This window comes from Sturnira hondurensis, unplaced genomic scaffold (genome assembly GCF_014824575.4).
Source record: "Sturnira hondurensis isolate 20B ecotype Veracruz unplaced genomic scaffold, ASM1482457v3 Scaffold0007208, whole genome shotgun sequence".
Lineage (NCBI taxonomy): Eukaryota > Metazoa > Chordata > Mammalia > Chiroptera > Phyllostomidae > Sturnira > Sturnira hondurensis.
Genome location: NW_028079839.1, coordinates 1,139,778 through 1,409,395, shown reverse-complemented (window position 1 = coordinate 1,409,395; position 269,618 = coordinate 1,139,778). Strand labels below are relative to the sequence as shown.

Sequence of the window (269,618 nt, the reverse complement as noted above, 5' to 3'; positions counted from 1 at the left end):
TAGCAGATTCCGGGGTGAGAAGTCAGCCTGCGAGTCACACGTCTCCTTGGTGACTACTTGCAGAGTCGGCTTCATTTTTCTCAGTTTCACACACCAATGTTTATGATGTTGTTTGTGATAACCTAATTCTTATATATTTTTACAATGTCTTTTTTTTTACCTTTGGGGCCGTGTGTGTATACTTCTAACCTGTATTACGTGTGTGTATATCTATGATGAAAAGCCGTGGAGTTATATGCCAATTGTATCGCAGTAAAATAAAGGATTTAAAAAAAAATAAAAGCTCTTTTCTGTTTCCGATTTAGAGATGGTTACCTTTCTGTAAATTGTAAGTTTAAGGCAAAGAATAAATGACAGCAGTGGAAAAAATACTGCCAGATGAATTCCCAGAGCCCAAGTTTTAAAGAAAATGTTTTCTGGGGATGTGTTTTGTATATTTGACTTTTGTGAATATGACCAAAGAGTCGGTCATTTGGCTGCTTGCTAAAACCCCATGAGGATGTCAAATTTGTCCAGCGGGAGAACTTGGTTTTTCCCAGTGGGATGTTGCCTTGCATTTTTCATACTTCAAATTTTATTTCAGGAATTTAAAAGATCATAAAGGACAGCAACTTTTTAAAGTGGTAAAGCTTTTTAAACAGCATCCATTGGAGGACCATAGCACTGTCAAGGGGCATTCAGCAGCTGTGTTGGACACCTCAACTTCCACGGGCTGACTGTGTTGCTCAATTTAATTAGATTTTTAAAACTTGCATGGAGACTTCATTCAGGAAAACTATTGGTAGCATCATTCCCACTCTCTCTTTGTGTAACGGTGGCACGGGTGAGTATACGGCCTCCCTGTGGGCACTGAAGAATAGTGCCTTCTCTAGCTTCCCCTTACCAACCACCTCTTTCGTGACCACTGGTGGACTGTATCCTCACAGCCATTCCTGGGACAGACATTCAGTAATCCCCAGCTTCCCAGGGCAGCATTACTGACTCAAGGACTCCCCCAAAAATCGAGTTTAAATGGCAAAGGTCATTTGCCTTTAAAATGTAGTATATGCTCTCAAACACGTGAGTGACACCATTGCAGACGACACACCACGTGATTACGTAAGAACAGTGGTTCGGCCAACAAGTCACTGAAAACATTTTGAAAGCTGCCGGCCACCTCAGCTTCCCCTTCCTGAACCTCTGCCATAAAGCATCTCACCGACAAGCGAGCAAGAATCACAGAGTTTGGCGTTTTCATCTGGTGTGAGTCGCAGTCGATTTTGCAAAGGGAAGGGGCTCCCTAACTCTTCACTCACTTTAACACCCCTAATATCAGAATCACATGCTGAAGAGCAAGAAGTGTACAAAGATGAGTAAGGCTTTGTGTTTGAGGAACCTGCAGCGTAGCACAGATGGCAAGACAACAGTAGCCATCGTTATAATCTGAGCTGGAAGGTGCTTACGTACATTCCAATGAAAATTATCTTGTGATTGGGAGAAACAGCAAACCCCAAAATGACTTTGTTAAAGCTGAGAAGACATTCGATGTCGGTCCAGTGGTCCTCAGCCCTGGCTGTACATTAGAATTATCTGAAGAGCTTTTAAAATATATATATATATATATCTGGACCCCACCCCAGACCTACCAGCACACTCCCGGGAGGAGAACCTGGGTCTGGCTCTGTTGACACGCACTGCCCAGGTGACTGGGGCCTGCAGCCAGCTACTGCCAGAGCCCCGCCCCACCCCCTGTGGGCAGATGTGACACCATTGCGAATGCCTAGAGACTTTAAGTGGCTTACCAAAAGCCAGGCCATCTAGGTCTGGAATTAGAAAATAAAGCTCTTGATTTCCTCATCCAACCCTCCTTCCGTTACACCAGGCTTGAGAAAAACATGTGTCTGCAAGGGCAGCAGATAGCGTCGTCACAGTTAAGGAGCTGATTCATGCTCTTTGGCACAGAGAGTAAATTATCCTCCTTAAGTTTCTGTCTGAGAAATATTTCTGAGTTCTGAGACATATTTCCTTGGGGAAAACTGCTCACTGGTTTGTTTGTTTTTTTTAAGCTCTTTTTCTTAGAGCCCTTGGGCTAAATTGTAGAGACAGTATAGTTTTATGGACAATTTGGTTGGTTTTTTTTACTTTTATTTCAGGTGTTTTCCCAACTACTTGCAGAAGATAAATGCCGTTTTACTTTTTCGGCCTTACTGGGAAGGTCTTGAATGCCAGATTGTGGGTCTGTCTGTTTAACTCCATTACTAGCAGAAAACCATAGAAAGGTTTTGAGCACCAGAGCTATAGCTGACCCTGGAATGTCTGTGGGACAAGTGAGGGTAGAATGAGAAATAGGGACAGAGAAACCAGCTAAAGAGACAAGGACCTAAAACCAAAGTAGCTGTGGGAATGGAAAGGAGAGGACAGACGTGAAACAGGGTGGCAGTGGGATGTTCAGTTTGCTGGTGTCAGAATCTGGGCGGGGGAAGAAAGACTCCAAAGTCAGGGCGCTTCGAATGACAGTGGTGCAATGAACCACCGGACCCGCAGGAGAGGAGCTAGGTAAGGGGAGCCGGTGGCTATTGATCGGGCGTGTGGATGCCCACACGGAACCCTCGGGAGGCCGTGTGCAGCCAGCCGGGGGAGTGCTGCTCTGGAATCTGATCACCCAGGGCTGGGTGCATCTGGATGATGGCATTAGTTCTTCAGGGAGTTAGTTCTCTGTGTGGAAGTTACCACCTGACACCACAGGACTGGTCAAGAAGACAGCACGTGAGAAGGGTGCTCTGGAAGCCCGGGGGGACAGGGAGCCTCAAGTCCATGGCAATAAACAGTGTCAGATTCTCCAGCCTCAGGAATTAGAACGGAGAAAAGGTCACTACATTTGACAAACAAGAGACTTAGTGACCTTCTAGAGAACAGTTTCCAGTAGGATGGCGGGGAGAGAAGCCAGATTTCAAAAGCGGAAGGCTCGTGGGGGCACTAAGGCAGTGATGGTAGACTACCGGTCTAAAACGTCTGGCGAGGAGAGGAAGACAGGAGATACAACAACACACACAGGGCTGTGGTTTGTGTGGCTCCGAGGACAGTGCCATAAAGGTCAGCAGTTCGATTCCCGGTCAGGGCACATGCCTGCCTTGCAGACCAGGTCCCCAGCCTAGGGCACGAGAGAAGCAGCTGATCCATGATTGACGCTTCTCCTACACACTGGTGTCTCTCTCCCTCTCTTCCTCCCTCCTTTCCCCTCTCTCTAAAAAATAAAAAAAATACTTTTTAATGAAAGAAAAGAAACTTGTTCCTCTTTCTGTGCTGATAAAGTAGCACCTTCACATGCACGGTCTCTCTCTCACGCTAGAAAAGACATACTGATCTAGAAGTTAGTACTTTATTACATATCTTATTACATAATGCTCATGGAATTGAAAATGCTCTGTTGTTTTGCCAAATACTAAAATGATAAGCTATCTAAAAATTTAGGAATGCTACAATATTTTTTATTCCTTTCCTTACGATTGTTTCAGAGACCACATGGTTGAAAACTATTTCAAAACATTTGATGCCCTGGCTGGTGTGACTGACTAGATTGAGCACTGGCCTGTGAACCGAAAGGTCACCAGTTTGACTCCCAGTCAGGGCACATGCCTGGGTTGTGGGCCAGGTCCTGGGAGAAGTCTCTTCCTACCTGTCTTTCCATCTCTCTAAAAATAAATTAAAATAAAATCTTAAAAAAAAACATGTAACAGTATTCATGTCATTCGAATAGCTCTTTTTTGTCTTTTTTTAAATTTAATTCTTGTTCAAGTACAGTTTTCTGTCTTATATTCCCAGTCCTGAGAATAGCTCTTAAATTAACAAGTGGTTCATGCAAATGACTGTTCTATTCAAAACCAATAGGAAACTCAAACCGTGAACCGAAGAGAATGTCCTGTGTGTCAGCTTCAGAGCTGGGACGAAACCCCAGAGTTCACAATATTTTGTTCTTTTCAGTGTGAGGGTTTACAGTCACTACAGATTTAAAATACACATGCTAAATGTTTTTTTAAAAAGTCCAATCAGACATAAAAAAATGCGTGTGAAAAAATTACTTCTTCCTATAACACACAAAGCCCAGTGAGGCCCTCTTTCACGGGACTACTTCCCTACACCATCCCAAAGTAGGCGACTGGGCAGGAGACAGAAGCAACATATACAAAAACAGAAAAGAAGACAGAGTCCAACTCCATTCCCCACTGGAGCTTCTTGTCTGACTTTGTAAAAAACTGCTCTCTCAATGAGAGCATTTAAAACTGCAGTTTCTCACGGTCCGAGGAGCTAGGCAGCATTTATTTCCCTGAGATGTATAGACTTCATAAACTTAAAAAGAAAATGAGGCTGGTGACTATGGCAACCTTGCTAGAAATGCTTCCCAACATCTATTCTCCTTTCTCTTCCAAGCAACACCTTATTGGCTTGTAACTTTTTGTGTGTGTATGTGTGCTCTATTAAATGCCTTTACTGTGTCTCCAAGTCCATTACAGGTAGGTATGGCAAGGTGAGTAAGTTCTGGCCCATAATGCACTTATAGGAGCTAAAAAGGTGAAAGTGTTTGAGGGGTTTTATGCAAATTCTCCTTAAAAGGGAGAGAACAGACCGTTCTGGTCACCCTATCTTCCTTCCCGGAGTATGGGTGTGATGGCTGGAGCTGTCATGGCCATCCTGAACCATGAGGGCATTTCGAGGATGGTAGAGAGGAAGTGCAGGCCACAGTCTGGACTGCCCTCCCCAGACATCGTTCACCTGGGAAAGACGCATCTGTCTTGCTAAGCCACTATTATCTGGGGATTTCCTTTGTCCACTAGCCTGATAAAGTAAAAGTCCACTCCTGACGTGGAAGAACTGCTCTTTCTTTTTCCTTTTCCTGCAGCTTTACATTTTTTATTATTTAACACTCTGCTGTGCTTTTGTGGGAAGAAACCGCACTGAGTCACTAAAAGAGTGAGTGGGAAAAATCACTGCGGAAAGTGTTGAACCCTCAGAAGATGTGAGATATGACTTTCTCAAGCCTCTAAAAATACGACAACAGATGACGTGTCTGCTTCAAAGGGAAATGAACTTACAAACATTCCAGTAAAAAGGGAGGCATTCTAACCAGTGTGTTTTTTATATGACATCTGTAACGCCTAAAATAATGTAACTAAAGTGGAACGTTATGCAAGCAAATTCTCACTAACCAAGTTTCTTCTAGCTCACGGTCCTCACAAAGCCCTAGGATTCTGAGAGCCCCTTAGGCAGTATTTACATGGAAGGTGACACAGAGTGGAGGACTGAAGGCGGGGTCCTGTGTCGCCCGCCCTCACCGCAGGTTCTTGCTCAAATGTGACTTTCCCAAACCCCAGCGTCTCATATTTTAGCTCCCCGCCCGTCCCCTGTCAGCCCTACCCCAGTGACACCTTATCTCTCCCATAATTTCAGGTTTCTCCAGTGTCCAACATGCCACATATATAGATTTTTTTGGTTATGTATCTCATTCATTGCCTATGTCCTGTACCCGAAGGAGGCTCCCTGCTAAAAGGAGGTTTGTGAAAACAAACCCACTTTCTGACTGGACAGGCACAGCCGTGGTGGGTAAGGTGTCCAGCTTCGCAGAGCTGGAGCCCAGGGCTGCCCGGCCCCGGGGTTGCTCCAGGGCATGCAGCTGATGGGGAGTGACATAGAGCACCTGTGGGGTCTCATGAGCCACAGTTGCTTGTTGTCTTGAATGTCAAAAATGTTATGTTTAAGTCTGTGTTTTGTATGGGAAGCTCAGTGTGTCAGTGGAGTATGGGCCAAGGAATCAAAGCCCAGTTCCCCCGCAGGGTCCTGGACAGGGTCCTGCATGTGGGTTCAGGTGGGTCACACATGCCCTGTGTGCCAAGTCACTGGGCAAGACCCCGGGAGACTGGAGCCTTGCAATCACCCGACAAATATCCCCATTCCCTGAGAGACTATGGCCTTCAATAGCAAAAAGCCACTGTGAGTGGTGAAAGGAAAGATCACAGAGAGATAAGGAAGAGGTTCCCTTGCTGCTTTTGCACAAGGAGCCCCACATGTTCTTTTCACGGGCAGTGAGATGATGTAGCTGGGCACAGCTGGCACAGAAGTGAAAGGGGCCAAGGAATAGACTCTGCCCCAGGACCTATGCGCAAACCTACCTGCTCCTGCTGCAGGAGCTCTCGGGGGAGGAGAGAGTCCTAGGTATTCTCAACTCCCCGCCCCTCTGATAGCCACCAGCTGCTGCCCAGCAGAGGCAGCATGGAGCAGCTAAGCCCCTTCTTGCCCCAGTCAGCCAGTCAAGGGCCCCAGGCCTCAAGTTCACCTTGAAGCTCTTCTGAGCCAAGCCATGCCTGGATGTCAATGCTGGGGGACAATGGTGTGCTAGAACGTGGTTAACGACCAGCTCTCTGATTTGCAGGGTCTGCTGATTGCCATGGTGTAAATATTGCCACCACAGCCAATTTTGAGCTACAATAGTTCATAAGTTAGCAAAAATCTTAGAAATTTGACAATTGGCTCTCTTACTAGCAAAAACGCAGGCAGCCTGTGGGGCTGTGCCACTTGAAGGGAAAAGGAAAGAGAGCTCACTGGGATTCCATCGGTAATCTGGAAGAATACAAACAGATAATTCACAAAAAGACAGCCTGAAGAACCAGCAAATGCAACACTTGATCAAAGTGATCAGGATAATACAAACAGAAACAAAGAGGAAGTCTACTGCTTTCTAACAATCACACTGATAGAAATGTGAATTTGTGCAGACTTGGAGAACAATTTGACAGTGCCCAGTAAATTTTAGAATGGACGTAGACCCTGTAGTTTCCCTTCTGGGTTAGTGTGGGGATGTTCCCTTGTGTGTACAAGGATGTTCACTGCAGTATTAGAGTTATAAGAAGCTCAATGTCCTGCCCTGGTTGGTGTGGCTCAGGGGATTGAGCACCAACCTGCAAACCAAAGGCTCGTCAGTTTGATTCCCAGTCAGGGCACACGCCTGGGTTGTGGGCCAGGTCCCTGGTGTGGGGTGAGCAGGAGAGGCAACCACACATTGGTGTTTCTCTCCCTCTCTTTTTCCCTCCCTTCCCCTCTGTCTAAAAATAAACAAAATCTTAAAAGAAGAAGAAACCCCATGTCCCATCACCCAACTTCCACAATTACCACTCCTGGCCAGTCTCGTTTCAGTTTTATTCCCATCTGCTTTTCTACTTTTCATATCATTTTGAAATAAACCTCAGACAGCATATCATTTCATACCTAAATATTTCCATATCTCTGAAAGTAAACGAACAGAACAGGTAGGCTTTTGTTGGGTGTCGGGGAGAGAAACCCCAGCAGAGTAATCAGGGGAGGGCAGATTAAAGGCCAAGGCACCTCTATGAGTGCTCCGGAGTTGGCTGCTTCAGAAGTGGTGTCTCGGCGTCCCCAGGGATGTTCCTGTCCCCTACCAGACACAGCAGGCTGAAGAACGGCCTTCTGGTGCTTGGCAGATTTTGAGGTCAAATCAAATCTGTGCTAGGTAATCAGCTTAGCGGATAATAAACTAAGAGCTGACATTTGCACAGTGCTTATGAAATTCCAATGCGGGGGTTCGCTCATCTCTCCATAATGTCTCCCTTGAACATTACACTTTATCACCATCATTTTAAAAGATGTGCCCACTAAACAAAAATGCTAAATGTCCAAATCACCATGAGAGGTCTTTAAAGTTACAGTGGCCTTTGCTTGTTAAATTCCCTTCCAGCTCTAAAATTTAGTCTCAATGTAATATTTCGTATTGAAAAAATGTACGTTAATAGCATCCAATTTTTCCAGATTGTCTATCAACATGAATCAAGATAATTCCCTTTCCAAAATTTCTGCTTTGCTCTGTGCTTTGTGGAAGGAGCTTTAGAATTTTGTTCTGATCTGAAAATAAATCGGCCAGAGGTTGAAAAGTGGGACAGGAAGAATATGAGGCACTTTCACGTTTCAGGACGATGCATCAAAACCTCAGAAATCTGCTCCAAATTTAGTGTCCAATCTGGAAAACTGCCAGAACACAACACAGAACCTTATCTCCACATGGAACATGGCTTCATAATTCCTACAGCCTACCCATCATTCCTCAATGCTGTTTCCTTGCACACTTTTGCTCAGAAAAAAACCCTTACTGACTCACTAGGTTTTTATTTTTTTTCAATTGTATTTATTTATCTTTAGAGGGGAAGGGAAGAAGAGAGGAAGAGAAACATCAATGTATGGTTGCTTCTCGAGCATCCCCTACTGGGAACTGGCCCTTGCCGGGAACTGGCCTGCAACCCAGGAATGTGCCCTGACTGGGAATCGAACCGCGATCGTCTGGTTCGAAGGCCCTCGCTCAATCCACTGAGCTACACCAGCCAGGGCTGACTCACTAGGTTTTAAGCAGCAAGCTGCAGTGGGCAGTGGGGAAGAAAGAAAATGCAAGAGGACTGTAGGTGATTGAAAACATTTTTTTTTTCTGAATTCTGACTGAGATAGCCTGAAAGCACAAGGCCCAGGCGACTTCTTCAGTGGAAAGTGAGCACCTTACCTAGAGGGGCCAAAGCAAACAACAGGTTCTCAGGGGAAACAGCCTTCCACAGGAGGAAGATGCCATCCGGGACTGCCAAAACGAGCAAGCAAGGAGGTGCCCGCGCCTGGCGTCCAAGGACAGGCCGACTCTCCTGTTAGGGCCCAGGGCAGCTGGTCACTTGACATTCAAGCCGATGCTCCTTTTGTTACCATTCCCAAAACACGAGGGCTGTTAAGAAGGATGCTGAATCTCCTCTGCCTGTACTCTATAAATGGGACAACTGAGCCTGAGTGACGGCATGACTGCTTGCAGCATGTGTACTGGGTATGTTTTTCTCAGGATTTTACCTATTTATTTATTTTCAGAGAGAGGAGAAGGGAAGGAGAAAGAGACGGAGAGAAATGTCAATGTGTGGTTGCCTTTTGTGCACCCCCTACTGGGGACCTGGCCCACAACCCAAGCATGTGCCCTGACTGGGACTCGAACAAGTGACTCTTTGGTTCAAAGGCTGGTACTCAGTCCACTGAACCACAGCAGCCAGGGCCACTGTTGAGACCTACAGCTCAGGAAAAAAGATTCCTTTTAAAACATTACCGGTAGGAAGAGGCAAGGAGGTATACTCCCTTAAAGCCTTCAGAGCACACATGGCCCTGCCTGTGCCTGATGTCCAACTTGCAGCCTCCAGAACTGTGAAAGACTACATTTCTGAAGCTTTAAGCCACTGAGATTGTGGGAACTTGTTACAGAAGCTTAGGGAACAAACACATCCTGCAAAGTGTGCGTGTGTGTACACGCACATGTGCATACAGCATGCATGTAGGTTTGCTTGTTTTTATTTCTTTTTCTTCATTCACTGGGAAGGAGGAAGGAGCTCACGCTGTCTCAGAGACCAGCTCACAGAATTCCCACAGTGCCCTCAGTCAGCGCCCACGCACAGGTCAGGAATCTGAGCACAGGGAGGCTAAGCAGGGGCCTGACCATTAGATCCTGACAAGGAGGAAGTCATGGATCTTGAAAGGAACATTCTAGGTAACCTCAAAGTCAGTCTTCTGTCCCATCAAAAGAAATGGTTAGTGCGCTCTCCCTCCCGGGAGCACGCCCACACCTTCCCCTGCCCCTTCCCCCACAGGCGTGCATCTCCTAAACTCTAAGGACCCCACGAGACTTGCAACCAGGGGAGCAATGGGCAGCAGCAGCTCGTCCTGGGCTAACCCTGTGGACTGTTCCATGGCCCCCTTTTTTCTGACCCTCCAGGGAGCTGACAGCGGTCCCATCTCGCCTCACCTTCTTCCCATGGCGTTTGCAGTGAGGCAAAGCAGCCCCGCCTCGGTTCTCCTGTTGCTCCTTCCTTGTTACACTGGCTCCAGCTTTTTAAAAAAGATTTTATTTATTTATTTATTTTTAGAGAGAGGGGACAGGAGGGAGAAAAAGAGGGAGAGAAACATCAGTGTGTGGTTGCTTCTCATGTGTCCTCTACTGGGGACCTGGCCTGCAACCCAGGCATGAGCCCTGACTGGGAATTGAACCAGTGACCTTTTGGTTCACAGGCCAGTGCTCAGGCCACTAAGCCACACCAGCCAGGGCCACTGTCTCCAGCTTTAATAGAAGTACTCTCACTATGGAAAAAAAGCAGGGGGAATGGTGTCACAGATAGTTTTTTAAATTTGCTTTGTTGAATGCTCTGAAATGGGAAAAAATGGTCAAAACAGAAGAGCAGATCAAAGCTCCAGAAATAATACAACTAAGCAACCAAGAGATGCAACCTATCAGATGCACAGCTCAAAGCACTGGTGATTAGGATGCTCACAGAATTTGTGAATTTGGTCCCAATTAGATGAAAAAATGAAGGCTACACTAAGTGAAATAAAGGAAAATGCACAGGGAACCAATAGTGATGGGAAGGAAACTGGTACTCAAGTCAATGGAGTGGACCAGAAGGAATTAAAAAGCAACCAAACAGAAAACAATGAAGAAACAAGAATTCAAAAAAAAAATGAAGAGAGGCTTAGGAACCTCTAGGACATCTTTAAATGTTCCAACATCCAAATTATAGGGGTACCAGAAGGGGAAGAGGAAGAGCAACAAGTGGAAAACTTATTTGAACAAATAATAAAGGAGAACTTCCCCATTCTGGCAAAAGAAATAGACTTCCCGGAAGTCCAGGAAGCTCAGAGAATCCCAAAGAAGTTGGACCCAAGGAGGAACACACCAAGGCACATCATAATGACATTAGCCAAGATGAAAATGAAGAAGAGAATCTTAGAAGTAGCAGGAGACAAGGAGACAGTTACCTACAAAGGACTTCCCATCAGACTGTCAACTTGATACAGGGTGCAGCCAAGGGGGGGGAGGGGCAAAAAAGATTTGGAATGGTGTCCAGAACTCAAAGTGTATAAGAATATTGGAGAAAATATTATTAAGATGTCCTGGTGGGGGCGGGCCAGGTGTCAGTTGGGGGATGGGACACGTGGAGCAGGGCCATTGAGAGATGTTTTGCATAGCAACAGTTTTGCAGCTAACCTCTGGAATGGTCATTTAACATATCTATAACATATAACTGGTTTCATAGATATGTTAAATAGCTGTGGCCAAGTTTTGGGCCAGGGAGAAGTGAGTGGCTGCTACCCAGGATGGAACTGGGGGCTGCTTCTCTGAGAGAGTGCCTGTGGGAGAGGCATGTGGCTTTAGCAGAGTGAGGACCCCCTCTTGGCCAGGTGAGGGGGAGAGCCACGCTGTTCTGGAAAGATGTAGACCCCTGTAGCCATTAGGAGAGAGAGCCACACGGTTTCAGCAGAGTGCAGACCCCCTCTTGGCCAGGTGAAAGGGAAGACCACGCAGCTTTGCCAGAATGGAGATCCCTGCAGCCAGGTGAAGAAGAAAGACGCGCTTTGGGTGGAGTGCGGCTTTGGTAGAAGAGGCCCACGCGGCTTTGGGGAGCTCCTTTTGGACGAGTGGCCTGGAAAGCGGGAGAGACTTTGACTGGAACTTGGTACAAAGAACTCTTGCCAGTGGAAGGTGCCGCATGACTTTGGATTACTTGGAGATCCTGCCTGGACAGGCGACACAGCTCACGTGCCAGCAACCTGAAAAACAGACGTGTGCTCTTTTCCTGATTTATGGTACCCGGATTTGGGACAGTGGGAGAAGGGAGTGCTGTGTGTGGGTGTGTGTAGGTGTATACCCTTAAAGACTTTGATATTTTAATGAAGGCACTAGGCCTGAATAGCATTAAATAAACATTTTGTTTCCTTTTCACAAATCTCTGGTGTTGAGAGATGTCTTTCCAATTGGCGGTGGACAGAAGAACCCAATAGATATTAGTATACTGTCCTTGGGAGGGGCCCCTGTTTTCTGAAGCAGTTTTTGGCATCCCTCGGTGGGCCAAGTATTGCCCCCCCTCGGACCCTTGTTCGGTAACAAACTGATTTCTCAAAAGAGACCTTACAGGCAAGAAGGAGCTGGAAAGAAGTATTCTAAGTCATGAAAGACAAGGACCTACCTCCAAGATTGCTCTACCCAGCAAAGCTATCATTTAGAATGGAAGGGCAGATAAAGCACTTCTCAGATAAAGTCACATTAAAGGATTTCATCATCACCAAGCCCTTTTTTTATGAAATGCTAAAGGTACTTATCTAAGAAAGAGAAGATAAAAGACAGCTATAGTAAAATGACAGCAAACTCACAATTACTAACAACCACACCTAAAAGAAAAACAAAGTAAGCAAACAACTGGAACAGGAACAGAGCCACAGAAATGAAGATCACATGGAGGGTTAGCAACAGGGGAGTGGGAGGAGGAGAAGGAGGGAGAAGGTACAGAGAATAAGTAGCATAGACGGTGGGGAGAGAATAGACAGGGGGAGGGCAAGACTAGTGTGGGAAATATAGAAGCTAAAGAACTTGTGACACATGGACATGAACTAAAGCGGGGATGTGGGTGGGAGGGGGTGTGCAGGGTGGAGGGGAATGAAGGGGGAAAATGGGACGACTGTAACAGCATAATCAACAAAATATATTAAAAAGAAATGGACTTTCAGGGACAACCCTCTGCCTCCCTGCCCCAGAGGGCTCAGGGAAGAGTGAAGAGTCTGGGCATTAATTCCGACAGAATTAAACCATCCTTGGAGCTACACTTGGGGTTCTGGGAGAAGGTCAAGAGGTAAAACAGCCCCAGGGCTCTCTTCCCAGCAAGGTCCCAGGAGCCTCAGGTGTCCCTGAAGCTAGCTCTTCTGCTCAGTCAGCTACTGCTGTCCAGTCTGGACTAGCCGTCTCAGGGCGGAGTGCTTGGAATTTGTTACTATTTGCAAGTGGTTGCTTTTCAAGGAAGGGAAGGTGGGAGGGGTGGGGGAGGGAGCAAGGGCTTAGCCCAGGATATGGAACCCAGCAAGTGCCACCCTGGTATGTCACTACGGTCCCCATAGGAAGCAGAGCTGTTTTAATGTCACAACAAGAGGGGTCTTTCCCAGTTAGTACCACCTTTACACCAGACACAAGAGGCCCCTTTCACACACCTGACAGTGTCATACCTGACGACCGCACACACAGAGCCTGTGGGCGCTTGGCCACCGGGGAGCGGTGCGGGCGCTGGCACGTTGCCAGCTGTGAGTGCGAACACCCAGACCAGGACAAACACTTGCCACGCCTGGGGAAAGGTTTCTCCACAGTTCTCGGCCTCTGCCCTTGTGGAGAAGGTGGCTGGGTGTGATTGCCCTGGAGACCTGTGGCTGCTTGCTGGTGACACTGGAGACAGACACTCGGAAGGCCGGGAAGACTTGGCCAGGGAAGATCTTAGGAAAGAGAAGGACAGATGGACCACTTTGTCCAACCCTCGCGTAGCGTGAATACAGCAGACAATCGCACAGAGAGGCAGCGTTTCCCAGCAGCCCCGGGGGCCTTTCTTTCTCCTCGTCCTGTTCTAATCCAGGACTGGGAGGTATTCACCAATTACTAGCATTCACAACAGGCCCGAGTGGTAGTGGACAGAGTTTGGGAATGGACTGGAAAAGCCCTCAGTTCCACTAACCTTCCGCCTCTGACCTGCTCCCGTCCATTCTGAAGTCTCCATTTCCTAGCACATCATGCTGGCACATTCTTAACTGTATTTACAATAAACAATGAGTTATGCAGCCATGGGTGCCCCTGCACTTCTCAAACGAAACACCAGTCAGAGCAGTGCTTGCTCTTCTGGCCGATGGCCTCGGACGGGTGGAAGGGCTTCCTGCTTCAGTCCCGGCTATTTCGCTGGCATCGTAAAAACCTGCCGTTAGAAACGGGTATAGAAGCCGCCTTGCCATCTGAGTTCTTACTCTACAGAGAATTCTCTCTGCAAATGCAGTTGTAAAGGTTTTCCTTCAGACAAAATGTGAGACAACTGCCATTTTAGGGGAACTTATCTCCCAATGGCCCTGCCACGCTCTCCTCTTTATTAAAGTAACTGACATCCGTGAGCAGCACCCCCAGCCCTTTGCTCCTGCGGAGTGAGGCCCTGGGGGTCCATCTGGATGAACTGTTCTGCAGAGCAAACGAGTGTCATGCGAGAGGTGGCCCGGGGGCGTGCAGGCCTGGTCCAGGAAGGCTCCTCAAAGGGGCTGGAGGCCCTTCGGCACCTTCTTTGTCTCACCATATGTGTAACCCGTTTCTCGAGCAGGGCTTGCTGCTGCCAGGACCCAGCGGTGACTTCCCCCCTCAGTGCCTTGCAACTCTCCCCTGCAGGTCCTTCCCTCCTGGATGACATTTCCCATGAGGCCACACCATCTCAGTACCTCCCAGGTATGACTCCACAGTCTGCATTTTCGGTCCTCGTAAAGAGCTTACATATGTCAAAACCTCCACTTTGCCCTTGCCGGTGTAGCTCAGTGGATTGAGTGTGGGCTGTGAACCAGGGGGTTGCCGGTTCGATTCCCAGTCAGGGCACATGCGTTATGGGCTGTGGGCCAGGTCCCCAGTGGGGGCCACATGAGAGGCAACCACACACTGATGTTTCTCTCCCTCTCTTTCTTCCTCTCTTCCCCTCTCTAAAAATAAAGATAAATCTTAAAAAAAAAAACAAACCTCCATTTCACTTCCAGTTCAAAGATGCTGCCTTCTCCCGCAGTGAGCCTGGAGAGGGCTCTGTCTTTTGCATCCCATCCCCTCCCTGTCCCTTCTGGGCCTCACCTCACTGACTGCTGCCTGCGGCCCCTGCAGACTCAGAGCAGGGAGAAGTGGGGGGGCAGGGAAGGAACGAAAACACATTTCTACTTAGCTTGTTATTCTCTCGGGGCTGTTGAATGTCCTCTATCCTGATAGATGTCTAAATGCTGACTCCTTCTCTCTTGGACTACACCGGGGGTGGGCGTTAGGGATCTGCCCACACCTTCGGCACTCCCCCCCCACCCGTCCCCATCACACAGGCCCCGGGTGCAGGGGAGGCACTGCCAGGCTGGCCTCTGCCCCACTCCTCCAGGGCGGCAGATGGCTCATTGTAACACCCCTGAGAGCTTTTCTAAGTTTATCACTAGTGCCACAGCTGAGGGGTCTCTGAGCTTCTGCAGGCAGCAGGCGAGGCTGAGCTGGCAGTCTCCCTTCTGGCAAGCGCCTCACTGCCCAGGGAGCCCTAACAGCTCCCCCTCCCCTGGCCTGAAGCGGGAGGGGTGGAGAGGCCCACCACGCTCCTGCCACCCCATCCTCACGTGGCTGGGCGGCTGGGTGGCGGCAGGCCAAGCCTGCAGAACCAGTTTGGCCCTCTCTCTCCCAACTGCTGCTGTGATGCGTCCCGTTGCTTTCTCTAGAAGGTAGAGACACGTGTCATTTCCGGACCTCTCTGCCTAGACAAAAGAAAGTTACATAAGTAAACGAGGCTACACTTCAATCAACTGCAGAGAATCATCCCACTGGTTCACTGCAGGAAGAGGTGTTTTGCTGTCTCATTCTGAGGTTGTTTCAATAACCGCGTAAATAAAACACTGAGGACGGTCACCTGAAGTGGACAGTGTACCTAGGTTCCTATGACTGTGTGGTCACCAGCCCCGGGGCTCTGTTCTCAGCAGCAAGGGAGTGGAAGGAGCCCGGTGGGCTGAGCTGAGCAGGACCCCTGGACCCAGGGCCAGCCGGTGGGCAGGAAGTGGCCAGCGAGCTCTGTGCCAGGCCTTTCCGCAGGCGGGACCTGGGAGGCCCTGCTGTGCCTGTCCCAGGGTTGAGGGGCAGGGGGACATACTCCGTCTGCACAGAGGCCTCAGCAAACAGTACTGGTCAGTTGGGGCTGGCCCGCAGGGGAGGCTCAGGAGCACCACAGGGGCGCCAAGGCGCAGATCCGAGAGGTCCGCACTACAGGCTGCTTCCCGGAGATCTTAGACGATCACTGCAAAGACAAGGCAAGACTTCCCCCAACACACCCTTAACGTGAATTTTGGAGCGAGACCATGAGAAATTCAATAATGTTGGGAAGAGTGTTTTAGAGCTCAAAGAGGTTAACTTTATATTTTAAAATGTGCTAGATTTGCCATCTAAAAATTAGCACATAATTTTATTTAGTTCTCTATTGGGCAAGTGAGATATGAGGCGGAATTTTGGGTTGAAACGGTAGATTGAACACATACATCTGACTTCGCTTCCTCCTGAAACCCCACTTGACACTACAATAACGTGATTAAACAAACAAAACCAGAAACAGAAACCAAGGTGGACAGAAAGGAGAACAGCAACAGTTTGGGGACTGGAGGTCAAATGAGAGACCCACAACAGCTCGCCACAGCCCAGCAATGAGGAAGGCTGAGGGTCGCTGGTCTGCGCCTCAGGACCCTGGAGGGGCCGGGTACTGCTGATGGAGAGGGGTCCCGGGACAGCGGGTGAAGGAGCATGGGCTGCAGTGAGGCAGGCGGGTGGGAGCTATCTAGTAACCACTGGGATTCCTAGATGTGCCCCCTACTCTATGCAGCTGTGGAACAGCCCCACCCCAGCCGGCCTCGGTAAAGCAGGGTATTTAACGGGGCGGGGGGACCCCTACCCAGTACCCGCGAGCGTCGGACACCATCCCTTCTCCTGTACCTCCTAGAAGGCTGGCAGCCAGGCTGTTACTCTCCAGACAGAAGGGAAAACTCTGCCCTGCGGAACCTGGCTTGCCCTGGGGATGTACGTACATCATGGGATAGGAATTCACCCCCATAAGTGGTCCCCCTGGTCGTCCTACGGAGGAGCCTGAAGTCAACAAGTCCCATCACGTACACAGAGGGTCCAATAAGTTTCCGAGCCCCCATTTCATAGTCATGAGTAGACAGCCAGGGATTATTGAACCCCGGAGAAAACAGATCAGAGGAAACCAGAAAAAACAGAAAAGCAAAAACCCAATTTGGTAGAAGCAAAGGCCATGTAGAGAAAAGAAAACTAAATTTCATAAAAATATATTATTGAGAAGTAAGAGAAGATATGTCATCCATGAAACAAGAATAGGATGCTATAAAAAAGTTACATCCAAAGAACAAAATCTCTTGAAAACAGGGGTGTAGAAATAAAAAACTCAGAGTCCACCCTGGCTAGTGTCGCTCAGTGGATTGAGCATGGGCCTGTGAAGCAAAGAGTTGCCGGTTCGATTCCCAGTCAGGGCACATGCCTGGGTTGCAGGCCAAGTCCCTAGTAGGGGACACATGAGAGACAACCCCACATTGATGTTTCTCTCCCACTCTTTCTCCTTCCCGTCCCCTCTCTCTAAAAATACATAAATAAAAGATTTTTTTAAAAAGACTCAGAGTCTTAGCAGTGCATTAAGGTAAAAGAAATAAATAGAAGGCATAAAGATCAGAAAGAAAGAAATAAAACTGTATTTGCAGCTAGGACTACATACATAGAAAATCGTAAGGAATAGATTTATAAGACTATATGAATGAACTTAGGAATACATGGTCAGTACACAAGAATAATGTGTTTCTACATATTAGCAACAAATGAGTATATTCTCTTTAAATATAAAAAAAATTAAAAAGGCACAAAGATCTGAATTGACACCTCACCAAGGAAGATACGCTGATGGCAAGCAAGCACATGAAAAGATGCTCCACATCACACCTCATCTTGTTGCAAATTAAAGCAACGAGATACCACCGTGCATCTCTCATAACGGCCAAAACCCAGAACACTGCCCACTCCAAATGCTGACAAGAATGCGGAGTAACAGGAGCTCTCAGTCACTGCTGACAGGAGTGCAAAGGTGCAGCCAGCCCCTCCCTCCACATTTATAATGTGTCCTCATTCTAGGTACACATTATAAATCTTGACTTTGCACTTGACTTCCCTTCTTGGGGATCACTTGCAATGGCGGCACTGAAAGACCTGCCTCATTATAACCACCACGTGACGCGGCCTTATGGGACAGCTCATAACGATCACACTCAACCAGTCCCCCAGTGGCTGACAGCGATGCCGTCTCCAGTCGTGTGACATTACAAGCAATGTTGCCAATACCATCATCCTTGCACGCTCATCATTCCCCATGTGAGAGTACCTATATCTCTAGGAAAAAATCCCAGACGTTAAATTGCTCAGTCTGAGGATCATTGCACCGCAGTCTTCATCGGTATTGCTAAGCTGCCCTCCATACCGGGGGTACGGCCCACAGTGCCACCTCGACACGATCCTTTCTTTCCCTTGCTCTTTCTAGTACATGGCATTATTTCTAGCACTTTGATCCTCGTCAATCTAACTGGTGGAAAGCACTACATATCATTGTATCTTTATTTCAATTTCTCAAAGAAGTGAATTTGAAGTTTTTAAAAGTGTTTAATATTTGGAAACATGAATAACAAAATAAATAATATTGGACTACAACCCAAAGAATGAAATGAATACCCGTAAGTCCATGCTGATATAAATTATTAACTGAAATAAGTAATACATGGGAGAGAAGTGACAGCTCTTCTCCCAGAGAAATTCCATTTAATTCATGCAGAGGAAATGGGGACCTAGTCCTCAATCACCATGACAACATCAACATCATGTCCTCCCAAAGACGCCCCGAGCTGGGCGCCTCGCCCCATGCTTCCTTGCCAGTGACGCACGACCTCCACCTCACCAGGAGAAAACACCAGACAAACCCACATTGAGGGGCGTGCTTCAAAATGGCTGATCTGGACCCTTTGAAAGTGTCCAAGACACAAGAGACAAGGGCAGACCAAGGAACTGGCATGTTGCCTCAGTGGTCCGCCCAGGGGGCTTGAGCATACAGCAGGTGCCAACCTGCTCCGAAAGGGTCCAGGGACAGGAGAGCCATAGCCTTTCTAGCTGGAATTCCCTCTCGGGCTTGGTGGTTTGTGGTCGCGGAGCGGGAATGTTCCCTTTGCAGGCAAGGTCCACATTCCATCACCATCTTCACAGCTTCACCCTTCACAGGGTGTCAGTGATCAACGCTGGAAGACACGGTCTTCCATCTTTTCTCCACCTCCCGCCACTGCGTAGTTGACAGAGTCACTAGCCAGCTAATCGTACCACTTTGGTTTCACCTGCTAGTAGTCCTAAGGAAATGTTCTCATGGTCCTTGGCTTTTATTCAGTCACCTTTGAAAGCTTCATTTATCAAAGTGACATACTTATTATAACAAATAAAGAGAAATACCAAGAAGAATGTAGAAGTTATCCAAAATTCCACATCTAGAGATAACCTCAATGATTATCTTGGTGGATATCTTTGGTTTGCACAAAGCCTGTCATTTTTAATTGATTTTATATTTTTCATGACTTAATTTTTGAATTGGTTATGTATTCACACGATTCAAAAATCAAACTTCAAAATGTGCGAAACCAGTGTGTCTTCCTGAACAACGTCTCTTGCTACAGACTGGTAGGTCAATGTGTCGAGGTGCCCAGTTCTGTAAAGGCAGAACCGCATCCTCGGTGTGGGCGGCCCACGATTTGTTCAGTGCCTCCTGGCTGAAGGACACTCGTGGAGACAGACTCCCGTGCACACGTCCCATGAGGACAAGCAACCCCTCTGAAATACACCACCGGAGGCCTTGGTATTTAAACTGGCCTCAAGGTGAATGTGTTTCCTGTCTGCTTCCAGCCTCCTCTGCTTTGTCAGGCCCAGCTGCACGCACTCCAGTGAAACGCTGTCTTTTGCAGAACTTCCATATCTGCTTTCCAATTCAGCGCTACATTGAGAAATAAGTTGGCAAGGAAGAAAAGGCTCGTTGTGTACACACATCAAAGGTTGTTCTTTCTCAATGTCCTGCCTTCCTGTGAGGTCAAGGCCCTTTTAACGAAAGCCCAGTGAGCAACACCTTTGCATTTTGCAACTTCATGACAAAGGGGATGGGGCTAAAACAGCCAGTTGGGGCTGGGTGTGCCTGAAATTGTTCAAACATCTAGCACATTAGTAACCATCTTTTTTGAAATGTTGGCTCCTCTTCTTCAAAAGAGCAGACACTGACATGCGATGTTGTGGAATTTTTGCCTTTTCTTGTTTCTCAAGCTGATCCCCCAGCAGCACCAGCACCACCCACCACCCACCCAGACACGGCAACGTGGAGTGTTTCCGCGGCTGAGTTTTGCTTCCTCTCTTCCTCAGGGCACACGTGCCTACACACATTTTTACCTGGGGGCACTCCTATGCTCGGGCTGGATTAATTGGAAAGATCAATTGAGAAAAATAATTATAATGTGTCCATCAAAGACTCCCTGAACTGCCTTGGCTGGTGTGGCTCGGTGGGTTGAATGCCGGCCTGCGAACCAAACAGTCACCGGTTTGATTCTCAGTCACAGCACATGCCTGGGTTGTGGGCCAGGTCACCAGCAGGGGGTGTGTGAGAGCCAAACACATTGATGTTTCTTTTCCTCTCTTGCTCCATCTCCTCCCCTCTCTCTAAAAGTAAAGAAATGAAATTTAAAAAAAGATTCCTTGAACTTTCTAGAGCTAAAAGAACTAAGGGGCCTTGGCCACCAGCTGAAGTCACCTGTGTGGCTGGCAGAGGACAGGTGCCTTGCCAAGCCCATGTGCAGGACCAAGGGCAGGGATGTAGCTGAGCGACAACTGCCTAGCCAAGACATCAGGAAATGACAGCCTCGCGTCCACGTCTGACAACACTTGGGATGTGCCCAAGCGTCCGTCCCTCATCTCCTGTTCACGCAGCAGGTGTTCCCCAGAGCAACCTCTTGCAGGGTCATGGAGAGCGGGACAGAACGCGGGGACTGACTCATTCAGAAGGAACTGGAGGTGCAGGGACTCGGTCACTGCTGTTCAGTTGCAGATGAAAGGGGTCCCCCCGCACCCCTTTCAGGAGGGCAGTAGCACATTCTGGTCAGGGACGCCCGGACTCTGGGAGGGGAGAGCGAGCTGCTTTGGGGAGGGCCACCTTCTGGCTGCATTCACTTTGCTTCTCTCGGGGTGCCCCCCCGACTTTGAATGATGGAGTATAGCTTGGAGCCAAGCTGATAGACCTCTCCTCCTGGCTCCGCCACTTTCAAGTCCAATACCCTAAATTCTTGCCAGTTACTTCATCACGTGGTTTCCTTAACCATACACTAAGGCTAATAACAGTAGCTGCCTCCTAGTCTGCGCTGAGGGTTCAATGAGAAAACCACGACCAGCACATTCCTGACCCTCGGCAAGGCCTTGACAGATGTTAGCCACAGTCATTATGCTGAGCATACCACCCACGGACTAGCCAGACCTGCAGTGACTACCACATACAGGGACTGATGTGGGCAAGACTCACAGGTTAGGCGTGCGGCGCGGCCAAGGGTTCTGCTGTTCTGCTCCAGACCCAGAAGGTCGGCGCTGGAGGGCTGGCAGGCAGCTGGAGCTCCCAAATCTGGCAGCGCTTCAGAAGGGACCAACGAGCTTAAAAAGTCAACAGGCCAAAAAGCAGTCCAGGTGACCCTGATGGGTGGCCAGGAGGAAATGAGCAGGGAAGCTGCCTGCCTATCCGAGGTCCTGGGGTCAGCAGGGGGCCAAGCTGGGGCTCACATCTGCAGTCTGATGCTCAGGGCCCCGCGGTTCCTCCTTGCCCACAGGGGCTCCCTGCAGCCATGAGGCCATATAGCAGAATCAAGGAGGACGCTTTACATCCTTTGAAGCATTATTTTAAACCTCAAAGGTGGGAGAATGCATTTCCTGCCAATACAGTTAAATGTTTCCCTTTAGACAAGGAAGCAAACGTCATGATGCCCAGACTTTGAGGAGTCGGGCTGGGAGCCTTACCCATCCTTGAGGACAGAGAACCAACCCACTGGCTGCCGGGCGGGGCTGGGCCATTTTTAGTGGACAGGATCATTGTCCTGCCAATAAGGGAGGTGTGTTCTCAGCTGTCTGCTTTAGAAGTCGCTCTTTCCAGGAGGGTAAACATCAGTCTGTCATTTTGAAAGGGACCATATGGGCATCAAACGACCATCGTTTCCTTTTAATGGCAGACATGTGTTAATGAATATGTAAATGGCCAGAGGTCAGGCTGCTAAAGCTTGGCAGGATTTCGTCCTCTTTTTCTTTTTTCGTTTTGCATGGAGGACGGATGGCATTTGGGCTGCAGGAGACCCAGACTCGGGAGCAGCTCTTTGCTCCTCCCTCCTCACCTTCCTAGACCCGCCCAGGAAGGGGCAGTGAGCTGACTTCCCAGGGCGGGAGGACTAAGGGGACATATATAGGCTCCCAGGCCGAGAAGAAATCTCCCATGTGGCCTCGGCCAAGTGAGCCTCAACTTCATCACCACAGAATGTCCATGATGCCACCTGGGTGGCACGTGTTCAGTGGCAAGCAGTGGGCGTGCCATGCGAGTCAGCAGTGACGGTCACCCAGCCCTGGACTCTGCCCACAGGCCTGACCCGGTTTGGGGCCGAGAGGCTGGCAAACTGCCACTGCCACTGCCACGCTGTGCTCTAAAAAGGGGACGTCAGGTCAGGCTACAGCCGCAGTGGCCAGTGAAGGAAGTAGAGCCTGTGTGTCGCAGTGGCCAGTGAAGGAAGTAGAGCCTGTGTGTCGCTGGCCCAAGCGCTCCTCCCAGCCTTAGCGTCCCCATGTGATGAGGCCTGGGCAGGGGTGCGCGGGCCCCTCCTGCCTCACCAGCCACACACTGGGAGGACTGTGCAGACGGAGACTGGCCATCTCACCCCGCTGCTCACTGCACTCACCCGGCGACTTCTGACCCCGGAGCAGGGCCCCAGGCCCACTCTGCACCAGGTAGATGACAGCCCAGCCGCGGCTCTGGGTGTTAGTGTGTTGCTAACGCCCCCAAGGATCACAGAGTGCAGCCAGAATAGGAAGTTACGCTGAGAAACATCCTGTCATGGAGTTGATGGTTCAGCCTCACAAATCCGAGGCCAGTGGCTCCCGAGGCGAACTCAGCACAGCAGAGCCAAAGGGTCGCCATCAGCTAGTCCGATCCCTCCCATGGGGCCGAGCTGCAGGCTCTTCCACAAAGGCAGGGCCTGCTCCACTAGCTGGTGTAGGACTTGTGCCCTGGAATCTGTTGGGGTCAGAGGTCAAGCCTCATCTGTTCTGTGGTCCTGGTGAGGTTGCCTTGCATGTGCCCACAGGCCGTGCCGAGAGAGCCCTGGTCCAATGGCACATCCCCTGATGGCTGGGGTGGCACCAGCCTCCTTCCAACAGCGGAGCCAGCCAGGCAGCAGCCTCTCACCTCTTCCAGGTCCTTGGTGTCCTACAATACGCTAAGGGCTGAGGACCAGTGACTTAAAGAACTTCTCTACAATCCGTTTCTTCCAAGCCACCTCAGTGTCCGGCCAGTGCTACCTATTTCATGTGTGTTAGCCAATTCCAACTCCTACTGCCTGGAGCAGTAGGAGGGAAGGTGCCCATTTCAGGGATAAAGAAATAAGCTTCGTAAACAGCTCAGGATCTTACCAAGAGTGAAATGGCGAAGCCAGAATTCACTTCCTAGTCTGACGGGTCCAACTGTCCCTGATCCTTCTGTCAAAGCACCCTGCCCCCTGCTCCACATGTGAGCCCGAGACTGGGTGTGAGCCCACTGCCCAGACTTGCGTCTGCTCAGTGCACATGAACCTGAGGTTCAGGCTCTTCACATCTCATCTTTCAGCCATGACACTCCTGCAGCGACACTCAGTTCAGGAGACTACCAGGGAATTCTGCTTCCAGCTCTGACGCAGTGCCTTCAAAAAGACCAATTTTCTCATTGAAAACAACTAGAAAAACTGGGTACAAAACACACACACACTCCAGGTACATTTGGCTTCACCAGAGAATTCTTTCGAAAACTTTAGGAAGAAATAACTCCAATCTTGCACAGACTCTTCCAGAAGGTAGGAACAATAAAACATCACCCACCTCATCTTGTAAAACCAACATAACCTGGTCCCCAGATCTGAGGAGAACACGACAAGAAAGGAAATTACCATTGACTCTCTTTCATAAACACTGATGTGAAATCCCTTAGCAAAACACCAGCAATAAACCCAGCGACATTTGAAAACGATAACATCTCCTGAGAAAGTTAGTTGGTTCTACAAATAAAAGGTTGTTTCAACATTTTAAAAAAATCAATCAATATAGCTTACCACATTTAACCAAATAAAGCGGTAAACCATATGCATTTAGTAAAATTCAATATTCATTTATAGTCATAAAAAGAAACTCTCAGAAAACTAGGAACCGAAGGCTAAGGAAAGGTAAGCAGACGCCCTCGGCCTGGTAGAACATCTGTGAAAGGCCTATCGCCAGCACCTCACTGAATGGGAAATACAGAAATCTTTCTCCCTGACCTGGCTGGTGTCACTCAGTGGGTTGAGCATGGGCCTGGGAAGCAAAGGGTCGCTGGTTCAATTCCCAGTCAGGGCACATGCCTGGCCTGCAACCCAGGCCCCCAGCAGGGGACACATGAGAGGCAACCACACATTCATGTTTCTCTCCCACTCTTTCTCCTTCCCATTCCCTCTCTCTAAAAATAAATTTAAAAATATTTTTAAAAAATAGTTAGTAAAAAAAAAAGAGAGAAATCTCCCTGAAGTCAGGGATGAGATAAGGATGTGACCTACTCATACGTTTATTTAATATCATACAGAGGCGTAAGCAAGAGCAAAGAGGTAAAAAGAGAAGTAAAAGGTATAAAAAATGGAAAAGAAATAAGACTGCCATTGCTCACAGGAAGTGTGATTGTATGCACAGAAGGTGAGAAACTCTGCAGACAAACCTTTAAGGTTAATAAGTGACTTTGGCAAGGTTGATGAACACAAGGTCAACAGCAACAAAACTTGATTGCACCTCCATATACCTATGAACAAGTAGAAAATAAAAATGTGAAATATTATTGCTTATAATATTGCGGCACACCTGTGCATCTATGCGCATACGTGCGCACACACAAATGCCTTGGAACAAAGCCAAGGAAAGATATGTGAGATCTCTACACACAAGTCAGTGTTGCAGGAAATTAGTACAGACCCAAATACATGGGCAGATATGACTGGTTCGTGGATTCGAAGACTTAATGTGGTCAGGGTGTCCATTTGTCCCAATGGTCCTGTACGGTCAATGTAATCAAACCCCCAGCAGGACTATCTGGGGGCTGAGGCAGTTGACAAGCTGATCGTAACATTTCTGCAGAAATGCAAAGAGCCGAGACTGTCTAAGGAGAACCAGGCTGGAGCATTTATGCTACCAGACATCGACACTTACTGGAAACCTGCATTACAAATAAATAGGCCATGAGAACAAGAGTCCAGACACAGACCTGCACTTGGTTTATGACCAACATGGCAATGGGGTGCTGAGTCCACTGGATATTTAATAGAGAGAAATAGATTTGACCCTTAGATTACGTATACAGAAAAATGCTGACCTTACTTCATACCATATGCAAAAATCAAAATACAAAAAGTAAAACAATAAAGCTTTTAGGGAAAAAAAACTCAGCAGAAAATTTTGATGACCTTGGAATAGTTAAAGATTTCTTAAATAAAATGCAAGAACACTTAACCATAAAGAAAAATAGTTGGTAAATTGGGTTAGATTATAATTTAAGTTTTCTGTTTAGCAAAAAACACCATTATTTATTTATTTATTTTAAAGATTTTATTTATTTATCTTTAGAGGGGAAAGGAGAGAGGGAGAGAAACATCAATGTATGGTTGCCTTTGGTGTGTCCCCTGCTGGGAGTTGGCCTGCAGGGAACCGGCCTGCAACCCAAGCATGTGCCCTGACTGGGAACCGAACCGCGATCCTCTGGTTTGCAGGCCTGTGCTCAATCCACTGAGCTACACCAGCCAGGGCAAAAAACACCTTTAAAAGACTAAAAATATTAGACATTGCATGGGAAAAGAAGGATATTTGGTGTATGCATAGGTGTATATTCACACATACATATTGCTACAACTCATGTCTGAATGAATACATATGTGTGTATACATGTATTATTTTTTAAATATATAATCTTTATTATATTTTGCCCAGTACCATTTAGTCCCCTTACACTCCCTACCCCCAGTATCACCACACTGTGGTCCTGGCCCATGAGTCCTTTTCCCTTTTCACTCGACCCCTCCACCCCCCAACCTCTCTCCATCTACGAGTCTGTTTGTTTTGCCTGTTCGTTCAGTTTGCTCGTTAGATTCCACATCTGCACAAATAAATTCTTACAAACCAGCAAGAAGAAGGCAGAGAAGATACAGGCGCACCTCAACAGTATCAAGGGTCTGGTTCCAGGCAACCGCATCGCAACAGTCGGGATCTTTTTGCTGCTGGAGGGTCTTGCCCGCAACTGGTGGAAAACACGATGTCTGTGAAGCACAATAAAATGAGGTGTGGCTGTAACAGAGAACTGGGCTCCTGTGGGAACTCGACAAAACCAGTTATTCAGCCAATAAACACACAGAAAGGTGCTTGACCTCACTATTTCCATAGCAGGGTAACTTCACATTGCAGTGACCACCGCTCACACAACCGCAACTCGGTGATCTGTTAAACTGACCACACCAAGCACTCTCATCCTCTGGGGCTGGGAGGTGGTCTCACACCAGTGGGACACTGGGCATCTGGGAAAGTGGAGCACTTGCATGTCCTGTGACCAGTGATTCACTCTCAAAATAGGCGTTGGCCAAAAAGTCCATGTAGTTTTTTCCATAAAATAAAAGATACATTTTCCATTTTCACCATATGTTGGCTATCTCCTGCTATTGGCTTCAGTGGGCAGAGGCCGGGGAGCTGCTAAATGTCTTCCAGTGCAGAAGACGGCCCACGGCAGAGAGTTGTTTGGCCAGAACGTTAATAGTGCTAAGAATCTTTGCGAATCACTTTGACACGTTCAATCAGTCATAGCACCTTCTCCACACATGGCACAAATCTTCTTCTGCATTTCAGTTGTGTTCTTACCTTGCTTGAAATATAAAGCATAATATGCCAAAATGTTGTATATCTTCTTCCGCCTTCAATATTAAAATGGCTGCCCCCCAATTCACCAGTTTTGATAAGTTTTTTAAAACTGCACGCTGATATGACAGCTGTCACAATACAATCTCACAAAATTGTTTCAAATGAAGTTGAAGACAACTAAGAACCACCACAGCCATCGTATGGGGGAAAAAAGACGAAGCGAACTTTTTGGCCAACCCAATATATACCCAAAGAAACACCAACCTATGGTGATTGTTGACTGAAATACGGGACGAGAACGTTCTAGCTTCCACTCTCTCTCTGCACCCCTCTCCCAGAAAGGCCTCAAACGTCCATCCACAGTTGAACAGCTGCTGTGCTCAAAAACCTGGATGAATGTCGCAAGCATAATGTTCAGTGAAAGAAGCAAGTTTATAAACAGACAAGATTCATTTACAGGGAGTGTCTCAGTCAGCCTGGGCTGCTGAAACGGGACACCATGGACTGGGTCACTGATAAACGACAGAAATGCGCTTCTCACGGTCTGGGGGCTGGGAGCCGAGGTCAGTGAGCCAGCGCGGTCTGGCTCTAGAGCCACCTTGCGGGTTTGTGAATGGCCGCCCTCCCGCCTGGCCCTCTCTGGGCGGAGAGCAGATAGGCAGCAAGCTCCGGGGTCTCCTTTTATAAAGGTTCTAATCCCATCACCAGGCCTCCACCCTCCAGACCTAATCTAACTTAATTACCTATCAAAGGTCCCTTCCAAATACCACAATCTCGGGGGTGGGGGTGGGGGCGGGGCTGGGGATTCAGAATGAAATGTGGAGAGGACACAAGCAGCCAGTGCCCCCCAGCGAGAGGTCTGGACAGTGTGTGATGACCTAGAGGGAACAGGGAGGGGCATTCAAGGGCGCAGGTATGTTCCACTCATTATTTTTGCGCTGGTTTCATGGTATGTCTTGTGAAAATTTGACAAACCACAAACGTATGACTTGTTTCCTTTTCTGCATGTGTTACACTGTGATACAAGTTTACTCAAACCAAGGAGAAGGGAAGGGGAAAGACGGAGGGGATAGGAACAGGAAAAGAGGGAGAGAGGGAGGGAGGGAAATGCCACATCCCCCAGCTGGGGAAATGGGCTGACAATTGGTCTCACCAGGTCTCCAGGGGCCCGGAGCAAGATTTCCCAGCATCAGTTGCGGGGAAGCGCACTCCTGCTGGGACTTGGTTGGGCACAGATGGACAGAGAAAGGTGCCAGAGATCTCTCCTGCCATCCCCCTTCTCCTGAGGGCTTGGACGTCACTCAGCCTTACTCGGCACTCTGTGCCCACTCTCCCTGGGTGGGTGGAAGGTTGAGTGCCAGCCTCCGGAAAAAGAGTGGGGATTAATTTGATCCTCCACCTGGGTACCTCCGAGTGGGCAGGCCTAGGGAGTGAGCAGGTGGAACCTGTTCACAGGCTGCAGAGACCTGGCTGACCTCCACCCAGGCCCCAGCAGGAAGGTGGGGAGGAGCGGGCTAGTCAGCAAAGGGGCCGCTGAGACTGCAGCTGCCCAGGCGAGGTTCTCTGGTGCCTGCCCAGCTTGGGCCGAACTGCATCAGTGGTGCCGGGACCACAGGAAGGGCAGGGCAGGCTGAGCCGAGGATAGACAGGCTTCCTGAGCCGGGTGCCAAGCCCTGGAGTCGGGGGCGGGGCTTGGGAGCCAGTGCCCCAGCCTGCTCTTGGCTTCAGTGGCTCTTGACAAATGGTGCCCGAGGTGGGCTAGCATCCTCTGCACTCAAAGTGGCCTGGAGCAGACGCAGCTGAAACAGGAGGCCTTGTGACCCGGGCCACACCCCAGTGCAGCCCAGGCCTTAGTTCCCTCTTTGGGACACAGGGCTTAGCCATTGGCCGTGTGGTGTGTGGCTCCTCACATCCAGAGCCAAATTAGCTAAAACTGAATGAAATTTAAGACTCAGTTTCCCAATCATGCTAGCCCACGGTTTCAGCGCTCAGTGGCCACACGTGGCCAGTGGCTACTCTACTGGACAGTGCAGACGGGGGACATTTCCACCGTCACAGGAAGTTCTACCGAGCAGGGCTGGCTCGACACAGTCCACGGATGAAACGAGGCAGAGGGGACCCAAGCTCCCAGGGACCTGCATTGCCCCACAGCAGCCCCGGGCTCCTCCGTGGGGCCTAGTCTGTGGAGCAGCTGCCCTCCACCAGTGGCTTCAGACCCATTTTTCTAGAAAATTGTGAGTTGGGATGGAGGCCAATTTGGAGACAGCAGTAGCCACAAGCTGCCATGTGTGCTTTCTCCCAGGCTTCGTTTCTGGGCCGGCAGGGTCTCCACGTCACTTAATGCTCCCAACAGCCTACCTGGGGAGAGAAGGGGTGGCCGTCCTTCTCAGGGAGGAGTCCTCACTTGCCCCAGGGCACACGGTCAGGGAGCCAAACCCCAGGCAACTCTGATTCCAAAGGCTGCTCCCTAGAGTTGCGTGAGGCTACTCCCTAGGCCCAGGAGAGGTGGCCAGGTGGCCAGGAGGCCCACTCCACAGGGATGGTCCCCGTCCCCATCTCCACTGAACGGGGGTTGGGGGGGGGGGAGTCTGTGCAGCTGGCCTGTTTCAGCCTGCAGTTGCTGAAGCAGGAAGAGGGTGGGACTGTCAGCCGCCAAGCAGAGGGACTGGCTTGGGAATGGGAGGCCCTGTGTCTTTGGTGGCAGAAAACCCTTGCTCTGCTCCCATCCTGAGAGACTCCGGGAAATGTGCACTGCCCTCAGGGGACACAGTGACTCAGGCAGACTGAGTCACCACCAGAGTGGAAGACATCCATCTCTCTCTCCTCTGGAAAGGAACCTGCTGCGGGTTTTGACCAAAAGAAACATGAACCGGCGTAGCCTTCACCTAACTCACCAGAGGAGACCAGAGTGTGTGTGGCGGTGTGTGGGGGGAGAGGAGGGGCTTATTGGGTGATGGATCCTTCTGGGCTATGAGCAGAACAATTCCCAGAGCCCTTCCTCAGGTCTCCTCAGGTCATGTCACCGAGACCCCGTGATATAGGGGACGTTGAGTGTCATTAGCATCAGGACACTGCAAGGGTGAGTAAACCGAGGCCCAGAGGCTGCACAGCTGAGTGGTGAAACCCATACCCAGCGACGTGGTCCACGTGTGGTCTCAGGCCGGGCCTCCGCAAACCAGGACGCAATCCCACACGGCTCCCTCAAACTGCAGACCCCTCTGCAGGCTCCCTGCACCTACCAGACGAGGACCAGTCTCCATGTCCTGAGGGGAGGCTCCCCTGTTCTAGCAACAGTGGGCCTTGCCCACCTCGATTTCCTCCCTTGCACACTGTCACAAAGCTACTGGTCACCATGGATAACACATCCATAAAAAAGGAATATTATACAGGCCCTGAAAGGTGTGGCTCAGTCGGTTGGACAATGTCCCACAAAGCAAAAGGTTGCAAGTTCGATTCCCGGTCAGGGCACATTCCTGGGTTGGGGGTTTGGTCCCTGGTTGGGGCACATACGAGAAATACCAGACTGATGTTTCTTTGCCTCTCTTCCCCTCAAACAAATAAGTTAATAAGTTATTATTCAGCACTAAAAAGAAATGAGCTACTGGTGGGTGGAGGTGAAAGAGAGTGTAAGGGAGATAAATGATAATAGGAAAAATGCAATGAAAGAAGACTTATAAATAAATAAATAGAAAGAAATGAACTATCAAGTCATGAGACGTGGACACGACTAAGGGAAAGAATCCAATCTGAGATGCTATGTACTGTGTGATCGCAACTGCAGTCACATGCCTGGAAGGGAGGGTGTTCTGGTCCCCCACAGACAGCACGTGTGACTGTGGGCCCCTAAGATTAGCCTGGAGCTGAGCATCCCACCTAGTGACGTCACAGCCAGCACAGCCCGGCAGTGCAACACTGCGCCCACACGTTTGTGGGGGGGTCACTGTAAACAAACTTCTTGTCAGTCCTGTAAAAGTTGGCACAGCCCTGGCTGGGTGGCTTGGTGGGCTGGAGCACCGTCCCGCCTGCCAAAGGGTTGCAGGTTCCATTCCCAGTCAGGGCACCCGCCTGGGTTGTCGGTTTGAGCCCTGGCTGGGGTGCATATGGGAGGCAACCAATTGATGCTTCTCTCTCACATTGATGTTTCTCTCTTTCCCTCCCTCTCTCTCCCCATTCCTCCCTCCCTGGAATTAATAATAAAAATATGTTTGGGTCAGGATTAAAGAAAAGGAAGGCACACACAATAGTGTACAGTCCACAATACCTTGAGAATGATAACAAAGGGCTATGTTGCAGCTCGCGCACTTGCTGCCTACCCTTCTGCCGTCATTTGAGAGCTCTCTCTGTCTTCTACCTTGAAAAAGCACCCGCTGCAGGTCAGTATGCTGTTACATGCATGGCCGTGCCCACATACATGACTGTTACATGTATGGCTCTGTTGCATGTATCTGTGCTGGCAGCAGCCTCACAGACCCCGTGCGCACTACGTCTGTTCAAGGTATCGTGTTCACTTGGCCTTGCTTTAATCTCACGTCATTCTGTTAGGGGACACGCCGTACAGGTTCTTACCCGGGAGCAGCGGGCTGTGCCATCCAGGTTTGTGTCAGCGCACTGACGGTGTTCACACAACGCCTTCCTCAGGGCTCCACTTCTCAGAAGGCACCCCGTCACTAAGGGGTCCGTGACTGTGCAGTCATCCCCCCCATCCAAGGGAGATGCACTCCGAGACCCCCAATGGATGTCCGAAAGCGCACAGAGTGTCCAATCTTCTCTACACTACGTTTTCCTATACATGCACGCCCATGATAAAGTTTGGTTTATACATTAGGTATAGTAAGAGATTAGCAACAACGACTAATGGTAAAACAGAACAATTTTAACCATACTCTGTAATAACAGCTATGTGAGTATGGTCCCTCTCTCTGGTTCCTGATCTGATAACTGAGATGGCGACCGAGTGACAGAGTGACCAACGAGGAGCACCACACCCACGTGGGCACACTGGACGAATGGCTGACCTAGTTCTACGAGAAAGAAATGTTTGGGCCCTTGAAGCCGCTAAAAGAATGAAACTGATCGAACATATAAGACTGGTAAAGAAAACCATGAAAAGGAGCGCAAGGCACTAACAACAACAAAGAAATACAGTATGCCTTTAAAAAAATCCTCATCCAAGGACATTTTTTTATCACTTTTTAGAGAGAGAGAAAGGGAGAGAAGGAAACATTAATGTGAGAGAGTGAGAGAGAGAGAGAGAGAGACAGTGACTGGCTGCCTCCCATATGCACCTAGGCCGGCGATCAAATCCACAACCCAGGCATGTGCCCTGACTGGGAATCGAACTGTGATCCTTTGGTTCACAGGCCAGTGCTCAATCCACTGAGCTACACCAGCCAGGGCTCCATGTTAATTTATATTCCATACCAGTCATTGACTATTTTTAATGTCATCCCGCCTATGAAATAGTGGAATGGGAATTATCAGCCCTACTTTCTTTTTACTTTTGCCCAACTTTACGTTCTGCGGATGTGGAACCACGCCAAGGAGGAGGAGGACGGGCATGGCAAAGGCTCCCGGCCGGCACCCGGATGCAGCCCCGCTCCACGTGGGCCCTGCTGTCCTTCCCTGTGCAGGTGGCACCTGAGCCACCCACACGTGAGCTGCAGGCATCCTCTTTGGCCACAGACACATCGCATGTATTTCCGAAACCTCAGGAGATGCTCTCATGTGACTGGAAGGTCGTTTTTGTGCCTAAGAAAACTCAGTAATTTCCTAATATTGGGTAACCCAGTCCCTATTCCAATCTCCCCAAATGTATAGTTTTCCCAAAGTCGAAGCCAGCCAAGGCTGCTGTGTCTTCTGCCATCTCTTTCAGTCACAGTGGTCCCTCCACCTCCGTGTCCCTTTGATTGCCCAACACTGAAAACTTTGAAGAAATTAGGCCAGGTATCTCATAGAATGGCCAAAGTTCTGGATGCGTCTGGGCATTTCCTCACAACAGAGTCTAACTTGGATTTCCTGCAAACTGGAAGTTGGGCCTGAAGACTTGACTGGACTCGGGTAAGAAAGGCAGTGAGACCATGTCGCAGGTGAAGTGCACGCATAATCCTGTTGCATCAGGAGGCCTGCGACATCATTCTGTGTTCCTGTTCATGTGGCTAAGACTGATCACTTGATGAAGCGTGATGGCAAGATTGTCCCACTGCGAACAGAGATGTTCAGAACTATGGACAAGGAACAGGACAGAGTACATATTAGGGCACTACTAATTCATCAGGGATAATCACGGTGACTGTGTGAGAAAATGTCCTGTTTTTTAGATCTATCCAGGAAGGACTGAGGAGCCAGCAGATGAACGGAGCGGGTGTTGGGAGTGTGTTTTAAAGGAACAGAACAATGAATCACGCTCAAAAGAATGAGTGCAGGATTTGGAGACGGTGTCGTCAAGCATAGCTAAACCCTGAATGCGGACTGGTAGCCAGTTCAAACCCAAATGCCATAGATGACTGTGACCTTGGTCATGGCTAAAGCACTGTCCTGCTCTCACGGCGCACCAAGTGAAAGCCAGTGCAGGCAGCTTTGTGGGACATCGGAGTACTCTCACAACTTCTTTAAAGGGTCAGAGACCTTGTGCCAGTCTTATTAACCTTCTACGGTTCACTCACACTTGTCTGCCCAAGTTAAAGTCCCACGTAACTTTCCAGAAAGGCCAAAGGATGAAGTCTGAAACAACAGCTGTCTGTAAAAGGTAGGTTCTGTGGAGTGACGGTCCATTTCCCTCACGCGAGTTTCCCAGCCTGCTGCAGGCGGAAGTTCTGGGGGCCACACCAGGCCTTGGGTTCAGACATGGCTGGCAGAAGCCCCTCCTGGCCTCGGAGGGAAACCCAATCACGGAAAGAAACGATACTCACAGGCCTGCCCTCCAGGCTCTTCCAGGTTCCTCCGGCGGCCTGTGCAGAACTCTCTCTGTAGATGACGGCCCTGGCTTCTCAGGGCTCTCGACCTAGGAAGACATTTAAACGAAACCTGGCCGGATGTCAGGCAATGGCTTCTGCGGTGCTTTCCAGATTACAGAGGTATTTTCACGTGTGACTCTCCCACGTGTGTCTTGCCTCTGCACTGGGCCGAGTTCACACCGGCCCTTGCGAACTGTAGGGTGACCTCTACAGGCCTGGGGAAGGACTTGTTCACCAAGGTTTTCAGCACAAGGGCAGTTCAGAGAAGTCAAACTCCTTCCTGGTAACCTCTCCAGCTGATGGTCTTTTATTGCCCGATTCCTCACAAACCAGTGTATCTACAGGGTAGTTTTATCTGGGTCCCCGCTTCACTCGCCATTCATGCAGCAAGTAAGGTACGGCCCCCCACTCCGTGCCGAGCCTGTGCTGGAGCTGGGAACTGGGACACGCCTCCGTCCTTCACCTGCCCCGAGGGTGTCACATCCCACTGAGGAGCCAGACATACGAACTCTAACTCTGCTTCCTGTGCTGGTGCTCAGGCGACATGTGCAAGTTGCCAGACAGGTTTGAGCAAGGGACTCGGGCTGCACGATCCTCCCAGGTGAGTCAGAAAGGTGTCCTACGGGTGACATTTAGGCTAGACTTGAAACAATGAGTAGGAAGGATTGTGACAGACTGAGTGGATGGAGAACTTTTTAAGAATTCAAGTTGCATAAAATCTCTCTTCCGCCCTGGCTGGTGTGGCTCAGTGGATTGGGTACTGGCCTGCAAACTGAAAGGTCACCGGTTTGAGTCCCAGTCAGGGCAAACGCCTGGGTTGCGGGCCAGGTCCCGGGTTGAGGAGTGCAAGAGGTAAGATCCAGGTATCTCTCACACATCCATGTTTCTCTCCCTCTCTCTCTCCCTAAAAAAAAACAAGTAAATAGTTTTTTTAAAAAAAACGCTCTTTTCCCATCTCATGTGTACCAGGGATCTACCCTGGCTTCATTATTCCTAGAGTACTTAATTGTGTCCTCAGATTCCTCCCACATTTCTGCAGCCTGAAACGGTCTGAAGGGTCTTCCGGATGCACCGCATTTTATTACAGCTAAACCTCATCTCTTTCTAATCAGTCAAGGTTAATAATTAATGGTGCCCAGCTCTACCAAGCAGTGCCCACAACTGGCTGGCCACCGCAAACATTCCAAGCAAGCATGTATTTGCTTTGAAATCAAATACCTCCCAGGCTAGCGTGTGGATTGGACTCTCAGCGGTCTACACTGCCTAATACTTACCACAACCGAAGGTTCCTCAAGCAGGAAGGGCACCATCCTAGACCATCAGCAAGCAGGACACACAAATCTTGCAGAGTTATCTGCAAGGAAATCATTCTTAGAGTTCCAGATGATTCCAAAAGTCCATTTTGTAGTAGGTACTTTTGCCTGAGAAGAGTGTCATAAATAATTGCTCCAGTTTTGAATCACTTTCAATCTCAGAAGGCATTTCTGAAGTGCTTCTTGGGAATTTAGGAAATGGATTCTGAGCTAAGAAAAACTGACTTGTCTCTAGATTGGGGGAAAAAAATCTGTCAATGCAAAACAAACTCTAAGTACATAATTTCATTTGAAAATGAGATAAAAGTTAATGCAGTGAAATTAGCACCATCCACTAAGCTGGTTGGTGCTGCAAATCTAAATAACTGAAGTGTGGTGGGGAGAGAGGCCCAGGGAACGAGGAATGTTTCCAGACCCTTTTCTGAGGCGGCGTGCATGGAAGAACTCCTGTAGCCAATGGCCTGCTGGTTCTTAAGTTTTTCATTATACAAACATGTTGCAGAAGTTAGTTAGAAAGTGCAAATAAATGAAGGACGAAATAAACATCATCCCCAATGCGTGACTAAGGGACAACGCTGTTAACACCTTGCTGAACATCCTTCCACCCTGTTTTTTCTTTTTCTTTTTAATTTATTTATCTTTAGAGGGGGAGGGAAGGAGAGAGGGAGAGAATATCAGTGTGTGGTTGCTTCTCACATGGCCCCCACTGGGGACCAGGCCTGCAACCCAGGCATGTGCCCTGACTGGGAATCAAACCATGATCCTCTGGTTCGCAGGCCTGGGCTCAATCCACTGAGCCACACCTGCCAGGGCCCACCCTGTTTTTTTATCAAGAGCAAAATTACATAAAATTTTCCCCAACAAAAATCAGATACCTTACATACTATTTGGAAACCTGGATTTTTCTTCCTTCCTTTCCTTCTTTTTTAAGATTTTATGTATTTACCCTTTCAGAGATGGGGGAAAGGAGAAAGAAAGAAAAGGAGAGAAACATCAACCTGTGAGAGATAACGCAGTTACCTTTTGCTTGGCCCACAATACAGGCATATGCCTCGACTGGGAATTGAACCGGCAACCCCCCAGGTCACATGCCAGTGCTCTATCCACTGAGCCACACCAGCCAGGGTGGACACCTGGCTTTCTCCATTTGTCATCTAGCCATCATTCCTGCATGGCAAGAGACCATTCTGCCTCAGTGTTTTAGAAGCAGATTACGGCTTCTGCGGACGCACCGCAATGTGACTGTTCCATCACTAGCACTCATTTCCAGTGTTTTGCTGTTAGAACGATGCTGTCGTGAGCTTTCTTCTGCTGAGCCTGCACAAATAGAAGGCCACTTCTAAGCACCACATGCTGGACCACGGGCAGCACGTGGCACTGAAGAGGACACTTCCCTGTGGACCGGCCAAGGGCCCCCTTCTAAAAGCTGCCTCTTCTCCAGTCTCCAGGCATCAGAGCCACCAATCGGAATGTGCTCTCTGTCCCGACTCTCCGCCTTATTTCAGGAATCACAAAGATCACCATTAAAGGGAGACAGTTAAGCTGAATCCCAGGACTTTCCCCCAGTTTGTTTGCCATCAGGTTGAGAAGTCAACATTCTCCGTGACTTGTGAGCACCACACTCGCAGAGCCTGCAGACTTCAGGCTCCCTGTCTTGCAGAACCAAGGTTTCCTGTGGGGAAAGGATGACCAGAGCCAACCATGCACAAGAGTGAAGACCTTTGAGTAACTGAAATGAAACCTACAGTCAAGGCAAACCAGACCCAGAACGCGGTTAATGACAACGACTGTGATCATATTTTCGTTGTACGCTCCCTGAGACTTTACCTCCTTAAAGTATGGATTCGCAAGATGGTCATCGTCAATCTTGTGATTAGAGCAGTTATCGTCACTGCCCCGCCCCCCCCAAAACACACACACACACACTGTGCCTGGAATTTTAAAACATATATCCCTAGGGTCTGAATGTTGGGGGATAAGATCTCCTTTTTTAATGTTTTGATTCTTCCCCCCAGAAGTCAATTACAACGTGGAATTACACATTTCCGGACGCCTAAGTTAAAAGAATCTGGTCTTCTCTTCGCCAGTCACAGATGTAGAGCAGAACCTTGAAAGGCTACAATCCACATTTTAAAATCCTGCTGAAAACAATCGCCTTGGATTTTGGAAGAGACACACCCCTCACCTGGAAGGAGCCCCACAGCCCCCGTGACGTACCTTAGCCAGCGGGGCCTCGCTCTCAGGCCGAGTTCCTGGGACGCCCGCTCCTGGAGCGCCGCGTCCTGCACCACCTCAATCGTCGGGCAGTCCTGGCTGAGAAGTCTCTTCAAACAACAAGGTCAGTGCTTATGTGAAAGGTTCCTTTTTGGAACTTCACAACATCCAATCTTATTCTCTACTGACATCCAGCTCTCTTGGTAACTTGATACTAAACACATTCTCTTTGAAATCAACAGAAACATTTTAGTAAGCCGGGTTCTTGGATTTTGGTTGAAACCGGTCTCACAGAAAAAAGGAGAAAAAGTCCACGTGGAGATGTGTTTTCAGGCCCTTTAAAAAACCACTAAGTTTCCTAAGAACTGCGAGAGTGAGCAGACAGAGGCAAGACCTCGCCGGGTGCCGAAACAGGCATTGGAACAATGGTACCGTGATTAAATAAGCTTTTATTGTCACAGTTAACTGCTTCGTCAGATACACATTGTAGACTTCGGTATGGCATAAAATAAAAACATATTCCTGAATGTCAAAAGAGGAACAGGGCAGATGGCAATGGCACTTTAAAGGAAACGAAACTCACACCGGGGTGGAAGCCCTAGCAGGTGCTGACCAAAGGGAGCACGTTTGCAGGTGGGTGGGTGGGACATTTCCAACCAAACGGCAGTGGTGTAAGGCCAACAGAACAGGAGACTAGAAAACACAGACTGCGCAGACGGGCGTCAAAAGAATGGCAGTTTCGGCGTCTTGTTCCCAGTGCGTGTCGTCTGGCGGAGCACGGGGACCGGCTCAGCGAGGAAACCATTCTTCTGCAAAACGAAGCTGCTCTCTCGGAACTTGGATCAGGAGCCTCTCTGACAACGTCCCTATTTTCCCAGGTTTTAACTAGTCCAAAGGCAAGGCAGTCACGCTCCAAAGCATTCACTTCGGGGGCTGACCTCGCCATAAACGGTGGGTCTTGTCGCCCCCAAACCAGGAGCCTAAAATGCTCATGAATGTCTGCAGTGGCATCACACATTCTGGGCAAAACTAGAAAACAAGCACTAATTAAATAAAAATATAAGTGCATCCCAACAGGAAGTCTCAACACGTTCCACAATGATCCTCCAAACGGCAGCTTTAAAAAAAGTGTGGTTATTCAGATTGGAAACGAGTATCTATTCACCGAGATTCTCAGACAGCTTACAAAATGTCTTTCCTCCACAAGCAAAACCAACACTAGGGTTTGTCGGAAGGTCTAAATGAGTTACACCCTTTATGTATGAACTCAGCTAAACCCACTGTGTCTGGAGTCTGTTTATCACACACCTCAGGTCGGGACCATGACCCCTTTCTGGGACTCACTGCTGAGTGCCCTTCGCCCAAGACTCCAGAACAGAGACTGTAAATGTGGCTGGTGCAACACAGCAGTCACTGTAATTCCACAAAAGAAAAATAAGTAATTTATTTTATGACATACTTATTTGGATGATTACTTACTGGTAATTAGTATTTCTACATGTTTTTAAAGGCAACCATTTTAAGTGACAATACATATCAGGCCAGTAGAAAAAGTGAAAACAAAGCCTTCTCTTTTGATCTCGGAGTCATGCAGACGAGAGAAGCTACATCCGACTGGTTCCAACCAGGCTCCTTAGAAGGACCAAACTCTCTTCTCCGGCAAAGAGGAGTTTGGCTCATCAGAGAAAGGAGGGTCTTTGAAGGCCGCTGCCCAACTCGTTTCCCTTTGAAAAAGCAAATTTCAAGGCATGATAGTGCAAGAGGTAAGTTTTTGATTTATAGAACATTTATAGACTAATTGTGCTTAGTCTCTAATTACCAATTTATTTTAAAGAACAGAAACTACGGAGATAAGTTTCTCTTTGCCTAAATTTACCAGTACATCCATGAATCGCACCAGAATTAGGACAATTTGATTATCTTAATGATTCTGTCATGACACCTGACACGGCGTCTGCAGGTGAGGCCCTTTGGAGGTGAGGCCCCTCCCAGTTCTGTGCCCTGACTCTCTGGGAGCCCAGGGGTCTGAGAAAGCAGTTCTCCCTCCAGATTGCGTCCTCCAAACCCTCTCTGAGTAAGTGATGAAGAGAGCAGTGCTAAGGGGAGAGTTCCTCTGTTCAGTTAAATCTGGGATGTCTGAGTGTTCCTGGAGCCCCCGTCGGGATGTGTCGTGGGTCGAGAATCCCTCGCATGTGAGTATTCGCTATTAGGGGGCTCCGCAGGGTCCATCAAATTTTCGTAGTCGCTGTCGTCTGATTCCTCCACACTGTCTCCAGCTGCTCCCTGGGAAGGCGGAAGCTCTGCTCCAGCTCCCGAATACTTCAGTCCGGCGCTGCTGGGAGTGTAACTGGAAGAGCCCACGGCTTGAGGTCGAGGCATGAAGACACTCGTCTCCATGCGAGAGTGGCTCAAAGTACTTTCTTGATTGTTTGGGTGGAAATCAGAGTAAGGGGGAGGGGGATCAGAGGCCTCTGCGTCTGCCAGTGTACTTCTACCTTCAGTTGCAAACCCCGTGCAGGGCGTCCGCGGGCTGAGTGCCAGCTCAGAACTTTCAGACGGCATCTGTCTGCTCATCATCACCTGCTGCAACCCTGGGTGGAAAGAGGAAGACACTGTAACTCAGTCTGTCGTTTCCCAGCTGTGCACCTCAACGCACTCAACCGCCAACCCGAATGTTCCGGAAAGCAGTGACACTGATTATTACTGCTGTTTTACATTTGCACAATACTTCATAATTTACAAAGTATTTCTCTATAATTTACAAACTATTTCTCTATACATTAATTCATTTAAGCTTCATAACATCAGTAATGCCATCAGTACTGATGTCATTGTTTCCTTTGACAGGCGAAAAAGTGGAGTGTGAGAGGGAACGTGACCTCACAAAGGGAACAGCTACAGTGGGCCTGACCCTCCGGGCGCCAGTCCCTTAACCCAGCTCCATCGCCCACCTGCTGCGGACTGTGACCAGACTGTGACCAGACGGTGCGGACAGAGGAGGAAGAACACAGTCCCCACCACCCTTGGCAATCATTGGAATGAGTGTTTTCCTTGACAAACCAGGTATCAAAACCACTTCTTGACAACCACCTGTCCTGACACATGCCCAGACCTCTTTCCCCTTAAAACCTGAACGGCCCTCTGTTAGGTGGCCAGTTTTTCCAGGTACTAGGCCATAATTTTACCACATTTTCATGGATGCTCTGAAAGCCCCATATCTGAGTCTACAACCTTGAAGTTTTTTAAAGTATATTTTTAAAAAGGTTCTATTTAGTCCTAGGTGGTATGGCTCAGTGGATTGAGCACCAGCCCGCAAACCAAAGGTTGCCGGTTTGATCCCCAGTCAGGGCACATGCCTGGGTTGCAGGCCAGGTCCCCAGATGGTGGTGCGAAAGAGGCAACTGATATAGCTGTTTCTCTCCTTCATTTGCTCCTCTCTCTAAAAATAAAAAAAAATAGACTTCTGGCCAAGATGGAGGCCTAGGTAGACACACTGTGACTCCTTCAACAACCAAAATAAGGACAACATCAATTCAGAGACAAAGTAACAACCAAAACTGAAAGAAAACTGAGCTGTATGGAAGTCCGACAACCAAGGAGTTAAAATAGACACATTCATCCAGACAGGTAGGAGGGGCAGAGTTGGGTGGCTGAGCAGAGACGGGTCGTGGTACAGGAAGCGGTGACACCGGGCACACAAAGTACCCCGCACAAAGCACCCCGAACGCACAAGGTGGCACCAGGCGCGCATGGCATACTGGGCAGACCCCGGGCATGAGGTGGCAATGGGCAGACCCAGCAAGGTGGCACCGATTGAGAAGTGGGGCACTGTGTGCAAGGTGGCTGGCTGACCGACTGGGCAGCGGTCCCACATTCACAGGCAGATAACTGGGGAGCGAGACAGATCGTGCAACCCAGGGTCCCAGCGCCAGGAAATAAAGCCTCAGAACACCGATTGAAAACACCTGTGGGGGTTGAAGCACAAGGAGAGACTCCAACCCTCACAGGAAAGTTCGTTGGAGAGATCTACAGTGTCCTAGAACGCACACAAGCCCACCCACACGAGAATCAGCACCAGAAAGGCCCAGTTTGCTTGGGGGAAGCAGCGGAAGGGACTGAGGTGCAACAGAGAGCACAGCAAAGCACCATTTTCCCCCTCTCAGACCCTGCCCCCACAAACAGCGTCACAACCAGCGACTTGGGGTGCCCTGCCCTGGTGAACACCTAAGGCTCCGCCCCTCACACGTAACAGGTGCGAACAGACCAAAACATTATGGCTCAAGCAGAAAAACAGCTCAATGCCCCAGAGCCAATACTTCTAAGCGACAAAAAGACAGCCAACCTATCAGATGCACAGTTCAAAATATCGGTGATCAGGATGCTCACAGAACTGGTTGATTTTAGTCACAAATTAGAGGAACAAATGAAGGCTAAACTAAGTGAAATAAAGCAAAATGCACAGGGAACCAATAGCAATGGGAAGAAAACTGGGACCCAAATCAATGGAGTGGACCAGAAGGAAGAAACATTCAACCAGAACAGAATAAAGAAACAAGAATTCAAAAAAATGAGGAAAGGCTTAGGAACCTCCAGGACACCTTTAAACATTCCAACACCCAAATTATAGGGGTACCAGAAGGGGAAGAGGAAGAGCAACAAGTGGAAAACTTGTTTGAACAAATAAGAAAAGAGAACTTCCCCAATTTGGCAAAGGAAACAGACTTCCAGGAAGTCCAGGAATCTCAGAGAGTCCCAAATAAGTTGGACCCAAAGAGAGTCCAAGCTCAGAGAGTCCCAAATAAGTTATGACAACAAGGCACATCATAATTACATTACCCAAGATCAAAATTAAGGAGAGAATCCTAGAAGCAGCAAGAGATAAGGGAACTCACCTACAAAGGAGTTCCCATCAAACTGTCAGCTGATTTCTCAAAAGAGACCTTACAGGCAAGAAGGGGCTGGAAAGAAGTATTCCAAGTCATGAAAGGCACGGACCTACATCCAAGATTGCTCTATCCAGCAAAGCTTTCATTTAGAATGGAAGGACAGATAAAGTGCTTCTCAGATAAGGTCAAATTCAAGGAGTTCATCATCACTAAACCCTTATTATATGAAATGTTAAAGGGACTCATCTAAGAAAAAGAAGGTAAAAAATATGTATACTAAAATGACAGCAAACTCACAGTTATTAACAACCACACCTAAAATAAAAACAAACTAAGGAAACAACTAGAACAGGAATAGAACCACAGAAATGGAGTTCACATGGAGGGTTAGCAACAGGGGAGTGGGAGGAGAAGGTACAGAGAATAAGTAGCATAGATGGCAGGCAGAAAATAGACAGGGGGAGGGCAAGAACAGTATGGGAAATGTAAAAGCTAAAGAACTTAAGACACATGGACATGAACTAAAGGGGGGCAATGTGGGAGAAAGAGGGCATGCAGGGTGGAGGGGAATGAAGGGGGGAAATGGGACAACTGTAATAACATAATCAATAAAATATATTAAAAAAATAAAATCTTTTTAAAAAAGATTTAAAATCTTTAAAAAAATATTTTATTAGTTTTTTTAGAGAGAGGGAAGGGGAAGGAGAAAGAAAAAGAAACATCAATCGGTTGCCTCTCTCACACACCCCAAATGCAGACAGAACTTACAACCCAGGCATGTGCCCTGACCAGGAATCAAAATGTTAAGCTTTCACTTAGTGGGACAATGCCCAATCAACTGAGCCACACCGGTCAGGGCTAAAGTACATTTTTAATATAAAAATGATACATACTTTTACAAAATTTAGAAAAGAACAAAGAAAAATTGCCTACAATTCTGTCACCCAGATAACACTTAAGATTTTGGTAAAGAGATCACAAGATAAAATGTACACTTTAGGTGTAAGGCCCCATTTATTTCCTAAACTCCACTTTTTGCATCCAGCCTGTGCATGTTTCACATATATGTATGTATACTTTAAACACAGCTAAGATCATGTTGACCATTTTATATCCTAGTGTTTTGCTTAAGAGTATATGTTATAATCAAAAACTCACTTAAACTGCTGTACAATACTCCACTATATAAACATACCAAAATTTATTCAACTGTAATACTACTGTTGTTAGTTCAACTATTTTAATAGGTTGTTTCCAAGATTTTAGAATTAGAAAGTTGTGATTAACATTCTTGTGCATAAATCCCTATCTGCACTTCTGATTATTTCTAGAGAATTGTAACAGTAGAAATGAACCAGTCATCATTTATTTAGAAATATAAATTATATTTTAATTGGTTTGCAAATATTACATTTTTAAACATTTTGTTTATTTCAGAGCAAGGGGAGGAGAGGAAGAAAAAGGAGAGAAGCATCGGTGTGAAAGAGAAACATCAATCGGCTGCCTCTCTTATGCGCCCCGTCCGGGCGAAACCTGCAACCCAGGTGCGTGCTGAGTGGGAATCAAACCAGCGACCTTTCGCTTTTTGGACAGTGCCCAACCAACAGAGCCACATGGGCCAGGGTGGTTTACGAATATTCTTATTAAATTACAAATGGTTAGCTACACCCTTCTCTCTTTTACACTTGATATTATTTGTCATATGTTTTATAAATTTTACTCACAAATATTACATCTGGTGGCATTATAGCAAACATGCCTGTTGCCAAGCTGGAATTAATAGATTTTGGGGCCTAATTTTCATTCAACCAGCTGGTTCTTTAGCTTAATGGTACCCACCGCCCACAGCTACCAGTCAACAGACATTTAAAGCCTTTGCCGTGATACTCACTGCCTATGAGCCAAATATAAAGGTAAAAGAGTTCGCAGCGGAGCCTTTAAGTGGCCGTAGCGAGCCCAGGCCACAGAGAGCCCAGGCCGCAGCTCCTGCTGGGCGCGCCAGGGTTGCTGGCAGGGAAGGTCACCCCACTGTGCACAGGTCACAGGGGTCAACATGGGCACGAGTCTGCACTAGTCACTTCTCAGGGCTCTGACTGGCTTCAGCCCTTCCACCTGGGTCTTCTTTTCCTTCCGGTCAGAGACTTGAGGAGCGCAGGTGAAACCTACCACTTCCTTCTGAAAACGCTGGAAGAAAAGTGGGCGCTGCCCCGACAGAGCCTGACTTGGGGCTTGAGGAGCAGAGAGGTTTACGGGATTTACTGTACAATCTGAGGGTTAAAACCAGACTCTTCCCTCTTACTGAATGGTAAAATTAACAGGAAACTCACTTCTTTCTTGTTCCTTTTCATCTTTCCTCTGAGTTATTTGTCTTCTTAATTTGTTCACTTCTGCTTGGTAAGATTCAACTACTCGCTCACTCTTTTCTACATCTGCACACACTGCCTGAGGGAAAATGACAACAAGAACAATTAGTGTAAATCCACTCGTGAGGCCTCCTGTAAATAGAGCATCCCTCGCAGACCTAGGAGGAGCCCGGGCGCTTCGCGGGGGCGAAAGCCAGAAACGTCATGTGGAACCAGCCCACTGAGGGCCTCCAGACCAGCACTCTTCTTATTCGCAGACTTGCTTTCTTAATTTTAAGATGATTATGCTGTTAGTGTGTAAATTCTTGAAAAATACGGGTAAGTGGGAAAAACATATATTTTTCCTGGATTATTCATTTTATTGAAATGGGAAGCCAACTTTTGATACTGGTCCAGCATACAAAGGACACAAAAAAGGTAAGACAGGAATTAGATGCTTTTAACTTTTATTTATAACCAATAATTACAAATAAGATGACATTTAAAAGATTTAACAGAAAATATTTATAATTAGGGAGAGCTGAAAAAGGAACTATCACAGCCAAGATTTATTTACTTATTTTAAAGATTTTATTTACTTATTTTTAGAAAGGAGAAGGGTGGGACAAATAGAGAAAGAGAAACATCAATGTGTGGTTGGCTCTCGCACGCCCCCTACTGGGGACCTGGCCTGCAACCCAGGCATGTGCCCTGACTGGGAATCGAACTGGCAACCTTTTGGTTTACAGGCCTGCACTCAGTCCACTGAGCCACACCAACTAGGGCTCACAGTCAAGACTTAATAAAATGCCCTGCCTGGTAGCTCAGTTAGTTGTAGACTTATCCCCAATACACCAAGGTTGTGGGCTCAATCCCCGGTCAGGGCACGTACAAGAGTCAACCAATGGCTCTGGCTGGTGTGGCTCAGTGGATTGAGCAACAGCTTGCAAACCGAAAGGTCACCAGTTTGATTTCCAGTCAGGGCACATGCCTGGGTTGATGGCTGGGTCCCCAGGTGGGGGTGTGTGAGAGGCAACCATGTATCTCTCTCTCACACACTGATGTTTCTCTCCCTCTCTTTCTCCCTCCCTTCCCCTCTTTCTAAAAAGGTAAATAATCTGGAAAAAAAAAGAATCAACCAATGAATGAATAACTAAGTGGAACAACAATTTGATGTTTCTCTTCTTTCCTCTCTTGCTTTAAAATCAGTAAGTAAAAAATATTTAAGAAAAAGACTTAATGAAAGATAACTACTTGAGATTATATCTATGTAATTTAACCATTCATGCCAGTGCACCCTATGCATGATACTGGTGTTTCCAGAGCAGGCCTTATGCAAGCAGCAACAAACTGTATAACAGCAACCCTGAAGTCTGCTGGTCGATGCTGAGTCTAAAAACGGCATGGTCATGAATTCAGGACAAAAGGCTATTTTTCACTGCTCATTCTGTCCATAGCAGAAATACCAGAAACTGCCTGAAAGTAGGCCGGTCACCAGTGAGCCAGCATGAAGTTTCCAATACTGCTAGGTGTACTTGACCCTGACTTGGAACACGGACCCTGGACACTGCCTATGGGATGCTTTCTTCTTTGGCCCCAGGGTGATCTCAGCCTACTTCCCCCTCCTCAGTGGCTGCTTTCCTTCCTCACTCTAGTCCTGGGGCCTTCTTCCCCAAAGGGAGGCTTTCTCCAGGCCTGGGGGGGCTTCTTCAGCTCCACCCTCTTCCTCCTGGTCCTCAAAGCCTCTTTTTTAATTTGGGTTTTAGAGAAAATTACCACTGAGACAGCATCAGGGGCTAAAGAAGTGGGACAGTGCTGTTAGCACCTAGCTCAGTATTTGGCTTGTAGGAGTTGTTTCCATGACCACTTGTTGCATCAGTGGGCAGGAATGAACAGCTCCACCGTGGTCCTCCCACACAGTGGAGGCGCTGGGCAAAGTGAGTGAACGAAGGCACGGATGCTGCGCCGCTCTGAGTCTGGGGCGGTCTCTGCTCAGTTACAGCTGACAAGACAGCCGTGTTCTCAGCAACCCTGCTGCAAACTCGGGTCCATTTTCCTGGAAACAACACTGTTACAAATGGGCCACAGGACTGAAAACAGTAACATTGCCGCTGCGCCCCAGAGTGCCTACTGCGGGCACAGAAGGGGAGACGGGCCTCTGCAGGCTGGCACAGTGCCTGCTGGATGCGTCTGACGCTGCTCTGAGAGGGGGCATCCTTGCTTGTTGACCACAATTCCTTTGTCAGTTGGGGGATTATAAAAAATGAAAGATTAAAAGCATTTGGGCAATACAAATAAGATAAAAACTAGGAAATAAATCAGTTACCTGCACTTTCTCCTGAAGTGCGTTATAAACCTGATAAATCGCCCTGATGTCCTTCATTACTCCATCCTTGTCAAAGAAGTCAGTACTGGAAGACAGACAGAAACAGATGTCACGGAAGTTACGGAAACTGCTATGAGCCTGGATGGTATTTTCCTATCCTTCCCACCTTCATCCAGTACCTAAATGCTGACTCTACAAGCCGACAATGTATCAGAAATAATATCCATACTACTAGAATTATAAAAGAGAAATATAAAATAACCCATGTGATGAATACAATTTAAAAAATAATAAAAAGTCCTGGCTGGTATAGCTCAGTGGATTGAGTGCGGGCCTGCAAACTGGACAATTGTGGTTCGATTCCCAGTCAGGGCACATGCCTGGGTTGCAGGCCAGTTCCCAGCAGAGGATGCATGAGAGGCAACCATACATTGATATTTCTCTCCTGTCCTTCCCTTCCCCTCTAAAGATAAATAAAACTAAAACAAATAATAATAATAAAAAGCTATCCATTTTTTAGTGACTGCAGTTATCTTTCAGGGTCTCAGAATTATACACAGTCTAGACAAACTTTTATATCAATTATGAAAAAAATTGTGGCAAATGATTTAAAAAAGTAATGGTAAAAGTAAACAATCTTCTCATAATAAGAATAAAATTTTTAAAAATATGTATTTATTAAATATCAATGTATGGTTGCTTCTCATGAGTCCCCTGCAGGGAACTGGCCTGCAACCCAGGCATGTGCCCTGACTGGGAATCAAACCGCGATCATGTGGTTCGCAGGCCTGCGCTCAATCCACTGAACTATACCATCCAGGGCTCAATAAGAATAAAATTTTGATTGATATATAGTGGTAATGGCAGAGAATCACCTCACCCCATTTTTCAGTTTCAAATGTATCAAACTTGATTTCACATTTTTCCATAAACCTTTGACATCTTAACAAAAGAAAAGAAAGAACTTTCCGTTTACCTTTCCACTTACCCATGTTCTTTAATAACTTTGGCATAACTCTGAGAAGTATTTGGCACTGAGGACACTTTATACTCCTGCTGGCTGGTGTTGCCTAGGTTGGGAATAGCCAGGGATATCCTCTGATTGTACCTGGGGGCAGAGTCAAGGGCACCCTGTGAACAGCACAGCCCTGGGTGAAGAGTGGGTCAGGGCAGTGGAGTGTGAGTCCCTGCCCTTGGGGACTACAGAAAGGCCTCCCCACACACCCGCCTTCACACAACCCGAGAATGTGCGAACTAGCCATTTCTGTCCTTCCCTGAAAGTCGACACTTGGTGGTCAACTCCCTGAGGGCAAAGGGCACCTTATGCATCTTCCTCATTCCCAGAGACCGGCAGAGTGCTGGGGAGGTTGTATGTTCTCAAGCAATACCACTAATAAATTAATGCAATCTTGCACTGGGCTATTTAAGGATTAATAATTATTTTCATTTATGTCCATTTAATTTATTCTACCAAAGTGAATTTCCTGAGAGACACCTCTCTGTTGTTTTCAATAGACATCGTGATCTACAGGGTCTCTTTTTTAGCAAATTCAGAATGCAAAACCCTCATTAACCAGCAGGTGGATCAATTTTACAATTCTGCCTTTAAAATCTGTGCTTTAAAATGACAGTCAGACTTCCAGAACGATAAAACTGCATTTTCACATAATGGGTTATGGAGAAGCAAATGGTGATTTCCAGCTCTTTATTCCTACGAGAACTGGTGTGTCATTAACACACTTGCTAATGCTTCTTGATTCGAAAACAATTTTAATTTATACAACTGACAGGAAAATACCTTCTCCAACTACAAAGAACACTGGCTAAGCGGAAGTCACAGAAGCTTTTCTTTAGAGATGCTATAAAATGCACATTTTCAAAGTCATAAACCTCGATGACTTGTATCCACACCCTCGTTGTTTGCACGAGGCCTGCTTACGCGAGAACGCCTTCTTTACCTTCGATTTGGTCTGAAGAGAACGTACTCTAGAGCGTGAGTGGAGCTGTTGGCGGTGGAGATGAAGCTGAAGAGGAGGAAGACGAGGTCGGGCACCCCGAGGATGCGGGTGAGCTGCTTGTGGAGGACCTGCTCTCTGTACGACATCTGCTGCTGCGTATTCCGCCGGAATCGGTACCACCCGATAACTTTCTGCAACAGGAAGGGAAGAAAATTATTAGGAGCTGTATGAAGTCTTGCAAGTTTAGCTCTGAACACACCCACACGAGCACCTGCACACAATGCTAACAGCTCTATGTGCAAGTGCCCAAAGTGGACAACTGCCCAACTGCCCATTGACAGGGCAAACGAACTGGTGTAGCCACACCCTGGACGCCCGCTCAGCAATAAACCAAACTACTGATATACACAAAACAGATGAATTCCAAAATAGTACGCTGAGTGAAAGACGCCAGACCCAGATAAAAACGATGCTGTGGGATTCTACTCATGTGAAATTCTAGCGCACGGAGACTAATCTATAGTGACACGACGGTGATCCAGCGGGACAGTGGCTGACTAGGGTGGGGTTGGGGGTGTGACAAGGAGGGATTAGAAAAGGGCCCGAGGAGACTCTGCGGTGGCAGACGTGGTCATTAGCTTATGGAGATGATGGTTTCATGGGCGGATGCACAAATCAAAACTTATCAAAGTGTGTACCATAAGTATATGCACTTTGTTTTATAGCAATTATACCTCAATACAATGACAGACCGACAAACTTCAGTTTTGTCAGTTCTAACCGTAGGTTAACTAAGCTGGTTAAGTGAATTAAACTGATATGCTCTTGAGAACAATAGTTCTCCTCATGTGATCAGCTGGATATCTGGAGAAGAGAGACCAACAAGACTTCTGGGAGCTTGCTAAAATGTTCCTGGGCCACCCCCAAACCTGCAGAATCAGAACCTTTATGGGTAGAGCCAGGAATCTGAATTTAAGACAAGTTCCTTGAGTGTTTTTCTTGTGTATACTAAAGTTTGAAAATCACTGTTGTAGAGATAATTAATTATTTACTGGAATAGAATCCTCACACAAGTTCTTTCTTTAAAATATACTCCTTGAGTGAAAAAAAATGTTTTAAGATATAAAAGTAGTTTAAAATTGTATAATGGTGCCCTGGCTGGTGTAGCTCAGTGGGTTGAGCACAGGCCTGAGAACCAAAGGGTCACCAGTTCGATTCCCAGGCAGGGCACATGCCTGGATTGTGGGCCAGGTCCCCATAGGGTACAGGAGAGAGGCAACCACACATTGATGAAAGACAACTTCTCTTTCTCCTTCCCTTCCCCTCTGTCAAAAAATAAACAAATGAAATCTTTAAAAAAAACTGTGTCACATTAAAATCAACAGTAAATCTAGATTACGTTTTGGCACTTTCGTGCAAGAAGGAAGTGAACCAACCTCTGCCGAGTCCCCTCTGCCAGAGTTCCAGCCAACAACATCACAAACATTTTCATTAGTTATCACAACCACCCTGGGAGATTAGTAATGTTTTCTCCACTGAGTTCACATCACTGCAAGGAACTACAGGGAATAAATAGTGTATGCCCTCAAGTAGTACTACTGAGCTAAAGCATGACTTTAAATTATATTACAGCAATTAATTTTGATATTCTTTAAATGAAAAGAAAACCCAAACATTTCTGGTGGCATACAAAGTCTGTCCAGAAAAGTCCAGCAATTGTTAATATAATGAGAACAGTTTGCGTGACACTGATGTAACCTGGCGGCCAAGGAGAATGGACTAGAATGCACATGCGTGAACAATGACAACTTTACTGTACTAGTCAGTGGGGGTGGCAGAAATCGTTGAGTGAATGTGTGTACTGTGTGGTTGTCACATTCAAAATGACTGAGCAATGCCCTGGCTAGTGTGGCTCAGTGGATTGAGCACTGGCGTGGGAACCAAAGGGTCACCAGTTCAATACCCAGTCAGGGCACATGTCTGGGTTGCAAGCCAAGTCCCCAGTAGGGGGTGCAAGAGAAGCAACCACACATTGATGTTTCTCTCCCTCTTTTTTCCCTCTCTTCCCTCTGTCTAAAAATAAATATAATCTTTTAAAAAATGACTGAGTAGAGCAACAAATTAACTCATTAAATTTTTGTTCCATTCTTCAAATTTTCAATTAAATATTAGATTTGAAGCTTGCCTAATGGAGGTAATTTTTTTTAAAGTTCCTATCACTTCTTAAAAAGTGGACAGTAATTAAAACATTTTCTCTATGTCCAGCACTGTTTCAGGCACCTGTGTGTATCTAAGCCTAGTATTTCTAATGCACCTTTTTAGGTAGCACAATAACCCCTGTGAGGTAAAGACACACCTTTCCTGGGGGCTCAAAATGTAAACCAGAGTTAACTAGAAAGCTCTTTAGTCATCGAAATACTATACATCACCTTTGCTTTTATGGTAGAAATTTGGACTTTTGAAAAAATCCTTAAAGAGTTTATATTATGTACAAGGTACCACAGAAAATACAACGAAATATAAAGTATAGTTTTTGCCCTTAATTAATATGAAAAATAAAAAAATTTGTTTTAGCACAAAGTTCTAGAAAATTAAAACCACAGATTGATTGACTTTTAACTTTTTTGAGACTCTTTGCCTTAGGAAAAGCAAAATTAATTCCACAAAACAACCAATGTTTCGTCTACTGTGTCTCAAAACAGCAAATCTAATTTTAAAATCCCCAAGTCAATTTGGAAATGTGTCCATATCCACCACTAAAAAACCTACATAGTATTTTACAAAGCGCAGTACTTTCTAAAAATGCCTTTTCTAAAAAAATTTTTCAATTTCAGTTGGCATTCAGTATCACATTGGTTTCAGGTGTACAACCCAGGGGTTAGACATCCACATAACTTATACATGGCCACCCCCACCTAATATCAATTTGTAAAATGTATTTTTTTTTAAAGTCAAATAAAGTCTCCCTTCATCAGTAGCCCTTTCCCAAAGTAACTACTTTTAAGTTTGGTTGGCTTGCTTCCAGATCTTTCTCCGTACATTCAAACACTCATGCAGACTTGTTTTAAATAGGCCCAAATTATATTACTTCCTTCTTCACGTAACATTAACCTGGACACCTCTCTGTGAAATTACCCAAGAACCGGCTTCGTTCTTTCCAATGGCTGCTCTGTAACCCACTGTACGGAGGTACCAACCTCACTTATTTAACCATTCCCCACTGGTGGACATTCAGACTGGTTTCAAAATTCTCACTTTTACCCAAGATGCAACAAACACCCTCACACACGGGGTCAAGAGGCCAGACTGCTGGGTGTAAACCCTGGCTCCACTGCTACTCCCTGGGGACCGTAACCAAGTTACTTAACCTTTGTTGCTTCAACTGGGAAAGCGGATGAGAACAGCAGCAAAGCCCCTCCTAGGGCTGCTGTAAGGATGAAACGCGTCACCACCTGGGGGTGCTTAGACAAGGCCCGGCACAGAGTTCAAGTGGTCAGAAATGCCAGTTTTTCACATCTTTGTGCCTGGATGCTATAATTACTTGGGCCAGATTCCTAGAGGTGACCCTGCATATTTAAAATTTTGTTATTGCAACACTCTCCTCCTAATGTCTGTACCAACTTCCATCCCCACCTACTGCGGCACCCCCGTTTCCCACAGCCCTGCCAACACTGACTATTAGCAATACTTTCATGCTTGGCCAATCTGATAGGCAAAAAGAGTGTCATGTTGCTTTAATTTGTGTTTCCTGATAGAGGTCAGATGTCTTTTCATTTATTTCTAGCCATTGTGGATTCCTTTTTGTGAATTTCCTTTTGATAACCTTTATTCATTTTTCTCACTTGTAGTTTTTTCATCTACCAAAGAAAATTTCCTGGATCTTTTTAAAAAAATATTTTACTTATTTTTAGACAGAGGGGATGGGAAGGAGAAAGAGAGGGAGAGAAACATCAACATGTGGTTGCCTCTCCTGTGTCCCCTACTGGGGACCTGGCCTGCAACTCAGGCATGTGCCCTGACTCGGAATCGAACCGGCAACCCTTTGCCTCACAGGCTTGTGCTCAATCCACTGAGCTATACCAGCCAGGGCACTTCCTGGGTCTTTTAAAAATAATTTATTGATTTTAGAGAAGGGAGGGATACAGGGAGAGAGAGAGAAAGAAACATTGATGTATTGTTCCATTTACTTATGCATTCATTGGTTGATCCCTGTATATGCCCTGACCAGGGATCAAACCCACGACCTTGGAGTACAGTGGTGACACTTTAACCAACAGGGCTCTCTTTCCCTGGCCAGGGCTTTTCCTGGAACTTTTACTATATAGTGAGTGCTATAGAAAACTGTGCTCCAATAAGAATTTTCAGGGAACAGATTTTAGCTTTAGAAAGTGTAACAAAGATCTGTTCTCTAAAATATGGAAGTACATGGAACGAGGCGGTGAGGCAGTGGTTGAGAGAAAAGGACAGACTGGAAGAGACTCCAGGATGCGGGCTCTCGGGCAAGTCGTTGGAAATGGGAGAGTGGGGCCATGATGCCTGTGGCGGCTCTAACTCCCTCTCCCAGGTGGGCGGGCGGCCAGCTCAGACTCTGCGGAGGACGCTGAGCACCCCGAGCTTGTTGTCACTTACAGAGCCTGTGTCCTCTCTTCCAACCCAGCCCCCGCACTCTGCACTCTTCCTTTGATCTTACCTGCTTCTCTTTCTCCCTTCACCCCACAGGAGCACAGAGACGACGCTGGTCACAAACACCGCTCCACTCTGGCCCCTGCACCTTTCTCAGACGTGGTAGGGCCACACCCCACACTGCCATGATTACTGTCATCCACAGGTAACACTTTAAAAGCTTTTTGGGGGGCCCTGGCTGGTGTAGCTCAGTGGATTGAGTGTGGGCCTGTGAAGCAAAGGGTCACTGGTTCGATTCCCAGTCAGGGCACATGCCTGGGTTGTAGGCCAGGTCCCCAGTAGGGGACACATGAGAGGCAACCACACAGTGATGTTTCTCTGCCACTCTTTCTCCTTCCCTTCCCCTCTCTCTAAAAATAAATAAATAAAATATATTTTTTAATAAAAGCTTTTTTTGGTAATATGTGCTTCTAAGCAAAAGCATTCTGCTTTTTGTTTGACAAGTTGAAAACTTTTATTGGCACTTTGTTTCCTCAAGTGATGGTTTAATAACCAATCTATTTTTCTGGAATTTACATACCAAGGTAAAACTGATAAAATTAATGCAAGTTATGAAATATTTACAAAATTATTTTAATTATAAGTAGAAAAACAAAACTGCCCAGACTCAGTTCAACTACTGTCAATTTTCAGATTATAGTTCATTTCTTTTTCTGATCTTTACATAATGGAATCATACTATAAATTAGATATCTGAACTTTTTTCTGTTGATGTATTATAAACATTGTTTCACATCTGTAATTTATCTTTAAAAGTACTCAAGGTAACAGAACTCTCATATATTAACATCAAGTGTTCATTTACACTCCTTTCTGGTTTTAAGCTTTGCGTGATGAGATAAGGACCAATGTCCAAATCAGAACGGGCAACAAAAGTCACAACATACCTTTCTCCGATCTTTGAGAATCCTGTCCAAACTCTCTTCATTAACTTTGCTTGCATAGTCATAAAAACTGTTTAAAAAAAAGGATTAAAACCACATGATATTGTGACATGGATGTGCTTAGCTATGTGTGTCCACAGGCCACCTAAAACAACTCTATCTTGGTAACAGAGAGAGAACTGTCTTCGACAGGTAAACAAAGAGAGGTCGATCCACGCGCTTTGCTGACATGAGGTCTCTTTTGTATCATGTTTTGGGGGGGGTTACTCCCACAGGGGGAGGTGCTAATAGCAACTGATCCCAAAGATGTGGTATCTTTTCCTTGTTTCTATGTACTAATTACATATATTTATATAAGAATGCTGTTCATTTCCTGAGCAATGAAGGAAAATGAACACTTGTTGAATGCTTAACCAGAAACTTAGCTGCATGCTTTCTCCTGTCATTCATGTCATTCTTGCCTCAATGCTGGGAGGTAGTGGTTTAGCCCAGAAAATCAACAAGTTTTATCCCATTTTTGTAGACAAAGATTATTGAAGTTAAGTGACTTAACCCAAATCATAAAGCTGGTAGCTGGAAGAGCCAGGATTTTGAGCCCAGGTCTGGCTGGCTTCCAACTGAATACGCTCCCCCCTAAAACAGACCCCCCTGACCAGGGCCCTGTGCCGAGCGGGGCAGGCACACTCGTGTGTGGGCCCTTCTACCACTGGCCCGAACGCCGCCTTCCTCCCCACCTCCCACCACAAGCCCAGGCCTTGTAAGATAGAAAGGAGTCCGAGACGCAGGAAAACAAGCTGGGAGTCGGGAGGTACCAGCTCATCAGTTCTGCTCCTGCGTGTGATCTGGAGCGTGTCACTCAGCCCACCTGCCTGCCCCCCACTTCCTCTGTTGCAAAGAGTTTGGGGTAGACAGACGGTTTCTAAGATTTCTTTCAGCTCTAAGAATTATGAGTCCATGATGAAACTGAGTTAAATCCTTGTTCTGTTGGCTTTGCTGACAGTATTTTAAGGAATTACTCAGAAGGGCAAGGCAGGGCACACCTAAGGACGCTCTGGAGTAGTCAGGGCCCAGGGGTCACTTTCGCGGCCGGGACACAGGCACTGTGCAGACCAGGGCCTGAGCCCTTTCATTCGTTCTGAGAGGCTTCTCTCAGGAGCCACTGCTCATTTGCTTCCTACTCCTCTCTCAGTCCCGTGTCAACCTAGAACAGATGGGCTCCTCGCCTCCCTTGAAGCCTGTCCACAGGTGGCCATCTTGCATGAAAACTCCGAGGTAACAAGAGGGTGGGGGTACGAGTAGGGGATGAACATGACACAAGTCCCCAGGGGCTCTGGTGCACGGGGGGCTGGGGTTGGGCCAGGGGGTCTGGGAGCTGCAGGGCAAGCCCAGCCAGGGGCAGGGAGCCGGCAGGTGTTTAAGGAGGGAAGTGTGGATGAGAACTTTGGAGAGCAGCACTTCCGGGAGGGAGAGCAAGGCCTTGGGGAATTTTCAGAAACAGGGAGACAGCACAGCATCCTCACACTGCCCTTAGGCAGCAGGGCTGGGATCCGAGGGAAGGCAGGGGCCTGGTGGGAGCCTGGGGAGCGCAGTCAGTGTGCGGGTCACTGGCCTTTTCACCCGCCCCTCCCCACCCAGGTCTCTCTGTCATTTGCTGTCTCCCTCCCTTCTAAATGTCTCCTCCCATTTTTCCTCTTTCTGTCCTTTAGTTTGTCATAATATGCAACTGGTGTATATTAACTTAAACACAAAAAGAAAGTTTTATGTTCTCCTTGGTTACATTTTAAAGTGAACAGTTTTCATTCCTCCTAACCCCCCCACCCCCTCAATTATTTTACCTATGTGTGATCCCGGCTGACTTCCTTCTCTGGGTAAAGAGCTCTTGCCAGGGAGGCTGGTGGAGCTTCCACTCCAAACCTCTGCGAACAAGACTGACAAGAGGCACAGGGTTTGTGCCTCCCCTCTCCTAACCTGACACAGTGCCACGCACACACTTGGTACTCAGTGAATAAGTGGATGTGGAGGCCCTCAGTTACACTTGTGCGTCCCTAGCCATAATTAGCTACAGGCATACATTCACTAGTTTTTAGCAAAGAAGGGTGTGGCTTACCTAAAAAGTTTTGAACAAGGCTGATGGTTATGGATTTCTGTAATTAGAAAGAGAAAACACACATTAATCACGTGAAATACAGACAACTAAAAAGTAGCCCAGGATTCCCCCCCCAAAATCTCAGGCAATAAAAAGATAGTTTTCCGCCCTGGCTGGTGTAGCTCAGTGGATTGAGCTAGGGTTATGAACCAAAGGGTCACCAGTTCGATTCCCAGTCAGGGCACATGACTGGGTTGCAGGCCAGGTTCCCAGTATGGGGCATGTGAGTGGCAACCACACACTGATACTTCTCTCCTTCTCTTCCCCCCTCTCTAAAAATGAACAAATAATATCTTAAAAAAAAGATAATTTTCCTCTTCCGAATAGGCGCTGTTGTACATACTAGTGAAGCACTGTATTTTCACAGTATTTCAACAGAGGCCCATTCTCAGAAGTAAATCGGAGAAGGACGTTCTGTCTTCATCTGCCTGTCCTGGACAAGCCTGCACTGACCGCTGTGTGCGGGAGCAGGCAGCGCCAGGCACCCTTCTTCAGTCCCACCGGGTCAGAGCGAGTAGGGGAGTCGCCTGACCGTCGCATTTGGTCATGGTGGGTAAAGGCTGTGGCACCGCCTGGGAGAGGGCCTTCCCTACCATCTCCAACTTACTAACAACTCCTCACAACTCGGGCCAGGTGTTTTGAAGGGGAAGGGAGGAAACTCTGGAAGTCTATCAACCCTTTCAAAGACGGTCGGCATCAAGGGCAACTGGTATTTATGAGGCAGATCTGAAAAGACTGCTGTGATTAACCAGAACAATTTCTTCTGGCTCATCAGGGGCTCAGGCTCTGGCTTGCTTTATAAGACCACGAGACTAATTAGCCATTCAATTCTATAAGGAACATTCTCCTGGACAGCGACTCATCACCTGCTGTTTAAACTGTCACAGCCCAGAGTTACAGGCTGCAGTTTTAATTATTCAGTTGAAACGAAACCTCAACCCTGAAAGACAGGGGCTCCTAGCCTCTGCACCGCTGTCGCCACTGCTAAGGCACATGCGTGGATGCAGCACTTCCCCGGGAAAGGAAGGTTTGTCTCCCCAGGAGGCTGTTGACACAGCGAGACCAGCGAGAAAGCCTCACCTACAACAGAAACACGCCCTTCTTGTATCACCCAAATGATACTGTTATGCCTTCCTAAGTTACCTCAGAGATTCTTTTAGTAAGTAATTAGAATGTGAAACATCTGTAGCAAAACATTATCTAGACTTCAGGGAAAAGGGAAAAAAAACCCATCTTCTACTTGACAGGAAAGAATATTTTAGGAAAATCCCTGGAGTAAACGCTGAGCTCTGAACACACCTCCTGTCATCATCCGCCCCAGCAGACTCCTTCCACGACTTACAACCTGGCTTGGAGGCACACTGAAGACACGCTCTAGATACCGTGGGTTTCTGGAAGAGGCTGAAGCTTTCTCCCGTGAGATTTTTCGCAACACCTAACCAAACACTCCACGGAGAAAACGGGGCGAGGGCCTCCAACACGGTAATGCTGCAGAGCAGCATGAGGTCCATGGGCACGTTAGCCACGGGTGGGCCTTCCGCAGGGCAGCCTCCTGGGGACGCCAGGCCTTCCCACGCATACCCAGAGTCCATCTCCACGGCAGACTCCTCGTCCCGGGCGTGTGGCGATTCCGCACACCGGTCCGCACAAATCCCTGCTGGGAGGTGCTGCTGCTCCTGCTCACCTTCCCATCTCTGCCTGCTTCTCCCCCCCCACCTCCATCCTTCCCAGTAACCGCCACCACACCACCTCACTAACGGGGGCACGCCTCCTGTTTAAGAGGGTGCTGCCTCCCGTGAGTCAGCACAGCTTTCAAGTTAATGTGTCTTCGAAACAAGACACAGAGACTTCGTGTTCAAATGTGATACTCAATATGAAGTCCCCGTCACTGTGCAGAGTCCAGTGAAGATATCTGTGCATGGGTTCACACATTTTGACAAATAATACTACGGTCTATTTATTTTATTTAAAACATCCTATTCTGGAGGTTACATTATGCCAGAAAATTTGTTCACATTATCACTATGAAAAACTACTCATGGCACTTTGCTTAATGTTTGGCCTTTCCAGAGCCTCTGGTTTACACTTTCTAATAGAATTCTATTTATTTATTTACTTACTTATTTATAAAGTATAGTTGATATACAGTTTTGTATTAGTTTCTGGTTTACAACACAGCGATTCACACACCTCAAGATGCTATCGCCACAGCAGGCTAGTAACCGCCTGTCATGGCACATGGGTGCGATGACATGAAAGGCCCTGTTCCCTGTGCTGTACGTCACATCCCATGACTAATTCAATCACCGGGAGTTTGTATTTCTTAACCCCCTTCCCCTTCACTGCCCTCCAGCCCCCTCCTCTCGGGCAATCATCAGCTGTTCTCTATGCCTGAAACTAGTTCTGTTTTGTGTTTTAGATTCCACATACGAGTGAGTCCACATGGTATTTGTCGTCTTCTGTTCAACTTTCCCACTTACAGAATACTCCCTAGGTCCACCAATGTTGTCGCAAACGGCAAGATCGCGATGCTCACAGCGCGCCGCCCCCTTGTGCGTGCGCCCGCACTGCCCTCACCCACCTGCCTGCCGATGTGTAGAGGCTGCCCGGACCTCAGCTCTCGTAAGCACTATGGGAAGCACGGGGGCGCCCACCCTTCCAAACTGCTGCGCCGTTTCTTCAGATGAAGCCCTGGACGGGGTCTGCCCTTGTGCACGGCGATTCCACCTGAAATGCCGAGGACTGCGCGGGCTGACTGCACGAGCACACACTCCGACCGGCAGGGCGCCGGGTTCTCTCTGCTCCACGTCCTAGACAGGTGCTCTTCGTTGTCTTTTTGATAACAGCCATTCTGACAGGCGTGCGGTGATATTTTCGTGGTTTTGATTTTGATTTCCTGATAATTAGTGATGTTCAGCATCTTTCCATGTATCTGTTGGCCATCTGCATGTCTTCTTTGAAGAAATGTCTATTCAAATCCTCTGCCCACTTTTAAATTGGATTGTTTTTTGATGTTGAATTGTTATAAGTTCTTTATATATTTTGGATATTGACCCCTATTGGCTATACCATTAGCAACTACCTTCTCTTTACTCAAAGTAGGTTGCCTTTTCAGTTTGTTGATGATTTTCTTCACTGTTCAAAACCTTTTTAGTTTAACAGAATCCCATCTGGCCCTGGCTGGTGCGGCTCAGTGGATTGTTAGCCCAAGAACAAAGGGTCACCAGTTCAATCCCCAGTCAGGGCACATGCCTGGGTTACAGGCCAGGTCCTCAGTAAGGGGCACACAAGAGGCAACCACACATTGATGTTTCTCTCCCTCTCCTTCTCCCTCCCTTCCTCTCTCTCTAAAAATAAATATATATATATTTTAAAATCCCGTATGATTTTTTTCTTTTGTTGCCCTTGCCCGGGGAGATGTATCCAAAAACATAAGAGTAAAGTCAAAGAGTTCACTGCCTATGTCTTCTTCTAAGAGTTTTATGGTTTCAGGGATTACATTTAAGTCTTTTTTTTTTTTTAAAGGAAAACTTTTTTTTTTTTAAGATTTTATTTATTTATCTTTAGAGGGGAAGGGAAGGAGAGAGGGAGAGAAATATCAATGTATGGTTGCTCCTCATGCGTCCCCCGTTGGGAACTGGCCCCCACTGGGAACTGGCCTGCAACCCAGGCATGTGCCCTGACTGGGAATCGAACTGCGATCGTGTGGTTCACAGGCCCACGCTCAATCCACTGAGCTACACCAGCCAGGCTACATTTAAGTCTTTAATCCATAATATGTATTTATTTTTAAAAGAAGAAGATAACAATACATTTAAGATAATACTAGTAAACAATTTGTCCAGGAGATCCACAATCATTTAAACTGAAGGCAGATCATAAAATAAAGGTTGTCCAGTAAAAGACATTTGGACTCTACAGAAATGGGTATTTACTGCAAGAACCAGAAGATTTATGAACCAAAGAATCACTACATTATGCTGTAGAATTTGAATTACTTTCTCATGCTATTTCTTTAAAAATGAACAGCTAGAATATGAATCAAAAATGCTATTTTTGTGGTCATGCCAGACAAGGGAGCCTTTTCTCGCATGTTTGCTGTCAATTAACCACATCTGGCATTTTAACCTTCACCTACCACATTAATTTGGAAAACTCCAGGGTAAACATTGAATTAGGGCACCAATGTCCAGTGAAACCAAATTCTCCCCTTTGGGATTTTAAAGAGTTAAGCAAAACAAAACAAAACAAAAGAACAAAAGCAAAACCTCAATGGGAGAACGCTACACTTGCAAATGCCAAGTCTTTATTTAACAAGTCCATACTGTGGAAGCGGGTTTTACAGCTCCTGTCCGCAGGAGAGAGTTCAGTCCGTCTCCCCCAGTCCTGGCCCCCCCTCACCCTCACCCTGGCCTCCAGATCCAGGTACTAGAAGGCTGTCAGCACAGGCTTGAAATCCATGACGTAGCCCAACACCAGCTGGCCTTCAGGAAGTATTTCGAACCGCCCATTGTCACGCCCACTGTGTCTCGGTCCCAGAAACAGGCCAGACCCCTGCCTGTTTCACCCACTCCTTGCCATGCCCTCCGAGCGCACCACCCTGGCTTTGAGTCCCCTCCTTCATGACGTCTGTGCTGACGCCACCCACTAGCAGTCCCCCGCACCCAATCTAGGGGACCTGCTCATTCCTCTTCCCCAGCACTCGTCTTCGCTGCTGGTGTTTCTGTACACTTGTTTTGTCCTCCCCACTCTCCTGGAAGGCGGGATGCATCTGGACATGCTTCTCACTGCCTGGCATGCGCCTGACACTTCAATAAATGTGGGCTGTGTAAACGGGGAAAACGCCCCTCGCTATGTTCTGAGCAAGGGGATATGTTGTTTGGTGACACACCTGAGGCACAGCTACAAGGATTATGTCAGTCTTCTCCTTACTGATGAGAAGACTGACCCAAACAGAGCAAGGGGATCTATTAACACTCCTTCGTCTTTCTCCTAAACTGGCTGTTTGACTTCTTCTTCAAAGGCTGTACAGATTTAGCAAATATCTTACATAAATGAGGTGAACATCTTTGCCAGACTCCTTCAGAAAGGATGTGTAACATACCCTTTCATTGTGGTAGGAGGTGATGCTGGCAATGGGGATAGCCTAATCTGCAAACTGGAGGTTCAGAGTGGTTTTGAAGAGACTATTAAGTGCCACAGCACATAGAAATTCAGTCCAAGTCAGGTCAGTTAGTGGGTAAGGGGCAGCTTTATAGAATACCCAAACCTACAGCTATGTGCTGTACATTTACACCGACTTACAAGAACATTTCATAACACTTACTAGTGCAAACAGCTGCACTTTGATTTGAGTGGTTTTCCACACGCCTTTCTCATCTTTGAGGTTAAAATCAGTTAAGGGCTAAAGAACAAAAAAACAGTACATATTTTTAAAAGTATGTTGAAGGTCTGTGATAAACTTACTTACCGATGACTTGCAGAAACTCTGTGTTGCTAATTTGTGAGTCACTGATGCTAAAGGTTTCCTCTTGTCTTACCTCTCCCAGCAAAAATCCTTCCTAAAGGCAAGAAAAGAAAATAGTTGCAGACTAAAAATAAAGATGATTTTTACCGGTATTAGGAGGTATTTAGGACATAAATCCAACAATAATCCAAATAAGCTCAGCATGCAAACTACCATGGAATAAACGAGTAAGACAAAAGCAATCTGAAATATGTTAACTGGATTGTTTGAAAAAAGGATCCCATACAAGAGGAAATATTATTTTAATCCCTTCAAGTTTTCTGGTTTTTTTTTCAGTAAAAATGAGCACAGTGAATTCATCCCCTAAATCCCACTAAGTAGAATAACTAATGTCAAAAAGCTCAGGAAGCAGAACTATTCCGCTTGTTTTCTTGAAACAGGATACAATTTATGTTATTGTATTAGAAACACTGCTAATAATAAAAGAATAAAGAAATTAACACAATGCACAACTACTTTTTCTTGTATAAGCTGGCGTGGGAAATTAGGGTCTCAGTGAATAAATTCTTATCACTCGCATGAAAGTGCTTCTTTAGTACATGCAGAGACTTGTTTATTTACACCTTGGGGGGTATCTGCCACCAGGGTCAGTTCTGGGTCACCCAGCACACAACCCACTGCTAGAGCACTCGCTGTCACGCTCAGCACAAGCAGTAGAAGAACTGAGACCCCTAATGTCAAAATAGCTTCCCTGTACAGATGGGGGTCCTGGAACTCCCTCCCCAGATACCTGCTCGGCCTCCTCCTTCCCTTAGGCTCTTTACTCAAAAGGCACGTAACCAGAGAGGCCTTCCCTGGCCCATGTAACGAAAAGAGCACCTGCCAGGCACTCTGTCCCCTTTACCCTGCATTCTCTTCCTCTCTAGTGTTCTACCTGTCACGTTACATTTTAAATGAATAAATGCCTATTCCCCACTAACCTGTAAGCTTCGTGAGAGCAGGGACTTTGTGCTTGTTTACTGATCTATCTCAGCACCTAGCACAGTGCCGAACCACTACCAAGTGCTCAATAAATACTGGCTGAGTAAACTTATTGATACAATGACCTTTGCTATATACCTTTTTATATTCTAGGGTGATCCTTCAAATCAATTAAAGAAGGTTCCTAGTTCAAGAATATTCCCCATGGAAGTGTGAATCTGTGGGAGTGAGGAGAGAGAGACGCTTTACAGCACAGCTTTTGTACTGAATTAGGGGAGTGGGGTGTCCTGAAATCCCAAACCATCATGTACAGGGCATTGCTCAAACCTGAGAAATAAAGATATCTCCTTAAGACTTCTGCCAAGATGGAGGCGTAGGTGGAAACACTGTGCCTTCTCCCACAACCAAGTTTGAATACAACAAAGGTCTGGAGAACAAAGACACAGCCAAAGAACAGAAAACTGAACTATACGGAAGTCAACGAACGTTCAACCGGACTGGTAAGAGGGGAGGAGCCAGCAGCCGGGCAGGGTCGGGCAGGAAGGATCCCCGGACCCAGGCAACCCAGGCGACCCAGGCGTGCAGGCAGCTGGGGTAGCATCGAGGACCCAGTGAGGGTTCGGGGCAGGCTGACCTCGGTTGCACATTCTCACGCATAGATAAACCAGCAAAGGAGTGAGCAGTGAGACGGACCGGGTGGCCCCTATGGCGGGAGGAGGCAGAGGGAACGGCCATTGATTTCCTTTGGCCCCGCCCCCACATACGGCATCACAACCCAGCCACTGAGTTGCCCCGCCCTGGTGAATACCTAGGGCTCCGCTCGTCATTCGTAACAGGCACAAACAGTCCAAAATATGGCTCAAGAAGAACTCAAAGCTCCAGAGCCGACAACTCTAAGCGACCAGGAAATAGTGAACCTCTCAGATGCACAATTCAAGACACTGGTGATCAGGATGCTTACAGAACTGGTTGATTTTAGCCTCAAATTAGAGGAACATATGAAGGCTAAACTAATTGAAATGAAGGGAAATGCACAGGAAACCAACAGTGATGGAAAGGAAACTGGGACTCAAATCAATGGGGTGGACCAGAAGGAAGAACGAAACATCCAAGCAGAAAGGAATGAAGAAATGAGAATTCAAAAAAATGAGGAGAGGCTTAGGAACCTCCAGGACATCTTTAAATGTTCCAACATCCGAATTATAGGGGTACCAGAAGGGGGAAAGAAACAGCCACGAGTGGAAAAATGATTTGAACAAATAATAAAGGAGAACTTCCCCAGTCTGGCAAAGGAAATAGACTTCCAGGAAATCCAGGAAGCTCAGAGAGTCCCAAAGAAGTTGGACCCAAGAAGGAACATACCAAGGCACATCATAATTACACTAGCCAAGATTAAAATGAAGGAGAGAATCCTAGAAGCAGCAAGAGATAAGGGGACAGTCACCTACAAAGGAGTTCCCATCAGACTGTCAGCGGATTTCTGAAAAGAGACCTTACAGGCAAGAAGGGGCTGGAAAGAAGTATTCCAAGTCATGAAATCCAAAGACCTACAGCCAAGATTGCTTTATCCAGCAAAGCTTTCATTTAGAATGGAAAGGCAGATAAAGTGCTTCTCAGATAAGATCAAATTCAAGGAGTTCATCATCACCAAGCACTTATTATATGAAATGTTAAAGGGACTTATCTAAGAAAAAGAAGATAAAAAATATGAACAGTGAGAGGACAGCAAACTCACAGTTATCAACAACCACACCTCAAACAAAAGCAAACCAAGAGAACAGCTAGATCAGGAGCGGAACCACAGAAATGAAGAACATATGGAGGGTTAGCAACAGGGGAGTGGGAGGAGGAGAAGGGGAGAGAAGGTACAGAAAATAGCATAGATAGTAGGTAGAAAATAGACAGGGGGGAGGGCAAGAATAGTAGGGGAAATATAGAATCTAATGAACTTGAGACACGTGGTCATAAACTAAAGGGAGGAATGGTGGGGGAGGGGGTGTACAGGGTGGAGGAGAATGAAGGGGGGAATAGAACAACAACTGTAATGGTATAATCAATAAAATACATTTAAAAAAAGAGAGAGATCTCCTTAAAAAAGTGATCTCATATGTGAAGAAGTGACCATGACTACCAGTTTGAGAAACACTAACTGAAAAAGCTTCTTTTATTTTCTAAAAGTCTTTCAGTTACAAGTTCTCAGTACAAAAGAAAAATCCTGTAACAGGTAGAGAAAAAACTAAAATTTCTATAGACGTTTAGACCTTAAGAACACACCTCCAGATTCCTAGTGTTCCAGTCCAGAACTGCCAGACTTAGCAAATAAAAATACAAGACACCCAGTTAAATTTGAATTTCAGATAAACAACAAATCATTTTTATGTAATATTTGGGATATACTTACACTGACAATTTTTTTAAATCTGAAATTCAAATTTAACTGGGTGCCCTATATTTTACCTGGCAACTCTACTGCAATTCTCATTTTGAAAAAGTCGACATGACATCAAGACATTCTAAGTCAACTGTAAAGTAAATGCTTCTTTATCTACTGGTCTGGGACTATCTGAGCCACCGTTACTTTATAACACAAGTAGGCAAACTTATAGTGTGTGGGTGGAACGCAGCCTAATGCCTATTATTGCACAGCCCACGGGCTAAGAGTGATTTCTATACTTTCAAATGGCTCGAAAAAATAAAAAAGGATTCTTTCATCATGTGGAAACTTTCTGAAATTCAAATTTCAGTGTCCATAAAGAAAGTTTACCAGAAACGGTCACCCCACTTTATTTGTCATCCGTGGCTGCTTTCTCCCGACAGCGGCAGAGCTGAGTAGCTGTCAGAGGCCATGTGGCTCCCAAAGCCTAAAAAACATACTGTGTGCCTGTCTACAGACAAAGCCGGTTACCCCCAACTGATTTCTTGCCTGGATGAAATGAGAATGCTTTTACCACAAAAGCAAATCCTCGGTCCTTCAACTTTGAAATATATGCAATTAAAATAACTTTATTCCACATCTATAACTGTGTCAAGGTTAACATACACAGGTATGGTCATATCCAATACATCTGCAAACTGTTGTCATTGGCGAAAATTTCCATGACATCTGGCCGCCATACCTGCCACAGGGTAGATGAGCTGTCTCCTTCTACCTTCTACTCCTTCTAGAATTAAAATTAATTCTAATTTAAATTGGAATTAAATTAATACCAATCCAAGTAATACAATCATCCCACTGCTGCCTGCAGAAAAACCTACCCCTTTTCAACAGGTGGCTGCTTATTCTTACAACAACCTTGCCCCACACATAATCTGTGACATTACTGGCCAATCCAAAAATCGGAGGTGAAGAAGCACCATTTCAACAGTATCTCGCACTTCCACAGACACGAGGAGCAGCACAGACCACCCATACAAGGAGCCGCATCACATCATCAAACAGCCCGCTACAGTATCAAAGGCCTGAGTGCCCAGAGACAGGAGCGACCTCCGGAAAAGCCTACGTCGTGCATATTCTTACCATTAATCTCTACCATTGGCACTGGAGAGATGAAAGGTACATTAATTTAATGTCATCTAATTTACTAATGGAATCACCTCTCTACAAGTTTTTTATTAATGGAAGCTAAGATTGCTGACATCCAACCAAATCCAGTTCCTCCTTCTGCAGTGTATCATTTTGCTTTGTAATGACAGCCACACACACACACACACACACACACAGAAACCCCACCCTTATGTAGGGAATTTGAATAACTCACTCTTAACATCATTTAAAATAACCCAATTCGGCAAGCAAATTAAACACTTCCTTACAGATAAAAAACTATCTAGTTTCAAAAGAATGTCCACTCTGAGGTCAGCGACATCAGAACAACCCACAGAATAAAGACACCGAAGAGACAGGCTCTGCTGGCTCCGAGGCCTCCAAAGCCTGTGCATTTCCGATCACTCACGAATAGGCCTGTCACTTCCCTATTTCACTGCGACTTAGTTCCGTGGTCTTAGGACACGTGCCGAGGAAATAAACATGCAACTTCAGGGCAAGTAGACCCCACACCTAACGCTCCTGTTTACATTCTCCGTTTTCCATCGAGGAGAAGAAAACACACGAGCAGATGTAACAAGTATGAATGGTGACAGCCACGGTTTCCCTTGTCGCACCCACGACCTAGGAGACGAGCGGGCGGGTCCGGGCGCCTGGGCTCCTTCCCGACCCCGGGCTCCCCTCACAAGTCTAGACGCCTGACAGTCAGGGAAGGGCAGGCGCTCCGATTCCACTAAGCGACCTCTGACACTAGCGGCGGCCGGCAGGGCCAGCTCTGATAAACTGCAGACCGCTGTCCTGGGACGGTCGGCCGGCGGAAGGCACCGAGCGAGGTGGGCCCATCCCGAGGGAGAACGAGCCCCGGGTGGCAGTAGCTCGCCAGGGGCGGGAGCAGCCGGGTCACCAGCTCCTCGGGACGGCCGGTGAGCCTGGGGCGAGAGCCACAAGTGGTTCCAGCTTAGCCCGAGACAGAGGCTGGAGGCCCCAGCGGCCACGGCGGAGGTCCCAGCACCTACGTGGTCGGCGTTGCTGTTGGCGCTGTGGAAACACACAGCGCTGAAGGTGTAGCCCGAAATGGAAGCCGCCATGATGGAAATCTCCAACTCCCCCATCATGCCCCGCGGAGGGCACCCAGTCTTCCGGCCGGCCTCGACCCTTGGCATCCTGGGAAATGAAGTCTTCGGCGGTTGAGGCCGGGAGGTCGGAACGCGCCCCGCGTGTGGGCTGAGAAGTGCAGGTTTACCTGATCGGGACGATTCCTGCACCGTGTCCATCCGTGGGTTCGCGCCGGGCACACTCCAGACTTCGCATCTTCGGTAGAGCCCCTCATAGTTACGCAAGCCATTTTTTTGCAATAAAATAGTTAATGTTAAGATCCAACATTGGCCGCACTCGAGGATGATCAGAGATGATTCAGGCAATTGTATGGTTTTGGGTTTTGATATATAATAGAAGCAACCCGATGTGATTCCAACTTCCGTATGACCATTCTGGCTGCACTTTCAAGAATATATTGCCAGGGGATAGAGGAGACGTTATTACAATAGTCCAGACTCGGGGTGATGGTGTTTTGGGGGGGGTTAGAAGTGAAATGGGGGAAGCGGGCGGGGGGTGGGGCGGGTGTCGGAGGATGGTAAAAGAAGCAATTGGATTCTGGGTACAAGGGAAGACAAATGGAATGAAAACTAATCGAAAGAGGCTGCAAGCGACATAAATAATAAGTAAAAGTGAAAATAAATTATAACAAAGTTAGGAAAAACTCAGGGAAAGAACGAACTCACCTTTCTAATCATTATTCTTTCATTAGTTCCATCTTTCTGGTTCAAAACTGGGGGGCCGGCTCTCGATCTCCCACAAAACTCTTACCGCATTCTTTCCAAGTAAACAGAACTGTTTTCGGACAGTTGGGCAGGACAACCTTGGAATCACTCTTGACCTCCCATTTTGATTAGTCAGCAGTCTTCAAAATCTATCAAAACCCACGGCTTTTGTGACCTGTGAGCCTGAGCAACCCAAATGAAGGCAGAGCGGTAGTGACAGGGTTGAAAAACCGACCCCGAGCCCAGACACCAAGACCAGGAGGAGTTGTGTGGGGAGCATGAGGAAAGGACAGGAAGGACGCTCTGCCCTTCGGGATGGTCAGGCGCCAGTGGGATAGAGAACACAGGGAAGAGAGTGTCTGGAGGCGTGGGAGCTTTGGCTTGAGTTTAATGTAACAAGGGACAGCCAGGCAGCTGCAGGAGAAGTCTGGAGCTGAGGGTCGAGGGTGGAATTGGAAGTCACTAATAGTAAGAACAATAGCTGATGTTTACTGAATGAACACTGATCATCTGGCAGGCTCTGTTAAGCTCTTTACATGTACAGTGTATTGACATTTAATCATGCCAACAAACTTCTGAAACAGACCCATTTTAAACTCCACTTTATGGCTAAACAAACTGAGGTAGCATTTCCTGAGCATTTATACATCAGGCACATAGGATTTTACAGAAATCATTTCATTCATCTCTACAGCTGCCCTATGCCATAGGCACTATTATTATCCTTGTTACAAGAACGGGCACACAGATACCTTGGGAAGCACAGGAACTCACCCACAGTCACTCATGGCAAGGCCAAGGCTCAACCCTGGCAGTCCAACTTGAGCCTTTTTTGAAGACTCACTTAAGGGCAGGTGGTGATAGGGGAAAAGGAAGGGTTTTGAAGAAGGTTGTGCTAAGCTGTGTTGACCCCTACAGGATTGATCAAGAAAGGTGAAGCCTGAAACTTGACCCTTCACTTGACAACTTGGAAGCTGTTGAGAACTCTAGACAGCACAGTTCCAGACATATTGTAGGTGAGCAGGGTACCATGCGGCAGGAATTGGCAGGCAGAGAGAGAGAGAGAGAGAGAGGCAACCCAGAGTACTTGCAGAGCTGCCCTCCTGCCCCATGATACAGGCACCAGTGGGAGGTACTGTGTTCCTAGGCATTTTACAGCTTTTCCCTGGTGAGGGGCAACTCTGTTGGGATTAAGCTCCCCCCTCCTCCCCCAAGAATCTCGTTGCCCTGAGTGATCAGAGGTGGTACCCCACACAGCCTTCAGGACTAAACAGCCAGAGTAATCCCAGAGCCACAGAAGGAACTCTTTATAAACCGTGGGTTTTTCCAGGGCTCCATACCAACAAGTGTTTATAGCATTCATCACTCACAGAGAAAACAACTTAAGTGTTGGCAAGACATCAGATTGCAGATGGCTTTATCTTTCATGGGTACTTCATAATTATAACCTAAAACTTCTTAAGACCCACTCAGTCACATTCAAGCTTGCTTTCTCTAGCATCTAAAGTCTAGAAAAGATGAAAACAACCATTTGCCCAGGGCTGCACTAATTGGCTGTGGCATCCGGTGCTTTTATTACTCTGTAATAAGGTTACTTACGCTCTTTCGTGAGTTCTTTAATCACTACACACATGGACTTTCTTCTGTCTTTTACTGCATTTTGTCACTGGTGGTTGCCTGGAGATCTTGGAATGTCTTGTATAGAAGATGCACATTCTGTCCTAATTGGGATTTCTGGGAGCTGGAAAGGCAACTGCTGAGGTTGTTTACCTCTGGGGACTTAGTCTGCAGAGTCAACAGAAACGTGGCCTAGGAAACTTTCCTTCTACTCTGAAGGTAGCCGTGCCAGGGGCCTTCGAGATCCTTGCCTAGAACATTGAACTACCAGTATGTCACTGCTGCTGCAAAAAACCTCGCATACCTTGAGCGCATAAGATCTCTCGCATTGTGCTGCGGAACTACCAACGGCAGTCAGACTAAGACGCAGAGGAATTTCCACTTCACTGGTCCCGAGCAATCTCATAGGACAGTCACCATCTACCTGGGGCGAGGTCCAGGTGTGGAAACCAACGCACACAGACGTTGGGAGTCCTGGACCAGCCGCGAGCCAGGCGGGGGCGGAGCTCCGACGGGCATCCGGATGTGCGGACTCTCACCCAGCACTTTCTTCCACAACACTCCGATCCCCTAGACCGGTGCGTTTGGGGGTGGGGTGGGGTTATAGGGCATTCTTTTCTCTGGGCATAAATTCCCATGTCCACCTGGTGATGTCCTGGCAGAAGAGGCCAGAATGTTATTTTCTAGGCAGAAGAATTGAATAGAATAGCCATAAATAGAATTGAATTAGCCGGAAGCCAAACAATGATTCCCAGATCAGCCCACAGTGTGGAGATGAGGTGATTTGTGTGTTTGGGTTGAGCAGTGTTAGCTTTATGTTTTTAGTGTGGTGTATCCACCGCCAGTCTGTTTCCAAGATTCAGTACCTTGAATAGTCCCTTACAAACAGCAGTTCCCAAATATAGTGGCCCGCTGGCGAGCACCTTGAGGAGGGCTGGCATCTGACCTTAGATGCAGAGGGGAGAGGACAGAGGCGAGGCCCAGCCTGGCCCAAGTGTGTGTTTGGGTCCCGGGGCTGGGGACGGAGGCGGAGCCTGGCCCCAGTGCGGGCCGGGAGCAGTAGAGACGGCCACCTCCCCTGTGCCTAGAGGCGCCACCCAGCACGTCCGCTCTGCCCCGCGCCTCGTCTCTATGGCGGCCACTCGGCCGTCGCGGGCGCGGAGCAGCATGATCGCTGGGGGAGGCGCCGAGGTCGCGCCGCGGTCCCGAGAGGGCAGTCCCGGAGGGGCTGACTTTGCCCCGTCGGCGCTGGGGACCCGACAACAGTGAGTGTCGCGCAGGGCAGGATGAGTGGCGCTGCTTGGAGTGCGCCCCGGGGTAGGGGACGGAGAGGGATGGGCCGCGGGGGGGTCTCGGAAGATGGGGACAGCCTGGGGTGCGTGACGGGGAGAAGGGTAAAGGAGCGCCTTAGGAGAGCGTAAGCGGCGGAGAGGCTGGAGGCACGGAATCCGAGGGGTCCCTTTGGGGACGGTTAAGAGACATTTAAAGGGGTTGACATCTGATGGGCTCGTGGGTTTCCGGACGGGCTCTGAAGGCTCTGAACCTCTTGGGGAGGCCTTTTAAGGGTCTTGAACTTGAGGAGCAGGCCTGGGGAACGAGGGAGAGGGTGGGGACGATCTGCTGGGCCACGGATGGGAAAGGCTAAGGGGATGAGGGAGCTCGAACTGGTGGGAGTGTAGGGTGGCCAGAGGAGGGAGTGAGGAGGCAGTGATCTGACCTAAACAGATGCTTTGGAATCATTTAATGGTTACTCTGCGGGGGGGGGGGGGGAGGTAAGGATGAGAGGTAACTTGTAGGGGTGAGAGGGAGCGGGGGATTCTAGGAAGAGAAGGTAAATGATGGGGGAGGGAGAACTGGACTTAGAAGGAAAAAGAGTAAGTCTTAAAACATCCCTAAGCAGAGCTTCTCTTTGGTGAGTTCCATTATGAATAACCACTGTTAGTAGGAAATCTTTGTTTCCATACAGTTTAAACGGAAATTTTGGACTCATGTTTGGGAATACGGGATCCTTGAACAAATACTTTGTTGTATTTTTGTAAGTGAAAAGGTAGCATTTTTATGTGTCGGGTATTGTTCTAAGTGCTTTACACGTGTGCACATATTCTGTTTATGTTTTTTTTTTTAAACACAAAGACGTTAAGAGATCTGGGCTATGTGCACTTATTTATAACACTAATCATGCTTTTAAACATCTGTTACAAATCTCTGTAACATTGAAATTGTAATACAGTTTAATTGTAATTAATTGTAATACATTTAATTTGTAATACAGTTTAACTCAAGAATCTTGCTTTGCATTTGATCATTTGTATAGCTGGGATGCTGTCTATGAGAGAGGACTGAACAATTTCCAAGAATATGGAGATAGAGGAGAAATTTGGTGAGTTGCAAAAAATAGTGGAATTACGATCTGCAAGATCCTGTATCTTTATCTTCTAAGTGCATATCCCAAAGAAAGATGACCTGGAGATCTTAGCAGCTTTGAGCTTATTCTGGCTTTAGTGGGTAGATTTAAAGAACTTCTTACTTTTAATAGTCTAGATTTAAATTTGATGATGGTGTTATGAAATTACTTTCTTCCTGTAATTGTCCTTTTTAAATAAGCAATACAATTTTGAACCATTGATGCATACAAGTGTTCATCCTGACACAGAGAAACATTAGTAATACACCAACTTGATTTATTCTTGGATGTGTTTTTTCCTAAATAATAGTAGAGATGAAGCTTAAGTGGTTAAAAACATTACCATTTACTTTCAAAAAAGGCTTAATTGAGCTTGTTGAATGATCTACTTAAATGAAATATAGTTGTAACCTTTGCTCTATATCCCTTTGTTGTTTGATTAACTGATTTTCTATTCCTAACAGGTTTGGGGAAGAGAGTATGAATCGACTGATAAGGTGGATGCAGAAACAAAAGATTCCACTGGATGCTTCAGTGCTTGATATTGGAACTGGAAATGGTGTTTTCCTGGTTGAACTTGTTGGTACTTTTAGTATTCATGTGTTAGAGCTCAATTTTAACATGAAATTTAAAAAGCTTGCAGGCGAGGGTACTGGCCAGCTAAATCTAAAGTAGTAAAGCAGTCATGTCACGTGCTTTGAGAAGTCACGTGGTATGAAAGGGACTGCCTGGACTGTGAGAAGGAACTGAATGAGAAGCCCAGGCACCTGAGTCCTGGTCTTGGTGCAGCCTTGACTCTGACCAAACTGCTTAATTTTTCTGGGCTTCAATTCTTTCCTGAAGATTTGGACTAGTTTCTGTTGGTTTCTTCTAGCTCAAAACTCCAGAAATCTTTGTGTACAAGTCGGAGATGACTTGTGTACTGAGTGTGGGTGGGCTGTATAGAGGGAGAGCATTTCAAGCAGTGGCAACAGTAGTTAAAGGCACGGAGGTTTGCAGAGCCTAGTGGGTGCTGGGCCTGTGAGTAGTCTGGGAGATGGAAGGGTAAAGTGTGTGTGTGTGTGGGGGGGGGGGGGACAGAGAGGAGGACTGANAGTAGTCTGGGAGATGGAAGGGTAAAGTGTGTGTGTGTGTGGGGGGGGGGGGACAGAGAGGAGGACTGAGTTAAAGGTAGGGGCCATCATGGTATCCTGTGCCCAAGAGCTTAGCTTTCACTTTTACACTAAGAGGAGCAGTGAAAATGTGTCAAACAGTGGAATGAGGTGAGAAAAATTGTAATAAACTTTTCTGAACCATTGAGGTATAGTATATATGTATTATGTAAGTGAGCAAATCAAAAGACCGTGGCTCAGGGTATTATCACAAAGTAAACACAGCTATGTAGCGATCATCCTGGTCGAGAAGTGGAGTATTAGAGTCTCGAAGTTCCGCTTGAACTCCTTACCAGTCCTCTCTACATCACTTCCTTCTTCCTTTCTGAACGTGTAGTGGGGGCTTTAATATCGTAGGTTCACTCGCCTGTTTTGGATACTAAGTGGAAGGCTTCACTGCGTGCTCTTTCTGGTGTCTTGCACCGAGCATTCTGGGAGATTCACCGATGGTGTTGCAGGTAGCAGCGGTTCATCCCTGCTCGTTGCTGTTGGAGATTCCTTCCTATAGCGCAGCTGGGGTTTTGTGTATTAGTTCTATTGTTTGCCTGTAGATTCTTTTGGATTTTAATGGTTTACTTGTAGAAGCTAATGATTTCTCCTTTGAGACTAATGGTTTAACTGTAGATTTAGCTTTTCTACGTGCCTATGTTTATATGCACCCTGTGAATAATGACGGTTTTTGTAATTCCTTTTAACCCTTTAGAACTTTTCCCCCTTTTTACCCTGGCTAGGACCTCGAGTAGAATGTTGACAATGAATGGTGACGGAGGTGTCCTTGTCTGTTTTCCCCCTTCCAGAGGACACTTTCAATATTTTACTGTTAGGTATGATGTTAGCTTATGAGTTTGTTTTGTAGACAGCTCTGTGATTAGAGTAAGGAAGTTTCTTCCTATTTTTGCTTTGCTAAGTGTGTGTGTGTGTGTGTAAATGTGTTTCTCATGAATCTTGTTTATCAAATTCTTTCCTGTATCAATTGAGATAATTACAAGAATTTTCTGCCCTGGCTTGTTTAGCTCAGTGAATTGAGCACAGGCCTGTGAACCAAACAACCACAGTTCGATTCCCAGTCAGGGCACATACCTGGGTTGCAGGCCAGTTCCCAGCAGGGGACGCATGAGAGGCAACTACACAGTGATATTTCTCTCCCTCTCTCCTTCCCTTCCCCTCTAAAGAAGAATTTTCTCTTTTAGTCTGTTCCAGTTGGTGAACTACATTCCCCATTTTTGGATGTTAAATACATTCCTGGAAAAAAGCCCAGTTTGTATATATTACTAACCTAGTTTATATATGTAGATTCAGTGTGTTAATATTTTCAGGATTTTTGCAACTTTGTGAGAAAGATTGTCCTGGAATTTACTTCCTGTTGTGTCCTTTTAAGGTTATGAGGGCATCATTAAAGGAGAATCTACTTTCTGATAGAGTTTGTTGGCAAATGGTGTTTTCTTTTACCATAAATGTTTGGTAGAATTCACTGGTGAAGCCACGTACCTCATGAGAAGTGTTTTTATTAAATAAAGAGTGAGATACACGTAGAAAAGTGAGCAGGTCAATGTGTATAGCTTTTACAAAACGAATGCGTTTGTTGAACTCATCGGCCCAACCGAGGAAGAAAACACTGAGCTGCACGGAAGGCTCCTGTGCCCTTCCCGCGGGTTCCGTCTGAGTGGGAGCACCGTCCCGACCTCTGTCCCTGCACATCTGTTTTTGACACTAGCTGTGCTGGTTTCTCATCATGGCCGTAGTTTTCGTTTCTCTGATGACGAATGAGGCACCTTGCATGTGCTTATCCTCTGTTTGTGTATCTTCTCTGGTGGAATATGGGTTCAAGTCATTTGCCATTTTAAAATGGGGCTATTTGTTTAGCTCCGTAAGGTTGGAGAATTCTTTATGTGTTCTGGATATAAGTTCTTTGTCAGGTAAATGATTTGTAAATGTTTCTCCCATTTTTTGGCTCTTTCATTCAACAGTATCTTCTGAAGAGCAGAAGTTCTTTTTTTTTTTTTAAAGATTTTTTATTTATTTATTTTTAGACAGGGGAAGTGAGGGAAAAAGAGGGGGAGAGAAACATCCATGTGTAATTGCATCTCGTAAGTCCTCCCCACCCCCCTGGGGACCTGGCCGGTAACCTAGGCAAGTGCCCTGACTGGGAATCGAACTGGTGATCCTTTGATTTGCAGGCTGGTGCTCAATGCACTGACCCACACCAACCAGAGCTAAAACTTCTTGATTTTGATGAAATCAAATTTATTATTTTTTCTCATGGATTTTGCTTTCTCTCATATGGATTTTCTCATATGGATATTTGTCATATTAAAGAATTCTGTCTAAACCGAGGTCACATAGGCCTTTTTGTATATTTTCTTCTAAAAGTTACAGAGTTTTCCCTTTACATTTGCGATTTGTTTTGAGTTAATTTTTTTAAAGATTTTATTTACTCATTTTTAGAGGGAGGAGAAGAGGAGGAGAGAAACATCAATGTGTGGTTACCTCTCGTGCGCCCCCTGCTGGGAACTGGCCTGCAACCCAGGCATGTACCCTGACTGGGAATCGAACCGCGATCGTCTAGCTTTGCAAGCCCTTGCTCAATCCATTGAGCTACACCAGTCAGGGCTTGAGTTAACTTTTGTTTAAGGTTTAAGATACTGGTTGAGGTTCTTCCCTCCTTTCTTTCTTTTTTGCATAAGAATGTCAAATTGTTTCACCTGTCATTTGTTGAGAAGATTATCCTTTCTCCATTACATTGAGTTTTGTCTGTTTTCAACTCAATATAAATGGTATCATAGTATTGTCGTGTGTGTATTTTTTCCTATCTGGCTTCTTTTGCTGAGCGTGGATTTGTTGTATGTATGCTAGATTGCTTCAGTGTAGTGTATTCATGTACTGTATGAAAATAACCATAGTTTACTTTTTTATTTAGTCATTCATTCATCCATTCATCCATTCTCCTGTTGATGGACATGAGACCTGTCTTCAATCCTGTGTTGTTACGAATACCACCAGTTTTCCTAAGTGGTCCTACCGGGTCGTGTCCTTGGCAGTGTGTGGGAGTCCCAGTCAGGCCATGTGGTCTTGTCGACCCCTGGCCTTGTTGGTCTGTGCAATTCCAATGACTTTGGTAGGTGTGTAGCATATCTCATGGTTTTATTCTCATCTCCCTGGTGAGTCAATGTGTCAGGCATATTTTTGTGTGTTTTTGGCTGTGTGGCTGTTCTTTTTTGTGTAATGCTTATTTAAGTTTTTTCCCCAAGTAACAATTGGGTTGCCTGTTTTTTTTCTTACTGATTTACGGGTGTTCTTCATATTTCTGTATATGTGACCTTTGTATTGCAAATCTCTATCTAATCTATAGTTTGCCTTTTCATTTTTTCAGTACTATCTTTGGATGAACAACAGAAGTTCTTCAATTTTACTAAAGCTTAATATGTAATGTTTTAAGCTCCGACTGGTGTGGCTCAGTGGATTGAGTGCTGGCCCTGTAGACCAAAAAGTTGCTGGTTCGTTTGACCCCTAGTCAGGGCACATGCCTGCGTTGCAGGCCAGGTCCCCAGTTGGGACTGTGCAAGAGGCGACCGATCTGTGTTTCCCTCCCTCTCTTTTTCCCTTCCTTCCTCTCTAAGAATAAATAAAATCTTCAATAAAATAAAATGATTAGTGATTTTTGAATACCATATAGTAAATCTTTGCTTCCCTGGGGTCACAAATATATTTCCCTGTGTGTTCTAGAATCTTTTTTGTTTTCCTTTTCACCTTTAAGACCCGATCAGTTGTTTATGTTGCGAGGTAGAGGTCCGTGTTTATTTTTTCCCCTGAGAATGTCAAGGTCACCCAGCACTACTGACTGAAATGTACCCCCTCTTCCCCACTGCGCCTCTGTCCTGTGTCAGGTAGTGGTGTGTGTTCAAGTCTCTGTCTGGATCCTTTGAGTCTATTAGCTTTTATTTATTTATTCACTTATTTGTTTGTCCTCACCTGATGATGTGTTTATTGGGTTTAGAGGGAAGGGAGAGAGCCGGACCATCCAGCCAGGGCTGTCTAAATACCTTTCAGGGAATTATTTTAGAGGAGATTTCTTGGCAAGGAATTTTCTGAGCATTTCTTAAGCTGAGAATGTCTTTATTTTGCCTTCATTCCTAAGGGATGTTTTTGCAGAATGTAGAATTCTTAATTCTTCCAGTATCCCCGTTAAAAATGTTGTCTCTCTTCTTTCTGACCTCCATGGATTCTGATGAGAAACCTGCAGGCATGGAATCGTTGTGTTCCTGTAGCAGCGAGGCGTCTTTTGGATGCTTTCAAGATTCTTTCTGTCTCAGTTTTTAGCAGTTTGCATATGACATGCTATTGCTTGGATTTCTTGGGGCTTGCCCCGTGTGGGGTTCACCGGGCTTTTTGAATCTGAGAACACTTTTGATGCATAGATGTGCTGTATGATTTTAGACGGGCATTTTTCTTTCATTATCTTTGGCTTTCATTCTTCATGGCTTATTGTCAGTTGTCAGTCTTATCATTAGTCTCCCGAAGGCAGTTTTCCCCCCACTCTTACTCCTTGGATGCTTTTGAGATTTTTCTGTTTTTAGTTTTCATCAGATATATTAAAACATACTGGTTTTCTTTGTTTATGTTATGCCTCAGGTTTATAGAACTTACTGAATTTTTGGCATGGGGTCCATTGTTGATATTGGAAAATGCTTAGCAATATACCATTTTCTCTTCTGCCCAGTCTCATTTTCTCTACCTTGGAGAGAAAGGGAGGAACCTATCATATATATGTTAGATATTATACTTTGTGCTCTTTTATGTCCTTTTTGTTCTTTCCTGTTTTTAATTTTCTATCCTTTTGTCATTGTATGCTTAACAGGTGTTATGACATTTTTTCCAACTGACTAATTTTTTTTCTGTGTCTAATTTCCTATCAAGTTCACCCTTGGTTTATTAATTATTGCATTTTTAATTTGTTACTTGTTTGCTTCTTTTGTTACAGTTTTCAGTGATCTGGCAACATTCTCCAAATTGTTAGTATTTATTTCAATTGTTTCAAAATCTGTTTCTTATTCTTCTTTTATTTATGTCTTTTGTGGGCCTTTTTCTAATGTCAGTTTTTCCCCTTGGTTTTGGTCACTTATTGTATCCTTGAATGTCTGTTTATTTCTCACTGAGTGCCAGAAACTGAACATGAAATTTACTGGAGATATTTTGAGGCTTTGGATGATTGTTGTAGAGCCCTAAGACATGGGTTCATGGTTTTTACAAGCTCTGCTGGAAGAGTTAGCAGGCACGGGATGAGAGGGAGTCGGTCAGAGTCCATTCTTAGAATCATTTGGTGTTCTGGGTCTAATGTAGAAGGCACTGAGGGGGACGGCGAGGAGATGAAGACCTCAGAGCGAGTGGAGGGAGGCAGCTGAAAGAGTAGAAAGTTGGCATCGAAGGAGGACATTATATTTTAAGATTAAAAACAATCAAAGGAGCAAAATGCTCTGTGGGAATAATTGGTATGCACTTGAGTTTAGATTAGAAATCAGTCACTCAGGGTTGAAAAGTCTGGGTAAGTCTTGATGGATGGTGTTGGAGTGGGTTAAATTTTGAAGGAAGTAATCATTTAGGAAATTGGGAAGAGCAGAAACAATTTCAGCCTTCTCTGTACTTCGCAACTTCTTTTCTTCAAATATCCTTTGACATGGCTATTAGCCTGATTGGTCTGAGAATGTTCAGCATAGTCAGGTGGTGGGGGTGGAGGTTGGAAGCCACCATGCTTTTGCCACAGGTGCCAGGTGCCTTCGAAGGGCTCAGAGGGCTGGTCGGCAGCCGGCACTCCCCCTCCCGTCTCAGAACTCTTAGCCCAGTGAGCGGCGTTCTCCACGTCTTTGGCCCCGCCTCACAGGTGTTTTGTAAAGGTCTATTGAAACGTAGGAACTATTGCAAAAACAAAAAATACTATGCATGTGTAATCACAGGCTGTTGGAGAGTTGCGTAATTTATAATTACATTGACTGAACGTTTAACACCAAGAACTTATTTCTTATGCATTGATTGAGTTTATTCATATAACTTAATTGTGTTAAGTAAAATTTATGACACATTTATGTGTGAATTAGAGCCTCTCAGTGTCAGAAGTTAACGCCACATTTTTCTGCTTGAGGGCAGAAATATTACACATACGAGTATTCTCATTAGCTCTGAGAAAATGAATTCCCTTTTGAAAAGGAAATCAGATACTATAAAAGCAAATGAATTGTTACATTCTATAAATTTAAAGTTTTACTTTCTATTTGGATTCTGCAATAAAATTTAAACATTGTAGATTATTAGACGGTATATGTTACTTGATCTATTGAAAATAAATAAAACGGCCCTAGTCTTGAAGGAACATTATGATTCGTGAACGAAGCAGTGTATTACAACTTTTTAAAACTGAAGTATGAAACTACGTCTCTGTCTCTAGGCAAAACTTGGTTTCTCTGATATTACTGGGATTGATTATTCTCCCCCTGCGATACAGCTGTCTGGAAGAGTCATAGAGAAAGAAGGCTTCTCTAACATTAAGTTGAAGGTAACTATTATTTATATTACTGTAACTTATTTGTATTTCTAATAAAAGCTATAAAATGGAGATGTTTCTAAAGTGTATCAATCATAAACAATCCGGAATGGGACATTTTTGAGAATTTGTAGTCTAGTCAGTTTGGGGAAGTTATTTTCTTCCTTGAGTGCGGGTTTACTCAGTCTCCTCCTTCCCCCTCGTGTTTGCAAACACACCAGTAACACCTAACTTTGCAGTGACCAGATCTGAACGTTGTTCGTGCGTGAAGTGGAAAATGCCACCAGGAACTGCTTAGTTTGTTTTGTGATCTGCAGGAAGATGACGTCTCCTGCATTTGTATTTCTGGCTTAGGGGTCTCCTCTGAGCTCTGGAGTTACAGACACACCGTCCTTTACAATCCCATTGGCATAGTCAGTAGTCTCTCAGTCAGTCCAAAGTGACACTCTTTTTTGGGGGGGAGAGCTTTGTTTTTATTTATTTTAAAAATATATTTTATTGGTTATGCTATTACAGTTGTCCCATTTTCTCCCCTTTGTTCCCCTCTGCCCTCCACCCCCCTCCCACCAGCATTCCTCCCCTTTAGTTCACGTCCACAGGTCATACATACGAGTTCTTTGGCTTCTGCATTTCCCATACTATTTTAACCTCCCCGTCTATTTTCTACCCACCATTTATGCTACTTATTCTTTGTACCTTTTCCCCCTCTCTCCCTCTCCCATTCCCCCACTGATAACCCTCCATGTGCTCTCCATTTCTGTGATTCTGTTCCTGTTCTAGTTGTTTGCTTAGTTTGTTTTAGTTTTAGGTGTGGTTCTTAATAACTGTGAGTTTGCTGTCCTTTCACTTCATATTTTTTATCTTCTTTTTCTTAGATAAGTCTCTTTAACATTTCATATAATAAGGGCTTGGTGATGATGAAATCCTTTCACTTGACCTTATCTGGGAAGCACCTTATCTGCCCTTCCATTCTAAATGATAGCTTTGCTGGATAGAGCAATCTTGGATGTAGGTCTTTGGATTTCATGACTTGGAAAACTTGTTTCCAGCCCCTTCTTGCCTGCAAGGTTTCTTTTGAGAAATCAACTGACGGACTGATGGGAACTCCTTTGTAGGTAACTGTCTCCTTTTCTCTTGCTGCTTTTAGGATTCTCTCCTTATCTTTCATTTTGAGTAATATAATTATGATGTGCCTTGGTGTGTTCCTCCTTGGGTCCACCTTCTTTGGGACTCTCTGAGCTTCTTGGAAGTCTATTTCCTTTGCCAGATTGGGGAAATTCTTTTTTCAAATAAGTTTTGAAATTATTATTTTTTCAAATAAGTTTTTTTTTCCATTATTTTTTCAAATAAGTTTTCAATTTCTTGCTCTTCCTCTTCTCCTGATACCCCTCTGAATCAGATATTGGAACATTTAAAGATGTCCTAGAGGTTCCTAAGCCTCTCCTCATTTTTTTAAATTCTTGTTTCTTCATTCTGTTCTGCTTGAATGTTTCTTTCTTCCTTCTGGTCCACACTGTTGATTTGAGTCCTGGTTTTCTTCCCGCCACTGTTGGTTCCCTCTACATTTCCTTTATTTCACTTAGTGTAGCCTTCATTTGTTCATCTAATTTGCAACCACACTCAACCAATTCTGTGTGCATCCTGATTATCAGTGTTTTGAATTCTGCATCTGATAGATTGGCTATGTCTTCGTCACTTAGTTGTATTTTTTTCTGGAGCTTTGATCTGTTCTTTCATGTGGGCCCTTTGGTTTTTTTGTCTCTTCGCGCCTGTTACATAGCCGTAAATATTCGCCAGGGCGGGGCAGCCCACGTGGCCATGTTGTGACGCCGTACGTGGGGGAGGGTCCGAGAGGGAACAGTGCTGCTTGCTCTGCTCTCTGCCGGATTTCAGTCACTTCCTCTGCTACCCACAAGCAAAGAGGGCCCTTCTGGTGCTGGTTCCCGGGTGGGTGGGCTTGTGTGCGTTCTCGGACCCTGTGGGTCCCTCCAGTGAACTCTCCTGTGAGGGTGGGAGTCTCTCCCGCTGGCGCCTCAACCCCCACAGGTGTTTTCAGAGGTTTGAGGCTGCATTTCCTCGCACTGAAACTCTGGACAGGGCAGTCTGTCTTGCTCCCCAGTTGTTCCTCCTGGTTTGTCTGCACGTGAGTGTGGGACCGACCGGTGCGCACTCCGCCGCCGCCTCGCCCCCGGCCGCAGCCTTGCCCACCCTAGTCCTCCAGCCGCTGTGTGGCTGCGAGTCCTCTCTGCCCGCGGCCTGTCCCCGCCCCTCCTGCGGGTCTGGGTGGGTGTTTCTTCTTGAACACCTTCTTGAACACCAGGTTGTCGGACTTCCATACAGTTCGATTTTCTGGCTGTTCTGGTTGTGTTTTGTTTTTAGATTTGTTGTTGTCCTTTTGGTTGTGTGAGGAGGCACAGTGTGTCTGCCTACGCCTCCATCTTGGCCGGAAGTCGTCCTAAAGCCATCCTCTTGCCTTCTTCAACCGGCATCCCCCCACTCCCCTTCCAGCCTCTCCGGTGATACCACCCTTCATTTACCAGTTGCACTAACCCAAAACCCAAGGAGTCATCCTTGATTCCTCTCTCTCCTTTAAATTCCATGTCCAGTTTGGTTGGTTTTATCCTCCCAGCAAGTCAGGAATGCAGTCATTCCTTGGTATTTCTAGTGCTCCCCTCAAAGCTGAGCCACCACCTTTTCTTGGCCCAGACAATTATAGTAGCCACTTAAAGGGCCTCCCTGTTCCCTCTCTGGCCACCCAGCTGACTGTCACCACAGGGCAGCCCCAGGAGTGATCTTCACTATGCAAATCAGCTCTGGGACTTCCGTGTTCAGCCTCCCGGGGCTTCCCCTTTTGCTCAGAATGGAAGCTGGGCCCCACCCAGCCTAGAGCCCTCTTCCCTCCTTGTCAGCAAGGCCGCAGGCTGTTTCTGCTTCTGTCTGCTCCTGAGCATCTCACCTTTCTCCTCCAGCCATTTCGAGGATGTTCCCTGGTGGGGGGAGGGGGGTAGTTGCGGAGACCGGAGACCTTCCTTGGCTTGTTTGGCTCCTGTACTTGGCTAAAATCCCTGCTGGACTATTTAGAGAGGCCTGAGCTGACTGCCTTTTCTGATACATTTCTCTTCCCAGCTGTTCACCATCTTCGTTATTTTGTTTTTATTATTTTCATAGCACTTTATCTGAAATCACTTGTTTAGCCTGTTTATTACTTGCCTTTACCTTTAGAAAATATAAGATGTGTTCTTCTACAGTGAACTTTCTCTTTTGATTGCTGTATATTCCTAGGGCCTGTAAAGTTCCTGCATTTAATAGGTGTCTATGAAGTATTTGTTGAATAAATGTGTACTTTCATTTAGGACAGGGATGTCTTCAAACTTAGCTCCTAAGAGTGGTAGTTAATATGTTGCCTTGGGTATAGTGACTGCTTGGGAGTTGGGGGTGGGGGGAAGCGCTTGTTCCAATGTGTGGAAACATAAGGTCAATAAGGGAGTCTAAATAATATACTATTTATGATGACTTGATTAAGTTTGTATAAATAATCGGCTCATTGCATAATTACCTTTTCAAAGTAGCTTTTTAGAATTAAAAAAAGCTGTGTATTGGCACATCATTTCGAATATTTTATGAAATTGGATACCTCACTATTTCAAGTGCGTATAATGTCAGTGGTTATTGGAAGTGGATGAGAGGTTGATGTATGACTTCCTAATTCTAAAGTGAATCATATTCATAAAGTTAACTAATTGCAGGTTAAACAGCTGTTTAATTTCTTAAGCTTTAGGCCATTCATTCCTTTTGTTTTTAAAGATTTTATTTATTTATTTTTAAAGAGGGGGATGGGAGGGGGAAAGAGAGGGAGAGAAATATCAGTGTGTGGTTGCCTCTCACATGGCCCCCAATGGGTACCTGGCCTGCAACCCAGGCATGTGCCCTGGACTGGGAATCAAACTGGCAACCGTTTGGTTCACAGGCCGGCACTCAATCCATTAAGTCACCCAGCCAGGGCGAGGCCACTCATTCTATCCATTAGTTGCTTTGTAAGCTGCTGAGTCAAGGCAAGAGACTTTTATTTTCCTGTTTACTTTAGGTCACACAGCTTGTAATCTTAGCTAACAGTCATCTTATTTCTAGTGACCTGTTTGAGTTCCAGACAGTTTTTGTCATTTTTAAGAACAAGTCAAATACACTACTTATCAGCAGAAATAATGGCGAGCTCTGCTCTGTGCTGGCGGTACTAGGCAGTGCACCTGGCTTTGATTTGTTTCCAAATTTGGAATGTCCAGGAAATGCTGTCAGTCTCTTTTACTAATCTTAGCTTTAATGGTCTTGGAATGAAGCACATAAAAGTTAGCTATAAAGTTGAAAATATGTTTATTACATGTAAAATGCCATCATAATGAATGGGTGCTTTTATCTATAACTTGTTACAGATTGTCACTTAAATTAGGTAAAGATTGTGTGTTAATTGTTCTCACATATGCATTGATTTTTCATGTAGGTGGAAGACTTTTTGAATCTCTCCACGGAGCTGTGTGGGTTTCACATTTGTATCGACAAAGGGACTTTTGATGCCATAAGCCTTGACCCTGACGATGCGGTTGAGAAGAGGAAGCAGTACGTGAAGTCTCTCTCCAGGGCGTTGAAAGAGAAAGGCTTTTTTCTGATAACCTCCTGTAATTGGACCAGGGAAGAGCTGCTAAATGAGTTCAGTGAAGGTAATTGGCTATATGTTGTTTAAATGTGCTCCTTCCTCAGGCTTAATGCCCCAAATAGGTTTTTTCCCCTTGGCATTAGAGTGTTTTACTTTCCTATTTGTGGGAATTGCCTACTTTTCTTCTGTGTTAATAATCTTGGTGTTACTTTTAACTGTATATGCAAAGCACAAAGAAGTAATGTTGGTTGAGATCCACAGTCCTTTTTAAACATTTCCAAGAAATCCTGGCAGTTAAGTACTAAAATTTATGAGCCTATAAAAATTAAGTTCTTTAGTAAGCTATATAATCTGTTACTTAGAGAATCAAACAAAGAAGGCACATATATTGTGCTTCTGACTTTAGTGAACCGACACACTGGTAGTCAGTAATAATGCAAATGGAAGTAGTATTTTTTTAAAGTCTTACATGATGAGAGCTTTAGTTTTATAGATACTTTGTATGTCTCTTTAGCGGTCATTCAGATACTTAGGGCTTGTCCTGTTGTTTCCAGTGTGGATGGGACGATGGTGTCCAACAGTGCACAGAATGAAGTGGGGACTTGGCAGTAGAAATACCTCCTGCTAGTTCTTGAGGAAATCTCTACCTTTCTCGAGATTTTTGGTGCCAAGACAAGATCCTTTTTCCCCGAAGGAGAATAGGCGCTGTGTCTACAAAGTGGAGATTTTATGAGAATCGAGGATCAATAATACGCACACAGACATTTTGAGTTCTCTGGCAAACCAGTCCCTGCGTGTTTTAGGGGACGTTTTACCTGCCAGCTCATTCATGCAGTCAGTGCACAGGCATTTCTGGGGAGTCCCTGAGTGTGTATAACTGGGTGTTTGCTTGCTTTGTGTAGAGTCTTTCGGATGGGGACTAAGTGTTTTAAAGGAATGAGAGGAATGTCCCGGACGGAGTGTTAGCCGTCGGTATGGTGCTCAATGTGTGGTTCAGATCTGAACCGTGGTTGTCGCAGGCTAATGGGAAGTGATTGCGTAACCATGCCGCGTGCGCTGCGTCTCGGGGCTTGTGTTCTCGGGGACGAGGGATGAGGTGGTAGAACGCCCAGCACACGCCTGTGTGTGCACCAGTGGCTTGTGCAGGCTCTGGTGTGTGAAGGCTGATGTGTTTGAGGCTCGGAACGTGAGCCTGTGGCTTCCTTACTGTTGCTTCCAGAGCCCAAGAATTAGATGTGATTTATCATCTCTTATTTCATGTCGTCGATTTTATTATCTTCATGTTAAATTTGTTTCCTTTAGAACTGTTGAGGCCCCATATCAATAGCCTTTCCCTCTTCCTGAAGCTTGACAGTTTTAATGCATGCTCAGAGTTACACTGTGTAAAAGCAAGGTCCTTCCCTGGTCTTTAAATACAGGTGTTCCCGTTTCCCCCCGCAGCCACCAGACAAAAACATATTTGTCTGTTTCCGATAATGAGGAACAGACTTCAGCCTGGTAAGGAGAGCTTAAAGACCTGTCTGGGACCGAGAACCACTGACTGAGTTTTTCAACTCATGTTCAGTTTCAGAGTTGAATAAGGAACTGAAGGAAGTGAAATGTTACAACAGGAACTTGGAAAGAAATGGTTACATACGATTGAAGACATTTGTAGGCAGGCCTCTCTTAGAAGATGGTTTTGGGTGTCAGTTGAGGACACTAACAGAACTCACTGCCGCGCCTCTCTGCTGGGGTGTTGTCACTGGCTCCCGAGACAGGCTTCCCGTCCCTTTTGCACAGAATAAACCTGGCTTCACCAATCTCGAAGGTACTTTCTTTATAAGTGTTCATAAAGCTGTGGAAATGAATCTTGCATTTTTCCTTCATAGCCCTATTTATATAAACATTTTGTGTTTTCATTTATTTTGGTGAGGACCCCTTGAAACATTTGCTAGGTATTAGGATGTTCTAATTTGAGTCCAAGGAACTTGTCTTTCCTAGAACTACTGAATTAAAAAACAAAAACAAAAAACAAACCTCAAACATACTTATTACAAAAGTAATCTGGATTCATTATGAAAAAATTGGAAAATATTAATCCCAGCATGTAAGCATGTACATTAAAATCAAATCATCTGTCATCTCTCTCTGGATTATAACCACTGTTAATATTGTGGCGTATTATCTTTGAAATATAGGAACTTCAGTTCTATAAGGTTCGTCCAGGGAGTTCAAAGAGCTGTCCTGGAAAATTCATAGCTCTATTTTTCTCTTGAAAAAAATTTTTTTTTTAGATTCTATTTATTTATCTTAGAGGGGAAGGGAAGGAGAGAGAGAGAGAGAGAGAAATATCAGTGTATGGTTGCCTCTCATGCGTCCCCTGTTGGGAACCGGGAACTGGCCTGCAACCTAGGCATGTGCCCTGACTGGGAATCAAACCAAGATCGTGTGGTTCGCAGGCCCGTGTTGAAAATTTTTATTATGAAATACTTTAAGCATAAGTAGAATTTCAGAAATAGATATGGGTGTGTACCCATGTATACACCAAGTGTTAAAATATATAATGTTATCAAAGGGCCTGTCTTTGGAAAAGTTTTCTATGATCAATTTTTAAGGCATATTTTAATATTTAGTTATTTATTAAGGTTTGCTGAAGTCTGATTAAGAATACGAATTTCGCCCTGGCTGGTGTAGCTCAGTGGATTGAGCGCGGGCCTGCGAACCACACGATTGCGGTTCGATTCCCAGTCAGGGCACATGCCTGGGTTGCAGGCCAGTTCCCAGCAGGGGACGCATGAGAGGCAACCATACATTGATATTTTCCTCCCTCTCTCCTTCCCTTCCCCTCTAAAGATAAATAAATAAAATAAAATAAAAAGAATATGAATTTGAATATGTAATGAAACAAAGTATAAAATACCAGTTGATACAATAATATATATGACCCTTTTAACATTTTTTCTGTGTCAGTTTTCAGTTTATTTTATAGTTCAGGGAAGTGCCACATTACCTTATTCTGATCTTGGCAGAATCACTGCGAGTTAGATGGGGCACTGGTGTCTGTGACCCCCTTGCACAGAAACTGAGGATCCTGGTTAAGGTCATTGAAGGTCATTGGACCAGCATGTTTTCCACCTAGTAAGTGGGACAGCTGGGACTTGGACCCAGGGCTTTTTTTTTTTTTTTTAAGATTTTATTTATGTAGAGGAGAAGGGAAGGAGAGAAGGAGAAAAATATCAATGTATGGTTGCTTCTCATGCGTCCCCTGCTGGGAACTGGCCTGCAACCCAGGCATGTACCCTGACTGGGAATCGAACCTTGGTCCTTTGGCTCATAGGCCCGTGCCCAACCCATTGAGCCACACCAGCCAGGGCCATTAACCATCTTTAAGTGCACGGCCCCGTGGCATCGAGCGCGCGGTGGTGCTGTGCGAGCCGTCAGTGCTATCCCACTCCAGAACTTTTCATCTTACAGACTCATTTGTATCTCCACGTAATTCAACCCCTTGGATTAAGTTTTTTGGGTGTGTGATGCAGATCAAATTGCGTTACTGCATATAAAGCTCTCAGAACGGTGCCTGACACAGGGTGAGAACACCTGCTAGCTGCTTCCTGCAGACAGGTGAAGTAGGCTCAAGGAGATGCAGGGCGGAAAGGGTGATGGATGGGAGTGGAGGAGATGGGGGATGGGGAAGAAGCAGCCTGTTCGTGTGTGGCCTTGCCTGTCCCCGTTCTGTCAAAGTGTTTTGGGGTGTGCACACCCACGATACGCATGTGTGGTAGGAACAGAAGATCATGGACTGGAGTGGAGTCACCATTCAGAGTTTGCGATCATGTGGCTTTATAAAGGCTTTGAAAATGCGTTGTTGACTGTGGCATCGAATTCCTACTTAGAGGTTTGGATTTTGTCTCACAGGTTTGGAACTTTTCGAAGAGTTGCCAACACCCAAGTTCAGCTTCGGAGGCCGATCTGGAAGCAGTGTAGCAGCCTTGGTTTTCCAGAAAACGCGAGACTTCTCATTGGACAAATCCAGTTAGCTTTTTTTAAAGGAGCTCTTTGCCAGAGTAAACCTGACACAGAAAGTGCAAGTGCAAGTACATGCGCAGGGAGTGCACCGGATGCACGTGTCGGACGGAAGCAGAGACCATGAGCATGGCCGTGGGTGGGTTTTAGAGACCAACCAAGAATAATTTTAAATGCTCTTTTGTATTTGAAATGTAAGTATTTTTTCTTTTTGATTAAAAACAATTTTCTGTACCTGCTGAACAGTTAAAAACTTTAAAGCAGTAAATGAATTCTCAGAAAGCGTGTATTCTTGACTTTTGTGCTTTGGTAAAATTGAATTGAATGTAACTTTTTATTGAGTCAACCAAGCTACTCCAGGGCCAGAATAATAAGCTAAACAGCTTTCTTAGTGTTTTAGTAGAGTATTTATGAAACATAATAAGCCTACTATTTTTGGTGGAATGGTAGCTATTTAAAAAATTATTTAATATCTGAGAAAATCCTCTAGCTTTCATGTAGACAGTTAAACAAAATCAGGTAAATATACCAGTTGCCTAGAAATACTAAGTGAGTGTGTATTTTGTGGCAGATGGTGTTTTGCACACTGAGGGATGAAGAGGAAGTGGAGGGAAGGCAACCCAGAGATGCTGCTGCGGGCCAGTTCTGGGCCATCTCTGTGGGTCATCTCGGCGGACCTCCCGGTGGTGTCCAGGCGGGGATTACTGACTCCAGTTTCAAACTGTGCACGCCAGACGCCAGGGCAGGGTGCAGACCGGGCTCCTCCTGGTGCTGGCGCTGAAACCCGCGAGCACGTGCTGCCTCCCAGGCGCTGGGTCTCTGCCCCTGGGTGTTGACAGTTGGGTGGGGGGCGCGAGACTGGTCCTCAGCAGACACCCGTCCAGAGGTTAGGTGCTTGTGTTTAGGAGCTCCGCGGCTCCTTGGGATGGGCTGATCTGGGCTGAGACTGGGAGTCACCCTCCATTACTTTCCACCGTCCACCTGCTTGTGCTCAGAGACTTGCCTAATCAGGAACCGGATTGCCCCGCGCTCCGGGCAAGGCGGTGTAAGCTGAGTTACCAGCAGGCTTTCGTGAGCCCTGAGCGACACAGAGACGAGGACTTCCGGTTAGGGGCTGTGTAGTAAGACATACAGTTTATTAAGATTTCTTAAAACATAAGGTAGGCTAATATTTAACGCTGTTTTTTATTTGGGCTAATATTTTATTATGGGAGTCACCATGTGAGGTTTTTTAAAAAGTGACATGATATTGGATGGTTTTTAGCTTTTAGGCCTGTTGGGCTACAGAATGGAGAGAATCTTTGTTTGACGAACGTTAACTCCAGTGGTACTTCTACATTACAACCTTTTTAAAATTCTTTTATTTTTTGCCCCAGTCTTGGGGCAGGAGCGGGTGGTTTGATTTAGAGCAGATTTGGTCAACCACTCAGATGACCACCTGCCTTGCCCAGGATGACTGAAGACACCTACGTAAGCTTTAAATACTTACCATTGTTTGAAAAGCTTTAACTTTTGACATTTGAACAGTGAGCGATTAAAGTGCAGGTTATTCACCTTAGAAATCGTGTTTTGGTTTTACAAGCTGGACATGGGACCGCGCACTGTGAAGCACACAGTGTTTGCTTTATTGAGGAGGTCCGGTCTTTCTTGTGTTTTCAAGTTGCTAGTTCTTAATTTCTGATACGATAGCAGTGTGTAATGCTTTCTCAGAGGTTTGAACTGTTAGATATGTGCTGTTTTAAAGCCGCAGCCTAATAAGGAGGTGGACCCATTTCTGTGTGACCAGAATGAGACATGGGGTTCGATTTACCAGAAGCTCGGACAGGGCTTTGTTGAAAGGCCCCTGGAGTCCCTGTCGTGGGGGTGTGTTTGCTCCTTTTGCAGAGATGAAGGACTGTGGGGGTGGCGGAGTCAGGGGCTGTGGGCAAGGTCAAGAAAAGGGCGCTGTCAGCCCTTCCTCTCAGGGTGCAAACCTGCTGGAAGGCAGCCTCTCAGAGGCTGAAGTCACAGCAAGTGGAAGGTGCAGTAAATTGGTATTTTCACATAAATCCATGCTTTGAAAACCAGGCCGGTGAATGTTGCCGAGCTACTGAAACAAGTCATCAGTACATTATTTGTCCCACTTGGGTTTGTTAAGTCATGGGACTGTGGCTAACTGGGAAAGAAACGATGCCGTTGTAAAGAGAGCAGGGAATTACGTAGTGCGTGCTGTTTTCTCTGTGTGAGAAGTTGGAATTGTAATTTTATTTCATCAAAAGGCACTCTTATTTTGGGGAAACTTGTTTGAAATGCAAACGAGACTTCTCTACGGAGCCTGCACAGAATCGTTGCTTTTCATTATGATGTTATTGCTGCATAACAGGCCACTTCTGTGTGGAGGGAGTGCGCGCACAGGTCTGAAGGGGTTTGAGGCCTGAACAGGTGGGTTACGCCAATTAACAGATAGAAAGTTTCAGAACATTTCGTTGTAAGCCAGGTGGGCAAGTTGGAGTCCCTTTGGGGGCTGGCAGTTGTGTGTGTGAGAACCAAACCCGGCTCTACTCTGGGCGGCTTGGCCAAAACCAGTTTTGAATGAGCCCAGCTGCCTTCGAATGATGTTTTTACCCCTGTCGTGGTGGCGGCGAGGCGCCCTTGCTTCATCGGGGATGTGCACGCAGTTTTCTGTGTTGGGAGGGGGAAGGGGGACAAACACACACAGAAGATTCTTAGTCTTCCTAGGAATAATGTGTCTCAATTCACGTGCTACTTATCTTTATGTTTCTGTGGTGCTGTCTGCAGTGTGCATGTGGACCTCATTAAATCACATACATCCAGAGTACAGTGGAAACCTTAGTTTTTCAGGAACCTATCTTAGTAACCAAGTTTTATGTGGCTTTGGAATAATTTTCCGTAAGTTGACATGTAAAGAAATAAGAGTATCCCTACCTATGCTCGTAGATTTTGATTTGTGTTCTCGTAAATGGCTTTAGTTTATATATTTGTGTGTGCATGTTTGTGTCTGGTAGCTCACAACAAAAAACTGCAAAATCGGAAAAGGCAGCTGCTCTCCAGGCCAGCGTCCTGCCCGGGGAGGCCTGGGTGGGCTCCGCTGCGCCGCGCCCGGCACTGTGCGCTAAGTAGAGTGTGTGTGCTCCAGAGACAGCCTCCCGCTTTGAGAGCGGAAGTGGGTCCTGTCCCCCAGTGGCATCTCCGGCTGGTTGTGTGCGAAGGTGTGGATGAGCCCTGAGACCCAGTGCCCTTCCCTGGAAGGGGCCCGCCTGTCGCCGAGAGCTTGATTGTGGGTGACAAGGAGCATGACAGGTGGGAGGACAAGTGCATAGTGGGGGAGAAGACGAGGAAAGCCTTGTCATTTCTCTTCGTTAAGCAGGAAGCAGAGATGTCCTTAGAAGAAGGGGGAGCATGTGAGCATGTTTTATTAACAGTTAATTCGAGAAAATTAATGCTAATTTATTCTTCATACACACCATGCAATTTGTTAGAAAAGTAAAAGAATAGTTTGAAATTCTTTGGTCAGTTAATGGATTCCTATGTTAGAGGCATAGAAATGAAACTCAACATCCAGCAGACAAATACCCAGGCCCACAGGCTATGTAAATGCTGAATAAAGCCAGCTGTACAATGGACCTCTGAAAAGCAAGGGGTAGGAAGCCTAATGAATGATTGAATATGACCTTAGCGAAATCCCCGGAGTGTTGTTGAAAGATTATTCATTTCCAGCTTAGATGTCAAGATGGGCTCCAGTCGCCAGAAAAAAAAGAGAGCTTGAATCAGTATGTATTGGGCTTTAAAAATCCTTATAACACCGTGCGGTAGACCGAATCATTAAAAGGGGTTCTCCAACTGAATTTTGAGCTGTTACTCTGTGGACCTGTAGTTTAGGCCCAAGGAAACCAAATTGAAAAGATAGGAATAATTCCCAAGACACGAATGTATCAGTGTCTTTCTTTTACGGAGAAGAACTTCAACAGTGGAGAGGCCAAGGCTGGCAAGAGTGCCGATTGCCCCGCTGGTACCGTCGTAGGAAAGACAGCGGTTTTGTGTCTTTCTCGCGGGTGTGTCTTTGCGCGTCTGCAGAATGCTGGCCTAGTTTGTCAGAGGAAGATAGGAAAAAAACAAAAACCTACTTTTTCCTTCTTTTTTACATGGCCCGTCCTGAAGAATTGGCAAATCTCCCTGTGTTCTATTTTTAAACATGTGTTATTACTGCATCCGGGAATGGTAAGCATGTTAGTACGTGGTCTTCACTGTGCATGCTAACGAGAGCTCAAGGAAGGTGGGCCTAATGCATTTGTTTTTCCAAACACCTTGGCGTGTCCACATGAACCAGCAGTTAGCCTGTGCTGGGTATTACCTGGGGAGCTTGGCTAGAAATCTGGACCGGTCTGGTGGAATCAGGAGACCCTGGGCTGTATGTACTGCTCTTCATTGACAGACTTACTGAGGGAGCAGTTACCGTTGTCCGTGATGGTACCAAACAGAACAGCACGGAAGTGCCACCGGGATGGGTGCAGGTCCCCTGCTGTGGCCTCCCTGCCCCTCCCGGGACGGGCTGGTCAGGAGGAACCGCCAAAGGCAGAGGGAGGAGCTGCTGCCAGTCCTTGTCTTCCTCCCACCCGTNACCTGGGGAGCTTGGCTAGAAATCTGGACCGGTCTGGTGGAATCAGGAGACCCTGGGCTGTATGTACTGCTCTTCATTGACAGACTTACTGAGGGAGCAGTTACCGTTGTCCGTGATGGTACCAAACAGAACAGCACGGAAGTGCCACCGGGATGGGTGCAGGTCCCCTGCTGTGGCCTCCCTGCCCCTCCCGGGATGGGCTGGTCAGGAGGAACCGCCAAAGGCAGAGGGAGGAGCTGCTGCCAGTCCGCGTCTTCCTCCCACCCGTCCTCTCCTCTCCCACGGGAATGTCAGTCCTTTGTTCCCGTCTAATTTTAGTAGGTCCTGGCTGAAAAAAATGTTACGGTGAAACACGGTAGGATGGTTTCCAACCGTGGGACTTGGAGGAGCAGGGAGGGTGGGGGGCCAAGGGAAGCAGTTCCCATTCCGGATCCGGCCGCCTTTCTGCGGCAGCACCCAGCCCCTATGCTGTTGGTTTTGGCAACAAAATAAATTTAGATGCACTGGAGCAGCAATAATTAGGTTTCCCTTCCATGTCCTCAACGAGAAGCCTAGCTGGAATCCAAATGGGGAAAAAATCATAATATGGTATTTAATAAGGGACCCTGGGCTGAATTAAAGAGCTGAATGTGAGTTTCGGAAGAAAGGCCTGAAACTGAGTGAAAACTACATGGCATGTTATTTGTAAATAGAACCTCTGAGGTCCGTTTGTGATTCAGTGAAACTGCTTTTATGCTGCTGTTTTGAATGAGAGTAACGTTTGCTGGTTTTTGAGAAGCAGGCCCAGTGAGGCACGCAAGTCAGCTGTCGATTCCCTCTGGAAACGGGGCAGGTCTGGCTGGAATGCTCTGGGAGTGTGAGGGGCCGCATCGTTGATAAAGCAGTTTGTTCAAGAGATAGCACCGAATTCCATAGGGCCTTGTAGTCCGAAGTGCCCATTGTTGTGGTTATTACTTTAATTAAAAAGTAGTTAACTGGATGAAGCCAGGTGTGGGATTCCCTGTTTTGGCCTCCACTGTGAGGCAAACTTGCCTTCTCCAAGGGTGCGTTCCTTTGGAGAGCTGAGGTCTCCTCTGGGACTCTCTGGGTGAGAAAGCCCACATGTGCCCTGGAATAAGAGAGGTCATTTTGTTGTTAAGTCCACTTGATTAATGAGTTAATTTTCAACAAAATTAATTTTGGTTCTTTTCATTTTATAGTGACAGATCATTTGTGTTTAAAATCTGCTGTAAGTTGTAAAATAAATACCAAAGAGAAGTGATTTTTTCAGTACTAAATTTTGGAGAAAAAATGATTGTATTCATTTGACTGTAGAGATGTCTTATCCAAGAAACACAGACATTTTCATCTAATTGATTAGTCCACTTCTCTTTTCTGTACAGAAGGATAGAGGTCAACATTGGGCCTCAGCCAAACTGTGACAGTCTGAAGGATCTCCTGACCTTGGTTCTTTCTTACCCTGCACACTCACAGACCGCATGCTCCCAGGTGACCTGAGTGACCCCTCGAAGGTCGCAGCGCTCGGAGATGACTCCTTCCTTCTGCTACTATGCAGAGCCCCCTATGGTATGGTATAGTGCAGCGGAGTGGAGTGTACGGGCTGCCCTTACGCCTCACCTCTCTGGGCCGGTGCCAGCCTGCCCTCCACCTGCTCTCTCCCTCGGTGAAACGGGAGTTTTTTTTACCGGTGCTCACGAAGTACCTGAAGTATCACGGACGCCTGTTTGAAGTCGGCTTTCCTTGGGCACGTTTCTTCGATGCTGTTTGGTGCAGCGGAGGGAGACGCAGTGGTGTGGACTCTGCAGAACAGGGTCATGTATATGACGTGAGAAAAATAAATGTGGCCCGGCCCGGCGTGATTGGGTGCCAAATAAACATTCTTTTCTCCCAGGGCGCTTCTTCCCACGGGGGCTAATCCATCGAACTGTTCAGTGTTTCACCCCTCGGTGCCACTGAGTTAGCGGATTTCCAGTGTGAGGCGTTTCTGTCCCAGGAGCGCAGAGAGGCGGGGAGTGCCAGATGCGTTAGTGTGAGGGGATGGTTGGGCCAGCTGGGCTTTTCAGGACTTCTAGAAAAATCATTCTCAACATCAGCTTCTTTCTTATTCTGTAGGTGGGGCTGGTGCTGAAGCGCCTTTTGTTCAGTTGAGAAGTGGGGACCAGAAATCGTGCACCAGAGTTTCATGCAGCGCCCTTCACATTGTGTCTCTGCAGGCTGGGAGGTTGCCCTCAGGTTTAAGGTCCTTGTCTATGTGGTAATTACTCAGTAACAAATGTAGGTCTGCTGGGGGAAATGTCGGTGTGGATGCGTTGGAATTGAGAAGAAAGGCCCAGGTTACAGTTCTCTTCCGTCCGCGGGTCCGCGGGTCCGCGGGTCCGGATGCTGAGGCACCGTCCTGGGACCCCAGATGGGGCAGCGGAGTGCGGGTCCTCCAGTTGCCGGGGTCAGGGTTGGTGCAGGTTGTGGGCAGGGGTCTGGGTCTTCCACTGGGCATTCAGGAAGCAGTGGACTGAGATTTTATCTTCCATTTCCACCTTGCCTCTAGATTTGATATCTTTGATCTGAGAATCGTTTTTCTTTTCCTTGCTCTCAGTTGAGGTAACAGTGTCATTCATAATGGCGTTTTAAAGTTTGATGTTGGGGCCCTGGCTGGGTAGCTTAGTTGGTTGGAGCATCGGCCCAGCGCACCAAAGTTGTGGGTTCAATCCCTGGTCAGGGCACGTACAAGAAACAGCCAATGAATGCATAACTCAGTGGAACAACAAATTGGTTTCTTTCTCTTCCTCCCTCCCTCCCTCCTTCCCTCTCACTCTCTAAAATCATTGAATAATAATAGTTTTTAAAAGAGGCAACCAATGAATGTATGAGTGGGTGGAGCGAGCGGCAGGTAGAGGTTTCTCTTCCTCTCTCTCTAGAATCAGTAAATAAATTTAAAGTTTGATGTTGGGTAATAGTTGATCTGATTAGACCTTAGTTTATGCTGGGGCTGACAATACAGCATGTAAAGTACAGTGAATCAGTTGTTTATACTAGTCTAGAAAACATTTGGCTTTCAGATTTGTTTGTTTAACCATTTTATTGGTCCTTAAGTGAGTAATACCTCAGTTCCTGGAGTGCTTAGTAGGACCGTAGGAATCCGGCCAGACTAGTGTCACTGTGTCTAGCTAACCACACAGAGCTTAAGCCTTTGAAGCATTTTCAAATGCTGTGGAGGTGAGATCCGTGTGATCTGACACGGTGGTTAGGGCAGAACGGGGAGCACGACCCTCCGAGTTACACGGTCATCAGTGCGATGCCACGGTTGAGTACCTGGTTTTGATCGGGTTTTTTTGTTGTTTGTTCCTCGTGAACATTAAGCAGGGCTGTCAGATAGTATTTAAAATAGCAAGCCAACTTCTCATTTATAATAATGATTTTTTTAATTAAAAAATATTTTGAAATACATTTGCTATTAGAGTTGTCCCAGTTTTCCCCCCTTTGTCCCTTTCTGCCCCGTACCCCTATTCCCTTAACCAGCCCCCCATCCCTTAGCTCATATCCATGGGTCAGGCATGTAAGTTCTTTGGCTTCTCCATTTCCTATACTGTTCTTAACATTCCCTTGTCTATCCTGTACCTACCAGTTTGTATTTCTTAATTCCTGTACCCTTCCCCCCATTTTCTCCTTTCCCCCTCCCAGCTGATAACCCTCCAGATGATCTCCAAATCTGTGATTCTGTTTCTGTTCTGCTTGTTTGCTTAGTTTGTCTTTGAGATTCAATTGTTGATAGTTGTGAATTTATCGCCATTTTAATGTGCATAGTTTTGATCTTCCTTTTCTTAAATAAGTTCCTCTAACATTTCATATAATAATGGTTTGGTGATGATGAACTCCTTTAGTTTTTTCTTATCTGGGAAACACTTTGCTCTTTGATTCTAAATGATAGCTTTGCTGGGTAGAGTAATCTCGGTTGTAGATCCTTCCTTTTTTTTTAAAAAGATTTTGTTTATCTTTAGAGGGGAAGGGAAGGAGAGAAGGAGAGAAATATCAATGTATGGTTGCTTCTTGTGTGTCCCCTGCTGGGAACTGGCCTGCAACCCAGGCATGTGCCCTGACTGGGAATCAAACCGCGGTTGTCTGGTTCGCAGGCCTGCACTCAGTCCACTGAGCCACACCAGGCAGGGCAGGTCCTTCCTTTTTGCCACGTTGAAACTTCTTGCCAGTCCCTTCTAGCCTGCAAAGTATTTTTTGAGAAATCAGCTGATAGTCTTATGGGCACTCCTTTCTAGGTAACTCTCAGTTTTTCTCTTGCTGCTTTTAAGGTTCTCTCTTTATCTTTAACCTTTGGTATTTTAATTATGGTGTGTCTTGGTGTGGTCCTCTTTGGGTTCAACTTGTTTGGGACTGTCTGTGCTTCCTGGATTTGTATGTCTATTTCCTTCACTAAATTAGGAAAGTTTTCTTTTATTATTTTTTCAAATAAGTTTTTAATTTCTTGCTCTTCCTCTTCTCCTTCTGGCACCCCTATGATTTGGATATCAGTACCTTTGGAGATGTCCCAGAGACTCCTTATTCTATTCTAATTTTTTTGAATTTCTTTTTTCTTCTTGCTGTTCTGATTGAATGCCTTTTTCTTCCTTATGTTTCAAATTGCTGATTTGAATCTCGGCTTCATCCTCCCCCACTGTTGGTTCCCTGTGGATTTTTCTTTATTTCACTTAATGCAGCCTTCATTTCTGTCTGGCTCTTTTTAATGCTGTTACAGTACCTAATGGTTTCTTTGAGCATCCTGATAACCTGTGTTTTAAATTCTGCATCTGATAGGTTGCTCATCTTCATTTCCTTTAGTTCTTTTCCTGGAGTTTTGTTCTTTTCTTTCATTTGGGCCATATTTCTTTGCCTCCTCAATTTGGCAGCCTTCCTGTGTTTCTGTACATTAGGTCGAGCTGTTTTGACTCCCTGTCTTAATAGTGTGGCCTGTTGTAGAAAAGGCACCCATCTGGATGAATGTGGCTTCTTTAAGGACTTGGTTGTGGGCTTCCATACCGCTCGATCTTCTGACAGATCTGGGTGATGATTGTTTTGTAGTCATTTGAAGTTTTTACTATAGTTGTGTGGGGAGGTGAAGCATGTCTACCTACTCCGCCATCTTAGCCACGTGTCTCTTAATCTGCCTGAGGCCAGCCGGGTGGTCTTGGTTGTGTCCCCTGGCATATGCCCTCATTTGTAATAATTCTTTTCTGTTTCAGATCAGCTACAGGATGTCCACGTACAAAATAGGCAAGGCTGGCCCCTCTTATAAACAGTAATGGATATAATGAAACAAAACGTCACAAAACACCTTTGCTTTTGGTTCATATAGAAGGTTGACAAAGTGCTAAGAAGAATTAAGAATTCACAGGCTAATACAGTGTGCAGAACAAATGTTTTTTTTTCATACTGCTCCCAGGAAGGTTATGCCCATTGAAGCCAGGGACTGGTTTTTTTTCATCTGATATTTCAAATCCAAAAGATTCAGTCGTCAAATTGGGAATTTGAACTCTGGACATCAAAACTGTATTTCCTTGAATCATTTCCTCACTACCTAATGAAAATGGGGTTCACTTCGTCCCATTTTCGTTGGGTAGGCCGGCTGCGGTAGCCTTGAGCACATCGCCAGGGCAGGGTTACGGACAGATTTCTCTTGGGGCAGTGACTTGCATGGCAGGTTGCTGCCTGAAGAGAAAAATTAACTTATAATTTGGGCTCATATCTCAGATACCAAATTTGAATTCCACTAAAGACTATCTTAAGAAAGAAAACTGAACTTATTTTCATTTGAAGATAATAACAAGCGTTAGTCTGGGTGTGCTGTTGAAATATTTTCTAGATTAAATTCAGTGTATAGCAGTATGAAAATATTGTAACTTGTTTTTAGTTATGTTTTTGGTGGAGTAACTGAGGCAAGCCAGCGTGAGTAATCGTGTGTATAGTGATGTTAATTAGAGTCTGCTTCAGCTAAGGTCCTAAATAGATCAGGGAAAGGCCAGGAAGTAATTGTGCTTTTGACTCTCTTTGGTATTAAAATAGTAAAATAGGTTTGATAAGTTTTACGTAAACCAGTAACTTTGAATGTTGATAACAAAAAGCCTTCATTATATTTATTTTTGCTTATTTATCAAACTTTTGCAATGCCTGTTTCTTCATGGCTTGTGTTTTCTTATAGCACCTAACACTGACAGCGACTGTTCACTTTGGGGGAAAAAAAGTACTGTCAACTTGAACTAAGTTTTAACTGTTGCTCTGTTCTTTTTAGCTTCTCTTACCCAGAGCTCTTCCCTCCAGTGAGTTGCAAGCGTGACATTTGCTGTGTTTTCAGCACCTGCCAACTTGGAAATCAGGGTCTGTGCTCAGGACTTACTGGGCTCACAACCCACACTCTGGGGTGCACAGCACTGTCCTTGACGGTGCTAGATGCTCGGTCTCAAAGCCCCACAGATGCACAGGCGCTGATTTCAATAGACATTCCCCTCAAGCTGCTTTCAACGCTCACCTCATGTCAGAGGAGTTTGATTGGCATCATTCAATTTAATGCTGCGGTTATTTTTCAATGAAAATAAATTTGTCTTACTTAGTTCTTGAATCAAAAAGTAACTTTGTCTCCAAGAACTGAAGTACCTCTCATAAAATTCGTGTGTGTAGATGTGGGGTGCGTGCACATGTGCACACATGCACACGAGGTTCCAGTCAGCCCTGTGACTCACTTCACCAGTGGGAAGGTTTCAGAACACGAGACGGAAACAGAAAGGAAAGAACAAAGTTCAGTGTGTCGTACGTGCTTGTGTGTGTAGGGTGGTTAGCTGTACCTTGATCGTCAATGTGGGAACAATTGCAGAACTTACTTTTTGGAAGAAGATTCACATAAGAAAATTGTAAGTACAGATTCTTAGCTTCCATCTATGATCAAAACTTCCCATGTTTTCCAAAGCCGTGTATTTTGATAACTAGTTTTCAGTAGCCAGTCTTTTTGAAAGTGCTTCAGGTGAACTTGCCTTCCCATCATATATTATAAGAAAATTTAAAAGATTCTGTGTTAAAGAGATCTTTTCAGATATAGAAAGGACAGTGTGAAATGTGAGTGACTGGCTTTTAATTCAGCAGCTGTGACAAAGAGGCTCGGTGGCTTTGGGAGGTGAACAAGGGCGTTGACACACACACACACACACACACACACAGGTGTTCGGCTGTGCGGCTCCACGTGTAACACGCTTGATGTTTGTTTCGCTGACTTTGTTCATGTAACGATAATACATTATTCTCAGAGACAAACTATTTTGTCATTTTTTAGTGGGGAGCCCTTTTAAAACCATAGGTACAGGTAGGTTTGATGGGAGAGACTGAGCAGACCTGCCTGGTTCTTACTCAAACTCCAAAGCCCAGCTTGACCATCCCATTTATCTTGTTCTAAAGGCACAGAAACAAAACACCCACTATACCTAGGAAACTTCTTAACCCATATCAAAACCCAGCCTTCACCCTCTCCTGCACAAATGTGCTTAGGTGGAAACTTTTATTAGCTTGTTGATACAAGTTACAGTTGATCACACCCTTTCTTAATAAAATACACCCTTTTTGTCTCCTGTTGGTTAAGAGCTTTAAACTTGGAATGAGGGAGCTGTGTACAGAGAATGACACTGTTTAAACCTCCCAGGCCATCCTGAGTGGACATGTGGTGCATGCCGTGCACACAGGCACCCCTCCATCGGGCAGTGCAGCTGTGAGAGGANCCTTCACCCTCTCCTGCACAAATGTGCTTAGGTGGAAACTTTTATTAGCTTGTTGATACAAGTTACAGTTGATCACACCCTTTCTTAATAAAATACACCCTTTTTGTCTCCTGTTGGTTAAGAGCTTTAAACTTGGAATGAGGGAGCTGTGTACAGAGAATGACACTGTTTAAACCTCCCAGGCCATCCTGAGTGGACATGTGGTGCATGCTGTGCACACAGGCACCCCTCCATCGGGCAGTGCAGCTGTGAGGGGAGCCGGGGGAGCCAGTGCTGCTGGGTTCTACCCCAGGTTTCACGTAGTGGTCTTGGGGTGAGACGGTGTAACCCCCCACATCTTATATTTCCCGGGGTATTCTACCGTCTAACCAGATTAGTGTTGGTCAGTTATAATGGAAAAGTTGTAAGTGCTCATTTTTGGATTACTTACGGATTTATTCCTAAATTTCCCTGTGACTTTGGGTTGAGGTGCCTGGTTGTGCTGTAAGTCTGGTTTTGATTTGGTTTCGACCTTCCAGGATTGGACAGAGGTAGACAGCTTACTGCTCCCCACTCCCCCAATTGCTGCTTATATTGTCTTAAATCCAGAGCTCAACTGAGTTTGTATTTATTCTTCTGAATTGAGCAAAAACTAATATACAAACCTCTTGGATAAGATTTTTTTTTAAATAATAAAGAACTGTGTATTGATAGTATAGCCCTAAAAAGTGGGGGTGTTTTATATCCATAGAACTTAGCTACATAATGTGGTAAGGGCTTTATAGTGTGGAAAGTCAAGTGACATGGGCCTTTGGAAATTCAAATTAGGTAAATGAGAAATGGGTATTCATTGGCTAGCAGCACAGTTCCTTAAGCAGGTATTTTGGTGCTGCATACTCTTAGTAACAAGCAGTTTCGGAACCAGAAAAACAGACTGCCTTGGGTTGGAAAGGAGGCTGGCTTTTCAGCAAAGGAGTTTGCCGTAACCACAATCCCTAGAATTTTGTGAGACTAAAATCATCCTGAAAGCAACAAGAATAATGGTTGCAATAATTGTTTCCAGGCTTGGGACCCCTGCGTTTCGTTTTTTTAAGTTGACCTGGTGAACTGGTAATTGTGGGAATAAACTGAATGTTTGCCAGCAGGAGTCACTCTAGGCCTCGTAATAAAAAGTACATTAAACTACACCCCTGAAGCTCTCCAAGGCTGAGGTGACACCGTGATAATGAGAAGATGGCATTGGGGAGATGTAGCAGCCCCCCCTAAATTATCCCTGGTGCCTTTCTTTGTGCGACCTGGGAAGGCTAGGTTTACTCTCCTCTCAAAATTGGCCATTTGCGAAGCAGTGTTTATGGGTAAGGCTATTGATATCTCAGTGTTCTGCATATTAGCTCATTCTGGCTTTCTTAGGAGTCTGCCCCATGTCATCTACTTGAATGAATAGGCTCCGCCTTCTGATTGGCCGTCCATCCTAATCTTGGAGCAGAAATCGCTGGAGTGAGCTGTAGTGTGAAAGGCGATGTTAGCTCACGGTTTTCTGGAAAAGAATGGGTCCAGTGTGATGAGAAATTGAAATATTTCAGCAGTAGCCATGAAACAGAATAGTTTTCCAAGTGCACACGAGCTCAAAAAGTTAATTGTTCATGTATGTTTGATACTGGGATTGAAACGTTGGATTAAAACCAATTAAATGTTCCTAGAAGCAACAGAAAAAGTTTCCTGATTTATGAATAGAACCATTCAAATGGCGCAGACACAATCCATGTAAAGTAATGAGGTGTTTTGTTTTTTTGGCAAAGGAGAACACAAAACAGGCATGGGGAGTTCCTTTTAAAATCCTCTTTAAAAAATCTCCTTTTGGACACAAGGTCAGTAAAATAACACACACCAATAGGCAGGAGTGATGGGGAGGCTAGGGCTTCACTTCGCTGGGACAGCAGGCCCCTCCCCCAGGTGCGCCGCACAATGAAAACGCTCTGCTGCTTCTGTCAGGGTTACATTCCTGAACTTAAGTCAACATCCTAAGTTACAGAACTAAACATGCTCTGCCTCTGCTTAGCAACCACAAATCCTTCCTTCGCCAGTTGCATATATTTGGGATGTGGCTTCTGAAGTACACATTCCTTTATTTCGATCAACGCCCGGAGTTAGGAAACTGGCGCTTTATTTTCCCGAAGTGACAACACGAACCCGACCCCCCTCCCCGGCCGCCCGGCGTGCGGCTGAAACGATCGTTTCTGTAAAACCTCAAACCCCCAACAACCCGGAAGCTGGACGTCTGAAGTCCACGCGGCCCAGGGACTCAGTCCCGGCTCGTGCAGGGGGCGGGGGAGGATGCCGCGGGGCTCCTGGCCCCGGGCCCGGGCCGCCGCGGGGGCCGCAGGGGCGGCGCGGCCCGGGCCGGGGCCACTTCCCACTTCCCGGGCCCTGGCAGGCGCGAGCGCGGCGAGCGGCNCCAGGCCGCCCGGGCCCGCGACGCCGCCCGCACAGCGCCGGTCCCAGCGACACGCAGCCGCGGTCGGGCGGCCGCGCGGGGCGGCAGGCGCGGCGGGCGCGGGCGGCCTGGCCGGGGCTGGTTAAAGGGACGAGTTGCAAACAGTTCAGGAAGTGACAAGTCGATTTCCTCCTCCGAGAGCCGCTCGGTACAAAGCGCTCGGCGCCGGCTGCAGAGCGTGCGCGCGGCGGACGTGCGGCGGGCAGCCCGGACGACTTGGCGAGCGCCGGCGGCGACTGCGCGGGGCTCGCGGCCCGAGCGTCCTGCTGGGCACGGTAAGCAACCCTTGGGCGGTCGGGGGTGGGGGGGCTAGTCCGGAGCAGAGGACCCTGCCGTGTGCACCCCAGCACCAGCTGGGGGGAGCCTTGCTTGCATGTCTGCTTGGCTTGCCTGTTTTTATTTTTATTATTATTATTTTTATGTTGCTGGTTTCCTTCTTTCCCTTCTTGTTTCGCGTTGGGGCGGGTGGTTTCTCGGGCTGCGGAGTCTCTCCCCTGGTGCAGGCATGAGACTTGTCAGAGCGCAGCCAGGGGAGCGAGCCAGCCTGGCCCCTGCGGAAAAGTCTGCGCTTCCCGGGGCGGGCGCGGGGCCGGCTGCGCCCGGGGGCTGTCCCCCTCTCAGCGTCTCCACTGGAGCCCTGGCTCGTGGCAGCGGGGAAGACGCCCTGGCCCCAGGACCCGGGCGGCCACGCTCGCCCCGAACTTCCCGCATCGTTTGCAGACAACTCTTTTGTTCGCGGAAGTTTTCGTCTGCCACCCCCGGGATTCGGGCGCGCAGCGGCCGGCTCCGTGGCTGCTGGACCGGCCAGGGCGGTCACGTTGCCGGTGGGGGGGGGCTGGTGTTCAGCCCCGGGGGGCCAAGTTCGTGGGATGGCCTCTGAGGGGGCTTTCAAAGTGGGGGTCATTGGCGTGGCTTTTGCACATGGCGAAAAGGGCCGTCCGGCATGGGCACACCGGTCGAGTCACATTTTTGCCAGTCCTTGATTTGCAAACCCGTGGGAGTCCGCTTCCCCTCTCTGGGTTTCACTTGGTGGGGCGGGGACGGGGGTGAGGGCACCCAGAGTCCTGGGAGGGCCCTGGATCGGCGTTGACCCAGAGGGCTTCTTGAGCACCCCCCAGCTCCCCACCCCCGCCCGCAGGCTTTCGGAACAATGCTTGTGGCTCGGGACAGGGCAGCGGAGCCCCGGTGAGTCGTGCTAGCCGCCTTGCTCGAGTCCTTCGCCCCCGGACGCCCCCTGAAGCCGGGCTCCCTCCATCTGACCGCCTGGCTTCATTAACACGTCCTACACTTCGAACGATGGTGAACAAAGAACAGCTCTTTGCAGCATTTGATGAATGGGATTCTGCCTCCTATAGGCCACACTCCGAGTCTTCCATACGTTGTAGTGTCTGGACTCGGTGTTGGGCATGTGGCCCCGGCTGCATTCCTGTCCAGGACCCTGGGCAGGGCATCCATGCTGCCGCCGCCTCCGCCGCCGCCGCCGCCACCGCACTCGCCTTGTTGGAGCTGGTGCAGATAGAGCTGGGCTGACGGTGGTTCAACAGGAACCAATGTTTGTTGAATCGTTGGATGGTGGAGGCTAGGGACTGTTTTCTATTGACTGCTGTAGGAGTTGGAATGGCATTGTTTATTGGCCTGTGAAGCCAGGCAAGCGTCTTGTGCTGCTTACAACATATTAGCAGACTTCCAAGTGACATAGGAGCATATGTGTTCCCAGCAGTTCCCACGAGCGGGAGGGGGGACTCCCTCCTTGCTCCACATTCTGGACTCCAGGTTAAAAGATGCCGCCTGGTTTGAGGACTTTGGAAGGAATAGAGTTAGCAGTTGGGGTGAAATTCACTCCTCCTGACTTGGCCAGGTTTTGGTTTCATTTCAATTTATCCACTTAATAGTAACTTATCTCAGTTACAGTTTTGATACTGAATTGCAAATCTGTAGGTTTTTATCTTTCCTCGTAGCTGCAGACACCTAGATAAACAGAACAGCTTCTTGTCCTGGTTAGTAGACCCATGTTCCAGGGAGGAGGTCGAGCTCTTAAGTTCAGGATGTGAAGCCCTTGACCCTGTGCCTGCACTTGGCCAGGGTCTGGGTGCTGCCAGTCATCCCGCAGCCCCGGGAGGGTGCCTCCAGCTCCCAGGGCGCTGTTCCAGTCTAGGAAATGAAGGAGAGGCTTGGGGCAGGTTTGGGTTTTTCTCCCCAGTGCTCCATCGAAAGAACAAGATGGTTTTAAGCCATTTATTTGGCTCAAATAATGTTGCTGAGAACTACTTCTTTTCCCCTGAGAAGGTGATATTGCTGTGCAATCATTTTACCGTCGAAGACAAGTTTTAAGTAAAGGCTAACCGTTCCATGGCTGCAGAATGAACTTGAATGTTCTAAGGCTGGCAGGATAAGTAGAGAGGGCATTTGCCTCGGTTTCGGTAATGTTTTTGGTTATTACTCCCTCTTGTTTTTAGCTTAGGGTGACTTGCATGTGTGTAGCATTTTGGAATTTAATAAAATTCTTTTGGGAAGAGCTTAAAAATACCTTATTGACGTCCTGATGGCGACACTAAGTTGACATTTTATGGGAAGCCCTGTTGTTATTTCTTAGGCTGTTTCTGTTCACACCTTATAGTCTTTCTGTAGCCTCTGCTGCTGCTTTTACGGGCCCCCGGGCTCTCCATCTCTCCAGTTCTGGACATGCTTAGTGAGTGGGCTGGGTGTCCTTTAAGTGGGTTCAGGGAGCAGGCGCCTGATGGAGGCACAGAAGAGGCCAGCTCCTCCCTGCAGGAGGCTGGAGAGCAGGGAGCCTGGCTGTAGAACCCAGGAGCTGGCAGCAGAGGACGCCGTGGAGTCCTCTGGCGCAGCTTGGCATTGATCTTTAAAGAAGCACACCCTTCTCACCCACCCCTTAGCGCAGCGGCCGGAACACGGAGGGGAGGGCCGGGCCTTCTGTCAGGTGGTCGGTCCACTTGCTGTTTCACCTGGGCCTTGTGACTCCTTTTTGAATTTCATGCTGTTTGGAAAACTTTTGTTCTTGCCCTTAAAACAAACAAACAAACAAAAAGACTGAAATAAGCAAATGCTCCGACCAGCACAACCCCCACTGTTCCCGCCGCCACACACACCTCTCTGATGTGTCATAAAAGAAACCTGCAGGCATCGTTTGTTATGTAATATGCTGATAATACAAATTTCGGTCTGAGATGGAAACCAGATGTGCAGGGGCTCCCCTTAATTGATCCAGCCAGGGGGACACTTTCATAGATAAGCCCTTGCAAACCCCAAAGGTGAGGTGGCTTTTGTTTTCTTCTTTCTTTTTTGCTTGAGGGGAAAGTCTCAAACTCGAGGCTTTTTCGAGGTTTTTGCCTCTTGGCTCCTGGCTTTGCTGCAGCTGTCCTTTCAGTCCTTGAAAGAATCGGTTTGTTGCCAGCTCGAAAAGCACGTGGCTGAGGCTGGCGGAGCGCAGTGCCCTTTCACCCCGCCGGGCGGCGCTCTCCTCGCCCTGGCCGGCTGCGGCTTCGCCCTCCAGCCTCCCAGACAGGCCCTGGCCAGGGGACTGGGGTGCTGCGAGGAATGCGGACTGTCCTCCCCTGGCATCCCGGGAGAAACGCTGTCTCAACTTGCCCAGTGACTGCGCTTTCCGAAATCGAGTCTCCTTGTCCGGTTAATTTCTGCGTGTGCTTCCTGCCTGACTTTTACAAGGGTTCCTTCTCCATGGCTGAGTCACCTTTATTATGGCCCAAGGTCGTGGACTGCACTGTAATAGCTGACCCCATTAACTGCAGTTCCATTGCGTGCTGGGATGTGAACTTTGGAAACAAACCCAGAGGCTTAGATATGCTGATGTGCCCAGAGACTTGCTTAGAGAAGTTTGGTTTGAGCCCAGTTTACATTAGCATGATTAATGACCGCGCCACTGAAAAGTCTATATTCAAAAGCAATTTACCGTCCCCTAGGGTTCTTCTTATGGTGAAGTAATTTTCTTTGCCAAACAACTTTGTGTTAAGGTAACTTCTTCTTTGATGTTTAATCCAAACCTCCTGTGCACACAGCTTTGGATCGGGGTTGGGGCTTCGAAAATTGCGGGTTGTGGTTTCGATGGTGCCTGTTGTAACCTTCCCGAACTCAGGTCAGAGGGCACCAGATTCTTGTCTCTAGAAAGTTCTTGCAGATCTGAGCTGCAGCAGAGTTAGTGCTTTGTGAGTTAGGAGAGGGAATCTTCCAGAGGAAAGTTGGCTTCAGGGTGCCTTGGAGGAGGGGATGCTGGAGTTTAGGACAAGATTTTTTTATCCCTGCAGCGACTGGAGATACTTGAGCTTTTTGAAAAAAACAGACGTCTTTGCTGCAGCCACTGCCTCCTCCTCCTTTCCTTCTTTTTCTTCTTCTTTTTTTTGTTAAATGTGAGTTGATTGAGAGGGGGAAATGCTGATGGGGTGGGTCTGAAAGCAGCCTTAAGAACCCGAGAAAATAAAAACACATTTGAAGGACTCGGGAAGATTTTGCATTTCAAAGGGTCTACCTTGTAGACTTTCACATCACGTCAGGGGTTATGGAGAAGTGTGACAGGCGCCCCCCCCTCCCCAACGGCTCTCCTCTGCTCCTGCTGTGGGGGCTGCTGCGGGAATCTGCCTCTTGCAGGGGGGATGGGGGCAGCTTGTCCAGACCTGGAGTCACAGAAACAGCACCCCTTAGGCACCCGTCCTCCCTGGAGGGACCTTTCTCACTGGGCCACTCGAAGGAGGTGAAAACGGATCATTCTGGTAAACAGCCCATGTGACCCCAGAATGCAGGGCAGGCTGACTTCTGACCGTGCTCACTCTCTTTTTCCTTCCCCCATGAAACAAAGGAACAGATTCTCCTGCCCGGGGATGATGTGGTTCCCAAGATTCAGGATCACTGCGAAGTTGGGTGCTGCAGGGTTCAGCTGGAAGGGTGTGGATTGTTCAAAGAACAACAGTAGGGCCCACTGGCCTTTGAAGGCCTGCGTTGGGCCCAGGGGCTTGGCATACGCTCTGTAATTCTCAAAGCAATTCTGCAGTTACTGCTGAAGGCGCTGAGGCTCAGAGAGGCCAAGTAACTGGCCCCAGGCCACACAGCTGGAGGGTTGTTAAGCCTGTAGCTTTGTGCAGGTCTACCTTGCTTTGCATACACCGTGCTCTATTGGTGTGTTCCTAAGGCAGAGGCATGGGCTCTCTTTTATCTCAAAGCATCAATTTGGTTTAGTCTTGTTAATACCACAGAGAAACTTGGAAGTTTTAACCTTATGAGAGACAGATTCACAAGAAAATAAAATTATTCCCAGTGACCTTCAGGGAAAACTGGAAATGAATTGGTCAGCCCGCCAGAGACACATCCCCCTTTATTCGGAAGCTATCTTTCGTTCAAAGAGATTGTTCAGGAGGCTTTCTGCACCTTGCTGTTTGCATTTGTAATTCGGAGGTCTCAAAGCGAGTCATTTTGTGGTGCTTGCCACCCCAAGGTTCGCACAATGTCCTGTTTTGCTTACGTGCCCAAAGCAATCAAGTAACTCAATGGAACTGGACAGCCTCCTGCGTGTGGGAACTCGGTACACCCCAGCCAGGGCTGGGCACCGTCCCTGAATCCTGCCTCCGACAGATGGCTCCTTGCAGGTGGGTCCGGGTTCGGGTGTGGGGGGAGGGTGAGGACACCCATCTGCCGCCAGGCCCGCCGGGCCAGCTCTCAGCCCCCGTGCCCCCGGGCAGTTTGTGAACAGTGCTGTGCCCCGGCCGTGTGCTGAGTTTCTGAAATTGAGTGCAGTGCTTGTCGACATAGGCTGCGTACTGGGATCACCCGGGGGAGGTTTAAAAACAGACCCAGGGGCCCAGGCGGTGTCCAGGCCCCATGACGTCAGAGTTGTTGAGAGAAGGGGTGGGACTGAGCGCCGGTGGTTTTAAAGCTTCAAAGCGGATTCGCTTGTGCATCTGAGATTGAGGAGTGACGGCTAGATGAGACCACACCCACGCGCGCCTCGCCTCCCCTAGCGGGGGATGAGGGACCCTCCTGGTCAGGAGTGGAATGAGCCCGCTGGAGCTTTGCACTGCCGTGTCTCAGTGAAGGAGGGTCTGAAAGGTGCCCACCCCGGGTGAGGTGCCTGCCACAGACCCCGTCCCTGTAGTTCCTGTTCCCGCCGGCCCGTGCGGGAGTGGGTGCAGCACTGGGTTATATTTAACCTTTCGTCTCAGAGTGGTTCTCGTGCAGGCCCCGTGTCCCCACCATTCTGCTGGTCTGTCCAACTTCTCATCCCTTCTGGAATGTGTGGCCCGTGATGTCCCTCTGGGGTTCGAGGGAGGGAGGGTGCAGTTCGGCCTCAGGGTGTACACTGGTGATGCTCTGTGAGCAGTTGATCCTTTTCACCTGGCTTGGCAGCGAAGGTCACACGTCAGCCACCTGGTTGTCTGTGACCGCTCGGGGCCTGTCCTGCCATGGACACACTTGGGATTACACGTCACTGAATTATGTTGAGGGTGACTAGGGGCTGTGGAGAACAAGAGCTCTAGTCTGCTGACCCAACCTTCTGGAGGAGAAATCCAGCCCCCAGGAGGTGCGTGAACTTTCCCTAGGTCACCTGGCTGGTGCCCAGAGGGAGCGAGCTGCGTCTCCTGGGTCCCCGGCTCTCGTGCTGTGTTCTCTCCTATGAGACCCAGAGACCCGCTGCTGGTTCAGAGGCCTGTGGGCTGCAGGGCAGACCCGCAGGCAGGCACGAGGTTGCTGTGCTGAGACTCCTTCAGCCCGGCGGAACGGGCCCTCCTGGTGGACTGGACCGTCTGTCCCACTTTTTCCCTCCTCCCCGCACCTGCCCAGAAGGAGTCCCTTAAGGACTGGGAGTGTAGGCCCGGTCCATCCCCAGCCCAAGAAGCTGAGTCCTCGTCGACTGGCTGAAACCTGGAGCTTCCTGAGAAGGGTTTCAGCCGCCTTGGCAAAGCTCTGCCCACCCGCTCCCCTGTGTGTTGGTGGTGGAGGCTGGGTAAGGCTCTCTCCCTTCTCCTGGCCTGGGTTTGGGCCAAACGAGCTGGGCAGAGGAGGGTCCTTATTCTCTCCCGCCCACCATTCCTGCATTCAGTTAGTGGACACCTATCGGGCACCTATCGGGCACCTATCGGCTGTCCCCCCTGGAGCTGGGCACTTCGTTAGCTCATCGAACCCCAGCACAGTCTCTGGCTGAGGGACTAGCCCTGCCTGTTGCTGAAAATGCTATTGCCGTTCAGAGTCACCTGCCCGGGCAACAGGCACAGCACGATTTCAGCTCGTTCTGACCAGGGGCCCTGGTCTTGTGCTCTTTCCTCCACGCCATGCTTCCTCCCGTCTGCGTCTGCCCCCTTGCAGAGGAGGCACACTGCCTGCGGTGAGCAGGTGCAGGGGTGGTCCCTGGCTGTGAATGACTGGGCACTACACTGCTCCTTCCAGGAGGGGCTTGGGTGGCCATGTGGCCGAGGCTGCTGGCTGGGGACTTCCGGCTCCCAGAGGGCAGGTTCTCCGGGGCCTCTGTGCACCCTGGAAGGTGGCAATGCCCTGGGTAGAGGAGGTCCCTGCAGGCTCTGGGCTGCCACCTGCCCACCCTGCACCCCGGGGAGGCCACCCTCATTCTTGACTGCCCCTTGGATGAAGGGCCCTGACGGACAAGGCCCAGCTGGGAGAGGCCTCGGCTGTGCCTGGAATTCCCCTTGCTCTGGCATTCATGTTGGCCGGGGGCCTGGGAGCGGAGGGAGGTTCCGCCCGCTGGTTGTGAGCTGCCTCTCTGCCGGTTTGGAGGTGGAAGGACAGCGTCCTCACTGGCTGCCTGTGCTCTGGGTGAGGAGAGGGCCTGGGGGCACGAGGGAGTGACTGCAGGAGGGGCCCTCTGGGGCGTGGCCCTGGGGCTGGGCCCGGGGGCTCCCTTCCATTGAGCCGTCCCACCATCTGATTCCCTGGCTGGAAGGCGGTGGGCACACAGCTGCCCCCCTGCTGGACCTTGTTCGCTGTGCGAGCCTCTGGGCCTCGGGTTTCCATCTTGCTGGGGCCTGAGAAGCCCCGGTGAAGGGGCAGGGCCGGGCGGAGGGTGTGAGGTGCAGGATGGGCAGGACTGGAGCCTCGAGGTGCAGGGCAGGCTCCGTGCCGACCATGGGAGAGCTGCAGAGGAGCTCTGGGCAGCATGTAGGGGCAGCCTGGTCTCCACCATTTAGGCCGAGCGCAGCCTCAAGCTCTGGAATCCAGGGCCTGGGTACAAATCCGAGGTCTGCCCTTTGCTGACCAGATGCCCTTGGGCAGGTGACTGTTTCCTGGGCTGTGTTCCCTCATCTGGACCTTGGCCACGTGGACAGACTCAGCCCATGGGTTTGGGGCACTGACTGAGACTGGGTGGGCATGCTTGGAGCCCAGTGGACATTGGTGCCTTAGTGATCGTCTTGTGCAGCCTTGTGGCCGGTGCACGGTGTCAGGAGGATGGGGGAAGGGCTGGAAGGACAGGGGCAAGGACAAGGGTGACTGTGCTCACGGCCCCAGTGGGTGGCAGGATGAGGGGAAGAGGTGGAAGAGACTTAAGTCTGTGTCTGTGCCAGGCTTGGCTGGACAGGCCCAAGGCAGGCAGAGCCTTCTGTCACCTGACATTCGCAGATGACGTGGGGCTTGGGGGACAAAGGCTTGAAAGCACGCTTCACAGTCCAGTTTGCAGTGTGTCTCAGGAGCAGCGAAGCTGGTGAAATCTTTCACGCTTTCTCTTTAGGAAATCTCTGTGTACCAAAAGTGTCTTAATTCGGGCCTAAACATAGAAAATAAAGTTCATGTCGGCGTCAGAAAGCGGCCGCACGACCATGGCCCTGCTCTCGAAGGCTTCCGTGAATGAATCCCTGAAAATCTTCACGGCCGCACACCTGTCTGCACCGAGTGGAGGCTGGTCTCCCACCTGTTTGGATCCTTTTTAGATTCTTTGCAGTTGGTGTCTTTGTTTGGTGTCACCCCGTCTTTCACGTCGGCTGGGCGCCTTTCATGACTTCGGTCACCAGCATCCTCTTGGGGCAGGTCATGTGGTCGCAGCGGGGCCCCCCGCCCCAGGGCGTCGCCCCCGCTGCCTCTGGACCCTTATGCCCTGAACACAGCCAGTGGCCTCTCCAGGACAGACCTTCATTTATGCTTTGGAAACAAGCCCTTGACCAGGGTGACAGAAAGAGGGCCTGTCCCCTCCCCCATGGTGGCTCCTCTTGGCACCCACATGGGCTGTGGAGACTCAGTATTATTTCCTGGGTTCTGGGCAGGGCCCGGACTCCCAGTGCAGCTGCCCCGTCCCGTCAGAGGCTGAGCCTCCAGCAGATGACCCGCCACTGCAGCTGGGCTTGGGTGTCCTGACACAGACCCTCTTCTTGGACTTCATGAACCTTTGTGACGGCAGCGCCGTCTGAGGGAGGTGACCAAGGCATCGGGCTGCCTCTGGTCCCAGTGGAGGTTCCGAAACTGTGTTCTTTGCCCTCTGCCTGTTCAGATTGGTCACCGTTTCTGTCTGGCCGTAGGACAGTCTGCCTTGCTGACTGGGTGCAAGTCAATTCCGTCAGTATCTAGTGAGTACCTACTGTGTGCGTCAGCCCCGAAGAGTTCAGAGATGAGTAAGCTGAGTCCTGTCTGCAGGGAGCTCACAGGCTTGTTTCAGGAACAGAGTGCAAGTGTTTCTATTCAGTTCCTACTGCGCGCCAGGCACAGTGTCGTAGGCTTCACGGAGGCAGGTGTGTCCCTGGTACTGGTAAGGCCACAGTCTTGTGGGAGCTGAAGGGAGGAGGGCGGGGAGGGCTTCCTGAGTCTCAAACAAGCAGGAGTCTAGATGGCTGGAGACAGGGCAACAGGTGTCCCAGACCAGGGTGTGATGTGTGCAGCGTGAGACTGCCTCGGGGGGGGGGGGGCACTTCGGGGGCTGCAGGAGGTTGAGAGTCACCCAGACCTGGGTGCCTGGGCACGAAGAGGCCGATGGGCAGGGAGCTACACTGTCAAGGTGAGGGTGTCAGTGGGTGCAAGGTCAGGAGTCTGCACGGACCCCTGAAGGGTGAGGAATTGGGGAGCTGCGTGCTGCTTGCATTTTTGGGAGCTCATATTTGGGGTGTGGCAGGGCAGAGCAGGGCTGGACTGGACGACGGGGAAGCCACCTCGGAGAGAGGCTGCAAACCGGGGCAGGGTGAGGGCCGACGAGGCTGGCGGCTGGTCCGTCACCGGCTGGATGCTGGCGAGGAAGCAGGAGAAGATGGGAGTGTTCTCCCCCAGCAGTCCTCACTGGGGTCCACGTTCTGGGGACCCTGCCCAGGGGCCTATTTATTTTGTTTTTGAAATGACCTTCTTGGACGGAGGGCTACTTCCCGACACACAGAATTTTCATGGGTCTTCTCCCTGGCCAGATGGATGTGGTCTTTGTTTATTTTCAGTCGAAGTGCTTGCTTTGAAAAGCGGAGCACTGGGATTCCCAGGGCCTTCCCAAGTCCCTTGCCTGCGCCGGAACTGAGGAGCCGCAGTGAACAAAACCTTGGGATGCTGCATGAACTGGAAAAATCCCGATTCAGTGTATAGCTACCTTTCTTTCCCCCGAAGAGCAAAACCAGTAACCATGTTGGTGGGATTGGAAAGGAGCCTTGGAGCTCTTTGGGCCGTCGCTGCGTGTTCTCACCCTGGTGTCCGAGGGCGGGAGACTTGCTGACACAGACGCACCAGAAGGTTCTTCCGGGTCATCTGACTCCTGCGGTCTCCGCAGCCTCAGATGCCAACCCAGATTCTGGGCCCGTTGGCTGTGTGGTATGTGACTCGGGCACAGTGGCGGCGAGTTAAGGAGAGCAATGAGTCTCCGAGGAGGGGAGGTGGGGTGGTCCTTCTTTTGGGGGCGTCTTGGTGAACCCTGTGGGGTCTTGCTTGTTAGCATTTAGTTCTGAGGGGACAAGTGAGTTCCTTGCAAATTGGCTTCATTCTGACCACAAACTTCCCTGTTCATCTAATTCTCAGGGAGGCCAGCAAATGCTCTTACCTGGTAGAAAAGTGCAAGAGACATCAGGCCTGGCTGGGGCGGAGTAGGCCAGGAGGTGAGTTGGAGAGTGGGGTGTAGGGGCCACAGGCCAGGCATTGGGCCGAGACTGCAGGGCCCACCCGGGCTGCCCAGGGGGGTGATGGTCCACAGGCGAGTGGGTTCCAGTTTGCCTTAAAAAAAAAAATCAAACGAGTGAGGTTCAGGCACATCCCTTGGGTGTTAAAGAAAAGCATCCAGGCCGTCACTGCCCTGGGACGTGGCACCAAGCCCCCCCAACTCTGCCTTCTCATCACATAGGCCGGTGGGACATCTGCTTTGTCACTTGGCTTACGGGCTTCACACGTGGCTTTGAACCCATGAAAACGCCTGGCCCAGCTGGTCCCTGCACTTGTGAGAGAATCGCTGAGCAGGCTGCTCCTGCCCCGTTTCCAGATGCATCCTCGGGGTCTGGGGGAGACCAGGCGATGTCCCGTGTGGAAGGCAGTGAGAGGCAGCCTGGCCTTCAGGTGTCTTGGGCCTGAGGGCCTCATTTCCAGGCCCGAGCTGTGGGGAGAGCCCTGGGGCCCAGGAACGTGTTCCCTGTGGCTGTAATTTGACCTCGTTGCTGCAGTTATGCCCACGTGGTGGTCACAGCTGATGGTGTCTCAGGGCCCAGGAGGAGAAGGTGGTATCCTGGGTGCCCTCTCCTCTGGGTGCAGGTGGTCCTGGCGTTTTCCTTAATTAAGGACATGGGCGAGAAGACCTCATGGCTCTTCAGGCCTGAGGTAGGGGACTGGCTTTATGCTGAATGAGGAAGAAACGCTTCATTCCATTCCCATTTGAGCTGGGCCTGAGTGTCACCGCTGTGTGGCCCTATCACAGAGTGGGGTAGCATTTTTGAACGTTGGAGGACCTATGGGGACTCAGTGCTGTGAAGTGTGACTGCGAGATTTTCATCTGAGTCTGTAGCATCAAACCTTAGCTGACCCCTCACAGCAACAGGGAGCCAGCCTGTGAGGCATCCCATGGTTTGCTGGTGAGTGACCACCCCAGATGACTGCATTCTGCAGTCACTGAAGGGGACGGAGGCTCTGGAGTGGTGGATGGAACAGGAGCCAGGAGAGCATAGCAGTGTGGAGCCCCCAAGACTGTCCACTCGTTTATGTTGACTGTTTCCTTACAAAGGGGGAGGCCTTTTACAGTGCCGGCTGGTACCGTGAGCCCAGACAGGCGGCAGAATGCAGCGTGGGGCTGCTGGCAGTTGGGAAAGCCCCAGGAAGAGAGGGGCTGGGTCCTGGAACCGGAGATGGGAGCCCTGGGTCCCAGGCCTGCCACTAACACGTTTGACTTGGAAGCAGCCTTTCTCCGTGGGCTGGGACGAACACGTCTGCCTCGCTGGGGAGGGCGGAGTAGACAGCATATTGTAAGTTAGAGGACCCAGTACAGTACGTACCTGTTTCCCTGCGAGTCCCCTCTGAACGCCCACTCGGGGCTGTCTTCATATAAAGTGTGTTCCACCTTACAGGCTTCTTCCTTCATTCTTAAAGCCAGCTTGAGAAGTAGATACTGTGATTAGTCCCTTTTATAGATAAGAAGTTGAGGTTCTCTAAGGTAAAGATGCCCAAGGTCATCCAGCTGGTGGGGAGGGATTGGCAAACTCAGCCCATGGGCCAAATCTGACCCACTGCCTGATTTGTGCAGATAAAGCTCTACCGGCATGCAGCTGTGCCCGTGTGTGTACATAGCGCCAGTGGCTGCCTTCTTGTTACCGGGCAGAGCCGGTGGAGGGTAGAGACCACGTGGCCCTCGGCACCTGGCCCTGTGCAGAAAACTGCCGGCTCCTCTGTGGGCGCTCTCTGCCCCAGACACGTGCTGCCCTGTGTGGTGGCCACCAGCTGCCTGTAACCTTCAATTTTCTTCAGTATTATTGAGGGATAACTGATACATACAATGCTAAGCATATTTAGGTTAATTAAAACTAAATGGAATTAAAAATGCGGTTCTTCCATCACTGCCACATGTTAAGCTTTGGTGGGGCTGTTCACTGTGATGTTGGATGGCACAGAGGTACAGCCTTGCCATCCTCATAGAAGGTCCCGGGGGGCAGGAGCACCCCAGACTGTCTCCCAGGGCATAGTGGACCCAAAGCTGGGAGAACCTGAAGTGTGGAGGAGGCATTCTGGGACGGACAGGAGCTGGGCCTTCCTGACCCCCAAACACAGAATGGAAGGTGCGTTCATGGACGCAGGTGATGGAGAGATACGGGGCATAACAGAAGGAGCCTGGCCCTAGAATGAAGAAGCTGCCCCCACTGCCAGACCTTCTGCGTGACCGTGGGCAAGCCACCCAGCTGCCTAGGCCCTAGCTGCCACCTGTGAGTGACCAGTGAGGACCCCTTCAGCTCTGCCACTCCAGCCTGGGACCCCAGCTCCTGGCTCACTGGGCCAGTGGCCTCACCAGCCCTGCTGTGCCCAGTTGCCCCACCCCCACCCGCACCTGTGTGTTTGCTACTGGGCCCTGCGGAAACCCCAGAAACCCCAACTTTCCAGTGTTTGGCTATGCTCTGTTCTGGACCATCGGGACCCGATGGATTATACCGTTGTTCCTGCCCAGTGGGGAAGGGGATATTTTTGCTTTGCTGGAATGGCCGTGTTTTCCGTGGGCAGCAGGTAAGGAACTACCGGATCCATCTGCGTCACTGGCTGCCATGTGGCACGGGGAAGGAGGTCAAGTTCAGGCCCCTCGGCTCGCTTTCCGCTGTGGTGAGGCCCTGTTGACCAGCCCAGGGCTGGGCTGGGCTTGCAGCTCTTGTCTTGCTCGGTTCGGATACTCTCTTGTGTAGGCATCTCTCTGGAGGACAGTCGTTTTGAGGACAGTTGTTTTGAGGTGTGAGCTTCGTTCACTGGGCCTGGCCGTAATCTGTCAGTGTGTCATTAGGGTCTGGCTCCCTTCTGCTCTCGGGAACGGCTGGGCCTGTCCGTGTCAGGTTCCCACGGGGGTGCAGCCTGCACGGATCTCGGCGGAGCTTGGGCCCCACTCCCTGCACCATCAGGAAGAAAACATGTATAAAATGCAGGAATAAGAAACCATCTGTTCCAAAGGCTGTCTCGGCTTCCACCCCGGGCCAAGCGCCTCTGGATGGGCACCCAGTCGCTTTGCTGCCGCGGCCTGCGGGCGGAGGAGCCGAGAAGCCCGTCGCTCTGTGGGTTGACATTTAAGAAAACCCACTTCATCGCGCCTTCCCTTTGACGGGGTTGTTATGGTACAAGAAGTCTTCATCTGTCCTGGACTGTTTTGAACTGAAAGGCAGGAAACCCCCCTCCCATGTCTATATCTTGCATCGAAGTCATCAAAACAGAATCCTGTGTTCCGTGCAGGAGCCGTGATTCAGGAAGCAGCTGTTCTGTTCACGATGACCCGACCGAAGCCAGCCATCTGTAGGCGTCAGGGGTCCGGCGTCATCTGCTCCATCTGCTGGGTTTGCTTGCATTTGTGCAAAGCGTTTGGCAGGGAAACACTTTCCTTCCCCAAGCCTGTGTGGTGGGAGAGGCCAGAGGGGGCTCTCCTGCTGAGGGCAGGGCAGGCCCGGGCCCCTCCGCTGCCGGCGTTGCTGGGCAGGGAAACGAACCGGGTCCCCCACCTCTCCGGGGATGTGAGTGGGGAGGCTGGCCCCACTGTTGGGGACTGGGAGTTTCGGGGTACAGCTTTGAGGTGCTCAGAATTTCAGACACTCTGTGCCTTTTAGTCATTTTTAGGCCTTAAGCTCACGTGGCGTGAGCCAGCAGTGATGCAGTCAGCCGTGCAGGATTTGGGGCACCGAGGACCAGCGAGTCCACGGGGGCTCTTCAGACCAAGATGAAACTGCAGTCGTGTGGGCAGTTTCAGAGCTTTGAGTGGTCAGCCTCCGTGAGAACAGAGGATGCATCACACATGTGGTCTGGGGCCGATGCGGTCCTCACGCATGGTTGGTTGGCCCCCGCGATGCTTGAGGAATTTTGCGTTTGTGGACAGCACTTAAAAATCAGGGGATTGTAGACAGAAGTCTGGGTTTGCAGCTTCTCTCCACCAGTCGGGAGATTTTTTTTGACACTACGTGGGCCCCACAGGTGGACAGTGTTAGCCGCGGCTGGGTAGCCGTCCTGTCTGCGGGGCTTGGTCTCTGGGTCATTGCGTCCCACCCAGGACTCACTCACTCATGTTCCCTGTCTGGCTTGGGAAAGCCTTTGAACTTGAGATTCTGCGGGGGACAAGATGTTCAGAAGACAGGTTCATATTTTCTGGCTCTCCTGGTGACGACGGGGTGGCAGGCGAGCAGTAGCAAAAACTCTGTCGCTACCCAGTACCTGCCTGTGCCTTGGCTCTTGGAGGCCGGTCTCAGCCCAGGGTCCTTTCCACCTGATGCCTTCCCCCCCACGCCCCTGAAGGCACTCAGATGCCTCACCCAGTTTAATCTTCTTGGGCCAAAGGCACCTCCAGGATTTTAGCAGAAACTGCAGGATTAAAAAAAAACGAAACAGATTTAATCTTTAAATTAGCTTGACAGGCAGTCTAGCTGCCATGTAGCAAGTGGGTAACTAACGCTGGTGGTAGAAAGAGAATAATTTCTTAGTGTGAATGAACATACACTTCTCAGAGGCTTCTGGCTCGTTCTTTTAGACAGGGGCCCAGACGAAGCAAGGAGAGGTAAAAAAAAAAAAAAAGTTCTCCAAATGGCAGTTTACATTTTCCCCAAGAATTGAGGTTTTCTCTTTGTATTCCCTCAGATATTAAATATTAGTTGCCCCTTACATTTGTCGTTTTGCTTAGCCTCATTTTTCTCTTCTCATGGGGCAAGATTTTTATTTTCTTTTGATTCTCACACACGTTTCCCTACATAAGTCAACCTTTGGGGTTCTTAGTGTCGGTCTGGGTTATTTGCTGAACCTGAGGAATACGGGCCCCGAGTCCCACTGCCCGAGCTCCTCCTCCTTTCCCTGATTGGCGGCAGAACATGGCATCCTGGGCCCCTCCCTCCCCTCCACTGGCCAGTCCATTCCACGTCTGCAGGGTCTGTCTGGACTCTGATTCCGCTGGGCCGAGATGCTTGAGGAGGGCCCCAAAGGTCCATACTGGGCTTGTGTAGGTGAGAGTGTTCCAGGGACTGTGGGGAACCCCTGCAGGGCAAGCACGGGGTCCTCGTGCTCCAGATCCCAGGTCCTGGCCCAGAGGAGGTGCCAGGAGCAGGGCCTGGGCCTCCCACCCCTCACTGACCATGGCCTTTTGCAGGAGGCTCAACCTGGATGGACCCCAGTTTTTTCATTTGCAAGATTGTCCTCCCACTTACCAGGGTTCTAGGTACCAAAACCATAAGCACATCAGCTTTCAAATGGCCCGAAGCACCAGCTGGGAAAGCGCTTGTTAAAACCCTGCCTGCTGGACCCCACTCCTCGAGTTTCTGAGTCAGTCTCGGGTCAGGGTGGAAACTGCAAGTCTGACAGGTTCCCAGGTGAGGCTGCTGCCGCTGTGGGTTTTGGGACCACACTGAGAACCGCCACGCTGAAACCACATTGTGGAAGCAGGTGCTGAGTGAGGGCCTGGGGCATCCCGGGCAGGTTTCCTTTAGACGCTGAGGGCCTGCCCTGCTTGGGAGCCTCATCCCCCACTGTGCAGAGGGGCACAAACAACACAGCATCTTACTTTTTAGGAAACCTAATCTTTGGTGTCCAAAGACGTTTCTTTTTCCAGTTACTGTGGGCTGAATGTTTGTGTCCCTCCCCCCAGATTAGTTTGCTGAGGCCTAATGCCCAAGGTGATGGCTTAGGCAGAGGAGCCTTTGGGAGGTGATGAGGTCATGAGGGTGGAGCCCCCACGAATGGGATTGGTGCCCCTTGAGGACACAATGGAAGATGACCATGTGTGAGGAAGAGCGCTTCCCCTGACCCGAGCTGCAGGCACAGTGACCTTGGACTTGCTAGTGTCCAGAACTGAGAGGAGCACGTGTGTGCTGAGGAGCCCCCCAGGTTAGAGTATCCAGTTACGGCAGCCCGTGCAGACTGAGACATCAGCGTTTTTCCTGGAAGCCATGTGGCTTCAGACTCTCATGGTAACAGCGGGGGAAACCGAGGCCCAGAGCCAGGAAGCGATGTTCCTGAGCCAGTGCAGAGTCTGCCGGTGGTGGGAGTGACCAGCCAGTGGCTGGGGACCGCCTGCAGAGATGGACAGCTTCCCATTTTTTTCAGTTGCCCAGAGTGAATCTGAAATCACCGCTTGTCTTATGTCCTTCGCTTCAGAGGGAATAGCTGGCAGGTGACGGGCAGTCACGCGTTCTGTGGAGCTCGGCAGTTCTGCTTTGTCAGGGAGCCCCTCTTCCACCGCAGCTCCAGGAAAGCCGGGGGTGGGGTAGTAACGTGGTCATGGTTCTGAACGAAGCGCTTCTGCGGTCCTTCTGGCCCCCGCCTCGCTGCCTGGTCCCTGGCCCTTGTGCCTTTGTACTCTCATGGCCATGGAAACTCGTGGACAGCGCGTGCTCAGCACATGCTTTGGTCACATATTTGTGACTCGGGAGTCCGGAACGGTCGTGGCATTCTCCTGTGTGGCCACGCCCCCTCCCCAAGGGAGAACACAAGTATCGCATTGTCTGTGAGCGTTCTGGGCCGGCCACGTGGGTCAGAGCGGAGCTGCTGGGGTACTGGAAGAAAGAAAGAACTATTTCGCAGTTCTGTACCTTCACACTGCCATTTTATGCCAGGGGGAGCTTTGGGTTGTCTCTCCGGGGTCCCCGGGTCACCTGACTTTGTTCAGCTAAGTAAACCACCAGCTCAGGCTGAGCCCTCCGTGTCTCAGCTTGTTGGCGTGCAGCCCTTGCTGGCAAAGGGAGAGCAGGACGGGTCTGCTGGGGGCAACCCGTGGAGTGAGGAGAGGGCTGGGCAGGGAGGCGTGGGGGGGGCAGTCTGGGGCGGCCCTGTGTGGCAGGGCCCCCACCCTCTGGGGCTGGGGAGGGCTACCAGCCTGAGCTGGACATGTGCTCACTTGGGTAACATGGGGCTCCTTTGGTCCTAAGCTGGGAAGGGGCTCTCAGCTCCCAGCCCCCGGCCTGCTGGGTGCCTGACATAGCCCTTCTGGGCTTCTTCTCGGGATGCCCTCTCCCTGTCTCTGTTGAACTTGGACCTGTCTGTTAAGGCCTGGCTCAGGCCACCTCTTCAGGAACATGTCTCCAGATCTTTCCCTCCCAACACGGAATTACGGCTCAGTGCCCCATCCAGTAGCATTTGCCCTATTCTGGCCCTCTGATGCTGTGCCCTGTGCCCGTTGGAATTTTGGTGGCCAGTATAGACTTGGCTGGGCCGCTGCCTTCCTCCCTCGGGGCTGGCACAGCCGGCACAGGGACAGGCTTGGGACGGGGCTCTGACACCCAGAAGCAACAGTGGGAGAAGAGAAGCATAGCCCAGGACTGGCATGTTCCCCCAAGATCCTTAGAAAACACCCTTTGTTTAGGAGCACATCCAACTTCTCTGGGACCACCCTGACCTTGACCTTCTGTGCCCACTGTGCAGCCTCTCAGGACCTCGGGCCTTCTCTTTATTCCTGGGGTTGGGGGGAGGGGATGCCTGCCCACAGGGGTGCTGCCTTGCAGAGGCCCTGACTGCAGGGAGCCAGGCTCTTTCCTAGAACCTGGAGAGCAGAGCCCTGGGGAAGGGCCGGGGCTGAGGTTTTCCTAGGATCCAGTGTGAGAAGGGCGCCTGGGAGGCTCAGACGGGTTGTTTGCAGGTTTCCAGGAGGTGTGAGCACTGTCAGATACAGGACTTTGTGTGACCGCAGATTCTGGGGAACCCAGACAGCTCTGAGCCCAGCCCTTCCGTGGCTCGGGAGGTGCTATGCTCTGAATTAGTGTTAACACCATTTTGATAGTGGTGGGAGACCCCATGAGCAGGTGAGGCTTCGATAGCTTTTGTTACCAGGGAAGTCCAGACCTGACTTCCTGTGTATTTTTGGTCCAGCAAACATTTTCTGAGGAGCTCTTCCTGCCTGCTCCTGGGGGCTCAGGGAACTGAGGAGGGGCTGGTGCCCTCCCAGAAGCTCCCACACGGGTCACGGGGAAAACCATTCCCTGTGTGGTTTTCATTCCCTGCAAACCACACAGGGAATGAACCCCTGGTTCATTCCAGGCTTGTGTGGTTTGCACTCAGTGGCGTGGGCAAGGCCTTCCTGGAAGCCGTGACAGCCCCCTAAGAGAGGGTTAGGCTGGCTGGGGCCGAGGAGGCCTCGAGGGCACAGGGGAAGTGGAGAGGAAGCTCTGGTCTAAGGGACGCGCACGAGCAGAGGCCTGGAGGCACAGAAGGAACGGCCCCATCCCGGGCCCCCAGGGACATCTCCTCCCCTCTCTGGAGGAACCCCTATCAATCCGATTTTTAATAATTTACGTATTTCTTTGCATAGGTCATACCTTAAATTTCAAAACGTGTAAAATGGTATTCCTTGAAGCATCCCCTCACCTCTGTTCTCAGCTGCCCACTTCCTGGGAGACCGTGGATGCCAGGCTTCTTTTGTGTCTTTCCAGATGCTTCTGTGTTGTCACTACAGTTGTCACTCAGATTCACCTGGTGGGAGCCAACTGAGTCTGTTGCTCTGGTCTCGGCTCTTCGAGTCACCTGGGTTGGAAGGTGGCTTCTCATCGGTGTGTACGGAGCTCTCAGCCTTTTGAAAAGCTGCAGTTGGTCCTCTGTGTGGAGGTCTGGCCACTGAGGGATCCTGTCCCTTCTGGAAGGCGCTGAGGTTGCGTCCCATGTGGGCTGGGCCAGAGGTGCATGTTTTTCTGCGCTCAAGCAGGACGGACCATCAGGAAGGCAGATTAATTCGGCATTCGAGGCTCGCACGGTATGAGGGGTGGGGAGGGGTGGCAGCAGAATTTGTCCAGGTTGTGTTTTGTGTTCATCTCCCTAGAGGTTGATTTGTTCCTCTTTGTGGAAGGCAAGCGACTTTTAAATAGGTTCTCATGAGAGTTTTGGGGAGAAACGCTCCCTCCTTTGCCAGCCCCTCCCTCTGTGAAAGGGAACCTGCGATGGGCCCACCGAGTGTGGCTTGCCCTGGGGTGTGGCCCACGATGCTCAGGGAGACTGCCTCTCAGGCGCTCATGGTAGATGCTGACTAGCCCTTTGGTTGCCGGCAGCTGCCAGGCAAGGCCAGGCTGGGGCCAGGAAGCTGCAGAACAGCTTTCCCAGCCCCACAGCGGGGTCCCCGTGGACGTGGGTGCCGTCTCCGGCATGTGCTGGGCTCTACTTCACAAACTTCAGGGCTCTGGTAAATGTTGTGTTGCTTCATTAATCATTGACGTGGACAGAGGACAGCTGCACTGTGGGAGGGAGAGACCCCGGCGTGAGGCCAGTGTCGGTGCTCTGCCTCTTACTGTATTTACTGTATTTGATTTTACTTTTATTCCACTCATGCCTCAGTGTAGTGATTTTCACTTCCCTGGGAGGAGGCCTGGGGCTTAGGGAGGTCTCGGTACCACCCCCCCCCCCCGCCCCGGCAGCATGGCAGCAGGCGTGGAGTGAGCCCTGGTGGGGGGCTCTCGGCGAGAGTGAGTGCAGCTTCGTTCCCGTGGGCCGGGTGGGGACGGCAGGCGGTTGCCGCTGCTCCCCGAGAGCGCCTGCACTTGGGTGTGGTGCCCAGATGCCGGCCTGTCCAGTACCGTTCACATGCATCCATTCTGATCCCATCCCCTTATTCCATCTGGCATCTTTAAAAGAGAAAACAACTTTATGGTTGTTGTTTTAATTCTGGGGGTGTTGACAATCTGCCTGCCTCTCTGGGTTGTACTTCTGGTGGAGGCTGGACGTGTAGCCTTCCTGCAGAACAGGCCTGGCCGCCCTGTCGCTGGGCTTGGGATGTGCTCTAGGGCCTGGCTACTGAGGTTTTCGCTGCTGACTTAGTGAGACGAGTTTCCTGGCAGGAAAGCACACCTGGACCCAAACCCGGTTCCAGTGGCCCCACTGGGGCATGTGGACGATGGTGACAAAAACACGACAACCCAGTAGCAGCCAGCATGTTGGGCAGCTCAGCCCGGGCACTTCGGGTGTGGACACACGGCAGAGGGGATCTGTTCCTCCTGGGGCCTGGACCATTCTGGAACGTGACCTGCTCACCTTGGGAAGTCCAGTTAACGCTCTCACGGCCCCCTGAGGCTCACTGTGAGCGGTCGTGACGCCTGCAGAAGGCTCTGGAAGCATGCAGCAGGGCTTCTGAGGGACCTTTCCCCGAAGCCGGTGAGTCTGGTTGGCCGTGTCATTTCCTCTTTCTCCCCCAAGGTCTTTGCTGAGTGCTTAGGAGGCCGGGCTGTCATATCCAGAGTGCTTAGAAGGAAGTGGAGACATCTGCAAGTGCCACTCCCTGCTCGCGCCACCTTGCCCTGCCAGAAAGTAAAAAGGGAGCTCAAGACCCACGAAGCAGCTGCTCCCCCGAGCTGCTCGCATGGACTCCGTGGCCAGTTCTGAGTGATTCTGAGCAGAATGCTGGGCTTTGCTTTTGAATGAGCGGCCCAGGGAAGCCCTTCTCACGGGGGCCTCTTTCTCCGGCTAAAGAGTCCACAGTCTGGTGCTGTGTCTGCACACAGGCGGCGGCCGTCATACACGTTGTGGCCTCCCTCCGCGGGGCTGCCGCCCGTGGCCAGCGGGGCCCGAGTTTGTCTTCCCTTTAGGCCCAGCGAGGTGCAGGGAGCTGGCTTCGGGGATTTACCTGAGAGGTGCCGGGGAGTTCAGGCGCACCTGTCGTTAGCACAGACCCGTTGGGCAGCCGGTCTCTCCCAAGATCTGTTTTGGGAGATGAGGGTGTTTTCGAACACGGGGCGGAGCTTGCAGCGAGAATGGGGTGGCAGAGAGAGGGCGGTAGACTTCACGGGAGGCGGTGAGCCTCCCGGATCCATTGCCGCCCCAGACCCTGTAAGGGAGGTTAGGAGACTTGTTTGGTGCAGGCCGGGAAAGCCCTGGATAGGAGCTGAGGGCAGCATGTGACCTCTGAGTGTGCCGCAGGCACATGGGAAGCTTGGTGGCCCTTGTGTGCTCAGCAGTCCTTAAGGAGCTCCTTGGTCCTGTCCTGGGTCCCCTCCAGTGTCCCAGTGGGAAACTTGTGGTATGTTTTGTGCCAGTAGCCCCCAGGCCCCTGAGATGGAGAGGTCGCTGCCCTCCTAGCCGTGTGCCGAGTGCCAGCTACTGGGGGGTCCTGTGGGAGCAGCACCAGTGTGCGGCTGGCCCAGCCCCGCAGTGCTTCCCCCTGACCTGGAGCCCCTGGAGCAGCGCCGGCGGGAGGGCTGCGCATGTCTCCTGGGTGGGGGTGACAGCCTCGCAGACGGGGGTGACAGCCTCGCAGACGGGCGAGGCCATGGCTGGCTGTGGGCCCCATGAGCCTGTCAGCCTTTGGACAAGGAAGAGGAGGTTCTTCCGTGCGGGAGGTGGGAGCTGGAGGCAGGGAGCCTGGAGAGCAACTGACTTCCTGGTGCTCCAAGATAGTCCTTGGCACGGAGTGCTGAGTGTTGACGAGAGATGTCAGGTGCCTTGCGTGCTCGGCACCTGGCACCCACTCAGGGGTGGGTGAGCTGGGACAATGCATGTGTGCAGCGACCCTCGTTTCCACCCACAGATACATACGAGGGGGGCTGGGTCTGCGTCCCCACCTCTCACCTCATCATCACCTGCCCCCCACGTGGCTACTTGGGAGGTCATAGTGGAGGCTCTTGATGTCGGGGGTGAGATTTGGCCTTGGCTGTTGGCCGGTTTCCTGGTACCTAGAGTCTTGCTTGTCAGGTTTGAGCAGAAGCTGAAGCCTGACCTGCACACCCCACTGGGACAACCATCAGCTCTTAGCCTCCTTCCTCACCGCTCACACAACACCTCCAGATCGCTCTCGGGTCTCAAGCTCACTCAGGTTTTCATTAGCATATCACAGGGGAGGGAACTGAGGCTGAGGGAGGCAGAGGGCCTTGCTGGAGCCCACAGCCTGCATGTGGCTCACTAGTCTCATCTGCCCCACCTCCCATTTGACAGGTGAGGAAACTGAGGCCTGGCCAATGGGCGGAGCTGCTTTGTGGCCAAGCCAGGGCCAGCACCCATGCTTCCTGAGTTATCTGTCTTTGCACCGGCCACACTTCCCCTGGTGTGGGCTTCTCCATTCTGGTTTTTGTTTTGTTTTTTTCACTGTACTTGTTAAATAGGTCTGACTGAAGAACAGGTCATGGTCGTCTTAGGCTAAGTGGCTTAAGTTTCAGTCGATTATCTCTGGGCCCCTCACTGCATCTCCCCCGTCCTGCCCTGCCCTGGGGTGGAGGAGGTGCGGTGTGGCGAGCTGCTCTTTGTGAGTACCACTTCTCCCTTCCCCTCCCCACCCCACCCAGGCCTTTTTTCCTTCCCTTGGAGTCTGCTCAGCAGACCCCAGGCCACTGCATGCCCTTCTCCCCTGGTGTTTGGTGGGTTAAAATGACAGGCACAGGAGCGAGTGTGACGGGAGGGCTTATGGAAAACGCGCCTGTCCGCTCTTCCCATTGACAAATGAGCTCCTGACAGGTCACGCATGCAGCTGGCTTCCCTTTCAAGAAACAGCGTGGGCTGTCTCGTTCCCATGTTCAGATTTGTTTGGGCTCCAGATCTCAACACTTTCATGTCCTGACTAATGTCGTTCCTCCCCCTCCTCTTGAAATGCTATTGGCTTAAAAAAACCCAACCAACCCAAACCCACAGAAAATCCCCCTGACACTGTGATAGTGCCTGTGCAAAGTCCCGGAGAAAGAGTCCCCGTTCGGCCTTGCAGCTGATTTCCCTGTTGTTTCCCCTCCATTAAATTGGTCTCGTGAGGGGGCCTAGGCCACTTTGTCAGCCAAGGGCACAGGGTGGGTCCCTTTCTAGCCAGGTAATGGGACAGCTGGTTCTTCCCCAAATGTGGGCGCTTGGTGGCCTTTGATCACCTGAAGGACTAGGCCAAGGGAGGGATATGCTGCGAGTTACTGGAGAAAACACCTCAAGGACGCCCCTTACTCTGCGGTCAGCCATAGTGGACTGGTGAGCACATCCTCTCTAGGGATGCAGGTACCTGCCAGCTGTGTGGCTTTAGTCAGGTCACTCAGCCTCTCTGATCCTAGTTTCCTCACCTGTCCCATGCAAATGAGATCCCCAGGGAGCCGGTCCCCTGCAAAGTGCACAGCCTGTCCCCTGTGCCACGCTGCTCAGGATCTACCCAGCTGGGCAGGTGTGATTTCTGCCAGGCAGTTCACAAGCCTTCACGAAGGCCTGCTCTCCACCCAGTCTTGTGCTCCCCTAAGGACATCAGGACATCTAGGGACATTACATAGGGCGCCCCCACCTTAGAGAGCCTTGCCTCCTTACCTTCCGCCTGAGATGGCAGAACAGGGCTAGCATCTTGCACGTTACACAGGGAGAGAGTGAGCCTAGCAAGATTGTCTAGCTCGTCCAGGGCCTTCAGCTCGCCGCGACTGAGCGGGGACTGAGCGTGGCTTCTGGACGTGGACGCCCCTGCCCCTCCTGGTTTGTTACTGACCCAGCAGACAGACATTGAACAGGCTCCTGCCGTGGCAGACTGGGTGCCGAGTGCAGAGGAGATGGAGTCTGGTCCACACCCAGACTGCACAGGTAGAGCCGGAGGCGGAGACCCAGGGTAACCAGATGGATGGTCGCCGACGCCTGCTGGTGAGCAGGAAGCCAGCAGAAGCTGCATTCTCCCCTCAACCCACCCTGCGCCTGGCTGGGAGCACCGGGCTGTCCTGGGAGGAGTTCCCCTGCTGCCCAGCCATGAGGTGAGGGATGAAAGCCATGATGTGCCCCATGCCCATGTTCTCTAAGACACCCTCACTCTGCCTGCGGCGGAACCCCGAGGGCAGTGTTTCAGGATTAAGTTCCAGAGGGTTCACGTGCGGTCTGGGGGGCCTTGGGAGGAGCTGTGTAGAGAAGGGGTATTTGCAAACCCGTGTCTCTTCATTTGGTCAATGGAACTGAGAAATCAAATACAGGACAATGGTGTTGAAGTTTACAGGTCCTGACTCAAAGGGTTAAGACAGAAACTTTGGAGTTCAGCACCTGTGGTTTTGAGTCCTTGCCTTACCCTTCATCACTAGTTGGCCTGGGCCTCAGTTGCCCCTCTGTAAATGGGACAGCAGTAGTGCCCACGTGCAGGAACGCTCTGATGCTGTAAGCTAGGTTGCTATGGCACTGTTGCTATGGTGATGTTATTCATGTTCTGTTAAGAGGTACACTCTGCACCCCTGTAACTTCAGTAGGTACAAACCAAGAAGATACTAAGAAAATGTTTAAGAATGTATTCCCCCCCTTCCCCATACGGCCTCTGTTCTGGAGTTGTCTCTCATCAGTGGTGTTTAGCATTGAGTGCGTCCTGGGTATGAAGAGTGTCAGCTACAGAGGTTTTGCATGTCTCTGTTTTTCTGACTGTGTTTGAAGGCAGTGAGGCTCTGTGGTCTTCTGTCGGTGGCTGTTCAGGAGGACTGAGGACCGAGGACTGGGACTGGATGGGGGGAGTTGGTTTAGATGCCCCGGTGTGTTCCTGGACACGCACATCCACCGCACGCGTCCTCTTGTGGAAATGGCAGACTCTTTCCAACAGCAGCGTGGTCTGGGAGAGGACAGGCTCCTGGTAACGTTCCTGGACAGCTTGTAACCTCTGTCCTTCCATCTTGGGTGCCTTAGTTGTGACAACAGCAGGCAAAGGCTTCCCTGGGAAGCTTTCACTCCCTTCGGAGGCAGAGGTGACCTTGACTGCGACCTCTGTCGGTCCGTCACCGGATCTGGCAGAGGCAGCGTGACTGCTAAGACACGCGCTTCCCCAAGCGTCCATGGGTTTGCCTCTGGACCCTGCCTGCAGACCAGCCTCTTTTGTTGCGCCAGCGGAAGCCAGGCAGGTTGCAGAGTGCGCGCGGCCTTCCCTTCCCGAAGGCCTTGTGGAATCTGCGTTCATCTCATTTCCTTCGCTTAATGGGACAGGGAAATGGGAGCTCTGAGAGGAGTCTGCTTAGGCCATCAGGAACGTCGCTGTCGGTGGCCAAGGTCGCGTTTAGGTTGCGCTCTGAGTCCCGTGTTTCGGGCGGTAAGATAGTCTGCCGCCACAGAAGTGACTGCTGAGGCGTCGCTGCCTCGGGGCTTCCTGGCGTGGCCAGTGTCTCCACTGCTGCCATCTGCTTCAACGGGATAGGGATTTTTAGAGGGTGGACAGGTTTTTGCATATCCTAATGCGTTCGGCAGGCACCAGGCAGGGTTCCCTTTCATCAGAAGCCGAGAGTCTGACCAAAGTGCCGTCAGACAGCTGGGTTCAAGGGTCGCAAAGGAACCAAAGCACCTTGAAGACTGCGGAACAAAAGCAAGAGTTTCACGGCGGGAAGGACTCATGTGAGAGAACAGAGCTGTCCCCCTGTCCCCTGTCCCCTGAGACTGGCCACGGAGGCAGATCTGGATTCCGATCTTGCCCTCGCCCCTGCTTGCTGCAGGATCTCGGGCAAATGCTCAGTGTATTTCCTTTTCTTGGAGCCTTGGCTTTCTCATCTAGAAATGGGAACACTCCCGACGGTGAGCCTACCAGCAAGCCCAGTTCATAGGAACGTGAGGTGGTTAAATGGGAAGAGCCGGCCCCTGGTGGGGCCTCAGGAGGCGGCAGGTAGAATCGGGAGTGTGCTGTGTGGGGTGTGGGGGCAGAGGCGGCCCTGAAGCTGGGTGCCCTGTGCTGGGTCTGGGGCCTCTTGCTGACTGCGAGCAGCCTTGCTCTGGGTCCCCTCCAACCCTGCAGGCCTGGCCCTGGGCACAGTACCGGGGAGCTCAGGGGTGTCCTCGGGCAGCTGCACCCTTGAGGTAAGGATTTGTAGGGTGGCCAGAGCCCTCTGCCACCACCTCTGCAGCCCATTGGTCAGGGAAGTGGGGTCACAGGCCAGTGGAAAGTCTGACCTGGCCCCTTCCTCCTTCAGTGGGAGTCCTGGGGAAGAGGAGTCACTGAGTGGAGGCCCCTGGGGGCGGGGCCAGGGAGCCTGTGTTCCGTGGGGCGGGGCTGGAGGCCGTCTGTCTGCTGTGAGCCCTGGACAGGCAGTCTCAGTGGAGAGGTGGGAACAAATGTGGGGACTGGGGAGTGGCGGCACAAGATTTAAACGGAGGTCAAGGAGACTGTGGGAGACGGGCAGGGGTGGCGTGGACAGCCAGAAGTGCTAACCCCAGTGGCTGGGCTCTCACGGGGGTGGGGCGCCCCTGACGGGGTCCTCTCCCTGCCGCTCTTACACACGCTGTCTTGCTGCCCCTTCCAGGTGTCCCCAGGGCAAAGGCATTGTGACCACTTTCATCGTAAGGATGAGGAAACTGGAGTCCAGAGACTTGTTGAAGGTGAAAGCCAGGGCTGCCCGGTCTGACAGCGCATGTCCTCGCCCCGCCTTGCCCGCGGTCCTTGGTGCGGGCTGTGGCAGCCATGAGGCTTTTTTTAGAGGGTTTTTAAAATATTTATATACAGTGTAGTTCACTCTTGGTGTTCAGTTTTGTGCTTTTTTGACAAATGTGTAGAGCAAATGGGCTTTCTTAATCTAAGTTCTAAATTTTACGATCATTGGCATTCATACGTGGTTGTCAAATGAGAGAGGGAAACCCTATGTACCATTTACTTGGTTTCTCTCCGTAGTTACATCCTGCAGAACCGTCACAAGCAGGAAAGGGACAGTGACGTAGTCCAGACACAGAGCATCGTCACCAAGGAGCCCTCCTTTTCAGAGCTACGCTTGTCTCCCTGCCGCTCCCACACCCTTTCGCCCACCCCACCCCCACCCTCCCCAGCGAGTCTAGTTTTCATTTCTATAATTTTATCATTTCTAGAGTGTTATGTAAATGGCTTCAGGCACTCACTAGCCTTTGGCGACCGGGCTTCCTCTGTTGGCGTGACTCCCCCTTGGTGCCAAGCACGGTTCTGTGGTGTGTTTACGGTGCTAGCGGTTTGAGTACTCGCCTGGTGAAGGACCCCAGGGTGCATCCCTGGCCCGGTGCGTCCCTGGCCGGGACCGATTGGAACGAGGCCATGAGGGACGTTTGCGTGTGGGTTGCTTCAGGGCAGGAGTTTGCATTGAATCCAAGGAGGACACTTGCTGGGGTCCTGGCCTGGCGCAGCTTTGAAAGGGTGTATTTGGGATGGAAAGGCAGGTGGGGGGCAGGGGCTCTGCTGCAGGGGGACACTGGCAAGGAGCACAGGCCTGGCAGCTGGTCCACATGGCTTCAAACACAAGCTCACTTATCTATAAAATAGGGGTAACTGAACCTGTCACGTAGCTGACGTGTGCAAAGCAGCTGGTATACAGTAGGTGCTCAATAGATAGAAGCTGCTCTTAGTATGAGTTCAGAAAAAAGCCCACCAGGCCAGAGCAGGGTCTGCACCCATGAGGTGGCCTCAGGGGGCCTTTGCCTCCTTTTTGCTTTGGGCAGAGCCACACACCCAGTTGTCCCTTCGAATGCCAAGCCCCTGGCTTCCTCCTGAGGAGCTCCTGGCCCAGTTCTCAGACCAGGCTCCAGGTCCCTGCATGGACACCGACGTTCCCCAGTGAACTTGACCAGGCCTGTGCTGCAGGTCAGAGGAGTCCCAGAGAATTCCAGATCGCACCAGGCTGTCCTGGTCTGAATTCACATCTGAGATCGTGCCCAGCCCATTTCAGATGTTGCTACAATGGAGCCTAACTCCACACACGTGCATTGGGGTCCCAGTGCATTCAAGGCAGCGTGCCGGGTGCTGCACGGGGTCCAGACAGAATCGCTCCCAACAGATCGGAGCAGCCAACTCCGGCCTCTTGGGGAGCCCCTGTGGCGTGTGGCGGCCTGCATTCAGTCTGGCTTTCAGGGCCTTTGTCTGGTTTGAATCTTGTCTTTCCAGCTCCTCGTCCTGCTGCCGCCCGCTCTCCATGTCCCCTGGGCTCCAGCCACCATTGCGTTCACTGTCCCCCACACACTTGGACAGGGCAGGCCACCTCACTTCCCTCACACTCTCCCCTCTGCCCAGGTGCCTCTTCCCTTCCTGTGGAGACCTTGCTTATTTTGTTTTCAATCAAAAAGGTGTCATGTGCTCTGGACGAAATGTCCAAACAGCATGTGGGCCTTTCCTGCTCCAGAGCCACAGTCCCTCCCCGAGGCCACTGCGGCCGTGGGACCCTGCTGATCCCTCTCTTGCTGTTTTCGTGTCCGCCTCTCCTGGAGACGCTCATTTCTTTACTGTTCAAATCGCGGTGAAGATGACCCAGTGTTCCTGTGCATGACTGCACTGGGATTTAAGTAACCTGTTCCCTGTTGGTGGGCATCCAGGTTGTCCTACACCTGCGGTCCCCACACGGGCCGTGCTGTGTGTCATTGTCTCCTGTGTGGAGTGGAAACATCTGCCCAGGACTCTGTGCCAGTGTCTCCTCCTCCGCCCGCCTTCGGGACCCTGAGGACTGGGATTGCCCCGGACCTCCTCTCTTCTTACAGTGTCTGCTGTGTTGGCTGCCCACCCACCTAGTTCCCAGGGGCTCCGGTGATCACCCCCTTGCTGCCTCTGTGAGCCCTGGCGCCCTGCAGGGGCTCCAGTGGGGACAGAGTTTCAAGAGTCAGGACGCCTCCGGCCAGCTTTGTGCTTGGTGCCTGGAGGCTGCATCGACTGTATCGGCCAAATCAGCTGGGCCAACCTGTTTCCATGGAGATAGACTTCAGCAGCATCCTTCTAACTGGCCACCTCCCGATTCGCCAGAGGGATGGGCCATAAGACAGCCAGTCCTCTCTTGATGGGTAGCTTTTAAAAAATTGGATGGAATATCTCTTTAAAAATGTTGAGAGGACGGCTGCTTGGGCATTCATCGCTGAGAAAGGGTCGGGTCCCAACGGCTCCCCCATGAAGGAGGGACAGTTGTGGTTTACTGGACATTCCCTGCAGGGAGCTGGGGCTTCTCGACCGAGCCAGGGAGCTGGGGCTTCTCGACCGAGCCAGGGCTTGGGTTCTGCTCTCATGGAGTATGGTAATCTTCCGAGGCAGCCACAGATGTCTCTGCTTCACAGAGAGGGAAACTGAGGCTCAGAAAGTAAGTAACTTGGCAGAGGGCACTCACACAATACATTTCAAGAGCTGGGAGTCTGTGCAGGTGTGTGTCCCTTTAGGGAGGACAGCAGGGCGCCTCCGGGGCCTTGGGCTGTCCCGGAACGCAATCGAGGTTGTACCCAGAAGAAGATGGCCACCATCAGGCCTCGCCCTGCCACCACCGCGGCAGGAAGGATCCCTTTGAAGGGACAGTCTGTGAGCACACCTCTGGGCACCCCCCCGTTTGGTATGCCCCAGCTTGCTCCTGACCCAAGTGTCCAGGGCCTGGTGGACATTTCCAGCTGGGCTGTCCGGCCAGGGCTCAGAGGAGCGGTCTGAGGGTCTTGCCTGGAGCAGATCCCTCTCGGTCAGCATGTGTCACCTCTGTCTCAAGGTGGTGTCGGAGCCACAAGGTCTCCTGCTTGAGCGGGCAGCCTCCCTGCCCCAGCGGCCGGGCCTTTGACAGCGTATTGACTCCCCTCCTCCCTTCTGTGTGTCCACACTTCGGATGAACCTTGTTTTCGAAGAACAGTGGAAGGTGATGTTCCTAGGCTTGCCAGCTGGCCCGTGATCGAGCAGTTTCAATAACACCCACTGCAAAGTCTAATTGAAGTAAACAGGAAGATATGATTTACAGTCTGGACGGCGAGTAAATACCAGGGCGCAATTAATTTTTACACAGAGCAGCGGGTTCTGAAACACTTCCCTACACCGAGCAGTTTGTTTTTAATTCCAGATGGCGAGTTGCCTTTCTGTGTGTCCAGCACTGTTACCGACACTGTTCTTTAGTCTCGGGTGGTGATCACCAGGTTGCTGGTGTCCATGGGACTTCCTTTGGAGGTGTCACCGCAGCCAGGTGGGATGGGGAACAGGACCAGGAAAGGTCGCTGGTGAGGGTGACTTGTTCAACCCAAACAGTAGGCCGCACTCGGTGTTTGCTTGGTGGCACTGGAGAGGGGGCGTGGTGACGTGTGGGGGGATGGGGATCCTGTGACTGCCAACAGCTGAGAGCGTGACGGTGGGCCCTGAATGGGCTGTGACTTGGTTTGCCTCATTCTGCAGGAAGGACAGGCTATAGAGACCCTCAGGGTTGCCAGTGCGTCGCTGTGGAAACCTGGTCCTTCCCAGGATGGGAGTTACCTCAGATGCTTTTCAGGGGACCCTCCTGAGTGTCCTAGGAGCTTCTGTTTGCTAGTTGGTGGAGAAGACTGGCCACCTCTCGGACTGTGGGTCCCCTGCTGCCAGTCAGCGGCCTGAGAGCCAATGGCAGGTGTGACCCTCAGCCTGGGGTCGGGTGGTGACACTGAAGCTGTCTCTAAAGCCAGCTCAGTGCAAGGTGTCACATGACTTGATCACACTTGGGGAATACCAGATGGGACACCCTGAGAGACATCTTAAAGGTGTCACTTAAAGGTGGAGCTTCCACTGGCTGAACTGAGATTCACCTTTATACCCATCAGGGCAGTGGCTTTGGGGACCCTCTAAGCGGATTCCAAGGTGGCCTTCGAGGCCCTCCCAGAACTCTGTCCTTCAGCAGGGAGGCAGGCGCAGCGTGGAGGGGTGGGCAGCTCTCTCCGGGCCCTGATCTTCCCCCGTCCTGATCCCCTCGCCTTCCTTTTCTGTCTTCCCAGGCAGTTGACCACATTTGACCATTTCCTGCCATAGCTCCACCCTGAGGCCGGGGGCCGATGGGGAGTGGTTTCTGCTGACATCGGTCACCTGGGAGGTGCCTCTGCCTCAGTCTGCCCCTCGGAAGATGGCTCGTGCCCGCCCTGGGACGGAGCCCCGCTGCTGAGGCCCTTACCATGGTGATGATCCTAAGGAAAAGCCTCGACGACCTGGGCGCCGACTCCGTCGCATGCAGGACCTTCGACTCTGAGCTGGTAAGCACCCCGTGGACTTGGTCTCCCTGACCACCCTTCTGAGGCCCAGTGTCACGCTGGGGCTGTGGACGGAGCACGCAGGGAGCACGCAGGCCTAGCAGACTGAGTCCAGCGTGCCCGAGAGTGGAGCTCTGCAGGGTGCTGCCAGCCAGGCAGGGTGGGGGCAGAGGAAGCCAGAGCCCGGGTGAGGACAGTACGTGCGAGAAGGAAGTAGCCGGCCCAGACCGGTGCCTTCTGGTGAGTGAGGTGGGATGGCCAGCGCCTGGTCAGTAACACCCAGTGAGCGTGGTTCCGCCGCCCCAGCCCGGCTGAGACCCACCTTCCTGCTGGTCTCCACCCAGGAAGGGGAGGTGGTGCCCGAGTGGGGGCTGAGATAAGGCCATTTCTCCAAAGGGCGGTGCCGGGCAAGGGCAGCTGCTGGAGGAATGTGTGGAGTGGGAGACCTCGATGGAGAAGGAAGGCGCAGTCTGGTGGCCGGCGTGGTGGGCTGTGATGACAGCTACCCTCGGCTGCCCTCCACCAGCGAAGTCCTCTGGACAAATGGCCTGGTGGGCTGGGCCAGAGAGGCAGACGAGCGGCCGTCAGAGCCAGAACAAAACGGCCTCCTGCCTGCTGGGGCCCTGGCTCCTCAGGGCTGCACCCAGCGAGAAGCACTCCTGTGGAGGGGCTTTGTGGCTGGGGGAGCCTCCTGGATTCTCCGCATGTCTGGGGTCAGCGGGGAGCCCACTGTCCAGGGTCATGTCGCCCAGGGCCCCTCCTGGCGCCCGTCACAGCCCCTTAGGAGCGCCCCCACTGGCACCCTCATGGCTCCGTCCATTGTCGCTCACCAGCAGCTGGGCGGAGAGTGGGCAGGTGGGGCCCTGGCCCTGGCCAGAGCTTGCAGAAGCCACCAGACCTGTGTCCACTCCACAGGCCTTGACAGAGCACAGGGTGTGTGTCAGGCGCTGGGCTGGACGAATTGCATGGACAAAGATGAGTCGGCGCGCTGGCCATCACACCACCTGTCCAGGCTGCGTGTGACGTCCATCTGTGATTAGATCCCGCTCAGCATCCCGGACACTGTTGCCGTCCACTCTCACAGGGGTTCTTGTGGGACCTGGTCCCTTGCTTCTGGCTCCTTCGGCCCATCCCCCACCCAGCGGCCGGAGGGAACATGGTCAGATCTGCTGCTCCTCTGCTCGGAGCCTTCCTCGGCGTCCCAGTCAGGAAGGGCCCTCACAGTCTGGCCCCCGTGACCACTCTGCTCGCTCTCTGCCACCCAGCCCCCACCCCATGCACTCTGCACAGACTGCATCGGCTCTTTGCTCAGGTGCAAACCTACCCCAGGGCCTTTGCATGTGATCCACGGCCTGGGAGACTCATCTCTAGCAGGACTCTCCCTTCCTTTCTTCGTTCTCTGGCCAGTCGGACTAAAATTTAATTCCACTACCACCCTTGCCTCCCCCTAGCGCACACGCTTCTGTCACCGTTCCCTGTCTCTCTTCCCTCTGAAGGTCTTCCTGACGTCGGATCTTGTGTATCGAGTGACTCCTGCACCAGAATGTGGGCGTTTTGTCTCTTTCACTTGTTGCTGCAGGCCCGGTGCCTAGAACCAGGGTCTAGACCGTGGCAGGCGGCCATTTGCAGAAGGAATGAATGAATGCGGGTTCCCGTGGCGCCGCTTCTTCTGAGTTCGCCGTTGTTTTAGTGCCTCTCTGGCTGCTGCTCAGGTTCATGGCTGAGGTCGCTCTGTTTTCTGTTACTGGTGGGTGTTTTTCTGCTGAATTGAAAGAACGCATCGAGCGTAGCTCTGACCAGAAAGGAATGGTCTTCAGAGTGAGGTCCCAGGGGAGGGTCTCTGCCTGGTTCCAGCTGCGCTGTTGGCCTCAGCAGCTGCCGGTGAACTCGGTCCCATCTCAGGGCTGGCTGGAGTTGGCCGGGGAGCTGGTTCCAGGGCACATGGGCTCAAGGTCAGCTGAGCTGCTCTTCAAATAGACATGGTCTGAGCCCCTTGCCAGGAGGAGTGCAGCCTCTCAGCCCTATCCAGGGAAGGAACGCTTCCCTTCTCCAAAAAGACAAGGACAGAAAATCAGACGGAGCAAACGGGCCACCGACAGGGGCTCTCTGTGCTGCCCGATGGGTCAGGGTCTTCCTTTCCTCTTTCTTGGAAAGTCACCCGCTGCTCCAGGCCCACAGCCACCCAGCCCAGAACTTGGGGGCCCCTGTCCTCCTCTTCTGTCCACTTGTCCTGCAGATGTTTGTGCAGGTCAGCTGTGGGCAGCAGCCTCCTCTGGAGAGGGGCTCTCCTCTGTGTTGGCGTGTCCCAGCTGTTGGCCACAGCCCGGGCAGGGCCCGGTTCTGCCCGTGCAGCGCCCATGGGGGCGCGCCATCCAGCAGCCTGCAAGGGAGGGCGTGGTCTGAGTGGGCACTGGCAGAGGTCCCGCCTCCCTCCGTGTCCTGGAGCCTCCCCCTACCCCGCAGAGGGGCAGGGGTATGTCTGTCTCAGCCCAGTCATACAGACAGGAAACGGGAGCTCTGAGGGCCCAGGGGAGGGGGCTGAGAGGGCAGGTCACACAGCTAGTGAACAGGGTGCGAGCATGCAGCCTTCAAGTCCAGGCCCTGTGTCCTGCACCTGGGACCTTTGCATACGCCCCAGCCCAGCTCCTGGGGCTGCGGTCTCTCAGGACTCTGCCAGACCCCCTGGGGGAGGCAGGGGCCGAATAAACTGAGAAGGACCCCAGATAATCTCAGCCTCATGATAACATCCACTAGGCGGAATGTGAGAGAAACTGATGGGAGGGTTTGCCCTGAGTGGCCAGCGAGCTGGAGAGGAAGTTAGCGGGGGCTTTGCTTCAGCTTCCTAAGCCGGTAACATCTTCCTCGCCGAACACCATCGAGATAATAACCGGAAAGAGGGAGAGGCTTTCTCCTCTTGTTTTCTAAGGAGACTGGGAAGATCGCAGAAGTGGGGGTTCGAGGGTGAAAAACGGGATGTGGATCACCGTGGGCCACTTTGGAATTGCGGGAGTGAGTCCCAGAGCCACATCTGTGAGGAGACAAAGTCACAAACTGCTGGTGAAAGTCGCCTGGGGCGCCTGGGGGGGGGCCTCGGAAACCTGGGTGAGGAGAGGCCTGCAGACACCCCTCTGGGCCTGGCCAGCCCCCTCCTGGCCCTTCTAGGAGCCCGTTCAATGGCTCTTGGTCTCCTTTTTCTAAAAACTGAATGTTGGCAGCAACGTGACCGTAGTTACTCCCGGGAAAGGCAAAGGAAGACAGCAGGAGGGGCCGCCGAGTGCTCAGCATTTTGTCGTTCCCACCGAGAGAGGCAGCCTGGGTGCCGCTGTGTCCCCAGCCTGCTTGCACAATGAACCCAGGGCAAGGACTGCACTGGGTTCCCCTTTCCCCCACTCTGCTGCCGCCTTCCCCTGCCCGGTGGTGGGCTCTTCTTTTTAGTGTTCTAACATTAGCTGTTGCCACTGGCAGGCCGCCCAGACATTTGACCTCGGGGACAGTGTTCCCCCAGCTCCTTCCCGCACGCCCACGCGCAGGCCCAGGGCTGTTCTCTGGCTCCAGAGGGACCATCTTCCCCAGCCAGGCCCGGCCTCCTCTGCCCTGCAAGTCCCCCAGCCCCCTCGGAGGCCTGGAGGCCAGAGGGCGCTGGGGCGGGGCGTGCTCCAGGCCGCCTCACTCTCCCCAGCCTCGTGGTCTTTCCCACAACAGCCCACACTGGCGTGTGGAGCCAGTCTCCTTCTGTGCCTGTCCTACGAGGATGTCAAGGATGTCCTACAAGGATGCTGGCATCTGGCGGGCCTGAAGTCCGAACTCAGAAGTGCAGGATCGGGGCAGTGTGACGCCTTTTGTCCCCAGCAGGCGAGGACACCGAGGGGCCCGCCCGCGCTGGGCTGACCCTGAGCCTGGGGAGGCAGGGGCCCTGTAGCATCTCCATTTGCATCACCAAGAGCCTCCACCCAAGGGCGCTGCGCCTTTCTCAGCTTCTCTTTTCTTCCTGGGCCTGGCTCTCCCTTCTGCTTTCCACCGCCGCGGCCACCCCGTGTTCCTTTTCAGAGGCTGGGGTGCTCCACTCGTCCCCCTCATGTGCATCATTGTGAGTGCGTCTGTGTGGCCTTGTGGTTCCCTGTAACGCTACATCAGGAGAAGGAAACAGTGACGTGATGGCTTCAGTCAGTAACCTGCAGAAGAAAGGGCAGGCGACGCGTGGTGATGGCGCTTTCTGTCTGAGGTGGCCCCTCGTTCAAGAGAGGCCTGAACTCTGTCTTTATTGAAGTCAGGGTGTCATCAGAGACACGGCCCCTGAGGTCTCAGTGTGATTGGCAGCCTTTGCCTTTCCCAGGCAGGATCTGATTCCAGAATCTTCTTGTCTTGTGATCTAAGGAATCTCGGAGAGACCAGGCCCTGCCCTGGGGGAGGAGGCTTTACCCTGAGAGAAATACTGGGGGAGGGGCTGTGCTCATTGTCCTGGGTCATTGCAGACACATCTCTGCCACCACCAAGGGCTGTGGAGCCTCGTCAGGGAGCCATTGGCCCTTCCTTCCCTCCTTCTTTCCAGCAGTGGGTGTGCCGGTCCAAGGGGCTGAGAGCAGCTGGCTGTGGAGTGGCACAAACCAATGAGCATTTATCCTGTACCCGGTGTACCAGGAATACGTCGGCCCGGGACAACCTGGAGCCCAGTGGGAACCTCGGTGTTGGATGCTGGGGAACCTGCCAGTGGTCAGCACCTGGGGCCCGACTACCCAGGAAGCTGCTGCTGGGTGTGTGATGTCCTGGCCTGCACGCTGCTGGCCCAGCCTCAGACGGAGCTCAGAAAGCAAGATGGGCCTCTGATTCCTTCTCTTTTTCCTGTTTGTTTGGCTACCCCAGCGCCCCAGGGGGAAGTAGTCAGCCCATGCATGACTATTTCAGGCCTCAGGGTTGGCCTTAAAATTGCCACCGTGCTGTCAGTCAGCATTTCTCCATAATTGCTCGGATAGATATTCTCCACACACACAAACCAGTTTGACTGAATTGACAGTCATGAAGAAGAAAAAGGAGAAGGGAAAGCTGCATTTTGTTAAAAAACAACAAAAAAAACCCCAACCAGCCCTGGCTGGTGTGGCTCAGTGGATTGAGTGCTGGCCTGTGAACCAAAGGTTGCCAGTTCAATTCCCAGTCGGGGCACATGCCTGGGTTGCAGGCCAGATCCCCCAGTAGGGGGCGTGTGAGAGGCAACCACACTTTGGTGTTTCTCTCCCTCTCTTTCTCCCTCCCTTCCCCCTCTCTAAAAATAGATAAATAAAATTTAAAACAACAACAACAAAAAACTACTTCACACTGTAAACATCTTTCTGGTTAAGCAGGTTTCACTTAGAAATCTTTCCTCGTGGTTCTGAATACCTCTGCTCAGAGCTCGCTTTCAGCAGTTACTCAAGCAGCTGAGCCATGGCTCACTCAACCACTAGCCTCTTGAAGGTCAGCACGAAATGGCCAGGGTCCCTCTGCCGTGCATACCAGGCCCTCTACTGCTAGCTTGCACCCAAAGAGAACGCCCTGGTGTGCTGGGAGAGAACCCTAGGACTGGAGAGGAGCTGATGAACGAAGCCCAGAAGGGGCAGGGACGGGGCAGCTCGGAGCGTTTCAGAAGCAGGTGCTCATGGCAGGCCGAGGGTGTCCCCACTCGGTGAGCGGGCCCCAGCCTGGTCTAGGCGTTAGAGCCCTGGGCCCAGGCGTGTCTGGTCAGCCACACCCATGTCCTGGGCCTACCCCGTGCCTGGGGAGGCCAGGCACAGTCCCACCACGATCTGTGCGGTGGTGGAAGGCGGAGCCCCAGTGGAGAATCAGGGTGCTGTTAGCAGGAGCAGGCTGCACCCCCAGTCTGCAATTTTACACACTCCGTGAAGGGCCCAGGGGTGGAGGTCCCCTAGAATGGCAGACTTGGGGCAGGGGTTCCTTCACATTGTAAACTCTCAGTGTGAGCCATCACTGGACCACTGTGCCCTCGGGCGCAGAGTCAGAGGCCGCCTGGGGACCTTGGGCCAGCCTGGGGTCACCCCTGACTCTGCCTGGCGTGCTGGCCCCTTCCCCACTGAATTTTGACTTGGCGTGAGCCCAGCGATTTGGGGAGGCAGCAGGTCCACCCAGTGAACATCCGTTCCCATTGGCTCTGCTTCTATTGGGCACATGGCAGTGCGAGCAAGAGGCGGGGGCTGACAGGTGGCCAGAGCAGCCGGCAGCAGGCAGTCTCGCGGTACCTGCTCCATGTGGGGACGAGACAGCAGCCTCACGAAGCTTAGCTCTCGGGGGTCAGGGAAAAAGCACAGAAACAAATGAGCGGTATACGTGGCCCAGACCCTAAATAAGACCGTGCAAGACGCGCAGGGTGGGGAAGGTGCCTTTTAAGCCAGGCGGTCAGGGAAGGCCATGGTGGGGGCCGTGTGACAGGCCCAGAGCCCATCCTGGAAAGACCCCACCACAGAGGCCCTGGGGTGGCAGCGAGTGGGCTGGCCCCGCCGAGCTGCATGTGAACACAGGGTAGACCTGGCGGGACTGAGGGCACTGGGCTGGGCCCACCTGGGTCTGGTGGGTGGCAGGGACAGGGGTGGCCGGAGTGTTACTCGGTTGCTGTGGGAAGTAGCTAGAGGGAGGTAAGCGGAGGAGCAGCGTGGGAGAACAGGCCCAGGGCCTGGGGGCGGGGTGGGGCTGCAGGGGAGTGGGAAGCCCTCCCATTCAAGCGTGTCTCTGCTGCCCTGGGAAACGGTTCGAAGCAAACACTGCTGAGGCCTTGCTGAGCGAGCCAGTGAGTGAGTGGAGGCCTGGGGGCCCTGTGCGCTGACGTGGTGGCTTCCTTCTGTGCCCACTCACACTCGCACCTTCCCTGGGAGGGTCTAGAGTGCCCCTCTGCCCAGAACACGCAGCTTCAGGGGAAGGAGGTGGCCGGCGAGCCGGGATGTGACTGTGGGCCAGTTCGCTGCCTGAGTCTCACTGCTGCCTGAGTCTCACCGCTGCCTGCTGCCCCTGGCTCTGCTCAGTGGCCCCTGTGGGCTCCTTGCTCTCTTCTGCTTTCCCCACCCTGATCCTGGTTTGGGTTTCTGTGGGCTCCCAGCTTGCATAGGGGCTGTCGTTCCCCAGTGAATGTTTGCTCTGTGCTGGGCACCCACTCAGTACCGGGTGCCCATGTGGCGTTGGAGCTGCCTCCCTCGGCGGGCAAGGCCCGTGGTGTTGGCCAAGCCTAGCTTCCTCCTGTCTGAACCCTGCAGGGCTCTCAAGTTTGTCACCTGCTCTCTGTTGGGTGACTTCGGTGTGGGCTTTCAGTGCTGCGTGAACTGAGCCAGCAGGGTGGGGGTCAAGTCACTGGAATCCAGGAGGGTACCTGCTCCCAACTGGAAGAGAATTATTTTGAATGGAGGTGGGGGCGCTGGTGAAGGTATTCCCGCCCCCTTTGCCCCTCAGGAGCTCCTTCTGGTCCTTTAGCACCAGCTCCAGTGTTTCCCTGAGGAAGCCAGCCCTGGCCCCCAGCACCTGCAGTCTGCGTCGCCTCCCCTCCTATCCCATGCTCTGTGCCGTGTAAGGGTTTGTCTGGGTGACTGTGAGCTTCCTGAGGACCAAGGCCGGCATCCTTCACCTCTGTGCCTAGGCTGCTCCGGGTGAACCCTAATAAGCTGATTGGATGACCACATATATGACTGAGGGCAAAGGTCCCTGCATTGGGCAGCTGGGGACAGGGGTGGGGAGCTGGTGCCAGGCGTTTGCCACCCCTCTTATCTGGGTGGGCCAGGTGTTCCTCGTTCGCTCCACCCTCATGCTTCCAGGCCTTAAAGAGCCAGGGCCTGGGTTCCTCTCGTAGGTGAGAGCCCTGTGACCAGCCGAGGGCTCTGAGGCTGAGAGCTTCTGTCACTGTTACAGGATCAGACCGTAGGTTTTCACTAGTGATCCTGCGTGCAGGTCATCACTGGGTCAGGTTTGCTGATGGGCAGGCGGATGGATGGGTGGTGGATGTGTGAGTCTTTGGAATGCTTGACCAGACCCTTCTGCCCGAGGCCAGGATGGGCAGCCACAGTCTCCTCCTCACCAGTGGTCAGGACAGGCCTCTTGACCTGGGCCTCTACGAGCACAGGAACCCCAGGGTGCCCCCCGCTCAGGTTTCTGTGCAGCTGCGGAGCCGGTGCCTGGGCTTAGGGCTCTGCTGGGCCTCACTGGCCTGTTCCTCACCCAGTGGCCCTCAAGTTTTGCTGCGGCTGGGTGTGGGGTTGGGGGAAGACGCGCAGTGTCCCCTGTGGGAAGGGAGGCCGTCATGGGGACATGGTGCCAAGCAGCTCAGAAGCCAGCGCTGTCTGCTGAGAGCTGTGACAACCTGCGAGCTTCTGTCTCAGTTCAGAGAGGATGCCTGGGGGTGGCTGAGCACCTCTGTCCTTCACTCGAGGCTCTTCTGCCATTCTGAGGTTCCCTCCTCCCCCAAGCCTGGGCTGTAGGGGGCAGGGGGCGGGGAGCTCTCTTTTCAGCCCAACCTGGTGACCCGCGCACATCACACGTCCCTCCGTGGCAGGCGCCCCTGTGTTAGAAGTCATGGGGCTTGCCCGTGGGGGGTTCGAAGCCCGTTCCCTTGACAGACTCTGTAACTCACTGGAGACTTGGGGCCCAGCGTCCAGGCCTGACCGTGGGCAGACGTTGTCGCTCCAGATACTTTTCCTCTCCTTTCACAAAGCTGACGCCGGCCACAGGCCGCTCCCCCTGTCGTTGTGACTTTAGCACGGGCCCAGCGCAGGGCCCGTGCAGACGTGCTTCTCATGACTTGAAGAGTGAATAGCTTTTCTGGTTGTTTTCAGCACACGCCAAAGAAGATGAGTCACGGACCGACACTTTTCTCTTGTGGAGTTATGGGTGAGTAACCAAGGTGGCTGGGAGCAGTCCTTCCCTGGCCCTCCCGCCGGGGCCCGCGTCCTCCAGGTGAGACCCGTGAGCACCGACCGGACACAGGCACAGCGAGCGGCCTCGGGGACGCTGGTCTGTGTGTCCTGACTGTTTGGGCCCCAGCGGTGCAGGGGGCTGCTGGGCCAGGTACTGGTGTGTGGTCGACAAACATGAGTCACAGCACAGAGGGTTTCTGTCTGACTGTTAAAGGAACTGTGTTCATTTTTTGAAGTCAGAAAATGCACCGTAGTGCAAAGTATAAAATAAAAACCTCCTGTAGCCCCATCCTTACCCAGGGGCAATAACTGCTATTACGAGTTGGTGTATTTTTATATGTGTTTTGCACTTTTTTTTTCCTAGCCAAGGCCATGATGAGCACGCGATTATGTAAAATTATATACGAAAGTTATTTCTCATGCTTTTCCCAGGAGTAGTTCCCACCGTTGCCCCCACAGCACTAGGCTTGTCAGTCCCACGCGTTTTGATGAGTTCAGGGCACTGCGTTGGGTGGGTAGATCCGAATGTGCTCGCTGACTGAGCTGTTCCCTGGTCGTAGGGTGGAAGGGCGTACGTAGTGTTTGCTGGTGTGATTAACATGACCTGGTGTCTAAGCTTCGACCACCTTCTGGGTCATTCCTCAGGGCCGTTCCCACGAAGGGGACAGACAGGCGGTGGTTTTGAGGCGCTGGCTTCCTATCGCTTCCCGGAACGGGGGCCTCGGTGCCCGCTCTTTCAGGGGCCAGGAAAGGTGCCCGTATCAACAAGATCGGCCGCTCTCGCTCTGGGTGCCGGGGCCCCGTTTCTCCTCTTGCCGTCTGTGTCTCCGTGACTCTGCCCCTGTGGGGACACCCTGAATGACAGGGAGTTTCTGTGACACCTTTGTCGAGGCAGCAGCCAGACCTCCATGACAGGTCGCCGCTGCGGGCCTCTCGCCTCTGTCTCAGCCTCCCCTCTGCGCAGTGTCCGCTTTCTCTTCCTTAGACCCAGCCCCTCGAAGGTGGGGTGGCCGGGAGGTGGGGTGTGGGGCGTGTCACCAGGAGCACGGCGCTGGGCCACACTCCTCACCTGCAGGATCCACTGGGCTGTGCAGCAGCTTTGGGGGCGCGCGGGGCGCTCTATTCCCATGTGGGGAAACTGTGGTTAGCGGGCAGAGTTGGACCCCAGGTGGGGGAGAAGGAAGACTGCTTTCTTCTTAGTCACAAGCCACAGCTTGGAGGGAGAGCCCAGGCGCTCACCTGCCACCAGAGGAAATGGAAGCAGGGAGGTCACCTGGCCTTGGCTTCCCTGTGTGACACACTTCTGAGGCCCATCCCCACGTGGGGCGTGATTGAGCGCCTTGTGAGTGCTTAACGGCTTTCTGCAAGCCCTCAGCGGCCCAGCCGGATGCCTGCTTGCCTGCCTCATCTGGGTCAGAGTTGTGGTTGAGCAGTGGGGAGCTGCCCTCCTTCGTCACAGCAGGACGCGCCCAGCCCCCAGACCAGCCTGGGTTCGGCTCCCAGTCGCTGGGCCCAGCCAGCAGACCGGCTGTGGGCAGGTTGGTCTTTACCTCAAGGCTGCGCCTGCACCAGGCTCCTGTGCCCTTTGCACGATGGCGCAGGGCCCCTGCGGGTCTGTGATGGGCCATGTCAGGGCCCGTGCAGTCACTCAGAGCTGCTGACCTTTCTCAGCCTCAGTCAATTCATCTGCGAGCCAGCTGTGAGGATAGCACCTGGCCTGTGGGCTTGCCTGCGGCTGTTTGAGAGCACGTTTGTAAGGGGACTGGCTCAACATGAGCACTCTTTGCACGAGCGTCCGGCTCCCTGGAAGAGGCTCCGCACCCAGACTTTTGTTTCCTGGGGGCGGGGGTATCAGCGAGGCAGTCGCCCTTGTGGGGAAAGGTCCTCCAGCCCAGGGACCTAGGCAGAGGCTCTGGGGATGGACTCACGTGGAGAGAGGCCCTCCTTGCAGACTGCCTAGCACAGGCCATCTGAGCCTGCAGAGCCCTGCGGCCTGCTTTCGGCCAGGGAGGCCTGTGACGCTGCTCCTGTTGCCTCTCCTTTGGAGAGCAGCTCTGGGGGATCAGTCCCTCCCGGGCCCTGTCTTCCCTTGCTTGCAGCCCAGCACCTGGGCACTGCCAGGTGGCAGAGGAGCAGCCGGGGTGCTGGGGGTCTGTGGAGTCCCCTCATCCTTCTCTTTGGCATCTCTCCCGCTCCTGCTTGTCTTTCTGTTGCTCAGCCCATCCTTGGATTCAAGAAGCCCCAACCCATCTGACAGTGCACAGTACAAGGCTTTGCATTCATTGCAGTGGCTTGCAGTCGTAGGTGTGCATTGAGTCACTGATACATGTTGGGCAAGGGGTGCAGGTGGAGTGACTCGGTCCTCAGAGCTGTGGGCCCACCAGCCCATCTTTCTGAGCCTCGGTTCCCACTTCTTGCTAGCGTGTGCCAATGTTTGCAGGACTCAAAGAGACAGCAGCACACCGGAGGCGCCAGCTCAGTCCCTCCCACCTCCGTCCCTTTCCTGCACCTGCCCAGGTGGGAGTGCCAGCTGTCCTAGGCTCTCCCAGGCCCGCGTGCCGGTGGGACGTGCTGGAGACCCATGATCGAGGTGTGGCCCTGTGCCGTAAACTGGGAGGGTGTCCCAGGCAGTGAGATTTCATCTTAGGCGTGACCGCTTTTCAATAGCATGCAAGAGTACACCCCGTGGGTCCAGCCAGACCTTTCAAGAGGGTTTGGGCCCTTCCAGGGCTGGACAGTGCTCAGCAAAGATAAAATGTCACATTATTGTAATCACCAGACCCCCTGCCTGTCTCCTGGAGATAAAGGACTCGTGTTCTGGCCCTGATGAGTGGGATTCTCCCGTGAGAGCTGGGGACAGCTTGACCCTGTCACCCGTTTCTTTCCCTCCCCTTCCCCTCTATGCAGCATCCCAGCTGGAAGCCAGAACGAGTTTTGAGTTTCATAAATGTTCTTGAGAAAAATGCGGGCAAGCACATTGGGGTGGGGAGGGCAGCGGCCTGTCTGCTTCCTCTCAGAAAGCCGCCCTTTCCAGTAGCTCGGCCTCCTCTGCACCCACTTCGGTAAAAATGCCCTGTGAATGTAATCAAGTGCCCACAACAGTGTTTTTAAAAAGCACTTCACCCTCCTGCTTCTGAGCAGGATTACGGGCCCCTCCCCACCTTTGCGTCCCCCCCCCGGGTCCCCTGCCCCAAATTTTGGGAACTTAATACAACGAAGTGGTTTTGTGCTTTTCCTCAGTGGAGGAGGAAGCAAAGCTGGGTGAGGGGTGGGGGTGGGAGGGCAGGGCAGAGTGGGGCCCAGGCCCAGCACCTCAGGGCTCCCTGCAGCAGAGACCACGTTCTGCCTCTGGTTTCGTTTGTCAACTCCTGGACCATCCTCAGCACACCTGTGCTGAGCTGGGATTTCCTCTGCAGGCAGCTCCTGTGGCGGGGAGCCATGCACACCGCTGCTTTATTGTGTTTTCGACACAGGAAACCTTGGTCAGGTGGCAGCCTCGTGGGTGTGGCCCGGCCAGTGGTTAGCAGGCCAGCTCCTGTTACTGGCCATGATTTCTAGTGGGAGCAAGAAGGAGCTTGACTGTGCCCGGGAGAACCCCTCTGCCCTGGGCAAGCCTGGAGCCACATGGGAACCCTTAGTGTTCCCTCCAGCCCCTCCAGCACTCGCAGTGGGAGATGCTTCTCCATGTTGACCTGGCTCACCCATGTAATTTTGGGTGAAGCGGAGTGAGCATGGTGAGAGCAAGCTCTTCTCCCCCCACCCCCTTGGTTCGTGGCTCCCATTAAGTGAGTTCTGAGTTCTGGGGACAGTGGGTACCACACACCCCATTTTCCTCCCCTCTCAGGCCAGGCAGAGACCTGGCAATCGAACAATGTGTGTGTGAGAGCAAGTGCAATGCCAGCGATTGTGAAAAGGGCACCAGGAGGAGTCCTGTAAATAGGAGTCTGTGGACAGAGAACAAAACAGTTCATGTGCTTAAGAAAAAATGCATGGAAACCCATAATTACTTTAGGAGTTATGGTAATAAATTATTTATTAATGTAAATTATTTCACAGGCAAAGAACATAGAGGGAACTTGAGCAGAAGGATCATACATTATGTATAAAAAGGAATTGTAAAAATATTACGGCAGCCATGCTTGTGCTTCCGGGTTCGGGTTTGTCAGCATCTTAGTGATAAGCCCTTACTGTCCGTGTTTAATTACCTGGCTGTTGAAGTCCACTCTGTACATGAAAGGGGTGCTCCTGGGGCCACACTCTGCGTCAGTCTCCGCGGGGTGCACCGGTCGGCCCTGTGGTTGAGCTGCGTGGGGCGGGGGGGTGGGGGTGGCGAGGAGTGCATTTTGAGATCTGGGGCCTCTTGGTCTCCTGGTTCCGCCACCGCTCCTCGTTGAGAGTGGGACCGGATCGCAACCTCCTGGGGAAAAGCTGGCGTGTGGAGGTGCAGCGTTTTTGGTTCCTGACACCAGACACGCGCCCGAAGCAAAGCGAGCCGCGGTGATGACAGAACTCGAGTTCCGCGGGCCCGCACTCTGGTCTCTGCCGCTCGCCCCGTTTCTCAGAGCTCGCCAGTTTGAATATGGTGATTGGGCCGGGACCTCCAATAGGAAACTGATGATTAACTGGAACAGGCTCCCATGAGCCCTTGTTTCTGTTTGAAAGAGGACAGCTGCCTACAAGTGAGCACGTGGATGGCGGTTTAAAATTCACCGTCTGTGTTTCTGTGCTGCCCAGCGTGTGACCTTTCATCTCTGAGGTGGTCGAAGGGCTAGTTGAGGGTTTGTCCTTACAGAGCGCTCTCGGTGTTTGCTCGCACCACAAATGGGTTTCAGACGGTGTTTCTGGACTGGAGCATGGAGCGGAAGTAGGTGCGAAGTGTAGCTGGCCCTCGCTAGCTGTTTACGGTGACAGTGACAAGGGAGCCTCCGGGCTGCCTTCTCGCCCAGGCTGGCCCGACATTGGGGTAGGGGAAGGGGTCCACAGTGGAGCCAGAGGACAGGGCTTGGCAGCTGCCGGCTGGGTGCCGCCCACCGTGGTGCACCGCCAGGTTGCCTTTCACGTGGAGAGACGAATCAGCTGGGAGGCAGCCTGGCCCAACTGCAGCAGTGTGGCTGGCTACGTGTCCACGGCCGGGTGTGTCGTGGCTCTGCACCTCGGTGGCCCACCAGTAAGTCAGGTGGGGAGGGCAGTGATACATGAGATGCTCTCTCCTGGCCCCAGCCAGGGTCCCCATGTTGTTCGAGTTCATCAACAGTTAATGCCCATTCATCGACGCTTTCCTGAGTGACTCTCCTTGCAGCCAGTGCTCTCGTCGGTGTGATGGTGCCCAGCGTTGCTCCGTGCCCCCGTCTGGAGTTGACTTGTAAGCAGCTGCCCGTTCTGTGCTCTGTGCGGACCCAGGGCCGGATGGGAGCCCTGAGGGGGCGATAGAACTCGCTTCTCTGTCCCTTCAGAGGTCGAGTTGCCTTCTCAGATACAAGCGTTTCCCTGCATGTTTCCAAATGCCCCGGGGGTGGAGGGTGTGGAGAGGAGGTGGGCGAGGAGGGAGGCCAAGGGGTGGAGAGCAGCCTGCCAGAGCCGAAAGGTCTGTCAGGCCCCTGTCCACTCTGCCTCCTGCAGGGGGGATACTGAGGCCCACACTCCCAGCAGCTCGGTTGGTTTTTACTCCTCTTTACTGTCTGTTTGGAATCTTATGGGGCCTCTTTTTGCAAGAGCAAAGACTTTTCCGAAGCAGTGGCACCTGCCACAGGCCACCCCAGCTAGGGGCAAGCCCCGGAACCGCTGTGAACTCCCGCCTCTCCGGCCTCTCCCAGACCCCCAAGCCAGCCTTCCTGCCTCCCTTGACCAGGCTGGTGGGGGGTTCCCACCCGCCATTCCAGTCTCGACCTACATGTCCTGGCCAAGGGGCTCCGTGTCCTGCATTGTTGTCCCTGAGCCCTGGGCGCAGCTGACATAGATGCACCCAGGATGCTCATCACAGGTGAGAGGGCACAGCCAGAAGCCGAGGCCTGTGTCTCCATTCTGGTGCCGCAGGGAAAGAGGCGCTGCGGGCGGGCCAGGCCTCTAAAGTTTGTGTAAAGGTAGGCAGCACCCCTGTGGGGGGGTTCAAGGCATCCCCCTGCACGTTTTCCAGTTATTTTAAATAAGATCAGGTCAGGAAAGCTCCCTCTAGAAAGATGGCTCAGTTTTCTTGCACGGCCACTGAGAGGGTTGGCGAGCTTCTCCCCCCAGCTCAAACCTGGGGTTCTTGCAGCCCCAGGGCCGAGTTAGGAGGCCAGGCCCCCAGGGCAGAGGAGGCAGACTCCTTGTCAGCACAAGCAGACAGGTGTGAAATCCGAGAATGAGTCAGCAGGTCTTGATCTGGGGGGTGCTGCCCAGGCTCCGGGGGCTGCAGGAACCTCAGGACTGTGCTTTGGGTGCTTAACCTTTTCTAGAAACCACATTCGGCGGAGGTTATGTCACCATAAGGCAACCTCCGAAATGCAGCCTGGAGAGAGCCAGAGCTATGATCTCCAGTCTTTTGAACATCAGAAGGCTTGTAGTGCCCTAGGAGGGTGGGCCCCCGGGCATTTCTCTTCAAGGTGAAGGGCAGGAATGGAAACAAGAACATCTGCGGTTCAATGCTGTTTGTGTTTTCTCTGAGCGTCCCTTTTTGTGAGCTCCGGCTCTGTGTGCCCAGCAGCCTCTGTTCTCCTTAGTCAGGGGACCAAACCCTTGTGAGTACAGTGCAGGGTGGGGCTGACTTCCTGTCCCCACATGGGTGGCCAGAGGCTTCTCTTGTGCCCCCCGAGGCCAGTGGATGTCTTCCCAGAAACCTCAGGCTCGGGCACGGAGCCTCCTCTCTGAAAGACACTTGGCAGTCTGCTTGTCAGTCTGCCGGGGAGACAGAGTGGACGGCTTGTGTGCTTTTCATGTTTCTGTGGCATTCGCCCTCCCATCATCGGTAAGCAGGGCCCTGGGGTGTTTGCACTGCTCACAGAGAGGTGCACTGCTGTGCGCAGTCTCAGACTTGTGTGCACAGGCTCAGCATGGAAGTGGAGAAACTGTAGCTGCTCCTGAAGGTCAAGGTGACAGGGATGGCACAGAACTGGCTGGGGCCTGTGTGTGTGCTCAGGCCATGGGCCATCATGCCGAGCCTGCGTCTGCCAGAGGCTGGGTGTCGCAGGCGTCCCAGGGAGAAGTTGAGACCCCTTGGTCACTTCCCCTTGGCACAAACCATTGGCCTCTCCGGCCCTTTCCGGTGGCTCCCCATCCAGAATGTGATGTGCAGCTTGGGGTCCCTGCCCCCTCCTGGGAAAAAGGGACTTCTAGGTACCTGGAGGATAATTATTTTTCTCCATGCCTCCACTTTGTTTCTGGCCCAAAGCAAAACAAGCACCAACACACCCGTTTTAGTGATGTTCTGAATCCAGGTCTGTCAGACCGGAGTCACCCATCCTCTGGGAGCGCCCTGGGCGCGTGTCGCTGGCTGCGGTCCTGGCAGAGGTGACAGCAGACCGGGCCCCTGTGTGGCTCGTGGTCTCCAGCAGTGTTCCTCAACAGCGTCACACAGAGTGAAGCGACGGATTCGTCCCCACAGAGGTTCTGTCGCTGAGTCAGGGGCCGGGCCCAGGAATCTGCATTTTAACAAACACCCCGTGGCCCCAGAACGACCCCGAAGAAGCCGGGTGTGGAGCATGCAGGCCAGAACCCGTAGAGTTCGGGACCCGAGGGCAGCAGAGCCCTCGGGTCCAGATCAGCCCCCGAGCATTCTTGGTGGCTACCATCGCAGCCGGCCCTGGACAGGGCAGCCACTGAGCTCTTACCCGGGCGCTACGGGAGGGGGGGGGTTGCTGTCTTGTACCCCGCGCCATACAGAGGAGGGAACCGAGGCCCGAGAGGTCGAGTAACATGAAGAGCTGGGGTCAGAACCTAGGCCCACACCCTTCCCGCCGCCCCAAGTGACGCCTGCTCAGTGCACTGCCCACATCCAGGGCCATTGTCGCTCTTGAAAGAGTCATAGTTGTTTGCGCAGAAGTGACGCAGAGTGGAGGGGTGGGGGCGCTCGGTAGCCTCTCCTCGGGAGCCCCCCCCAAGTCCCTTTGTACGCGTGACGGCAGGGCCCAGAGCCCAGGGCAGAGTGCCATTAAAAATCACCTTCTATTCCTGTTTCTTTTGTCTGGTGACCCGACCCAACAGGTCGCTCTCTGTTCCCTGAGCCGAGGGGGAAAACACAAGGGCTAAACATAGCCTCGATTGTTTCGGCCTTTCTTCTTATACATGCTTCTCAAAGTGATAAAGATAGAAACCATTAAAACATCATCTGCCCTGCAGACAGACCGAGTGGCCGCCTGGCTGGTGTTGACACTCAGAGCCGTGCTCAGCGTCTGGCATGGCCTTGGGTGTTCAGAGCATCTCAGACACGACCCCTCCCGCCAGTCTCCTGGCTGCTGCACACGTACCTGGCCATGGCCCCTGTCGGGTGGGGAGGTCAGGGCCCAGCTCAGGTTGGACCTGCTGGGCCCAGGAAGGCTTACGTGTGTCAGGGACAAAAGACAAGTGAGACCAGGTGAGCCCCCACAGGCTGCTCTGCAGCTTTTATCTGCATTTGTCGCTCTTTCCTCCCTGCACCCATCCCGGCTGAGGTCTGCCGTGTGCCAGGCTCTGAGCTGGGCACTGGGAGCCCTCCTGGGACCATGCCCGAGCTGTCACAGCCCAGTGACAGACACACAAACAGATAACCAAGGTCCCGGTAACGCAGGAGCCATAGGATGGAAAGTCTAGGCAGAGCGCTGTGGGTGCCTGGGTGGGGCCACTAAGGGGAAGGCGTGCCCGCAGAGGAAGTGACGTTTGGGTGGCTCTCAAATGAAGGGCGAGACCCTGTCGGTGGAAGGGGGAAGGCAGGAAAATATCCCAGGCCTTGGCACCTTTGCAAAGGTGTGAAGCTGAGAAGGAGCTGCCATTTGGGGGGAAGCTGCAGACGCGCTGTACTCACGCTGTCCAGCTTGTCAGGTTGTACTTGCATTTAACCAGTGGGCTGAGCCTGGGTCTGACTCTGCATCCTCCTGGCAACAAAGAAGTTTCCTATGTTAGGCCAGAGAGGCCTCCTCTTCAGAGTGGGACAGTCCCTGTGGGCGATAAGGGACACTTCAGAGTTGGCCTTCCAACCCCAGCCCCCACCACTAGGGGTTTGTAGTTAACCAAGAACCAACAGAATGCCCACCCCTCTGCCCACCCATGTGACTTACCTGGGTTCACTCCTGCAGTCGATGTAGCAAACTTCAGTTTGATAAAGAATTTCTGGCGCCCAAGCGGTATTCTTCGGGGGGGGGGCGGGTTGTGTGCACAGACCCAGGGCTGCATCAGGTATTTTTTAGGGTGATTTTGACGCCATGGGATTGCCGCCTGACCTCCAATGTGGCAAGCCTGTCATGCCCGCGGCGTGGGGTCTGCTGGGGACTGGGGTGCAGGCTAGAGTGTTTGCGCTCTCTATGCAAGGCTGCGCGCTGCTACTGAAGACGGACCAGGACAGGCGTGAGCCTCAAAGGTCTCAAAGGAGGCGGTGAGGACGTGGGACTGGGTCGGGAGGCCAGAGAGGTCCGGAGCGCCAGGGCCTTGTGAGGGCCACGCGAGGGAGGGGGAGTGGTCATTCTTACTGGCCTCCCAGTTCCCCTTTCTTCTTGTGGTTTCCCAAGGGATGGGGAGATTCCAGGAAAATGCCACAGGAAGCTGCGTCTTCTGAGGACAAACTCAATTCCTTGTCATTCCGCTGGTGTCCCAAGGCCTGGGAGAGGCACATTGTCTTGTGGGCTTCTCCCTCCTAAACAGGGGCCACCAAGCTGCCATCTTGGGGCCCTCTCTGCTCCGGGGCAGAGCCCACTGTTTCCTCCCTGCCCGCAGTCCCGACAGAAGTGACTGCAGACCGATGGGCCACACTCCGCGCCCATCTGGCGCCTCCGTGCCGTGTCCCAAAGGAGAAGTTTGGTGGCCAGTGCTACTCTGTGGGAACTTCCCTGAAAGACGAAGCAGCAAACCCAGAGGAGGGTGAGATCGCAGGCCCTGGCCCTGGCCCAGCCGAGTGGGCTTGGCGGCCACATCCTCCGAGTGCTTGGAAATCCATGTGTCCTTAGCGACAGTGCAGAAACTGGAGGAAAACAAAGAGGGGAACGTGTAAATCAACCAGTTGTCGGCTGCTGGACTGCGTGCCTCTCGGGCTGCCTTTGTCTCCGAGTGTGTAGCACACGTCTTTTACTAAATGGGAGCTGCGCCGTGTAGACCGTTTGACGGTGGTTTCGTCACACTCCGTGTCACGTCATTCACAGTTCCGCACGTTGTGAGTGTTTTCCGGGACTTGGCGTGCTTCGCGCTCTGCGTCGCTCCTTGATGGCGCGCACGCGTGGCCCTGACTGCGCGGCCCCTCCCTGGCGGCTCTTGCTTGCTCTGTCCCTCTTCTGCTGTTTTGAAGAAACGTTGTCGCTCATGAGTCTGCACCTGTTTTCTGAACCTAACTTGTAAGTCAGATAACAGGCAGTCCTGACTCAGTCACTGTTAGTTCGTATTTCTTTTCCTTTCACGTTATCGCCAGTTGACTGAACCTTCAACAGCTGACAAGTGGCAGATTGGAACCATGTTACAAGGATGATGAGTAGAGGGTAGCGGTAGACTGTCTCGAACAGCCTGAAATGCTACTTGCGGAAAGGTAATACTTGGTGGTGGTTTATCCAGGTCACTGAAAGGAACACAGCCCAACCCCTGCCATGCACCAGGGCCTGGCACGTCCAGATGGAGGCGAACTGGATGTTTGGTGATGACAGCCCTGCCTTATTCCCCCTGGACTGCCTGGGCTTAATAAAATCTCTGCAGCATCTCCAGCTCCTGAGGCTTGGTTGTGGGAACAGTCTCTGGAGGGTCTCTGCTATGTCCCTGCCGGGGCCCCAGGCTCTCAGGCTCTGTGTCTTGGGACAAGGTGGGGTACCTTAGAAGAAGGAGTAGCCCACCGAGCCCTGGCTTGGCCTCTCCTTTGGCTCACAAGGCTTCTTTTGGGCCACACTGGTCATTCATTCTCTTTGAATCTGTTAAGTAGCTGTTGCTTGTGACACCCAGCATGGGCTGGTCCCTCAGGAGTCTCTCAGTGTCCTGCAGGAAGGGGCCAGTGGCAGGGAGCCAGGTGTGGCCCCCTTGCAGGACCGAGACCCCTCCTCTGCCCCTTGGACAGGCTCCCCTCAGAGCTGCAGTGCAGGGGAGAGCACCGGGGCTGGCCTGGACGTGTTGTACGTCTTGTCACTTGCTGGCTGTGGGCCCCCCTCCCAGCCTCGTCCCCAACTTGGGCAGTGCAGGTACCACCCTGCTGGGCACTGTGTCAGTTCCAACCCTCGGGGATGCGCAGGACCCTGCTGCAGGACCCTTGGCATGCACGACATACCTGCTGGAGGCCATTTTGGGGGTCACCCCTGCCCTCCCCCTGGCTGCCTGACTCAAGCCGTAGTCTTCCCTGTGTCCGCGTTTGCACAGTGTGTGAACCCAGGGAGGCGAGGAAAGATGGGAGCACGGTGACAGGTCCATCCCCTGCCTCTGTGGTGGAAACTTGAAGACAGGAACACGCAGATTTGTCTCTGCAGTCCTAACCCTCCCAGCGCCGCGCCTGACCCCACGGCAGAAAGCCCAGCCATCTTGACCGTGTCGCGGGCGTAACAGTTCCAGTGCAGAGGCGGTGTTTGGTGGCAGGGCTGGCTGGCTTGTTCTCGTGTTCAGGCAGAGGCCTGGTATGCAAGCTCGACTAGGACCCTTGTGTCTCTGCAGCCTGAGACTCCACCCAGTAGGTTTTGACCACATTAAATGTCCTCGATTGCAGCGAGGAGTCCAGTGAGCTGGAGGAAGGCGCTCAGCGAGTGGCCGCTGTCGCTGTTTCTGCTGTGGAGCATTTGGGGGGGGGGGGACAGAAGGGATTAAGTGTCCAGTTTCTAGTGCCAGCAACTATATTGAAGGAGGAATTCAGACGAACTCATCTGCCAGCACCCCCAGCCCCTTTGACCTTGACCTGGGGTCACCTTCGTCTGAGGTACCAACCGACGAATCTCCGGTATTGATCTCCTGCCAGGGTGGTCAAGTCCTGGCCCAAGAGCCACAGGGCGTGAAGACGGATGTGACAGGCACACTTCCCGCCGCCTCTCCTGTTGCTAGGGCCAGGGCGGGGCTGGTCGGTTTTCCAGCTATAAAATGAGAAAGCGTTTTGGGCAAAAGGACTGCTTTGGGCTTTCCCCTGAGGCGGTTCAGTGTGTGGGAAAGAAAACTGCATCAGATACCTGGATTCTGGGCCTCCCTCTGCTTCTAACTCAGCACCTGGGACTTAGGTCCCCTCCCTGAGCCTCAGTGTCTCCCCTGTGAAGGGAGACTGGACCGGATGGCCTTCAAGGGCCTTTCTGGCTCTGAAACCCCGTAAAACAGGCTCTTGGTGAGGAGGTCCAGGGCTGGCGTGAAGGGCTTCTCAAATCCTGTTTCTCTTTGTCATTTATGAACCAGAAAATGACAGATGGCGAGACCTGGACAGGAAGTGCCCTCTTCAGATTGACCAGCCGAGCACCAGCATCTGGGAATGCCTGCCTGAGAAGTGTCCGGGTGGCGCCCTGTGGCACCAGGAGGCCCCGACCACCTGCGCAGTGACCAACCTGATCAAAGACCTCAGCCTCAGCGACCACAACGGGAACCCCTCCGCGCCCCCCAGCAAGCGCCAGTGCCGGTCGCTGTCCTTCTCCGATGAAATGTCCAGCTGCCGGACGTCGTGGAGGCCCCTGGGGTCCAAGGTCTGGACGCCCGTGGAGAAGAGACGCTGCTACAGCGGGGGCAGTGTGCCGCGCTACTGCAGCGGCTTCGGCACCATGCAGCGGAGCTCCAGCTTCAGCCTCCCTTCCCGGGCCAACGTGCTCGCTTCGCCCTGCGACCCGGCGGGGTTTCCCCACCGCTTTGGTGGCCAGCCCTGCCCAGGGGCGCCCGACTCGGCCGCCTGTGCACAGGCCGGCGACATCTGGAGCCCGGACCTGAACCCCGTGGGAGGGGTCCGGCTCGACATGCAGCGGTCCCTCTCCTGCTCGCATGAGCAATTTTCCTTTGCCGAGTACTGCACGCCCTCCGCCAGCAGCACCCCAGCCTCAACGCCCGAGCTGGCCAGACGCCCCAGCGGGTTGTCCCGCAGCCGCTCCCAGCCGTGTGTCCTCAATGAGAAGAAGGTTGGCGTCAAACGGCGGCGCCCCGAGGAGGTGCAGGAGCAGCGGCCTTCCCTGGACTTGGCTAAGATGGCCCAGGTAAGAACCCACCTGCGTGGGCTGGCTGCTCAGTGGAACCTGGAGTGTCTGTTTTCTCTGTTGGAAATCAGGAGTTTTCTGTCCCTGCGAACACAGTGTGAGCAGTACAGATAGATGGTGAGGGGCAGGGCGTTGGCGGGCCGACCCATGTTGCCCAGCCCTGGTGACCCCCTTATCTTGGGTGCTGTGCTAGGGCCTCTTGCTGGAGCGCCCCGCAGCCACGGGAAGGAATGCGCACACAGGCCAGGTTCGGCGCCTCCTGAATTGGGCTGACCCTGTGATCAGCGCTTCGGGGAGTGGCTTTGGAGAGTGGCACATGGGAGGCCCTTGTTATTATACTGGAGAACCTGAGAGTGATGGGATGCTGCGACCAGTTGCTGTCCTCTGACTGCAGCCCGGCACTGGCGCTGGGTCCTCCGCATCTGGGAGCCCTGCCTTGCGCCCACACTGACCTCCACTGAATGGGGTGAAGCTGGAGTCAGTGCTCCATCGTTAGGAGGGCCTGGAGCCTCAGTGCCACCTGCATTTGGTTCCTACTGGGGAGGCCCGGGCAGCAGGGTTGGTCCTTGTGACCCGTCCGGTGGAGGACCGGCAGATGTGGTCCGGGGGACGAGGTGCTCTGGCCATCGTCTTTTCTGGTCTTGCCGTGGAAGCGTCAGTCGCTGCCGGGATGGAGACCTGGTTGTCCGCGAAGGCTTGGCCTCGTGCGTGCGTGCAGCCTGTGGCCACCTCTAGCAGGCCGGCTTGTCATGTCGGCTCCTTCTCCAGCTGGGCCTCCTTTCACTCCAGAATGAAAATAAGTCTCTGTTGGTAGAGTTTCCTTCTCTCTCCTGTAGTCCCCCCACCCAGCCTCATGGTCCCGCTACTGCAGGAGAGGTGCAGGGCAGCGTCCAGTCTAGGGCACACTCCTGGCCCCGAGTCTGGGCTTCCCCGCCTGGGGCAGCCGAAGGTCGAATGCGCGATGTGCCTGCCTCCCCCGTGCCTGCTGCCTCTTTGCTTCCTTGCCTATGGGTTCACAAGGGGAGGGCCCTGAATGGGGACTGGGCAGCCCTCCACCCTCTGCCCCTCATTTTTAAGTTTCCATTTCTCCCACCGCCGCTCCAGGCGTGTCCCTTTCCTTTCCCGAGGACTGTACAGCTGGACGGCTATGGAGCACATTCATTTACGTTGGACGCAGGGGTGGAATTTTCCTCCTCGGGGGGATTGAAATAGGTAAAAAGTCTGGAGAGGTGACAGATTTGGGTGACTTCTGAAGGAAACCCAGGGCTCAGAGCTCTGGGTGTGATAAACGGCTTCAGTTAAATTTTTAATGCTGAGCTTATTTTATTAGCTAATCAGCTAGATAGGCAATAAAAACAACTTACACGTGTGACTCTGTTTTACTGGCCACAAGTTGGAAGAACAGCGCTGGCCCCGCTGGCGACGTTTCCCGTCCTCACTTGGGTAGAAGCGGTTTGAAAACACACCGCTCAGTAGGGCCGGGCCCAGATGCATAGATCGTTTCATGGGGCCCAGGCAGGCCTCCAAGATCCCGTGGAGGCCGCCCAGTTCTGCCTGTCTTTCTCTGGCCAGGGCCTGGGTAGGGCAGAGTCCAGGGAAAGGGAAGGGGGCCCCAGGGCAGTGTGTGTGCCAAAAGGCTGTGGCCAGCACCCTGGGGATAGACCCTGAGCCCCCCACCAAGCCTGCGGATCCTGGCCAGCCCTCCCTCCAGGAGGCTCTGCCTGCTTAGGCTTCCCATGGGGTGATTGATGGCTTCAGGGGGGTGGGCCTCGCTTTTCCAGGAGCCTCAGAAAGCTGGCCCAGGGCAGCCCCTGAGTACCTGTAAGTGGCCCAGATGCAGCCTGGAGCACGCGGGGCCCTGTGCCTGGGGCCAGTGAGCGGCTGTGTGTGCAGTACTGTGTGCACCAGGGACCTGCTCACGGCCCAGTGACGGTGAGGGACTTCCAGCCCCCAGACCTGGCCTCTGCAGCCCGTAGCTCACCCAGCCTTATGACGGCCGGGAGGCAAGCACAGTCTGTATGCAGCGAGGTGGGCTGAGCTGAGGGCGGGCACTGTCCCGGGCTTCCTGCCGTCCTGTCTTCAGGCAGGGTCGTGGGCTCTTTGACGGGTCTTTAGATGTTGGCTTATACATGCTTGCTTTTTTGGGAGGAGGGGGTTCCAGTCGAGCATCTTCTAAAGGACCCCCTTTGTGTTCAGGGTCTGGGACCAGGCGCGTGAGAGACCCAGACTGAAGGTGCCTGAGGCCTTTCTGGTTGTTAGACCTTGGGGAGTTCCGACGGACCCTGCTCCCTTGAGGTGCCGAGGGGCTGGGCCCCTCAGGGCCCGGAGCTGGCCCCTGGGCTACATGTGTGGGTACCAGGGCCAAAGGGCCCAGAGTGAGGGTGGCAGCCAGAGCCCCTTCAGTTTTCAACAGTAAAGGGACCAAGGTGAGAACGCAGGGGAGCCGGAGGAGGAGGGCAGGGGAGGACGGGGAGCTCTGAGGTCCTGGGCCTGCCCTGTGCACACCCGTAGGGAGGGGCAGAGGCCGGGGCTGGGGAGTGAGTCACTGCCCTGAGCAGCAGCGGCGGGTGTTGGGGTCCGGGTGACCGCAGGCCTTGCCCATTCCAGCCCCGCAGAGGAAGCAGGCCCTCCTGGAGCAGAGTTCACCTTCAGGCCCACCTCTGGCAGGGGTGTGGGCAGGTCAGGCCTCTGGGGCGGGGCAGGGACCGGCAGCCCTGGGCCAATTGCTCGTCATCGTCACTGGGCAGCAAATAGCGCTGCCACCGACACGGGACTGTTGGAAGGAATGAGGGAAATAGCGTGTGCACATGTGTGTCTCTCTGTGTATGTGTATGTATGGCTGTATATGTACATGTGTGTATGTATACATGCGTATGTATGAGTAAGTGTGTATGTGTGTCTGTACCTACTTACTGACACAGACGTGTGTATCTGTGCATGCACACGTTGCCTGGTCTACCAGCTGGCACACAGTGAGTGCTGACACACTTACTGTTGTCACCACTGCAGGCCTTGGGACGGGAGTCGTGAGCTCACGCTGGGCAACTCCACAGGTGGAGCTGGGATGGGAAGGTGATGTTCCCGGGAGCACAGTCAGTCCGTGTGCGGACCCTTTTTGTCCTTGTTTGTCATTCTTCTCAACTCTGGTTTTACCCTTCCTTTCCCGTCCTCGCCATTTACTTCTCGTTTGTCCCTTGTCTTGCCTCGACCTCCTCTGCGGTGAGGGCGGCCTGTCTTCCCCGAGGCTTGTCGTGTGACGGCAGACGGTGATCGCACGGCCAGCAGAGGACGTCTGCATGAGCGGGCTCACCTTACACCTGCCCCGCCGGGACTAGGGCGGAAGTGACCAGGGACCCCCCTTCGCCCCTCTGCACGTCTTGTCCCATGCCAGCTTCGTTTCCGGAGCACAGCCGTGCAGCTGGCTGGCAGCGATAGCTCTTGTGCTTGCGGCATCGCCCAGGCTGGGACACGGAGGGCAGAGGGTGGGGGCTTAAAAACTCCATTCACACCATCTTCCTTCCTGTCCTCTTAAACCTCAGTGCCCAGATTGTGGGTGGGGCTGAGGGTCCTGGGTGAGGGAGGGTGATTGTGGTGAGGAGAACCCCCCATCCGGGGAGAGATGAGGCAGGGGCCAGGGCCAGGGAGCTGCCCTCCCCTGGAATTGGATGGCACCACTGCTTGAGGGCAGCCCAGGGGCCAGGCCCACCCACCCTGCCGGGTCTGACCCGCTGACCTCCCTGCAGTTTTCCTCTCGGGCTCTGTTGAGGCCCCTTCTGCTGGGTGTTCTCTACAAAGCTGCAGCGTCCCTTTTGCAAAATGACAGCGTGCGTCACGGAGGGCACAGGGCCCGGCCTGAGCCTGTACGTTGTTTACCAGCAAGACTTTTGTCAACGTGATGAGTTGCTGCTTTTTGAAACCTGGTCAGGCCACCAAGCATCAGTTGGTCATTGGTTGAGACCCGTGCTGTGCGGGACCCTTTAGACAGGGGTTGCATGCGTGTGAGCGAAGACTTGAGGAGAAGCAGTGGTTCCGATTGCCCGCTGAATGGTGCGCCCCTGGCTGTCACGGCCCTTGCTGTATTTTTAACTCCAGGCTGGTCAGCTTGAAAGAGCAACAAATTGTATTTCTCAACAGCGCTTCCAACAGAAGGGAGACGTTTGTGAGGAGGGGTCGGGTCGAGGGAACAGAGGTGCAATTGATGGCCGCTGCCCCCACACCGAGCCTGTCGCCCACTGGGCAGCCTCCGGACAGGCAGCAACTGTTGTGCTGGCAGATGCTGGCAGGCTGGGGTAGGAGGGAAGCATGGGGTAGAAGCTATGCCCAGGGCGGTGGTCCTGCAGACGAGCCCAGGGCAGTGGGGTGGTCTTGGGGGCCCTAGCGGGTGAGGGGCAGGACGTCATCAGAGGACTTAGCGCAGATGTTCAACAGCAACGTGTGGCTCTTTGCTGGCAGGCTCGTCCCTGGATGAAGCTCCCTCAAGTCGCTTACTGCTCGCCACCCTGCATGCCAGGGGGGGCCGCCCCGTGGGGTGGCCCCTCACCCTGCTGGCTGCACGACCTTCTCGCCCAGGCAGCCCTGGCAGCTGCAGGCCAGCTGTGCTTTTTGAAAGCTTGGCAGGATCCCCAGGCTCAGGCCTGGCTTGCTTGAGTGTTGATGGCCTGTGGCCACTCTGCCAGGGGCCAGCCACCTTGCCGGTCCCAGTTCCCTGCTGCCTTGCCCGCTGAGCACTCCTCCTGGGGAGCCAGGCCGGCAGCAAGCAGAGGAGCTCGGAGGCGGATCGCCCTTCGCAACACGGAATGCAGACAGGCATGGTGATCTGGTGAAAGGTAGGCACGAAAAGCCCTGGGATTCCACGTGGAACAAAACAAACGCTGAATAAAGTGAAGGCAGAACGCACCACAGGCCCGTGGGGGCTGTTGCGTCTGAGGAGGAAGTGGCCACCATAGGCTCAAAAGAGGACGAGAAGCTGCAGACCTGTACTGTCAGAGCTGGAAGGCGGGTTGGCAGCCCTGGGCTTCCGTCCAGCGCGCCTCCTGCTGCGCTCCTGATGGACATTGCTGATCAATCAGGCGGTCTTTATGGCTGAACTCCCAGGAAGTCTTAGAAGCCTCCCCTGATTTGCTGTCATCTTGGGGGTGAGGCGTCCAGACTCCAGGGAGTGTCCCTGACCTTGCCCAAAGCCACACAGTTAGTGAGGAGGCTGGGAAGGCCAGTGCCTGCCTCCCGTTCAGTGTTCCTCCAGCTGTGAGGACCACCCAATGGCCTTTCCAGGTGGCTGCCCCTTGCAGGACACAAGGGGTGTGGAGAGGAAACATGTGAGCTCTGGAGTCAGGCGGGGCTCGTTCCATCCACATTCTGCCACTTGTGAGCTGTGTGCCATCTGGCAGGTCACCCTCTGTCAGCTTCCATTTCCTTGTCCGTGAAGCGGGAGTGGGGAGGAGTGACGAAGTGTGGCTCATCAGTGGGTGACATTGATTCATGACAAAGCTGCACCCGGGGCCTGTCCGTCTGCTGTGGCACATCTGGGCGCCCAGTGGGGCTTGCCACCCTGGAGGAGGTGGCATTGGTGCTCACGGACACTGCCATCCACAGAGCTGGGGCCCGAGGCTGGACCCTAGTTTCTGCTCCATCCAGTCTCCTTTCTCTCAGATGTCGGCGTGTCAGTAGAACCGTCTCTCCCCTTGCTTGAGAGGTTCCTGTAGTCCATGGAAACCCCTGTGCAGACACCTGGGTCACTCCTCACTGTCCCCAATCGCAGCCACCAGGTTGCATAAGCACTTAGCTTAAGGTCACTCGGATTGGGGCCAAGTGTTGACACAATGGCTTTGATCTCCCGGGGAAGAGAAATAGCTCAGCTGGGGACGTGCCAGGGAGGCGGCTTTTAATGCCACTCGGTGATTTTCCGTGTGCGAGAATAGCTCTGAGCCAAAGGCTATTGGAGATGGGAGGCGGGGAAGCTTTGGGGGTGCCCGGGCATTCTGGGGTAAGGGCCTCGGCTTCGTAAGCCAGCTGCCCAGACGGGAGCCCCTTCAGCTGCCCAAATGCTCTTGGAGCAGCCTGGGCTGGCCAGCCGTGCCCTGGTGCTGGAGATGGGGCGCTGGAGATGGACCGGTCCTGCCCTTGCAGACCACAGCCTGTGGCAGGCGGGTGGCACGCCTGTGGGCACCTCCAGGCCTGCTCCACGGGGACCACAGTGGGCAGGTGTGCCCAGGGCCCCTGAGGGGGGTTGCAGAGAAGCAACAGGGCATGGGCTGGTGCACAGACAGGGGGACAGGCTCGGTCCACACCTGGCCAAGTCGTGACCCCTCTGCCCTCAGCTGCCCCTTCCATAGGCACAGTAGCCATGCTGTCTCCCACCATGTTGCTGGTGGCGTGAAAGGAGATCATTCATGTGAAACACTCACGCTCGGAGCTGTGTGGGCCCAGGGTTAGCACTGGGTGAGAGGCCTCTGGGGAGCAGGGAGGGAGACTTGTCAAAAGGAAGGCACTGCCATCTGTGGAATGGGAGCCGCCCTTGCCGTGGGGCTCTGTCTCTGCAGCTGAGGCCTAGGCCCATCCTGCTTCCCCTGGGGTCTGAAGCTGGTGCAGCTTTTCCGAGGACCAGAGGAGAGCTGCTGAGTCGCACCGCTGGGGTTTGGACCAGGGTCCCATGACCCTGAGGTCAGGGTTCTGCCGTGCAGCCCAGATTCCTTGACACCGGGCATCTGGTTCCGGATGCAGACTGGTCATTCCTGCTTCTTTGCCGGGGATGTCTGGATGGCACCTCCTGGGAAGGAGTGCCATGGCTTGGTGAGCTGCGGCCTGGGTGAGCCCCGGGGCAGGGCCTCGAGGGGCAAGCATGGAGGTGCCACTGAGGTAGGCGGACGTGTGACTTATCTCATGAGCCAGGCTCAGAGCCAACATGCCTGGTGCCTGCCTGTGCCTTCACCGGGGACGGCTGCTGGTTCCCGTGGCGACCGACCTTTTGCAACACAGTCCTGCGTCGTCCCGCGCCCATACCCATCTCCACATCGAGTATCCCTTGTTGCCACGAGCCCTTTAGGACATTTGTGGGGCCTCAGGGTCCAGAATCCCTGCCCTTCCTTGCAGCTCCAGGCCACAGTGGAGAACTGAAGGAAGCAGAGGCCACACGGAGGGCAAAGCTTGTGCTGCCGTCCCCAGGCTGGCAGGGACTTGGTTTTGCTGGGTTGCGAGTGGGTGTTAATTGCCTATTTATGGCCAAAAGATTAACAATAGCCCCTTTGAGAGTCAGAATAGTAGAACTCTTGGATAATTCCTTTTGGGGAGGGGGAGGGGGTGTTGTTTCCCCCCATCTTAGAAAACAAAAGAAACGGTTGGTTCCAAAACATGCGCAACCACCACAAGCTTCATTTGTGAGCGGCACCAATGGGCTCAGTAGCATCAGTCATGTGTCGCTCACAGCCGCTTCCCTGAAACCTCGCGGGTGGAGCGCGTGGGGGTTGCTGCAGCAGTTTCCCTGCTGGGACTCTGTGCATGGAGAGTATGGAAAGTCCCCTGGGTCTACCAGGGCCCTGCCATGGGACAGAAAACACCTATGTGTCCGCAGAGAAGTCCCTGTGAGCAGTTCTTACCCAGGTTTCTGAGAACCGAGAGCCAGGATGGGAACACTAGGCACACAGGAAGCTGTCCCCGCCCAGGGCCAGGGCAACAGAAAGAGAGGCTTGTTTCTGAAATCGGGGACGCTAGGAGACCCCGGGCCCCCAGGGCTGAGACCCAGACCCCTCGGTGGAAGGTGCTGGCCCATGAGGATGAGGAAGGGAGGGCGAGGAACTCGGTTCTGTGCGTGTTGGAAATCTGAGAGCTGGTGGCAACTCTGTGAGTGGCGTGTACTGCTCCCGCTGGATCAGGAAGCATGGCAGGGTGACGGGGGCAGCCCCAGGACACAGACAGGATGAGGCAGGGCCCCCTCTGTCCTCCAGCCTTAAGGTCCCTCTGGCACTCCCACTGGCAGAGCCTGCGGGAGCAGATGGCAGAGCCCCGCTCCCCCAGAAACTGAGTCCAGGAGTGGGACAGGAGGGGAACTCAGGACTTGCCCCTGGGACATGTACTTCCTGGAGCCCCTTCAGTGGAAGGACTGGCTGCGTGACAGTGGGGCCACGTGTGTCCCGGAGCAGGAAGCTGGGGCTGTTCTCGCTCTCTCCTCTGCTCCTCACCACTTGGTCTTCATGCAGCAAATGCTTAACCTACTCAGTGCCTGCCGGAGGCCTGGCACCCAGCTGGGCCCTGGGGCTGGTTCTGCAAAGCCCTCCATTGCCACTTTTCTGTAAGCTACCTTCTAGATCAGGGAATAGATAATAAGCAAGCACAACAGGCAAGGTTATTTCAGAGGGTGACATGTGCTGTGAAGACAAGAAACCAGGCCGGTGTGATGTGGAACACCAGGCGGTGGAGAGGAGAGGGAGGTGGCTGGCTCTAGGTTGGGGGGACAGAGGAGGCCTCTCTGAGGAGGTGACTTCTGTGCCAAGAGCCAGATGATGAGCCTGTTCAGCCACATCGGGGCATGGAGGGAGAGCATCATCAGAGAGGAATGAGCAAGCAGAGATGTGGGGAGGTGGGTGGGTTCTGCAAGTTCAGGGCCAAGCTTACGGGTGGGTGTGGCAGGAGTGCGAGGGAGGGGCAGCAACGGGCCTTGCTCTGAGCCCAGGGGGAAGCCATGGGGGTGTTCGAACCAAGATCTGTTGGGATTCACTGGGTCTGGGACCTTTTGAATCAATTGCCTTTGGGGTTTGACCTCAGATGACACTTGGGGACACTGTGGCACAAAGAGGTCATGGCAGGAAGGCGTGGGAGGCAGAAAGCATGCCCAGAGAGGCACTTAGGCAAGGCCCCAGCTTTGAGGGACTGGCAGCGGGGTGGGAGGGGGTGCTGGGGGTGTAAGTCAGGTGCCTCCAGCCACAGGTCTCTCGCAGTGGAGTGCCACCTCCCATCCCCCATCCCCTGGCCCGGGCAGTGCTTGGCCCTTGTGAACCCTGGGCCCAGGAGGAACCCCTTGGGACCCACTCTAGGTTTTGGGTCCCTGATGGTCAAGCGGGGGTGGTGGTGTCCACTCCGCAGGGCTGCTCCCAGCCTGTGGCCGGGGCCTGGGGTACAGCATGCTCTCAGGGAGTGTGGCTTTTGCTCATTGGATGTACTGGGCCGGCGCCCTGGGGAAGGGCCTCACAGTTCTGACATTGGGGGGTCCAGACCCCATGGCCAGGCTGGCCCTCCTGAGGTGCCTTTCTCAAGGTGCGAGTTTTCCGGTTGGTGAACGGGGCCCCAGGGCCCCGTGGCCCTGCCCTCTCCGGGAGGGCTCTTAGCTCTGCCCGGGCAGTGGGGCCCAGCTGTCCTGTCTGGATCCTGTGCTGTACAAGGGGGCTGGCACCTGGCAGTCTGGCTCTGAGGGGCGTTCACTGAGGGGAGGCACCCTGAAGAGGCTGGCTCTGTTCCTTAAGTGGGTGTCTCCGCAAGCTGGGGTAATCCTTCAGTGCTTTTGTTACTACCTGTGTTGTGACCTGCTTGCTGGAAGATCCCTGAGCCATGGCCACTGCCCTCCTTGCTCATTCCAAAGTGACTTGTCCTGACAGGTTGGGGAGGGGCCTGGCTGGTCAGCCTCCCCTCTGACCCCTGAGCCAGGCTGTTCTGACCAAGGCACCTGGCACTCCTCTCCCTCCTCTTCTGGGGTCTTGCTCTCCCCCGAGAGGTGCCTCCGAAGGAGCAGGTGTGCCTAGATGCAGGGAGAAGAGCCTTGAGAAGTGGTCTCCTGTGTCCCAGGAGGAAGATTCCTAGCAAACTTCTTATTGGGCTGGCTTGGCCACAGAAGGCAAGGTGGCTTCAAGGTGCAGCTGGGTGGGCAGCCCTGCCGGGCTCAAGGTTGGTGGGGGCAGAGCGGCCCTTGCGGTTTCCGTGTGCCTCGTCCTCGTGCGGGTGCACCAGGAAGATAAGGAGACTAAGGAGGGCCTTCTTCTCACACCATGCCTGTCTGTTTTGGAGTGTCACATGTCCCCTGTGGAAGGACAGATCCTGCCTAAGATCCGGTGCTGTGGTCCAGTTGCCCAGACAGTTCTAACTGCATCCTCTCTGGGCTGGGCACCCACCTTGTGGCCCCTGAGTGCTGGGACCAGGTGGAAACAGGCTTAACCCACCTGGAGACTTTGTGCCCTCCTGTGGTCTAGTGCAGCCTTGGACAGTGGGATCTTCGGAGGATCGAGGGCATTTAAACCTGGAACAAGCCTGGGGGGCCCGGGAGCCAGCGGAAGACAAGACCCGATTTTGTCGGGCTCGGGCCTGCTTGGGCAGGCGTGCGTGGCACAGTGTGTTGGGGAGAGCGTCTTAGCGGATGTGGGCTGATCGTGCAGCGTTAACTGTTTGGCAAGAGGGAGGAGATGGCGCCTCCATGGTGAGAGGCTGATTGTCACTGGGCAGAGACACGGGAACTTCAGTGTGACGCGCACGGGGAAACTTGGAGCAAATGTGTGTTCCAGCACCTGCCCCAAGCCTGGGATGGCAGGAAGTGGACGGCAGGGCCTAGCCCGGGTCCCCGTGGGAGGGCCTGGGCTTCAGGGCCAGGTGGGCCCAGCACTGTGTTTTGGTGAGCCGCTCACCAGCTGGGTGGCCCTGGGCACGGCCCTCCCTGGGCCTGGTGTCCTCTTCTGTGCGATGGGGGATTGAGCCGGTGAGTGCACCTGGGCGGGCCAGGTGTGCAGCAAGCCCGCTGGCCTGTTGGCCCTGGGGATCATCGTTGTCACCACTACCACTGCCTTTGACTTTGACCTGATGTGGCTTGCGGCCTTGCACCAGGGTCACTGTTGCTCACGGGGTTTTCCATGGCCATTAGCTCAAGGGGCAACCCAGTGAAGGCGGCAGCGCTAGGCCTCTCTGCTGGGAGGCCGGAGCAGGAGGGTGGGGCAGGGGTGCCAGGTCCTTCCTGGGCAGTGCCCTCCAGCCCTGGGGACAGGGCCCTCCAGCCTCTTGGGGGCTCGGCAGCCTGCTCACCAGTTTTCCTGGAGAATGGCATTTGTGGCTCTTGTTTGTGCCCCTGCCATTTAGAACTGTGGGGCCTGCCACTTCAGCAGCCTGGGAACTTCACCCATGGCTCCGCCCACCATGGGAACCTTCTAGGCCCTCAGACTCATGGTAGCAGCAGCCCTGTGAGCTGGTTCACATCGGCATGCATTAATTGAGCACCAGCTGTGTACAGGTGCCTAGGCCAGGGGCTTAGGGAGAACAGCCCGCATAAGCCCCTTCAAGGAGTTTGCAGGCTTCAGAGGGGTGGGGTGCAGGGGGGTGGGGGCAGCTGTGTCTCTGCTGCTGACCAGGTCATTATATCCTCCAAGCACCTGGATTCAAATTTGGGACTCTGGCCTTCCTCAGCCACCGTCTACCAAGCCCCAGCTCTGTGCCAGCCCCCATGGCTTCAGGGGTCAGCAGTAGACAGGACAGGCAGCCCCTGCCTCCGGAGGTCACAGCACCAGCATGTCATCTCTTACAAATGCAGAGTGTGTGACCAGCACTTAAAGCTCCACCCTCTGAGCCCGGGTCTCCTCACCAGCCAGATAGGACCCACCGTGGCGGTTGACAGGACTGAGGAAGGGGGTGGGGGCTGGGCACTCACTTGGCATCAGGACCCTTGCAGGGTTGTTTCAGGAGACCAGCAGGAGGGGCTGGGGTCCGTGGTGGGTTCTCCCTGTTGTGCGCAGGACTCGTTTGGGTCACCTGCTTGGCCAGCCTGTTGCCCACTGTTCCTTCCCCTTGGGAATGAGGACAGCTTAGTCCACATCAGGAACCTTTGGCCGGAGCCCCCCAGCTCACGTGGCCTGGGCCCCACCCCTTGAAACTGCAGTCAGTCACAGGCGGTAGCACCAACGCCCACGCTGCGTGTGGCGGCAGCAGCTTGCACTTCGCCATGTGCCCTGTGCTCCACCGTGTTCTGTGGGCCAGGGATGGGCCTTGTGTGCATTTAGTCACATGGTGTCTTCATTAAAATCCGGGTACATATGGGTAGCTGGTCTGTTCTGTAGAAGACAAGACTGAGGTTCAGAGTAGCAGCCAAGCTCAGCAGACCCACGTGGCAAGGGCAGGCGTGGCTCTGGGGCCCATGCCTGTTCCACTTCTGTCGGAGGGCCTGGGCAAGGCTCAGGGCAACAGGCCCATCTGCCGGTGTCCACACGGGCTGGGCTGCGTGGGGCTGGAGTCACGGGACTGAGTGTCGGTGGAGGGCAGGTCTTTCCTCCTGGGCTGTGGCAGACCCTGGGTGGGACAGACTGGCCCTGGACACATGGCTGTCTGGTTGGCGGGCAATGAAGTGGCTGGGCCCAGGTGTCAGGGTGCAGTTCTGGGATAGCAGCTGGGGTCTCACATGACAGCCTGGCCCCTGCCGTGCCTGTGGTCAGCTTTGTCTAGACAGTCTGAGGTGACAGTTGTCATCATTCTGGATGAAGTAGGCTGAACTTGGATTACTACCGAAATCTGAAACTCCAGTTGGAAGTGGTGACACTGAGCAGTGCCCAGGCAGGTACACTGATGGTGGCCTCGATGAAGCCAGGGACCTGAACGAGGACCCGAGCCTCTGAAATGGCACCGGAGGCTCAGTGTGCAGTGTGGGGTGGAGAAAATGAGGGTCCCCTTCCCTCCCTCCCTAGACCTTCCCAACCACCCCAGCCCCAGCCCTAGATAGACCACACCCCCTACTCCGGGGCAGGGTGGTCTACCCCTGCCGGGGCCAGGGTGGTCTACCCCTGCGGGGCCAGGCGCAGAGCTTGCCTGTGGGGAGAGGAGAGCAGGGGCAGAGGGTGGTCCCCATCCCGAGTTTCGGAATCCCTGTTGAGCCTCTTTGGAGGCCTGGTTTTCAGGGGCAGCTGGCCTCACCTTTGCTTCAGCCTGCTAGAGCCGTCCCTTCCTCCAGGGTTCTAGGTGAGACAAAGGGGAGCCATGAGCCTGTCCCCACCTGGGCTCCCCAGCCTGCAGCCCTTGAGCCTGTGCCGGGAGGTGGTGTAGGGACTGCCCTCATCAGAGGACCTGGGAGGACTGAGGCCGGTGTCTCTTGAGTTTCATATGGGAGGTGACCTGATATTTAGCATTACCAGCTCCGAAGAGAGCTCTGGCTAGAGCTTCTTCGAGGGGACCCCTGGGGCCTCCCTAGTGGGGATTCAGTGGTCCTCTCCAGTTATGACCCATGTGTCTTCCAGAAGTGATGACACTCTCTCCCAACTCCTGGTCGCTTACATCTAGGCCAGGGGTTGGCAAACCACTGCACACAGGCCGTCGATTGTTTTTGCAAATAAAGTTTTATTGGCACTCAGCCACTTGTTTGTTTACGATTATAACAGGGAACAGAAGGCCAACAAAGCTGGAGCTAGTTAGTGCCCGGCTGTTTAAGAGCATTTTACTGGCCCCTGATCTAGGTGGCCTCGTGCCTCATTTTCCTCCTTTGGAGAGCGACTGCAGTCTGGTCAGCAGCTCCCCCTGAAAGCCAGTCCTAGAAAGGGCGGGCACCATTATCCTGGCCGTCAGGAATGTGGCTGATGTAACGCGGCCCGCCCGATTCTCTCGGGCCCTCTTCCTGTGTTTCTCAAGGGGCAGATGAGAACGGGTGCTGGCCACGGGGTGCGGGAAGGGAGCAGCCAAGGCCTATGGGTTTCGGCCAACAGGGGCCTGGTGTCAGAATGATGTTCCTTTGAGCGTCTCGGCGCACAAGAGCGGGGTCCTTTTTAAGGGATGAGAGCTGTGTTCTCCCTGGGGCGCTGCCCAGGAAACCTCTGCTGGCCCGCCCGGCCAGGCCCAGGGCCGCCGCCTTTCCCCTGAGCGTGTGGGCCAGAGTGAGGGTTGCTCGCTTCCTTCTGCCTCCACTAGCTGCCTCTGTCTTGTCCCTCAAACAGTTTGCCGCGGCCGTTCCACTCAGAACAGTGGCTCAGCACTCAGATACAACAGCAGGGGCAGCCCTGGGCGCCTTGTCCCTCAGGACAAACCCCCAGAAAGTGTGCCCTGGCTGGGGACCCAGAAATCTCTCTGTGGGCCAGATGCGCTGTGATCCCCACAGCGGACAGCCGGTTGGAGTTGCAGGAGAGTGTGAACTCTGTGGTAGCTTGTCCAGGTGGGGTGGTTCGGAGTGGCATTGTGAGAATAGGTGGGATGGCTGGCTCTGACTTTAAAAGCCTCAGACGGCTGCGGTTTTCATCCCGCGCCCCACCGCAAGACTCCATGAACAGAGGCTGGCCTGTCCTGGGGCCCAGGCCCCCCTGTGCCTGGGGAACCCACAGCAGCCAGCCCAGGGCCAGGAGGCTGCGGCCTGGGCCCGAGCGTCTGCGGGGACCCAGGAATGTGGTCAGAAAGTTCGTAGCATGACCAGGAACCACTTCCACCATTGCTGCTGGCACAGCCCCCCTGAGAGGCCTAGGGGAGGGAGGGGGACAAGTCAGCAGTGCCCCTGGGGCCCTCTGGTCCCCCAGGGCCATGCTGTGGGCAGCTCTGCTCAGACCTCAAGGCTAACTGTAGCCAAGCATCAGGAAGACGTGTGTGTGCGTGTGTCACGGTTTTCCAAGGAAAATCCATGTTTAGCATCACAGGCCATGCAAATCCTGCAAGTCCTGGCAGTGTAAGCTTAGCTGCTGCTGTGTGCAAGATTCAGGGCTGGGGCTTTGCATCGTCCCAGCACGGCAGCTGATCGGAACCACTGCTTTCCCGGAGCTCGGGTTCCAGGATGACCCTGTGTCAGCCCTGGTGTGCAGAGCGAACCACTGCTCACCCTGGGTTGGGGGGGAGGGGCGGCTGGCCTTTTTTTTTTTAAGATCTTTGCACACCTTTTGTGCCAGGTGACGATGATGGTCATACTTAGCATTTGTCTGCCAGGCTCAGTGTTTATTCACGACGTGTGTCTCATTTCATACTTTGTAGTCAGTTACTTCCTTAGGTAAGAACTCGAGCCCTTTTCTTTAGGATCGTACCCAAAGAGGTTCCAGAGCCACATTCTTTCAAATTAGGGATGATGGGGCAGCCGAGCTGGTGGCCGGTGTCCAGTGGGCGCCCCAACGGCTCTGAGTATTCATCCTTCCAGCGTCCATACAGCGACCTGGCAGGTACCTGCCTGGGAAGGGGTGGGCTGGAGTGGCCAGCAGCCTGCCAGGTGGAATTCAGCCCCTGTGGTTTGCCAGCTGAGCCTCTGGCCCGTGTCAGGCAGTGTGTCAACATCAGCCGGAGAGTCCAGCCAGCTCCGGCTCTGAGCTGGGTGGCAGGTGTGCTGGACCTGGTGCCGTGTGGACCCCTCCTCCCCCCGGCCCCACACATCGGCGCCACGAAGCAGGTTTATGCACCTGTTTTCTTTCTTCCTCATGGGGCCCTCTGAGGGGGGCTCCGCTCGCCCACTTGCAGGTGAGGAAGGCGGGGCTCCAGGGTGGAGGCACTGCCCACAGCCCTGTGTGAGACCATGGCGGCAGAGGGGGCTTTGAGCCCAGGACTGCCTGGCTCCTGGCCTGCTGCCACCTTCCCGGTGGCACCTTGGTGGCCAACACATAGCCCGCACATCCAGGACCGTGGGCAGTCACTTGAAGACTGAGGATGGAGAGTAATGCGTGGCGCCTGGGCCCTGGCAGCACCCAGCTGGTTTATAGAGTCAGCGTCATGGTCCCCAAGCAGAGCCCACCCTGCCAGCTCCTGATGTGCCCCCACCTTCTGGGCGTGGGGGAAGTCGGTGGCCCCGGCCTCAGGCACAGCTCCTCACAAAATCTGGGAGATGGGACTTACTAGCTGGCCTTGGTCTTGGGGCTCCGTCGGAGAAGCCATCCAAAGCTTGTGGACCTCCCTCGGGGGAGCTGGACTGGGGCTCCTTCCCTAAGCGGGGAAAGGAGCCGTCAGTGTCCATGGTTTTGAAGAGCAGGGCCCCTGCAGAATGTCTGGGGCAGTGGCGTTTCAACAGGCGGACTTCTCTGCCGGGCCCTCGGGGCCCCGGGTGGAAAGTGTGGCCTGGCCTCATGTGCTTGTGGGTCTTCGTCTCGGGCTGGCCTTGGTCGCCTCATAGCCGAGGCACTGGGCGCTTTCGTCTGCAGTCCCTTAGACGTGTCGGGTTGGTTGAGCCCACGCCATCCGAGACACCTGTGCTGGTGTGAGACAGGAGGGAGACAGGAGGGGCAGGTGACCTGGGGACTTGTCTGGAGTCCTGGCTGGAAAGAGCATGTGTAGCAAGAGTGGTCCTTGAAGACACCTGCTGCTCTCCATCTGGAGGGAGTTGGGGCCCTGAGTTGGGAACCAGGTAGGGCAGGGGACACTGAGGTGTTGGGCCCTCCACCACGCCGCCTCTCTGTGGCCGTGTGAGCACCAGACTCCTGGGATTCACCCTGGTGGGTCAGCACCCAAAAACACTGGCCATCACTTGCTTCCTGCCACCCCTTGTCCCCGCAGGTGAAGCCACTGAGGCCCGGAGGAGGGAAGTGGTTGTGCAACAGTCTCCCAGTGCTTGTCACCTGGGTGGCTCTGGGCCAGGCTCCTCCTCAGAACTCTCCCAAACCCATGGCAGAGAGGCCATGGCCCCAGCCTCCTCCACTGGGCAGCACATGCCCTGGCTCCCCCGGGGCTGCCCCAGGCCTTGGGCTGCGTGGAAACATTTGGGGAATGGGGGATTTTGCCCTCTGCTGGGACAGACCTGGGAAAGTCTCGGGGCTCGGGCGGAAAAGAAGGCTGGAGATAAAGAACTTGCATGTAATTGCAGCCTCAGAAGAATGTTCCTTGTTCTTTTAAAAGAATTTTTCCCATCATCACTCATCCCCCTGGATGCCCCCCACCCTGAGAATTCTCATCCCTAATGCACTTCGACGACTCGGCTCGGAGTGGAGCCTCCTTATAGTTCTGTGGACTCGTCCTCCGGGAGAGGGCGGAGGCCTGTGCAGCTGGTCCCCGAGTCTGTGGAGCTCTGCACGGTGCCTGGGAACAGTGGGGGGCTCCATGGGTGGGCATGAATAAGGGAACCAGTGAGCGAAGGTCTTCTGGGTTGAGAGTGGCCCTTAGTCTCAGATCGCCCTGACGCTGAGGCTGTGTGTCCACGGTCAGCAGGGACTGCCCCCGCCTCAGTGCTCGGCAGGGACAGGTGTCTGCTCTGCAGGGCGGGTTCACCAGCCTGTCCTGTAGCCCTGTCCCTTCAGAGGCAGGAAGTCAGCTGACCGTCTGCATGTCCTGGCTTGAGGAGGAAGTATGGAGGCGGGAGAGTGGGGTGCTTGCAACCTGGGGGCTTGTTTGTGGGCTCGAGCTTTTGCCCAGCAGCTGGGCATCCGGGCATGGTGCGGGTGAGTCAGGGGAGCAACTTGGCTGTCCTCCTCGGCACTGTCCCTGCCTGTCCTGTGCAGCCTGGAGGTCAGAGCAGGCCCAGGAGGCCATCAGAGCCTCCCAGGGGAGGGGTAAGGGGTGGCCTAGTCCCCGCCCCGTGTTGCAGAGGCAGAGCCCGGTCTGGCAAGCTCGGCCTCAGAGCCAAGTGCAGCTGGTCCTCTCTGCCTGCTGTCACCGCTGCTGCTGTGCCTTTGCTTTGTGGTGGCAGGAAGCAGACTCTGGAGGGAAGTTGGGGAGCCCTAGGGGAAGGGAGGAGGTGCATGAAGCCGGGCCGCACCCCGTGTGCTCCCAGTGCCCAGCAGTCCCCGGTTCCCCCCTCCTTGTGTAAGGCAGTTTGCGTTCACTCTCACTGCCAAGGGCAGGAGAGGGGTCCCAGTTGGACCAGCGGGGGCCTCAGTAGGATGAGCCCTTTGCTTTCAACTATGCCTCCGCCTCTTCGAACAATGCTGATGGCTGAGGGGGGTTCGCTTGCCAGGGGATCGGGGACATTTGTACCAGGGAAACAGGCTGGAAATGGGTCAGCAACAGAAAGAACAGTTTCTTCCCTGTGGTGGTCCCTGGGGGAGTGTGAGGTGGAAGAGAGATGGCACCCTTGGCACCCCAGGGCCCAGGGTTTGAATCTTGGTCTTCCTCCTCTCTAACCAGACACCCGCTCTGAGCCTCCATTTCCTTGTTTGGAAAACAGGGATGACGGCTTACTGAGCTCGTTGGCGTGCAGATCACATAGCCAAAGAGTGGAAGGCATCTAGAACACCTGGTCACCCTCTGGGTGCTCAGCACATGGCGGTGTCAGCCTCGCAGTCACTGCCACCCCCACCGTCGTCATAACTGTTATCAACACTGTCACCACCATCATCATCGTCTTGTAGCATGAAGAGTCCAATCAGAACACGCCGGAGACTCAGCGCCCTGCCGGGCTCTGACTCACAGTGGAAGGCACCTGTCATCTGGCGGGCACTGCGGTGGCCTGGGCTTCTGCCCCCCCAGGGGGGCTCTCTCCCGCTGGTCAGAGCTCCTCCTTGTGGGGACAGGTCCCAGGGCCGGCTGCTCTTTCCTTGGCGCTGACCCTGGAAACCAGGCAGAGCCTCCAGTATCTTAAAATTACCCTATGCTTAATTGTATTACTAAGAATAAAATACTCTGGCTCCACTCAGGAGAAAAGGAGTCTGTACCTGTTGCCAGATCACCTTGTCTCGGCTTCAGCTCTTCGTGCTCTAAATACCTCAGGAGGGGACGGGAGCTCAGAGTGCACAGCGGAGCCTGGGGTCACGGCCCCCTCGGTGGTCACCAGCCGTGGGTCCCCGGGGCTTGTTGCCGTTCCCTGAGAAACGGGTGGAGGAACGCCGGCCTTCCAGGGGCATCCTGAGCACTAGAAGGTGTGTGGCGTGGCTCTGGGAAAGACGGTGCCTTCAGCAAATGTCGGCTCCTTTTGTAGGTTGGAGGGATAGAAGGGATGAAGTGACACTTCCCCATGAGGGCCAGGGAGACCACAGCACTGTCACCCAAGCTCTGGGGAGGCCTGCTCTGGGTCACCACTTTCCAGCCGGGTGCTGTGCGTGGCAGGCGTCCTTCCTCTCTCTGTGTGAGCGTGGACCCTGGCTGTCCCTCCAAGGCTGGCAGTATCCAAACTTAGGCAGCTGTGGGGATGCAGCAGCACCCTGCGGTGTGCGGCAGAGGACAAATATTTCGGGAAAAACCGCTGCTGGCTCACTCCCGGGGACAGGGCCAGCCAGGACTGTCCTTCTGCCTCCTGCTGCCGTCTTGGATGCCTGGGCCAGGGCCCAGCAGAGAGTCCAAGAACAATGCAGGGGCCTCTGTCAAGGTCAGTGTGCTGGTGTCTACTGAGATGGCAGTATTTGCAACATAAAATCTTCCAGTTATCAGGGCTGGGTTTGTTTGCTCCCACTTCTGAGAATGAAGGAGCATAGAAGGTTCTGGCTGGAACCCATAAGTCTTTGAGCCTGAAGGGATCTTAGTCCAGTCCTATCGTTGTGTGTCTGGGGTGACGCCCAGAGAGGCGAGGCCTTTTGTCTAGGGTGAGGCACGTGGTGACAGGGTGACAACCAGCCCCTGGCCCTCCCTTGCCTCTGTCGCCTGCTCATCCCACCCTGGCACCACCCCGATAGGCCTACAGCTGTCCCTGTGAGGTGCTGGGACATGGCAGTCAGCCCCCACTGTCTCACCCTGTCTCCCCGACCCTCTTGTGTGGCACGTGCTTCCCCCACACTGTTCTGTCCGGTGATGCTGCACGTCCCTCCCGGGCGGGGATGTGCCTTCTGCTCCTGGGGCAGCTTCTCACGATTGCTGGTCCCATCCAGGCCTCTTTGGCAGCGGGAGGAACCCAGGGTGGGTGGGGCTGGTGCAACTTGGGCAGGTTACTGAACCTCTCTGGGCGTGTTTGCTCAGCTGCTGAACAAAGGCAGGAACCCCTCTCGGGCTTGCTGGCAGGGGCGAGGTTGAGGGCTCTGCGGCTTACCTGGTGGGTCCCCCCCCAAAGCCTCGCGACAGCTATTCCTGAGGTTTCATGGCAGTTCTACTGGGGGGGGCGGCGAGGCCAGAGACCACGATTGCCATTTATAGGTGGGGCAAGGAGGCCCTGAGGGAAGGGACCAGGTGATGACTTTGTGGCAGGTGGAACGAGTCAGGCCAGGACGTGGCAGGCTGATGCTTATCCTGCACCCCAGACCCTTCCCCACCACAGAGACTGGGGGCGGTGGACACACCAGTCTGGAGGCAGCTACTGCCCAGTGGTCCCTCCATTTTGGAGGTTTCTTGCCCTGGGTCGGGCCCTTTGTCGGGCCCTTTGTCATGCCCCAGGCCTGTGGTTTGGAACTTGGGGTTTTCCACAAATGTTCCCAGAGTGAGGAGCCTCAGATCTTGGTTCCTCCCAGAAGCCCGGGTGCCCCACTGCTCCCAGGAAAAGGGCTTCTGTGGGGAGGCGGCATGGGCTGTTCTCCCCTCGGAGACTAGCAGGGTTGCCTGCTTCTCGGGACCGACCGAGAACGCAGCAGTCGGCTGACAGCGTGGCCTCGGCCCGCCTCACGGGCACGTTTGCGTGCATTTCCTGTTGATGCTCTCGGTGTCCACACCCACTTCCTTTCCCATCCCGGCCTGGCCCTGACTGCCCTGTGGCTGACAGCTGAGGCAGGCACGGCCTCATCCGTGTTTGCCTCCCCAGCTAGCCCGGGGCTTTGTCGGGGACGGCCATGCCAGCGCAGCACCATCCCGTGAGTCCCAACGCTCCTACTGTGTGTCGCTCATGGCTCTGGTGGCATTTCTTTGGCTCATTTTGGGGCTGCCCTCCCACCTCCAGCCAGGTGGTGGGAGGACAGTCCTGGGGAGGTGCGGGTCCCGGGTGGGACAGCGTGGAAGAGCACGGGCCTTTTCTGCGCTCTGCTCACCCTACCTGGGACACCGGGCACGTACTGTGGCCTCCGCCTCAGTGGGCCAGCGCACCGTTTCCTGTCTCACAGCTGTTGGAAGGGCTTCCTCGTGCTTATACGCAACACCTGGCACCTGGTGGGTCCTCAGCAGGTCTCCCCTTTCCTTCTCTTGCCTACCTACACAAAGGGCACCTCCAATTAACTCGGGGCCTCAAAATGTATAAACTAGCACTCAGACCAAAGCCCTGGAGTACCTCGTGGCCACGGTGTGGGGTTTGGGAGAGTAGAGATGGCCAAGGCCTGGGGCTTAGGCTCTGGGCCAGCCACTAATTCGGGTCCCTGAGGCTCACATGCCCGACATGAAACAGGGGTGATAATAAAGCTGGGTCCCCAGGAAGGAGATACAAACCAAATGAGATGATATTTTAAAAGATCCTGGCAGAGTGCCCGGGAGAGGCCAGCGGTCAGCACTCTCCCCATCCTGGAGAGGGGCCTCTTCAGAGTTGGGGGCCGGGCCCCTCCTGTTCTGGGCTCCCAGCTGTGACGTGGCACTGAGTGGTGGCTCTTCTGGGAGGGTGACCTTGCCATGTTGTCCTGGTCCCTGGGGCTGATTCTGAGACTGCCCCGGCCCCTGGGGTCCTGGGGATGGGGCCTCCCCTCTGACCTGGGGAGAACAGTGTTCATGAGTTCAGACCTGGGGTCCGAGTGCCCCGGCGCCTATCCTGTGGGAGAAGATGCTGGCCGTGTCCCCAGAGTTCCCAGCTTCCTGCCCCCTCTAAAGTAATCGTCCAAATCGCCTCCGTGTCGCAGGTTGACCTTTCGCACAGAAGGGAGGTCAGGGCTTCCAGGAGGGGGTGAGCGTAGGCCCGTCTCCCAACGGAGGGAGGAGAGAGACGGCCATGGAGAGTGACTGCTGCCATCCGTGCTGGAGGGCAGGGACGCTGAGTTGCCATAAACCCGTGCCCTGCACAAACCTGATCTCATGTCTGCAGCCCTTGGCCTGACATCCCAGAGGCCCAGGGCTGGGAACAAGGACGGAGGGAACAAGGTTGTGCCGTGACAGTGCAGGGTGGGGTGCAGTTTGGGGCAGCAGCCCCTGTGTCCAGGGTCCCTTCTGCACTCGGCTGTGGAGTCTCGTTCCCCCTGCCCTCTTTCCATCGGGCACTGTAGGCCGAGGGAGGTGCCAGAGCCCACCACGCGGCCAGGCCGAGCTCCGATAGTACGTGTGGTAGCTGGGACTTTCTGGGGGCGCCCAGCGAGCACCTGGCAGAAAGCAGGGCGCTCCCCCGGGTCGGAGGGAGAGGTGCTGTGCTGAGTTTCTCATCCTCGGCTCCGCCACCCACCGGGGTGCTGGTCCCGCCTTGTAGGATCTCTGCCTCTGCCCACCAGCTGCCCCCAGTCCCCCGGTTGTGACCTGCACAGTGGAGAACGAGGACTGATGGGGTGCAAGGACGACCTCAGCAGCCCTGGTGGTGTCCAGCCTCAGGCAGGGAACCTGATCCTTCTGACCTGGGCAGAGCTGGGGGGGGTACCTCCTCAGTGTGCCGCAGGGAGTGGCGCTGGGCGGCAGAGCCTCCTGTTTCCAGCCACCCCTGCTGTGGCTCCATTGCTCTGGTGGCCTGCGGTTTCTCTTTTCCCTGACCCCAAGTGCCTGTCCCCAGGAGCTGGGAAGGAGGGTGGCACCATTGGGGGGCTTCTCGGCCCACTTCTCCCGCTGGCCCCCAGGCCATGCCAGGGCCTCCCCTGAACCCCTTCTGGGAGGCCAGGCAAGCGGGCGTGCTGCCTGCCGGCCACCCGCTTGTGCGTCGCTGTTTTTCCTAAGCAGAGCCCCCCGGGTCCTCCTCACAGAGCACAGCACCATCTCGCCCATTAATCAGGATCTCAGGGTTGCTTCTTGGAGGGATCGTAGCAACTGCCTGGTGTGAGCACCTGTCTGCCTTCAGAGCTGGCCCTTCTGGGAGCCTGGGGAGTGGCGGGGGGTCCTGCCTCCAACCTGGGCAGTCTGGGCCTCTGAGCCTGTTTCAGGGCAGAGTAGGGCCCAGGAAGCGCTGGGTTAGAATCAGTGTTGTTTTTATTACAATGCTCGAGTTTCTATTTTTAAAAACTTAAAAAAGAAAAAGGAAGCTGGACCAGTCGCCCCAGATGCCCTCTGAGGAAGAGGTGGAGAGAGGAGTGAGGGATGAGGGGGGACAGCTGGGCCCTAGGACTCCCCCGCGGAGACTGGGCCTGGTCATTGTCCTGCTGCTGCCAGGAGGGAGGTGAACACTACTGGGGTCTTTGCCTGGTGGGCCTGGCATCTGTCCTACAGACGGATGACTGCAGCATGACTCCTTTTCCTGTCATTCAGGGGAGAACATAGGAGGGTTCTGTGGGCAGCTCCGCTCCCCTCCTCAGGGACAGATGCGCTGGGCAGTGCTGGTCCCACAGCAGAGGGACAACCCACCCCCCCCCCCCGGCTGGAAAAGTGACCCTCGCCACCCTTGGCTGCGTCTCTCCCCCACTGCCATCGTCGTGGCCGCCCCCAGGACTTGCCTGCCTTCTCAGGTCAAGCTACCTGGCTTTCCGGGTCTCTCCAGATGCCCCCTCCACTCCCACCACCATCTGGGAAACCGAATCCCCAGCCTCTCAGAACAACCCCGGGTGGGGGCGTCGCTTCTAGCCTCCCTCCGGGCTGAAGCCTTTGAGTAGCGCCCTTCTGAGATGCTCCTTGGTGGGGGGCCTCGCCCCACAGTCCCTGCCCCCGGTACTTAGGATAAGGGCTGCTGAGAGCCGCACAGGTCAGCCGGAATTAACGTGCATTTTGCTGAAAGAGCAGTTACCACCCACATCTTCATCCATCGCCAGGCTGGGGACTGTCCTGGAATTCTGAAGGGCACTGGGACAGGAGGGGAGGGCACTGAGGGCCCCCTCCTGTTTGGGGGGTTCGGATTTGCCCTTGGAGTGCAGGCAGAGCTTCTCAAAGGGTGGTGGCCACTTGGCTGTGCTGTGGTTTGTGATCACCAGCTGGGCTGTCGCTGGGGGGAGGCTGGGTATGCCATGCACTGTCAGCCAGGAGTCCTCCAAGGTCACTTTCATTATCGTCACTTTCCAGTTGAAACAGGTACTGAGGGACCGAATGTCTGGGCCTTGGATAAACAGGAAAGTGGCCAGTCCTGGGTCCCTTCTTCCCCTGACTGTGATTGTGTCTAGAATCAGTGACCTGTTCCCCCAGGCCCACATTGTTGGCCAGCTGGCTGTCCTCCAGGTGTCCTGGGAGCAGGCCTGGGGCAGTGGATTCAACCAGAGGCTGTGACCCCTGGAGCAGGGGTGTGTAAGCTGTAGACTGGCTCGCTCTCTCCCACACCAGGTTTGCTCTGTCTTCCCAGGCAGGTTTGGAGGTCTCCAGTATATGCAGGGAACACTAGAATGTTCCAGAGACCACAGGTACCAGCCTTTTCTGGCAGGCCCCATACCTTCCAGAATCAGCTTGCTGCAGGATGGGGCAAAGGTCCAACAGTACCCCTCCTCCCTGCCTGCCAGCCCCCCCGCCCCCCTCCCCGGGATTGTCCAGCAGTCACAGTCATGCCTCGTCTCCTGAGCCGTCTCCTCGCCTCCCGAGAGCAGCCTGGGATGGACCAGGCTTCTAATTAGCCTAGTTTGGGGGGAGGGGTGTCTCTAAGACCCTGGGTGGTGAATATGTCCCCCTTGCTTTTGGGATCTGCTGCCCATGGATACAATGTAGCTGTAGGAACGCAAACCGGGAAGAGAAAGGCCCACAAGCCTCCAGTTTTTAATTAGCACCATCCCCTAGTCCCAGTGTCCACCTGCCGGCCCTCCTGGGCTCTGGGCAGCCAGGCCGGGGCTGCGAGCGATTCATAGCTCCAGGCCGACTTAAGCGGACCGCACAGACCCCCGCAGCCCTGGCTGAAAGAGCTCGGTGTTGCTGCCATGCCCAGCGATGCGCAGCAACGGGAAATGCACCAGCCACCTGCAGCCGTGAATAGCCATCTCCAGGGTGAGCCCCGCACTGCAGAGTGGCCTGGGCTACCCTGGCCCCAAGGGCCTTCGCAGAGAAAAGATTTTTCTGAAGCTACAATTCACCGCCACAACCCCCAACTCCCCTGGCCAATTGGCAGTTGCTTTCCTGTTTTCAGCTGGGCCAGTGGGATGCTCGGCTCTGTGCTTCTCTGTCAACCTGGGCACTCCCTCCGTGGATGTTTCGCTCGCTCGGACACAGAGAGCGGCTTTATTTCTCCCCGGCCGTCGAGGGAGGGACTTTTATGTTTGGTGTTTTGTGTGCGTCTCTCTCCTTTCCTTTCTCTGAGATCATCGCCAGCGAACAGTGAGAAAAAAGGCACATGTGCGCGATTCCGCCTCGACAGGTCGCACAATGCCTTTGGGAATGGCGATTTTTCTTGCTTTCACGAAAACACTATGAGGTCTCACTCAGGGGGACAATGGTGGGGATTAAAGAGGGAGGGCGCTGAGGGGCAAAGGAAAGCAGAAAGGCGTTTCAGTCTGTCGGCCGGGGAGCTTCATGCCGCAGTGCAGAGGGGCTTGCTCTGGACTCGCCGCCGCCCACCGGGCCCAGACGGGGCGGGGGGGGGGGGAAGTTCTTGGCTCGTGCACAGTTTTGTGGTGAGAACCAGTGTTGACTGCAAGACAGAGAAGCCCACCCTTTCTCTCAGGAGTCAATCTTCCAGCTTCTGGGAATGTAGGTGGTGTGCGTGCGTACGTGTGCCTATCTGGTGGTGGGGTGCACTGACCCAGGGGATTTTAGGCTCCTTGTTCACTCGGGGACATTGCTGCCACTGGTCTCCAGCCTGGCTGAGGTTGTGGCTGAGCAGGCAGCCCGGCACCTGTCTGGCTCTTGGGCCACCAGGGTGGGGCCCCTACCCCAGGCTGGTTCTCCTGCAGGGAGGAGGTGCCGGGCTGGGGAACGTGGCCTCTGGGCTATGCCACAGAGCCCATCTGTCCCCACGGAGTCACTGCGCCCCTCTGCCCCCCACCCCCTGGAGCTGGCCTGCTGTCGCCACAGTGGCCAGGAGAGGCGCTGGTGTGAGCGGGAGCCCGCCACTCTCGTCCCCACGCATGGCTCCAGTTTTCAAGACTCTTGTCCGGAGCCCCAGCTCGCTGAGGTCCCCTGAGCGGCCGGCACGGCCGCGTGCCGACGAGCCTCGCAGGGCCGGTGCTCTGCAGAGGGCGAGGATGATGACTGCTCATTCTCCCTGCAGGTCCGGCGGGGGGCGAGGGCTGCAAGTGTCAGCGGCCGAGGCCACGTGCTGGGTTGCTGGTACACAGCCTGCACATGCCGGGCGTGTGCCCAGTTCGAGGGAGCTGTGCCTGTCTGCTGGTAAGACAGGGTGAACAAAGGCCTTTTCCTGTGGTCCAGGAGCAGGGCCCCACCGGCGGGGTAGTCAGCCCAGGTTCGCTTATCTCCCTGTGGCTCCGGACTCCCTTTTCTGAGGATACCCAGGCCTCTGCTGATGACCCAGTGTCTGGCAGCTGCTTTTTGTGGTAGTTTCTTGCAGATAGAAAGTGAGGGACTTCCCCCTGGGTTCTGTGCTTTTCCCAGATCATGAGACGTTTTGCAAGAGAGGAGTAGGCCCGCTTCCTGACCGGGGCTCAGCCAGAGGTGGTGTGGGCCTCTGGAGGCTGGGCCCCAGGTGCTTCCCAGCCCTGGCTCCTCCTCCGCAGCTCTCCCCACCCGTCTGGACCAGGACGGCCACGAGGCCCACGTCATATGGACAGCGTGTTCGTCAGTCACTGTAGAATTGGCAGCATCTCAAAGAGATTGCAAATGGCAGAGCCAGGTCTGTGTGTGTGTGTGTGTGTGGGGGGGTGATGTGCATGCACACACACACCACGTGTGTGCACTTCTGTGTCAGAGAAAGAAGGGCTGGAGGACCCAAGTAGAATCTGTGAGAAGACAGCAGACCCTGTGTGCACCCAGGGCCTGGTGGTGGGCACGGTGCTGGCTCCTTTGTTTTGTCTTGGTTTGCCTCCCTCCGCGGTGCTTTCAGCCTTTCCCCTGACACACCATTCATCACCTGGGGGTGGGCGCCAGGGGGAAGTCATACCCTCATGGCCTTTGCCCCTTGCTCCCATCTGGCCGAGGGCCAGGGCCCGGGTGGGGTCAGCCCAGGCACACACTCTCTTCCTCCTCTTGCCTGGCCGTTGCCTGGCTGGCGTCCTTCCCCTCTCTCTTTCCTTTCTGCACCCAGGCACTCGTGGAGGCAGTGGGTCCCACCCACGCCCTGTATGGTGAGTTTCTGAACTCCCACTGATGGTGGAGTCCCCCCACCCACTCCCACCCACCCCGGTGGTTGTGAGGCTTCCGTGGGACCACCCCCATGCGGCTCAGGGTAAATGCTTAGTGAATGTCAGCCCTGCTCTTGCCAGAGGCTCCACAGCTGCTAGGACACGAGACCGGACCCCCAGAAATGCCCTTTGTTCCTGGAACAGATGAAATTCCAGGGGGTGGTGGTGGAATTTACGGTAGCTCAACCTCACGGGCCGGTTTGCTCTGCACAGAGCAACGTCTCGATGGAGACTGATTTAGGGCTGCTCGGGCCCTGCGGGTTCTGCTGGGGACATTCAGGAGCCCTCATGGTCTCCCAGGCCTTAGGTCACTGTAGTTGGGAATTTGTACAAAGTAGCAGCGAGAATTACTGAGGACCCTTGGGGGGCCCGAATTAAGTTGGGTTTCCATCCTGGATTCTGGCATTTTTGCAGCAGCAAGGTGCGGCCTGTGGGCGAGGCTCGGGCTCGGAGCGCACCGAGCCGAGGCGCCCCACCCGGGGCTTTCCCGTGCCCACCTCAGGCCCTGTGTGTGCAGAGATGGAGGCGAGAGCGGCACCCACGCCGTCCCTTCTCTTGGGCTGCGAGGACTTCTGGGGCCATGTTTGCACACCCTGGCAGGCATTCAAGCAGTAACGAACAAAAGGGAAAAATGAGTCTGTCAGGAAATTCACAGTTATGCCAAGGTGTGTCCCTGGGAAAGCCAACGCAGCCGGGGCCGCCCTGGCCAGCCTTCCGGAGCCTGCGGTCACACCTCCGAGCGGGGGCCTCCTTCTGCCCGCACATTGAAAAGCCTGCGGCTGGGTCTTGCACACGATCGTGGGCTCACTCACTTGTGTGGGTGCATCTGGCTGCTGCCATGGCTCTGGGAGTGGAAGTGACTTATCCACACTCACTCAGCTGGGCCCTGATAGAGACTCCCCTCCATGGCTGCTTGGTTGCAGAGAGTGTGGGGCCAGGCCCCACTGGTGATGCTCAGAACCAGCCCCTCCACAGCCTCAAGGGGGTCTCCCAGCACCCCTGTGCCCTTCAAGAGAACATCTGCTGGGTGCCCGCCCTGGTCAGTAGCTGGGCCTCCTGCTGGACTGGGTTTGGCCTGGTCCTGGCAGACCATACAGACCTCCTCTCATGCTGTCCCTGTGTAGCCCTGCAGCCCAGCAGCCCCTGCTCGAAGGGTTTCCTGCCGGGACCCTCTGGGCAGCCACAGCTGAGGGTGCCTGTGTGGTAGCCACCAGCACTCCGGAGTCCCATAGCACGACGCGGTTCCCTAGATTCCGGCACCCGCTGTAGCTCCCACTGCAGCTCAGAGGGATGGGCTCTGCAATGGGATGAGCCCTGCTCAGGCCACCCCTGGGGCACCAGGCGGAGCTGGGACTTCCAGCCAGGTCTCCTGGTCCTGACATGCAGGCCCAGCCTGGCCACAGTGCTGGAAGTTGCTGGAGAGGTGGGGCTTACCCAGCAGGCCAGACCACCCCAGGAAGGGCGCCTGGTGGGCAAGGGCCCCCCCCTCCGCCACCATCCGTAGCTCCGCAGGTGACACAAAACCCTCAGAAGGGCAGTCCTCTAAGGAGTACTCAGGGCTCAGGAGCACTAGAACCTTTTACACTGTCCTTGCCACTCACCTGTGGCCCTTTGGATGGGGACAGCTGAGCCCCAAGAGGTGGAATGTGCCCAGGAATGTCCTGTCATGCCTGCCGCTGTCAGGCATGTCCATGGCCACCTGCCCTGCCCAGGCACGCTGGGACATGCTGGCTGAGCCGGGCTGGGCTGCCGCCTCCCTCCCCTTGCCCCCGCAGGACTCTGGTGGCCAGTGCAGGCCAGCACGGTCTCTTTCCGCAGCATGCCTGGGCTTTCTGCTCTCAGGCTTGCCTTCAGGGGGGCCCAGATGGGGTCCGCGGCCCTGCTCAGGCTGTTTCCGCCTGGGGCTTGCTCATGGGGATGCCAGCCCTCTGCCTGTGTGGGGTTGGAGTCTCACTGGGCAGGCCCTGCGCATCGCCCCATCCCAGCCCCATCCCAGCCCTGTGGGGGCGGCTTTATTTCCCCAGCTCACAGACAGGGAAGGAGAAACTCAGGTCGAGTAAGGAGCTGAAGGGAACACTGCCCTAGTGGCAGTCAGCATTCTGCCCTGAATGGATCGTTTTGAACCCTCCACTTAACACCCAGCTTCGTTTCATTTCTACTGGTGTCAGGGGCGCAGCGATCCTAAGCCTGGCTCCGTGTCCGAGCCCTCAGTTCCTGCAGCCCGTCTACAGGCCTGACCTGGGGCTCAGGACAGGGAGCGTGGGCCATGGAGGCCCCAAGAGAGCTCTGTTGGGGAAGGGAGGGCATTCCAACTGGGGTGAAGGGGGAGAGGTTTATTAAGGGGGTGGTCCCGGCTGACAGTGGACACCCCAAGGGAGCTTGGCACATCAGGCAGAGCCTGAGTGGGCAGGCGAGTACCGTCAGGCAGTTGTGGGTGGCCTGGCCTTCAGCGCCCAGCAGGGCGGCCTCGGGCCCTGGAGTGGGGCATTTGCTTTTCATGAACGCTTGGGGACAGAGGTGCCGGGCCAGGTCTGAGATGCGTGAGGTGGTTCAGGCCTGTTGGGTCTGGAGCTCGGGGCAGGATCTGGCCTGAAGGAGACCGTCTGGGTTCACTGCGATGGAGGTCCCATTCTGCTGTGGCTTTGGCATCAGGCCTCTGGCTGTTTCACTGCTGCCTGCTGCGGCTGCCCCTCAGGGCAGGGCTTGTGCAGACACCCCTGTTTTGTGGAGGGCCTGAGCTGGCAGGGCTCGCCTGGGAGATGCCCGGTCCATGGCAGGCTGGGGCCAGAAGCCAGGTGTCCATGTCCAGTCGGGCGGTCAGGGACACCACGGGGCTGGGAGGGTCCCCTTGTCAGCACAGAGAACAGGGAAGCCTGGAAGGGGGCAGGTTGCCTTGAGCCCAGAGCTGCACTTCGACCCTGTTTCTGTTGCTCACCTGCTGTCCTTTCCTGGGGCTAGCCATTGCCCTCGGACCCCTGACCTCGGACCAAGATGCAGAGCAAGGTGGGGGCAGTGTGTGCTGTGACCAGCTTTGTAGCCAACGAGGAGTCCCTCCGGATCTGGCCGGGGACCGTTGTGGCCCCACGGAAGTGAGGGCGGCTGCATAGCTCCGTGCTGACCCTCTGGGGCCTCTTCTCAGGGGACCCGGGCAGTCCCCAGTGCCCTGTGGGTCATTGGGGCTGGTCCAGTTAGTGGGGAAATGCCCCTCCTGTGGGAACCCCAGAACATCCCTGCACCCTGAGCAGGGTGCTGGCTGGGACCAGCCGGGATGCTGACTCCCAGGGCTTAAGAGGGGTGGGCTCATCCTAAGATGGGGAATGCTTTGTCACCTGAAAGGGGCTGTGCCCGTAAGGTGTGTGGAGACTGCTTCTGGAATTTTCTGTGCTGAGTCCCTGTCTGAGTGGGTGAGTCAGTCAGTTGTGTCTCCTCAACATTTGTCTGCCTTTCTTTATGATTTGTATTGTGTTGTTGGGGAAGAAAGAAGAGATCCCCCACCAAACTGAAAGGAAGTGCAGTGAACCTGACACTTTGAACTTGATCTCTGCTTCTCATCTATTCCCCAGGTGGAAAGGGGGGCCTGTGTTCACATGTGCCAGAATTGGAGACACCTGGCCTAGTGTGTGACCTAACATTCCCACGGCACCCAGATTCTCCCAGTCCCCCCCAGGACTTCTGACAGGCCACCTCCTCCTTCGTTCCAGGGGAGGGGTGGGCACAGCTTCTCTGAATGTTGGACTCTGGCCTGTTTGCATGAGGCTGGCACCGTCTGGGAGATGGGCCTTATTTTGGGGAAGCTGGAGTTTGGGGCACAAAGCAGCCCCTTGCCTTGGGTCGCCCACGAAGCCTGCAGTGTCCTTCCAGGGAGCAAGAAGCCCTACCCCAGCCCAGGCAGCGGGCGGGGGCCACAGGGGCGTCCCCTTCCTGGGATTGTGAAAGCACCTCCCAGCCACATGGAAGGGCCTGCACCTGACCGCCCACGTGTGCGTGTCTGGCCCTGTGCGGCCCCTTTACCTTTTGGGGCTTGGCCTTTCCTGTGTTTTCAGGTCCCGGGCTTGTACAAAACTCAGACGTAGTTGGAGATTACTGAGCACAGGCACGTGGGGCGGGCAGGGATTTTTTTTGTCTACACTGTTTTGCAAAGTGCCACTTTGAAAACACATAAATCTGCTCTTGCCAATGAGGAGAGTAGGGAAGTCAGAAAGAACTTAATAAGGAGATGGAGGTGAGCTCGGTGCAATTTTCTAGACAATCCTGTGACTTTGGGGTTTTTATTAGCCTCGTGGCACAAATGAGAAACTGAGGCTTAGAAGGTTGGTGGCTTGCCGAGGCTCCCCTGAGGGCAGCCAGGGGCTAGGTGCCAGCCCAGGCTTGTCCAGTCTTTTCCACGCCACCGTCCACCCCCAATAGAATGCCCTTGGAAGCGTGGCCTGCCTGTCAGGAGGTCTGGTTGCTCACAGTGCAATTTGGGGCGGGTCCCCTCCCCCCACTGGCCTCAGTCTGCCTACCTACAAATTGGGGCTATTTGGTTGGTGATTTGCTCAGGACCCCCTTTCTCTGGAAGCCAGTGTCTGGGACAGACCTGGGACAGCTGGGGTGGAGCCGGAAGGGCCTGGTGCTCTTCACCCTGTTCCCACCATGGTCCCACCCCTGTGCCCCGTACACTGCCTGTGTCTCAGCGGTACGCCGGCCTTGGCCCCCCTCCAGACCCCTGTGTGCTGTGAAAAGGTCCTTCGACTTCTCTTGGGCAAAGAATTCTTTTCACGCCAAGCTGAGAGCGAGGTGGTTTCACAAGCCCCGGCCTGAGTATGTGCTGGCCGGAATGCTCACCGCAGAAACCAAGTGTTTGTTTTCCCGTTGTGAGGGTGCCAGGAGGCCCTTCGGCGCCGGCCGCACCGCTCCTGTGTTCGGGCAGGCCATCTGCCCCCCCAAGGGGGGATGCAGGAACAGGGAGCTGCAGTGTGGCTGTTCCAAGGACAGGCAGGGCTCTGGGCCACCACGGCCTTCTCCTGCCCAAAGCACCCCGGGGACCTCGAGGCTGGGTGGACACACAGGCTGAGCCAGGCGGGCTGATGGACGGGTCATTCCCTTATGCCCCCAGGCTGCACAGAGTGCAGGCCCCTGAGCCAGGTAGTTGGGTGCAGGGTGCAGGAGGGCCTCAGCGCTGAGCGGGCCAGTGGGGTGCCCACAGCACGGGGCTGGCTTCCAGGGGGAAGCCCACAGGTCTGGGCTGCAGCGGGTTTGGTGGGTGAGAAGAACCCGCCAGGGAATGGGTGTTCATTACATGCCTGCGGCCTCTGCAGAAGCCAGCCGAGGAAACGGAGGCACAGGAAGGCATGGACTTCCCGGTAACAGCCCAGAGCCACCCCCCACCACAGACGTTTCCTGCCCCCACCCCAGCTGTTTGATCTTTAAGCCCTAGCCCTTCGGAGAAGAGCCTGGAAAAGCCCGAGTAACCCTTAGGAGATCAGGGTGCTCGCTGGGCCCTAGGGCTCCCCCGGGGCCACTTTCTTTCCCGTTTTCAGGCCTCAGAAACCTGGCTGTTGTTTCTCTCATTCCTGAGGGTGGGGAAGTGGTCCTCAAACGGCTGCCCCTTCTGGGGTAAGAAAAGTTGAGCCTTTCACAGAAACAGCTCCAAGTCAGGGCATCTCCAGCACCTGCTGGACACCCAGCCCATCTGCGACGCAGGCTCAGGGCAGCTGCGGGGGAGGCAGCCCCCCGCCCACCAACCTCTTGGGCCCAGGGCTTCCTGTGAGAGAGTCCAGCCTGGATGCAAAGTTCAGATTTATCAAAGATGGGTTAAAGATAGGCCAGAAATATTCTGGTGCTTTTTTCCTCTTTTCTGAGATAGTTTAAAAAAAAAAAAACGCAGGAAACCACATGCCTTGCAGTCTTGGTTGTCTCTGCCAGCTTCCAGCATAAATGAGACTCAGAAAATTTCCAGGCCGCTAGCCATTCTCACGGCTGGGTGTTTTCTTGATACTTGGAAAGCTCTGTCTCACGTGAGTGTCTGCGTGGGGAGGAGACGCCTCCCCTGGGCCGGAGCCCTGGGCCTGGCAGGCCCCAGCAGAGGGCCGAAGGCTCTTGGACGCGTTGGCCAGGCTGGGTACCCGGTCTGAGTGTGCTGACTGGCAGGTTGGGCTCGTCACAGCCCAAATCTGTGACACAGCAAGCTCTGTCACCCTGGGTTTAAGACAAGGGAGGTGGCACTGAGAGAGGTCAGGTCATTGTGCCGGCCTGGGAGGCGTGTGTCCGCCAGGGCGAGGGTGAGAGGTGACCCTCAGAAACTGCTGCCCTGTCGCGGACGCAAAGCAGGCTGGTCCCCACTGCTGGGCTGCTGCCGGGACCCACCGGCCAGCCTCGGACCTGGCCTGCGCTGCTGCTCTGGAAGGAATTGCAGTGCCGATGGACAGGGGGCGTGCAAAGTGCTTTCGCCTCCATCCTAGGTGGGTTCCTAGAGGCGGGGCCTGAGACGGGGGCTCTGGGCCCAGTGGGGAGGCCCTCAGAGCACCTGGCGGGAGTTGAGGGGAGCGGGCAGGGTGGGGAGCAGCCTTGGCTCTGCAGCATGAGGAGCGGCTTGGATTTGGTCCCCCCAAGCCCGGGGCAGTGCTAGACCCTGTGAGCCTGGGCCTGACTGGGGGCTGCCCCCCCCCCCACTACTGTGTGTCTTTCTCCAGGCCCATCCAGGTGCCTCCTGTCCAGAGGAGAGTGCAGGAGCAAACATCTGAGTGGAATGGCTGTGCGGGGAAGACCCAGGAGACCGGGTGGGGTGGGGTGGAGGCTGACACGTGGCTGGCTGCAGCGGAGGCCTGGCTTTCAGGGGTTCCATTCCTAAGTCACCCCAGACTCTAGGACCGGGGTGCTGACCAGCGTCTTCAGTCACTGGCCTGCAGCCACGTGGACAGTCTGAGCTGCTTTTTCACTTGGGCACACCTGTGCCCAACCAAGCATGTGACCCATGTCTGGGACAGCGTGGGACTGAGTGTCCTGAAGTACCTGGAATGCTGTGTTCACGTGGTACTTTAAAGTTGTTATAGCTTTGCAGGTTCCCCAGACATTTCTGAGGGCACGCTGGCCTCCCGGCTTCCAGCAGGCCCACTGGGCGTAGGGCACGCCCTGGATGTCAGCGTGGAGTGGGCTCTCCCGGGGTGGCGTCTGGGCAGGACACACACTGCCCCATTGTGGCCGCCACATTCCTCCTGGCAGGGGGGGCGTGCCACTGCCTGGGGCATTTGTCGGGCATGGGCCGGGCTTGGTCTCCACTGTGGCTGGGTTTTGAGTCAACAAAGTTTTCACGGTGACACTGGCATTGTGGCCAAGGAGCAGGTGTCTTGAGGGCTATTGGGGGCTGTTCGCTGGCCTCTTGGGGTTGGCTCGTGAAGACATTCACCTACCAACCAAACCTCTCAGCTCCTCGCCCTGCTGCAAAGCAGGGACCAGTTACTTCAGACGGCCAGAGCAGGTGGCCCTGGATGCCCTTGGCCCACCCGCCTCTTGGGCAGGGGGGCTGAGGCCAGAGGGTAGGGGGCATGGTCTGAAGTTGTGACGCCTGTGCTCACGAAGAGCCCGGGGCTGTAACAGCCTGCCTGACCCCAGCTGTCTCTGGGGCCCACTGAGGCCAGAGCTGCATCTCTGGACAGTCCCAGGAGGCCGGGGTCCCTGGTGCCCAGGTGCCGTCTCATCTGCCGTAATGTCAGGCAGGACAATCTGAGCAGCCAGGGAAGGTTGAACGGATGTGGGGGTGTGGGGGTCCCCCTGGGCTGAGGGCGTCCATGTCTTGGCGTGGCCTATGACCTATGCATGGCACTTCGGGCTCACCCTGGATGGTATTATTTCTAAATGGGGCCCTGTGGGCACCCACCTACACTCTGCAGGGCAGAGAAGCACCCACTCAGCTGTGCTCTGAGCCTCCTCGGCCGGGGGCGGCTGGCCGGCTGGGCCAGGGACGCAGCTCAGTGAGGCCCCTGCCTGGGCAGAGCCTGCTCTCCTCCTGTCCCGGCCAGTAGAGACAGTGGCTGGGAGGCAGGAAGGGCCTCAGAGACTCCCCACCTGGTTGCAGGTGTCATGGCAGAGGGGGGTAGGGGGGTTTCCACCCCCAAGGCCTCGAGTTTGTGTTCTCACCTGGGGACATTTGTTTTGTGTGGGAAGCCATCGGCAGCCCTCTGCTCTGTTGGAGGGGATGTTCTCTCTGCAGACTGCGGGCGCCTCACTGAGCCCCGCTGCGGCCCAGGTCAGGGGCCAGCATCTGGGGTCCAGGGGGCCTGATTGGCGGCACTGCCCTTCCCTCATTTTCCCCAGAGGCCCCCACCCAGTGCCCCAGGCTTCAGACCTTTCTCAGAGTGGAAAGGTCAGGAACAGTGAATGTGCAGTAGACAGGCACGGCCACCTGCCTCCAGAGAGCGCCTGTTACGTTCCGTTCTCCGGACCTGTTTCAGGGGCTCGTTTCCTGTGCCAGCTGGTGGTCGTCTTTATTTCAGAGTGGCACCCAGACAGTGGGCTGTGAAAGGGCCAGGGCCCTTGGGACGGGCCCATGATCTGGACATGAGGAGGCATGCGGCGCTGCTCCAGGCCTCCCCTCGTGTCCCCCCCACCCCCCGGCCGATGCCCATCCCTTCTGTCTCACCCCTCCCCCACCCGGAGGGCACCACATCCGCTCCTGGTCCTGTTGGGGGCATGGAAGTGTCCTGGGCTGGCTGCCATAGCCCCCGCCCCAGTTTTGTGCTCTGCTGTGAAAGCAGACGTTTAACTCAGCCACTTGCACAGCACACTGTGCCTGACTGCCCCTTTTCATGACAGGTGGCCCAAGCATCCTCAGGTGATGTTCAGGTTGCACCTGCTGCTTGGGTGGGCCCCAGGGCTCCTCCTTCTGTAGGCCAGCCCCACAGAGAGGCAGCTGTGGGTGACAGGGACGGGAGGTGGGGGTCTTTTTAAGCTCAGACAGCAAAGGTAATGAGCGTCACGTGCAAGACTGGCCACATGAGTTGTGGGCCTAGTGCAGAGTGAAAGTGTGGGCCCTTTTCAAAAACTTGGGAATTCCAAGGTGACGAAAACAGAGCTTTAAACCAAGCCTGGGGCCCTCCTGAGCGTGCCCATAAAGCCAGCCCTGTGGGCCAGGAGCTCGTGACAGCAATACTGCCGCACTGGGGGCCTCACAAGACCCATCACCAGCCTCGTACAGATGAGGCTGGGGAGGCTGCGGGGCTGCCCGAGACCCTCAGCTGGTGAGCCCAGCAGCCTCTGCCACCCGAGTGCCCCTGGAAGGTTCTGGGAGTCTCCTCCCTCTGGAGAGCCAGCATCTCAGCATCTCCAGGCGGGGCCTGGGTTCCCATGGAAACCAGCTCCCTGGATGGCTGCATGGCGCACCAGGCAGACATCTGCTCAGCCCCCCCGCCCCAGGCGCCAAGGGTGGGTGGCGTGGGCATCCTGCCCCTTGGTGTTGCAGTGCAGCCTGGCGAGTTTCCATTTGCGTCAGGGGACTCACTGCGGAATGTTCTTGTAGTGGCTCAAGAGCCTGCCTTGTCTGAAAAGGCCCGCCCTTGGAACTGGGGCTGCGCGGGGTTTGGGTCCTTCTCTCCTTCTCAGTTGAACAGCGTGGCAGGGAATGTGCATGGGCCTGGATTTTGGCTTGTGCCCTAAATTGTTTTCTTAGGTAAAAACCCTAGAAGTGAAATTGCATAAAGGAACCTGGTGCCCTTGTACCAGATCACCCTGCGAAAGGTGCCCAAGGCTCCCATTCCCCCAGGCGCTCTCTGGCCCTTTGCAGGTGGAAAACTGAATATTGCATTTCTTTATTAATGTAGTACTTGTTGGCCATGGTGCTTCTTCATGAGCGAGTGGTCCACAGCCCCTTCTCCTTGCCCAGATGGTGCAGGGGGCCAGGGTTCGGGTGGTCTTCCACTGCCTGGCACTCATCACCCCAGACGCTTGGGCCTGGCTTGGCGGGGCGGGTGGTCCTTTGGTTCTGGGAAGGGAGCATGACCTTGAGTGACCTGTTGTGTCTGCCCCCCACAGAACTGTCAGACCTTCAGCAGCCTCAGCTGCCTGAGCTCCGGGACGGAGGACGGCAGCCCGCACGGCCCCTTCACTCTCCACGTCAGCAGCACCAGGTCCTGGACCGCCTTGCTCTCAGCTTCAGCCCCCGGCCCTGGGGGCAGGACCCCCGCTGGGACCCCCGTCCCTGAGCCTCTACCCCCACCCTTTGACGACCACCTCGCCTGCAAGGAGGAGCCGAGCCGTGAGGAGTTGGATGGCGGTGCCCTGGACGAGGGCTGCGGCCGGCGGGGGGAGCCGGCCATGGCTTGGCGGGACCGGGGGGCTGCCGAGAGCAGCCCCTGCTCCCTGGACGGCGAGTTGGATATTGAACAGATAGAGAATAACTGAAGGGGCCACAGGCCCCTGGTGGGGGTGGGGTGCATGGGAATCCACAGCCTCCCTCTGGGCACTAGGTGGGCACTTGAAGGGGGCGCCCCACTCCTGGGCCTGACAGAAGCTTCCTGGAAGGCGTCCGGTCCTGGGGAGTGAGCCTACCCACCTCCCGGAGAGGCTGTCTAGCCTGCTGGGGCCCTGGCCGCACTGCGCAGTGGAACGGAGCGCCTGGCCCTTACCAGCATGGCCACCGTGGTCCATGGAACTGCTGTAGCCGCCGGAGCAGCTGCTTGGTTTGGGTCTGCCTCCTGATTTTCCTTGTAGGACATTGGCCAGGCCCCCCGGACAGTCTCCTGGCCCTGGCAGGGGTTCCCAGCCCTGCACAGCTTGTCAGGGGGCGCAGGTCCCCCTGGGGCTGTCAGAGCCCTGCCCCACCTCCTGCTCAGGTTCTGTCTGGGGAGTTGGCCCTGCAGGTTCTTTCACTCAGTCTTATCTGTGCCTTTTCTCCCCGGTCTCCCTCCTGCAGGCTTGGGGGCGCTTCCTCCTGCAGTAACGCCAGAACCGTTTGGCCTTAATTCCAAGTGTGAGAGATGGGCCCGGGCTGCCGGGGTGGTCCTCCACACTGGAACTCTCGGGGCCCAGGGGACAACTTGGGGGTGCTCATTAGAGGCCATCTACGTCAGATACCAGGTGGATCTGTTGGCTGAAAAGACAGACCCACTAACCTCCCCCGTGTGTGGAGAGCCCGGCCCTGTGGCTCTCCGCTGCTCTGGGGCTGCTTCAGCAGGGTCGGTGGGAGGCAGCCACTCCCCGTGCCGGCCTGTCCCTGAGTGCTGAGCTTAGTTGGTCCAGGTGAGTGGAGACTTGTCACCATGAAAGGGCAGCCTCTGGGAAACATCCTCAGGAGGCAGGCGTTGCACAGGCGCACACACCAGGCCTGGGCACATTCAGGGCTGCAGAGGTCTGCTGGCCACTTGGGGGCCGGGTCCAGGCCTGCCAGGCCCCCGTAGGGTTCCAGCTACGTTCTACTTGGGGGGGGGTGTGGCAGCCAGCTCTGTCAGGATGGCCCATCCCCCTCGAGGCAAGCCCCCTCAAGCCCCACTACTCAGAGCACGGGGGCTGAGAGTGTCAGTGCTGCCTCCTTGCCGCACCCCAGCGCAGGCTCAGAGCTTGAGGTGCACCCACCCCTCCCCAGCTCCAGGTGCCTGGCTACTTGCCCTCCGGCAGCTCCTGTCTGGCCCCTCTGCAGACTTCCGGAATCTGGAATCAGGCTTTGAGCAAACCCGGCTCTTCCGCAGGCAGTAGCAACCTGTTGGCTTATGAGCCACGGCTCCTTTTCCCAAAAGGCTACTCATGAGCCCTGTGCTCTCCGGAGCCGCCGACACACGACGCGGGCAGTCTCAGCGTCACTCTGCTTGGCGCATCTGTTTGAAGCAAAGGCCTTCCTCACTTCTGCAGGTTAACCGCTCCTGTTCTCCCTAAAGAGAGATTCTGGTGGGAAGCTTTACCGAAACCTTCACTTTTTATACCAGAGGAGGTGGCTCAGGTTCTGGTGTATAGGTGGTTTTCTTCCTACAAACCAGCCATCAGATGCTAGCAGAAAACCTCATCAGTGGCCTGGGAGGTGAGTGGAAGCCTCTGGTCAGGGAGCATAGGGGGTGTGCAGGCCCTGGGCAGGGCTGGGGCACCCACCAGCTTCCCCCGAGTGGCTCCTACCAAAGGCACAGCCCCCCAGGACCGCAGAGAGCCAAACCAGAGTGCTGGGGGCTCTGGGCAGACGCGGACGTCTCGGCTGACCCCCGCCTGGCAGGCTGTGGAGGCTGCGTCCTCTTGGCGGCAGCCCAGGGGAGAGGCGGGTGAGTTTGGAGAGCATTGCTGTTGCTCCGAGTCCCCAGGAGGCCTGGGGTGGGGGTGCTGGCATTTGGCCTCCACCAAGAAGAGTGACCGTAGAGGGACCACGGCCTCTAAAGCAGCCCCTCCTGTGGGAGTAGTGGCGGGGCCCCATCCCCTTGTCCACGCTGCAAATGACCACAGTGGGGGACCAGGAGGTGAGCCAGGACAGGCCTGGGTGGCAGCCCCCAGATGCCTTTCCTTGGGTGACAGGAAGGGAGGCCTGTGGTGGTGGGCGTCATGGAGCTGTGCTGCAGGTGACCTCCCTGGGGACTAGAAGCCCAGCCCCAGGGCACTTTCAGGCAGAGGGGACCCCAGCCTAAGGCAAGGTTGGCCCTTTCGAAGCCTCTCTGGCCCTTCTTGGCTGGCCAAGCTCCTGTCCCAAGCCCGAGCCCACAGCGGCAGCACTGAGGGCAGAGGGTGGCCGGTGTCCCTTCTGCTCAGAGAAGGGTGTGGCCTGTAGTTGGTTTCACATTTGTCCTCTGGTTGTAGAGAGCAGACTTCATCTAGAAAGCTCTGCCACACTGCCCGGGGAGGCCCTTTCTGGTCTTGGAGCTCTTGGAGGGAGCTCTTTTGGACCCCATGTGACCGCCCCCAAGGGTGGTGGGCACACTGGCGGCTCACCCTGCAGGAGCCTCCCTGTGGTCAGAGTCCTGCCTCTTGCATCTGATGCCCGTGAACTCCCGCCTCTGGGGGGCGCCAAGGAAGTCAGAGCAGGAGGGAGGGCTGTGCCAGGCCACACGCCAGCCCCCGGGGGTCCTGGAGGACGGGTGGGGAGGAGAGGCTTGCTGTCACACGGCACCCCCACTCGCCCCCAAGGAGTGCCCTCTAAGGCCACGGGGCTCCCAGGGGCTGCCGTCTGCCTGTGGGGGCCGGGCAGGGCTCCGGGCTACAGCCCCCGACCCCGTTTACATTGCCGCAAACCCTCTTGCCTTACTCTCGGTGGCCAGGACCTGGCCCAGGGCCCACAGGCACATGTGACGTGCAGGCCACAGGGGACCCAGTTCTGACCATACCCACGGATCTTCATTCTCAGAAAGCCTTACTTTTCCACACCGTTTTTGTAGCAGAAAAGTTTTGTGAATTTGTATGCTGAAAGAAAGTTTCAATAAAGCGAAAAGCCCACGTGATGAATTGAAACCAAACGTCCACATGAGTCTCCCCGTGTAGGGGGGAGGGGTGTGTGGTTCCCACACCCCAGCGTTCAGGGCACTGTCCATCTGAGCAGCTTCTGTGGCACTGAACCCCACCCAGGGGGCCGCCTGCCACAGCTCAGGCTCGCTCCCCATACGCAGCACATCCATGTCTGCTCGTGAGGCCGGAGTCACGCACTTGGCCTTGGGCCAGCCGCCTAGGTTATGACCATTTTAGGCTCTGCAACCGGGGTGGGGGCAGACCCCCCACCGCCACTGGCAGATGTTCTGCTCCCCCGTGAGCCATGGGCCGCCTCTCGCCACAGCCGCATAGTTGGTCACACCCCGCCCGTTGGTGCCAGTCCCAGAAAACCACTTCTCTTTGAAAATGGAAAAAAGGGGGGGGGGGGATGAGAGGAAAGAAGTCCAGATGGCAGTGGAGAAGGCGTAGCCCAGGTAGGGTAGTCTGACCTTCTAGCGTAGTCTCGTCGGCAAATAAATGGTGTGTTCAGTGCGTGGGGGGGATGTCCTGGTGCTAAGTGACAGCGCTGGGCTGTTTGGGGGCCACAGTTTGCTTTCCTGAAACAGGACGTCCTTCGGGAAGGGTGGTGGCCGGAGCGTGTGGGGCTGGGCCGGCCGGGCCCTGCCCCGGGCAGAGCGACCTGTGAGCCCAAGGCACCGGGCCTGCCACCCTGCACAACCGGCCCTCCGCGCGGGCAGAGCTGTCTCGCACTACAGCTGCTCTAGTCTCAGGAATTTGCTTGTTACTTTTACTGTGTAAATAAAGCTTCCTGGTTTAATGTCCATCCACCAGGAGCTGTGTGTGGTTTCTGTTGGGTGTGGCTGGTGGGCGGGTCCCCTGTGACTGGCGCAGAGCCTGGACCCCCGTCCCCTCTGAACCTCAGCGTGGGGTCTGTGAAATGGCGGTAGCGGATATCTCCAAGCTCTTCTGAGGCTTGGATGCAGGGGCTGTGTGAGTGACCGCGGCGGGGAGGGCTGGCCAGGGCCACGGCTGTGGTGGTGGGGGTCTCTTCTGCAGGTGCCGTCTGGGTAGCCCAGGGCCTGGGGTTGTGTGCGTGCTGGGGGTGGAGGGGCTCAGCTCCTCTCTCCAGCCGGGAGCCTGGAGCCCCAGCACAGGGGAGCAGAGATGCCCCCTCCGCAAATGTCTGAGTCCAGAGCCATGGGGGAACCCGCCTTTCAGGGCCCTTGGGAGGGCGTCACTGTAGCCCTTGGCAGGCACACGGCGGTTGGCTACAGGTCACGGTGCACCAGGACATCCCCCTCTTGGTGTCCCCCACCTGGGACACAGCCCCTGACCAGACTCGCTCACACCTGCTCCAGACACGGCCGGTGTCGCTGAGCGTGACACTTGTGGGGCCTAAACAACCCCAGGACGGCACCAGGGGCCCAGTGCTGTGCCAACGGTTAAAAACATGTCTCCACGTGGAAAGGAAATGCCCCCACATCTCAAGTTTATCCTCTTTGAGTGACTGGGGGTTTCTTTTAATGTTCGGTTGAATTTCCTGTAGTAATACCTATTTGTTTTTATAATTGAAAAGGATGCTCAAAACCTGAGAAAACAAGTAACACAAAGTGTCCCAGGTGTTTACCTAAACGGGCCGTTTGGAGAGGGGAAGCCAGAACGATGGATGAATCACGCTAGGCTAGGAGGCGGCGGGACCATGAGCACATGCGGCCCTCCCTGCACCCCCGTTTCTGTGCCCTTCCCATGCCTTTGAGGGACCCTTTCCACCTGAGCTGGAGTGGGAGAGGGTGCTGGAGCCTCCTGGGCCTGCACACACCTAGTGGTGGGGACCGGACGCCGTTGGGCTCCCGTCTCAGGTCAGCCCTGAACTGCAGCCCCACCCGTGGCCAACGGCTCCATCTGTGGTGGCCCAAGAAGTCTGCCTGCCCTGCCTGGGGGCGTGACAAGTCTGCAGGAGGCCAAGGCCAGGGGCAGGGGCCTGGAAGGACCCAGGGTGGCAGCAGGATAGGGGTCACTGTCCCAGTGGCAGGACACCTGGTGTGGCCTGGTACCCGGCTGCACTGTGACGGTCTGCTAAGGAAAGGAGGAGGTGGCTGGGGCTCAGGGGCCACATGCTGCCCCCTGGGCTGAGGGCCAGACCCCAACTCCGAAAACGTCTCGTCTCCAGAGGGAGGGAGCCAGGGCACCGACTGGCCTGGGGAGTCACAGCCACCAGGGCCACCAGAACTGCCCCTCTCACCCTGCCACGGGAATGCAGACAGGACCAGAAAAGGCCCAGACGTGTGTCAGACCTGGACGTGCACCTGGGCCCTGCCCTTACCAATGGTCAGCCTGCAGGCGGGCCACTCTCAGCAGCTTGGTGTCCCTATGTGTAAAGAGGGGAGGTGACAGCCTCCACTCCACTGAACCCACAATCGGGGGCAGGCATGTTCTCTGCCCAAAGTGGGGGTTGCCTCGAGAAGGGAAAGAAAACAAGCAGGACAAAACACTGCAGCCCGTCCCGCCCAGTTGCCCTCTGAAGCCACAACCGGGTTCCTCAACAAGCTGTGATGAGGGGCCCCATCAGAGCAGGTGATTTGCATATTTTCCGTCTAACAGGGTGAACACTGCCCCCTTCCTAGTGGGCCAGCCGCACCAGCCCAGTGGCCTCACATCTTGATAAAAAGATGGTCACCACCATGGGTCGCTCCTACTCCTGACCTGCACCTGCCTGCTGGGTCCCTGTCGTGCCAGGGGCTCGGGTTCCGGGGTCCAGTGTTTTATCACTGCTTTCATTCAGCCAGAATTCCATCCCAAGGGATCCAGGGCTGCTTTTATGAGACGTTGTCTCCTGAGATGGATCAGTGGCTTCCAGACTGACTTGGGGAGAAGCAGACCGATCCAGTTAGCTGTTCGGCTGACGCCTGCTTTTGAAACCTGAACGGGGCTTCGAGTGATTGGGAGGTGTGAGGCTGCCTGCCACTGGCCACGGGGCTGCTCGGGAGGGAAGGCTGATGTTCACCCAGTTCACCTCGTCCCCCCTTGGGGTTGGCCTGTTTCCCCATCTGTTTCCCCAGAGAAGGGTTGGCTCGGGCAGGGCGTCTCAGGGCCCGCCCGCATCTCCCAGCCCATGGTCCTGCACAGTCGGGTTGGCCACAGGTCAGGGTAGTTTATTGAACTGTGTCCTCCTGTGTACAGTGGGTGTGACACACTCAAGTCTATCAAGTTATGGCTCTAGAAAGTGCCCTCTGTGCCCACGCCCCTGATCCCACGGGTCAGCATCCTTGCTTCACAGCATGTGGTCTTCAAGTGCCCCTGGAGCCCGGCTTTTGCTTCCACGGGGACTTGTCGGGACAGGAAAGGGCTGGGTGGGCATGGTGTGAGTGCGTTGGGGGTGCTCAGCAGCCACTCTGAGTCTGGGCGGGGGCGGTGGGGGGCTGGGCAGAGCTGGTCACTGGGCCGGTCCAGGAGGCCTGTTGTCGCCGGGCTCCTCGCTACAGTGCCGAGAATGTTTGATGAAGCGGCAGTGGGCGACCGCCTCAGAGTCCCGGCAGGAGGAGTGCTGTGGACCTGGGGGTCCCGGACACCCCCGGAGCACCTTCTCCGGGGCCCATCCTCCCGTTCTCACCCCAGCTTCACCAGGGCCTCGCAGGTAGAGAGCAGGGCGTAGGGGGTGTGCACTGCTGGGAGGCGGGGGCCATGGTGCAGGGGTGTGGGGCAGGGGAGACAGGAAGGGGCCTGGGGCAGGAGGTGGGGGTGCCCTGCCCGAAGGCTCATCACTTGTCTGCGTGCTGCAGCAGCAGGTCCACAGCCTCCGCGAGGTTGTCCACGTGCCCGTCGGCCTTCACTTCCGGGTGGTGCTCATCGCTGGGCCTGCGGGGCAGGGCAGAGGCCAGTCAGTCTGCACCCCAGCCCCCGCCCCCAAAACTCAGGACACACCCCCCCAACTGTTGTTTCCACCCAGAGACCCCCCAAACCCCTGCCACTGGAAGCCAGCTCAGTGCCTCATGACAGAGCAGTCAATGGCCTCTGCTCCATCTGCGCTGCCAGCAGAAGGAACACCCCCGGGAGAAGGGCCATGAACTTGACCCTGTTCTGAGTTCCTTCCTGCCCAAACCCCAGGGGGCCCACCTGCCATTTGGTCAGTGCTCTCCAAGGTGGCTCCCACCCAATGGAGGACTGGCAAAGCCACATTCTGCCCGGGATCTTGGGCCTGGGAGCCCCCGTGGCTTTCATCCGTTCCCCAGACATTCCCTGAGGTCCGGCTGGATGCTGAGGACCAGGAAGGTGAGACCACGCGATACATGCAGGTGCCTCTGGGGTCCTTGTGGCATCCAGGGGGCAGGAGTGGGGGCGACTGTGATGGCGTGTTGCCAAGCGCCCAGGAAGTCCACCACAACCGAGTGAGCCAAGGCCCCCATGCAGGCAGGGCGCTGGCTGCCATCAGCTCTTCCTCCCCGCCAGGCGCTGTGGGCCGAGGGAAGGAGATGACAGAGAGAAGGACAAGGCCGTTCTGTGCATGGGCCCAGACAGCATCACACAGCGTCACAGGGGCGTTCTTTTAGCAGCAGAAGCCAAATGGCAGCCTGGACCCCTGCAGAGGAGCCCAGAGGAAGTGTTGTGCCTGTCTCCCTCTCCTACGTCCACCGGCCGAGGGGACACGGTGCAGCCTCTTCGTGGGGACATTCTGAGGGGTCAGGGGTGTGCCCCACCCTGGTCTGCTCCAGGCCAGGGCCACCCAGTGGCTCCCGAAAGCAGAGGCCCTGGTGTTGCTCACGTGGGAGGGGCAGGGGTCCTCATCCCAACTGTTTTGGAAGGACTGGCTGCACCCCCAGTGGGTGGCTGGGCTGGGGCTGAGGGCAGGCCTGCCCAGAATTCAGAGAACCGGCCCTGGGGGGTGACGCCATTGGGAGGGACGACGACACTGGGCTGTGCCGAGGAGGCTGGAGGAAAAGGACAGAGGGTGTCAGGTCCTGGGGCTGGGCTAAGGGGGTCTTTCTGTCGGAACCCCAGGAGCACAGGACCCACAGGCTGGGGCCTCCTGCAAAGGCCAGGAGGTTGCCAGGGGAACCACCCCGCCTGTGCTCATTCTCGCATCTCCGTGCCACTGCCCGTGGTCCAAACAGGAGGCATGTGCCACAGCGCTTCCACCTGCTGGCCTGGGGTGGACGCTGTCAGGACACAGCTTGCTGGGGCCTCACTGACCTCCTGGCCTGGGCTGGCTGCTGGCAGGTGTGCAAGTGTCAGTGGTCACGTGGTGGGGTGGCTAGGAGGGCGGAGTTGGCCACAGACCTCAGGCCTGTCTACCTCTGTCCTGGGTTCCAGAGGTGGGCCAGGCAGGTGGGGCAGCCCTGGCCCTGGGCAGACACCCGGGTGCCTCCAGGAGAACGCGGGGTCCTACCTACGAAGGCTCCTAGGCAGGAGGTCCACCCCACGAAGTCCCACCTCCATCCAGCCAGGGCCTGCTGGGCCCCTGCGACACCTAGGGCTCCGACCTGGTCCCTGCCTGCAAGGAGGTCACCACAGGAGCGGGAGCTGGACCCTGAGCCGTCCTGTCTTGGCTGAGGGCCTGGTCCTCGACGCCGACCTCAGGTCCCTGTCCTCCTCAGGCCCATGTCCCCCCGCCCCACCCACCAGGCCCTTGGCTCCTTTGGCTCTCTCTCTCTCTCTTTTTTTTTAAGATTTTAGAGGGGAGAAGAGAGGAAGAATGAGAGGGAGAGAAACATTGAACACTTGCCCCCAATGGGGCCTGCAACCCAGGCATGTGCCCTGACTGGGAATTGAATCGTGACTTACTTTCAGTGTGTGAGACAACAGCGAACCCGCTGAGCCACACTGGTCAGGGCCCCCTGCCTCCTGTGTCCCTCACCAGCCACCCTCAGTCCCATGTACCTGGGCCCGGCCTCAGCCTGAGGCCTGGGATAAGCAGCCCAGAGGCCCCGAGACCCCACCTAGGGACCCCACAGCCTGGGGCACCTCCGCCTCTGACAGCAGAGGCCCACCCTCCTCTGTGAACCAGCTCACACAGCCTCTCCAGCTGCTCCTAAACCACGTGGGGGACAAACACTGAAATAAAACCCAGGCCTAAAGAGTCCTTGCCCCGGGTCCCTCTGAGGCCCATGTTCCTTGGCCAGGAAGGGAGCGGGGACACGCTTCTGTTGGCAGGACCTCCCTGGGGTCAGAGCTCTGTGGCAGTTGGGGGGCAAGATGCTGGGCCTCCCCTGTCTGCCTGCTCATCTGTAACAGGTAGAGGTTGGGGTAACCTTTCCCCGGATCACTGCCCCCCCAGAGTCTCTGTGCAAATAAGAAAGCAGAGGTGCATCCTGGGTGACATGCAGCGAGAACCACCACGGTCCCCTGCTGCCCCTACCCTGATGCCTTCCTCGGGCTATGGGAGAACTGGGCCCTTCAGGAACTATCAGTGGAGCCTGGAGCCTGATGTCATCGGGGAGGGGCAGGCAGGGGCATCACCGGTGCCCAACCAGGGCAGTGGCCTCGGCTAGAGGTGATGGGCTAAGCCCAAGAAGAGGTGGGGCCCCAGGTAGCTCTGTATGCAATGATGGGGGACCCTAGTCACCCCAAGACTGTCCCCCAGCCCTAGTACCCCTCCCAGGGGCTGCAAGACGCCTATGTCCCCTCGCTTCTGCTACTGCTTGTCAGAGGAGCAAAAGGTGGGGTGGGGTCCTGCGCCCACCACCTGGGAGGCACCCCCTTGCACATACGGGCTGTGGTGGGTAGCAGAGCCACCTGGGGGGGGAGCATTATCTATACTTTCTGCCACAAGCTTCGGTGGTCCCAATGGTCTCCTGACCCCCATGTGGACCTGGTGATGAGCTGGGGGAGAGGCAGGCCGGCTAACTGATGTCCCTTTGTGCCAAGCCCAGCACCTTACCCCGGCGGACCTGTCTTCTGGCTGGGAAGGACCAGGAGTCTCTCCCAGCAGACAGAGGTGCTTGCTGGCCCAGGTCCATGGGCTCAGGCCTCTGGTGGGTAAACTGAGGAGGGGAAGGGACTCACCACAGATCAGAGCTCCCACCCAGGCAGTGGGCAGGCCCCAGGAGGCTGGGGAGGTCACCCGGCTTGGGGGAAGGGCAAGCCACAGGAACGAGGGGATGCTTGTGCACCGGCCCCGACGTGTGCTGCACAGCCCTCCAGGCAGTGGGCAGCCTGGCACCTCCGTTCCACAGACGGCGACCCAGACGCAGGGTGGGGCGGGGCCTGTCCAGAGTCACGGGCAGGAGACGGCATAGCTTTCACGCAGAGTTCAGTCCCGCCCATTTCAGCCATTCCTCCCTTAGCACACACGACAGATGCTACACCGGAGTCACTGCTGTGCTGGCGGCCTGCGGCCCAAGGCCGGTGGCCGGGAGCGTGTCTCACCTCCATGTCAGCTCCAAGACAGAGATGGGCCCTGGGGGCTGGCTTTGACAAATGGGGTGAGGACGTCACAGTGTTTGTCAAGAAAAATGAAAGAAAAGGCACAATGCACGCGTGGACCCGCACACCAGGCACTGAGGGCTGGGCTTGCCTGGGCCAAACCCAGAGACAAAGCAACACCTCATCTGAGCCTCGAGGGCACCAGCCCCCCAGGCCAGGCCTGAGCAGGGGCACATTCCACCCTGGTTGGCGGGGGGAGCCCAGCAGAGGAAGGACCCCACCAGGGACCCTGGCACCCACCCTCGAGTTTCCTCCCTGTTCTGTCCACAGGGAAGAAACGAGCCTGTTTACAGAGTGTTTCAGCCTGGTGGCACCTTGTCATCCAGAACTGACCCCGAACCACCAGCTGTTTCCTGTACAGTCCTCACTGCCCATTCACTGCTGGCACCTGGAGGTGGTGAGCTCAGAGGCAGGCACGCTGAACAGGAGTACGTGTGCCACCCGGCTGCCCACTGGCATGCTAGCAGTCTCAGGAGACTCCCTCAACCTGGCAAATGAGGTTCCCCGAACCCCCAACACTGGTTGGAGGCCCTGCCCCAGCCTTTGCCTAATTTACATGTGCAGCAAGGCCACAGACATACACCAGTGGCTCCTGAACATGTCTGGGGCTCCTGACATGTCTGGGGCTCCTGCTGCAGCCCACATGGTGTTTTCTAAAAATAGAAGCTAGAAATGTGGCTTTTTTTGGAAAATCTTGCCAGTATTCCCTCAGCAAAAATGGGCTGATACAGTGTGGCAGCTGCTCCCCTGAGTGAGGTCAGTGTCTTCTATTTTGCCACACTCCCTACCATTCCCTACTACATCCCTATTCTTAGTCCAGGTCCATCTCACCCCACTCTATGTCCTGCCTGCTCTTGCAGGTGTCTGAGTTTACTGCTCTGCCTTACAGCATTGGCTCTCTGTGACTCTGCTCCCAAGGAACAGGTCGCCTCCTCCAGATGCCTTCCCTGAAGCCCTTCCCCAGCCCTCACCTGGGTGAGGTGCCCTCTCTGTGCCATGGCACTGCGTTGACCCCACTGGAACACCTGTCGCTCTACTGAACTTTCTGGTTACTGTGTGATGCCACCTCTAGGCTGCGCACTTCCTGAGGTCAGGGGCATCTCTGTGGTGGCCTCTTGCACCTGACCTACGATCTTGGCTCCTGGCAGAGACAGGGACAGGCAGCCAAGCCGATGAACAAGCAGCCTGCATCCTCCTGACTGTCTGGGGCCTGTGGATCACGCCCAGGTAGCTGGCTCTCTGCGCCCACACCAGCCTAGAGACTAGACACAGGGGACAGTCCACCCCTATCGTCAAGGGGTGATGAGCATAAGGCAGGTTTCTGTGGCTCAGGGCCTTGGAGCCCTGGCCCAGCCTCAGCCCGGATCCTCCCTGGAGCGCAGGCCCAGCATGCGGGGGCCACGGGCCTCTGGATTACTCTCGTTCCTGGAGAGGCGCCACTGCTGGGGCCCCTGAGCTCTGTCTGGGTGGCAGCGCCAGGCCCCAGGGAATTTCCTTCTGTGAAACACTCACCAGGATGGAACGCCCTCTCTCCCCAAACCCAGACTGTTGGGAACAGGAAAATGCCTCCCTGCCCCGGGGCCAGCAGCGGCCTGGGCCAGCCCTGAGGACGCCAGTTCAATGGAACCCTCAGAGAGAAAGCACCCCACCCCCACCCGCCCAGCCAGGCCTGCAGCAGGCTCTGGTGCCGGGACTGGTCCCAGGCATGGCCACAGGGCTGGTGGGGGAAGCTGAGGCACATGGAAGCTGGGGCGCTGCACAAAAGTAGCAGAGGGGTCTGAGAGGACGGCAGGCAGCTCCCCATCACCACCAAGATCAAGTCCAGGCTCCCAGATGGGACAGGAGAGGCTGCCGGAGCCCACTAGCCACACCCACTTCTCCTTCCCTAGCAACCCCCAGCCGTCCATGCCGTTGCCTGCAGCATCTTCTCCCGCCCATGCCCTCTGCAAGGCTCTGCCCCAGGACCCCGGCTGCACGTCCTCCGGGACCTACCCCTCCCTGGAATGAAGGGCCATAGGCATGTGTGAGCATTGAGGCCTCTGGGTCACAGGCCCAGGGAGTCCAGGTAGAACATTCCAGAAGGGGAGCCTGACATCATCTCAGGAAGAGTGCCCCAGAACTGACAGCACTGTCCCCAGAACAGATGAAGCTCCCTGGGAGGTGGGGGACCCCAAGTCAGGCCCCAGCAGTCAGCCAACATCTACCCTGTGACCCTGATAGGTTGTCCAAATAGCAAGGGTGGTTTCTCTTTTTTTCCTTAATTTTGTTCCCAGTGAGCATTTCAGGCCTGACCCTAGCAGCTCCTAACAATATCCACCTGCAGGCCTGAAAGCGCCTACACCTGGGCCAGGGGCCGGCGGGGCTGGGGGAACGGGGTGCTGGCCAGCTGGGTGTGTGCGGCCTTCCCGCTAGTCCTGTCCATTGGGTTTGGCAGAGGGTGCCTGAGTCACGGGCTGAGACTGAGCTGGCCCTGAGCGCTGTGTGACCTTGGACACAAGCACTTGGAGCCTCGATTCTCTCATCTGTGCGTGGGGTGAAAGAGCCCCCCCGCCCCACCGCCCAGAGCTGGGGCAGCCACCGGGGAGATGAAAGCAGTTGGCATAGGGTGTGGCTGTCAGCGAGGTTGAGTTCCAAGTGGATGGACTGACGGCAGGTGCCAGACTGCATGGGTGGTGGACCCTTGAGGGCCACACTAGCCAGAGGAATAGCCAAGGTCTACAGCTGCCAAGTAACCTCAGCGAGACTTTCCCCAAGGGGCTCTCAATGGGGACAGGAGCCACGTCCCTGCTCTTCAGGTAACGAGCAGGCAGGCTAGGCAATGACAGGCCTGCCCAGACACTGTCAGCTGGGCAGAGGGCATGGCAGACTCCTCCGAGAGGGAAGCAGCAGCCACCTGGCCTGTGCCCCCACAGCTGCCCAGGGTACCCCTTCTTCAAGCCTACTGGACACTCTATTTGTAATATTATTCACGACAGGGGGGGTCATCACCAAGCGCCCTCCCCTCCAGGGATCTGGCGCAGGGCCCCACATGAGGCAGGTGCTGCGGCAGCCACCGCGCAACCGAGGAGGTGCAGGCTCGGAGAGGGGCTGTGGTCTGCCCACAGCCACAGGGCTGGGAGGCCTGTCTGCTGCCCAGCCTGGCTGACAGCGCTGGCAACGGGGTCTGGACCCCACCAGGAGCCTGGAGGACGGGGTGCAGGTGGTGGGTGGACCACCTTAAAGGCCGACTGGGGGCCGGGCAGCTGGTCTCACGGCGGAGGAGCCCTGACAGCTGTTCAGAGCATTTTGATAAAAACAGTGAGCACCTGGCATGTATCTAGATGAAAACAAGCTGGTCCAGCCCCTCGCAACGTGCCCTCCAACAGCAGAACCCCCTGAGGACTCCCCAGGCACCCCCCACCCTGTCCCAGAGGGGCACAGGGCAGCACTCATGCCCGCTTCCCCCAGAAAGGCCGCCCTACCGCTCCTTTCGGGGCTAGACCGCTCAATGTCGGGAAGACCCTGAGGCTAGCCCAGCAGGCCCTGGGCCTGCACGCCCAAGAGGAGGTACAGGGTAAGGGAGTGTGTGGGGAGGGGTGTCCTATCCCTGGGACCAAACACCAAGCCGGCCATGGCTGACGCCACCTGCTCTGTGGAGCATAGCAGTTAATAACGGAGCACAGCCCGCCCAGGTGAGCCTAGGTGACCTTGGAGGCCGGCTGTACCTGCAACCTCAACAAATGCCACCTGGAGAGCCCCACCCCCACCCGCTGCCCTGGGCTGGCCTCGCCCCAGCCTCTTTGCACAGCCAACAGCCAGTGGGTGTCGAGTGGGCCCAAGCTCCCCAGCCTCTGGACAGGGTGCCCCAGGGGTTTGCCCAGCACCGTGACGCCTCATTCATAACCACCCAGAGAAGGCTTCACATCCACCGCCCCCAGAGGGAGTAAGGGTTTGCTTCAGGTGACGCAGCCAGCATGAGGCAGGGCTGGGACTCAGATTCCAGCCTCGCTCCAGTGCCAGCACCTTCCTGAACCTGCTGGATGAAACGAGTCCCTGAACAAGGTCAGTGAGTCCTCACACCCAAGAACTGGAGGACCTGGAGGGCTCAGCCCCTCAGTTTCCCGGTGAAGAAACTGGGGCCCAGGGAAGGGCAGCGGCAGCCCAAGGCGGCCCAGCGCAGCTGCCCCTGAGTTGGGAAGAGAGCTGAGCCTGTCTCCAGGCACACGGCCACCTGCCTGCCACCCGCATGGCAGAAGCCTGAGCAGAATGGGTCCCAGAACGTTGCCTCTCCCACCTGCACGCACAACCTGGGGTGGGGTTGGGTTGGGTGGGGGAGTGGGTGCGCCTCATGGGTCCATCCGTCCACACAGACGGAGAAACCGAGGCACAGAAACGGAGGGCCTGCAGGGAGCCAGCAGGAGGCTGGCGCTCCTCCCCCGGCCAGACTTAGCACCTTCCACCCCGGTCAGGTTCCCCGAAAAGCTGACGGACGCCACCTCATCCATCACAGCCCAGACAGCACCTCATAAACGGGGCTCGGTCAGAGCCGCGCAGTGAGGGGCCATTCATCCCGGCCCTCGGGGACGCCAGGCTGCCGGGCGGAGGGCCCACACTGGGCCGATTGTGCTGGGGAGCCCATCCAAGCTGCCTGGCTGCTGGCATGCAGCCGTGCCCTGGACGATTCCTAGACGGAATCTTGTTTTCTTCAGTTTTGTCTCCGGCTCCAGAAGGGGAGCTGCTCCCCCAGAACATTCACCCAGCAGGGCTTTGATGTCCCTTATCCCCGGGGCCCTGTCCACATTTTACAGGGAAGCCATAACCCACCGCGAACAAGCTGGGCCTGTGGCCTCCGGGAAAGCCTTGGAAGCAGCTCCGTGGGGTTCCTCTGCCCCGACACACCGTGGGAGGGGGACACACTGTGGCCGCAGGTGCATTTGCTCGATTAGCCTCAGGAGGGCGCTATGCACATTCTGCCACACAGAGCGCCATGGAGATGGGAATGCCTCACCCTTAGCTATTGCAGAAATGTCACCAGTGACTCCACAGGGGGAGACCTTTCGTCTGCAGCAGGGCTTCTGCTTCCTGAGAGGGGCAGCCACAGCACTGGCTACAACCACGGCGCCACCCCGACGTTATGGGACTTGCCACAGCTGCGAACCCTTTCTTCCCAGTTCGTGCACCGTCATGGTCTGGCCTCTGGTCCATGATCAAGGAAGCAGGCTCAGTAGGGGCTGTCACCCCGTTGGTCCCAGAGCAGGTGAGTGGCAGTGCTGGGCTTTGAACCTGTTCTGTCTCTTGGTCCAGGGCCCCCCTTTCTCAGCTGAGTGGACTGGGCGCCTCCCATGGGACGGGCCCACTGTTCGAATGTGGGGAGCCCTGGGCAGGCAGGGGACACTGCCCTGCTGTCCTGCAGCTTCTGGCCTGGGGCTGACCCGGCCCAGTCCCAGTGCAGTGGTTGGGGAGGGGGTGCCAATGCCTACACCACACCTCGACTCGGAATCCTGGGCCGGGAGCAGTTCTCTTGGCTCTGGCGGCGCCTGCTGAGCACAAGGAGGACCCACCTGACTGTGCGTCCTGCACACCCTCACTGCCACGAAAGGCAAGGCCAAGTCCAGCATGGGCACGGCCCCTCCCACGTGAAGAGGAGGTAGGCACATAAACACATGGATGATTATTAGCTACGCCAGGCTTTGAAACCATCACTGGCCTGAGGACGGAGGCTGACAGGGACACCCAGTTGCAGCATCCGTGTGCAACGTCCCAGCGTTTCCCTGTGGCCCCGTGTGGCCACCACCAAACCCAGCAGCTGAGGGCATGTTTTCCTTTAAGTTCATGCACAGACCTCAGCCCTTGCTTGTTCCACACCCCCAGCCCTAAATGCTCATCTATCCGGTTCCACTTCCATTTCAAGTGCATTTGGAAGAGGGGGGAGGGGGGGGGAGAGGGGGAGAGAAAGAGAGAGGGAGAGAGAGAGGGAAAGAGAGAGAGAGGGAGGAAGGGAGAATGCTGTGATTGGACGAAGGAGCTGTTCACACAATTCTTTGGAAAGAATGACGGATTAAAAACCTGCAAAGCCAGTCAATCACACATCTAGTTTTCTAAGGGGGTGAGTGGGGGCGGAGAGAACTTTCCTGAAAGGACTTGGCCTTGAAACATTAAGTCAAACAACTGGATTTGGCAGCAGCCGGCTTCCGAACGCCGCCAGCCCGCAGAGGCTGCCGGCCCAGCTCGCTGCGTCGGTCTTGGAATAATGAGCGCATTCAAAGCTGAGCCCGGAGTTGCTGCATGCAGGGGCTGCAGATCAGAGGGGCTGCGGCTCCAGGGACCCCCGGCTCTGAACCAGGAGCCAGGCCTCAGTTCTACAGCTGTGGCCCAGGCTGCCCAGCAGGGAACCCCATGCATCTGTCCCCGAAGATTCGGGAGAACCAACGGGCCTGTGGGGAGGGCCAGAAAAAGGCCTTGCCTACTGCTCTGAAGGAGCTGCCAGCAGATGAGAACCACAGGGCCAATCCCTGACCGCCACTGGGCTTTCGAGGAGTGAGCCGTCCGGCGCCACGGACATCCAGCCCCCAGTGCAGCCCCCATGCGTCCCTGTGCAGCCGGCCCCAGACAAGGGGTCCTGCCAAGCCCCAGTGGCCGCTGCCCACACCTCCTTGGGTTTGCAGTCCTGCATGGAATTGTGAACCGTGTCTGAGCCACTCCCAGGCAGAGGGCCCTTGTCACCTTTTTAAAACCAGGTTTTAATGTTTGCTGACCAGACCTTTGCCTTTGAGGCGACTTAGAAGTCAGAATGGTGGGCACAGATGTACCTGGCAGTTGGCAGCTTCTGGAGCAAATGAAAACTCAGAACCTGGGAAACATGCCCCGAGCTAGCATGGCCACCACCAAGGAGGTGCTGTCCCTACGCTCTGAGCTGCTTCACTCAGGAAAGGCGCCTGCCGCCTCACCATGCCACCTCGGCCGGCTGCAAGCGGCAGCCGGTAACAGCCAGCAGGCCCCACCCTGGAGGCTGTGCGTGAATCTCTGCTCTTCCTTCCTTTGCTCCCAGAGCACAGGGTGGCCTGTGAGCCAGCCCCTGCGTTCTTCCCAGTCCCCCTCGTCTGCCTGAGCGCCAGGCGAGACTAGAGCAGCAGGTGGGGATGAGGAAGGCCTCAGGGCAGACTTGTCCCCTGCAAGCAGGTGTCACAGGAGATCGGGAGGACCAAGAACCTAACCAATATGGATACGTTTGCGCAGGCATTTGTAAAAAAAACGTCCACTGCTTAAATTTGATGAAAAAGCACAGAGTATTGCTCTGGAGAGCAATGCTTGGGGTCAGCGGGGCCCCATGATCACCCAGGAGGCAACGCCCCAATAGGAAGAACCAGAAAGTCAGATAATAACAAGTGTTGACAAGGATGGGGGAGCAACAGGACTCCTGAGCACTGCTGCTGGGGATGGGGGGGGCAGCTGCTGCGGGGGGCAGCCCGGCACTTCCTCAACGGTTAATTATTACTCGCATTCGACCCTGCCGATCACCCACTTGTAGGTAGAGACCCAACTGAAAGCAGCCAGTCCCAAAAGACCACGTTTTATTTACAGGAAGTGTGGACAACAGGAAGTCCCCAGACAGATCAGCACTTGCCTCCCGCGGGGGTGGGGGTGGGGCAGGCAGCCGGTGGGGAAGGCGGCACAGGGCTTGTTCCGGCGCGATGCCGAGTTCTAAACGTGGCTGGTGGTGCCGGTGCGTGGAGGCACTGAAACCATCACGCTGCAACTTAAAGGGGTGAACGACACAGTGGTGCCTGCCACCTCGCGAAAGCCATTTTTAAAACGCACATTTAAAGGGACTTATAAAGACAGATGTGGCAAGCTGGCCTATGGCCGAGGTGGCATTACGAGTCAGTGGGGAAAGGACGGGCTGCTGAAAACTGGTGTTGGAACCTCAGGTCATCCGCAGAGAAAACCCAGTCCAAGCCCTACCTCACGCCTTGCCCGCAGTCACATGCAAGGAGATGTACCAGTGGAATGCGCAACGCAAACTTCAAAACCTCTGGAGGAGAACGGCGGAGAATACCTGTCTAACTGGGGGGAAGGGGAGATGTCTTCGACACGATACCGAATGCATAAACCGTAACAGAAGGATGAATGAACTTGAGCTCAGGAAGACACCAACGGAAGACAAAGCCCAGACTGGGCATGAGTACGTGTGGCACAAAGAACTACTGAACGAGCAGGAGCAGGATGTCTGAAGAACTGTGGCACATGGGACAACGGGCACCCTCATGGGAAAGGGTGCAGAGGGCATGGAGAGGTCACGGGGGGGAACCTCGACCGGCCAGCAAACGAGTGAGAAGCGCTCCGACCGCGACACTGAAAATACAGGGGATGCCAACGAGATACTATACCCCCTTCAGATTTGGGGAAAACCAAACCAAACCACCTCCCAGTACCAAGAACTGGCAAGGATGTGGGAAAATGGGATTCTTTTCCACCGCTGGAGGGGATGGAAAGGGGCCCAGCCCCTTTGGAGTGCACAGCAATACCCAATTAATAAGCTGTGGACACCCGTTTGCCTGGAGCCAGCCCCCTGCTCAGAATCAGGGCTCGCTGAGCCTCCCTCCTAACACCTAACACCGGAGCACTGTCGAGAGAAACACGCGATTTCCCCGTCCAAAACTCAGACCTGCCAGGCACAGCCCTGGTCGTGTGCACATTTAACAAGCTCCCCGATGTCAGGCTTATTACCCGGCAAGCGTGGGGAAAATTGTTCTAAAAGAAAACCTAGCCCGTTTGCACAAGGAGGCACGCCAGCGCTGCTCACCACAGCGTGATTTATAATCATGAAAAGTTGGAAACCGTCTCCGCGTCCGTCAACAGGAAACTGGACTACAAATTGCGGGGCAGCCATACGCTGCAAAGCGACGGCGTCACGCTCGCCTCCCCCTGGCAGGCCTGAGCCGTGCGTCCCCAGAGGCCGCCAGGCCTCTAAGTAAACAGGTCCTACGTGAGGTTCCTCCTGTGGGTGCCGTTGCGTGAGCCACCGGCTGGACGGCGTTCAGGGCTGGCTCCTCCACCTTTCCAGTAGCTGGCTGTTTCCACCTGGGGGCAGGCGTGACTCACGCTCACGGTCCCACGGTGGAGATGGGCCTCCAGGAGCTGAGCGCCTTCTGCCAGGAGCGCCGAATGCTGGTGCCACGAGACACTCCTCGAAAGAAGGGTCTGCAGTCGGACTCATTTGGGGAATGCGGGAAATGCCACCTTCTCAGCCAGCGGCAGGGCCCGTTGACTCAGACAAGCCGCGGGAAGCCCTGCCCTGAAAAGCCTCAGGTGCCCAATGGCAGCGTCTGGGACACCTTTAGGAAGGGGCACAAGGTCCAGCACGGACACCCTAGCACATCCACCGGGAGCCACTAGGGGGCTGCCAGACCGCTCACCCGAGGAACCCTCTTCCATGCAATCCCCTTTCCCAGAAACCCCTGTGGCCCTCTCTGGGGCCCCCCCAAAGCCTGACATGGATGGGGCCAAAGAGGAGGGATGCAAAAAGCTCTTGTTCCAAGGGCGAAGCCCAAAGTGCACAAGTCACAATGCAGGATGCAGGAGTGCCCACCGGCAGCCAGGCCGCAGGGTGGAGGGACTGTCTGGACCCCGAGGGAGGGTCTCGCCTGCCCGTGCACCACCAGCCCTGCTGGACGCAGAGGCGATGCAGAGTGTCAAGTCCTTGAGGCTAGTGACTGAGCCTGGCTTCCTGGGGATCTGAGTCCCCTTGGCCCCCACGCAGGGCACACAGGTACCTGGACACAGTTTACAGGTAAGATGCAGGGCCGTCCTTCCTGACCACCTTCCCTCCTTATCCCTGCCAGTTTGGGACCAGCCACTGTCCTGCCAGCTCCCTCAGCCCCCTGGGTCCCCAAGCCATGCCTGCCACCTGAGCCCACGTGTCAGGTGGGGCTCACAGAGCAGCCTCTAGGGAGTCAGCGGAGGGCAAGGCAGAATATGAGGGAGGCCCTTGGCTGATGCTTGGTAGACATGTAGCTATGCCCTGGGAACCGGGGTGGTGGTGGTGGGAGGGGACCTGGAAGGGCTGTGGAAGGGGCCTGGAAGGGCCAGGGAAGGGGCACTCAGGGCCACTGGAAGAGCCCCCGGCACCTGTGCTGGCTTCTGTCTCGAGGCCTGGGGAGCCGGGCTCTGGACTGGGCCCTCAGCTGGCTGCTGCCGCCAGCACTGAGGAAGGGCTGGGTGCAGCTTCCAGAAAGTGCAGCTACAGGTGAAGACAAAGAGCCGAGTGTGCCCACTGACCCCCAAATCCTGGGAGTTCATTACTCCCTCAGCCAGCCTCCCTGGTTGGGCCGGCACAGGGACCTCGGTGACCATGCTGGCGGGAACGGCCTCGGGGGGGCTCACGGCCTGGGATGGGGGGAGATGTCCTTGAACAAACCACCACCCAAGAGTCAGAGGAGCCAATCGCAGTGTGAAACAGGCTGGGAGAAGCAGTGCCATTTGCTCAGGGAGGCCCTCACTGCTCACTCTCAGGCCCTCGGCCTCTGCGGTCCAGGCAAACGGCTCAGCTGCCCATCACCTCTCACCCCGCTATAGCATCAGCACAAGCTGCCCAAGTTTCTGTGTGAAGGACCCCCAGTGCAGAGGCCTGCTGGTGGGCTCAAAGTAACCCTGTTCACAGCCTCTGCCGATTGCCGTGGTGTAAATACTTGCATGAGGCAAATTTCAAGCCACCAACAGGCCTGAGCAGAGCAGGAAAGGGACGTGCACAGCTGACTCCTGCACATTGGTCCCAGCTGGCCTGGTGACAGTCACACAGGTCACCAGAGCCCAACAGTTCAGTGTCGATGCCGGAAAGCCAGAGGAAAGGGGGCGGAGGCCCTGCAGTGATGGCAGCCTCCTTGCACTCCCAGCTTTGCCCCCCAGAGGACAGAGAAGTGAGATGCCCCTGCGGTACAGGGACAACCTTGTCCCTGGGGACCCGATGATGCCAACTGTGTGTGTGGAGGGGATATGGTGTCACTTCCAGTTTCCAGGATCTGGCTCCTAAGAGCAGCTGGGGAAGGTGGTGACTGCTGGATAGGCCAGCCTGGGCCAGGGAGTCACTGGGCTCGGCCGCACCTGTCCCTGGGCCTCCCTGCTGAACGCCCGAGCGTGGCATGGCAACTGCCCACAACAGTGTGCAGCGCCCAGCCTGGCTCTGCAGGCCGCCTGGGGCGGGGCATGCCTTGTCAGGGCCCTGCTGGGCGCCTTGGGTTCCCTGGGCTCCCGGAGGTGGCGGGTCATTTTCCCCTCAGTGCACACAAGCGCAGAAAGACCCACTCGCTGGTCCTGCGGATCCATGGCACCAGATCCCTAGGCTGGGCGGCCGCTGGCAGCCAGCCCCCTGCAACCTGGAGCGAGCGGCCTGCTCCCCCCTCCCCCCCGACAGACCCCACAAGCCGAGAACTGATCCCGGAAAAGACCGTGAGTGTTTGGACAATGGTGGCCACCCAGGAAGCACATCATGGGATTGGGCTCTGGGCGTGGGCCCCTTCCTAAACTGGCTGCAAAGGACATGGGCCAAATGTGCACAGTAGGCCAGTGGCTATAAAACAGCACCCTTTCTAAAAATAGCTGCAAAATCTGGAAACCCGGTTGGAAGGGTCCCGCTCCCGCAACCTAAACTATACCCTAAATATAAACGCACTCCAGTGAGTGAATCTTGGGGACAGTGACCTGCACAGCAAGCCCGCAGGTGCCTGCGCCCTTTATCGATGTTGCAATTTCTCAGTTCTTGGTATGACGCGTGGCTTTGTATTGAAACCAGGACACCGTAGGTGTCCCGGCCTGAGACTCTGATCTTACGTAAACCTTCTCTTGTTGCTGGCTGCTCTTGGACACAACTCCCACAGAGAGAGGGCGGTGGGCTGTCTCATTGTTACCAGGTGGAGCGGAGGAGTCCAGGCTCCTCACCTGGCCCTGATGACGCTGGGGTGGGGGAGGGGCTCACTAGGGCTGGTCAAGGGTGGCAGGGGCAGGAGTGCCTCCCGGCCACTTCCCATGTGGCCTCCACTGACACGGCATGTGTGCTGGGAGGGTGGGGAGGTGGGAGCCCAGGCTCTCCATGTGGTCCCCACTGACACCCCAGTTCGGTCTTCCTTCCTCCCCAGCTACCCACTTGTCCTTCTCTCACAGCCCCCAGCACTGGGATTCAGGATAGCCTCACAAGGGGGGATGTCTAGGCCCCCCACTCCACCCTCACTGGCAGGTGTGGGGACAGGCCACAATTTTCTCTGTGGTGTGTGGCTGACGTAGGGTGATGATCGCCAGCAGGTTTGCTGCCTGTTCCCTGGCCTTTGCCTAATGACAGGAGGCTGCTGCGGGGTGCGGGTGGGAGTGGGGTGTCCGTCTGTCCTTTCGGTGCTTCTGGCTTGCCTGTTTCTGCAGTCCCCAGTCTGGGGTCTGGGAGGCACGAAGAAACCCGGGGACCTCGCCACTGGGTTGTTCCTCGAGTCCCGAGGTCCCTAGCTGGCCTGCCTCCTCCTGTCCACCTTTCAGACACTCCTTATGTCTGTTATATACCTCACGTCCAGGGTTTTTAGTTGAATGTGGAAGGAGGAATATGGAAAGGTGTGTCCCCTCCACTTTGCTCTTCGCTGGTTAGATTTTTTCCTTTTGGAACCAGAGTGGGTCTGGGGTGAAGAAGCAGCATGCGTCTCCCAAAGGTCCTTGCTGCTCCCAGGAAGTGTTTGCTTTACAGAAGACCCTGGAGAGCTCCTGAGGGGCTCCTCCGGCCAGGCCTGGGCTCCAGGCCCCTCTGCAGCTGGGCGGGCCGGGCTCCAGCACGCCTTCCTTGATGGCCCTGTGCCTGTCTGGGCTTCACAGAGAGACGGCAGCATGCGCACTGGGACACGAGCACCGGGCGCCCACCGGGGGGCTCATTCCTAGTCGTGGCTGACTCGGCCTTCATTTCCTTGGGCGAAGACCTGAAGCCACGGCGTCCCTGGTTCAAGGCTCACGAGAAGGGTATTTTTAGACTTCCTGTCCCAGAGCTCCCACTGAACCTCAGCAATCTGGCCTTTTCCTGGAACCCACACAGAGAACGCGGGAGGCTATTTCAATGCTGACAAGTACATGCTGCAAAACTGTGTGCAAAGAAAGCACAACCTCAGTCACGTTTAAAACACACGGAAAGAAGAGTGTGTGTGTGTGGGGGGGGGCATGGCAACTGGAAGGAACTGTGTCAAAGTGTGAATTCATGTTATTGGTGAGTTATGAAAGGATTTTTCAGCCACTTCTTTCATATTGTTTATAATTTCTGATGTCTCCACATGACTATGTTTATTAAGTTAAAAACAAAAATTTAAATCAGAAAACAATTCTCTCCCCTCCAGAAACAAACCAGTGACTCCACGGAGCCGTCACAGGCCATTCACCACATCCGGGGCCAAGGTCACTGTGCCTTCCAAGCACCAACTGTAGGCAGCACAGGCCCCTGTGCCTTTGCATGTATGTGATGCCAGCCAGACTCGGGGGCCTGGGGCCAGGAGGGCATGCCCTGCCCTGGGTGCCCGAGGTGCAGTCAGGCGGCAGCACCCTGGCTGGGAGCCGCTCTGCAGCTCTGACCAAAGACGCTCCCCACCCCAGGGACCCTGCTCCCTGTGGGCTATGGAGCCAGAGGTGTGCGCACCAGCAAGTACCAAGGTGCAGGAAAACCCAGCACTTCCAAGAATCAACCTCCCCCAGCACAGCCTGCCCCAGACTCGCTGGATGGAGTCCTCCAAGACGCAGACCAAAGAACCGCTCACTAGCCTGCGTGCAATCGCGCCAACCCGGGCAGACAAGGGCCCAGATGAGACAGCTTCCCCAGAGGCTGCATTCTTGGCCCCAGCAGGACGCCCACCCCCTCTGTGGCCTTGGTGGGTGGCCTTCATTTCAGCAGGCAATGCTGGAAGGGTGTGGCCCTGGGGAAGCCAGCCAGTGTCCTGGCTAGGAGCCAGGGACCCACATCAGGGAGCGCAGGAAAGTGCACGAGGAAGAGCCAGCGCCAGCCGGTACCGCCAACCCCGACAGATGGCCTCAGGTCCACCCAGGTGTTATCAGCGGGCAGCAAAGAACCCAAGAAGCGGCACTTCCAAGCTCCAGGGCAGACTAGGCTGCCTTTCTGAGACGGCCCTGGCTTGCTGGCAGCCACCCACACTGGGACCCCAACCAGGTTCTCGATGCTCTCCTCTCCCTTCAGGCCTCTCTTCTTCTTGGCTGTTATAGGGTGTGGACACCTTGCTCTCTGTCCTTCCGCTCTCTGGGAACGATGGCTCCCTTCCTCTCCCACCGGTGGGGCCACAGCAGGACCCTCACGCTCGGTCACACTGCAGGGAACCCACCGATGGGGGAAGCAGGGCCTGGCCTGATCACTGGCTGTCTTTATTTATAACTTCTTTTACTTCCAGCGTTAAGGCCCCGGAAAGGTCGAGAGAAAAATGAATGCCCTGACGTTTTTTCCAAACATCCTCCCAAAGAGCTCTTGGCAAGGGAGCTGGCTTCTCTGAGAGCCTGAGAACGTCTGGCCGCAGAGCGCTCCTCAGTGGGTCTATTTTTGTTCAGTGAGACATCTGTGCTCTGCTGGGCTCCACACTCGGGACCATAAAGGAGAAATAAAATATGTAAACGGGGACCAAAGGCTCTACCAAACTAAGAGTGGGTCGGAAGCCGTGTTGTTCCCTGTGGGACAGGCAGCGGGGGAAGCCTGGCAGCGAGGCGAGTAGCCCTGCTGGCTGCCTACTGCCCCTGGCCTGGCAGGGCCCCCCCGGGACAAGAGCTCAGGGCTCTGCCCCAGTCTTTTCCTGCGAGCCCTTCCAGGAGGTTCTGTGTATGATCCAGACAAACACCGGCCAGGCGCACCCACCCACTGGAGCAGGAGGGACCCCCACCCCACAACCGAGAAGGACAAGGCAGAGCGGCAGCTCGGAGCACGGCTTCCAGGGTCAGACTGCCACGGGCTGTCCTACCAGCGGATTGAGCAAGGGACTTAACGCTTCCCACCCCTCCCTTACCTCATCTGGGAAGTGGGATTGCAATCAGAGAATGTGCAGAGCCAGCTGCAGGTGCACAGGCGGCCGGCGGTGTGAGCTGCACGCGAGCCCACTGTGAGTGTGGGGCAGATGGTGGCGCCTGGAGACGAGAAGGCCCAACAGCCACAGGAGGACAGCAACACAGGAAGGGCACAGGACACGGGGCTCGGATTCCAGAAGAGTCCCTGTGCCTCCCTCCCCCCCAGAACAGCCTCCGAGAGCATGGTGGGGGAGTCACCGCGCCCATTCCTGGGGCCAGGTGGCCCACCAGCTTCAGAGTGGCCCTTGAGGTGGCTGGTGTGGCTGCCCAGGGCGGCCCTAGAATGCAGGACCATGTGGCTGCTTCTCCCAAGGCCTTGCGGACCCCGAACAGGCAGGTAGGGAAGGCCCTTGCTGGGCACAGAGGCCTTTCACACAGAACCATGTCAAGAACGAGCTCTGCTTCCCCAGCTGTGCTTTCTGGGGCACATCATTTTCCTCCCTGTGCCTCAGTTTCCTCGTCTGCAAAATGGGGATAAGACAGCATCTGCCTCAATGCTCCATAAGTATCAGCAGCAAGCTCCATCACGTGGCTGCGGGATTTCCCCAGCCTACCTGCCCAGCCGCAGGCCGCAGGCCAGGGACTCGGGACTCTAGCCTTTCTTCTCTCTCCTGCCGCCCCTGGCCCCTGAAGCCCGGCAGCCATGCAGCCCCGGCTGGTGTGAGACCAGTCTTCAAGCATCTCCTCCTTCCTTTCCTTTGCCAGCCCGTCGTCCCCGAGGGACAGGCTGGACCCGGCACTACCAGCATTTAAACAGCCTCTGCCACAACTTGCTGTGCATTCTGATCAGCAACAACTCACACTTTCTCTACAAGGAACCACAGAGAAGTTATACCCCCTTCCAGGCGAGAGTGGCTTTTTCTTCTGATTGTCTGCTGCCACCGCCCCTGGGTACGAGAGGGGAAGCTGCTGATAACCCTGGGGAAGGGCTTCGGAGTGCTTACTATGTGCCAGGCGCAGCATGAGGGCATCCCGTCCACCAAGGCCTCGTGTAAACGGGCAACCGAAAGCGGGGCCTCGTCCCACGGCCTGGAAAGCGAAGGTGTTGAACGGCTGAGGGACACTGAAAAGTCACATACTCCAGAGGGCCAAGCTGGGGATTCGAACCCTGGTCAGTGTGACCCCAGGTGCCCTGACCACGCTGAGTAACTGTGATTAAAATGTGGTTTCCTGGGCTGGAAGCCTCGTAAACACTGCCGGCCCATCTCGTACACCGGAAATGCGTTTGCTGACAGCCTTCGGCCTCCGCGTCCTATTGGATGCGAGGACAACACAGCGGCATCTTCTCCGGAGAATAAATGAGCCCCAGACCCCGCATTCCATCCGTGATGAAGAGCAGATTTCTCATTAAACGAAAGCCTTGGTTTGGGGAACATACAATAAAGAATGAAACGGGATATAAATATGCAGTTTACAGAGGAAAAAATACCAGTAAACAAGGAGGGTGGAAACCGTTAGTCTCCCTCGTTAGTCACCAGACAGCATGGGCTTTTTCTAACCGCGGAGATGGTGGTTTAAAATGAGGGTGCCGTTCATGGGTGTCCTCTGTGGGCGACAGCGGGAGAAGCAGAGCACCGCCCACGTCACAGCGGAGTGCCGAGGAGGTGGGCAGCGGGGATCTGCACAAGGACCCCAAGCCCTAGATTTCGGCTTATCCTTTGACCCAGTGATTTCATATTGGAGAATTAATCTTAATGACAACGATGCTGGGAAGATGGCCGCTGACGCTGCCCGGGGCTGCAGAACCAGTTGGGGGGTGGCGACGGCTGAGACCCGGGGGCCCACCAGTCCTGCCCGATCTGGCCTTTCCTCAGCTGACCCTGTGCCCGCCTGGCCTCACTCGCATTCCCCCCCGCCCCAATCTGGCCCTGCCTGCTACCTCCTCCTGTGCCCCGCGGCTCCCCCAGGGCCCCCGTCGACAACGTCAGCAGGTAGCAGCCCTCACTGAGTGCTACTGCGTCCGGCACTGTGCTGAGCACTTCACACACACTACGTAATTCAGTCGGCATACCCTGGTTATGTTCTACAAGGTGGAGCAAAAGCAGGTTGACAGTTTTGAGTTCACAAAACAGAGTTGATTCTTGTATTATTATTTACTGTATTACTTTCCATACGAACAACCTGTATAAACTGAGCCTTAAAGGGGCCACGGTCACGTGTGCTCTCCATGGCCAAGGCAGGACATGAGACCAGGCCGCTCAGCCAACACCCACCCTGCCAGGCTCCCTCCCAGCACAGGCTTGACGGCGCCTTCTGTCCAAACTGAAATCCCTCCACACGGTGCTGCCCGTCTCCAGAGGACAGTGCTGCGAGGACAACAGGAGGTCCCCACCCCCCACAGGGCAGGAAGGACTGATTCCAGGCTGGCCTGGGTGGTTCCCCCCTTGGGCACAGCCTGCTGGAGCTGCCTCTGCCCTCCTGCTCCAGGCCGGGCGGATGCTGGGGGGTTCTGTGCAGCCCACAAGCTGACAATATCACTGGGAACCAGGCGATGTGGGGACCAAAGCAACCCTGGCCCTGGTGTGTGGCAGCCGGACTTTTCCGGAGGTTGGGAAAGGAGAAGGGGAAAGAGGGGTGAGGTCTGGGATGTTTTGTATTAGAGGGTTCCTTTGCCCAGACGCCGATTCGGAGGCTGTGTAAAACCCACAGGCAGCTGAGAGCAGCTGGACTTCCTGGCTTGCTCCCCTCCATGTCAGCCCAAGAAGGGGCCCTTGGGCACTGGCCTTGCAGTCCCGACCCTGGCATGGCCTCTCCCCCTGCTGCCCGGGGGCCCCTTACCCACCAGGCCCCTCTCGCCCTCTTGGATGGACCTGGGGACAGAATGTGGGCAGGATCAAGCTGACGTTTCAGGGCCAGCTCCTCTGGGCCCACCTCCAGGGCAGAGGAGAGCACAGGTGTGGTGCTGCAGGTGTGGGTGTGGGCGGAGGAAGCCCCCAGGTTTTCCTGTCTCCAGAGGCCGGGGAAGGAAGCTCCTCCCCTGAGCGTGGTCCGGCCTCTCGTTCAGCACGGGAGTTCTCATTTTCATTCTTCAAGGTCTGCTTGGTCAGGCTGAGCCTGCGGAGCCAGAACGCAAGCCAGGCAGGGGGTGCAGCGGTCACAGGACCTGGCCCACTGGTGTCACTGTCCTCAGTGGCATGCCCATCTCAGAGCCCCAGGGTGGTGACTGTGGTGCTGACCGGGCCCCAGTGAGGCGAGAGGTGTGCTAGGTGCCCAGGGGCCTGAGGGGCAGGATCAAAACCTCCTGGAGGCTGGGGTGGGGGGAGAGGAGGCCCGGGGGGGGCTTCATTATCAGCTTGGAGGACCTGCTTAGAGGATATTCCTGTAATTGCACTTTTTTTTTGTAAATGTTAATTACGGTTGCCCTAATTAGCTCCGCACCCATTGAGCTATGGATTGTATTAGGTTTATAAGTGTAATTACCTTAACAGGCATATGGATTACAATTATGCTCCAATTAAACCCCAAGTGCACAGCATATTAATCAGCGAAGGGGCCCTCCTTCTAGCTCAGGCCAGCCAGCACTAGGCGGGGCTGTAAGGGCCCCGCACCCCAGCCAGCCCTTTGCAGGCTCAGGGGCACTTGGGAGTCTGGGGGCCGGGAGGGGAGGGTGGCCTGCAAGATCTCGGTGTTTTCCAGAGGACGGAGGCCACGCATCCTGTCGTCCTTTCTCTAGGCCTGGCTTAGAAAAGGCTGGCTGTGAGGTGGGGCGGTGATGGGCCAGCCTTCGGGGCAGTGACTAGGGCTGCGGCGGCCGTGTCCAGCTCAGCCGAGCCCCCTTGGAGACAGCCCAGAATCCCCTCTTCTTCCCTCAAGGAGACGAGGACATCTGTCAGCTGTGAGTGATGACTCCCGGCCTCCCCGGCTGGACACGATTTTTTCTCCTTGTTTTCAGAGAGAGGGGCAGCAAATACCATTAACCCACTTTCCAGGGTGGGGAGACCTCAGGGCCAATGGGGGGCGGGGGGCGGCGATGGTGTGCTGGGGACCCCCACCTGGATGCCTGAGGATGGAGGGCCCCAGCCTGCAAGTCTCACTCGCTGTCCCTGTTTAGGGAAGACAGTGTCACATGGCTTCGTCTGGGCGCATTTAAGCTTTTATAAATGAGACTAGAGCTAAAACAGAGAGACAAAACAGAAAGCTTTTTTCCAGAACGAGGCCTTGGAAACTGAGTTCCTTCCTTCCCCTAAACTCCTGAATTCAGCAGATAAGATTCATTCAGAAAGGCTTTCACGTCCCCGATGCCCCGCTGGGAAAAACCTAATTACACTAGATTTTCATATTGGATTTATTAGTCCCCATTCAGGCCTAAACATGATAATCAGCATCACTACTTAACAGCGAGAAGCTGTGTGTTTGAAAAACACATACATTTATTCTGACATGTCCCCCTTCTCCGTCCCCACCAGGTCAGGGAGGCTCCAAGGCCATCAGCCTTGGCCTGTGACAAGACCATGGCAGAAACAGCTGGCCTTGCCGTCTGGCCAGGTCCCAGCCAGGGCTCCTTGGGCTGGGCCAGCGCCGAGGCCAGTCCCTGGGCCTCTCCACTGGCCTGACCCCCCAACCCCCACCAGCCACTCAGGCCCCAACCATGCGGTCTCCCTGACACCCCTGTCCCTGCCACCTCCCGGCCTGTCAGTCTCTAGCTCTCGACTGAAATGTCAGACAAAATGATATGACATCTGGTGTTTGTTTCTATTCATACTAGACAGGTCTGGCTCATAGTAATTGTAACAAAGTACCTCAAGCTGGGGGAGGGGGGTGGTGGTGGCGGGGCATGGCTTTAGACACAGGAATGTATCCCTTCACAGAATGTGTTCCGCCGGAAGTCTGGCACTAGCAGGGCCACGCTCCCTCTGAAGCCTCTGGGGGAGGGTCCTTCCTGCCTCTTCCCACTCTGGGCCGCCCCAGGCGTCCTTGGCTTGTGGCTACATTGCTCAAATTTCTGCTTCTGTCTTCACATCTCCCCTCTGGCTCTGTCTCTGCGTCTCTTCCCCTTGCATAAGGACACTGTTCCTGTTGCATGAAGAGCGCACCCACTCCAGTGTGACCTCCCCCTAACTAATTAAATCTGTAAGGACCCCATTTCCAAATAAGGTCACGTGCACAGGCAGCAGGACTAGGACTTCTGGGAGGAACACAACTGCACCCACAACACCAGGCACACTGCCTCATTCGGTCCCTACAACCTCTAACCCTGCTAACAGGCTGGCCTGGCAGAGACCAGCCAAAGAGTCCTCTAGACGACGGAGAGAAGGGGCCTGGCCTTGCCCAGGAGGCAGGGGGGAGCCATTGAATAGCTGCGGGCTGGCGAGTAGTGGAAGGCTAGCTTCCTGGCCACGAGGACCCCAACTTTGTTTGACGCAGCAGCAGGCCCACTGCTAGGCAGAGAATCATGGCTGGCTAAGCCAGCTGGGACAATTCCCCTGCCTTTTGCTGGGTACTTTCCTGTTCAGAGGCCCCAGAGGCATGGTTATGTGATCCAGTTCCAAATATACAAGTAGGGGTCTGTTAGGAGCACGTCGGAGAGCTTTTGCATCCACTTAAAAGGTACAGTTATGGGAGGAAAGCTCATGGCAGTGCCTTGGAAGTGACCGTGATAGCTGGTACCATGGCAGCCATCTTGTACCATGAGGCAACAAACCCGAGAATGAGAAGCCAGCATGTGAAGCAGGGGTGGATTTAACGTGAAGCTAATGATGCTTCAATGGCAGGACCCTTGATGGCATGGGCACCTTTGAAGGTCCCAGCCAAATGTTCATGTAGTTACTTTAAAAAAAAAAAATCAAAGTAAAACTCACAACATAAAATTTACCCTTTTAAAATGTAGGATTTCACAGCTGTTAGCACATTCACAACATTATGCAACCACCGCTACAGATTTCAGAACATCCTGCCGCCCCGAGAAGACACCCTGTGCCCACTCAGATGTCACTCACCATTCCTGGCTGAACCGCGCTCCTGGGAACCACTGACCCACCTCTGCCTCTGGCTTTGCCTGTTCTGAGTAGTTCCCATGAATAGAGCCCCACACTGCGGGGCTTTTCAGGCCGGTTTCCTTTCACTTCCCATGTTTTCTTTCTTTTTTTTAATTAAAAAAATGATTTTAGAGAAAGGGAGGGAGAGAGAGAGACATCACTTTGTTGTTCCGCTTAAGGATGTGTTCACTGGTTGATTCTTGTCTGTGCCCTGAGCGGGGAATCCATCCTGCCACCTGGCGCATCAGGACAACGCTTCAGCCCACGGTGCTACCCGACCAGCGCCTTCGTAAGGCTGCAAGGCTCCTTCACATGGCTGCATGGGTCACCGCCTCCTTCTCTGCCCTGGCGGAATGACATTCTGTTGTGTGGCAGGCCACGTGTCACCTCTCCCCTACCAGCGACAGCTATCTGGGCTGCCTCCGCTTCGGGGAGAGGGTGGATAACACCGCCGCGAACACTCATGTCCACAGCTTTGTTTGGAGATGTGTTCAAGCCCATCGGGCCCAGTTTTGGGTCCGTGAAATGCTGCATGGTTGTCCCTCTGTGCGCCCCTCCGCCCAGCTGTCTAAACCTCAGGCTGCAGCCCCCTCATCTGTAGAGTGCAGGTGGGTCTTCGGGGGGCGGTTCTGGGGGAGACCGCTGTTCTTCAGGCCTCTCCAATGCTTTTGAAGCAGTAGCACCTTCCACCTGACCCGGGCATCTGCGTGGAACCCCAACACAGACAAGAGAGCTGGGCAGGACACTCCCTCTGTCCCCCTTTTCCCTGAGAGAGCAGCACAGAACTGGACCTTGGGGCCCCCAGCCCAGGGACCCTGAGCTGGCCCTCCTCTCCACCCTGGGGTGCTGAGCTTCTCTGGCCACTGCAAGTGACTTCTCCTGGCCCGAAGGGCTGCAGAGACAGGGACCCGGGGCTTTGGGGCCAGGGGTCAGTGGCTGACCTCCCTCCTCGTGAAGGAGTTAATGGGACGACCAGTGAAACCTGGTGGGTCTGGTGCTGGAGCCGGGCACGTGGAGTCCTTGCCTGGTCTGGAGTCTCAGAAACAGTTTGGAGAGCAGATTACGGGAGCTCAAAAGGGCCAGCTGGTTCTCCCCAGGGCAGTGTGTTCGGGGTGCAATGGAAATGGCTCTAGTGTGGGAGGCAGCACAGGCTCCAGCTTGCGGCTGATTCCCCTTGACCTTGAGGCGGCCCCCTCTGCCAGTCTAGGCTCCCCATATGGAGCCGGGGGGCCCTAAGCCCCTTCCAGATGGGTTGAGTTGGGAAACTCCATCAGGCGGGGACAGGGGGGCCTGGAGAGGCTGTAGGGCTCCTCCTTGAGTGGGGACCCAGCCTCTCCTGTGTGCAGAGACTGTGGGGAGGCCCCCACCCAAGAGCCCGCCCAGTCCCCAGCCCCTCCCCTGAGAAGGTGCCACAGCAGAGGGAGAAGGCACAGGTGCGGCTGGCGTGGGCCGGGCCCCACTGCCAGAAACCCAGGGAGCTTGGCTGCTGGCAGTCTCACTGCAGCTGGAAAGGAAGCTGTGGCCCCCAGCTCCTACGTGTTCTCCACGCCGTGCCCACTGTGCCCATGAAGGGTGGTGGGGTGGGGTGGGCAAGCTCTCAGGGCCTGGCTCTCAGAGGCAGGACCCCCGGGGGCCAGTTTGCCCTGGTCTTGGCAGAAACACACAGCAGCAGCGGGAGAGAGAGAGAGTATGGCAGGCGTGTGAGCCAGTGTGGGAGTGTGCATCCTGGCCCCATGTGGCTCCCACCAGGCCAGGCCTGTCTGGGGCCTGGTGGCAAGGTGCCCTCTAGTGGCCCCAGCAGAAAGTGGCGTGAGGAAGAAGGGAACAGGGAAGTTGACCCTAAAAGAAGTGGAAAGAGGCAGGAAGCCAAGGGCAGATTTGAAGGGCAGGGGGCGGGGTCAGAGGGGAGCACGTGGGGGAGAAAACAGGAGATGTGGGCTCCCCTGGGCTCCCCCTCCAGGGCTGAGGGTCCTGTGGCTGACACTGATCCCCCCCGCTCAGCCCTCCTGGGTCTTTACTGGCCTCCAGTAAAGGCCAGTAAAGGGTCAGGCGAGCTGAAGGGCTCGCCTGACCCTTCAGCGAGAGAGCCGAGTCTCCACCCTGTGACTACCTCTGTCCGACTAGGCCCGAGACGCCCCTGACCCCACCGGGGTCTGCAGTCTGCGAGCCCAGAGGCAGCGGCCCCAGGCCCTACTCCATGCACGCTCTCTGGGATCCCTTCCTTCACCCCTCCCTCTGGCCGCTGCCCTGCCACAGGTCTACAGTGCACGTGAGTGAGTGTGCATGAGTGAGTGTGCAAGGTGGTGGTGGGGCCTGGGTGTGTGTGGGGGACAAGAGGAGGCCACAGCCCTGCTGCCCAGGGGACAGGGAACTCTGTGGGGAGGTCACAGAGAAGGCATCGGGTTCACAGTCAGAGGCCGGAGCCCCTCGCTCTGACACCTCCCGGGCGACGTGCTGCGGGGGCCACAAACGGGCCTCTGGCTGTGTCCTTGCAAGTGAGGGAAGGCAGGCGAGGGGCTCGCCAGCCAACCGGGTGGGGCGATTCCATGAGGTCTGTTTGCAGCCTCACAGTCTGTGGGGGAGCAGGGGCCCCAGCGAGGCTTCAGGGTCGGGTCGGAGCCGACACAGGCTCAGGGCACCAGGAACTTGGGCTGGTGTCAGATGGTAAATGGACAACGTTGTGCTTTTGGGTGGCTTTTCTTTTTAAGAATGCCCCCAAATTCACAACCCGACAGGGAAGAGAGGGATGTAAGTGGACTCGAAACAGTAACTCTTGTTCTGATAGGAAGTGTTACACTTTCATCATGAAATATTTAGAGGGTACCCAAAGATGCAGCCGTGACCAAACTGTGGGTGACAAGGGGGTGTCTTTCTCTCTAGCCTCTCTGCTGCTCTTGTCCCGTGTGCCTGCATCCGAGGCTCTAACTGCTGGGCTCCAGCGCTGCCGTGAACAGGCCACGACCTGGAGGGGGAGGTCACAGAGTGGGTGGAATCCGAGACTTGAATGGCAGCACCCACACCCCTGCCCTACCCGGGCTTCAGTTTCCATGTCTGCAGATGGCAGCTGGTGACCCTGAAAGCGCAGTGTCTACCAATGGGGACGCGGGCCCGGCCTCCCAAGGTGGTCCCAAGGACCTGAGGCTCAGAAATGATCTGGCACTGACAGGTGCCCGTCAAATGTCGCCACATTCTCCAGATGGTCTGGGGCTTTATTTAGCCCTGGCCTCTGGCCACTGAGGTCCCTTCTTGGGCCTCCCATAGGAGGTCTGCCAGTGCCTGTGGGTCATCTCTAGTGACAAGGACTCACCCCTCTCTGGGCAGCCCATTCTATTTTGGAACAGCTCGAACACACCTTCCTGGGCACTGTGTCCTCCCAGGTTAAATAAGGTCCCTTCCAGCCCTCACCAGCGCCTGGAGAAAGCCAGCAGCGATGCGAGCCGACGGTGAGGGCTGCAGGGAACTGGGCCTTGCACAACCCACAGGCGCCTGCAGAACCCTGGGGCAGGTTTCCCGGGGCACAAGGAAGCCCATTGAGAGACTGCTGGTGCCACTTGCTGTCCCACACACTCCTGCTCAGCGCTAACGAAGTGCTAATGAGATGCTAACGAAAATGCTGATTTGCTGGCACATGCCACTAAAAAGGCCAGAGGTGGGAGCAGCTTCAGGCAGAGCTCGATCCAGGCCCTGAAATATGTGACTAGGGGCTCTCACCTCCTGCTAGGCGGCTCCACCTTTGGGCTGGGCTTTCCCTGGGCTGACAGAGGTGGACACTGGTGCTTCTCAGTTTACGTTTCACTGGCCACTGTCCTGGGGGTTCTGGAAAGTCTTGGGCCAGCTCGCTGGCCTGACTCAGATCACATGCTGGTCACTGTGGCCAGGCATTTGGTAAGCTCCAGACTGGCTGAGCCTGAGTCCCGTGCACAGGCCGAGGGCCCATGGTGGGGAGGGGCAGAAGAATGCCACCCCACGGGAACACAGGGACCACACTTAGAGCAGGAAGGGACAACAGGTGCCCACCACCCCAGCCTGCCTATGTCCTAAGGCCCTTTGGAAAACCACTGACAACTGTAGAAGCCAAGGTTTTTCACCCCCAAGAAGAATATTGGTCCCTTTGGGGGCAACCTCACCCCCATTGGGAATGAATGGGCTATGTGAGGGGGGCAGACACTGGTGGGGCTGAGTCTCTGGGTCCCTAGGGAGGAGTAGAAGAGGCAGCTGGGCCTGAGCTTGTCCCCCTACTTCTCCCCACCTTCCCCCTAGTGGGCCAGGAGGGCGGCTCCTTGCCCAGGGAAAGGAGACTGTTCCCAAGGCCAGGGGCCCACATGCTGCCCGCATGGGGAAGCTGTGCAGACAGGGGAAGTGGCTGGGGGAGAGGCAGGCGCAGGCCAGGAGGTGTCAGGGAGGAGCCAAGAGCCTCACTCTCTAGGAGGATCTTGGTTGTGGGTTTAGCCACGGGTGCCCTGGTGCCCCTCTGCACCAGAAAGAACAGCCCTGGGGGACAGGGGACCCTGTCACAGCCCCTCAACCTCCAGGGTACACAGTAGGCTCTCTGCAGATATTTGGGGAGAGGGAGGGGAGCACAGGCAGGTGGCATGACCTGGGCCCTGCCCACAACACAGATGAACCTCAGCACAAAGAAAACCAAGTGCCGTCTGATCAACAGAAATAAGAGCTGCTTCGAGCTGCGCCTGTGTAAGGATGTCCCCCCGCTGGGCCTAATAGCTCTGGCCACCCCTGGGCCACCATACAGCAGCTGAGGCTGCCGCAGACCTTAGAGGGGCTCCCCACAGGGCTCTGGCCAACCTGGGGCATTAGCAGAGTGGCCAAGGCCCACCTCGGGGTTGAGACCGCTCTGGGCAGGCCACAGATCCTGCCGCACTTGCAGCCAGCGTGGTGTCCCCTTACTTCTCTGACACGCTGTGGCTGGGCAGAGCTGCCCAGGCCTGCCTGGCACCCCCCCCCCACCCCCACACAGGAGGCAGAGGGAGGGTGCAGCGTCAGCTGGCCTCACTGCAGAGGCTGCAAAGATGTGATTTTGGGGGCTGCCACCTGCCACCTCCCTCTGCCATGCCCTTGGGTGGAGGGAGGTGACCGATGTCAGGGCCTGCCCTGGGCTGGACACCGCCCAAGCGGAAGCTCCTCTCCACACAGCTCCTTTCCTTGGGCACGGTGGGAACAAGGACAGAGGGCCCCACCATGGTCGCTCTTGTTTGGTGAAAATTGGCCCTGGCTTGGAACTTGGCCGGCCTCACCCTGACCGCTGCAACTGCTGAAAATTGGCACCTGGGTTCACGCTCTTCCCTCAGACACCGCCTGGCACCAGGTGGAAATTCTACTTCATTCCAAACGGAAAGCAGGGCCTCCTCCGGGAAACAGGGTCCGTGGCAGCAAAGTCACAGGAGACCCAGTTGAGTCTGGGCAGCGGCCGGCTCAGTGCAGCCAACGGGCTCCAGGCAGGTGCCCCAGCCTCCTCACCCACTGTCCAGCTCTCCCCAGCCCTCCTCTTCCAGCCTCGTGCAAGGTGCTAGAACCCCGGAGCTGCGGGCCACCCTAGAGCCTGGAAAGGCCCCAATGGCAAGCAGGCCCCGGCTGAGCTGGGAGCGAACGGATCCCTGAGCCCCAGCCTGGGAGGGGCCCTCACAGGACACGGGGAATCCCGGGCCTAGGAGACTCGCCCTTTCAAGCCCAAAAGGTTGAACTGCTCTCGGAGAACGCCCCGGGGCTCATTACATATCTTCATGCCTAGAGTAGACAAGCAAAAAGGGACAGCTGAGTGTGGGCTCCGAGTGGCTGGCTCAGGTTCACGACTGGTGCGGGGTCCCGGGGTAGTGCCACCCGTACCTGTGCTTCAGAACAGGGTGCCACAGAACAGGCGACCATGGGAGGCCGTTCCTCTCAGTGCCCAGAGGCCCCGCTGTTGGCATGTGCCTGGGAGGACGGGTCTGTCGCATGTGCCGACGCTGCTCCTCACCCGCTGTGGGCAGACGGGGCCTCTGGGCACTGGGAGGAATGGCCCTCGTCTGGATCTGCCAGGATGGGACGACAAGGGGCCAGGATGCAGCCCCAGCCCCCAGGGAAGATGAGGTCTGTCACCAGTAGACCGGAGGGGGTGACAGGCTGGGACCCGGAGCTCTGCGGGATTTGACCATGAGGGCAGGATGTTCCCAGTAGGACAAGGAGGACAGCCAGGCACTTTGGCCCTGCCTCTGCGATGCCCTGCTAGGTAGCCTTGGGCAAGAGGTCAGCCAGCTCATCTGAACAAGTCCCTCAAAGCACCCTCTGGGTCTCCAGGACCCTCTGGGGCCACATGGACCTGCCATCGAAGGGCACAGAGCCCTGATGGAGGAGAAACCCTCGTCTGGCCCATTTAGGGCCCTCGGTCACAGAGGGAGGGCGAGGAGTCAGGAGGAGCAGCAGCCTCCTGGCCTCGTGCTGGAAGCTTCTGCCAGCAGCCCGATAGGTCAGACATGCCAGGAACAGGGCAGGTCGGAGAACGCCCAGAAGGCCTTCACCTGCCAGCCAGGTGAGGCCGCACCCCGGTGGGGCTGGAAGTCCAAACACAGCAGGCATGAAAAGAAAGCTTTGTGTGGCCCTGTCCAGGACGTGGGCCACCCTGCAGGGTGGGGGCATGTTTGCTGACTGTCTGCCCGGAGCCTCGCCCTGCTCCCAGTGGGGTTGCCAGGGGGGACCCGCCCCGGAGCAAAGCCCAAGGCCCTTACTGTGAGGGACTGCGCTTTCTTGCTGGGACTTCCGAGCTCAGGCCACCCTGTGGCCTCACCCAACACCAATTTATGACAAAAGCAGAAGGAAGGGGAGGGGGTCACAGGTGGGTCCCACAGCCATGGGCAAGCAAGCTCACCCGCTACACTCCCCAGTAGCGCTGTGGCCCCAGATGCACAGTCCGGCCTGCACCTGTGTGTGAGCGCCTGTGTGAACACCTGTGTGAACACCTGTGTGAGTGCCCGTGCATGAGTGCCGGTGTGAATGTGGCTAGCAGCCGCTGGCCCAAGGCTGCATCCTGCAGCAGGGCCACTGGGAGGCCCAGTCGCCCACTGTTGCCTCCTTCCCTTTCCAGCACCAGAGACTGGCAGGAACCTATGCAGATTCTCACCACACAGTAAGGACAGAGCTCACACACTAGACACAACCCCCACCCCTGCCCAGCTCACCCCCGACAGGGGACATGCTGGCCTTCGAACCTAGTGCTTCTTGCTCACACAGACGGCCAGAGGGGTGGCGAGCTCTGGAGGTGGGCGGAGCAGCCCTGGAAGGAGCTGGGTGCTGGGGGTGGGGCGCTGCAGGGAAGGGCCAAAAGCCATGTCCCAGGGTGCCAGCTGACTTCCGAGGCTGTTCCCTGGCCTGAGCCGGCCACAAACTTGCCGAGGGCACTGTGGAAGGTGCTGTGGGGCCTCTGTGGATTTCCGGCCCCATGGGGGCCACAGAGCTGTGGCTCTATGACTGTCCAGCTGGGTCCTGACCTAGCCAAGGTGTGGTCTGTGTGCCAAGAGTGCCCTCTGCTGGGAGGATGGGGTGGTGCAGCCCCCCCCCAACAGAAAAGTACTGAGAGCCCTGATGAGAGCCAGAGGCAAGCTGGAACTCTCTAGTAGCCATGTTAACAAAAATACAAAGAAGCAGGTGAAAGTAACATAAAATATCAGCATTTGCCATCAGTATGAAAAGGTGAATGTGCACTTTTACACTCCTTTCCTCCCACTCAGCTGGGAAATCTTGCGTGCATTGGCTTCCAGCAGAGGGGAGTCTGGACCACCCACACTGCAGGTGCCGGGCAGCCTCCTGTAGCTCCCAGCTCCCGGCTGGGGCGGCTTGGCTTCCATGTGCACAGAGCCCGGTCTCCTGGCTCATTCACTCTCTTAACTGACCTAAGGCTCTTCTCCCCCTGCCCTGCAGGGCAGCAAAGGCAGAGTCATGTCCTTACATACAAACCACTCAAACAGCCCGAAATTTTAAAGGTCATAAAGAAAAGACAGGCACCCTGGCTGGTGTGGCTCAGTGGATTCAGTGCTGGCCTGTGAACCAAAGGGTCACTGGTTTGATTCCCAGTCAGGGCACATGCCTGGGTTGTGCGGGCCAGGTCTCCAGTGGGGGGTGCATGAGAGGCAACCACACACTGATGTTTCTCTTCCTCTCTTAAAAAAATAAGACAGACTACGCCCCTTCCTCTCCACACAGGACCAGGAGGCTGTACCTGGAGGGAGCGAGAAAGACATCACTGCTGCCACCATCCCCCCTTAGCCGAGCACCTGCTGGGTGCCAGGCCTGACACTAGGTCCTTTGCATTGAAAATGATGAGGAAAGGCCATGGAGTGATGCCACCAAACACAGCTCAAGAAAATACCAGGTCACGAAATAACATAACCCCAGTTTTGTAAAAAGAAATAAATATGCATTAGCCACGTCACCCACATGAAGAAGGCAGCCTGGAAGGATCTGGCCAGCTGTTGATGGGGTTCTCTGTCCGGGAACCGGGGTCCTTGGAGCTCTGAGAGGCACTGACCCTGGCTGGTGGCACACGGTGGGACGCAGTTTCCCACCTGTTCCCCCGAGCATCTGTGGGCACCATGACTGCATGTGCGAACCTTCTTCCAAGGCCCAATGACCTTGAGGCATGCTTGGGGCCTGGGGCAAGGTCGGTATGTTCTCAGGCTATAGGTGGATGGCTTGTGCTGGCCAGAAAGACCCCACTAGGGCCACACCTCATTGGGACAGACAACCTGTTTTCATCCCCAAGAACCCAGCAGTTTCTGCGCAGAACACCTAGCTCCTCACTGCCACCCGAGCCACCCCCGGCTCAGGTTCCGGTAAGGAGGTGGCCGTCCTGTGCTCATAGTCAGCGATATTCACAGGGCAGGTGCCGGTGGCTGGCCCGGCTCCTGACGGCACGACTGACACCGAGACCACCCCTGGGCCAGGCGGCATCGGGCCACAGAGCGTCACCCAGAGGCTCTGGAGACAAAGGTTCAGTTCCAAAGTGACCCTGGCCCGTCCCTGACTAAGGATCCGCCGCCTCTGGGTCCTGTCTCGTGTATAGCGAAGGCAGAGCGGCAGCAGAGAGAGGGTGCCCAGGTGGGATGGAGTGCCCACGAGCCCTAACCGGTGCCACGCGGCCCAGGACAGAGCACAGGCCGCAGTCGGCCCAACTCTCTCTGGGCAGCAGCGGGGCACGGCAGGAGCCTTGCCTTCTCGTCTCCACGTGACCTACCTAGGCAGATTTGTTCTGAAACTTGGGCCTGGCACCCAAAGCTGCTCTGCACCCCCAGTGCCTGGAGCAGAAGGGCTGCTGGGCTGTCCTTGGGGGACAGTCACGCACAAGTCAGCGGGCGCCCGCACACTGCTCTTCCACATGACCCCCTTCATTCTTGACAACCGAACAAAATGAAAACACGGCCGCCCGGGGAATCCGCAAGGGCGGTGGCCAGCGGGCCGGCCATGTGAAGCACCTACCTGAACTTCCCTGTCCGCACCTGTAGCGCTCTCATCCCGCACCGCTGGGCACCGCCGACGTCACCCACGATATCATCTCCGATCATGACGGCCTGCCACACAGGGAAATGTACTCAGAAGTCCCGTCAGCAGGGGGTGGGTCCTGTGCCCCTTCATCTTTGTTCATATAATGAACTGCTTGGTTTGATGTGTAAAACCCCCAAAGTACAAGGTACACGAGGTAGGCTCACCATCCTGTTGATTGAAAGTCAACCCACCTTGAGTACTGCCCGCCCCCCCACTGTCCCCCGGGCCGTGGCTCTGGGTGGTGCAGCTCTGGGCAGTTTGGAATCCATCGGCAGGCGTCAGATGACACTGCCATGAGGGAACGTGGGGGCCAGCCCTGCCTCGCCACACACGTGGGCTGAGCTTTGACTACGGTGAAGCACTCTGTGGCCAGGTTACTTCGTCAACTCTTGGTTCTGTGAAGACTAAGCAAATCCCTGCCAGATCTTTAAAAGTCGCAGTTTTAAAAAGTTTTGATTTCCATAGCGAAAGTACTACCTCTAAAAAACAAAATAATACACAAGCATGCCCGTGCACACAGGGGAAACACTCGCATCCCGAACCCTGAGCACGAGCAGCCGTGGGGGCACATTCACCCACCTGAGGCAACTAGGAAATCAGATGGACTTCAGAAAACAACAGTTTTCCAGTCATTGGACGAGGGAAGACAGGCGAGCCTCCCCTTGGAGCTGTAAACTAGGCGTGGTCGGTGTGACGGTTAAATACAGCCACAGGTGCTAAGCATCAAGTCAGTAACTGGGCATCACAACTGGGCATGAAGTCAGTAACTGAACAACTATCTATGTTCAATGTGAAAAAGGAGACATTTTATTGGGGAAATCACGAACGCAGACCCACTGGAGACAGGTCATAGTCTTTTCGATGGCACTCTGCCTCCAGTGATCCTGCACCTTTGTATCAAGCCCTTTGTGGGCTGGGCAGTGGGGACACAGTGGGTCAGATGTGCAGTCCCTGTCCTTGTGAAGCTGCTGGCCGAATGCAGAAGACAGACAGTTCATCAGCTAAGTTCTCAAATACCCACTCAGGGCCTGTAATAAATCACAGAGAGGAAGATACAGGAGGCTATGAGGCCTGTCCTTGTGGGCTAGGTGGTAGTCAGGGCAGGCTTCCTGGAGGAGGTGGGGTTTTTGTACCTTGATCCTAAGGGCAAGAGGGGTCAATCAGATTGAGAGTGTCGGAGGGTGGACGAGAGTGTTATTCCCAGCAGGGGACACCACATGCATGCTAACTACCCATCTGCCACCGTTCACCAGGGCAGGCCACACAGTGAATCCCACAAGCACAGGCTAATAAGCCCGAGCAGTTGTCCTTGGAAACATCTGGTGAAGAGGCCTTTAAAGAAGAAGGAATCACGAGGAGCACGTGGAAAGGGACCAAGACTGAGCCAGCGCCGCAGACGGAGGTGGGTAGTTCCAGGTAAACAGGAGGCTTTCCTAACAATTGGCACGGACCGCCAGCCCCTGTCACTGAGTTATGGTCAAGCCAAGGCCAGAGGGGCTTCCGCAAGAGAGGTCACCGGGCGCTGGCCCCAGAGAAAGCTCAGAGGAGGTGGCCAGCGACCTCCAGCGCTGAGAGTTCTGCCTGTTGCTGGCAGCCACAACCCACCGCGGGACCCACAAGAGAGCCGAAATCAACCGCCCTCTGCCCAGTGAATCTCCTCAACTGCAGATATTTCGGTATGTTTTTTCTAACCCTTTCCCACGTAACCCCATGTTGTCAAAGCGAGCTCTGCATCCTGGTGACATACTGTTTTACGATCATTTTATGCGGAAGAAGGACTGATACATTTTTACTGTATTTGTTCTGTGTTTTTTCTGGAGTCACCTGGATACATTAAATGAGTAATTTGGGTTTTCCATTTACAATAGTGATCAAAAGTCCCTTTCAAAAGGCATGATTGAAGCTCGAAAATGAATCAGTGTAAAGAAACATTACGTAAACAGCAGAGCCAGAGGCCAGCGCCCACACACGGCAAAGGCAGAATTGTTTTGTTCCAGAAAGACTGGTGTTGGAGAAAACACTGCCAAACCCACCTAGGTTTGGTGTTGGTGTCCGCGTGTCCCCATGCCGTGATGTGGGAGCCACCAGTCACCAAAGAAGAACCCACCAGGGGCAATGTGTGGTCCCGGACACGGGACTGGCGGCAGAGTCCGCAGCAGAGCCCGCGGGCCCACAGGTGATTCTAAGGTGCCTGCAAAGCCAGGGCCACTGGGGCAAGTACACAGCTTGCCTGGTGGCAGAGGGCTGGAGTGGGCAGGGGGGTGGCCCAGGTGGCCGGGCCGACTGTAAGCCCCGGTGCAAGATTCTACATTGCCCTTCTCAAGGGGTTGTCCTGAAACCATTAGGTCGGCCGCTGGGCAGTCCACCGTGCTCCGACTCAGGACCCTGTCCACTGCTCTCAGAGGCTCCCAGGACATCGCGCTAGGAGGTTCCTTAGGGAATGAGCGTTCCAATTACCACATGTCCTGCCCGGCAGCCTCCGTGCTTCTGGGAGAGTCCAATTTTGTGCATGCTCACTTGTGCCTGTGCACAACCCCCAAGGCAGGAGAAATTCTTCCCCTCAGAACAGACTCCAGGCCTCCTGGGCGAGGACTTGTGTGGCTGTGGCCCGTGTAGGTGGCGCCCGAGACGTGGGCCCCTGGAGGGAGGATCTCGGAGCAGCAGCAGCTGTGATCCTGTGTGATGACCTGATGCCCAGGCCACGGCCGGGCCGGCAGCCTGAGTGAGGCTGGAGGGGAGCGGGTGCAGGGGCTCCGTGGATGCAGCCACCGGGGCAGCGAGGCCTGTCTGGGCCGGCGTGTGGGCTCTGAATTCCAGAATGCACTCGGGCCCTGGGGATTTCACAGAATTTACTGTCGGTGAAGGGCAATAATCACGCCAGGAGGAGCAATTATTGCCAAATCATTTAGGATTTAAAAAATCATTGGTGAGAAGATAGAGGTCAAGAGGTGTGCTGTCGGGGGAAATAAAGAAGAGAAACCCCACCTGTCAGGCCTGGGCTGCACTTCCCCCCTGACTGCTGTGTGGCAGAAGGAGGACCGGGCCTCCCACCGGGCCTCCCACCGGGCAGGCTCAGGGAACCGGAGCTGCGGGGGCACCGCCGCCCTGCGGGCTGCCCTCCTGGTGCGGGCTCAGAGCAAGTGTGTCCTCCACCCTGCCTCGCGGTCTGCCCGCCAGCCACAGTGTCCTCTGTGCTGTCCTAGGGACTGGGTGGGGGAAGCCCCTCCTAACACGTGATGTCTGTGGGCGCTAATGAGCTCTCCCAAGAAAGCCCGCGGTTCACAACATCCTAGTTTTCCCAGGAACTCCTCTCCCCCCCACGGGGCAGCAAGCAGCAGGGCTGGCGGAGACAGCCGCGGCCTGGTCTGGGTGTCAGCCCCAGGGTCACACGCCCACGTGGAGAGGCCTCAAGGTGACATGTAGGATGAGCCCAGGGTGAGACTGTGAGGAACCTCGGCCCCTCTCCCCTTACTCCTGACACCCGGAGATGGCTCAGCACTAAGTAATTCCCCCCGCAGTCTGCCACATTCGTAAGGGCCAATATCAACACAGAAACGAACCACAAATTCATAAGAAGTAAGAGGCAACGGTGCTCCCTGGCTGGTGTGGTTCAGTGAATTAAACACCGGCCTTCGAACCAAAGGGTCACTGGTTCGATTCCCAGTCAGGGCTCATGCCTGGGTTGCCGGCCAGCCCCCCAGTGGGCAGTGCATGAGAGGCAACCACACATTGATGTTTCTCCCTCTCTCTAAAAAATAAATAAATAAAATATTTAAGAAAAAAGAAAAGGAACAGTGCTGATGAACGATGTACAGCATGGCCCAATAGTGCCCCACTGGGCTCTCTCGGCAAACAATCAGACATGTGTACAAGGACTCACGTGCAAGGGTGCTCACGGCCGTTTCGGACGGGCCATCCCGAGAGCACGCACCCTCATCACCCAAGATCTAACTTTATTTTCTGTAGTTTCTATTCTGCCGACTATTTTTATTTTTCACAATAGAAAATACTATGCTCCTAAATACGCCTTTTCAAACTTTATTTTCCAAACCTAGAAGTTCTGACATGCCAATGACCTCTCTGTGAGAACAGGGGCCGCAGACACTCCGAGGGGACAGGGTCCGGCCTTGCCCCTCAGCAGAGTAATCTTGGGCTTAATGCTCTACTCTCTGGGACTGTCTCTCAGTGCTGTGGTTCTCAGCTGGGGCCACTCTGCTCCCCGGGAGACCTTTGGCAGTCTCTGGACACCCCCTTGGTTTCCTAACTTGGGGAGGGGTGCTGCTGAATATCCTGCAGGGCACAGGACAGCCCCCTTCCCCAGAGATGATCGGGCCCCCTAATGCTGAATGTCCACAGACCCTGTCTTAACCTCAGGACGGGGATACAAGCACCTGCAACAGGGGCTGGGGGTGGGCTCAGGAGTTGGTGACATGCGTGCAGCTGCGCTGCTCGAAGCCGGCTTGGTCCTTCCTCTCCAAGCCTCAGGCACCTCACCTGCGAAATGGGTGCACCCAGCTCCTGGTACTAACTACGCACTCTGCTTTTGATAGTTCCAATTCCCATTCAACATGCGCAGCTGATGGAATTTTTCAGGGTTACAGAAATCTGCCAAAACCTTCACATCATTTGAGCTTCAGGACGAAGCAATAAAAGCAGCCCCTGGTTCAGAAGCCTTAAACCCTGAGAACTAGGCATTTCCAGAAGTAACCTTTACAGTTACACGTTGTTCTTCCCCTTATCATCAAACCTGAGAAAGGGCCCGGCCCCTCTCAGAGGTCTGAGTCCCCCATCTGTCAGAGCGATACCGGCAACTGGTCGTTTCTAGCCCACTGAGGGAAGGCTAAAATGGAATTGGATTCACGGGGTCATATCCACCCCCAGGGCAGGCTGTGGAGCCTTCGGCAGCGAGGAGCAAGCCGGTCTGGGAAGAGGCAGTTATCCAGGGGAATGACTGCTGATAACTTTATGGATTAAAGCAGCCTGGGAAATTGCAGGTTTGCCACAGCCTGGCACTTCGGCAGCGAGGCAGCTCCTCCCAGGCATGTTTCATTAAAAGTAAAGAAGCAGCAACAGAGAACTAGCACCTTGTGCATAAGACACAGCTCATCTGAAACGGCCTGAGGTTGAAATACTGCTTTAAAATGTCTACCCATCCTGAGGCTCAAACAACACTGATGAACACAGCAGCAAAACGCTGGGGCGGGGGCGGGGTGAGTGATGACCCCGCAGCTGCCACTTGGCCGCCAGGGCTGACGCTCGAGGGTGACGGACAGAATGATGATGCGGGAGGTAAATCAGACCCAGCGTTGCCACCCCTGGAGCCGCCGGGGAACACGATTCCTCAGCTCTTCAGGGCCACGGACACGCGTCAGGGGCTGGGCGGCCAGCAGCAGGGACCACGGCCTCGGCAGATGACCCGCCAGGAGTCCAAGACCCTCGCTGCCCACCTACCCCAGACCCCGCAGCCCCGGCACCCACCACATGAGTGGCCCAGATTAACCTGCCCCCCTGCCCCCCGTAATGGCCCCGGCTGCCTTTGGGGGTGAGGGGAGGGCAGTTTCGCATTCGGAGTGTAAAAAATGAGACTGTGGAAATAAACGGAAAATGCCACACAGAGAAAAAAACGAGGAGGGGTTAGGGATATCACCTGAGGGAGAACTGACCAAATACAAGCAAAGGTGACATGTTACTCTCGGGCCCTCCGGTCCCATCACTGAGGCAGTGACAGTGTCTCATTTCGGGCTTCTTCGAGGTGGGGTGGGGGGCCTGGTGTGCCGGGGCTGCTGCGTGGCAGGGCTGTGAGCAGACTGCTCACGTCATTCCAAACACTGGGTTTTCAACTCCCGGTACGACGCTGTGCTTCCTCCCACTCTGACACTGTCCCCTGGAGAGTCCGTTCTCTCTTGAACTCACCCTATTAGTATGACACATGTATACACAGCTGCTCATATACTTTAAAGTGGAAAGGTAAGCTGGGATATTTATAAAAACGGCTACCACCTCCGAGAGACCGGGAGGAAGAGAACAGGAGGAGGGGACAGAAGCCAGACCCCTTTGAGTGTATTTTGTTCTGCAGATCTGATCCGGGAACCATGCAAATATTCTATACAACTGTAGCACAGATGTAGGTGTTGAACGACCAACTCCGTAAAAACTAGAAGTTGGTGAGTTCAAAGAGGGCCCTGCTGGTGGGGCACCGCCCAGAGAGGAACGGTCCCGTGCGGCTTTAAATGTGATAGATCCCTGGAGGGAATTGTTCAAAGCGGGAAAAACCTGTAAAAAACCCTCATCTTCGGTGGGAACCATTGCCATCGTGTTGGATCGTCAGTGATCAGCGCGACTGTCCCCAGCACAGCAGCCCCACACTGTCCTCAGTGGCACTGGTGTGGTGCCCACGCTCAGGGGCCTGGCTTCCTCCCACCGCACAGCGCGGTTCTGAGACTCATGGTCCCTGGGTGTGTTGCGGACCTGAGCAAGTGGCTGTTCACGCTGGCCTTCTGGAGAGCCAGGCTTTCGACATGGGCAGAGGGGACCCAGAGAGAAGACTGAGGACGTGGAGTAAAAACCCGCAGACCGGACCCCGAATCAGCACTTTCACGAGGAGCCCTGGTGCATTTCACGTTTAAAGAGGTGTTTTTCTGAGCCCTGTCAACTGAAAAGCCTGGGTGAGGGTGATCAAGCTGGTAGCCATGAGAACTACCAGCGTCCCGATCATGGTTTCTAAACACTGACGGCGAGCGTGGCTCCTGGGGAGGGTGGCAGAGTCTGGGAAGGGCGCAGGGCAGAGGTGGGACCTCTGTCATCACAGGGAGCCAAGGACCTGAGACCCAGGTCAGGGCTAAGGGGCTCAGATGCCATGGTAAGGGCTCCCACAGGTCATAGGTGAGTTACTATGGCCCCTGCCCTGGTGAAGATAAGGCAGTAACCACCTGGGCCGAAACACCTCGAGTGTGTTTATGGCCATTTTTTATAATGATGCACGTATTCTTAAATCTCCTCTGTGGCTTCGGGAGGATGTCAGAGAATCACCTTCTCATCGAGAACACTGATAACTATGGGAAAGAGGCAGGCAACTATCTGGCTTCTTACGGGAGCTGTACCCCAGGGTAACAGAGTTGGTGGGGCGCTCTCCTGCAGAGAAGCAGCAGGGGGGAAACCGGGAGGGGGGGCGGATGACAGAATTCAGACATCACCACTCTGCAGCCCTGAAGGGAGGAACGGAGTAGGGGGCCCATCCTCCGTAGCCGCTAACCCCATAGAAAGAGACAACCGGACATTCGGCGCCACCACCTAGAGAGTGCCGTCAGCAAGCTGCCCGGACTCTGGCCCAGCCTCTGGGCCCCGCCGCTGCCAACCTGCAGAATCCAGTGGGCAGAGGCTGGACTAGACCCCTCACCTCAGAGGGCCCCTCATGCGCATTACGCAGCCCCTCCCCACCCCTGCTCCGCAACCACTAATCTGTTTTACGTCGGCCTGGATTTGCCTATTCCGGGCTTTTCCACGTTTCGTGTAAACATAATATGTAAGAGGTGGCCTTGGTGACCGGCTCCCTTCACTTACCGTGTTTTCCACCCACATTACAGCATGTGGCAGCGGCTCGTCCTTCTCGCGGAAACATTCCACAGTGTAAATACGCCAAGTTTTGTTTCTCTAGTCACTTGTTGATAAACGTTTGCTTTGTTCCTATCTTCTGGCCGTTGTGGGTAATGCTGCTCTGGATATTCGGGTGCACGTTTTTATCTGAACACCCGTTTTCAGTTCTTTTGGGTATGCGCCTGGGAGCAGGGCTGCTGGGTCGTGGGTGCTTCTGTACGTGACTGTGCGTGATTTGTGCAGACACTGTCTTCCCAGGGGCCACTCCATGTCACGTCCCTGCGAGCCTTCCTGCACGGGGGTTCCAAATTCTCCATTCCCTCACCAAACACTTGTTGTTTTCCGGTGTTTTCTTTGCTCCCTCACTGGTACGGCCATCCGAGTGGGTGCGGGGCGGGACGGCGTCCTGGTTCTCACTTGCATTTCCCCAGAGACGCACGAGGCTGAGCGTCGCTTGTGTGCTTCCGGGCCCTTGTTGGGTGTTTTAGAGCATTGTAAGGCTGTGTCTAAAATAAATTTTATTCTTGAAAGACATACTATAATAAGAAAGGACACAATAGTAGTAAGTCTGCTTTGAAATGCAAGAGTTAAAAAAAAAAAGCAAATTCTTTAAAAGAAAGACAAAGAGCCCCTGGTTGGGTGGCTCAGTCGGTTGGAGTATCACCCCGCACACCAAAAGGCTGCTGCTTCCCTCCGTGGTTGGGGCGAGCATGGGGCAACCAATGGATGCTTCTCTCTCCCTTTGTTTCTCTTTCTCCGCCCCCCTTCCTCGCTCTCTAAAGTCAATAAACCTATTAAAAAGGAAAGAAAAGGAAGAAAAGGGGTAGAAGAAGGGAACTTGGCAAAATCTTGTCGTTGTGGGATCTGGGTGATGAAGGGATACATGGGGGGTCCACTGTGGCATCTCCTCCGCTTTCGGGTGGGTTTGTACCGCAATCTGTCCCACTACGAGGAGAAAGTCTGCCCTACGAAGCAAAGTCATTTACTCCCGCAGTCTTCATCCTTCACACACAAGCCCTGCTGTCTCCATCAGCCCCACAGGACGTTTCTGGGGTGTCTCCTGGGAACCCCGAGGCCTGGGCCTCCTGCTGTCTGTGACTAGCCATGGGGCGGAGCACAGGGGCTCCAGACTTCGGTGGCCGTGGCCACCTTCCTCTCAGCACTGAGAGAGACCAGTGCCCAGGACTGAAGCCCCCACAGCAAATTCAGGTCCATCAGCAAGGAGGCCACGGCGACCCTGGGGCACCAGTCTCGCCACACTGTGCCCTGGGGCCAGCCCAAAACCGGCAGCAGGGCCTCCCGGGCCTGGTTCCCCAGCAATGCTTCCGGGAAACCGCCAGCTGCAGGGGACCTGGGCGGAGGGGCACCGTGGACACCGAAACCAGAACTGCTTTTTGTCTTTTTAGGATGTATGTTCAGAATGCAATCTGTCTCACAACAGTCATCGTGCGAAGGTGGCAAGAAGGGAGTTCTGTTTCATGTATCTTTTCAGTCTCGCTGCGTGTCATCTTCCGAACAAAATGTTTCCGTTGCACTGAAAGGGCTTTGGTTCTGAACCTTTGAGGGAGGCAGCAAAGGTCGCCGAGGCTATAGGCATCTGTTTCCCACCCTCAGGCTGAAACCCACGTAGCAGGTTAAATCACTCAGTGGGCCTCCTAGCCGGTCTTTTCCCCTTTCCAGCCGAACCAGGTCTCACGGCCGCCTGGCTAACAAGGCTGCTGAGGCCCACACCCCCCCAGCGACACTGCTGCCGCAAGTGCGCTCCGCGAGCAGGACCTACCTGGGGGGCCTCCACCCCCATCTCCCGCAGGGCAGACTTGAAGAACTCCGGAGAAGGCTTCCCCACCACCTCGGCTTCGATCCCACAGGCGTACTAGAGGAGAGAGGGGCACAGCATGGGTTTGGGACAAGGCAACACAGCGCCGACCTGCAGGGAAGGCCTCCAGCTAAAGCCCTGAATGTGTGCCAGTGGGCCAGGGGTCCAAGGGGCAGGACAAAGGACAGGGTCTGGGGACACACCCGATAGGTGAGAGCATGAGGACACCACATCGGGCTGCCCAAGATGTTTGGGGCCTGCCACCTGGCGTCCCACCCTCTCTGCTCAGACAACCAACTGTAGCGGGAGGTGGCCCACAGGTGGCAAAGTCGCAAGGCACCTGTGGGCCACCCCTGACCGGTGTTCTCACTTATACTCTTGTTTCTCCTGCTCCCTTCTCTGCCCCACCCAGGCCGGCTCCGTCACAGCCCCGTGCGGGGGCCGGGGTGGGGCCAGGGCTGTTGCACTTCCCATCTCTCCATCCCTCCCACCTGAGCGCAGGGAGGCAGGAGCTGATGGAGCAGTGAGGGCAGCAGGTGACAGGAGCCTAGGCTGGGACAGCTGAGCAGGCAAGGGTCAGAGGGGCACTGGAGAGCCCCATTTGGGCCTGGCCTTCAAAGTCGGTGGGGGGAGTCCGTAAGGAGTCCAGTCAGACGTGGCAAGCTCAAGGTGCTGCCTGGGAGCAGGACCAGGAATGAGGTGGATGGCCACACAGACACAGCAGCCAGAGTCCATGAGGGGGTGGCAGAGGGCACGCTGGGGTGGCCTGCTTGGGTCATCACAGGGGGTGTGGAGGAAGGGGGGGGATGGAGGACAGAGTGACTATGGCCACTGGGAGGGTCAAGCTCCAGGGCACAGGGGTTGCTCAGCGTGTAGCCCCACATACGAGGGCCCTGAAAATGTAAAAAGCAACTCAAACAGTGAGCACACCCACTCCTGCACAAAGGCCAGAAACGTCCCCGGTGACCCCGAGAGCTCAGACAGACCCGGGCCTGTACCTCGAGTGCCTTCGTGTAACTGCCAACGTCTAGCATCAGGCCCGAGGTGACCTTGTAGTAGCGTCTGAAACGAGAAGAGGGGGCAAGGGAGCTGGGCGCAGGCGCCGGGACGTGCTGGGGAAATTGCCCTGTCCTGTGCCGGACGGCCGGGTCAGGAGGTGGGTCCGTCCCGGTGCCACACTGAGGTCGCCGGTGGTGGGCTGAGGTGGCTAGTGGCGGGCCTCCACGCCCGGGCTGGGGGCACAGTGGGCCAGCAGGTCGCAGTCAGAAGGGCCCCCTGCTGCAGCTCTGTGGGGACTCTGCCACGGTGATTAACGGGGGACTGGAGGGGCAGACGGACACTGTTGCTAACACAGAGAAAGATGACAGACCTGTGTCCTGGGAAAGGACAGCAGGCCCACAGAGCCTCCACTCGCTAACAGTTCACCCCAACGGTGTCTGAAGGAGATAGCCCATCAGTTCTGTGACATCCTGCTGCACAGCCTGTTAGCCAGGCCCCGTGGGTGCCAGATGCCCTCACGAGAAGACAGCCACGTCTCCCTTCTCACTGGGGACAGAGATGGCTGGGCTCTCAGGAGAGCCACCTCTCGGTCGCCCTCCCCCCTGCCCATGTCCTTCAAGTCTGGGAGCCGTTAAACTGCGTGTGCGCACAGGGCCAAAGTGGAGAAGAGCGAAGTGTTCTGGCCCCAGCCATCAGAGCCTCTGTCCACCTCTTTCTAACCGAGGCGCTCTGGGCTGCTTGAGCTGTCTGGGCCTCAGTTTCCTAATCTATAAAACGGGCCCGAAAACCCCCGTACCTACTTCATGAATTGTACTGAGGCTTGAACAAGATAACATGAGCAAAGTCCTTAACATAAGCCTAGCATGTGGAAACTGCTCGGGAAAAAAAAAAAAAAACAACAAAGAATGTTACTACAAACAACTGTTCATCCAGATTGAGAATGAGAAATAGGCAAGCAGACGTGAGCTGGGGAGGAAAGGAGAACAGGGGTCTTTCCAGCCTGGAATCTGTTCTGCGCCCATTTGCAGGGAGGGAGCTGAGCAAGCTCCCAGGAGCTGTTCCAGGCCGGGCCCCGCCTCCGGCTCTGCTGCACCCATCCCTCTCTGCCCTGCCAGCCAGCACCCACACGCCCAGCACTCAGGAGGGCAAGCACTCTCCGCACTGGGTCTGTATCATCTGCACCAGTACCTGGTGGGCTGAAGGCAGGGTGGCTGCCGGGCTTCAGCCAAACCCTTGGCCTCGACGGGCCTCCTGGCCAGGGTCTGAGGCTCTATGCCCTCCGGGGCACTGCACAGGGACACAGGGACACAGGCAGCTGGGACACTGCACGTGTTGAGGAGGGTGCCTGCTGTGCTGAGAGCACTGCCACCTGCTTGGAGCCGGGACTTGCAGATGCTCCCCCTTTTAAAGGGTGACCCCAAAACACAGGCTATGAGGTTCGTAACTGCCTTCGTCTCACACCCGGGATATAGACTAGCATTCTGCATTCACACAGCCTTTTACAGGTTTCTTTTACTGTTCCCATTTCTACAATAAATACTTTGGTGGGATAGTTTCCTTAGCTTGGTCCAGAGTTGTAAGGCAGAGCAGAGCAGAGCAAAGCGTGGCCGAGGGGAAGGGGGAGACGCTGGTTTGCTGGGGCCTGTGATCATGGTTGCCGTGGCTGGCCCCGTCAATCAGCCCCCCAGACATGGAGGACACGGCCCCCCACAGCCCTCTGCGGGACTCGAGCCCGCCCAGACCCAGGCCTTCTCCCTCCCTGGGACGCCAGGTCTGGCAGGGAAGCGGGCAAGCCTGCAGACAAGTATGAAAGGGCAGGGCAAGGGCGACGGCAGGCGAACCACGTGCTCTGTTTTCTCTGCTTGACTGGCTGGGCAGCCTGGGGACAAGGAGACCGGAGGGCGTCCCCGAGAAGGACACATCACAGCTGAGACCTGAAACTAAGGGAGGGGAGGGGATGGGAGTGTCCAGGCCTGGGAGCCTCTCGGATGGACTGATGGTCCCCCACCGAGGATGGGCGGTGGCGGGAAAGGACACCGCTCCAGGAGCAGCCTGTGTCAGGCACCCCAGAGCCACCCCCGGGCCCCTCACCCTCTGTCTGGTGACCGATGCACGAAGAGGGGAAGAGGGAAGAGGGAAGAGGGGGCAGTGGCTAACGCAGAAGCCAAAGAAAAAGCTCCCAAACCACAGCACCCTGCTGCAACAGGCGCAGCTCTGCCTGGAGCTGAGGACTGTGGGGGCCTCTGGCCCAGCGCCCGGGCCTGGCCGGAGGAGGCAGGAGCTGGGGGCACCTCCCCCCGGAGAAGCCTGCCAGGGACAGCCACACAGTGCAACTTCTGCCTGTCTCATGTGCCTACAAGTCTCTCTTCCAAAGGGACAGACGTCTGGACTTTCTTACGTTTAAGTTGAGTCCTAATGGGAGGAGAAACCTGAAAATGCAACTTAAAATACTCAATTACAACCTTGTCTTTTACATTTGAAACTAATATAAAATAACATTGAATGTAAACTGTAATGAAAAATTAAAATTAAAAACCCTTGTCTTTGTAACCTGAATTTTTAGAGTCTAAAAAGAAAACTGACTTCCAAAATCAAAATTAGAAACCTTAATATTTCTTTTCTAAATGAATCTGGGCTTATTGTTATAGTGCCCAAAATTTTTTAAAATTTCTTATTCACTCAGGAAAATAAGAAGGTACCTGGTAAGCCATCTGAGAGCTGAAGCATTTTACTGTAGAGATACAGTAAATACAAGTACCTAAGCTAATTTTTTTCAAACCTAAAAGCCCAGGTTATTCCCCAAACACAAGAGACTCAATACATTTGTCTTCTGTTACTGGCGTGAGAAGACAGTGGGCCTGGCCGGGTCCCAGGCGGGTCCCAGGCGGGTCCCAGCGATCGATCGATCGATCGGCAGAGACAGCACAGTGGGTGTTTCGGAGGCTGGAGGAAGCCTGGAGAAGCAGGCAGACAGATTCTTCTGTGCTTTATTCTCCTGCTCTTCCGATTATTCAGCACAGCCTCCCTTCAAAATGATCACTTGACCTTTCCTACCACAGCCATTAACCTTCCATAGTCTGTTGCGTAAACAGCTTAATTTTCTGACGGGGGCATGACAGACGAAATTACAAAGGCAATTCCCACTCTCGGTCCAAACAGATGCCCAATGTAAATCACTCCACTTCCAGAGCAGGACATTCTGCCCCAGAGAGCCCACAGTCCCGCCTCCTTCGGGGCACTGCTGGGCCCTGTGCCCCGTGGAGACCGGCCCCTCACCATCAGTGACCTGGCTTGGGTGGGTGTGGAGGCAGCTTTCACAGGTCCTCTGGCTGTCCTGAGACACTGGGACCTAGGCCCGAAAGCTGTCCTTTCTTTCTCGCTTCTGAGCATCCAAGCCCAAGTCAAGGCAGAGCCCAGTCAAGCTAGAGGCCCCACTCACTGCTTATCTGCAAAACAAACCAGCCGGCTACTGAATCGGCTACAGAAGGTTATGAAGCAAAAGCGACAGACTCCATATTTTTTTCTTTATCAACAACATATCTATTTTGACTAATACCATGATCTGGAATAGCTTTTCATGGTTAGAGACAATTTTAGAGAACAAGGTTTTCACATAAATGAGTTATAACAGAGCTTCTTAATTATGCTGTTTTCCAGTGATGGGTCGGTCACTCAGGGTTCCCAAAGGACTGACCCCGGAGCGTCAGCGCTGAAGCAAGCAGCGTTCTGTGCTCTGCAGTGACCTCCACTGCAGGGGGCTGTCAGGTCACCAAAGGACAGTGACAGTTCATTGTGAGCATCAACCTGTCTGGGCCAAGCTGCCCAGGTATTCAGTCAAGCATTAGTCTGGATGTTTCTGAGAATGGGTTTCTCGGATGAGATTAACAGTTAAACCCGTGGACTGTGAGTAAAGCAGATGGCTCTCCATCACATCGTGGCCTCCTCTGGCCAGTGGGAGACCTGAACGGAGCAAGGTCTGACCTCCCTGAGCAAGAAGGACTCTGCCTTTGGACTCACAATGCAACTTGGCCCTGAGTTTCCAGCCACTGGCCTGCCCTCTACAATCAATTTCTCTCTTTCTATGCCTGGCTGGTATAGCTCAGTGGATTGAGCGTGGGCTGCAAACCAAAGGGTTGCTGGTTCAATTCCCAGTCAGGGCACATGCCTGGGTTGCAGGCCAGGTCCCCAGTAGGGGGCCTCATGGGAGGCAACTGCACATTGATGTTTCTCTACCTCTCTTTCTCCCTCCCTTCCTCTTTCTCTAAAAATAAATAAATAAAATCTTTTAAAAAAGGAAAAATTTTCTTTCTCTCTCTTTCCATAAATATATATGCACATCCTGTTGGTTCGGTTTTTCTGGAGAAAGCTCACTGAACAGGACACATTTTATTTGTATGATAAACACACTAGAATATTTTAGTTCTAAATAGATCCTCTCTTTTCTTTCTTGCAATTTCTTTTTTTTTGCCTCTCGGATGGTGACATAGGCATGAAGGAGTATTTCTCTACTGTGAGTACAAACAGCATAAGACAGAGCGAACCCACTCTGGAGCCTCGAGAGGGGGCGGTAGGGAGCAGTGGGGTCTGGTGGGCAGGACCCCTTGCGGTGGGGGTTCCAGCAAAGCCACTGTGCGCTCAGCAACATGGAGCCCAGGGCTGGCCAATCTGATTTTTCAAAAGAACCCAGAAACCAAGATACTGCATGTAAAACCTCCCAATTTGTAAACATGGGCTCAAAAACTTTACGCGCTTGTGTGGGGCCACACACCTGCTCTACAGTGTCGCCTCGAGGTGATGGCACGGGCTCTGGCTGGACTGCTGGCCCGGCCGGCACTTCCCTCGCCTCTGTGTGCCTCCACGTGCCCACCTGTCAATGAAACTGCCTGCAGGCCACGGGGTGTGGTTGGCATTCACGACGTGGAGCACAGAAAATGCTCTGCAAAGGCTGTGGCCAGATCAAGAGTCCCTCCCTCGTCCATTCAGAGAGCTGGCCCTGCAGGGCTTCCCCGCGGAGGGCCCAGGTCCCCCCCAGCATGAGAAGCTGGGGCAGGTCCAGGGTCCTGGCAACTAGGAGAGCCTGGGACCCTATGTCCCTGGCGCCCCTTCTGCGGATGGCAGAGTAAGCCTGCTCAGCTCCCTGGAAAGCAATTTGGCATCAAGAAGCTCAAAAACACACCTCATCCAGAATGCAGAGATGCTCATCCCGGCCTGACTTTGGCAGGAAATCAGCAACAACCTAAACGCCTCTCGGTGGGCACAGGTTAAAAGCACCGAAGGACTTCCCCACGCGGGATAACCAGGCCACAGGGCCACCTGGCCAATGCAGGGAAAGTTGTTTACAACGTCAAGTCTGTGCACGAGAGAAAACAGGGGGCTGAACTCAGTGAGGCCTGATGCCAAGGGGGAACACATGCCCTGGAGGTGGCTCGTGCCCAGGAAACCCCTGGGAGGGACTTGCTCTCTAATTTTTCTTCCATGACCACCTAGGTGGTGAAGGGTGCCCCCAAAATAAATAAATAATCGACCACTTTTGTAAAGAAAGAAATGCTAATGGCTTGGACAAACACAGTGGTCACAAAATCCCCATGGGACAGGGACGACGCACACTCTGCACCAGAGCGACTCTCAGGCCCCTGAGCCCACTTTTCACGGCCTCGCTGCCCCCTCGACAGGACCTGTCAACGCCTGCGGCCGTGTCCCACACAGGTGCACCTTCCCGTCTTCCGCTCTCACCTCCTATGATCACGCCTGCCCTCTAAGATCTCCAAGGGCAACAACCCTCCCCTCCCTGTGCCCCCGCCCCGCCTCTCCCAGCCCAGGGCCCTAAGGAAGCTTGACCAACCAGCTCCTGTGGATTTGGGTTTCCTCAAAAATTATTAAAAGAAAGGAAGGAAGAATTGAAGAGAAAAAGCAAGAAAAGGGAGGGAAAAGGGAGTCACCCCGGCCCACCCTGCGCCCACGATTCCACACCCTTCTCTGCCTGTTTCGGTAAGTCCGAGACCCGCAACTCGTGCCCACTCACCCCATCCCCAGTGACATGAGCACAGGACTCTCCAGCTCCATGAGCACCTGGAAGGCTTTATTCACGTTCTGGTAAGAAAAATTTTCCCCTGCATCTGCGATCACCACACAGTTGGGGTTGGACGTGTTGATCTGATCAAATTCTGAGCGGACTTCTGGAAAGAGAGAGAGGAAGAGGAATAAAGCCCAGGGCGAGGTGGTTGCCTCCGTCCCCCGCCCGGACGCCTCCTGCCTGCCACACCTGCCTGTTTCTTCCCCAGGTGCACTCTCTCTTTCCAGTCCTTACCCCGGGGTGGCGGAAAGGAAGCAGGTTGCTCCCATTTCATAGGTGAGGGAATTCCAACTGCCCACCGTTACAGAGTTTGTCAGGAGAAAGATGGGTGTGCTCAGGGGACCCCCACCCCAACACAGGCACCACCCCGGGAGCCCCCTTGGTTCTCTGTCACAGGCCACTAATGAAACCCACGACTTTGCCACTGGGAAGGGAGATCTGCCTGGAGGACAAGCAGGATGAAATGAGGCCACCTGCAACCTCCACGGAGTCACCACTACTGGCCCCGAGTCATGCGGCCATCAGTGCATGTAAGCCAGACCCCACTGGGATGGGGTGTGGGGGGCGACCAGGGACATCCTGAGGAGGAGGAAGAGCAGAGTCGCACCCAGCCCCCCTCCCTTCAGAAAGCCTCTTCCTCCTCTTCCTATCTCCCCTCCCCCCAACTGTAAATTCGAACAGGAAGGCTGCAGGGTGAGCCCGGCCCCTGGCCCTGTGTCCAGCTCCTAGGAAGAAACAGGCCCTCATCCCTCTCAGTGTTAGATGTTGGCCTTTCTGGGTTGAAAAAACAGAATTCGCTACAAGGACACACCACACCACACCCACCAGCCACGGAATTAAAAAGATGGACGCCACCCAGTGCTGGGGGGGACAGGGCAGCTGACACCAAGCAGGACTGCAAAACAGCAGGGACCCCAGAAGAGGGCTGGCAGTCTGTAAAACCCGGAGCACATGCTGCCCCTGGGTACCCGCCCGGAAGAACCGTTCGGGACGGGTCCGTTGGTTCGGTCTCACACTGGAAGCAGCCCGGGGGCAGCGCACAGCAGACCGCAGGACGCTTGCTCAGTGAACATCACCGCGAGTAGGGAGGAAAGGCCCTGCCAGCGCAGCCTGTTGGGCGAAAGGAGCCCCGCACACAACACTGTGGGAGGAAGGGAGAGCTCAGCAGGCCGGGCTGCTCAAACCTACCTGCACCACCCACCCCGAGAAGGACTGGCTCCCCACCAGCTCCAGGGACCTGCCGAGACCCTGGGACATCCTGCCTGAAGACAGCAGTGTTGTGGGCCAGGGCCGAGCGTGGTCAGTGTGACACCCAGGGACGCTGAGACTGAGCAGGGAGGGTCCAGTCACACAGGCAGTGCATGCCTAACGACTGACCTTTCATCACAACCCAGGACACGAGGCCCCCGGAGCCCCTGGTGATGCCACTGTGTGTGGCTGGTCACGCATCGCTGCAGGGACAGTTAAGCAAGCCCCGGGCAGCTCCACTGGAGGGGCGCCTGGAAGGTTGCGCCTGGATTCTCCTGGAGCGTGTCCCAGGTCCCTTCCCTGTGGTGACGACCTGCAGCCACAGGACTGCTTTCTGGAGGCCCCGGCCCCTCCAGCCAGTCGTCAGCCTGCAGTGGTCTGGGGACCCCCGAGGCACCTGGAGGCTGTGTAATTCCATCACCTCGAAACTCTCGACAGGCAGACGTGTTTATGATGGAAACAGGGCAAACGGTGGGCGCCTCTTGGGGAGGCAGGACCAGCTGGGAGGGGCTCCAGGGAAGTTTCTGTGTGAGGGTGAAGTTCCAGGTCTTGATGGGGGCTGGGGTCACACAGATGGGCGCATGTGTCAAAACCCAGCAGAAGTACACTGGAGATGTTTGCATTGCATTACGGTATATCGATTTTAGGTTAAAATAAAAACACCTATAAGCAGCCTTAGCCAATGTGGCTCAGCTGGTTGGGCATTGTCCGGCAAAGCGAAAGCTCGCTGGTTTGGTTTCCGGTCAGGGCACATGTCTGGGTTGCGGGTTAAAGTTTAGTTGGGACGTGCGTAAGAGGCAAACCAATCAATGTTTCTCTCTCACACTCCACTTCCTCTCTCTCTAAAAATAAAGAAATAAAATCTCTCTCTTTTCCTCCCGTCCCCTCTCTTTCCCGTCCCCTCTCTTTTTTAAAAGAGTTTATTTATTTATTTACCTTCAGAGGGGAAGGAGAGGGGGAGAGAAACATCAATGTATGGTTGCCTTTTGTGCATCCCCTGCTGGGAGTTGGCCTGCAACCCAGGCATGTGCCCTGACTGGGAATCGAACTGCGATCCTCTGGTTCGCAATCCTGTGCTCAATCCACTGAGCTACACCAGCCAGGGCAATGAACTCTTTTTAAAAAATTGTAAACAGATACTGACATCTAGTCAGCAATGTGCTGAAGTGTTTGGGGAGGGACCGATGCCCACGGTTGACTTGGCAATGCACTGAAGGCTAAGCTGGGTGGATGGATGGAGGGATGGCTTGGTCCGTAATGAAGAAAACAGGAAAACCTCATTGGTAAAATCAAGGCGATGGGCATACGAATGTTCCAGTAACATTCTTTCAGCTGCGCCATGTACTGAAAACTTTCCATGGTAAAATGCTGAGGAGGAGGGGAAATCCATCAGCAATCAAACCTGGGAAAAGATTCAAGTCTGAAAACATTTCAGGTGCATTCTGGAGACCACAGACACAGGAAGACAGCTGAGGGGGCACCTGGCGCCCCCGGAGGCCCCCCAACTCTGTCTGCTTGTCTGACCCATGGAGTTGCCCCTCTAGGCAGGCGCTGAATTCTCCCCTGCTCTCCGCCAGCCCGTCCCCAGCCACGTTTGCCCTGAGGAGGGCGTGTTCTCCCCCAAGTCTTTCTCTGCCTCCCAGGACTGTTGGGGAGACACCGGCAGGGGTCCTGGACCAAAAAGGAGGGACTCGGAGGAACCCGGTTTCTCGAGGCTAGGCATCCACCCTCAGTGGGCGCCGGAGCTACGGAGTGGACCCTGGGGGCCGCCACTCCTGCTGGGACACAGAAAAGCACGCCTGCCCCAGTGAGCAGTCTGTAGGCGAGAACACCAACAGCAGAGGAAGGAGGAGAGAGAGGCAGGGCTCAGCACAAGGGCAGGAAAGTGTCCTGATTCTGAAGCACTGCTCATGTCTCTGATTCTTAAACATTCCAAGGCAGCAGGCAATGCTGCCCCAGCCCCCCCACCCCGGCCCCTGCCCCAGAGAACTCCCCACCAGGGTCGAGTGGCTCTTCCTTTGCTCTTGGACTAACGAGGGTGCAAATGTTGTGCCATCTGCCACAGGGCAAGGGCTGGCTTCGCAAACACAGGTCGGGCTGAGGGCACGGGATGTAGGGGGCCTGCAGTCCTTGGCCTGCACACTGCCCCCCACCCAACACACACACCCGAGGAGCTAGAATTTTACCCCTGACTGTGCCCTGCCAGCTTGTTCTATTCTGGATCAGACAAAGACACTGCAGGTTCTCCCCCGAGGAGCCACCTGGAACCTGGAACCGGAGGCCCCTCTGGTGGGAGGCCCCTCTGGTGGGAGGCCAGGGATGACTCGGCCTGGGAGAACTCCAGCCCATCGGCCGTGAGTGCTGGTATCAGGGGCTGGGGGCTGCACCACGTCCTTCCTAGTGGTTTGGCCCAAGTGAGAGGGATGCTGTCTCCCAGCCCCCATCCTGATAGGGGGCACCTTCACCCCCACCAGGTCCCGGGGCTGGGCCGGCCTACCGTCGTGGACAAGCAGGTGTGGCCGAAGGCCTCGCTCCTTCAGGATCCGACAGGCGGCTGGAGGCGGGGCAGTCACCTCGCTCTCGGAGATGTCGAAGCCCAGGTGGCGAAGCTCCCCCACCAGGTGTTTTCGGGACTTCTGAGACTCGTTGGTGCAGAACCGCACCTTCAGCCCCGACCGCTTCAGTCTGGAGGTGCGAACAGGTGGAGGGTGCTGTTACCAGACAGAGTGTGTGGCCTCTGGGGGAGAGGGCTAGACAAATACTTCTCCACGGGCCCCTGGCACAATCCCAGGGCCAGGTCCCCGAGGTGGGCCCTGACAGACCCCGGAGTACTTGGGTTGGTCTATCCGAGTGGAAGCAGACCTTTCCAGGGGACCTGACCGTCCCCCCACAGCCCCCCTTCTCGCTGCCCCTGGGCCTGGCGCACCTGAGACTCCCCAAGGATCCACCTGGGAACATGTCTCTGCTCCCTCCACCTGGGACACGTCCCCAGTCTCTCTTCCTGGGACATTCCACCTTTCCACACCTTCTCCCAACTTCGGCGGCTCACTGGACACCTCCTGCACACACCATCCCACCTGGCCTGACTAGAGGCCGACCTCTGGACATCCTGGCAGTCTCTCCGGACCTTCCCACAATAGCCAGCACTTGCGCTTTGCGTCTGCACCACACACAGCTAACTAACACTGGACACGTGTTTCCCCAAAAGGGAAAAGGCTGAGGGACCACACGGAAGTGTGTGTCTTATCGTGGTCGCTACGTGCTCTGTGAGGTCAGGAAGAGTCTGCTCAGCTGTCCTCAGCACCCCACGCGTCGCACAGGGCTCAGCACACAGCAGGCCCCTGGCAAGTGTTGGCTGATTGGCTGACTGATGCAAAGTCCTAATGATAGCCAGTGAGGAGGACCGGTCTGCATGACCACGCCGACTGCTCCCCTGAGAGTGTCTCGGGCCTGTGGCCCCCCAGGGGCCCTGAAGGGAGCAGACGGCACCCGATGTGAAAACCCACACCGCCATGTTACCACCAGCCTCCAGGCCCCCGGGGCACCGGAGCAGACAGGGGCATTCGGGAAGGCATCTGCCGGACTGCTGGAGGCAGAGTGGACGCAGGCCCAGAGGCTGACAGCGTCTTAATCAATAGCCCAGGCAATCCGGTCCTTTCTTAGTATTTGTCTTTCCTAATCAGAGGGTTATGAATTATCAATTATGCTGAGTGGTTAATTGCCCTTCATAAAGACAGCTTTTGTATTTTTAATGAGGCAGTTAATTATTGTAACTAATAGCATCACCTTGTACGTTATGGACAAATCTTCCTTGATTGGTGCCCGGAACGTGTGATTCACACCCGAGTTAATGGAGCTGTTGAGCGAAGAGGTGCTGGGGTGCCGGGGGATTAATCAACGCTAATGAATTACGATGTGACCTTCTCAGAACAGTGCACAATCCGCGGGACAGCGAGAGGACAGAGCCTCACATCTGCTGCTCCAAACACAACTTCAGAAGCCCGTGAAAAGACGGGTCAACAACAGAACCCACTTTGGGACGCCTCGGCCTCGGGTCTCCTTGGAAAAACAACCGAAGTTCGGATCTCCCCGCAACATCTGCTTTCGAGTCCGAGGAACGGGTTAGGGTTAATCAGTCCCTGAAAAGCCTGTTGGGCAAAGCTGGGGAAGTGCCTGCCCTGGGGGTCTGTCCGTTGGTGCCCCAACTGCCCACCCCCTCTTGAAGTGTCACCACTCAGGACCAGCCCCAGGTCCTCTCCTCACTTTTCTTAGTCACTGAGAATAGCATAAGGGGTCATTATTATCGTTAAAATGGTGATGCGTGGATATGTTACATTGAGTCTTGATTTTGTCCCCTCCCTGAGGCAGTGTTTGTGGTCCCCACATCCATCCCCAGGGCCAGGTGCCTGGTGGGCCAGTGGCTCTCACTGAGCCTGTGCTGATGGAGTGAACTGCATTCCAGAGACCGGCAAGACCACATGGCTTGCAGGCAGCAAAGCCAACAGCCAGCTGTGGCTGTGTGGTGCCATGCGCAAGCCCTGGTGCCAGCCAGTGAAGGAGCTGGCACATTCCACGGGTAAGTAAGTGCCATGCCCGGCAAGGCCCAGCAGCCCAGGAACGGCTCTTCCTGCTGGAAGGGAAATTGACACTCTCCAGATGAGCAGGGGTGTGCACAGGGCACACCCGGGCGTGCACCGGGATAGAAAGCGTGAGATGGTGGGTCAGCACTGACGATGAGCCCCTGAATGGCTAATGAGGTGGCCTGAACTGTGTCGAATGAGGTCAAGGGTGGGGACGTGCCAGGATAGGATTAACATCTTTTTAAGAAAAGACACCAGAGATCCCTCTCTCTGTTGCACAAAGGGGTGGCCACTGTGAGAAGGTGGATGCCCGCCATGCAGGAAGAGAGCCGCCCCGCCCCGCCCCCCTCCCCGCCCCCCCCACCCCCCCCCCCCCCGCCCCCGCCCCCACCCGCCACAAGCCGGCCTGGCTGGTACCTTGATCCTGGACGTGAAGCCTTTGGAACTCTGGGAAAATGAAATTGTGCTTAAAGCCCCCAGTGTGTGCTGTTGTTACCGCCACCCAAACCGACTCAGCCGAGGAGCCACACCCTCGGCAGCTCTTAGTGGGGTCACAGATGGGGCCTCGGGAGGCCAGGAACATGGGCATTCAGAGGGTTGGGAAAGCCCGGGCCAGGCTTGGCTTCAGAGCCGTCACACAACCTGCAGGGCCCCCAGGGGAGTGAATCCAGGGATTTCAGCACCAGGGATAGGCCCAGCTCCAGGACAGGCCACGGTATGACCCCAACACCTAAAACCTGGGGACAGGGGGCCTACTGCAGGGCTCCCCCAGTCCAGAGTGGGGCTCTGGCCAGACAGCCCCTGAGACCACAGCCGCTGCCTCAGCCGGCTGCCCCAGCCGGCTGCCCCCGCCCCAGGAGCCTTGTGGGGGTCCTCTGACTTCCTGCGGCCACACCAGATCTTTGAACTGACCTCTACCTCACCCTGGCAGGCCAGGACAACCTCTGAGAGACAACGCCATCGCCTGGGGCAATTACTGTGCCTCACAGGAACTGGTCCCTTGCAAATCACCTCGGACCTCACACATCTGCTGGCTGTCGCATCTGCCAGGGGCGCTCACCCGAAAATAATGGAAACCCTCTCATTACGTGTGGCAGCAGGTGGAGCGCTGGGACGACTCCTGGACACCCGGGCTGACCTTGGCACGGCTCCACAACCTGCCACCCCTTCAGCTCGCCACAAGGGCGCCCACGGGGGAGCTGGGTGGGGGTGAGGAGGCTGCCCAACAGGGCTCAGTCCCTACCCCACCCCAATCTCAAGAACCATCACCTTTGGCTGCCCTACAGGCCCCTCTCAGCGCCCTGTGTCTGCCTGCACCACCCAGTCCCCCTCATCTTTCAAGGCCTGGCACGCTATGTCCCTTCCTCCAGGAAGGCCCCAGATCCCCACCCTGTGCAGGCAGAGCCCGTCCTGTTCTGCACGGCTCTCGAAGCCATTGGCACCTTGCCGCCGTCCCTCCTGCTTCTCCACCCAGCTCGCTGCCCACTCCTCCCGCCGAACCTCTCACTGTGGGCAGGAGCGCTCACCCACCTCACCCCAGCCACCCGGCTATCCGGCAGGCTGGGCATGACTGCCAACCCTGCACTCCCCACCCAGGGGAAGAGACCCCCACAGACAGTGGCGGGGAGGCCTCAGCTGAGTGGGTTCCTGAGTGGGAAGGGGAGGCCACAGCCTCAGGTCAGACTTGAGGTGGCAAATGACATCAGTGCCCACTTGCCTTCTTTGATCCCTGGGCCAGTCTTCAAAGAGCCGCGTGAGGCCCTCAGGCCCACCTGGGTTAGAATTCTGTTCTCTCCCAGGGCCAGGGCTACTTCTACTCTCTCCTGGGTGAGGCAGGAGAAACTCACTCCAGGAGGAAGAGGGTACGGGGGCGGGGGGTGGAAGGGGCACTTCTTCTCATTCCTGCCTCCCTGACCCTCCAGACTGCTCGACCCGACCCCTGCGGCCACGACTCAAGGTGTGACCTGGTGGAGTGGGGGCCCTTATTGCTTACCAGACTAGGAACCGCTGCCGATAAGTAAAACTCTGTGCCTCAGTTTCCTCAGAGAGGGAAGGGACACGCACAGCACCTCCTGGGGCTGCTCTGAATGGCCACAGCACTGGGCTCTGGCCCGCAGGGACCACTGGTCTCCGTCCCCCGGCGGCATCGAGGCCTGTCGTGGAGTGGGGCTCTGCGGGCTCTCTGGGGTTCTGGGGTCCTCAGCACTTCCCTTCAGAAAGCCCCGGGAATGGAAAACACACATTTGGAGAAACAGAACCAGCAAAGCTCTTCTACGTTCTAAGAAGTCACATTTTTGAACAGGTCAAACCAAAGCCCAGGATCTACAGGAGAAGAGTACAGGCATCCGTGCGCCCTAAGGGGTTCCAGGAGGGTCCTGGCCCTCCTGGGTGCCCTGGGAGGTCTCTGCTCAGGGTTAGGGAGCCACAGGCTCTAACCCCTCTCCAGGAAGGGGGCCTGGCTTCCCAGCGGGGATCTGCATCAGCACCACACACATGCCCTTGACTGAGCAGCTATGGGCCAGACTCCTGGGGTCCTTGAGCCCCCATGAAATGGGCTAATGGTGGCACCTGGCCTTCCAGCCGGCTCACCAGGGTGGGCACTGAAGACACACTGCAAGCCCTCCCTGGTGCTGGTGTCGCCATGGGACCGAGAATGCTGACAGGCACCTGTGCCCGTCTCTGCCAGGGGCTCCAGCCGCACCTCCTCCTTCTCCCTACTGACCCACGGGGCAGACTTCCCCACAGGTCTGACGGCTGCTGCTCTGCCCACCCAGGAGGGCCCTCCCCCGACTCTCTGCTGACACTGCTGGACACTGTTGTCAGAGTCCAGGTGAGAAACAGGGTCCAAAGTCTAGACAGAGAGAGAACACGGGAGGTAGGTGGTGATGCGCATGGCCGGACTTTGGATGGGGCTCAGCCTTGGCCGGCCAGCCAGTGACCTCATGGGAACAGTGCTGAGGTCAGACAGACGTGGGGCAGCAGCAGAGCCAGGGCCCTCAGGACACACATGACACACCTTCCCCAAGCCCGTGACTGCCTCACCTGGCAGCCGTGTTCGCTCCCCGGCCTGCCTGAGCCGCTGAGCTCAGGTCACACAGACACGCTGAGCCCACAGACAGCCATTTACTGTTTACGTATGAACATAACTCAGGACCAGGAGCAGGGAATCTAGGAGCCAGTGGAGACCTTGGAGACCCCGCATCCTAGAGGCCCGTTTCACAGGGGGGGAGGCACGAGGCGCCCATGGGCACGTCTCGGGAGTCACGGGTTCTTCAGAACACTCCCCAGCCTTGGAAAGGCAGCTGCCAGCCAGCCCGCCCTTGCTGAGGTGGCACAGCTGGGCCAGGATGGGGCACGGCCAGGGACAGAGGCCAGGGACGCCCACAGTAAGGTGGGAGCCTGGCTGGGGCAGCAGACACACCCGTGGCCCCTTGGCTACCTCTCACCGAGTGACCGAGGCGTGTCACCGAGCCCTCCCCAACCTCAGTTTCCACATCTGTAATTGGGGCAGTGAAACAGCTCTTGATAGGGCTGCTGTGAAGACTTGAAAAAGCGGCTAGCACACTGCACACACTCGATGACATACTCTCTCTCTTCCTTCTTTCCTCTCTAAAATTGAGACACATAGTCTCGGGTGAGGACCTAAAAAAAAAACAAAAACAGTCCCCGGCAGAGCTGAGTGAGTTTGTTTAGAACTCGTATCAAGTTCAACAAGAGACGGTCACTGGCTAAAGAGCCACCTCTTCCCCTTCTCTGACCCTGAGGCAACAAAACGCTCTTCAGCCCCTGGACTGAACAAGCAAAACTCGGCTTAAGAAAAATTGTCTCACTTAACTCTTACAGGTGGGAAACTGAGGCACCAAAGGCTGAGGGGACTGCCCGAGACCACGACCATGGGGCAGGGCTGGGCTGTCAGTCGGGAGGGGCTTCCTACTAGAAGCAGTGTCGTCATTTGAACTGTCCTTCTGCCCCAGAACCCAACCCCAGCTGCCCTTGACCTGACACTGAGGCTGAGGTCAGGAACCCAGCAACACGGGAGCTGGGGTGTGGCCTCACATGCCCGATGATGTCCCTGGTGTGCGATTCTGTTATTACCCAACCCCAGGTGCAGGCAGGTGTTGTGTCTCCTTTCTTATCTTTTTGAACAAAAATGGTATTTCATACACATTGTTTTGTGACTTTTTCACTTACTAGACACAACATTCATGTCACAGAAACTGGAGTCAATACCAGACAGAGCCACCTCATTCTGCTGAACCCGCCAGTCCGGACAGGCCATGATCCAGGCCCTCCTCCCCTCCGGACCGACACGCTGTTTGCTGCCCCTCACATGCATTTGGGGGGAAATGGGGTCTGCAGGGACTCCAGGCTCCTGTGACCTGTGGCCCAGGAAAACACACTCACCGAGCACCAGGGCTGCCTGAGGGGTGCAGGGCAGGGCTGTGAAGGGTGTGAGGGGGGCCCATGGGCCTGGACCAGAATCAGGGGAGCATGGGGCACATCACAAAATCCTCTGTGCTTTTGAGGGGATGAGGGGAAGGCTGGAGGACCCACTAGGTCACCCTGAAGAAATGACTGAGATGGGGCTGGTGATGAGGACTTGGACCCCAGACTCCGTGTTCATGTGCTGGTGGGAATGTGCTGGAAGGAGGCCACCTATGGCTTCTGAAGCTTAAACAGTAAAGAAATGAGAACACGCAGCCAGGAGGTGAGCAGCCTGCACCTCCTACCACCCCTCCCATCTCTGAAGACAGCCGTTCACCCCCACCCCACCCCCGGCCCCAAGTAAATGACACCACCAGTGACAGGACAGGACATTCTCAACAAACGTCCCTTGTCCAAGGTCCGGGCTGAGTCAGGAAGGCTCCTGTTGGACTAAACAAACTCAAACTTGTGCTGCCCCTGCGATATCCTTAAGGGCCCCCTCTGGCAGGTGCGGGGCCACATGTGGGGGGACGGGATGAAGCCACACCAATGATGGAGAGGCTCCTGACCGTCCACGGTCCCTAGTAGCTGTCAGTGTTGCCACTTCTGGGAACCTGTGTCCCTAGGGCTAGATGGTGCCAGTGTGGGCCAGCATCGAGGAGGGGGTCGGTCCAAGTCTGCAGGTTGGCCGGACTCCTTCGGACAGGTTCCCCAGGCCCCCGCTCCTGTCGGCTCCCAGGCCTGCTGGGAGGGGCCTGACTTTGAACAGGGTCCTGGGGCTCCTGGTGTACCCTGGGCTTTGAGAGGCCCCGCTTGGAAGGATGGGGTGCGGCTGTGGGGGTGCCGGGTGGGAATTGCTTTATGAGTCTGCCCTGGGATGAGGCAGAGCCTGCTTCCTTCCGGCCCCCAAAAGGCCTGGCCAGCCGGGCCAGCAGATGTGCTTTAGTGGCCAGGACAGGAGGCAGTAAATGCCCACCAGCCTTTCACATGCAGATGCCGCCTGCGGCCTTTGTGCCGGCACCCCGCTGGGCTGGCCCTGCCTCTGAACAGCTCTCCAATAAAGGGCCTGATGGGGAACCCAGGCCAGTTACAGATGTCCCGTGACCAGGCCCGCCCACTAGTCCTAGGGCGGTGAAAGGGGCCTGCCCAGCCAGCACCGGCCCGGGAGCTCCAAGAAGGCACCACAGCGCCAGAAAACAACAAGGGGGCGGAGTCATCACAGTGCCAGAAGCCCGGGGCCTCCTGTCCGCCCCTCTGGGGCACTGCGGGCCCGATGACACCCTCAGACACCAGCCCTCACGCCCCTCTCCCCTGGCACCCATTTCCTGGCTTCTCCTTCCGACACCAGCCAGAATCTGGGTGCTTTTTACACTGGTCCCCCTACACTGGACCCCAGCTTCGGAGGGCTGGGCCGGCCATCTGCTCAGTTCACTACCGGTGCCTGTAGCGGTGTTGCAGAACAGCAGCGTGCTCAAAAAACACGTGCTGGGTGTGTGAGTGAACAAGAGGGCACGTGGTATTGTGGGGGAAAACTGGGCTCTGGGGTCAGGCAGATCCGGGGTGAATCCTTGGCAGTTCCTGAATCTCTGAGCCTCAGCCCCACTCTGAAAAGGGGTGCACACCCAACCCAGGGCTGGCTCTGAAGGCAGCACGTGGGGCCACACACCGGCCTGGGACGCGCCAGGCCTCCCTCGGCCGATGGTGGCCGCTGTTCCTGTGGTGAACAAAGCAGAGCCTGTGCTCCCCTGTGCTCTGTCTTCAAAAGGCGGAAACCTCTCCAGAAATCTGAGGTCAGCTGTCACCACAGAAAATTTAGGTGAACTGCTCCCCCCCCGCCAAGAGGTTCCCAGAACAGAAGGTGCTATTTGGGAACCCATGGTGCCCGGGAGCTGCCATGGAGGTGAACTCTCCCCCAGGGCCGTCCACCTCCCCCCAATCAGCATCAGTTCTCACCCCAGGGACTTCCTCTGAGCTCCCAGTGAACTCAAAGCTGCCGCGCATATCAAGGAGGCATATCACAGAGTGTGAGGTGCAAAGAAACCTCACTCCTGTGGCTGCCAAAACTTATAAGAAGCAGCCGAATGCTCTGCCCCACGCTGTTCGCCTTGGCAAACAGGCCTGTTCCGTAGATTCCTGGTAGTACGTCCTCTCTGGGCTCAGCCACCACGAGAGGGAAAGTGTGCCCTCCACCAGCACGTCTGAAACATCCCCATGGAAAGCCCCCAAAGCAGGCATATTTTACTGGGGGGACGTGTCCTGAACTACATGCATTGCCACCAGGGCTGGGCTTCACCCAGGCCCAGGGCAACCCGCAAGGAGGGCGTGGAGGGTGTGGAGGGCCTCCTTCGCTGGAGCACGATCAGTCCGGCTGGGCCTGCGTGGAAGGCCCAGTCTCTAAAGAGCCAGCAGAAGAACTACAGAGAGAAGAGGAAGGCAGGGGGACTTAGGGGTCCTGCAGCACAGAGCGGCCCAGGTTATATGGGTATTGGGGAGCTCTGAAAGGGAACCATCCCCATCCCCCCAAAGTCTGGGAGCAAGTGGGTAAGGGGGCAGAGGGGGAGGAAATGAGTCACACAGGTCACTCTCAAGGCCCTGGTGGGCAGGGGACAGGTATGGGGTCTTGGTCCCGTGTCATGGAAGCCCAGGGAGTTTCAGAGGGACTGAGCCGTCAGTTCCCCAGGCTCCTGGGCAGCACAAGGGTAAAGTCCGCCGGGAAAACAAATACTGCGTCCCCTCACCGTAAAGAACCAACCCCATGGGCTCTGGGGAAGGTGCCTCCGTGGTCTCTGCTTCGTAAACTGGCTGGGACGCACTTCAGGACTGTTGTTACATCGCTGTTAGATGTACACACACGGCTGGATAAATCTGCCCAAGATGCAGCAAATCTGAAGGAAACCCTCCCTCGGATCAGTGCAGAGCCCACACACTGGGAACGCCCTCCTTCATGCCACACCCTGCGATCTTCGCCTTTCTCAGGAGAGAGAAGCCCCCGGCCTTTCTCGGTTCTCCCGGAAAGGATTCTTCGTACTGGCCTGGCACCGCGGTGAGGGGTCAGGCAGACCTGGGTTCCCACAGTCCCTGGCTTATTCCAATGGAGACCTGGCTCACTCTGGGCCCTGGCTGCTTTAGCTGATAAAGGGAGATAACCGCAGTCCCTCCCCCTACCCCAATCCCAGGCTGTTAGGGTGACTAAACGAGATAGCTGGAGGAAGGCAGGAATGTCTAGCACATAGTGGGTGCTCTCTGGAGAACAGCCATCTTTGCTGTTGCTGGTAGGCCCCTGGAGGCTCACCTGCCTGGGCGTGGGGTACACCAGACCTGGTTACTCACTGGAAAACAGCTCAGCAGGCATCCCCACCTTTTCCAAGGCCATTGCTGAATCCATTCTGTGCTTGCTACTCAGAGAAGGAAGACAGAGGGACCAAGGCTCTGTTCACATCCTTGACCCACTTTACAGGGTTTTTAGAGGTCACAGTGCCCCTGCCACAGTGAAAAGGACCGACAAGTGTCAGTGAGGACATGGACAAATGGGACAGGCGCATATTGCCGGCTGAACAGTCTTCAAGATTTCCAAGGCAATCTCCCATTTTCATTTGATACCTAGAAGGTTTCACTTTTTACATTTACGTTTCTTTAAACCTTAACTCAAATCACATGACATGACATTCCTGCCTAAAATCTTCAGTGCTGGCCCACTGTTCCTTCTACTGGGAATGCATGACCTCTGCCCCATGACCCAGCAAGCCCTTCTCACCCTTGGGTCAGCCCAGTGCCTCCTCCCTGGACCCCTCCCTAGCACAGGCAGGCGCACTCGATCTCCCCACTCGATCTCCCTCTCTTAGCTCCTGTTTTCTTCATGTCACTTATGCCAACCTGGGGACTTGGTGGCTCCTCAGTGTTCAGACACTAGCCCCATGGGGCCTTGTCTGCCTCAGTCACAGCCCTGCAGCTCGGGCCTCTTGTCCTTCCATCCCAGGCCCAGTCACCTGAAACACAGTCCAGTGCCCCTGCTCTACCTCCGCAGGGCCGCCACCTGACACTCTGGTCTGTGACAGAGCTGGTTTGAAGCCTTGGGGTAAACGAAGGCTAAGGCGGAGGCCGGGAAGGCACTTACACCTGGACTTCAGGACCGGCACCCCCAGGGTCGCAGGGAGACTCCCAGGACTGGGGTGCTGTCCCACAGGCCACGTCTTCCGTTTTTGAGTTCCTGGCCTCTCAGACACCTCCCACTTTGCTGTGCAGGACAGCCTGGCTACTGTGCAGAAAGTGAGGTGGGTTCTCTGAGAAACAAGAGGCAAATTGAACTGCCATCTGCAAGTAGGTAAACTGAGTCCCAATGAGGTCAGGCCACCCCACAAAGGTCTCCCAGCTAGTGACTGGGGGGGGGGGGGGGGGGGGGGCGGCAAGCCCTGTGTAGCTGGTCCTTCATGTCTGCCCAACGACCTCACCGCAGCACTGGCCTGCGATGCAGCAGGTGATGACAAAAATGCCAGCCTCGGTCCTGTCACGTCCTCCACGCACAAGACTTGGTGGGCAAGACGATGTCTTGCTCCCACCGTCTAAACAGACCAATACAGTCAAATACAGCCCAATTAAATTATAAAGCCAGTCATATGTAATTTCAAGTTTTCTGGTAACCACATTAACAAAAGTCAAAAGAAACAGATGGAATTAATTTATTTTATTTAACCTAATATATTCAAACTATTACCTATCAACACGTAATCAGCATCGAATAGAAATCCAGGGTGGATCGTACACTGACAGCACATCTCAATTCAGACTAGCCACACTCGAGCACTCAGGGGCCACAAGTAGCCAGTGGCCACCCTGCCCGACCCTGGCTCTAACCACCAGGGGCCCTGGGCGCGCCAGGTCCTGCCCTGGAGGGCTTCCAGGTCTCCAGGACGGGGGCGGGGCCAAAGCCGCAGTCCCGCCCAGGCCCCGCCCCTCCAGGCCCCCGCCCCCGGCAGTAATAAGAAGTGACGGGAGGGACCTGGCTGAGTGCGTCCCGGCGCCCGCGGCGGCCACCGCGGCCCACTCACCTCGCCACTGCCTCCACGGAGCCGGGGATCTGCTTGCCGCCTCCCTCGCCGCTGTCGTACAGAACACCGGAGATGTCGAGCAGCACCCCGCGGACGCCGGCCAGTCGCTCGCCCCACGCTGCCATCGCGCCCCGCCGCGCACTTCGGGTTCCGAGTCCCAACCCGAGGCTGGAAACTGCGGCTGCGCTAGCAGCGCAGGGAGGCCTGGGAAGTGTAGAGGGGCGGGGTGGGGCCGTCGGGGAAGGCGGGGCACTGTGGTCGGACTTCGGGGTCAGGTGCACCCCCCCCCCTCGGTGGCCTTGCCCTCCACAGATCTGGGGACAAAAATCGCAACAAATTGAAGCAAGGAGACACCTGTGGAAGTAGCAAAAATTTAAGGAGAACAGGCAGTACCAGCGCTCCTGCGGTGTTCTCGTCCTTGGCAAGAGAGCGGCAGCCCTGAAAGCCAGGGGCCGTGGACTGCACAATCACGCACTTGGGAAGCAATGCAGAGGAAATGCGTCGCTGGGCTGACCCGATGGCTGCAGCGGAAGCTACAATGCCAGCGCAAGCTGGAAGAAAAGCAAACGTTCAAAGACGGGAATTGTCCAAGAAATTGTAACATGGCTACTAAAAGAAATATTATGCCATCAGAAAAGGAAAACTAGGCGCTCTGACCCATGTGGTTCAGTTGGTTGGATGTCAACTCCCAAAGCAAGAGTCACTGGTTGGATTCCCGGTCAGGGCACAAGCCTGGGTTTCGGGTTCCTCCCCAGTCCGGGCAAATGTGAGAGGCAACCGATGGAGGCTGCTCTCCCACACTGATGTTTCTCTCCTCCCTCTCTTTCTCCCTCCCTTCCCCTCTCTCTTAAAATAAATAAATAACATTTTCTTAAAAAATGAAGACCAGGTAATGTGGAAAAATGCTCATGCTACATTATGTGAAAAAGCAGAATACAAAACCGTGTGCAGACAACGAAATAAGGATGCACAGGAATAGGGCTGGGAAGAAAGTGGCGCTATTGCAATGTGTTAAGCCAGTGAGATTTGGGGCAAATTTTTGCATTCCATGTAATGTTACATCATTTTTGCAATGAGTAAAAAATCATCGAAAAAGGGAAGAGTTTCCTTGACTGGCCCCTGATCCTTCGAAGTATTGAAATGGAAACTTGTGGAGCATTTGCAATCTTGCAACTCGGCAACTGTCATCAGTTTTGGCTCAAATGAAATCTTATAAAAATTCAAAATAAATAAAACTTGAAAAAAGTTTTGACCCCAGGCCTGACTTAGCTTTGCAGTTTCTAAAAAGAAAACCATATTAGATTGACCACTTCATTTCAGGCTCTGGATTCAAAGGTAAGATGAAGAATTTATCAGAATATTCGAACTTTAACCTAGCTCAATGAATTGTGCGTATCACGTGGATAAGTTAGTTCACTGGGCCAATTGTCGGTTGTATGGAAGAGCTGTAAAGAGCTCCTGCCCTTTGGGGATTCACAAACTGGTTGGAGAAGAAAAGAACAGTATGCCTCACAGTGGCCATGGTTCTTAGTTGCAGACAAGAGAAACCACTCCAGCTAGAAGGGCATGGTTACAAAGGGCATTGGGAGCTTACAGACTTTCAGGGGCCTAGGGAATCAAGTTCAAGTTTGTCACAACCAGGACCCACACAGCCATGAGAAACACCCAGTGGCAGGGCTCCATTGGGACCACTGCCCCATCATTTGGCTCCTAAGATGCCAGGGACGTACTGTCAGGCTGATGGTACAGCCTCCAAAGGACCAAATCTACCCACCAGTATGCCCTTCGAAGACTCTTCCTGCACTTGTGGCTGCCACCTCGCTTTCACCACATCTAGCGTGGTGGAACCTAGTCCAGCCTGCAAGGGAGTCTGGGGAATGCAGTTTTAGTGTCCCAGGTGCTGGGGTGAGGAGCTGAGTGAATCAGGCTGGAGAACCTGCATGAACACCACGGGCTGTGCC

The 269,618-nt window shown here is 54.2% G+C and overlaps 4 protein-coding genes across 6 annotated transcripts; 2 read left to right on the top strand and 2 right to left on the bottom strand.

Annotated features, from left to right (window-relative positions):
• Positions 1 to 37,723: 37,723 nt before the first annotated feature.
• On the bottom strand, positions 37,724 to 67,624 carry ABRAXAS2 (abraxas 2, BRISC complex subunit). The gene is made up of 9 exons (XM_037051156.1): positions 67,526 to 67,624; positions 61,988 to 62,078; positions 56,479 to 56,515; positions 54,375 to 54,441; positions 48,805 to 48,995; positions 47,835 to 47,954; positions 46,847 to 46,931; positions 44,506 to 44,620; positions 37,724 to 39,883 (listed from the first exon to the last, which is right to left on the bottom strand). The coding sequence occupies exons 1-9, from the start codon at positions 67,622 to 67,624 to the stop codon at positions 39,414 to 39,416; spliced, it is 1,275 nt and encodes a 424-aa protein (XP_036907051.1). The 3' UTR covers positions 37,724 to 39,413.
• A 3,425-nt stretch (positions 67,625 to 71,049) lies between these two features.
• Positions 71,050 to 88,967, top strand: EEF1AKMT2 (EEF1A lysine methyltransferase 2). 2 transcript variants are annotated; one of them, XM_037051154.1, is made up of 6 exons: positions 71,050 to 71,211; positions 72,261 to 72,326; positions 72,815 to 72,929; positions 79,938 to 80,045; positions 84,529 to 84,745; positions 88,576 to 88,967. In XM_037051154.1, the coding sequence occupies exons 1-6, from the start codon at positions 71,078 to 71,080 to the stop codon at positions 88,695 to 88,697; spliced, it is 762 nt and encodes a 253-aa protein (XP_036907049.1). In that variant the 5' UTR covers positions 71,050 to 71,077; the 3' UTR covers positions 88,698 to 88,967. The 2 variants fall into 2 exon arrangements, with proteins under 2 accessions (XP_036907049.1, XP_036907050.1); XM_037051155.1 differs by having other exon boundaries at positions 71,174 to 71,263; positions 72,815 to 72,933.
• Positions 88,968 to 103,492: 14,525 nt separating this feature from the next.
• FAM53B (family with sequence similarity 53 member B) lies at positions 103,493 to 198,732 on the top strand. 2 transcript variants are annotated; one of them, XM_037051151.1, is made up of 5 exons: positions 103,493 to 103,794; positions 135,143 to 135,394; positions 144,190 to 144,244; positions 156,769 to 157,547; positions 194,546 to 198,732. In XM_037051151.1, the coding sequence occupies exons 2-5, from the start codon at positions 135,317 to 135,319 to the stop codon at positions 194,912 to 194,914; spliced, it is 1,281 nt and encodes a 426-aa protein (XP_036907046.1). In that variant the 5' UTR covers positions 103,493 to 103,794; positions 135,143 to 135,316; the 3' UTR covers positions 194,915 to 198,732. The 2 variants fall into 2 exon arrangements, with proteins under 2 accessions (XP_036907046.1, XP_036907047.1); XM_037051152.1 differs by lacking the exons at positions 103,493 to 103,794; positions 135,143 to 135,394 and adding an exon at positions 143,233 to 143,324.
• Positions 198,733 to 201,036: 2,304 nt separating this feature from the next.
• LHPP (phospholysine phosphohistidine inorganic pyrophosphate phosphatase) lies at positions 201,037 to 267,782 on the bottom strand. Its single transcript, XM_037051150.1, has 7 exons — positions 267,658 to 267,782; positions 256,105 to 256,292; positions 252,309 to 252,462; positions 246,286 to 246,349; positions 245,252 to 245,344; positions 235,813 to 235,904; positions 201,037 to 201,760 (listed from the first exon to the last, which is right to left on the bottom strand). The coding sequence occupies exons 1-7, from the start codon at positions 267,780 to 267,782 to the stop codon at positions 201,664 to 201,666; spliced, it is 813 nt and encodes a 270-aa protein (XP_036907045.1). The 3' UTR covers positions 201,037 to 201,663.
• Positions 267,783 to 269,618: the final 1,836 nt, after the last annotated feature.

Excerpts from the sequence above, each read along its gene's own strand:
- ABRAXAS2 (XM_037051156.1), bottom strand. The coding sequence starts at position 67,624 with ATGATGGGGGAGTTGGAGATTTCCATCATGGCGGCTTCCATTTCGGGC. Across the intron at positions 62,079-67,525 it reads CCAACAGCAACGCCGACCAC|GAAGGATTTTTGCTGGGAGA; the intron begins GTAGGTGCTGGG and ends TCTTGCCTTTAG. Across the intron at positions 44,621-46,846 it reads CACTTCAGGAGAAAGTGCAG|GCAGTGTGTGCAGATGTAGA; the intron begins GTAACTGATTTA and ends ATTTTCCCTCAG.
- EEF1AKMT2 (XM_037051154.1), top strand. The coding sequence starts at position 71,078 with ATGGCGGCCACTCGGCCGTCGCGGGCGCGGAGCAGCATGATCGCTGGG. Across the intron at positions 72,327-72,814 it reads GGAGATAGAGGAGAAATTTG|GTTTGGGGAAGAGAGTATGA; the intron begins GTGAGTTGCAAA and ends TATTCCTAACAG. Across the intron at positions 80,046-84,528 it reads TCTCTAACATTAAGTTGAAG|GTGGAAGACTTTTTGAATCT; the intron begins GTAACTATTATT and ends TTTTTCATGTAG.
- FAM53B (XM_037051151.1), top strand. The coding sequence starts at position 135,317 with ATGGTGATGATCCTAAGGAAAAGCCTCGACGACCTGGGCGCCGACTCC. Across the intron at positions 135,395-144,189 it reads GGACCTTCGACTCTGAGCTG|CACACGCCAAAGAAGATGAG; the intron begins GTAAGCACCCCG and ends GGTTGTTTTCAG. Across the intron at positions 157,548-194,545 it reads ACTTGGCTAAGATGGCCCAG|AACTGTCAGACCTTCAGCAG; the intron begins GTAAGAACCCAC and ends TGCCCCCCACAG.
- LHPP (XM_037051150.1), bottom strand. The coding sequence starts at position 267,782 with ATGGCAGCGTGGGGCGAGCGACTGGCCGGCGTCCGCGGGGTGCTGCTC. Across the intron at positions 252,463-256,104 it reads ACACCTGCTTGTCCACGACG|AAGTCCGCTCAGAATTTGAT; the intron begins GTAGGCCGGCCC and ends CTCTCTTTCCAG. Across the intron at positions 246,350-252,308 it reads CTCATGTCACTGGGGATGGG|ACGCTACTACAAGGTCACCT; the intron begins GTGAGTGGGCAC and ends TTCTCGTTTCAG.